We start from the raw sequence: 263097 nt of genomic DNA, 5'->3' as shown, positions 1-263097 counted from the left end.
TCTCTGTCATCTTAAGGCTGTGGCAGCATGTGACACGGGCCATAAATAACAAGGACCAGACGGAGGCGACCAATGAGAAGTTCATTCTGGAGGAGGTTCAGAGGAAGGCAGCGCGTGAGCGCAAGGCCAAGTGTGAGGAGTGGACGCCCGCTCTGTTCGAGCAAGACCCCGCCACCGGAGAGTGGCATTACCGCTACGCCGAGTAAGCACAGTATTTTATTTCATTACGTTTTAAAAGATTCATTCAAGTGATGTTTTATGCCTTCATTTGATTATTACTGTGTTTGATGATAAATCTGTAGTAAATCATAAATCCAGAAAAAATAGAGCACAACAGGCCCTATTATTATTATTATTATTATTATTATTATTATAATTTTATTAAATTATTAAATTGTTAAAGTTTGATGAATTCAATTGTTTAGACATGATTTTTGATTATTAAATTACATGTATTTATTTATTTGACTAAACCATTAAAAATTCAAATGGAAAACACGGAATTTGGGAAAAATGAAAGTAAAATATGTAATAACTTGATTTTTTTTGATGGCTAAAATTTTATTGAACCATTAAAACAGATCTGAGAGCAGTCCAGCCAGCACTCAGTTCGTTTTATAACACATGCTGCCCCCTCCTGGACAGGAAGTGCATTGTAGCATGTCCCATTTACTTTGAGGATGGTGTTTGTCTCTGTGTCCTAGCACTCGTCCGTGGGATCCGCTCAACGATCTGATTCAGTTCGAGAAAGACGGCTGTATTCAGACCAAAGTGCGCCACAGGACGCCTATGGTACGTTCAGCCAGTGTAGTTAGTCTCAGTACCCAGCAGGGCTCCCGGAGGGACAATTACCTGAGCCAGGTACGTCCTTCTGTCCCCACCTTTCCCTCATTCTACCCACAATCCCCCTCTCTGCTTCCATCTCATCATCACCTGCCGTCGCCTCCGCTCTCTCCATTCTTCAACCAACCAATCACCGTTCTGCAATGCAACCAATCATTTGCTGCCTGACCTGGTCACATGACTGCTCTGCTTCATTTTCAGCTTTTGTTTTTTCTTTGTGCTCTTTGGCGTTTGCAACTGACTCGCATGCATGCCTGTGTGATTTCTGTTTGTTTTTTTGGTTGCATCAGGAATGCATCTTTGAAACTAGGGTCCAAAATTAACACTTGTTTTATGAATCTTGGGATATTGTATAAAAAAACATTTAAAAAGATTTGAATAAATGTGCAGTGCAAAATCACATTGGATGGAAATGATATTTTATGTGATACTTTTAATTTTTAAATAAATAATAAATGTAGTAATATATAGTTAGAAATTAAATTCATGTTTAAATAAATAATAAATGTAATATTTGAAAAAGTAAGTGTAAAAAATTTAAAATTAAATTTGTTTTCAAATAAATAGTAATATGTAATAAATATTAAATAATTAAATAAATAATAATAAATGTAATTTAAATACATAATAAATGTAATAATAAATAGTTAGAAATTAAATTTGTTTAAATAATACACTTTGTAATAAATAAAAATAAGTAGAAATTAAATATACATTTAAAAAATTAATAACTGTAAAATTAAAAAAATGGTAAATGTAATAATAAAAATGGTCATTAATTAAATGTGCTTTTTAAAAAAAAAATACATGTTTTAATAGATTAAAAAATAAGTAAAAAATTAAAAATACAATAAATGAATACATTTAAAATTTAAAAAAATAATGACAAACGTAATAAAAATGATCATAATTATTCATAATTAAATGTGCTTTCAAATAAATAAAATTAGAAATTAGAAATTAAATTTGGGGTTAAACAAATACATGTAATAATGAATTGAAAATAATTAGAAATTAAATTTGCATTTAAATACATAAATGTAAGATTTAAATAAATAATAGATGCAATATAAGAAAATAATAATAAGAAAAAAGTAATTAGAAAGTAATAAATATAATAATAAAAAAATTAGAAATTACATTTGCAACTTGGAAACTATGAAAACATAGCTAAAAGCACCAATATGCATAAGGAAAATCTGCTCAATAATCCCACTGTTGTAGGAACAGAAGTACATTTTTAATGCAAAACACAGCTTCATGGCCAGTATTAAATATTTATGGCTGGTAAAAAAGAAAAAAAGTTAATTTTGGACCCTGTTTGCAACCTTTCAGAATTATCTGAGAATTGCATATATAATTGTAATATAACCTGTCATAACCATAATATAAAGACTGATAGATGTAAATGTTCGTCTCTTGTCTGCATGTGTTTCTTTAGGTGACGGGACCAAAACGGAAACATAAGAGCGACAAACCTAAAAGTCCAGAAAGTGGCTGCTCGTCTCCGGAGCCAGACCGACAGGACTCGTCAGGCAGCGAGAGTACGTCTCACACACACACACACACACACACACACACACATGCTCAAACATCCCACGTGCCAAAAACCTGATCATAATCTTTTCCTCAGGGCACAAAAGCAAACACAACAGCCGCCTCAGGAAGAAAGGAACAGATCTGAGTGAAATCCAAAGTGCCATTGAGTCGATCCGACAAACACAGGAAGACATTAACAGGTGAAACTGCGTCTCAAATAAATGAATAAATACTTCAGAATGAAAAACAAGAATATTAACTTTTGTTAATATTGCATCCAGGAGCGTCAACGCCCTGAGGAGTCGAGTGGCGAGTCAATCGACGACGGAAAGTTGGTTCCTCACTCACAGAGATTTCGCCATCATCCTCTTCCTCATCTTCGTCCAGGTCCTTCTCAACTTCATCTTCAAGTAACGACACAAACCCTCACCAGTCCAGGTCTCCTTAAACGGGCGACCCTATCATCTCACGACACATTCGGTTATTTCGTTTTTTTTGCGTCGCGCAAAAGGACGGCTAATATCGGCCGCGGTTGAAGTGCATAGAAATGACTGTTTACTTTTATTCTTCAAAAAGAGGAAATTCTCATCGGCCTCTAATTGTTTTAATTTATTTTAACAATGTATTTTTTACCGTTCATGAGCGCCTCCTGCTGTAGTGGAGGACGTCAGTCAATATAGAAATGAAATGGGTGAATATCACTAAATCTGGGTCATATTTTGCCCTAAAATTGAAAAACGCAATGAAAAGCATTTTGCATTATGATATTTTCATGACAAATAAGCACATTTCACCCAAAAATGTCATGACTGAAGTGCAAAAAAAAAAAAAAAAAATCATTTTCCTTACTTATAATCCCAAAAAATAAAATAAGTATTTGTACGTGATGGTATTTATTGTACTGCCTTTAATTTGTACTGATTTTAAATGCGAATGGACGCATTATAGCAATGAGAATTTGGAAATGTTATGAAAGTGAATATGTCTTAATGCGTTTTAGTCCTAAAATCCACATTTCTTTTGGTTTTTGAGGGATTGAAATGTGACCTGGACACCCCAATATGAAACGTTAAGGTTCAATATTGCTGATGTTACTGGTATTTTATGAACATTTTATTAAATGAATGAAGGATGTTGTGAGTCGAGGTCAAATTTTGTATTATTTAAAGCTGTTCTGGGAACAATTTCATTATAAATCTTAATTTTAACAGCACAGTATGTGGATCCTGCATTTCATACGTTCGTGAGTCGTGTTTGAAGGTAATAATAATGTTTAATTTATTTGAACGATACTGGAGCGTGTACAGTATCCCGAGCGTCACATTTAATATTACTCCGAGGAAACAGTAGATCTAGGCGTAGTAAACCTGTAGCGGGAAATACTGTTGCGTACTTTTGTAGTTGCTTGACTCTCGTCTGCCACTGTTACATCAGACTAGATGTACGATTATCAAGCCAAATAGTCTGAGAGTAGATTAGAGTGTTAACGTCTCATCTGTACATAGTAAAAACCCCATTTCCTTTTGTACTTCTAGAGAAACGTGTGCTAGCCAGACGCCGTCGCCCATAGCCCCGTCACGTGTCTTTGTTCTGCGGGCGTTCGTTCGGTCACCTGATCACTTGCACCGCGTCCAATCAGATGTTTGAATGTGCTCATGTCAACAACAACTACTAAAAAAAAACCACGTGCCTTTACGAGCGGGTCCTGCAGCCGGAGTCTGAGGGATTGAGCCCGACTGTTTAATTCCTACCATCGTTTGTCTTTATTTCTCACTTCGAGTGAATGTGCCATACTCGATCTCGGAGACGTTTCCGGCTCGGCGTCTCACTGTGAGTTTTAGATTTCGTCCCGGAGCTCAAAAGCTGCCATAGATCTGCCATCGTCTGCCACCAAACCAGGGATCAAGCTGTATGTCACATGCATTCTGTTCAGTGTTTGTCTCCACGTTGCACACTTTACGCTTCTAGTTGAGCTCATTGTTCGTCGTTTTGTTCAGGGTTTTTTTTTTTTTTTTTTTGCCCCAGGCTCTTTTTAAAGGTTTTTACTCCTGCTGATCCATGTTGGGTTTTTTGTTCTTGATGATTTCCTGCAGATGTCTCTATGTACAGAACATGCTTATTTGTATTACAGAAATAACTTCCTGTAAGTTTGTCACCTGTGACATATCACCAAATAAATGAAAAAGACTGTACTGTTGCTTCTCCTTTCTTTGTACATGTCAGTATTGATTTATGTTATTAAATTGCTTTTGTGTAAAGGTTATTATAGTTATGAATTATTAATTTTATTTAATTTTCATTTAGTTTATTTAAATTTCAGTGTATTTCTTTTTATTTTATTTGAAGGCTTCCACAGTTAATGTGCTAACTGGTATAATTTAAACATTTTAACCGTGTTAAATATCTCTGCAGTCTAGTGTAATTGCTTTATTGTAGTTAGTTTTAGTTATAAAAACATTTTTATTCATACTTCATTTAACTAAAACACTTTAATTAATGATACCGTTTTGTGTTAATGATATATTAGCTATATCTGTGAATGACAGATGTGTTTACTGTATCTGTGTGACGTTTCCAGGAATGCTGTCTGTCATTTTAGATGCATTTACTCTAATGGCCAGCAGAGGGCGCTCCAAGACTTCAGTTCATTAGCATGACAAAAGGTCAAATAATAATAGTGGAGTAAATGAGTAGTATTAACAAATCATATAAAACAACAGTAAAGTCAAATATATAATTTATACAAGAGTAAATTCCAGTCCTTCACAAAATAATTGAATCTAAACCAATATGTCATGTTTATTTATGTATTTAGTAAGTAGCTGTGTAATAAGTGGGATAATCTACAGCCAGACACTTAATGCAAAATCCCTTCAAGTAGTTGTTCAATCTGTCAGGGTTTAATTTGTAATAATGGTAGATTAGTATGCCTATTAAATGAATATATTTTTATCATGCACTAATGAAAGAAAAAAACATTATTTTCTCTATTTAAGGTATTTTGGTTGAGTGTGTAGATGGCAAAGTCAGATTTAGTTGTTTTGGGGGTTAGTGGATTGAATGAATTGAGCCTGATGTACTAGTCTGGGTTTATTGACACTGGTGTTGAAGCCGAACAGCTGGAGCTGTCACTTAATCCGCATGTGTGCTGATGCATGCTGGGACAGCAGCTTCCGGAGCGACGGGCCGTCTTCCCACCTGTCACTGAGATGATGTCAACCCTGGTGAGTTCACATAGTGATGTCATAGATCACATGGTGATGTCATAACCTTTGTGAGTTCACATGGTGATGTCAAAACACTGGTGAGTTCCTAGTGAATCCTAGTGATGTCATAGATTTCACATAATGTTATAGACATGTTGAGTTCACGTAGTGATGTCAGAGTTCAGAATGTTGTCATGACCATTTTGAGTTCTCACAGTGATGTCAGAGTTCACAGAATGATGTCATAACCTTTGTGAGTTTATATAATGATGTTATAACACTGGTGAGTCCTCATGGTGATGTCATAATCCTGGTGAGTTCCTAGTGAATCCTAGTGATGTCATGGATTTCACATAATGATGTTATAGCCATGTTGAGTTCACGTAGTGATGTCAGAGTTCAGAATGATGTCATAACCATGGTGAGTTCACATAATGATGTCATAACCATGGTGAGTTCACATAATGATGTCATAACCATGGTGAGTTCACATAGTGATGTCATATTGTACACAGAATGATATCATAAACTTGGTGAGTTCACATGGTGATGTCATAACCCTGGTGAGTTCACATGGTCATGTCATAACTCTTGTAAGTTCACATAATGATGTCATAACACTGGTGAGTTTACATAGTGATGTCATAACCCTGGTGAGTTCACATGGTCGTGTCATAACTCTTGTGCGTTCACATAATGATGTCATAAAACTGGTGAGTTCAGATGGTGATGTCATAACTCTTGTGAGTTCACATAATGATGTCATAACACTGGTGAGTCCTCATAGTGATGTCATTATCATGGTGAGTTCCTAGTGAATCCTAGTGATGTCATAGATTTCACATAATGATGTTATAGCCATGTTGAGTTCGCATAGTAATGTCAGATTTCACAATGATGTCATAACCTTGGTGAGTTCACATAATGATGTCATAACCATGGTGAGTTCACATAATGATGTCATAACCATGGTGAGTTCACATAGTGATGTCATATTGTACACAGAATGATATCATAAACTTGGTGAGTTCACATGGTGATGTCATAAAACTGGTGAGTTCAGATGGTCATGTCATAACTCTTGTAAGTTCACATAATGATGTTATAACACTGGTGAGTTTACATAGTGATGTCATAACCCTGGTGAGTTCACATGGTGATGTCATAACCCTGGTGAGTTCACATGGTCATGTCATAACTCTTGTAAGTTCACATAATGATGTCATAAAACTGGTGAGTTCAGATGGTCATGTCATAACTCTTGTAAGTTCACATAATGATGTTATAACACTGGTGAGTTTACATAGTGATGTCATAACCCTGGTGAGTTCACATGGTGATGTCATAACCCTGGTGAGTTCACATGGTCATGTCATAACTCTTGTAAGTTCACATAATGATGTCATAACACTGGTGAGTTTACATAGTGATGTCATAACCCTGGTGAGTTCACATGGTGATGTCATAACTCTTGTGCGTTCACATAATGATGTCATAAAACTGGTGAGTTCAGATGGTGATGTCATAACTCTTGTGAGTTCACATAATGATGTTATAACACTGGTGAGTCCTCATAGTGATGTCATTATCATGGTGAGTTCCTAGTGAATCCTAGTGATGTCATAGATTTCACATAATGATGTTATAGCCATGTTGAGTTCGCATAGTAATGTCAGATTTCACAATGATGTCATAACCTTGGTGAGTTTACATAGTGATGTGATATTGTTCACAGAATGATGTCATAACCTTGGTGAGTTCACATAATGATGTCATAACCATGGTGAGTTCACATAATGATGTCATAACCATGGTGAGTTCACATAGTGATGTCATATTGTACACAGAATGATATCATAAACTTGGTGAGTTCACATGGTGATGTCATAACCCTGGTGAGTTCACATGGTCATGTCATAACTCTTGTGCGTTCACATAATGATGTCATAAAACTGGTGAGTTCAGATGGTGATGTCATAACTCTTGTGAGTTCACATAATGATGTTATAGCCATGTTGAGTTCACATAGTAATGTCAGATTTCACAATGATGTCATAACCTTGGTGAGTTTACATAGTGATGTGATATTGTTCACAGAATGATGTCATAACCTTGGTGAGTTCACATAATGATGTCATAACCATGGTGAGTTCACATAGTGATGTCATATTGTACACAGAATGATATCATAAACTTGGTGAGTTCACATGGTGATGTCATAACCCTGGTGAGTTCACATGGTCATGTCATAACTCTTGTGCGTTCACATAATGATGTCATAAAACTGGTGAGTTCAGATGGTGATGTCATAACTCTTGTGAGTTCACATAATGATGTTATAGCCATGTTGAGTTCACATAGTAATGTCAGATTTCACAATTATGTCATAACCTTGAGTTTACATAGTGATGTCATAACCTTTGTGATTTCACATGGTGATGTCAGAAACTGCAGAATGATATCATAAACTCAGTGAGTTCACATGGTGATGTCATAACTCTTGTGTGTTCACATAATGATGTCATAAAACTGGTGAGTTCAGATGGTGATGTCATAACTCTTGTGAGTTCACATAATGATGTTATAACACTGGTGAGTCCTCATAGTGATGTCATTATCATGGTGAGTTCCTAGTGAATCCTAGTGATGTCATAGATTTCACATAATGATGTTATAGCCATGTTGAGTTCGCATAGTAATGTCAGATTTCACAATGATGTCATAACCTTGGTGAGTTCACATAGTGATGTCATATTGTACACAGAATGATATCATAAACTTGGTGAGTTCACATGGTCATGTCATAACTCTTGTGCGTTCACATAATGATGTCATAAAACTGGTGAGTTCAGATGGTGATGTCATAACTCTTGTAAGTTCACATAATGATGTCATAACACTGGTGAGTCCTCATAGTGATGTCATTATCATGGTGAGTTCCTAGTGAATCCTAGTGATGTCATGGATTTCACATAATGATGTTATAGCCATGTTGAGTTCACGTAGTGATGTCAGAGTTCAGAATGATGTCATAACCATGGTGAGTTCACATAATGATGTCATAACCATGGTGAGTTCACATAATGATGTCATAACCATGGTGAGTTCACATAGTGATGTCATATTGTACACAGAATGATATCATAAACTTGGTGAGTTCACATGGTGATGTCATAAAACTGGTGAGTTCAGATGGTCATGTCATAACTCTTGTAAGTTCACATAATGATGTTATAACACTGGTGAGTTTACATAGTGATGTCATAACCCTGGTGAGTTCACATGGTGATGTCATAACCCTGGTGAGTTCACATGGTCATGTCATAACTCTTGTAAGTTCACATAATGATGTCATAAAACTGGTGAGTTCAGATGGTCATGTCATAACTCTTGTAAGTTCACATAATGATGTTATAACACTGGTGAGTTTACATAGTGATGTCATAACCCTGGTGAGTTCACATGGTGATGTCATAACCCTGGTGAGTTCACATGGTCATGTCATAACTCTTGTAAGTTCACATAATGATGTCATAACACTGGTGAGTTTACATAGTGATGTCATAACCCTGGTGAGTTCACATGGTGATGTCATAACTCTTGTGCGTTCACATAATGATGTCATAAAACTGGTGAGTTCAGATGGTGATGTCATAACTCTTGTGAGTTCACATAATGATGTTATAACACTGGTGAGTCCTCATAGTGATGTCATTATCATGGTGAGTTCCTAGTGAATCCTAGTGATGTCATAGATTTCACATAATGATGTTATAGCCATGTTGAGTTCGCATAGTAATGTCAGATTTCACAATGATGTCATAACCTTGGTGAGTTTACATAGTGATGTGATATTGTTCACAGAATGATGTCATAACCTTGGTGAGTTCACATAATGATGTCATAACCATGGTGAGTTCACATAATGATGTCATAACCATGGTGAGTTCACATAGTGATGTCATATTGTACACAGAATGATATCATAAACTTGGTGAGTTCACATGGTGATGTCATAACCCTGGTGAGTTCACATGGTCATGTCATAACTCTTGTGCGTTCACATAATGATGTCATAAAACTGGTGAGTTCAGATGGTGATGTCATAACTCTTGTGAGTTCACATAATGATGTTATAGCCATGTTGAGTTCACATAGTAATGTCAGATTTCACAATGATGTCATAACCTTGGTGAGTTTACATAGTGATGTGATATTGTTCACAGAATGATGTCATAACCTTGGTGAGTTCACATAATGATGTCATAACCATGGTGAGTTCACATAGTGATGTCATATTGTACACAGAATGATATCATAAACTTGGTGAGTTCACATGGTGATGTCATAACCCTGGTGAGTTCACATGGTCATGTCATAACTCTTGTGCGTTCACATAATGATGTCATAAAACTGGTGAGTTCAGATGGTGATGTCATAACTCTTGTGAGTTCACATAATGATGTTATAGCCATGTTGAGTTCACATAGTAATGTCAGATTTCACAATTATGTCATAACCTTGAGTTTACATAGTGATGTCATAACCTTTGTGATTTCACATGGTGATGTCAGAAACTGCAGAATGATATCATAAACTCAGTGAGTTCACATGGTGATGTCATAACTCTTGTGTGTTCACATAATGATGTCATAAAACTGGTGAGTTCAGATGGTGATGTCATAACTCTTGTGAGTTCACATAATGATGTTATAACACTGGTGAGTCCTCATAGTGATGTCATTATCATGGTGAGTTCCTAGTGAATCCTAGTGATGTCATAGATTTCACATAATGATGTTATAGCCATGTTGAGTTCACATAGTAATGTCAGATTTCACAATTATGTCATAACCTTGAGTTTACATAGTGATGTCATAACCTTTGTGATTTCACATGGTGATGTCAGAAACTGCAGAATGATATCATAAACTCAGTGAGTTCACATGGTGATGTCAGAGCTCACATGGTGATGTCATAACCCTGGCGAGTTCACATGGTGATGTCATAACCCTGGTGAGTTCACATGGTGATGTCATAACCCTGGTGAGTTCACATGGTGATGTCAGAGCTCACATGGTGATGTCATAACCCTGGTGAGTTCACATGCTTAACTTGGCAAACACCACTAGCACATGCAGTAATTATGTTTTTTGAGTGAAACTATGTTTAACAGGATAATTTTTGTAATTTCTCATGCATAACCATAAGAGTAATTACTGGGTTAGAATTGTGAGTGTTGCTCATCGAATGGCCTTTAATAAATGAACACAAAGGATGAATCACGCTGTTCATTCTGACTGTATTGTTCACACAAGGACTGTTGAAGAGCGTGAAGTGATTCCTGATTTAGACCTGAATACTGAGGGACGATGCCACTGTTTTCTGTGTTACTGAATGTGTGAAAAAGAGTGAACGCAGGTGACAGTCTCTGCTCGGACTGATCACGTTCACTTCTATCTGCCGTCTCAGAGAGGTGAAATCCGTAATGGATACAGAGATGAAACAGAAATCTCTCTGTCCTATTAAAAAAAGACGTTTATTTTGGGTTTGGATGCTTCCTCGTGTCTTCAGCAGGATATTTAGAGCGTTCCATCAGAAGATCAAATCCCACAATGCTGCTGTAGATCCTAATGAGCCGAGAGTTAATGCAGTCCAGTAAGTGCTGCATCCACTTCCGTTCCAAAAAAAAGTCTGTCAACATAGAACTGAATGGTTGCTAGGGTGTTGTTAGGTGGCCAAAATCACTAAGACACAGTGTGTTAAGTCAGAACAGGCTGGAAGTAGCTTAAAGGTCTCTGGTTAGTGATTGTGTAAAAACACCTCAGTTTGTGCATAATCAGTGTGTTTGCTTTATCAGGCCAACATAAATGTGTGAAATAAGAGCGCTGGAGCTGTAGTGAGCGCCACAGAGTTGAATGTGCTTTCCTCAGACCTGAAAGTTAATCTTCACTCAATTATTAATAGCGAGGCGAGAGACGCGGCATAGAAATGCGGTTGGGTTGATCTCCGCTGTCACACCGAGCCCCGTTTGTCTGTCATCTCTGAATCTTTGCCAGTCGAATAAATGGATTTCCTTCACGCCCATATTTGGAGCGCTCGACTCATTGTCTCCAGTGCCACCGTTGCTAAGATACCGCCTCCGACAGCATCTCGAGATGTTGAGGCTTTTGGTCTAATCCTGCAGGACATATGGAGACTTGAAACAGATGAAAACAGCTTGTCCGCAGCTGCCTGCACGTGCTGGGATGAAAGTGGAGCGGAGAGAGAGATGTAGCCACGTTATTATGTAATCACATCACAGCTCTGCAACTTACACAGCAGCAAACGTGCAACTTCTGCCATATGTTTACATAACAGATGCTTTCTGGGCGGTATGACCAAAAATACACCATTTTATATCACGGTTTCCAAAAGGCGTAATCTGATAATCTAATCTTTTGGAGTTCCAAATATAAATCCATATAAAAATACATAGAAAAATCATGCTCTTTTATGTCTAATATTGAATGCACTTTGATAGAAATTCTCCTGCAAGAACAGACACGCACTTACACCTTTTAAAGTTATATAATCACTTAAACATGCACAAACACACTCACAAATACAGCTACAACCTCTCAAGACAAGGAAAACATGCTCTCACCAGCACTTGGTTCACCAAAAAATAAAAAAATAAATGTTTATTCTCATTGCAAACTGTGGTGAAATTTCATTTCGACAACGATGTACTCAAAATTAAAAAGTTTGTTTCCTTTGCGTACAGACAACAACGTTGTCAAAATGATCCCCGTTCACACGGATCTGCGAAAATGACTAAAAACGCTGTATTCTGCTGCCAGGCCAGTAGATGGCGATGTCACTTTGTAAAGAAACACTACGCATCTATAGACTGAACACGTAATGCGCATGCACATGAAGCAAAAAGTATACTTTATTCGTTTACGTGTACGCTAGCGACGAACGCACAGCTTTGTAAAGTATACTTCACTTGACTCTTACGCATACAGGCGTTCGACGCATGCACATTGCAACAAATTGCTGATACTTCTATGACTTACAACCCATATAAACATCTTTGTGTTCTTTCATGCTAGAGTTGTACAAATGAGGGTACTTTCTAACCTCTTCGCACAATCTCTCGTCTTTGTAGGCCTCTATTGTCGCTGTAGCTTGCACGTGTTCTGTTAATGTATATTTTCTTCGACTACCTTGTGAATTGATGCCCCCAGGGCATGGTTGCTACCTTGTGGATAAAGTAATTACTGCAAAAAAATTAAATGCGCATGTACAACTTGTGCATACAAAGGCGAAGTTACAAAAAGTCCGGCGTTGCGCGTACGATATTTGCATCACGGGCACTGTATGCTGACCCTCACATACCCGTAAAAAGTGAAGCATACTTTGGCGTTGATGTCACCGTTTTCACAAATTCGCATTTTTGTAGTTTACACGGAGATGATAATGGTATCGCTTTCAAAAACTTCCACTTTGAAACCCGTTTTCAAAGGTTTGCATTTTCATGCCCCTCAAAATGCCGTTGCCATGTAAATGAATGACCAAAACACATCAAATGCTTTAACAACGGTGTTCCCTATGAAATATTATTGGTAGATATAGAGTGACGACTGATATTCATATGTCATATTTTATGTCAGTAGTCTGCTATACTGTAATAAAGATCTCATTGATTTACATTACAAGCCATCAGAATTTCATCTTACTTTTTGGCCATATAAACACCAGCAACTGCACCAAATTGCATGTTTCTAAATAAAATTGAGGTGTTTTTCTCTTCTTGAGTATGAGGTCCATATACGACAGAGCTATAACCACCACAGGCACTGAGGGTGCTCTCCATTATGCACTGCTTTGTTTGTCGGTAGAATTACAGACGGTTTAAAAAGTTACATTTTAGGCTGGTCTGCCTCAGCAGTCTAACAGCACTCGTCAGTGTCAAAATGATGACCAATCAGATCAAAGAAGGTGGAGCTTACTATTCACTGAAGACAAGTGTGAATTCCAACACGACGCATTTATTATTTAAAGTGAAAGTGTGTGTGCGTGGTAAGATATAAGTAGCTAAACATTTAATATTTGACAACTGTTTTACAATGGATATGTTTAACGACCCACAGTAACATACAGTGATGCAAACTACTCAACTTTTTTATGGAATTTCTGCATTTTGAATAAAAATATAATAAATAAAAAATTATTTGCAAAGAGTTTAAATGGACTTATTCACATCTATAGGCTATAATTAGACCTAAAACTTATTTTACTGTTCTTATTTCTTCTTTATTCCCTTTAATCCCTTTTAATCCTTTAATTATTTAATTTATTAAAAAAAAAATTGGTCCTAGCTATCTGTGATCAGAACAGACCTGCAACCCACCAACATGTGTGACATTTAGAGATGCAGGTCACCAGGTTTGACCTCCTCCTTTTCTTCTCTTTTATCTGACACTGAATAGACTTCAGCATGCGGATTCTCCCACCCAGAGCACACGTCTCTTAAAAAGGCAGGAGCGGTGATGGTGGAGACCTGCAGCGTTTGTGCTGGCAGTGAGAGCGCTGGCTCAGCACAGTCTTTATCCTCGCTGGAATCGCAGCAGATAAAAGAAGTGCTGTAGCCGAGCTCTCTTTCAGCTCAGGGATTAAAAGAGCATTAACACGGACGTCTGTCACAATAGCGCCTGTTTGACCGCTCCGCACTGTGCGCACAGACGCTTCTACTTCAGTCTGATTATTAAACATATATTCTGACTGTTTGGTTTCACAGCGCTGGGCTCTTGTGATGGTTATAAATAGCTGTTGAGTTGTTAAATGAGGTCATTATTAGCTGCCAACTGCGGTTTCGTACTCTGAGGTCCTGGATGAAATGAGCAGGATGTAAACCAGTGTCCATTTGGTTCATTTAATAGTATGTGTAGGAGACTAAGCCATTCATGCTGAATCATCCCTGTCAGCCTCATCTAATTTCCAGTAGGATTTTGCTGAAGTGCTTTAGCATCTTTAGCACCATCACTGTTGCTCATGCTTAGGGTTAGAGATTGGAACATTAAGTATTAAAACTTTGTGCAAAAGACATGAATGATTCCTCGTTCAACAGGCAAAAATAAAATATAGCTGCAAGCAGCGTTGACGGGCCCAAGCCCCGGTGCCGCCGCCACCCCGGAGGCTCATGTTGAAAAAGTTTAGTGTGAATTGAATAAACCCTGAAGGAGTAGTAGTTTAAAATTCAGCGCCTGATTTTTCAAAAAATCCACATTCAAACCAAAATAGCCAACTTCCTGTTGGTCGGAGCTAATGACTGTAAATTAGAAAGTTGTCCGGCTCAATGAGAACAATATATGTACCAAGTTTAGTTACTGTAGGCAAAACTAAGCCCTTAATGTCAAAAGGTGGCGCTATAGAGGCCCTATAGATTTATAAGGCTTTGCCCATGTCTACTGGCCGACAACTCTGATGTTTGTGTCGAGGTTCTTCCAATGTGAAGCATGCTAAGAGCCTCAAAAACACCCAAGAATATTATTAAAGTTTTGTGTGTTACCATGGCAACATTATTTAAGATATCAAGAATCTTTTTGCAGGTCTACATCTGCTGTGACATTATACTGATGAAGTTTGAAGTGACTCACAATAGTCACATCCATGTGATCAGCCTCCTACAATGAACATGCAGCTGAAGTTTTATCCAAATCAGTAAATGTATGCAGAAGTTATAACACACTTCCTGTTTCCCTTTTTTCGCCATAAATTTGTTTCCCTTGGGCTTGGACCCTAAAAATGATGATAATCCAAAAAACAGATTAACCCTTTAAAGCCTCTGTTAAGATGAAATTTATATATTACAACGTGAGGCAAAATTACTCAAGATCCAAAAAGACGTCTCTCGCTAATGAAAATGTTTTCCCTCGTCTTGTGAATCAGTTGTAGTGACTCACGTTGCTAATCTCGTTCTTTTTGAGTTGCATGCTGGGCTTTATTGTGCTCACGAGTGAATTAGTGTGACTGAACCACCTGGTTTGTTCATTTCGCTTCTGGACAGTGACTCGCTGTACCTTCTTCAGCTCTTCAAACGACACTGAGGCTGTTGAAGGACAGCAAAGCGTTCTCCTGTGTCACTTCACATTCGTCTCTCCCCCGCCTTATGCTTAGGAATAGAGAGAGAGGGAGTGGGTGAGCCAGAAAGACACAAAGAAATAAAGAGATTTCCACAGAAGAGCCAGATTCTGGCTGGCACAGACAAGATGGCAAGAGAGAGCGAATCTCCATGGGCAGCTCTGATGAAACGCACAATATAGCACATTCTGCCCACCTAAAACAAAAAAGAAACTCTGAATCTGAATACACTTCTTCTGTAGCATGTTGTGGACTGCTGATTAAGTCAAGAGCAGATCTCTGGAAGACTTACTAACTTAGTCAACCTAAATATGATTTTCATTCACAATTGCACAATACTAAAATTTGACCTTAGTAACTTAGAATCAAATCGTCCCAACATTCAACCGTCTCATTTTTTGAGTCAGACAAGACCAATTCATTGATTTGTTAGCTGGAGACTCGCTCCACCAACCGGATCACTGAATCAGTGAATTTTTCACTCGATAGCAGCTGCAATTGGATCCGTCCAATTCATGAATGAATTGTTCAGTGCATTGTGTGAACCGATCCAAAAGGTTTGTCAATGAAAATCGACTCATAAGAATGATTCGTTCACGCTTAGCGTCAAGGAGCAGGTCTCGATTTGTTGATTTCGAAAAATATTTTCTAAAAATGTTTTAAAAGTAAACTATTACACATTGAGGCAGACAAGACCAGCGATTTGTTAACGGGAGACTCGAATCACTGAATCAGTGAGTTGATCACTCGATAGCAGCTGCAATCGGATCAGTCAAATTTGCGAATGAATCGTTCAGTGCGCTGAGTGAACCGATCCAAAATCGACTCATAACAATGATTCGTTCACGATTCGCGTCACGCCGCAAGTCTTGATTTGTTCATTTAGAATGAGGAACAATGTTTTCTAAAATGTTTTAAAAGTAAACTATTATACATTGCAGTATAATGTAAGTTATTAAATTTATATTTTTAATAGCCCAAAATTGTTTATTTTTAAGGTCATTTTTGTTTAATTTTGCATTTTAAAAAATCTGGTAAAGTTGTGTTGCCACTTGATCCATTGATTCATGAGATATTTTTCCTCCCTGTCATCAAAGTAATTTGTGACATTAACATGCTGTGCAGAAAATGATTATTTGTCTCTTAATTAGTCCATAAATAACACCACAGAAATGTGCTAATTCATGTGGCATATGGACTTTGCAGACTCTGGGTTAAATGAATTATTCATGACGAATAAAATAAAATGCTCGGGTGTGAAGGACTCTTTGAACGTTGATGCAGCGCTCAAACTCTTTCATGCTGATGCTGAAAGCTATTTTCAGCCTCAATATGGCTGCTGCGTACGAGTTCTGTGAGCTGCCTCATCAAACACATCTGTGTTGGTGAAGCATAGGCCTGTTTAGTGTGCTATTATCGCTTATGCTTTATGAACACACCTCCCACACTATTAAACTGTAACTTGATTTAATTATTTCTTTGATTTATGGTTTTAGCTTTAGTTAACTGTAACACTGACTGTTAAAGCGATCAGACTTTAGAACGGTGTCTTATATAGAAAAAAGGAAGTTAGTAAGTGTGTGTGAGGTCGGTTTCAGTGGAGCAGAAAGCAAGAAGAGTGTGAGAGTGCACAAATATGAATATGAATAAATCATGAGGTGCTGGCCGGTGAGCGGAGGTTTGACATCTCACGGCATCTACAGGGGAAACACCATTTGATACAGCAGAAATATCACCAGAAACAACAACACCCACCCTGAACCCTCCTCTGTGTGTTCACCCACACTGAACTCCAGCAGACAGACTCGTGAAAGTCGAGGAGGGAAGGTTTGGTTAGTCAGCTTGACTCTGTTAGATCCTGCTGGTCGATGTCAAAACATCTTGGTGCAAAATGTGTAATAAAATCTGTTTTATTCCAAGCAACATGTTAGCATGGTAAAAACTGTCAAAACTTCTGTGCATTTATTCAATAATCAGAAGTTACTAATTAGATACAATATTTTATATGAAAAATAGGTTATGACTGTTTTATAAGATGACGTTCCACCGGGTCCAGACAGACCCATGAATACAAAAGGTGTTTACAGATTTTTTAATGCATTAGGAGGTTAATATTCATACAACCATCTATCCATCTATCCATCCATCCATCCATCCATCGTTCTATCATCCATCCATCCATCTATCCATTGTTCCATCCATCCATCATTCTATCATCCATCATCTATCCATCGTTCAGTCATTCTATCATCCATCATCTATCCATCGTTCAGTCATTCTATCATCCATCATCTGTCGTTCTATCATTCATCCATCCATCATTCTATCATCCATCCATCCATTCATCCATCCATCGTTCTATCATTCTTTCATGTCCATCCATCCATCGTTCTATCATTCCATCATCCATCCATCCATCCATTGTTCTATCATTCTTTCACATGTCCATACATCCATACATCCATCCATCGTTCTGTCATCATCCATCCATCCAATCCATCCATCCATCATTCTATCATCCATCCATCTATCATTCTTTCATCTGTCCATCCATCCATCATTCTATCATCCATCCATCCATCAATCCATCCTTCTATCATTCTTTCATCTGTCCATCAATCCATCATTCTATCATTGTCATCCATCCATCCATCATTCTATCATCCATCCATTCATTCATCCATCCATCCATCCATCCATTGTTCTATCATTCTTTCATCTGTCCCATACATGTATCATTCTTTCATCTGTCCATCAATCCATCATTCTATCATCCATCCATCCTTCTATCATTCTTCCATCTGTCCATCAATCCATCATTCTATCATCCATCCATCCTTCTATCATTCTTTCATCTGTCCATCAATCCATCATTCTATCATCCATCCATCCATCCTTCTATCATTCTTTCATCTGTCCATCAATCCATCGTTCTATCATTGTCATCCATCCATCCATCCATCATTCTATCATCCATCCATTCATTCATTCATCCATCCATCTATCGTTCTATCATCCATCCATCCATTGTTCTATCATTCTTTCATCTGTCCATCAATCCATCATTCTATCATCCATCCATCCATCCTTCTATCATTCTTTCATCTGTCCATCAATCCATCATTCTATCATCCATCCATCCATCTATCATTCTTTCATCTGTCCATCCATCCATCATTCTATCATCCATCCATCCATCCTTCTATCATTCTTTCATCTGTCCATCAATCCATCGTTCTATCATTGTCATCCATCCATCCATCCATCATTCTATCATCCATCCATTCATTCATCCATCCATCCATCCATCCATCCATCCATCGTTCTATCATCCATCCATCCATTGTTCTATCATTCTTTCACATGTCCATACATCCATACATCCATCCATCGTTCTGTCATCATCCATCCATCCAATCCATCCATCCATCCATCATTCTATCATCCATCCATACATCCATCCATCAATCCATCCTTCTATCATTTTCATCTGTCCATCAATCCATCCTTCTATCATTATCATCCATTCATCCATCCATCATTCTATCATCCATCCATTTATCCATCCATCTATCCATCCATCCATCCATCCATCCATCGTTCTATCATCCATCCATCTATTGTTCTATCATTCTTTCATCTGTCCATCCATCCATCCATCATTCTATCATTCTATCATCCATCCATCCATCCGTTCATCCATCCGTTCATCCATCCGTCCATCCATCCATCCATCCATCCATCGTTCTGTCATTCTGTCATCTGTCTGTCCATCCATCCATATTTGCTGCTCAAAAAACATTTCTTAATATCAATGTTGAAAACGTTTTTGCTGGAAAACATGATATACTAATTCAAACATTAGATTTTTTTTATTAAAGGAAATGACACAACAAATTGATCAAAAGTGAGAGTAAAGACATTTATAATGTTACAAAAGATTTCTATTTTAATTAAACGCTGTTCTTTTGAACTTTCCATTCCTCAAAGAATCCTGAAGAAATGTATCACGATTTCCACAAAAATATTAAGCAGAAAAACAGTTTTCAAAATTGATAATAATAAGAACCATTATTAATAATTGAGTGCCAATAATAATATGATAATAACTGAGCAGCGAATCATCATATTAGAATGATTTCTGAAGGATCATGTGACTGAAGACTGGAGTAATGATTTTTAATTTGATCACGGGAATAAATTACATTTTACAATATTTTATATATTATATTTAAAAATATATTCAAATAGAATGTAGTTTTGATCAAATAAATGCGGCCTTGGTGAGAATAAGAGACTTCTTTCAAAACTTTGAAAAATCAAAACATTTGATTGGCAGTGTATGTTTGCATCTTGCACTTTTCCGTGGCGGTTCAAACTGCTGCTTTGTGTTATATTTTGGTGGTAAATCCCAAGAGACGAATGCCTTAATAAAACAGAGACATGGCATCTCATTAGTTGCAGTGGTGAACAGCTGCTGCTATATTCACATTGATGATGATGATGATGCAAACATGATACAAAACAATTAGTACGCAAATAACACAATGGGAAAATAAACCGGCACAATGTATTTCACATGTAAAAGGTTTGGCCTCTCAAAATAACAGGGTGTATTTTAACTCTGTCCAATCAGCCTCACTGATTTGCTCTCATAACCTCCTGTAACAGTGATGTCACGTTTCCTCATCTCTCCTCTGGCTCTAGGACGGGCATGTTGCCATGGTGATGGCGCAGTACCACTCTGCCAGTCCTCCAAATGTACTAAGATTATCCCATGGTCCCGTCTGGCGGGGGGAATCCTATTTACGCTCTAGATCTTTTTTGGAGGGCACATGTATGCCATCTTTTTCTTTCGCTTCTCTGCAGATGCATTCAAAGGTATAGCATTTCCACACCTCCCACCTGCGGTGCACTGAAATCCCCTGGACATGTTTCAGAAGGGGGTGGATGGAGACTTTCCCGTCATGTTTTTGCAGTGGGCGCTCTGTGTCCCATGTTTTGGTTGCAGTGGAAGACACTGATCTTTAAATGTCCTGTGCTGCATGGATTATGTTGCAGTGAGGGTCATGTGACATTGACAAATCAAACACAAGGGTTCTGCTGAGTCTGCTATTATTGTACCTGATGTGCTCCTTCCTGACAAATACTTTGTGCTCAAATCTTTGATTCATGTACAGTACAGTGCAAATCAACCGTCAGCATCATCATATCCAGTGAAGAACATGTAGGCGTCATGCTTGGGTCATAAAAACTTTAGTAGTATTGCTGGACATGTCTAGAGAATATTTCTGCTAATTGTTTATATCATCTATAATATATTGTTGTTTGTATAAAATATTATGCATGCATTCCTTTCATTTACTAAACCCAAAATATTGAAATTTTAATTTTAAAATTATAAGTCATTGCCATAATGCTTTATTTATTTTATGTGTGTGTGTATATATATATATATATATATATATATATATATATATATATATATGTATGTGTGTGTACACAAACTTTGTTAGATACAATTAATCGTGATTAATTAATTTAAAATCTTTGATATTTTAGCCTGTAGCAAAAATAATGTGAGACTAGATGCAGTGATATTTTTGTATCATTGAGATAAGTTTTTATTTTTATTTTATTTTATTTTAATTTTTGTTAAATGTCTCCATATAATTTGTATTCATATGTCTATATAGTTTTCATTATTATTTTTTTTTCAATTTTAGTATGTTTCCTTGGCAAGTAGCTGAAATAAAATATGTTTATGCTTATTTCAGTTAACATTTATTTGATTTCAGGTAACCATATATTTTTTAGTTTGTTTAACTTTCACTAAACCTGAGCCTTCGCAAACAGCACTAATTAGATCTAAACCAGCCAGTCAGTTTTGCTCACACTGATCAGGTGTTTATGTGAGTCTATGTTTGGGTGAACACCTGTCCTCGCCTCCACGGCCTGCTTTTGGTTATGAAACTCTGTCACTAAGTTACAGTGTGTGTTTGTTTGAGTGTGTACACAGATACAGCCACCGATGGGTTAACTGTGTCTCTGTCACTGCATTAATTTTTAAAAACTGTGGGCATCTATATGTCAGCTCCTCTTACTGTCAGCAGGAAACCGAGCGGGCAGGGTTGAAGTCTCAGCGCCAGATGATAGTTACAGAGAAACAATAAAGGGTGAGAGGGTGACACTCGCATTCATTCCTCGACAGCATTAATGGATTGTCCTTGATTATGATTTCACTTTTTTAACTTCAGTTAGTGTGTAATGTTGCTGTTTGATCATAAACAACATCTGCAAAGTTATGACGCTCAAAGTTCAATGAAAAGGGAGATATTTTCTTTTACAGAAATCACTGTTTAAGGACTACAACAAATGGCTGGTAGGGACTACAACGACCTTCTTCCCGGGTTGGTGACATCACAAACTCCAAAATTTACATAAACCACGCCCCCCAGAACACGCAACAAAGGGGGTGAGGCCATGTTGGGCTGCTTTAGAGAAGAGGAAGAGTTGTTGTAGTAGAGTGTTGTTGTCATGCCGTCATTTTACGCCGGACTGCTTCACAAACGAGGGTCAATTCAACACAAAAGATGAACATGACGGCACATGCTAGTGGATGAGTTGAATCAACTCCACAGCAACTACATAAATTTATCCACTAACCATTCAGAAACGTCCAGTTTCATTCTAAAAGTCTCTCCATCAGTGTCGACTCCGGTTTGAACAATGTAAGGCTGAACACGTTACTGACAATCCTCATTTTGGCTGCGTGAGATTCTCCAGCTTTGTTGTTGTTAAAGGGACACACACAAAAACGGCGTATTTTTGCTCACACCCAAATAGGGGCAAATTTAACAAGCTATAATAAATGATCTGTGGGGTATTTTTAGCTGAGACTTCACAGACACAATCATATTACATCTTGTAAAAGGGGCATTATAGGTCCCTTTAAAGGAAGAGTTTGTTCATTTCTGTCTACGGACAACTTTTATGATGCTTGAAGGTCCATTTTGGAGCTTGACGACACTTTTATCCCATCCACCTCTATTGAAGAAAGCAACTATTCCTTTAAAAGCCCAGAAGCCTATGGAGTGATGTGATCAGTCTCCAGTGCCGGTCTGCAGTGAAATGTGAATGCTGATTAAAAGGTCATGTGTAGGTTATTAAATATCAGCTGTCTCACTATGAACATCCTCCCTTGAATTAATGAAAGGGCTTGTTTTTCTCCAGATGATGTGATGTGTGATTTGAATGAAATGGTGCAACAGCCATTTAGTGTGCAGCCTTAAACGTTCAATTTTTGTATAGCTGATATCTCTGTCTGTATTTGTGCATATTAAAAACAATAGTTATGCAATTATATGCATTATTAAAGGATGTCATGCAACTCTTTTTCAGGTTTAAATAATTTCTAAGCTGCAATATTCTGGCAACTCCATCGTGACAGTCTCTGATCTAAGATTCTAGGCTCATTTGCATATCATAAGCTGATTAAAAGGCCAACGAGAATGCTAAATAAATAAAACATTTTTATAAGTAGTCTAAATAAATAAATAGATGTGCACTGACTTCAGCTTTACTGATCTTTAATATTTTCTTTTTCAGTGTTGCATGGTGATTTGCAGTCCGTTTGGTGTTAGGTTGTCTGTCTTTCTTCATCTTTAAATTTTTTTTGCTTTACTCCAGTTCAACACCCTTCATTAAGAGAGAAACAATAGTGTCAGAGATCACTGGCTCAATGAAGTCAAGTCAAAGGTCATTAGGTTTTATAGAAACTCTACAAAAACATTTTGACAGGCGTTTTGCTGATGGGACTTATTCACAGTTTAATATGACACTTTCTTCAACGCCATTTACTGCAAAACAACCTTCAGTTCTAAGCAGAGTCATTTTTGCTCCAGGTTTCTGGCATTCCATGCCTGTTTCTTCTAAGCACACAGAACAACGACTCCATTTATATTCCTACAAATTTGATAGCGGCCAGGAATGCTTTAGCACACCAAGAAATTTTACGAAACTGACAGAATCAGTTACAAAAATGTTAAGTTTGATTTTATTTTAAGATAGATAGATAGATAGATAGATAGATAGATAGATAGATAAAACAAACAAACAGAATAAACATAGATAGATAGATAGATAGATAGATAGATAGATAGATAGATAGATAGATAGATAGATAGATAGATAGATAGATAGATAGATAGAATGATGGATGCATGGATGGATGGATGGATAGATAGATAAAACAAACAGAACAAACATACACAGATAGATAGATAGATAGATAGATAGATAGATAGATAGATAGATAGATAGATAAAACAAACAGAACAAACATAAACAGATAGATAGATAGATAGATAGAACGATGTATGGATGGATAAAACAAACAGAACAACTATAGACGGATAGATAGATAGATAGATAGATAGATAGATAGATAGATAGATAGATAGATAGATAGATAGATAGACAAAACAAACAGACAAAATTAAACATTACAAACATAACAAACATAAACAGATAGATGTCAAATATTTCGACGCAAAAGCTTTGGCGGGAACCTCCACCCCAGCCCACTCTGGAACAATGGATTCCCCCTGAACGATTTCCGGCAGCCCCTCCTTTTGTGCTCGCCGCTGTCCTGGTGGCATATTTCCGAATCCTACTATGACCAAAGCTGGGCTCATAAATATTAATTAGCTATAACGTCTGCCTTCCAACCAATGAGAATATCCCTACAGGCAGAACATCACGGTACGTAATTAATATTCATGAAACCAGCCTTCCCCGTAGTAGGATTAGCAGAGCGCGACTTGTTTTACGTGCTGACGCCAGATGTATATGAGCGCACGCGGCGGGATCTTTTTCCCCTTTTAGCGCCATCAGAGCGGGAGTCTCGCGCTGTTCACTGCGCAGTAGCATCTCCGCCTCAGACAGACCTCTACACGTCGGGTTCTCGGTAAGAACATATACCGCCGAGGGACTGAATGTCCGTGTTTATAAACGTCTTTTCGTTCATACTAGAAGATAAAATAACACTTAAGACGAGATTAAAGTCGTTAGAGTTGGATATTTAGCGCGTGAGCTAACCGTTCAGTCAGCAGCCATTGAGACAGACTCCTCCATGATGGAGATGAAAATGGCTGTTCGTTTTTTAAATATCGTTTAAATCCGAGTTTAACCGTTGAGCAACTAATCAAACTGCGTTTTTATCGTTTAAACGTTTATTTGTTGACATACTTGATTGGTTAGAGTTGTTATAAATGTTGTCTTGATCATCTTTTCTCGTGTTGGAGGATGATGATGATAGTTGGTCTGATCTGGCGGGTAAGTTTTTTTTGGGGGGGTGTCTGGTCACGTTGTCGGAAAAATGGAAATAAAACCAATTTATTTGACTAATCGGTCTTTTTTAGTGAAAGTCTGATGTGGTGAGGTAAATATGACACATGTTCGAGCACGATTAGGATAAAATGATCTGATGTGTTTACGCATGTATATACTGCTAGTTTAAATTCAGCTTAAACTAATGTTGTCATAATTAGCTGAATCACTGAATGGCTTTGGTCATTTCATAAGTTTTATCTTGTTGAGAGTAGTTGGTTATAAGGATGCTGTGCTGCTAACAGCTTTAGCCGGTGGATCTGTGGAGGAAACACGTGGTGATGTGGCCTGGCGAGAATTGACCACTGCACTGACCCGTGGATCAAATCCAAGATCATTAACCTAGTTTAAGAGTTAAGCAGATGTTTTAAATGGTAGGTTTAGGACATAGTTGGTTGGTTTGATGTTTAATTCGTCACATCTGTATGAGAGAGGGCTGGCGAGTTGCCAGAAGCTCTCTTATTGGATAGAATAATGAAGTCAATCAGCAATACAATATTTCATTTTCTCAAATTGTATTTCTGTCTAGATTATTCTTTGCAAGTGTTATGTTGCTATTGCTGACACATTTATGTGTTTTTGCATTCGAGTTTGGTCTATATTGATAGAAACATTACTAAAATATAACAATATACTGACAATATACTATCAGTAATAATAATAAAGTTGTTAAATTAACACTTTACAATAAGGTTTTGTTTAACATTAGTTAACTACATCAGTTAAAATGAACAATGAAAAATATTTCTAAAGCATTTATTAATCTTAATGTTAATCAACATTTACTAATACGAATAGTTTTATCTCTTAACATTAGTTAATTAACCTTAACTAACATGAACTAACATGAAAAAGTTGTTTTTTATTAACTAATTTTAACAAAGATGAATAGATAAGTACTGTAACTAATATATTGCTCATTTTTAGATAATATTAGTTAGCAGTGGAACCCTAATTGTTATTAGTCTTGAAGGAAAAAACTGTCAGGAAAGCCGCAATGTCAAAACATTGCATCTTAGCAAAGAGATATTGCATAGAATTGAAATTTAGAATGATGATAGGTTGTTGAAATGTGTAAATATTTAAATAAATTCTAATTTGCATATTGCTGCATGGATTATATAATTCTGCTTCATTTTAACTTGTGCATTAATTAGTGACGATAGGGGCTTCCTACAGTCGTTAAATACCAATGAATTGATTTTTTATTTTTTTTAGTTGTGGGAAGAGTCATGCACAGTCTACATTGTAGACAATATATTGCTATTTATATGAAAAAGTCTGTGGTGAATCATGGCAAAGTCTTGGAAATTTGTTGGTCATAAGGTTTGGGAACCTTACAGTGCATTGAACCTTTGCTCCCAGGTTGGATAGATTTTATAAGGTTTAAAGGCTTGCCGAAGAATGGTTATCAGAGTCTGGAGGAAACCTGCCAGGAACTTTGTCCTGGTATTGTGACGTCTAGTTGTGAAATGAGATGATCCGTTGCTGCAATTGTTCGGGAAACTCTTATATGTCTGTGTTGTCAGGTTTCAGCTGTCTGATCTTGACGCAGACAGAAAGAGGAAGAGATTAACCTTCAAATCTGTCAAGAATGGATGCTGCCAGGGCGGTATCAGGTCTTCATGTTATTGATCTTCTACAGGCGAAGAGCAGAGTAGGTTGAGAACATCCTGTCTGTAGCGATCAGCTCTTGAATGAATGAAGTTGCCGCTGGAGGTCTGGATGTGGGCGTCCGAGGCCGTGTTTGATCCGACTGGTTCATAGACGTCGCGTTTGGAGGCGTTGGAGCTGGCTCGTATGCAGGCCGGGCCCTGACAAATGGATCCAGTCAGATTCAGAGCTGAAGATAGAGGCTTCACACCTTTGATGTTTGTAGCTAATCTATCTCATAAACCCCCAGGGGTTGAGTTTCTGCCAAGTTTTCTAGCACAAGCGTGCAAGTTTCAAAACATTTGCACCACAAAATCAGCTCCGATTGGATGCTTTTGACAAATGTCCGTTATGTCAATAAACTTGTGCATATTTGCTGCCTGAATCACCCCAGCGCAGCGGGTAAACTGTCACCTGACCGATAAGGCCATCAGTGACCGAATTTGGCTTGAGGCTGTTGAACGTAATGGACAGCGTTAACATTTTTCTTTGTCTTTCCCCTCTAGGAATCAAAACGGTGAAACAACATGGCAGATCTTGACAAGTAAGTGCTTGTTTGTCTATTAAACAGCTTTTATTTTAGACTCTTGTCAGTAATGGTTTGATCAAGTGTCATTGCCCAGTTTGACAGCTTATTGGATTCACGTTCCCAGCTAAAATCCCTTTATGGCTGTTGTTTGAGCATTAAATGGCACACAAACGCCCCTCTCGGCTAAATTCTTGATTAGCCCTCACATGACCAGTGAACTGATCTGCAGTCCTAACCTCTCTCCTCCCTGTGAGAGACACAGGGGCCAGCAACATGTCCCCAGTGTGGCATCCCAAACATCTATGCAATGCTAAACATGTGTTTGCAACTCTACAGCTCGGGGTTCACTCGCTCAACACTTGTGATCCGAGCGATAGCTGCAGTACACCTGTTGTTCACCACAGGAACTTCCTGTCTTTTAAGAGAGGCGTTTATGTGATGCTGTTTCGCACGCACCTGTGCCAAAATATGATAACTGGATGGTGCAGAGTGCTTCAGGTTCTGCTTAACTTTTATTAAGCAGCATAAACTTCTTGTTGCCTATTTTTTTTAATACTAAGTCAAGCTCTTTTAACTTGAAAGAAGATCCTCATAATATGACCTCTTTTAAAAGATCTCGTAGGAGAAAGTCATGTTAACCTCAGTAAAAGCAAATGCAAGCACAATATTCAAGACTCACAAAGTTAGTTGGGTAAATGTTTAACCCCCTTTTTTGTTTTTGCTGTCTACTAGAACAGGTGCTTGAATGTTCAAAAAACAAATTTTTCTCATTTTTGACAATGTTGCAGCAACTATGGTTGTAAGTCCCATTGAACTCTATTGGTAACGACGGAACTTGCGACCATAGGGTAACGCACCCCTGTTTAGTTCCTGTCTCTATGAAGCCCCGATTGGTCGGCTGGATCAGTGTGTTTGGGGAAATGTCCCACCCCTTACCATAACAGCAAGTTTCAAGACTTTACTAACTAACTCAGCCAGGCCCCGCCCCTTTTTATCCATATACATTGGGCGGGAATTATTTAAATGGGGAGTATTGTGATGTGTTTGTTCCCGGAAGAAAATTAAAGACTATAATGGAGGCGTTGAAAATGCAACATTACACACTAAAGAAAGTTGAATGTGTTTAAAAAAAAAAAAAAAAAAAAAAAAAGAGCATAATATGACACCTTTTAATGGTATGTATTTGCAGTAAAGACCAAACTGAAATGGACCCAGCAGATATGGAGGATGTTGAAGAGGTGGAGGAAGAGGAGACTGGGGAAGACAACAGTAAAGGTATGACCTTTGAATCTTTCATGCATGTTTTCTCCTCTTTTTATGTGTAAACTAAAGGTCAACCAATAGTGAATTTTGTAATTATTAATATAAATTAAAATATATAAAAATAGCTTTTTCATCACCACTGACACTTTTTTTTTTTTTGTTGTTGTTATATGAAATGTATAATTTGCAAGAAATTGAAAGAAATCATTTTTTAAATGTGTATATATTTTAGCTTGCTCTGTTTCTTTTGCACATAACTATTTCAATAAAGTTTATATTTAAGAGCAGAGAAACATTTAAAGAACTATAAAACAAAGTATCCTCCACTGCTGGTGTGTGGTCATTCACAAAGGAGTTAAAATCTATCACCACTGATGTTTACTGTTTACCAATAGTGCCTTAAAGCAGCTGTGTGCCGATTAATCTGTAAAAACGACATATTGGTTGAGTGTTACTACCATTCGAGAGGACAGGTCCACTTTGGGTATTTGCATTACAAATCATCACAACCAGACCAGGTTTGTGTCATACATTGCAATGATGTCTGATTCTTGAAACTATAAAGCAAATATGTAACAATCAAAAACAATTATAAAATTGTTTTATCACAAAAGGTGTGAAAAGTAGGTAGGTACAAGAGGAACTTTATTTAAAGAATCATCTCTTCCTTTCAGGAAGATTCTTGAACCAATTTGCTAAAATGAATTTGAATTCCCAGCACTTCCTCCATCATTGAGCTTCTAGTGTCTTTGTTTAAAGTCTCTTTGCTGTATTCTTCACTAGGCTGCTGTGGAGGAAAACTAAATGAGACTGTCATGGATCTTATCGCTGACACGCACACTGTCAGTCGGTCGCAGTCATTAAGAAGAGGCTGTGCTCGGTTTTGCACTGGCACTTTTTGTGTTGGGTAACGTGATATCAATCAGTAACCTCACTGACCTTAGCTGTGTTTAGCAGCTGGACCGTCGGGCAGAGTATTAGTGCAGCTGAAAGCGTGTTTAATATAAAATAAAATGGTCATTAGATGTGCGCTCGCTTTCTAAAGATTGCTGCGCTGTCGCACTGACCTCGCCTCTGCTCGCCATTTTATTTTTGGAATGAAAAGAGCATCTTTTTTTTGACCCTTGGTGAAGGTGCCCTAGTTCTGAGAGAGTTGTTGATTGGATAATATGGGTATCAGACTCCACCCCTTGTCATTGTTTGGTCATTTAACAGCTATGTTTGTTTGCTCTGATTTTAGCACGTCAGCTGACGATGCAGATGATGCAGAACCCCCAGATTCTTGCGGCGCTGCAGGAGCGGTTGGACGGACTCGTGGGATCTCCCTCAGGGTACATGGAGAGGTACGTGTGAACGCACCCACTGTTACGCAGAGCGCAACTTCAAATAGCTCCCTTGTTTCTCATTGGCTGCATCTGATTTCCCTACTTTGCTAACACTGAGTGAATTAAATGTTTCTAATTTTGGGCACATCCTGTTCCTGCTACCTTGCATCACGGTTGGAAATTAACTGAGGCTTGGCATGCCATCAAAATTTATGAAAATGCCACAAATTCTAGATCTGGGGGCTAATTAATTAATTAATTTATTTATTTATAGTTTTTTGAAGAGATATATATATATATATATATATATATATATATATATATATATATATATATATATATATATATATATATATATATATATATATATATATATATATATATATATATATATATATATATACAATTTACAATTTACAAATGTGATGTTTGTATGTAATATTGAGGAAGTTAAGGTTTAGACAATATTTCACACCAGAGGAACGTTTTTAATAGTTCCTATAATTATTGGCGGAAGTACCTGTTTTTTGCCGTGTTTGCACGCCATGAACTGGGAACGATTTTAGGAATGCCTTTTGGGGAACTAAATTAGCTCCTACATCAGAGTAGGGTCTAACCCAGGACAAGAAGAACTACCAGTAATATAAGTGGGCATTGATTCACCAAACGAATGCCATACAAAAGTGGCATCTGCCATTTTTAAAAAGCCATGTAAACACAGTAAACCGCAAACTAACTCCACAAATTAACTCCACAAACATAGTAAACAGCAATAAGACAAACCTACAGAAAGCTAATGTTAATGACAGAGAGAAGAGGAGATTTTGTTGGAGAGTTTGTCTCTTAGCCCTCCTTTTTGCTCTTTCAATTACATAACTTATACCTCTGCTTTCCATCTCCATTATCATGAAACCCACGACACACAACAAAAACACAGCTCTGATCGTGGCGTCACCCCTTAAATGATCACCCAGCACTTGAAATTATTCTTTATAAACAGCTTGAACTAGAGGGTCATCAATTTAATATCTGGTTTTGTTAAGTACCTGATTGTTTGTTTATACCCGTAGCAGAATAGGCCTTTTAAGGATGACACAAGTTTTTAACACTGGGAGAAGATTGTCAAAACTATCATTGAAGCATGTTTTATTAGATTTTGCTGGCTTTAACCGTGTGAAAAACCTGTTTTATTTACTTTTGAAGGAGTTTTTAACAAAGTTAAACCAAATATGGTTTTGGAGTTTTTAGCAAAAATAATTTTTTAAATCTGATGTAGTTTTATCATTTTTTTTTCTCGCCATGAAAATAGCCACAGAAGCTATTCAACCAGTAAAATGGCCCTAGGGGAAAATTTAGTTATCGGGGGACCGCCCTGGTGGCTAGTTACTATAACTGAGTTCCTATAACTACCCAGTGCGAAGGCGTCTAATGTCAATATTGTCTGTTTTTGCTCTTTTACAAATGATAATGATTCCAAACAAATCCACAGCAGTCTCGAAGCAACAAATGGTGGTGTTTCAGTACTCATTGTATCCGGCTGATTTTGATTTGGTTGGTAGCATCCCTATAGTGTCTTATTATTGTAGTTGAATTTCATTAAATGTAAGAATTTGGCATAAAAGATGATGCATACATTTATTAAGGTAAAAATTATCCTTGTAAAGGGAAAAAATTGGAAATTTATGTAAAAGTTTATTTCTGTCACTCGCTTTCTTGCTCGCTCCTTACATAAGTATAATTCTGAGTCATTCATGAATCACCAGTTGTGTGTCATTTGCCCCTTGTGTCCTAATGTTGTTTTGGTTTCCGCGCAGCTTACCAAAGGTGGTGAAGAGACGCGTTAATGCCCTTAAGAACCTCCAGGTCAAATGCGCCCACATCGAAGCAAAGTTTTACGAAGAAGTCCACGAACTGGAGCGAAAATACGCCGCTTTGTATCAGCCTCTCTTCGACAAGGTGAGACCCGTTCCTGCTGTCCATTTCTTTCCTCCAGAATGATTAACACTGGTTGTATTCTTGAAAAAGGTGCAGTTTAAGATGAAACTACTTGCTGTTGTGCACTAGAAGATAGTACAGTATGTTAAAGCAGTTATATTGACCTGCTGCTTCAGCGTTTCCAACTGCAGCAAACACCAGAGTGTTCTCCAGTGCTGAGATCCTGTGGGTCAATCAAGGACACAAGAGACAAACAGCAGCCAAAGAGATGTCTTACAGAAAATAAAACCTGAGCTGTAGCTGTTTATCCTCTTGTAGCACTTTCTCTCTCTCCCTGTGGAGTTGTGATGTCTGAGAGGCTCAATTAAAAGTCGGGGTCCTTTCTGTTCATTTTGAAGCCTGTGAACATGGCTTTAGTTGCAGAAAATTAAAATTTTACAGTACAAATATCAGCATAAAGTTTACACTTTATTCTAGCCAATTACAGTGTTATTTTAGTATCATACTACACACACACACACATTGTATTTTGTTTTAGTTAACAATAATAACCCTGCTTGGATATAATGGTTCTTTAAATGAACTATGTATTGGTTAATGGAAGTTTTGACACTTAAAAATGCATTTGACCATTTGTGTTTTTAGCGGAGTGATATCGTGAGAGCAGCGTACGAACCCACAGATGAGGAGTGCGAGTGGAAACAAGATGAAGAGGAAGAGCTGACAGTAAGTAAGCAGGTACAGGTGATCCATACCTGCATGCTCTTCAAATGCCACCTCATATAATTCTTGTATAATGATGTATTCGGTCATAACTTGGCTCTGTCTGGCACTTTATCAGGAGGAAATGAAGGAAAAGGCCAAAGTGGAGGAAGAGAAGAAAGACGAGGAAAAGGAAGACCCTAAAGGAATCCCAGAATTCTGGCTCACAGTTTTCAAGAACGTCGACCTTCTCAGTGAAATGTTGCAGGTAGGGAGAGAACAGCCAAATGTGGGCTCACAAGGGAGTGGTTGTGACCGTAGTAGTGTTCAAAAGCAGGTCGTGTAACATGGGTATTTACAGTGAGTGATTTCTCTTTGGAAAATGTAGGTCTGGTCCTTTGCTGCCATCTAGTGATGTGAAAGTGCACCTTGCAGCCTTTTTAGCTAATTATACAGGCATCATGAAACTGCAGTTGCATCCAACTTTCATAGTATGACTCTTTCCTTCCAAGTATTCGGTTTCTCTTAGGAATTAAAATATAATTTGATTATCACAGTTTTATTAGAACATGGATCTTAGGCTAGTTAATCAGGGATATTATTGCTTATATATGTAACTTTTATTTATTTATTTACTATATTTTTGTGTATATAACTTTTATTTGGGGTTAAGTAAAGAAATAAATAAAAATAAATAAAAATATACATAATAAATAAAAATAAATGAATATGCAAACTACCTTAAAGAAATGTTTTTATTTATTGATTCAAAGCAACATTTCTCATTTTCATTTAGTTTAACTAAAACTGAAATAAAAATGAATAAAAGCTACATGGACTAAAGGCAAAAAAAGGAAATCTTTAACTATAAAATGATAGTGGAAAATTAGAAAACTAATTCAAAATATTAAATAGAATCACTGTGGTTAATGGCACTTGCATCCACAATCTTCATTATAATAATTTGCTCTTTTATTAACACAAATACATAAGATTAATTGAAATTTTTTTCCTCTACAGGAACATGATGAACCAATCCTCAAGCACTTACAAGATATTAAAGTCAAATTCTCTGATGCCGGCCAGCCAATGGTGAGCCTGAAAGTTGTTGTCTTCTGTGTGACGTCTTAATCTCACAGATCACTCACTGTTTTGTGTGTTTGGTCTCTTTCCAGAGTTTCACATTAGAGTTCCACTTTGAGCCCAATGATTTCTTTACAAACACAGTCCTGACAAAGACCTACAAAATGAGATCTGAGCCAGATGAGTCCGATCCCTTCTCATTCGACGGGCCAGAGATCATGGGCTGCACAGGGTACGGCTCAACTTTAGACTTTTACTCCATTGAGGGCATCATATGCCATTGTTCACCTGTGAGTCTGGAGACTGAATATCTTTGTTTTCAGATGCACGATCGACTGGAGTAAGGGCAAGAATGTCACACTGAAAACCATTAAGAAGAAACAGAAACATAAGGGACGTGGCACAGTTAGGACGGTCACCAAGACGGTCCCCAATGATTCATTCTTCAACTTTTTCTCTCCACCTGAAGGTAGAAAATCCTCAACTATATAGCATTTATAATAGTTAAACGGAGAATAGTATTTGCTGATAATGACACGGCCTGAACTTTCTTTTCTTTACATTTCTTTTCAGTTCCAGAAAGTGGTGAACTGGTGAGTAATTTATTTTTCTCTCTAGCCATGAACCTAATGAACATTTTGTCACTTTGTTCTAAATTTGGATGCATACAGAAAAGGTTCTTTATTGTCATAGATGTTAAAATTCATGGAACCATCAATGGAATCTTTCCATCAACAAAATTCTTTAGAATTTTAAAATGTTTTGTACACTCAGTAAGTTCTTTTTAGAACTGTTTACTGAAAGATTCTTTGGGAACCAAAAATGGTTCTTCTGTAGCATCATGACGAAACATAAAATATTTTTAAGCATTCATGCATGATGATTCAGCTTGGTGAATAATCTTTTTTTTTTTCCAGTAAACATGAAATCTTTAGGTTCTAGATCAGTGTCTGATGGTTTGTTTTTGCTGTGTTCAGGACGAGGACTCAGAGGCTGTGTTAGCAGCAGATTTTGAGATTGGTCACTTCATTCGCGAGCGCATTGTTCCCAGGGCGGTCCTGTACTTCACTGGGGAGGCCATCGAAGATGACGACGATGACGTGAGTGAACGAGACGCATCCTTTGTCATGTAGTGAAATGCTTTATTTCCAAACATCTGACCTGTGTTTCTGTTGTGGTTGCCAGTATGACGAGGAGGGAGAGGAAGCTGACGATGAGGTTAGTCTTCATTGATTTGACTTGTTTTTAATCATCTTAACGCCCTCGACTGTTTGTAAACTGTGTTTGTAATTTGCAGGAGGGTGAAGAGGAGGCCGACGAGGAAAACGATCCAGACTATGAGCCCAAGGTAAGAGTCCAGATGTCCATCAGTGTTCCTCACGGCAGTCTGATACTGAGATCTCAACATACAGAATACATACTGTCACCTCCACTCATGCATCTCCGCCTCTCTCGCCCTCAAATGCTAATTCTCCTGGCAAAAATCATATTCTTTACGATTTATTATTTTCTAATTTATTCACTGACATCTTTGGTACATTCAAGAAAGAAATGCAGTTGAGAACACGATATTGTTTTCTTGCCGAGTAGATGAATGACTGCAGTGTTGGTGTCATCTCTGTTTGGCTGTCAGTGTGGGAGTGTTCAGACCTTTAACCCTGATTTATAATTGATACAGTGCAGCTCTAAAACTACATGCGACAATGCTGAAAATAAGCTGCCCTATAGGGTCAATTTGCACAGTCCTTTTCCCATTTTTCACTGAATCTGAGCATAGATGAGTAATGCATCAGCTTGCCCAAATGGTTCAGGATGGGAATTGTAATGGATGGTTTTCCTCTGGCATAGGGCTGTGACGGTGGCAAATTTTTACTATCGCGGTGGTAAATCACCAACAACCGCCGGTGTTGCAGTGATTGAAAGGGGAACTGCACTCTGCTGCCACATGCACGGGAGCGCACTCACCACCTACTGGACAGGGGTGGGAATTACAGTTACAAGCTACATAATCTGTCAAAATGACGGACGGGCTGCAGATATTTTCTGTCACTTCTAAAAAAAAAAAAAAAAAAATTCCATCAATGACGGAAAATTTTTGATTAACGCGACCTCTGAGATTTTTACTTTTATTTATATATATATATATATATATATATATATATATATATATATATATATATATATATATATATATATATATATATATATATATATATATATATATATATATATATAATATAAAATATATAGCCATGATATACAAATGTCACACTACCACCGGTGGCGCGGTTGTCATGCCTACCGTCACAGCCCTATTCTGGCATTACTTGATATTAGTGCTGTCAAATTGATTTATCGCATTTAACATAAATTTAAAAAAATATATATAATATAATATTTTATGTGTGTGTACACACATATATTATGTAGGGCTGGGTATCGATTCAGATTTTTCTTTTCCAATTCACAAGATCTCGATTTTATTTTTGATTCAATGTTTCAATTTTCACTGGCCCCACCACAAAAAAAGTAAAAAATGAATAATAGTTATTGTTTTAATTGTTTTTGACCTATGTAATCTTGTTTTGTAATAAGGTTATGACACCCAATATTTTAGATACCAGTGAAATTTAACAATTCTCGATTCCATTTGGTACCACAGTAAAACTACAAACTGATATGAATTTCAAAGATTATTAAAGACAAGCAAACGATCAATAATAAAAAAAAACAAGCAATAGCACAAAAAAATAAATACAATAGAACAAAGATACAAATGAAATAATCATTGATTTTAAAGTTTTCCAGATCGGTCTAACAGTAGTTTTCAGGTACAGAAATTGAATAAAGTAATCAAATGTAAAATAACACTGCATGTAATCTTCACAGTACCAATTAAATAAAGGTTAATCCTTAAAGTTATTCAGTGATGAGCAGGGAGTGATTTTCTGTCTTTCGTAGTTTGATTAACATTAAAAAAAACATAGACAGCAGCAGGAATATTGGGTTTCTGTCGCTTTCTCTACTGCTTACTCAAGCCATAACCGACTGTTTACTTGAATACTCGCAAAGGCAGGCAGTTTGAGAACTTTTTGAACTTATCAGTTTAGGCTCAAGGAGACGTGAAAGAGAATTTTATTATTTCACGCTGTCTGAGATGTGCAGCTGTGTGTGTGTGCACGCAACTTCTCACACAGCGCACACAAGTTCTCTTTCGCTTGAATTCTTAAATTGGCAAGGCTTGAAAATGCATGCAAATGATACGTTTTCAGGCCATGCAGCGCTGGCCCGATTGGGACACTGACAGTTCCTTCAACTGTCCGGAACGACTTTCACACTGAAAGGCGCAGCTGTATGTTCAACCAAATCACTGTTCTGGATGAGATGGAAGCATCACTGCACGTTTATCTTCTCGGCACCCGAGGCCTTTTTCACCAACATCCGTCAGCATGTTAAAGTCCCGCCCGTGCATCTCATCTTTTCTCAATGCATGCACTTGACTAATCAAACATCACTGTAGAGTCGTTTAGATTAGGACAATATTGACTGTTGTAAACGACGTCATAATTAACATGTTAACTTTTCAAGCACTTTGGCACCTTGTGAGTTCCTCTCTAAATTTCTCCTCACTAGGTATAAGTGATGTCTGTAGTAACCCTGCCCTGGTAGGTAACGCTCATGAATCAGTGTGTCCCTCCCCGACCCTCCTGTTGCGTTTTGAATCCCTTCCCATCATGCCACCCCATCCCTACACTAATTCACTAACACGCTCAGCTGTTGTGCTTGTTTTCCCACTCTTTAACCATCGTGAGTTGGCATTAGCATTTGTATTGTTTCTGTATGTTGAAGCATCTGGTTTGCTCTCCAAATTAAACCCTGATTTGACTTGTTCCCTGCTGGAGTCTCTTTTCACGCTGAGTGTGGAAAAGACCGGCCGCACTTGTTCTGTCATGCCATTGGTGGAACCCAGTGTCAGTCATTGCTGTGCCATTCCTGGGGCCCTATGAATTTTTTTTTTTCTTTTTTTTTTTTCTCCATTTTAATAAAGTAAATCACGAAACTTGTACAATTTAAGGGCTTAAAGTTAAATTAGTTTAATTCCCTATGATATCAGTAATATTTTTCACCCCAAATTGTTATTTTTTCCCCCAATTCTGTTCCATTTTAATTATTCTGGATCCAATTTAATAATTAAATCATGATACTTATACAATTTAATAGTTAAAAAAAAAAAAGTTGAACAATTTACTTTAATACCTTACTTTAATATTATTAATAATAATATTTCAAAATGTATAACCTGAATGTATTTGATATTTTCTATCTTATGTTAAGTTGAAATGTTTTATATAATAATGCAAATTTTACGGATTATGATATTGACCTTTTGTGTTTGTCATGTAAATAGCCATGAGGCTAGCATGGTGTAAAAAACTTAATAAACAATTAATGCCTGATGAAATCAGAATTTGGGAAAAAATAAAATGGAAAATAAAACGGTTACATTTTAATGATTCTGGATCCATTTTTAATGATTAAATTAAATCGTGATACTTACACAATTTAATAGTTCAAAAATAGTTTAACACATTACTTTAATGCAATTTATAATCAGTTTTGTTTTTCTCCCCAAATTCTATTTTATTATTTTTTCCAAAATTCTGTTCCATTTTAATTAGTCTGGATTCTGTTTTAATGGATTAATTAAATTAATAATCAAAAAGCATGTCTAATCAATTTATATATTTTTTTTTTAAATAATAGGAACTTATTATTTTGTTTTTAATTTTTCTAGAATTATGGTTTAACAAAGTTATCAAATATGTGAAGATATAAATTAAGGTTTAATTAAAATAAAATGTATGTATTTTAGAAAAAGTGCTGCACAACAAAATTGCTGTACTGTAAAATTTAAAACATGGAAGAAAAATGTAATTTATTCTGTAAATATTACTTTGAGAAATGCATTCTACTGTACAGTAGTAAAGTGTTCCTGCCACGATTTCAAGTTAAACCTTAGTTTAATTTTCACGGGTTGTCATGAAGACCATTTGAATTTCTGTGTATATGGTGTGATGATAAAACTTGTAAAGTTATACTGGAAACTCAGTCCGCATCATGGAAATCATAGGGCCCTACGTCCCTCAGTTTGTCGCCGTGTGTTTTTTTTTTTTTTTTTTTTTTTTGCTTTTACAATTGAAGTGCGTTTCATGTGCATGAAAAGTAACTCTCCCTCATTTTCTGGTGCTTTACAGAAGGATGCTAACCCCCCAGAGGAGTGCAAACAGCAGTGATGGCGGCGCCCGCCTCCTTCAGGATCCCCTACACTGTAACGGCTTCAAACAAACATAGTTACTTACCGCCTTACAATGTTTTGTATTTTTCTTGGTAGAAATAATTGAAAAAAATAAATAAAAGGGTTTCAAGATTTTTGTTACAAAAAAAAGAAAAACAACTCCTATCAGGAGCCGTTGCTCATGACGCATAGTATTTTATTAGACCGGTTTCTTTCTTTCGTCCCCCCCCTTTTTTTCTTTCTTTTTTTTTTTTTTTTCTTTTTCTCTGTATAAATGGTTAGAATGCAGAAAATCCCTCAAAGCATGACACTTGTTTCTTCACTGCTAAACTAGTTGGGTTCTCGTGAAGTCTTTTGTATTGCTCTTAGACAACAGCTGTGGAAAGACTGTCCAGTTTACAGGGAAAGTGATTCCTTTACGCTCTTGAGCAACCAAAGCGGTGGCGTCTCTGCGGCAGGGTGGCACAAAGGTGCTCGTTCATTCAGTTTAAACCCCCCCCCCCCCGTGTGTAATCAGGCTAAATCAGTTCTCGGTTAAAACATTCCACAGAAGCGTCCCACTATTTCCGCTAGACTTTTGCGATCCTTCAAAGTTGCTGTTTTCCGTCGGTGGTGACTGATGTACATTCCACATCTGTGAGGAGGTAGACGCTCTGCTGCATGACTGTTGTTGTTTTTTTCCTATGAGCACTTTGTACTTTTTGTCATGTATTAGTAGCGTCTCCAATGTCAATTAGACCAAGCGCTTGACGTTAAACTGGCTTGCCGTTATTCAGGTGGGTTCTCTGCTCCATGCATCTCTCCAGAATGCACTTACAACGATCCCAACCACCTCATTGGAGGATTAGACTTAGAATGCGAGAGCCTGATTTGGAGGAGCCAGTTCTAGTTGGTCTCTGATTGGTTGGTTTCTGAGCTCGGCCCTGAGTGATGTTTGTTGAGGAGTCTGTGGTGACACGCCACCCTCTGTTTGGCAGGCCTATCACTGTGAAGGGGTGCGACCGACTGCGTGTGTGTTTGTGTGTGATTGTGTGTGTGTGTGCACTCAGAGGAAGGTCTTTGACGTCTCCTCTCACTCGTAGCGCAGCCCAGCAGGTCTGAAGCAGATAGAGCAATATTTTCACTCAGAAACCCCAAACGCCGCAGTATCCCGTGTCTCGTAGCCCCGGCTCTGTGCACATATCTAGCGCCGAGCGTCTGGGTCATCGATTAGTTCTGTCTGAGGAGCGGTTGAAGCAGCAGGGGTCTTTCTGGTTCCCCTCAGCAGCTGTTGTCAAAGCAAAATGCCATGCTACAAAATACTAATGTACTCAATAACTGTACGTGGATGTATATTCATGAAAAATAAATTGGTAAAATGTGCAAGCCTTGGTCTATTTCTTTGCATGTAGTGTTTAAAAGTGTTTTTTTTTTTTTTTTTTTTTCTCCAATATTTTTGTGTATGGATTTAGCAATATGGCAATCTTAGAAGTTTAACCAATGCATTTATGTTGTAATTTAAAGGTTATGATGCTCTGGCAGTTTTTGTGAATGTATGTAATCATTCATTGACTCCACTAGGCGGCAGCGTTGAGTTTAAATTCCCTGAAGTAATTCAGTTTGACCACTCAAAATAATCAATTTTAACATGCAGTCATTTAAGTAATCAAATAGGCCTTTTACTTATTAGAAACTATAAATAACTTCTAACAAATAAACCATATTTGCTTAATGTTCCAAGCAAGATTATCTCACTTCATGGTTTAAATCAGTAATGGAAGAGAAAAAAGTATATTGGTCAATGACGTGACGGGTCATTATTTTGTCCAAAGGCCTTAACAATGGTAAAATAATGGTAAAAAAAAAAACAAAGATATCTCACATACTTTGGATGTTGTTGTACAACTAGATCTTTTATTGAATCCAAAAGGTTTTAATTATATTTTGCTACATATAAAGATATTTTAAAGATTTTGAAGTGTCAAAAGGTCATTCGGTTTAACCGTCCAAAGGCCATACAGCCATTTTGTTATTTTATTAAAATATCTTTAATGTTGTGTGTGTGTGTTTTTATATATATATATATATATATATATATATATATATATATATATATATATATATATATATATATATATATATATATACAGTCCCCTCCAAAAGTATTGGAACAGTGAGGACTATTCCTTTATTTTTTCTGTAGACTGAAAACATTTGGGTTTGACATCAAACAATTTATATGAGACAAAGATCAACATTTCAGCTTTTATTTCCAGGTATTTACATCTGGATCTGATACACAACTTAGAAGATATAACCTTTTGTTTGAACCCACCCATTTCTCATGTGACCAAAAGTATTGGAACATGTGACTGACAGGTGTGTTTTGTTGCCCTGGTGTGTCCTATTACATTGATTATTCAAACAATAAATGGCACTAAATGTCTGCACTCAGTTTCAGATTTGGGTTTTGCCTGTGCAGACTGCTTTTATAGTTAGACGTGTAACCAACATGAAAACCAGAGAGCTGTCTATGGGTGAAAAACAAGCAATTGTGAAGCTGAGAGAAGATGGAAAATTAATCAGAGCCATTGCACAAACATTGACCATAGCAAGTACAACCATTTGGAATGTCCTGAAGAAGAAAGAAACCACTGGTGTACTAAGTAACAGACCTCGAATGGGTAGACCAAGAAAAACATCAGCTGTTGACGACAGAAACGTGAGAGCTGTAAAGAAAGACCCTAAAACAACTGTTAGTGACATCAGCAACAACCTCAAGAGGGCAGGAGTGAAGGTATCACAGTCTACTGTCCGCAGAAGACTTCATGAACAAAAGTACAGAGGCTACACCAGAAGATGCAAACCTCTCATTAGCAAGAAGAATAAGAAGGCCAGGCTGGAATTTGCCAAAAACTACAGAGACAAGCCTCAAACATTCTGGGGCAAAGTTTTATGGACTGATGAGACAAAGATTAACCTCTACCAAAGTGATGGAAAGGCTAAAGTTTGGAGAAAAAAAGGATCTGCTCATGACCCCAAACATACAAGCTCATCTGTGAAACACGGTGGAGGTAATGTCATGGCTTGGGCTTGCATGGCTTCTTCTGGGACGGGCTCATTGATCTTCATTGATGATGTAACACATGATGGCAGCAGCAAAATGAACTCTGAAGTGTACAGAAACATTTTGTCTGCCAATTTACAGAAAAATGCAACCAAACTGATTGGGAGATCCTTCATCATGCAGCAAGATAATGACCCAAATCACAGTGCCAAAGCAACAAAGGAGTTCATCAGGGGCAAAAAGTGGAAGGTTTTAGACTGGCCAAGTCAATCTCCAGACTTAAACCCTATAGAGCATGCATTTTACCTGCTAAAAAAGAGACTGAAGGGAGTAACCCCCCAAAACAAACAACAACTGAAAGAGGCTGCAGTGGAAGCCTGGAAAAGCATTACAAAAGAAGAATGCAAAAGTTTGGTGATGTCAATGGGTCATAGGCTTGATGCAGTTATTGCAAGCAAAGGATTTTCAACTAAATATTAAGTCTTATTCACTTTAATCTATTTTAAGTTAATCTGTTCCAATACTTTTGGTCACATGAGAAATGGGTGGGTTCAAACAAAAGGTTATATCTTCTAAGTTGTGTATCAGATCCAGAATATATATATATATATATATATATATATATATATATATATATATATATATATATATATATATATATATATATATATATATATATATATATATATATATATATATATATATATATATATATATAAATTCTTGCATGATTTTATAACATATCAACATAGTGCAACATGGTATTAAAATTATGTGTATGTCATTGTTTTGTTATGAAAAAGAATGTCCGAAAAATGAATTTCATTGATGTCATTCGGAGTAACCAATATAAAGGGACCATTCTGGATCAAGTCATGCTGTCAATATCATGTGACAGGATGTGACCTCATTCAGACACCTGCACAGGACCACATGGTCAAAAAGCAAAGTAACTAACTCTTTCAAATATTTGAAAAATCCATGTTTTCACTTGCTCATACGCATGTCCTGAAACATCAGGTCATTCGGTGCAACCGCTATAAAACATGGAAAATGATGTAATGTTTTAAAAACTTGTACTAAATATAAAATATTTGATTGTTCTTTTGCTAGATATCAGCCTGTTAGCACTGTTTGAAAATATCATTTGGTATAACCAAGTGTCATTTGGTAAAATTTTGGTTAAACCAAATGACTTTTTGGTGACAAATTTTGTCCATCTTGTGAAAAATGACAAAAGCAGTGCTAATTGAATATAAAAAATACATAATGTCATTGTTAACACTTAATAAAACTTCAAAATTAATTAATTAATTAATCCATTAATTATTTATTTTTACACATTTAAAAACCTTATTCATCAATGACCCATATATATATATTTACAAAAGTATTTTAGGACAGTTTTATATCTAAATTTTACATGTTAATTTTTATAGTTATATATTTTTATACTCTTTATAATCATTTAATATAGGTTATCTGTATTAACCGTTTAATCTGAAATTTCACATTTTAATGTTAATGCATTTCATGTTTCGTTATTAACATTGTAATTGAATACTTATACAGATAATAGTTTATTTAATCGCTTATACTTAAAATATTTCCATTTTGTTATGTTTTACATAAAGCTTTACAGATTTTATGCATTTGTAATATCTCTTTATAAATGTTCGCATTAAATTACATAATTGCCACAAATGTTGCCTAGGTAGGCGCCTCGGCTGGTTTTGAGACACAGTCCATCCATGATGAACTCGATTGTGTGTGCGCGTGCTGATGTTGCTGAGTTGAGCGCGCGTGCTTCACTCATGCAGTGGGCGGTCCGCGCGTGAAAGAAAACCCCCGTGCGCGCTCTGTCCCCGATCATCACAGTCCTCGCAGACCCGGGACATCCGTCCGTCCGCCTACCTAACCCCAATCCCAACCCGAAACCCCAGACCCTCACAGGCTCGTTTCATGCGCGATCTGAGGCGATGCTGGACTCCGGTGGCGGCGCGCGCGTGCTGAAGGAGGGCGCGCTGGAGAAGCGCAGCGACGGGCTGCTGCAGCTGTGGAAGAAGAAGCGCTGCGTGCTGACCGAGGACGGACTGATGCTTCACCCACCCAAACACCACCACCACCATCACCCCGACACCGGCTGCAAGGTGAAGGAGCTGCACTTCGCCAACATGAAGACGGTGGACTGCGTGGAGCGCAAGGGGAAGTACGTGTACTTCACGGTGGTGATGTCTGAGGGCCGAGAGATCGACTTCAGGTGCCCGCAGGACGAGGGCTGGAACGCGGAGATCACGCTCCAGATGGTCCAGTACAAGAACCGCCAGGCGATCCTGGCCGTCAAGTCCAGCCGGCAGAAGCAGCAGCAGCTGCTGGTGGTCTCCTCGCAGAAGATGGTCCGAAACGCGCAGTAGGACGCCGGATAGCCGCGGAGCCTCTCCGGAGGGCTCGAGAACAAGAGACGTTCCCGTGTGAAAGCGGGACTCGATGCGCATTACAGCAGAGAGGAGCTCGCGGACGTCGGTTCGGTGTCACCTTGTGCACTTGGACGCGCGCACAGACGCTCTTCATGCATTGAAAGACATCACTGCTGAATTACCATCATAAACGAGCCGGGAATATCTCCTCAGAGACTGTTAGGGAGGCCGGGGCAAGTTGTCACATTGAGGTTTTGATTGAAAAACTATTTGTATGAACGCTCCTATTGTCTCGCAGTGGTTATGCGTGTTGCTTTCAAGCATCTGGTCTTAAATTAGGGTATATATATATATTAATTAATCATTTGGTAATCTGTAAAATCACGCTTGGATCTATTAAGGTGAGAGTGAACTGATTGCATTCTCCAAAAATGCCAGGTTGGGGCAAGTTGTCACATTATGTAATGAATTAAAATCTGTTGGTCAAAATGACCTAATTTGTGTTTCAGAATTACTTAGTGTCAAAAAAATGGAATGTTGCTATTGTGACAACATGCCCCACTATATATTATGTTAAATGAACTGTCTTTTCTGGGTAGTAATGGTGTAAATGTCCCTATGATTTCTGAAGCAAATACTTTAAAGTCTGTATTTATACAGAAACTGGCTGAAAATACCCGGAGTAAAAGGTGTGACAACTAGCCCCGGTCTCTCTTATATGTTTATTGGTTGTAAATGTGAAATGCCTTTAGTGCATCATCATCATCATCATCCGTCTGTCTGTTTTGAACAGAAATGCCACCATCACTTTCCATTTCAGCGCAGTTTCATTTGTCAGTCTCGTGCGGCTCTGGACGTGTAATCAATATCTTCCGGGGGACCTGAAAGGCCAATTTGTTACGCTCCAGGTCGCAGTCTGCATGTGCGGTGCAGGGATTTTAAAGAGACCACCTGAGAGTCACAACACCGCCTTGCAGTGTCACACATCCAGAAAACTCCTGAAATCCAGTGATCCTGTCAGATCCACCACCATCATTTATGATCTCTGATGCTCGACCAGTGGAGATGCTCTCAGCGTTTAATGTGCCCATGCGTTCGATTAGATATTTATTTGTACATATATTTTGTAACAGTCATTTGCATATCTGAATGTTGGGTTATGTCTCTTTAAGTACACTTGCTGCATCTCAGAATAAGCTTTTGATTTTCGTTTTTTGTTATTTGTGTAACTGGTTTGAATGGAAGATCCAACGCTGGTTTTGAAGGTACATTGTTGGTTCTACTTTTTGTTGTTATTCAAACCAAAGAATGTACTTCACCGTTGTCTAAACATTTCATTGGGTGGATCTACATCATGTTGACTTGACGTAACTCTTAGGGGCCGTTCACACAGAGCACGTCTTTGCATCGAAAAATGCGAATGCATAGCCTCCTTGTTAGAGCACCTGCCTCCTATGCCAGCGTAACCGGGTTCGAGTCCCGCTTAGGGCGGTTCAAACAGGAGGGGTTACATTTACATAGAAAAACAATGGAAAAGTAGCGCATTCTGTGTGAACGGCCCCTTAAGGTTCATTAATTTTAACTAAGAAAGTTGACTGTGCCATTGACCTCAGTCAGTGTAGATGCCATAATTGATGCAATGAAAATGTGATGTGCAGTTTTCCATTTTGTTCCACTGGAAATGGCAAAAACACTTGGTAAAGTCTCATATGTCTTCTTTTCACAGCCCCGTTTTCATTCCCGCCAAATTAAACGTGGCCTCTATCCTGACTGAGGATGTTGATCTGTGTATTCCGATCAATAGTGCATTACATAAAACTTTTCTCAGTCGAATGCACAGTGACAGAAATGAACTGGATGTTGTTGATTCATCAGAAATGCCAGACGATCTGCTGTCGAGTCCTGCGTGTGACTGAATTGTTGTTTGCTTTGTGTGAAAATGACATTTTTTGATGGAACGGCATCGTTCCTTAAGCTGATCTGAATGCCACTTTCATACCTTTGAAATATACATTCCATTTCAAATGAATGTTGCATCTTTGTCTTTGCTTAGTGCTGTGATTTTGGGGATTTCGTGGTACAGAATGAACAATGTTCGGCCAGAAACATTACACACATGCAAATGTCAACACATCAACACTTACTACACTCTAAAAACAACCCAAGTTGGGGTGAAAATAGACAAACCCAGCGGTTGGGTTAAATGTTTGCCAAACCTGCTGTGTAGTTTTATTGAACTCAACTATTGTTTAAAAATGACTATATGGCTGGTTTAAAATTAACCCAAAATAGGATGGAAATTAAAAATCGGACACAAAATTACTAGAGGCAACAATAATAATCAAACAGTCTTAAAAGTGCTGGGTTAAAAACAACCCAAGTTGGGTTGAAAATGGACAAACCCAGCAACTGGGTTAAATGTTTGCCAAATGTGCTGGGTTTTATTTAATTTAACTCAACTATTGTTTAAAAATGACTATATGGCTGGTTTAAAATGAACCCCAAATATGTTGGAAATTACTAGAGGCAACAATAATAATCAAAAGGTGACCATTTATTAATTAATAAATAATAAATTAAATGTATATTGTTTAATTATTATTTGTTAAACTTGTGAATAAATGTTCATTTATTAAACATAATAATAAATGTTAATTTCCAACATACTTTGGGCTCATTTTAAGCCAGCAATACAGTAAATTTTAGTTGAGTTAAATAAAACTACCCAGCAGGTGGGTCAAACATTTAACCCAATCACTGGGTTAAAATGACCCGATTACTGGGTTTGTCCATTTCCAACCCATTTTAAAAATAACCCAAGAAAATGTAGAATATTTTTACAACTTGGGTTCATTTTTTAGAGTTTATTGTATAATTATTCTTTAAACGTATTAATAAATGTTAATTTATTAAACATATTAATAAATGATAATTTCCAACCTATTTTGGGTTCATTTTAAGCGAGCAATACAGTAATTTTTAAACAATAGTTGAGTTAAATAAAACTACCCAGCAGGATGGTCAAACATTTAACCCAACCACTGGGTTTGTCCGTTTTCAACCCATCTTGGGTTGTTTTTATCCCAGCATTTTTCAGAGTGTAGGTTGCTTCTTCAAACTCTTGCTCTGCCACGACTTGGAAATTAGTCGTAGAAGACGTGTTGCTGACAATGCAAATCATATTTGCATTGTTTTATTCATTGCACAACGTTTGCTGGTGTTTCAGGCCTTATCGTTCACGTTTCAGTGTGTCTCGTGTCTCCTGCCGTTGGCTCTGTGAAGCACTCGCCGGTCTTCTTGAGCTATAAGTGGAAGCAGTTTCCTAGAATAATATTTCACTGTCAGGGCTGTCAGTAAGACGAAGTGTTGGCCACGCGTCTACGCCTCCGAACGCACCCGGAGAAGCCGGCTAACTTAATTAAATCTCGGACGCTAAATCAGAACGAGGACCACCATGAAGGATGCGTGTGTGTGTGTGTGTTATTGGATACACGTGACCTTTATAGACGAGGACGGCTTCATTACATCACATCACACTACTGTACTTCAGTGTCATTATAGTGTGGATTTGGGATGTGATCAGCTAGTGTGGGTGGAAGATGCATAAGAAGTCATGCTGACAAATGCATACATGCACTCTGGATGGCTGGGATTCTTTCAAAGTCCTCGCAGAGCATTATGGGTGAGAGTGTGTAAAAATGGCAGACTGCCTCATTCTCTGCCCAATGCACACACACCCCGATTGTCTATTTTTACGCCTGTACACCTCGGTGTAATCTGAGTTGTGTTGCAGGAATGTCACTCTTATAGATGCTGACCTCATGTGTTTACGAAACACATCCGTTTGTCACAGCATCATAAATGGCATTTGTTGCACCATTATGGCTTTCAAACGGAAACATAGACCAATTACAAAAACAAATCAGATTTGAATTGGATGTTGGGTCACATATTTGACTCTTGAATAAGTTTTTTATCCACATTCAGTTTTTAAAATAATCAAACATCCATTAACTACTGGAACCATGTTAAGATTATGAAGTCATTGCACTAGAAATCACTGACCCATTACTTAAATTTATAGTTTGGCTGGAGCTTCAGCAGTGTTTCTGCTACAAAATCATTGTAATTTTCTAATTGCCAGTTAATCTGTGTAATCGTTTACTCCTTCCGGCAGTCGTGTGGAATTAAACGAAAGCTAATTATCAGAGCAGTAGGTGTAGGATGGAGAGATGTGCTGAAAACGAGCCAATGACAGAGCCGGAGGGCGGCAGTGAACCTTCAGCGTCTGTTTTACATGCTTTATTTATGTATTTGCCATTTTTTTCTTTTGTAAGACATTATCTCTGTTCCAGAACCGTCTGAACGGTCTTGCTGACTACATAGGTAGCTATCTTCTAAGGCAGCATCCTAACTGAAACCGATAGTGCTCCTTTTTTGAAGCACAATGGGAAAAACAACTCCCAAATGATTCAGTTTGATGAATCAATTTCAGTATGTAAGATAATGACATGATACACTATAAGCATATGAAGCATAAAATCATAAAACTAATAAACACAAAGATACATATGACACAAGTATTGGTTAAAAGTGCATTTTCTAACTAAATGGAACTTTTTTAATTATTAATATTGTTCATTTTTGGAAATAAAAGAGTTTGGAACAGCAATTTGGTTTTAGTCTCAGATACTTTTTGGTACAAACCCTTGTGAATGTCAGCTGATGATAATGATTCTCAGATTAACCAAATGAAACACCAGCTAGTTAGATATTTGCTATTAAAAGGATATTTGTTATTAACTTCATGGCTGCTGATAGAGCTGACAAAGACACATCCGGTATGTTGTCTCCCAGTCAGCTGCCTGTCAGATGAGGCACAAAGTTAATAAATAGTGTCTGCTATTTGCCAAAGAAACAAGCATGTGTGTTCAAACATGAACCATCTCTAATAATGAACATTTCCGAAATGTTAAGCCGATAAAAGGATTTGACTAAGAGAGAGAAATGTATGTTTCTTTAATAACAAACAGAACGTTTATCAAATGTGATGGAAATATGACATGATTAAATAGCATTTTATGGAAATATGAGAAGAAAAAAAAACATTTTTAGGTAAGAGATGTAAATTAATCTGTAATACACTGCCTGTATTTGCTGCTTTAGGTGCAAAACTGTAATAAAAATTAATAAACAATCTCAATATATGCTAATATACAACTTTATTTGATTGCATTTGAGGGGATACTGGGCCATAGAGTAGAAATTACGCAATGACAGATAAATAAAAGAACAGATAAATCGATTATTTTAAAGGGTTAGTTCACCCAATAATGAAAATAATGTCATTAATTATACTCACCATCAAGTCGTTCTACACCCGTAAGACCTCTGTTGGCTCAGTGATGATCTATAGACAGCAATGCCACTGTAACTCTCAAGATCCATAAAGGTACTAAAACATATTTAAATCAGTTCATGTGAGTGGTTCTACCTTAATATTAAAAAGCGACGAGAATACTTTTTTATGCACCAAAACAACAAAATAACGACTTTTCAACAATATAGTGATGGGCCGATTTCAAAACACTGCTCCGGAGCTTTACGAATCAAATCAGTGATTCGGATCTCCTATCAAACGGCAAAACTGTTGAAATCACTTTGGCGCTCCGAATCACTGATTCGATTCATAAAGCTCAGAAGCAGTGTTTTGAAATTGGCCCACAAGCCAATATTGTTGAAAAGTCATAATTTTGTTTTTTTGGCGCACAAAAAGTATTCTCGTCGCTTTATAATATTAAGGTATAACAACTGAACTCACATGAACTGTTTTAAATATATTTGGATCTTGAGAGTTACAATGAAATATCTTAATTTGTGTTCCGAAGATGAACGAAGGTCTTACGGGTGTAGAATGACATGAGGTGAGTAATAAATGTCATTATTTTAATTTTTGGGTGAACTAACCCTTTAACAGATTCATTGAGTCGAATTGTTTGAAGGAACCGGATCCCACAAATGAATCAGACTTTCAATCTAGAAGTGAATCGGACTCAATGAACCGTTCCAAATAACCGTTACTGATGTCAATCACTTTTTATGTAATCGCATAGCCGTGAATATCACCTGTAACCATTGTTGTGGTGGCAGTGACTGATGTAAATATCAAAAATGTTACGTCAATATCACTGGAAAGTTGACGCAACAAGAGTTCAGTTGAACTGGGAGCTTATCCATCAACCGACAGCGGTGGAGAATCGCGCGCCGTTGACGTCAGAAACTGGATCTAAACCGTCAGTTGACACACGACGTCTATCCCCGTCTATGTAAGTTACCGAAAACAAACACACATTTATGTTCAGTTTAAAGTAATTACAGCACTCAAGATGCGGGTGTGAGTCCTGAATAATAACCGAACTGTGTATGAACGTAACACCGTATTAAACGCCCAAATACAAACGTGTGAACGTTCGCGAAAACAAACATTGTTAAACGCATACCTAAAGCTTGTATTTTATGTTAGTGCACTTTTTTTTATTAATAATAATATTAATATTACCTCTTGAGCACAAAATAATTATTTAAACCTAAACGGTCCTTTAAAGGGATAGTTCACCCAAAAACTTCCGTATTTTTCCCTATACTATGGAAGTTTGGTCCCTTCTCATATTGTTCAAAATATATTAATTTGTATCCAGCAGGAGAAAGAAACTCGTACAGGTTTGGAACAACTTGAGGGTGAGTAAATTATATTTTTCATTTTTGGGTGAACTGTCCCTTTAAGAACATTCCTTTAATGTAATATTCCAGATGTATTTGAAGTACTGTTCTATCTGAAAGCCATAAAATGTTGTCCGCTTGAACAGCTAACTTTAAATCTCCTGTCGTAACACTTGACTTTGGCCCTTGTGTCTGTTATGGGTGAGTGATCTCTCGAACAGAGAGGCCTTTCTCTCCTTCTCTCTCTCCTCCAGACTGCACCTGTTCCCGTTCACCCTGGAGCCAGTCACACCAGTCTTCATTAGCACAGCTGCTGCCGCCCCTCAGCCCACAAGACAGGAAGTCAGATTAGATACGGAATGTCACCTTGCCCATATCAAGCGCTGGCCACCAGAATAAGACACATGACACATGATCATGCTGGTGATTTACATCAGTGAGTGAGTAAACACTGCAGAAAATGCAGTCTTATCTGGGAGTAAATACTGTCTGACTTCATTATGTATAATGCATTATAAAGGTATTGTAATGCATTATTTCCATAAAAACAAATTCTATATTCTCTCAGGGGAGTCAGTTTGTTCAGTATTCCTCTCTCTGAGAAACCCCTGAGGAAAAAACATGCAAAGTTTTGAGTCATTTTAAGTTTCATGTTCAAAATTCAAAGCTCTTGATTTGCTTGCTCAGGATTTGTTGTCAGCAGAAGTGAGTTTAAGTGCTTCCTTGTGTTCCTTTAGTATCAGTGTTTTCACACACCCACACAGCCCAGGTGTTGCTTACTTCACGAGTCTGTCGTATTTCACAGCAAACCGCTCAAGGTCACTGATAATACGGTGCCGGAAAGTCTCAGTAGCTGAAGAAAATCAACTGTGTCTCTTCCTAAATTAAACATGCACAACAATCCGGAATAATTTTCTCATCTGTACATTTTTTAGACTGAAATAACCAACTAAGCACATTATTGGACGGACTGAGTTTCAGCTCTGAAATGAGGCGAGAGCGCTTGACATTTCAGAATATTGCTCATGTTCAGCTTCTCTCTGCCTATGAGATTTCTGGGTAATTAAATAACTCCCAAACATACCCATTCAAATTATCTTTTGACATTTAAATCAGCCAAGGTTTCCCCCCAGTACCGCCCAACTGATTTGAATAACAGACCAAAGAAAACCTGCCAGGCGGCTGTCCCGTACGTTAGTGTGCGTTAAAGTGGTATATCAATATCCTGAAGAAAGTTTTGCATGCGCAACAGGGTTCCCACATTTATAGTGAATATTTTTTTCAGATAAAGTGATTTAGTTGTTTGGCAAGACTGCTTTTTGCTTTTGATGGCAGCAACAGCAATACTATAAAAGACACCAATGGTCAATAAATAATCATGCAGAGAAATTACTCTGAAAAAATAATGTGTTGGCTCTACAAAAAAAATTAACAGTTTGCATCAGTTTTTTTGAGTTATGACAACTTTGAGTGAATTTACGTTCAACCAACAAGCTTTATTGAGTTAGAGGAGCTTAAAGGGTTAGTTCACCCAAAATAAAATTTCTGTCATTAATTACTCACCCTCATGTCATTCCAAACCCGTAAGACCTTCGTCCATCTTCGTAACACAAAATAAGATGTGTTTACCTTCATATCTGGCGTTCGGACGTAAACACGGAAGCGCTGAACTGCGTTCACGACATCAACAGCGTAGGAGACTGACATAGAAGTGAAGAAATTAATGAATAAAGTCGTTATTTTTGGTTTGTTTTTACTTACAAAAAGTATTCTTGTTACTTCGTAACATTAAGGTTGAACCACTGTAGTCACGCTGACTATTTTAAAGATGTATTTAATGCCTTTCTGGACCTCAAAAGGTGCCATGTCTGGTTCAGAAACCCTCGGATTTCATCAAAAATATCTTAATTTGTGTTCCGAAGGTGAACGAAGGTCTTACAGATTTGGAACGACATGAAGGTGAGTACTTAATGACAGAAATTTCATTATCCCTTTAAGAATTTGTAGCATAAACACAAATTTTTAAGTTGATTACTCAAAAAAATTAAGTCACTCCAACAACCAAGGTTGTAGCCCTGGAACCAATTAAACTTATCTATTTCAATTCAAATCCACAGCTATCATATCTTATTTAACATGAATTTTTACTGACAAAGTAAGATATTACTTGTCACTGGCATTAGCGCAGTCATTGCTTATAGAGTGCATAGTGTTTACCTTCATGTATCTACTCTTCTGAACAATGATAACCACAAAAACTTCAACGTTACAGAAACTCTTTTAAATGTCAAACATAACAGCATTAAACACAAACAGATCTTTTCCTTCACTAAAAACAAATAAATTAACACTTAATTTCAACATTTATTCTCCTTATCAAGTTATCAAGTTGCTACAACCTAATTTAAAAAAAAGCAAAGTAGCACAGAAATTTGAGTTTAAATTACATATGATATTAAGTTGATGTAATGATCAACATTATTATATAACAGAACTCAACAAATTAATGTTTGCAACTTAAAAAGATTAATTAAAACAATAAATTAGAATTTTTAACTTGCAATAATGCATTTATTTAAGTTGTGGTAACAGATCCCCTGAATTACTTTTTAGAGTGTATATGGTTGCAAAGATGTTTATACTGCACTTTATACAATAAAAATAATCAGGAAAATAACATAATGTTGCAAAATTCATCAATTATTTAACCACTTCAATTTCAACTGTTAAGCATTGTTCAAATCTTTAAAGTTGACTCAGTTCATTTCAGTTCGACAGTGTAAATGTTGTAAAGTTCATCAGTTACACACAAAAAATGTAGGATTTACTATGAAACAAATTTGACTCAGAAATTGCTCGTAAATTTCACATAATCACAAAGAAACAGCAATAACACATTAAATTAAACGTGAAATTTTGATGTACTTTGAAAAATCATTGTTTATAGTGTATGAAACAATTTTGATTCAGCTGTAAAGAAGACAAATGTTTAACATTGATCAAATGTTTAAATGTTTAAAGTTCATCAAATTTGAAACGAATTCAATTTCAGCTATAAAGCAGTTCTACAAAAGACAACAGTGTCAATATTCAGTTCAAATTTTGTTCTCATCCAATAGTGTCAGTGCAGCCAAAAGATGGTGGTTTTAATGTGTCAATATGTGTTTCCTAACATATTCTGGGCCGTTGGTTGTGGTTTCTACTGGCCCAAGTCTATGGATATACTAACTAAGTCAAAAGTGCATGAATGAAATACTTTTGATAGTGTTTCTCAAGGAATGAGTGCGATTACTTAGATGTGTGGAGGTCATTGGTTTTGTGAGTCAGTTGGGAGATGAGCGGTTGTTTACAAAGGAGTCTAGTACTGTTTTGAATGAGGTGTGTGTGACCTCAGCGGGACGGTCCCACCCTTTCCTCCCACTCATAACCGCCACCTCTTGAACACTGGCCGCTGGATATGATAATTGTTCTTTCATTGCTTTGTACCTCTCAGCCCTCAGAGGTTGGTGTATGTTCATCTGTTTGTTAATAAAGTCCAACAGCAATCCCTTACAATGAAAAAAATAGTTTTAAAGTCATCCCTTATGACTTGTTTTCCAGTAAAAATATCTAAAAATTCTTAAAACAACAAAATTATGTGATATGCAACAATGGATAAAATATTAAAGGGTTAGTTCACCCAAAAAATGAAAATTCTGTCATTTATTACTCACCCTCATGCCGTTCCACACCCGTAAGACTTTCATTAATCTTCAGAACACAAATTAAGATATTTTAGTTGAAATCCGATGGCTCCGTGAGGCCTCCATAGGGAGCAATGACACTTCCTCTCTCAAGATCTATAAAGGTACTAAAAACATATTTAAATTGGTTCATGTGAGTACAGTGGTTCAATATTAATACTATCAGAATATATTTTTGGTGCGCCAAAAAACACTAAAAAACGACTTATTTAGTGATGGCCGATTTCAAAACACTGCTTCAGGAAGCATCAGAGCACAAATGAATCAGTGTGTCGAATCTGCTGTTCGGAGCGCCAAAGTCACGTGATTTCAGCCGTTGGCAGTTTGACACGTGATCTGAATCATAATTCGACACACTGATTCATTTATGCTCCGATGCTTCCTGAAGCAGTGTTTTGAAATCGGCCATCACTAAATAAGTCGTTATTTTGTTTTTTTGGCGCTCCAAAAATATTCTTGTCGCTTTATAATATTAATATTGAACCACTGTACTCACATGAACCGATTTAAATATGTTTTTAGTACCTTTATGGATCTTGAGAGAGGAAGTGTCCATTGCTCCCTATGGAGGCTTCACGGAGCTATCGGATTTCAACTAAAATATCTTAATTTGTGTTCTGAACATTAACGAAGGTCTTACGGGTGTGGAACGGCATGAGGGTGAGTAATAAATGACAGAATTTTCATTTTTGGGTGAACTAACCCTTTAAGACTTGAATGTATACAGTCTATAAGTGAAAAATATCTTGCACTTATTAAAAAGATGTGAATAAAGCAAGTCTTAATATCTTATGGAGTGTTGCCTCTAAACTAAATCAATCTTGTTTTGAGTATTTTTTAGATATTTTAACTGAAAAATTAGACAAAAATACTTATACTTTTTTTATGAACATGGATGAATACACTTCCACTAGGATGAACTATTCCTTTAAAAGTCATGTGAAACATCTTAATTTAATCTGCGCTTAAGGGGAGACATCATTAGGACTCATGTGCTTTTTGTTGAGGGTCAGATGATCTCAGATCATCTGAAGATAACGCTGCTCTGTCATAAGCGTTCATTGCTGATTGATTTCGCACTGTGAGATCTGTGTTTAAATAAGCAGTCGGGTATGAGTGAATATACCGTGGAAATGGTCATAAAGCTGACTCACTGCTGGTTCTGCAGGAGAACCGTGTTTGTTTTGAAGGTGTGAGCCGTCTGACTGTGAGGAAGTGACTCCAACGGAATGTTATGAGACTGTGACTCTGTTCCAAACCGCAGTGAGCAGCCTAAATAGACAGCATCCGACTGCTCAGGGCATTTAAGGAGCACATCATCTAGGAATTAAACAGGACAGATGTGACATGAACTTGTACACTCTGTGCCAAGAAGGGTCAGAGCAGTATACTTGAAATTATGGAGGACGTACTAAGTACTAGATTATTATACATTTGTTGAATTAAGTCTACTATAGGGTGTACTCATTTCTGCAACCCTTCATTTAAACTTATTTTACAGATATTAATGACATATATTTCTCTGTTTTTATTAAGTATATGTTTAATGCGTTTTAGTTTTGCCATCTTTCCATTAATTGTATTAGTGATCATTAAGAAAATGTGTGTACTCATTTATGTTGTGCACTGTATTGTTGTCTACAGGTCTTCAGTCCTGCTCCTGGAGGCCCACTGCCCTTTAAAGTTTATATCCAGCCTACTTCAGCTTGTGATTTCTAAGCAATCCTGAAGACCTTGATTAGCAGGTGTGTTTGATTAGTGTTGGAGCTGAACTCTGCAGGACACTGGGCCTCCAGGAGCCGGGTTGGTCTACAATTTTGGTTCTGTGTAGATTAAGTAGCATTAAGACATAAATGTGAATCCCCTCCTCATGTAAATTACATTTCATGTGTTAAGAGATTCATAAAAAGGGCCTGCTGTTGCAGTTATCTCATATATGGCAGCCAGGCAGCTCACTAGTGTTTAGAACAGCTGTTTAGTTTCCCATCAAAAATAGTCACACTGTGAAATACAGTAAACTGGCAGTACCGTCACAATCGACCCGCTGCCGGAGGAGAACCTCTCTCAGACACACCACATGCTGCCAATCAGGGATCAAAGCGCAGGAAGTGGATTAGAGGGGCGGTGAGGGTGGCGTCCTCGTGCATGCTGGGAGATTAGAGGGCATGATGTGCCTCAGCCAAGAGCCCTTAAAAAACTTCAACACTTCCAGCTGCAAACACATAGTCTCGTGTTCCTAAGGACAGTTAGATCATTCACACCCCGCTCGAACCAAACGACCGGCCGCTTCAGAGCACTAACAAACCAACACGTGATACTAAAAATGATTGCTAGTAAAAATATCTAAGCATTGTTAAATACAATTACTTGAGAAGCAAAATTACAAGATATAAAGTCTTTTTTTCTGAAAAGTTAATCAAAATGAATTGGCTTCCCAGCTAATAATAATATGTTCTAAAAAGATTTTGCTAACATTCCCATTAAGCTGTGGGAACGTTATTTCTGAATGTTCTAAAATGTTTTAAATGTTTTAAAAATGTTTTTTTCTTGGTTATGCGAATGTTAAGGAAACATTCCGTTTTGCAAACATCATGGGAACGTTACTTTTGAATATTCTCTGAACATTCCGAAACATGTAGCAACGTTTAAAAAGTGTTAGGTGAACGTCCGACTAAAACGTTGCAGGAAAAAAACGTTCCATGAAAGAAGTATAAATAATGTTTTTGTGGTAACGTTTTGAGAACATTATTAAAGACTAGATAACTTTGAATGAACGTTCTATTAATGCTATGTTTGTTCATAACTTTGAGAGAACCTTGCCACAATGTTAGCCAAAGTTCTGAGAACATTCCCTATTAGCTGGGATTATGCTTAAAATAATAAAACTAATTTTCCCTTTTTATCTTGCTTTAAGTATACTTAAAGTAACTTACTTAATTTAGATTTTTTTAGAACACAATACTTAATACCTTAAGTGACTATGCTTCTCAAGTAAATGTATTTTGATTTAAGAATATACTGTAAAACAAATCTAAAATACTAAGAATTTTTTTTAGACAGAGATTCACTGCGAAACAGGAAGACGGTACATGCATGCTCTCAATATCACAGTGTCCTGGTAGAGAGTGTGTGTTTCTGAAGAACTGGCAATGAAGTTCACACACTCACACACACTTTCAGCACCTGCTGTCAGACGTGCTGAGCCGAAAGGAGATTTGTGGCTCATCTCAGCACAATCTCAGGCGCCATTCAATCACAGAGAGAGACGCCCCATCAGCACTAGCAATAAACTCACTTCTGCTCCTCCACCTTTCACACACTTGCTTCTTTCACTTACTCACAGATAATGTTGCTACTATATATACTAAGGCCAGAAAAAAATACTTTATGCAAGTACACAAACACGTGTGCAAGTACACAGTCCTGTCGGACATACTTTTTGTACTTGTATGGAGTATGTTTAGGGTCTAACACTTTTTTTTAAGATTTATTTTTGCCTTTATTATGATACGATAGTATGGAGTGTACAGCAAGCAAGGTGGGAGAAAGAGAGGGGGACGAGATCGGGAAATATCCTCGAGCCTGGACTCAAACTCGGGTTGCCCAAAGTGCAACAGTGCTATATATCGGCGCTGCCCACGAGGCTATCGTGTCGACATTTCATTAGCTTTAACAGGGATGGAATGGAATACTGTACTGCACTCTGTGTAGTATATAATGTATATGAAAAAGTATGCAATATGCATTGACAAACATTTCTAACAGTAGAATGCAATCTCTTTATGCATGTTTAATTCAGCAAGTGGCATCTAGTTATCTTGTTATCGTATTGCTTATACTATAACGATGGTGAAATAGAGAAATGTACACACATTAAGATCTAAAATCTTGTTGTTACTACTTTAGTGCAATTAGTTGTATATTATTTCATTTAAAAATGTCAAATACTAATTTCTTTTCATAAATATATATATGTGTGTGTGTGTGTGTGTGTGTGTGTATATATATATATAATATATAGTATATAATTTTTTTTCAGGAAAGTAAAAAAATACTATAGGGAAACTGTAGAGTATGCAATAACAAACATTTCGCATTTAACTTAATTTGCAAAGAGTAATTTGCAAGGAGTTTTTTTGAGTTGTTCTCATGTCAAATCTTTTATTTTTGAAGTTCAGATTTATGTTCATATTTTCATGGTTTATTTAGTTTCTTGTCCAACTAGTGAAAGTCTAGTTTCAAGTCTGAGATCTATGTTCTGAATTCTTGTTTAAAAAAAAAAAAAAAAAAAAATCTGCACTTGGGCTCAATCCTCAACAGTCTCCACAGTGTTAAAGATGCATCAGGCTCTCAGTACAGTGTGTGTGTAATATCACAGTGTTTCCTCTCACAGCAACTATTGTTTCCTGTTTGTCTTTGCTCTTCTTTTTCACTCCATCTTTTTCTTTGTACTTTTCCACAGACTGCCGTTTCTATGGAAACAAAGAGCAAGAGGCCGGCCTGGGTTTGATGGAGCGCTGTCAGACAGCGAGGGGGAGGTCGGATCGTGTGTGTGTGCTTGTGTGTGGCCCAGAGGGATCCTGAGGATTGTGCTCTATAGAAACAGTAAAACTCCAGAAGAAGCCGTGCTTCATCAAGCTGGTTCTCCTTTAGCACCTCCATCTTGCTCACAACCTCCTATGGTGGGTTTCAGTTTTATTCAGGGGTCGCAGAATCTGAGAATCTTCCAGAAAACATCTGAATCCATATAGCAAATCTCTTAAATGTTTCTCTGCTTTCAGATTAAATGGAGATGTTTCTCCTGGGCAAAAAAAAAAAAAAGTCCCACTTTATATTAAGTGGCCTTAACTACTATGTATTTACATTTAAATTAATCATTTGATATAATGCACTTATTGTGTACATACATGTCTTTACATTGTACTTATATTTTAAAAACACCTGCATGTAATTACATCTGTAATTAATTTCTGTAATTACATTTATAATTACACTGTTGACCCATCCCTTACACCTTACCCCTACCCTTAAACCTACCCATTCCACCAAAGCTTTCCCTAACCTTACCCGTATCCCACCTCAATAGTGGCAATAGTGTTTTGCAATTCAATATGAACCCAATAAGTACATTGTACTTATTTTTTTATGTAAGTACATAGTAGTTAAGGCCACTTAATATAAAATGAGACCAAAAAAAAAACCCCTCCAGAAATCACATCTCCTTGATAGCTTAAAAAGAGATCTCAAATTGTGCTCAGATCGATTAGATCCTGTAGTCAGAGATCTAAATATCCCAAAAGAAATTCTCATCAGATTATCTGTGCTGTGCTGTCTACACTTTTTTTTTTTAATTAATTTTATTTTGCAAAATATACTTCATTTATACTTCATTATAAAATCAAATTTTATAAAATGTTTATTTACAATTATTAAATTAATTTATTTAATTTTTTGCATTACAACAATGAGAATTTTGTAGGAAAATGTGCTTAATTGTCATGAAAAAATGACTAATGGTCCTAAAAATTAGCAAAATGTTTTTTTTCTATTCTAATACAATTGATTTTTTTATTAATTTTATTTTTTTTTAAATTATTTCTTTAAAAATATTATTTATTTTTATAAAATATATCATTAAAAATTAAGTAAATATATATGCATTATATATATATATATATATATATATATATATATATATATATATATATATATATACACACATACACACACACACACAAACACACACAGTCCCTCATGTATAAATTCAATTATTTTTATATGAAATATTTTACATAGTTTTTTTCATATTTATATTATTTTAACCCTTTCCAAAACAATAAAATAAATGTAATATGTTTGAAAAAATAATGAATTTATTTAAATTTTTGCATTACAGCAATAAGAATTTTTGAGGAAAATGTGCTTAATTGTCATGAAAAAATAAATAATGGTCCTAAAAATTGGCTTAATTTTATTTATGCAAAATGTAATTGTTTATTTCTAGTATTGTGATTTTGGGGTGAAATATGACTCGCCATGTTCCTACCAGAGATTCACTCCTTATGTCAACACAATTTGTGTCAAGGAGCCTAAAGAATATTCTGTGAAAGTTAAATGATAAATGAGAGCCCCATTATGTCTCTTGAGCTACGAAAAAGTAACATCTGAGCAATAAAAATGTCCTTCTGAAATACATTTTCATAGTAAGAGGGCAGATAATGGAGGAGCCTAAAGCCACAGAGCACCAATACCAGGAACGGTCCATGAGACCGATTGTGTTAAAGGACAATAATTATGTTACAGAAACGTCCATTTATCATCCACTTCCTCTTCAGCGTTAATAGACTGGAGTATCTGTTGGGCCCGAGGCACGTGTACCACATGTTTTCTGTGTTTAAATGACATTCGGCCCACAGCTGCTGTACGGTGGATCAGCTGGATTGTAAACTCATAAACGGCAGACATCAGACGCCTTCAGAAGTTTCATCTTCACACGATCTTTTTTTAACTATGGCTCAGTTTTATACATAGTCACACTGCTCTAATAGATCAGTAAACAACTGTAAATGAAGCAAAGATGCACGTTAACACACATTAATTTGATTTATAAAACATTTGCTCTCTATACATATCATAAACAACCAGACTTTGAGATGTTAGTCTGATAATGATCGTGTTTTTGATTCATTTTTTCTTTGAGGATTCATGAAAACATTGGGTGATGAGAACATGTCATTTCTTTGTTCATTTGTCTTACCAGACACGCAGACAACTCACTTTATTAGACAATAAATGTAATTTGTCACACGTTTTCTGGAAGTGAAGAGACAATCAGAGCACATAATGAGAAAACAGACAGTATGACATCAGTTTCCTAAGTAAAACCTTGCATCCAGAAAGCAAATTAAAGTTCTTGCGTTGATGAGCTGTCTGTTTTGAATGTGTGATTTGTTGTATTCTTTATTTTTGCTTCTGCTGAGTGATAAATGAGTGTTTTTTTTGCAGCTGTGTTTTAGTCCGAGTGTGAGATGAAGAAGGTAATTATCACTCCTTTGTGCGAGTTGTCTCCACAGGTGAGATGGAGGAGGCACAGCGGGAGCATCTTTCATTGCTCAGAGAGTGGAGAACACATGGATGCTTTACAGGCACATACTGGCATCCTGTATTTCTGATTCGGTGCCAGGAAAACCTTCTCAAACCACCAACTGCTGGATTTGTTTGGTTACTCCTAGGCTTTTGTATTTTCTGAAGAAACAAGTGTGCCGTTTGCCCATGCAAAACGTGCTGCCATTATGCTAGCTTTAAGTATTTGCTATAGTGTTATATGTTGTTCTTGGGTATTAGGTTGTTCTGTGTTGTTCTTGAGTGTTTTGGGTGGTTTCTGCAGTGTTTGATTGTTGCTATGGTGTTGTAAGTGGTTGCTAGGGTGTTCTAAATGGTTGCTGCTGTGTTCTAAGTTTTTCTTGAGTGTTTGGGTGGTTATTAGAGTGTTTGATTGTTGCAAGGGTTTTCTAAGTGGTTTGTAAGGTGTTCTGTGTTCTATGGTGTTTTGGGTGGTTGTTGTAGTGTTTGATTGATTGTTGCTCTGGTGTTCTTCTAAGTGGTTGCTAGGGTTTAAAAATGGTTGCTAGGGTGTTCTAAGTTCTTGTGTATTTTAGGTGGTGATTATAGTGTTTGATTGTTGTTAAGTGGTTGTTAGGATGTTCTGTGTTGTTCTTGAGTGTTTTGGGTGTTTGTTGTAGTGTTTGATTGTTGCTAGGGTGTTCTGAGTGGTTGGTAGGGTGGTCTTTTTTTATTCTACGGTGTTTTGGGTGGTTTTTAATTGTTGCTAGGGTGTTTTGGGTGGTTTTTAAAGTGTTTGATTGTTGCTAGGGTGTCCTAAGTGGTTGGTAGGGTGGTCTTTGTTGTTCTACCGTGTTTTGGGTGGTTGTTGTAGTGTTTGATTGTTGCTAGGGTGTTCTGAGTGGTTGGTAGGGTGGTCTTTTTTTATTCTACTGTGTTTTGGGTGGTTTTTAATTGTTGCTAGGGTGTTTTGGGTGGTTTTTAAAGTGTTTGATTGTTGCTAGGGTGTTCTAAGTGGTTGGTAGGGTGGTCTTTGTTGTTCTACCGTGTTTTGGGTGGTTGTTAATTGTTGCTAGGGTGTTTTGGGTGGTTGTTAAAGTGTTTGATTGTTGCTAGGGTGTTCTAAGTGGTTGGTAGGGTGGCCTATGTTGTTCTATAGCGTTTTGGGTGGTTGATAGAATGTCTGATTGTTGCTAACTGGTTACTAGGGTGTTCTAAGACATTTTTGAGTGTTTTAGGTGGTTGTTGAAGTGTTTGATTGTTGCTAGGGTGTCCTAAGTGGTTGTTAGGGTGTTCTGTGTTGTTCTTGAGTGTTTTGGGTGGTTGTTGTAGTGTTTGATTGTTGCTAGGGTGTTCTAAGTGGTTGGTAGGGTGGTCTTTTTTAGTTCTACGGTGTTTTGGGTGGTTTTTTAATTGTTGCTAAGGTGTTTTGGGTGGTTTTTAAAGTGTTTGATTGTTGCTAGGGTGTTCTAAGTGGTTGGTAGGGTGGCCTATGCTGTTCTATGGCGTTTTGGGTGGTTGATAGAATGTCTGATTGTTGCTAACTGGTTGCTAGGGTGTTTTAAGTCATTTTTAAGTGTTTTAGGTGGTTGTTGAAGTGTTTGATTGTTGCTAGGGTGTCCTAAGTGGTTGTTGGGGTGTTCTGTGTTGTTCTTGAGTGTTTTGGGTGGTTGTTGTAGTTTTTGATTGTTGCTAGGGTGTTCTAAGTGGTTGGTAGGGTGGTCTTTTTTAGTTCTATGGTGTTTTGGGTGGTTTTTAATTGTTGCTAGGGTGTTTTGGGTGGTTTTTAAAGCGTTTGATTGTTGCTAGGGTGTTCTAAGTGGTTGGTAGGGTGGTCTTTGTTGTTCTCTGGTGTTTTGGGTGGTTGTTAATTGTTGCTAGGGTGTTTTGTGTGGTTGTTAAAGTGTTTGATTGTTTCTAGGGTGTTCTAAGTGATTGGTAGTGTGGTCTTTGTTGTTCTATGGCGTTTTGGGTGGTTGATAGAATGTCTGATTGTTGCTAACTGGTTGCTAGGGTGTTCTAAGTCGTTCTTAAGAGTTTTAGGTGGTTGTTAAAGTGTTTGATTGTTGCTAGGGTGTCCTAAGTGGTTGCTAGGGTGTTCTGTGTTGTTCTTGAGTGTTTTGGATGGTTGTTATAAGGTGCGTCCCAATTCGCGTACTTATGTACTATTCTATGACGTTTTTAAGTACAAATAGTGAGAGTAGTGTGTTCACACTGAAAATTCCAAAAAGAAAAAGTACACTTTAAATACCCAGATGATGCATTAAATTAACGGAAAAAACGAAGTGTGGAACGTTGGACACTTCATGTACACTCAACTGTCGCAGCTTTAATTACATAGTGGAGGGGGAGAGGGTATCAGACTCCGATGTTAAATGACAAAATAACCGTATACAATTCATGCGCTACATGGATGAGTACATAGTGCATAAGTACATAGTTTATAAGTGCATAGTGTATAGTGCGTTGTTTGGGACGCAACTATAGTGTTTGATTGTTGCTAGGGTGTCCTAAGTGGTTGGTAGGGTGGTCTATTTTGTTCTAGGGTGTTTAGGTGATTGCTAGGGTGTTCTAACTAGTTAAAATCAATGGAGACACCTCAAGTCTCTGTGATGTTATGGTCTATATGGCTGAGCAGAGAGAAGCATGTTGGATCTCTAGGGATGTTCTGGTGAAGTGAGCTGGAAGACGCTGGTTGTGTCTTAATGCAGGAGGGCTGGTGAATCTCTCAGTTCATGTCTGTTCTTCCACAGGGCCCAGAGGAATAACGCCTGTCCATATAACCCTCCCCATGCTCTCCTGTCTCTGTATGATGCATTTTTAACAGAGTTTGCAGCTCAGTGAAGTGTGAGGATGTTTTATCCATTGCTGCCAGCATGGAATGAAGAAGCAGCACAGTATTTGGTTCCAGCGATGTAATTGTGTTAAATAACCATCATTTTCCCCAGTTCTCATTGCATTTGAGTATCATTTGATTTCCTTTGCAAATTTTTGAGATTGTGGAGATGTCTTCTGAAACTCTAGAGATTATACGTACATTCTTTTTAAATAGTAGACAGGATGGCGTATACTGTACAGTAAGTCTGTGTTCTCCATGTGTCTTCAGCAGCATTATCATCCATCAGCCTGAACAGATGAAGCCGTATTAAACGTGACATTCATTACCTCCTGCTGTAGTATGTGCAGCACCATCTCTGCAGGTATTCCATGCATACAAAAACAGTATACATACTCCACACTGGAAGCACAGTATGCAATTCTGAGCATAGCCGTTGTCTTCTTTGCATCACACTTCATTCTTGTCATCTTCGATTCATTTTTTCCTGTTGTGTGGCCAGCGTTAAACTCGGTTATGGAGGCGTGTGACCTTTCCCTCTCAACATGATTGATATTTTATGCTGTGCGTTTGAAGGATGCTGGGAAAACGAAATATCCTCTAGAGATCTGACACCTGTCATAATCTTTCCTGATATTAGTTATATGCAATTATTTAATCTGCATGCAATTAAAGCCTCTGGTTGATGAATAACGTGGAATAATTTATGAACCCATTGTTTCAGCGATGCGTGATGACTAGCGATTAGACGGGGTTTATCCGGCCAGCGCCGAGAGAATGTAAACATGCTTTTTTATATTCATGAGCTCAGATGAGGATCTGTTAAATACACATGGAGATATTAGTATCTCGATTTCCACAACATTCCTCGACATGCCGAACAATGCTTATTCTGAGTTTTTGTTTAGATTCTTAACCCTGCTGTCGTCTCCGATTAGTTCTCGTTAACTAGTGGTTAACGAACCTCCATTTTTCTTCTAATAGATGCTTTATCTTCAGCGTGCTTGAAGCAGCTGAATAATTGAGATTTGCAAATTGGCTGTTTGCATTGTCTCCACATGCAACAATTAATTGTTTGTCTGCTGGCTAGAGACAAGACGAGACGGCCTGTGTGTTTTTGTGTCTGGTGTTGTTGTGTGAGCTGCAGCCTGTAGATTTTATTGGAAAAAGCGAGAGCCATTCAACAGATCTTCAAGGTCAAGACCGCAGGATATTATTGTGTGTGCTTGTGTGTACAAACACAGTACTGTTTCTCCCCCTTCTGCGTTTCTGGCCAGAGGACTTAATGCCGTTTACACTGCCTTTATGTCTCATTTAAGCATCGTTTTTGTCTAAGATGTTTCAGCAGCTCAGATCATTTGGTCTTTGGAGAATCTGATGAGAAATATTTGAGATCTCTGACTTTTGATTGCAGACTTTTAACTGGGAGGGATTTGATTGGATTGTGAAAATTGTTTGTTACTTCCAGAATGGAGCTAAATTAAAAAAAAAAAAAAAAATAATTTTTATTTTATTTTATTTTATTTTTTTAATTTAATGTCTTTATTTTATTTTATTTTATTTTTTTGATTGCGAAAAGTGGTTATTACTTCCAGAGAGTTTACTAAAACAATAGCGGAATATATATTTTTATTTTATTTTATTTTATTTTATTTTATTTTATTTTATTTTATTTTATTTTATTTTATTTTATTTTATTTTATTTTATTTTATTTTATTTTATTTTTTATTTTATTTTATTTTATTTTATTTTATTTTATTTTATTTTATTTTATTTTATTTTATTTTATTTATGCTGTTTTCTTTTTATATTTAATTTAATGACTTTTTCTTATTTTATTTTTTGCTTATTTTATTTTTTTGCGAAAAGTGGTCATTACTTCCAGAACAAAATTTGAATTTACTAAAACAATAGCTGAATAGATATTTGATTTGATTTGATTTATTTTAAATTTTTATTTTTAATTTTATTTTATTATTTTTTTTAATTTTTTTTTTGATTGCGAAAAGTGGCCATTACTTCCAGAATAGAATGTGTATTTACTAAAAAAATAGCTGCATAGATATTTAGTTATTTTATTTTATTTTACTTTTGTTTTGATTTTTGTTTTGTTGAAAGTTTTATGCAGATTATGAAGACATAAAAAAACATGCACTTATGAATGGTTCACAATGCAACCAAGAAAATGTAGTAAGAAGGTACATTTTGATTTCACATTGACTTTATGTCCCATTTGCTCTCATTTCCTTGCTAACAAAGAGAAACAAGTGAGATATTAGTGAGAGCTCATTTGTGATTTACCCAGACAGACGCTCTCTTGTGCTGCAGTATCTGGTGGACATCTGACTCTCTTCTGGATGCTGGCCGTCTCCTCTTTTGTTACTCTGAGGTCACAATGACACTTTTATCACTCTGAATTTTCTTTCTTTCTCTCACAAAGCGAGGCGAAGCGTTCCGGATGGACGGAGAACAGTGATACATCCGCCGTCCTGTCCGAGATCATTCATTGTTCAGTGTTCAGTACAGTAATTCATACAATATCTGAGTGTCGTTCAATAGATAAGCAGGTTACCCTTTATTCCAATTGTTCACTTTAGACATGCTACTAACTCTCATTAGATTATTAGTAGATTGATAGGGTTAGGGTTAGTAAAATAAGTCGACATGGAGTTGGAAAGTTACTTATAGTCAGTAGAATGTCTGTTGAAGTACATCAAAATAAAGTGTTAGCATATATGAAGCAGACAGTCTATTAATACTCTAATGACTGTTAATTGACATGTAGTTGCAAAGTTACTTAGTTGGTAGAATGTCTAATGTGGACTATCAAGATAAAGTGCTACCAATAAGCAAATATCAAAGCAGTAAGAAAAAGTTTTGCAGTGCAATTATTTCCTAATTTGCTTTCGTACCCTGACGTCTCCAATGCATGACGTCCACGCGTATGGAAGCACGTGGTCACAATAGAGCCTTGTTCTCGATGCCTCAGGGTAAAAGAGTTTATCACAGCAGATTGTTTCATCCCTCCATGTCCGTCTCAGTGGCACACGGCTAACAAACACTACACTATGTGTACTGTAGTCCTGTGCCACTTTAACTCTTACAGAGGGACAGCGATTATCTGAAGGCTGACTGCACCTGGCCTCCGCTCTGAAGTTTTTTGGGATGGAATCGGGTCATATGGTCGTCATCGGAGGCCTCGAGACACAGGCTGTCAAATCTGAAACGGTGCCCATGTCACATGGCGAACTGAGTGCTAACCGCAGTGCTAAGCACACAGAGCTAAGCACACAGAGCTAAATGACGGCCATTATCAGCAGGTCATCATGGGTCGGACTGGAACGGCCCTCATGGCCATGAGCCATAATATAACGCAGCGTACAGTGACCCTTCAACACACAGAAAAGAGTCCAGTCAATAAATCAAGAGAGGAGACTGTGTTCAGTAGGGAAAACTGCCATACTGCATACTGAGCAGTACAGAGCCCTGCACATGATGTAAACAATATATATATTATGGCCACAAATTAAGAATTCATTCTCTCATTTAAGTTAAATTGTGGCCACAAAATAAGAATTCATTCCCACAATTTATTAATTTTTTCCCTTGCTTTAGTAAATCATGGCCATGTTGCACTAATTCATTCCCTTGTTTTGATTTAAAGGGTTAGTTCACCCATAAAAAGGAAAATAAAAATAAATGAACAAATAAATTTGGGAACAATAACACATCACAGGCAGGGGCCTGTGTTATTGTTCCCAATTATTTATTTATTCATCTTTTTTTTTTTTTTTTGGGTACAATGTTTATGAACGGCAATATTGCCTGATGTGCTGTTCCCAAATTTATTTATTTATTTATTTTCTTTGATAGAGCTATTCTGGAGTCCTGGGAATTATTAGTCTGTTTTTCAGAGTTATATCTTTCATGTGGACGTTAATGTTGATTTTTTTTTTTTTTTTTGACAGATGTGTGATTATTCCTAGTATTATCTTTAATTGTCATTTGTTGTTTCAGATGGACTTAAACTGGAGTCTTTGGACTGATTATTTGATTATCTGATTGCTTTAATTATGATCATGATCACCTGAGGATTTGTAGTGCATTTTCTATATTATTATTGAGAATGAGTGAAATTGTTACACTGATGAAGGCGAAGCGTTTGTCATCTTATTTCCTGCGTACCATGATTAAAGTGCTTCAGAGTGCAGACCTTTTTTGTATTGTTATATTGATATATAGGTCTCAGCACTTAATTAGCTAGGAGAGCACGGTGAATGCTTTGATTGGTGTTAGTATTTTCAAAATTATATGGTGCTTTTGATGAATTCATTACACAAAAGTTATAGAGAAACGCAGGAACTGCATGATCATTAGTTTACTAAATAAAATAGGGCTAAAATACCTATATACAATAAGCACTTAACTTAAATAACTATTAAATAATATAACCAGAGAACTGGCTGACTAAAATCAGCTTGAAAATGGTGTCTCATTGAACAAAGATTACTAATCCATCTGTAATTTCTTGACAAGTTAAACTGTTATTTCATAACTCAGTCGTGGAAGTCTGTTCTTCTGGCAACATTAAATAGCCTAATTAAATATAATTCTAGGGAAAAAGCATGTTGAGATTCGTGACAGTACAAAGTTTGAGCGCGTCCAGTGCGAAAGTCAAAGAAATCCACGTTCGAGAAGAAGAGAGATTCGTGCTCGCGAATTACATGGATGCGCTCTCCACAATTGTCAATAAAATAACACCATAGAAACTGCCCCAATGAACTATAAAAAACAAAAGGAAAGCAGTGTCTGAAAGCTGCAATCGATTTTTATTGGTTAAAATGAAAGGAGAAAATCTCATGTTTTTCCTTGGGTGCTCAACTATTTCCATGGGTGCTCGAGCCCCCGAGCCTTTTGTTTAAATATTGCTTTGTTTTGTTTTTGCTCTCTCTCTCTCTCTCTCTCTCTCTCTCTTGAAATTATCAGAACTCACATAGAAAGGATAGATGTGCATAACATTTGAAAACACAAAGATCTTTCACTCTTTTTTGAGTGAACAGGACAATAAGAAGCTCATATGAGCATAAATTTAGCCCGTTACTGTTTTAGCTGCTTGTGTGTATGTGTGCATAATGTGTGTGTGTTTCTGTGTGCATAAAGAGTCTTTTGTATGGAGCGAATCGCAGGCGTTGTTGGCCCGCGGCGGATTTCTCCTACTTCATTAAAGCAGAACACATGTCTGTATGCATGACAATAAGCATTACAGCGATCTGTACAGCCTTACAGTCACTGCAAGTGTAGATCTGTTTGACAAGCACTTCACTGTTTCCTTACACGGTGATTTCTGATCATGAGACTCCTGCTACTTCAACATGTATGAGACACACACACACAAACATATGCACACAAATATATATATATATATATATAATTTTTTTTTAAATATTTTTTCTGAACACATGTTTGCATATATAACACCTTTGCAAGTAAACAGCAACATCCTGACAACCACTCACAACACCCTAGCATCTCATTTTTCTTGCATGCACCTGTAAGTTTAAATTGAGAAAATAATTCATGCATTTTTAATAATGCAATAATGTACAACACAAAATCAAGGTTTCCTCTGGGTCTGGGAAGCAACTTACTCGTCGGGCGTCTTTTTAAAGGCCTCATTTCCTGGCCTCTCCGTACACGCTGCCATTCTCATGAATAAAAGATGCAGTCGTTAAACTTAGTTTAATAGTTTCAATAAAAGCTCCTTCCAGAGAGATAAGCTGTCACATTAACTTAATATTCGTTTCCTAAATGTGCCTCTCAGGGTTCCATGGTGAAATTAAATTTCAATTCGTATTTATTCTTTTCATGTCTTTATGAACTGTGTCAACCAGGTTTGGAAATATAGATGGAATTAGAAGGTAATGTTATATACTGAATTTGATGCATGAACTGCATTTGCATGAACTGAGAGGTGAGGGTGACAAATGAGCGCCAAAAACGCAGGGCAGAGCCCACTATTTCAGTTTATAATACTAAAACAATAACTTTAAATAATTTTAAAATAAATGTAATACTTTTTAATATTTTTTTCTAAAATAAAATTTAAACAATATAAATAATATATATGTATATATGCATGTGCATATATATTTATATTTCTTTTTTGTATTAATGATTATAATGACTTTATTTTAATATTTAATTTTGCTATATATATGTGTGTGTGTGTGTGTGTGTGTAAATATATGTATGTATATAATTTGTGAACACATTTATGTGTAAATTAAAAACAAACATTAAAATAAAGTCATTGTAATCATAATATAAAAAGAAAAATATATATATTTGTAAATACATGTTTATAATAATATTTAAATTGAAATTAAAATAAAAATAGTACAGTAATATTAATATAATATTTATATAATTAATAAAAATAGTACAAAAATGATATATATATGTGTGTGTGTATGTATATATACATACACATATATTCAGTATATTTATATATATATATATATATATATATATATATATATATATATATATATGCATACACTAAAATTCTCTGTATAAATAAATCTCTCTGTATAAATTAAATATAAACTCTGTATAAATTAAAGGATATTTTGTATCGATTCTGGAATGTTCCAAATCCAGGAGGCAGTATTCCGTAGCAGTAACAGTTGTTAAACCACAACAGAACAGAGTAAGGGATCATCTTTCCTGACTCTAGTAAGTTTGATGTGTATTGTGACACTGGATCAGTCCATATTGTTCTGTTTGCGCCGCATCCATCCATCCATCCATCCATCATCCATCCATCCATTCATCCATCATCCATCCATCCATCCATCCGTTTGTGTGTGTTCAACTGAAAATTTCTTTGTAGGCAACTGAAGTGTGTGTGCATGGAAAAGTTGTTTTCAGCACAGAAACATGAATCCTTTAATAACTATATTCTGCCGGAGCTCTCAGGCTGGTAATTTGGTGGGTGTGGACGCCTCGCGACCTGCGATGGCATTTCCCTACTTTACTGCTATAGCAAAGATGACAGATGATCGGTTGTCATGGTAACCATCCAAGTGACGATACGGTACCCTATGTTTTTTATTATTCGGATGCACTGGGGAACCTCTGAACATACCTCAGATACTGTTTTGGAAAGATAAGTGGGTGTTAAAGTCACTTAGTGTGTTCTTTCTGGCATGAAACAGCAGTGTTGTTTTAGGGTGTGTTCAATTAAAACGAACTGTAGTGCGATTGCTCTGTAAGTGTGGTTCATTTGAATAAGTGTGAACACTGCCATCCGAACCCTGGTGCTCACACTAACAAGCGCACTGAGAATGCTGAAAAGACGGGTCTCGGTCTGTTTCCAAACGAACTCCACTGTTAGTTTTAGTTAATGATAATAACCCTGGCTCAGAGCTGCTCTTTTTCACATGTTAGGCTGATTTTAAACTTCAGAAGCTCAAAAAAATGACTAAAGAGCAACATAAAAGTAGTTAATATGACTTTACATTAGAAGTGCGCAATATTATATAACATATCATATGACTTCAGAAGACTTGGAATATAGTGCACAGATTATACAGCCTTTTGTGGTGTTTCACTGTATAAATCATTTTCCAGTTTTGTTGCATGTCTCTGTAATTACACTCTTAAAAAAAGTGTTTTTGCAGTGATGCCATAGAAGAGCCATTTATGGTTCCCCGAAGAACCTTTCAGTGAACCGTTTTTTTCTTAGTGTGAAGAACATTCTAAAAATCTAAAGAAAATTCTTCCACTATAAAGAACCTTTTGTGGAATGAAAAGATTCTATGGATGTTCATGGACCCATAAAGAACCTTTATTTGCAAGAGTGTATTCCTTTAATATGAAACTGTCACTCAGTATTTCTCTGGTAAACCTCTAAATACCGGGTGTCAGAATTTAGCAATTGCCATGACAACAGTAACAGTGACGCACAACTGGGAGTTGCTCCACTGAGAGCCGGTCAGTATTTTAGTGTGCTGCACACACAGATCTTGGCTGGTTTATGCCTGGCGGTGCTGGTAACCAGCTAATGTGACAAAAGAAACTTTTCCTTGTAACTGTATCAGATGTATCACCCATACTAGGCCTCTGGAAAGGCTGTGTGTGTGTGTGTGTGTGTTCAGTCTCAGATAGTGTTACTGTCTCTAGGTGTGTCTGAGGATGTGTCTAAGTTGGGTGGTGGCTGTAATGTTGCCCTGGTTTCCTCTTACTTACTCTGCATGAGATCAGCAGCTAAAATAAGAAAATGATATAGACACACTGCCAATATGTATAAAGAAAATGGTGAGGAATATAAGCAAGCTCTGGTAACCTGAACATGATGTCACAGCTAACAGAACCTTCTCAGAACTTTCCAGTAACGTTAATAGAATGTTAGTTCAAAGTTAGTCTTTAATAAATGTCTTTAATAATTACATTAATTATATATTGTTCATGAACATTTTTTCCTGAAACATTTGAGCTGTTTGAAATATGCTACTTTTTTTTAGAATGTTCAGAGAACATTCAAAAGTAACATTCTCATGTTTGCAGAATGCAAATGGAATGTTCCTTGAACGTTTAAACATTTAAAAAATGGAGTGTTCAGAGAACATTCAGAAGTCATGTGTTTTTTTTTGTGTTTTTTTTACTTCATAGGAACCTTCTCTTAAAAATTAAATAAAACATTCTCATAAACTTGTCTGTTTGTGTTTTACAGGGGAAAGCAAGTTGTATGTGTTTGGAACAACATGAGGGTCAGAATAAAGTCAGAATTGAGTTATAAAATCAGAATTGTGAGTTATAGAGTCAGAATTGAGTTATAGAGTCAGACTTGCGAGTTATAAAGTCAGAATTGTGAATTATAAAGTCAGAATTGTGATTTATAAAGCCAGAATTGTGAGTTATAAAGTCAGAACTGAGTTATAAAGTCAGAATTGTGAGATATAAAGTCAGAATTGTGAGTTATAAAGTCAGAATTGTGAATTATAATATAAAGTCAGAATTGTGAGATATAAAGTCAGAATTGTGAGTTATAAAGCCAGAATTGTGAGATATAAAGTCAGAATTGTGAGTTATAAAGTCAGAATTGTGAGTTATAAAGTCAGAATTGAGTTATAAAGTCAGAATTGCAAAATATAAAGTCAGAATTGCAAGAAATAAACTAGCAATTGTGTCGTATTTTTCTCAGATATTCAGATTTTCTCAGATTTGTTTATATCTCGCAATTCTGACTCTATAACATGCAATTGCGAGTTATAAAGTCAGAATTGTGAGATAAAATGTCGCAATTACCTTTTGTATTTTTCATTTTATGGTGGAAACAAGCTTCCACTACTGTGCACATTGACAAAAGGCAACTCCGTTAATTAGTCACAGAAAGTAAGAGCCCACTGGGACCACAAGTGTTGTATAATGACTCTGGTATGATCTTTGCCTTAATTACATGCATAATAATATAATAATTAATTACATATATTGGTCTTATTTCAGTAGGTTCACCCATATCCAGACACACAATAGAATCTTGTACTATTTTAAACAATCTCTAATGGTAGTTTTTGATTCAAAAGCTCCTGACAAGTAGAATGAATCAGGCTGAATTCCTTGTACCAGTTTTCTCCCGCTATATCATCAATATCCAGGAAGTTGTCACTACTAATTAAACCTCCTTTCCCTGAGGGTCTTAAAAGTTTGACTTGGCATTTCCTCTTAACATCTCGCAACCACAAAAAAGACAGCTCTGCTAGAGAGTTTCTTCATTTATGGACATAAAGAATCTGTCTTTGTTATTGAGACTTCCGCTTCTGAACATAATTTGATCGTGCCAAGTGTTAGCCGCGCCTCTTTAATTGTGGCCCGGAGCTTTTCCCTCCTTCGGGTCGTGAATGATAAAAGCGTTTGATGTTATTAATTCATAAAAGGGATGTGATCTTTCATCCGGCCCCGTGGAGGAAACCAGTTCTGATGATAAAAGTTCTATTTGGAGGAAATGTTTCTGGAGCGGGCGAGTTCTTTCTAAAGCGTCTCACAGCATGAATTATGCACTAAGACCTTGATCAGCTTTTGCATCTGAACTGGACTGCTTTTTAATAGCCAAAGCTAATGAAGACAGATCACAGCTCGGCATATAGATAACATACTGTTCATTGTACTGACTCTGTGAATTGTGTTGTGATGGTGTAAAACCAGGTTAATTTCTCTGTAGGACCGAAAAATGTTTCCCTGAAGAACTTCACAGATAATAAATTATAAATATGTTGATATGCTTATGATCATATGATCTGATTATAATCAGTATCAATTTTAAATCTATTGCTGAATAAATATATATTTTTAGAAAATGTTAATAATATTATTATATAAGAATTTCACAGATATGTAGTGAAATGTTAATAATATTTAAGTATTTTTTAAATATTATTTAAATATTAAATATTTTAATAATAATATTTAATATTTAAATAACTAAAGTAAAAATCCCATTAATTTATTCTTTTTTTTACTGAAGAACTTCACAGATATGTAGTGAAATGTTAATATTTAAATAAGTTATTAAAAAGTAATTAAAATTAAATATTTTAATAATAATAATAATATTTAAATAAATAACTACATTATTATATAGATATTTTTTTATTACATTTCTTTTTCTAAATATTAAATAGTTTAATAATAATATTTAAATAAGTAAAAATCCCATTAATTTATCCTATGGAGAAATTTTTATAATTACATTTTTTACTGAAGAACTTCACAGATATGTAGTGAAAAGTTAATAATATTTAAATAAATTTTAAATATTATTAAAGTATCAAATATTTTAATAATTATATTTAAATACATAAAGTAAAAATCCCATTAATTTATTAGAGATTTTTATTACAGTTTTTACTGAAGAACTTTACAGATATGCATGGAAATACATTTAAATAATATAAATATAATTTTACCAAAATCATCATTTTTAACAAAATTATAAATGATACATTTTTAAAAAATTTTAAGGAATATTTTATGAAAAATGTGTTTATTAAAATATATAAACAGGTGGCAATAAATTTAAAATATATTGTTATTATGATTGTTTTATAGGAGTAGAAGCGATGCTGCTGAATCTTTTGCTGAGCATTTCAGCAATTAATCCTTTTAGCCAATCAGAACCTCCATCCCTGAGAATCAGACATGTTTTAGATTCTAATCCAATCAGTCATTTGGGCTCCTGATGTACTTCTTCTGTAAATAGAAAATAGAATTAGTCAGGTAGATTGATATGAAGCGTAATCTAATAGGAAGTACTGCAATGGAAAACGTTTCTTCGCACAGCATTACAATGATGCTAGTGTGGTTACTAGGGTGGTTGCTAGGTGGTTGTTAGGGTGTTTTGGGTGATTTGGCATTGTTATATATTAGTGATGTAGAATAAACAGGTGGCACTTCATAAAACTGTGACATTTATCATCTTACGCGTCTCATAAAGATCTTCTGTGAATGCAGCTAATCAATGTAAGTATTGTCTCTGGAGATCCGAAAACTAGAGGACGTTTGACTAAATCCGCGGTCTCTGGAGCTTGTAAAGAGAAGCTTCCTACAAAATCCTTGATTAGTATTCAACGTCTCTCTTCCCACAGGGCCATCACTTTACCTCCGCACAGATGCGCCTGGATTTAAACACTGTTCACTGTCTCTAAACCCTCCGCTGGCTGCGGGACTGAGATATTACAGCCCATACCTGCAGCCTTCTGGAAAAAAAACACAATCCATAAGTTTTCCAGAGCTATTCAATTAACTTAAAAAACTTGTGTGATTACATTTAATTTTCAATAACGCTCTGAAGAATTAGAGGGCTTTGCCGCCGTGCTTTGGTGTTCATTAGCAGTAATCCGCAGCGATCAGGTGTGTTCTGGAGAGATAGTGTGCACTGGTGGGAGTTTTCCAGATCTTTGTTTCGGCCCACTAGGCGCCGGAATACGGGATTCAGCAGGCGCAGTCGCAGTTCATGCGGTTGCCATGGAAATCTGCACACTCTGGGGTTTAGCCACAGCCCTGTTTTACTAAATGCTTGAGAAGACGTGGTCGTGGTCTGTGATAAAGTGTATTAAAATGGCAGTTTAGTGCAGATGAATGTGTAAACAGACCTCAGAGCTCCCCGCTGAACACCAGGATCATGGTTGCTCTGCATAAACACGTTTGTTTGTATGTCTGTTTATCACAGGAGTCAGACTTTGCTATTGTTTGCTTTGCTCTCACAATGTTCGGTTATTTTTGTTGAAGCTGAAGTGGAAATGCATTGAACTCTCGTTATTGCTCATATTTAGGGTTGATTATTTGAACAAACCCCAAACAGTTCCATGCTACAACAGTCCATCCAGTGTGTGTGTATATATATATATATATATATATATATATATATATATATATATGTATATAAATGAAAATAAATTTATTTTATCAATATTTATTGATATTGATATAATTTATTTATTTGCTTCAAATCAAAGTTTGCAAACTCTTTATTGAAGTTTTTAATTTCTGAGTGATCTGACTATTTAATCTGACATGTTTTCATCTGGCAGGCCATAAAAGCAGACAAATACACATTTCTACAATGCTGAGCGAATACATTTTTTTCCCCTCATTTCTGCAAACCTCACAAACTACACTAAAATTAGTATTCACAACTTTAGTTATGCACATATTCAAATATGCACATACATCATCAATATGAGATTGCGCCTTTTATGTAATGGACTCTTTTTGAGGAGACAAGCATTTGATATTCAAAGTCTGTTTACAGTCTCTCTGGTGGGAGGAACTGCAGAGAGAGTGGGTAAATACATTTTGCCCACTGCTGTGTTGTAAAACACCATGAATTAAACATTCAAGGCATTCTAGGAGATCGGAGATCAGTGAATTTGGTGTGAGGACTCATTACTGACTCTGACTGCAAGTTTAAGATGTAAGTGGAACAGCGAGGCAATATTTTTAAGTAGAGAGGGCAATGTATTAATTAATTCATTCATTAAAAATTATTTTTTTATTATTTTGTCATGCAAGTGAGACTCAAAACTATCAGTGTTGGTGTAAAATTCATGTGCAGATATGACTACACAAGCAGCCTCAGCCATTGATATGTTTTACCTGTTTCACAGGCCTCACAACAGAAAGGTCTCCGCTTGGGCTCAAAAAAGAGGCCGTCATCATGCCGCACATACCAGGGGGCTTGGTGCAAAAATGCCACCAAAATTAATAAAAATCCCCCAAAATTGAAGATATGGGGCAAAAAATGTCCCTGTATGAGTTCTTGTTGATAATATTTAAGCAATACCACACAAACAAATCTGCTGTTTTCCCGAATATCAGCATGTTTGCAAATATGATATTGATTTTTCATACAACAGTTCAATAAAAAAGAAGTTAATATTAGGTGACTCACGTTTTAGACTCAGAATATTGTCTGTTTTTGCTTTATTTTGTCAATGAAAATAGTTCCAAACAAATCCACAGTAGCATCACATCTCTGAGCAACAAAATGATGTTTTGTTACTCAATGAATCAGTCTAACGAATGACGCAATGACTCACTTATAAAGACAGTCTTGGGCTGTGTCTGAAATCGCCATTTGAGGGGACAGTTATTTTTAGTGGTTTCCGAAACCATAGTGGATTTTACTGAATGCACTCATTCAATCCCACAATGCACTGCAATAAAGAGTGTACAACCGATGTACGCTCAACGGCTAGATGTAATATAAGTCTCTGATGTCCCCAGAATGTGTCTGTGAAGTTTCAGCTCAAAATACCCCACAGATCATTTATTATAGCTTGTCAAATTTGCCCCTATTTGGGTGTGAGCAAAACACGCCATTTTTGTGTATGTCTCTTTAAATGCAAATGAGCTGCTGCTCCCGCTCCCTTTCCAGAAGAGGGCGGAGCTTTAACAGCTCGTGCTTCGGTTGCTCAACAACAACAAAGCTGGAGAATCTCACGCAGACAAAATGAGGATTGTCAGTAACGGTGTTCAGCCATATGCTGCGTTCACACCGAACGCGTCTGGGGCGTCTGATTTACATGTTAAGTCAATGTAAACGTGCGTCTAGTCATCCTGCGGCGCGAATCAAGCGCATAGCGTGGCGCGAATCGGCCGTTGATGCGCAAATGGCGCGGTGCGAATTGAGCGTTCACGCGCCTGACGCGCGAATTGAGCGTCTGACGCCCGAATTGAGCCCGAGTTGAAAAATCTGAACTTTGGCGTAAATTCGCGGCGCTTTAACCAATCAGGGACTCTGCTTTAGTAACGTGTTTATGACATGATCAGCAGTGGAGACCAGAACAAAGATAATAGTTGCTGTGTGTGGCCACCCTGAGCTCTATGATGTGTCATCATATTTTTATAGAGACAGGAATAAAAAAGACCTTGCCTGGAAGAGGATAAGCGAAGAAATCGGACAATCTGGTTAATTGTAAAACACTTTGCATTTTAGCTGTTGGTCATAGCCCACCTGCTCGCTAGCAAAAGCCGGCCGGCAGTTTCCAACTGACAAGATGATGTGTTTATTCAGAGGATCTGTGCAGAAAGAGATGGAAGCCCCTCCCATGACGCGAATTCGCGTCTAAACACACTTTGTCTAGACGCGCGAATTCAGCGAATTTTACACGCGTCTGAAGCGTCTGACTACAAAATGTTCAAGCGTCCAACTAGACGCATCTGGCGCGAATTTGACGCCCCAGACGCGTTCGGTGTGAACGCAGCATTACATTGTTCAAACTGGAGTCGACACTGATGGAGAGACTCAGGAAGAAGTTACAACTTTTAGAATGAAACTGGACGTTTCTGAATGGTTAGTGGATAAATTTATGTAGTTGCTGTGGAGTTGATTCAACTCATCCACTAGCATGTGCCGTCATGTTCATCTTTTGTGTTGAATTGACCCTCGTTTGTGAAGCAGTCCTTCATAAAATGACGGCATGACAACAACACTCTACTACAACAACTCTTCCTCTTCTCTAAAGCAGCCCAACATGGCCCCGCCCCCTTTATTGCGTGTTCTCGGGGGCGGGGTTTATGTAAATTTTAGGGTTTGTGATGTCACCAACCCATTTGTTGTAGTCTTTAAAAAGCGATTTCTGTAAAAGAAAATATCTCCCTTTGCATTGAACTTTGAGTGTTGTAACTTCGCAGATGTTGTTTATGCTCAAACAGCAACATTACACACTAACTGAAGTTAAAGTGAAATCATAATCAAGGACCTCTTTAAAGAGAGTGTGACAAAGATTGAATGCTGTTTTTGTTTTCGGTTGTGATTGTAATAAAAGTTCTGGTTAAAGAGACAGAATGTGTGGATAGTGGTAGATAGGGTGCATTTTTAATTAAACTATTAAGAGTGAAATATGAGATAACAATGTTAAATATAACAGAGATAATAAAGTAATTGCAGTTGCATTGCACACAATGCTTTTTCTCATTGGGGGGTCCTCTGACTGTTTCTTTGAAGCGGGCCTCCGATGATGGCACATTTGATGCACCGCAGCCTGCAGTCGTGCATGATTTGCATCCAAACCCGTAACGCCCTGTGTCACACACTGGCGGCAAACACAACACGATTGATGCCATTTTACAAACCCACTAAATGAATTGATCGTTCAGCCCGTGAATCTCACTTCATTCATACTGATGATGTCTGAACACGTGTCCTCTTAAACCGCTCGTAGGGAAAATCTGAATACCGCAAGCGTGATTTATCCACGGCTCAGTGCGCGGCGTCCGTATGTGACAGAGAGAAGAAGGTGATTTATGGAGCCGTTTGTTATTCAGAGTCTGGCCTTTGCTGCTTATTACTTGTTTAAACAGAATGTGTGACAGTGTGCAATCTAATGAGAAGAGTGGGAGAAGCTGACAAAAACATGTTCATCATTAAAATTACATTTTTTGTATTTTAAATGTGTTTTTAAAGTGGTATTATTTACCATTCTGTTTATTTCATAAATACATTTTATATAAAATTATGGCTATTTTAGGACTTTTAGGATGTTTTGCATGTATTTTCACATTGTATCACAGATTAGTTCTTTATTAGTTCTTTAGATTAGCATAAATTAAAGGCCTTTTTTCAAATATTGCCAGGATGTATACATTCCAAAAATATTTACATATATTTAAAAGTTTAATTTTCCATTTTAATAATAAACTTTATTTTGCATTATTCTAATGGGAATTTAGTAGGGGGCTAATATATACTTAATAGTAATGAAATTAAAGTTGCAATGCAAAAATAATACTTATATAAATTTTCTTTATGCAAAATATAGTTTCTTGGATATTCATTTTGTTTTTGGTTTGAAATATGATCTGAACAAGTTCTTGGACTGAAAAAGATCAGTGATCTTAAAAATAAATATAGTGGCGACAGAACAAGGTCAGAGAAAGTGAAGCGGCGGTCCTGAGGATTTTGAACAGTCTTAAATCATTTATTGCTCTGACAGAGCATTCTGTTTTCATCTGCTTTTCCAGTGTGTCATCTCTTCCAGAGTTTTCTCATCCCTCACATCCGTGCATGTGCCGAGCGTTGCCACAGAAACCCACAGCGAACGATGCGAAGCTGCTACCTCATTTCCTGCCATGTAGAAGACTGGCAGCTCAGAGCTGGTGCTGCCCGCTGTGCCAACATTGTTACTAGTCATGTGTGTCCCAATCTGTCTCTTATTTTCTTTCTTTGTTTCCCTGTCCTGATGTTTCTTTTGTCAGCCTCTTTTTCATTGTTCTATGAATAATTCATATTTAATTTCTTCTCGCTTTTCATAGAGGCTCTTTTTTGTTATCATCCCAATCATTTTATTCATTTAGCAACCACTCAGAATTTTGCTTAGCAAAATGAGCCATATCTAGAGATCAGAATACCATCGAATAAAATATATCTGATCTATCTATGATATTTATATTTTGACAGTAAGAGAACACCTAGCAACCGCATAGCAGTGCCATGGCAACCTCCAACAACACCCTACATCACGCCGGTGAGTTTTGTATATCTGGTTTTCATGATGTGTGTTACCATGATTTTACTATGGTAACATCACTGCAGAAATATTTTAGACTTAGTTTGCACAGTTTTTTGCAATGATTTGCAGGGCATTTCAAGTGTTTGTCACTGCATGTGTATTTATTATGGGTGTTACGATACACTTAGCTAATGAGACGATACACAATATTAGGTTCATGAGAATTAGACAAGACTATATTGAAGAAACACTATATTTAAGAAATCTTCAAGGACAAAATATAGTCTTTTATTCAACTGAAAGTCACAAAATGCAAAACAATGCAGGTGAATTTACTAATTTAGGGCTGTTACTAATGATTATTTTGGTAATTGAGTAATCGGACGATTATTTTGACGATTAGTCGAGTAATCGGATACTTGTTTTGTGGTAATAAAAACAGACCCAAGCGAACATTAGCCTTCGAAATGACTTGATTGTTGTTGTTACGCTTTACAGCATGATCAAATAATTGTTTAATATTGGCCAAACAACATTTAATTCAAATGTTAACTTAATCTTTAACATTTACAATAGAAATGCTACAGCCACTGTAATTTTTTTTGAACAAGAACATGCAAACTCACACGAGGGTTTAAATTTTAGTTTGCATATTTAGAAACATACTGATGTATTCTCCTGTGTTAGTGTAGGTTTATAAATTATAGCATTATGATTTTTAAACTGTTTTAATATATTGTGCAGCCTTAGAAAACAATCTAGTAATGCACTTCATGTGTTCTTGTATGTGGAATGCGCCACTTCCTGTTAAATTGCAATCAAGGTTTTTTTTTAAATCGAGCACTCGAATTTAATCGAGGAATCGCGACAGCCCTACACTAATCATCTAGTAATGAATGTCATTTCAGTTCTACTTTCTGAGTATGAATTATCATATGCATATCGTCATGTTTTAAAATTGCGAGATCTCGTCACACCCCTAGTATTTATGTGTGTGTTGACATCAGCTATACAGACGGGCGTTCGATCGCTGGTTCCCACAGGTCTAGAGTCTCAGCAGTCAGCAAAGGGTGTGTAATATAAACCTCAAGTCAGGACAGAACAAATGGTTTGTCCTCCATATAGAGACCAAATGAACTTCCTAATGGTGTTCTGCTCTCACTCGAGTCGCTTTGAAATGTGGAGAGACTCTGTCTTTGTCTTGAGCACAGATGCAGTATAGATCCATTGAAACTGATACAGACAAACCTTTAAAACAAGATCTTTTAAAGAGAGATGGAGGAAATCCAGCCTTCACTCTTTATAAAGCTTCTTCAGCGGCTCTTTTCAGCACTTTAAGTTCAATGAAAAACAATATTACATGAAACTTGCTCCATAACAGTGAATCCCTTAAAGCGGACATATTTTTACAAGATGTAATATAAGTCTCTGGTGTCCCCAGAATGTGTCTGTGAAGTTTCAGCTCAAAATACCCCACAGATCATTTATTATAGCTTTGTCAAATTTGCCTCTATTTGGGTGTGAGCAAAAACACGCCATTTTTGTGTGTGTCCCTTTAAATGCAAATGAGCTGCTGCTCCCAGACCTCTTTCAAGAAGAGGGCGGAGCTTCAAGAGCTCATGCTCTGGCAAACCGACAACAACAAAAGAGGACAATCTCACGCACTGAAAATGTCAGAAACTGTCAGTTGAGAATGTGACAATACAGCGTTAAAAAAAGACCCTCGCTTGTGAAGCAGTCCGGCGCAAAATGATTGGTGCAAGTGTATAACACCTTGCCGATCGGGTAATTTCCTTTCGAAAATGAAATTTAACAATGATGTCCTCAGTGACTCAGATGGCGGGAATCTATGGCTGTATCTATGCTAATAGGGCAGATAGGTCACCGCCTGTGGACGGGGCTTCTCCCTACGATGACGACATGGTAGAGGAAAATCTGAATCAACTCGTTTGAAGAGACTGCTTTTGATTTATGGGAATTATAAAACAAAATGAGTGAGTGGATTTTTACCATTATAGGCTGGTTGTTTACACACACTGCAGACACACAACTGTGTTCAAACACCTTATAAAAGTGAATTTTGCATAATAGGTCCCCTTTAATAGTTTGATTTACATGAAACTGTTTGAACTGATTAGATTCAAGGGTGAACTTGAAACTGATTGTTGAGATGGCAGATCTGATGTCTTTTAGTCGTAAAGCACAGATGATTCGTGAGGGAGGGTTTTTTGAACAGAAGGTTGTGAGTAAGGACGTTTGTGTCAGTGCTTGAAGCGATGGTGCAGTGTGAACGTATGCAGAGCGACAGAGCTTTAAGTCAAGCCTACAGACACTCTCGAGCATCTGTCATGAACACACACCGCTGCAGGGAAGGGCACGACGCAGGGCCAGAATACAGACAAACACAGATAGTGTCCAGTCGAGAAATAGATCAAGTTTGCTTATCTAGATCTAGATGTTTTTTCCTCTCTTGGTGACACATGGGATATTTCTCATATTAAATTACCGAAATGAAAATATAAATAATATACAGTCAAACCAAAAATTATTCAGACATTTTTGATATTTTTTTACTAGTTGGTGCAAGACACTGTAGTTCATTTATGTAATTGAGAATAGCAAAATAAAGTAAATTATACCCAAAAATTCTTCATACAGTGGACTACCAGTAAAATTGATAAAAATTTGGAACCAGAAATTATTCAGACACTTTGACCTGACCATGTTTTGCTTAAGTGTTATTTGACATAATTAAGATAAATTTTTTTCTGACACAGTTTAACTCTGAGAGCTTGTCATATTTTATTACCATTTTTTTTAAACTATGGTGAATAATCTGTATTAATGAATGAAAGGTGTCTGAATAAATTTATATATATATATATATATCAGGGTTTCTGCGGATCTCAAAAAGGTCATAAAAAGTCCTAATGTTGCCCTTTCACAAATTAAGGCCTTAAAAAGGTCTTAAATCAGAACAAAAAGTCATGAATTCATAAAGTTATGACATTAAATGTTGCAAGCATTGCAAAAAATGTATATCTTCTTCAGTATTTTTGACTTTTTGTCAATTTACATTTAGAGAAGATATTGACGTGTTCCCTTCAATTTATTCCTTAAATTTCGTTCACTTGGTCTTTAAAAGGTCTTGAAAAAGTCTTCAATTTACCTTTATAAAACCTGCATATATATATATATATATATATATATATATGTATATACAGTGGGTACGGAAAGTATTCAGACCCCCTTAAATTTTTCACTCTTTGTTATATTGCAGCCATTTGCTAAAATCATTTAAGTTCATTATTTTCCTCATTAATGTACACACAGCACCCCATATTGACAGAAAATACAGAATTGTTGACATTTTTGCAGATTTATTAAAAAAGAAAAACTGAAATATCACATGGTCCTTCAGACCCTTTGCTGTGACACTCATATATTTAACTCAGGTGCTGTCCATTTCTTCTGATCATACTTGAGATGGTTCTACACCTTCATTTGAGTCCAGCTGTGTTTGATTATACTGATTGGACTTGATTAGGAAAGCCACACACCTGTCTATATAAGACCTTACAGCTCACAGTGCATGTCAGAGCAAATGAGAATCATGAGGTCAGAGGAACTGCTTGAAGAGCTCAGAGACAGAATTGTGGCAAGACACATGAAAGCCCGCATGGAGTTTGCCAAGATGGTGAGAAATAAGATTCTCTGGTCTGATGAGACCAAGATAGAACTTTTTGGTCTTAATTCTAAGCGGTATGTGTGGAGAAAACCAGGCACTGCTCATCACCTGTCCAATACAGTCCCAACAGTGAAGCATGGTGGTGGCAGCATCATGCTGTGGGGGTGTTTTTCAGCTGCAGGGACAGGACGACTGGTTGCAATCGAGGGAAAGATGAATGCGGCCAAGTACAGGGATATCCTGGACGAAAACCTTCTCCAGAGTGCTCAGGACCTCAGATTGGGCCGAAGGTTTACCTTCCAACAAGACAATGACCCTAAGCACACAGCTAAAATAACGAAGGAGTGGCTTCACAACAACTCCGTGACTGTTCTTGAATGGCCCAGCCAGAGCCCTGACTTAAACCCAATTGAGCATCTCTGGAGAGACCTAAAAATGGCTGTCTACCAACGTTTACCATCAAACCTGACAGAACTGGAGAGGATCTGCAAGGAGGAATGGCAGAGGATCCCCAAATCCAGGTGTGAAAAACTTGTTGCATCTTTCCCAAAAAGACTCATGGCTGTATTAGATCAAAAGGGTGCTTCTACTAAATACTGAGCAAAGGGTCTGAATACTTAGGACCACGTGATATTTCAGTTTTTCTTTTTTAATAAATCTGCAAAAATGTCAACAATTCTGTGTTTTTCTGTCAATATGGGGTGCTGTGTGTTTTGTCTGTTATATAAATAGTAATTGAAAATAAAATTAACAAAAATACATTTTATCAATAATAAATAAATAATACATACAAATATATATCGTTTTCAAATAAAATATTAAATTATCTAAAAATAATGAATGCATACAGGTGTATAAATAATATATTTGCTTTCTTTGTTATATGAATAGTAATCAATAATAAATTAATAATATATATAAAAATAATATATTAAAAATAAAGTTTAAAAAATCTAATTATTGATAATACATAAATAATATGTTTTAAATTAATTTTTAATTATAATTTAATTATTATAAATAATATTTCCTATTAATTATTTTAAGCAGAAATTGAGAGATGCGGCAGAAAAATACAGTGTTTGATGCGTGACACATTATGCGTAGTTAAACCTGTGCACATTTATGCACTATAGCGGGAGTGTTCTTGGTCGTCATGTTGCTTGCAAATGGTTTGAGGCTGCAGTACTGAGCTTGTGTGTGTGTGTGTGTGTGTGGGGACAGTAAATAGCCTGCGTTAATAGCCCGGTGGGAACAGAGGAAGTTCACAGTCATTAACGCCCTTCATGACAACACCAAGTGGCTTAATTACTTAATTGGGACTGAACCCGTGGTTAAGTGGCTATCTAATTGCAGAGTGGAGAGTTTAATACGTGTTCTGCTACAGTGTGTTTCATTCTGAAGTGCCTGTGAGTTTTGGAGGATCTCCGAGATGATTTTCTTTCTTCTTCTAGTGTTTTCAGGGAATTTGTCATAAAATACAAGCTTATGATGCATATTAAAGATGTGTGTGCGTGATAAAGATCACTCTGATTGAAATGTAGTCAAGGCGAGAGGGTAGAAGAGACGAGAGAAATTATAATTCCTGGTGGGGCTTCAGAATATAATTATTGCCCATAACGGACAGCCGCATAAAGAAGCTCTATATCAAATTCATAAAGAAGAAGAGCTCCTCGTGGACTTCATAATGACCTGCTGGACTTTTGTTCTGGGATCAGTTCCTCTGAAGCTGTAATGATGACTGTAATGAGGTGTTCTCATGCAGGATCTGACCCTGGAACAGTGGCGTGTAAGAGCCGCTGCGGGTCATTAGTATTCATCCAGCAGTGTGTGTGTGTCCTCTGAGTCTCTGCTGGTGTCGTTCCAGCGCTGGACTGAGTTTTAATTAGTCTGACCAGCTCTAATAACAGCACACGCCGCTGCACATCTGTTTCACACACAGACAGACTCATGCACACTGTGTACTTTGTCGGCACACAAAATCACCCATGCGTTGCCATATTTGTTCACTTGTTTTAAAGATTTTCTCAAAAACCTCACCAGACTTGGCTCAAAGTCTCTATTTCATACTGTTTGTACTTTCGTACTGTTTGTTCCAGGTACTACAGAGCCTGTAAAGGAACATAGTGATTGAATATGAGATGAGAGGAAAAAATTACATCAATGTTTTTGCGTTCTCTCGCAAATGTTTTACATTCCCCAGAAAAACTGTGTTCGCTCACGAAATGTTTTGTGTTCCCCCGAGAAACTGTGCGTTCATTCTTGAAATGTTTTGCATTCCCCAGAGAAACTTTGCGTTCGCTCGTGAAATGTTTTGCATTCCCCAGAGAAACATTGCGTTCGCTCGTGAAATGTTTTGCATTCCCCAGAGAAACTTTGCGTTCGCTCGTGAAATGTTTTGCATTCCCCAGAGAAACTTTGCGTTCGCTCGTGAAATGTTTTGCATTCCCCAGAGAAACTTTGCGTTCGCTCGTGAAATGTTTTGCATTCCCCAGAGAAACTTTGCGTTCGCTCGCGAAATGTTTTGCATTCCCCAGAGAAACTTTGCGTTCGCTCGTGAAATGTTTTGCATTCCCCAGAGAAACTTTGCGTTCGCTCGTGAAATGTTTTGCATTCCCCAGAGAAACTTTGCGTTCGCTCGTGAAATGTTTTGCATTCCCCAGAGAAACTTTGCGTTCGCTCGTGAAATGTTTTGCATTCCCCAGAGAAACTTTGCGTTCGCTCGTGAAATGTTTTGCATTCCCCAGAGAAACTTTGCGTTCGCTCGTGAAATGTTTTGCATTCCCCAGAGAAACTTTGCGTTCGCTCGTGAAATGTTTTGCATTCCCCAGAGAAACTTTGCGTTCGCTCGTGAAATGTTTTGCATTCCCCAGAGAAACTTTGCGTTCGCTCGTGAAATGTTTTGCATTCCCCAGAGAAACTTTGCGTTCGCTCGTGAAATGTTTTGCATTCCCCAGAGAAACTTTGCGTTCGCTCGTGAAATGTTTTGCATTCCCCAGAGAAACTTTGCGTTCGCTCGTGAAATGTTTTGCATTCCCCAGAGAAACTTTGCGTTCGCTCGTGAAATGTTTTGCATTCCCCAGAGAAACTTTGCGTTCGCTCGCGAAATGTTTTGCATTCCCCAGAGAAACTTTGCGTTCGCTCGTGAAATGTTTTGCATTCCCAGAGAAACTTTGCGTTCGCTCGTGAAATGTTTTGCATTCCCCAGAGAAACTTTGCGTTCGCTCGTGAAATGTTTTGCATTCCCCAGAGAAACTTTGCGTTCGCTCGTGAAATGTTTTGCATTCCCCAGAGAAACTTTGCGTTCGCTCGTGAAATGTTTTGCATTCCCCAGAGAAACTTTGCGTTCGCTCGTGAAATGTTTTGCATTCCCCAGAGAAACTTTGCGTTCGCTCGTGAAATGTTTTGCATTCCCAGAGAAACTTTGCGTTCGCTCGCGAAATGTTTTGCATTCCCAGAGAAACTTTGCGTTCGCTCGTGAAATGTTTTGCATTCCCCAGAGAAACTTTGCGTTCGCTCGTGAAATGTTTTGCATTCCCCAGAGAAACTTTGCGTTCGCTCGTGAAATGTTTTGCATTCCCTAGAGAAACTTTGCGTTCGCTCGCGAAATGTTTTGCATTCCCCAGAGAAACTTGCGAAATGTTTTACGTTCCCCAGAGAAACTTTGCGTTCGCTCGTGAAATGTTTTGCATTCCCCAGAGAAACTTTGCGTTCGCTCGTGAAATGTTTTGCATTCCCCAGAGAAACTTTGCGTTCGCTCGTGAAATGTTTTGCATTCCCCAGAGAAACTTTGCGTTCACTCGTGAAATGTTTTGCATTCCCAGAGAAACTTTGCGTTCACTCGTGAAATGTTTTGCATTCCCCAGAGAAACATTGCGTTCGCTCGCGAAATGTTTTGCATTCCCCAGAGAAACTTGCAAAATGTTTTACGTTCCCCAGAGAAACTTTGCGTTCGCGCGTGAAATGTTTTGCATTCCCAGAGAAACCTTGCGTTCGCTCGTGAAATGTTTTGCATTCCCCAGAGAAACTTTGCGTTCAGTCGCAAAATGTTTTGCATTCCCCAGAGAAACTTTGCGTTCGCTCGTGAAATGTTTTGCATTCCCCAGAGAAACTTTGCGTTCGCTCACGAAATGTTTTGCATTCCCCAGAGAAACTTGCGAAATGTTTTACGTTCCCCAGAGAAACTTTGCGTTCGCTCGTGAAATGTTTTGCATTCCCCAGAGAAACCTTGCGTTCGCTCGTGAAATGTTTTGCATTCCCCAGAGAAACTTTGCGTTCACTCGTGAAATGTTTTGCATTCCCCAGAGAAACTTTGCGTTCACTCGTGAAATGTTTTGCATTCCCCAGAGAAACATTGCGTTCGCTCGTGAAATGTTTTGCATTCCCCAGAGAAACTTTGCGTTCGCTCGTGAAATGTTTTGCATTCCCCAGAGAAACTTTGCGTTCGCTCGTGAAATGTTTTGCATTCCCCAGAGAAACTTTGCGTTCGCTCGTGAAATGTTTTGCATTCCCCAGAGAAACTTTGCGTTCACTCGTGAAATGTTTTGCATTCCCCAGAGAAACTTTGCGTTCACTCGTGAAATGTTTTGCATTCCCCAGAGAAACATTGCGTTCGCTCGTGAAATGTTTTGCATTCCCCAGAGAAACTTTGCGTTCACTCGTGAAATGTTTTGCATTCCCCAGAGAAACATTGCGTTCGCTCGCGAAATGTTTTGCATTCCCCAGAGAAACTTGCGAAATGTTTTACGTTCCCCAGAGAAACTTTGCGTTCGCGCGTGAAATGTTTTGCATTCCCCAGAGAAACTTTGCGTTCGCTCGTGAAATGTTTTGCATTCCCCAGAGAAACTTTGCGTTCAGTCGCAAAATGTTTTGCATTCCCCAGAGAAACTTTGCGTTCGCTCGTGAAATGTTTTGCATTCCCCAGAGAAACATTGCGTTCGCTCACGAAATGTTTTGCATTCCCCAGAGAAACTTGCGAAATGTTTTACGTTCCCCAGAGAAACTTTGCGTTCGCTCGTGAAATGTTTTGCATTCCCCAGAGAAACCTTGCGTTCGCTCGTGAAATGTTTTGCATTCCCCAGAGAAACTTTGCGTTCGCTCGTGAAATGTTTTGCATTCCCCAGAGAAACTTTGCGTTCGCTCGTGAAATGTTTTGCATTCCCCAGAGAAACTTTGCGTTCGCTCGTGAAATGTTTTGCATTCCCCAGAGAAACTTTGCGTTCGCTCGTGAAATGTTTTGCATTCCCCAGAGAAACTTTGCGTTCGCTCGCGAAATGTTTTGCATTCCCCAGAGAAACTTGCGAAATGTTTTACGTTCCCCAGAGAAACTTTGCGTTCGCTCGTGAAATGTTTTGCATTCCCCAGAGAAACTTTGCGTTCGCTCGTGAAATGTTTTGCATTCCCCAGAGAAACTTTGCGTTCGCTCGTGAAATGTTTTGCATTCCCCAGAGAAACATTGCGTTCGCTCGCGAAATGTTTTGCATTCCCCAGAGAAACTTGCGAAATGTTTTACGTTCCCCAGAGAAACTTTGCGTTCGCTCGCGAAATGTTTTGCATTCCCCAGAGAAACTTTGCGTTCGCTCGTGAAATGTTTTGCATTCCCCAGAGAAACTTTGCGTTCGCTCGTGAAATGTTTTGCATTCCCCAGAGAAACATTGCGTTCGCTCGCGAAATGTTTTGCATTCCCCAGAGAAACTTGCGAAATGTTTTACGTTCCCCAGAGAAACTTTGCGTTCGCTCGCGAAATGTTTTGCATTCCCCAGAGAAACTTTGCGTTCGCTCGTGAAATGTTTTGCATTCCCCAGAGAAACTTTGCGTTCGCTCGTGAAATGTTTTGCATTCCCCAGAGAAACTTTGCGTTCACTCGTGAAATGTTTTGCATTCCCCAGAGAAACTTTGCGTTCACTCGTGAAATGTTTTGCATTCCCCAGAGAAACTTTGCGTTCACTCGTGAAATGTTTTGCATTCCCCAGAGAAACATTGCGTTCGCTCGTGAAATGTTTTGCATTCCCCAGAGAAACTTTGCGTTCACTCGTGAAATGTTTTGCATTCCCCAGAGAAACATTGCGTTCGCTCGCGAAATGTTTTGCATTCCCCAGAGAAACTTGCGAAATGTTTTACGTTCCCCAGAGAAACTTTGCGTTCGCGCGTGAAATGTTTTGCATTCCCCAGAGAAACTTTGCGTTCAGTCGCAAAATGTTTTGCATTCCCCAGAGAAACTTTGCGTTCGCTCGTGAAATGTTTTGCATTCCCCAGAGAAACTTTGCGTTCGCTCGTGAAATGTTTTGCATTCCCCAGAGAAACTTTGCGTTCGCTCGTGAAATGTTTTGCATTCCCCAGAGAAACTTTGCGTTCGCTCGTGAAATGTTTTGCATTCCCCAGAGAAACTTTGCGTTCAGTCGCAAAATGTTTTGCATTCCCCAGAGAAACTTTGCGTTCGCTCGTGAAATGTTTTGCATTCCCCAGAGAAACATTGCGTTCGCTCACGAAATGTTTTGCATTCCCCAGAGAAACTTGCGAAATGTTTTACGTTCCCCAGAGAAACTTTGCGTTCGCTCGTGAAATGTTTTGCATTCCCCAGAGAAACCTTGCGTTCGCTCGTGAAATGTTTTGCATTCCCCAGAGAAACTTTGCGTTCGCTCGTGAAATGTTTTGCATTCCCCAGAGAAACTTTGCGTTCGCTCGTGAAATGTTTTGCATTCCCCAGAGAAACTTTGCGTTCGCTCGTGAAATGTTTTGCATTCCCCAGAGAAACTTTGCGTTCGCTCGTGAAATGTTTTGCATTCCCCAGAGAAACTTTGCGTTCGCTCGCGAAATGTTTTGCATTCCCCAGAGAAACTTGCGAAATGTTTTACGTTCCCCAGAGAAACTTTGCGTTCGCTCGTGAAATGTTTTGCATTCCCCAGAGAAACTTTGCGTTCGCTCGTGAAATGTTTTGCATTCCCCAGAGAAACTTTGCGTTCGCTCGTGAAATGTTTTGCATTCCCCAGAGAAACATTGCGTTCGCTCGCGAAATGTTTTGCATTCCCCAGAGAAACTTGCGAAATGTTTTACGTTCCCCAGAGAAACTTTGCGTTCGCTCGCGAAATGTTTTGCATTCCCCAGAGAAACTTTGCGTTCGCTCGTGAAATGTTTTGCATTCCCCAGAGAAACTTTGCGTTCGCTCGTGAAATGTTTTGCATTCCCCAGAGAAACATTGCGTTCGCTCGCGAAATGTTTTGCATTCCCCAGAGAAACTTGCGAAATGTTTTACGTTCCCCAGAGAAACTTTGCGTTCGCTCGCGAAATGTTTTGCATTCCCCAGAGAAACTTTGCGTTCGCTCGTGAAATGTTTTGCATTCCCCAGAGAAACTTTGCGTTCGCTCGTGAAATGTTTTGCATTCCCCAAAGAAACTTTGCGTTCGCTTGAATAATGTTTTGCTTTCTCAGATAAACTTTGCATTCGCTATCAAAATATTTTACATTTGCCTGAGGAACATTACATCCACTCGCAAAGAACAAAATGTTTTGCTAGCGAAACCAAAGTTTCTCGGGGGAACGCAAAAACATTCACGAGAGAACATAAAAGCATTAAAATATAATTTTTCCCTCTCATATCATATTTTTTCCCATACTTCCTGACAGAACCTTTCAGCGTTTGTCTGTAAACAGTTCGCTGGAATTGTGGTCTGTTTGAGCACCAAACGTTGCAGAAACAGGATGTGGTCGACAAATTAACTGAAATCTGCCATTAAGGTGTGTTTGTGTACATTCACAACAGTCTTTAACAGTCACTTGACACACAGTCATCATATCACTGACGGTTAATGTTTTCACTCTAACTGAAAATTCACTTCCTTCATCAAACATTTATGTCTGATTTATTTGTATTGTTCATTACCTATAATATCAACTTGCATGTTTTGGAATCAGTTGATGTGTTTGCATTTCCATTTAAAATACTGTGTGTACAGTCCTTCACAGCAGCCCTTCACAGACCCACAATCCTGCTGTGCTCAGCTCTGGTGTCGTGAGGAACAGCGGTTTAACAGTGGAGACGCTGTTTCAGTCCTAATTGCCTTTCAAATGGGGCTGCACATGCATGAAGGGCAGAGAAACATTCACGAGAGGAGAACAGCGAGACTTTAAACTCACGTGTGACTGGTGCATGATGGGAAATGACTGACAGGGGTCAATCAGCCGTAAAAAACAGGTATTTCATTATTACATACTGATGTTAATTCATCAGGGATCTTCCTATCCAAGACTGAAGCGGTGCTGTAGGCCACACAGGCGTCCTCTAAAGACGCATCATCTCTGTTTCCCATGATGCAGCAAATGACACGTCTGAATTATTTCTCATGTGACATCATAGATGTATTTAAATGCACCAATATAATGGTGATATTGACTAACAAATATTTTATCTAAACATTTAATACATTAAAAAAAATAACAAATTATATTTTTAATAATGCACAAATATTACAGTACATAGTAATATTGGTTGCCAAATGTTTACCTATTATTTTTTTAATTTAATAATTTTATAATAACTTAGTTTTATATTATGCCAACTTGTGCCCTATAATCATTTATATTTCTAAATGCACCAATATAAGGATGCATAGTAATGCTAACAAATATTTTAACTAAACATTTTAATACATTTGAAAAAAATAATAATGTTTTTATAACTTATATTTATATTTATACAAATGTAAATATTTAAATGCACTAATGTAACTAATTTAATTAGTTTTATATAGTATAGTATAGTATATAGTTTTATTAGTTAATTTAATGTCTCAAATTTCTAAAGCACTCAGGAGTGAAATGGCTCAAACAGTCATGACCTCTTTGATATTTCTCATCTTTCGAAGTGCAAAAATTCGAGTCAGCGGGCCGCGACTGTGTGATGGTCAGATTCAGAGGTTTTTATGGTGATTATTAAAGATCGGATCATTATTTTCCAGACGAGGTGTTTTCATTATAGCTCTTAGTTCATGGAAATATAGCTTGTGACTCTCTTGATGCAGAATTTGCTTGCAAACGATGGTCTGGAGCAGGAATCGACTGTTGTGCCCTCTTTCTGTCTCGTTTCATCGTCCTGTTTTTCCTTGTTTGTATTTTATTGCGATTCAAGAGGACATTTTTGACTGTGGGGAGAATAAAACAGGCAGGAGTCTGAGATCAAGCCAGAGGATCCTGTCTGATGTGATCTGTGCCCGAGGGACTCTGACATATGGAAGACATCACTTATCCGGCGAGTCCGGAGAGAAATCATCAGGCCTGTAAACACGGCGCAACGACAGCACCCACTAATTTTGTCCCCTTACTGATGTCAGGGCCAGACTGTGTGTTTTATGGTTTCTCATAACCTCCGCTTGTCATTTCGCTGCGTTTTGTTGGTTTGTCTTTGTGAATTTATGGAAAGGTTATTTGGGGTGAGTTACCCTGCTGAAACGACCCGCTCAGATCCGGTCCAGACCTGTTTAAGCCGGTTCAGTCAACCAGCATAATTATTCAGTTTAGCAGCCAAACACTGTGAGCTCATCACAAATACAAACAAGACTTTAATAATTACAACACCTCATCAATTTACAGCTGTAAATGTATTTTCCATTCATTTAAAACACATTTTTTTGTCTTTAGAGAAATTGTATTATTTAGCTTTAAATATTATGGAAAAATAATATAGAAATATAATTATAAGTCAGAAATATAGAAAAAAAAAATACTCCCATTGTTGAGATGACAAAAATGTGTATTTATATTTATGAATTTCATTACACATTTAATATTTAATATAGCTACATGATATATTTAAATAAGAATAATTACATAATTATTATAATTATAATTAAATATAATTATAAATATAAAAATATAATTATATATATATATATATATATATATATATATATATATAGCTGTATTAAATATTAAATGTGCAATGAAATTCATAAATATACATAAATATAAATATACATTTTTGTTATCTTGACAATGGGACTATTACTGTCTAATGTGATAATAATAAGCTGTTTTAGTAGTCATTCAGTTCAGCAGTTAAACTAATTTTGTGAGCTCAGAATTACAAACAAACATTTGAATCATTAATTTAAAGCACAAATAAACTCTAAACAGTTTGCATTTGTGTATGGATCTGTAGTTGTTGGTCTGTTTACAGCTCTCCTCAAAGTGGTTTAAGCGTGATGGTGATGCTGGGTTTGCGCCGCCATTCGCTTTTAATTGCCTGCTTACATGCAGCTAATCAGATCTCAGTGTAAGTGCCACCGCTGCAGATATTACTCAGGCTCGACACGTATAGCGATCGATTTGATCCCTCTCCGCCTCATTCACGGAGGGGGCGACTCGTCATCTTGATTTACAGACCTCTGAGTGCTCTTAGTGGGCTTTGCTGGTCATTATTATGGGAAAATATTTTCATCTAAATACCAGACAGGTATAAACTATGTGAGGTTTTGTGAATGTGGAGAGCGAGAGTCAGAAAACCCAAAAGCATTTGTGTGGAATTTGACAAGTTACGGAAGCTGCTGTGCCTGACATGAATGAGACTGAATCCCTGTAAAGACACTGGCTGAATTCAGATTAGCATACTACTTGCATTTCTTTCATATCTTAATGTGGCAGAAATAGTAACACTAGTATGCAAGTAAGCTATTCCGATTACAGCCATTATGCATTTAATCTTATAGTGCATTATACACTAATTACATGTTTGGAAAAGCATACTACACTAAAAATGTTTATTTTAACCCAGCGATTGGGTTGTTTTAACACAGCGGTTGGGTTAAATGTTTGCCCAACCTGCTGGGCAGTTTTATTTAAATCAACTCTTGTTTAAAAATTACTGTATGGTCAGCTTAAAATTAACCCAAAATAGGCTGGAAATTAAAAATCAGACACATAATTACTAGAGGCAACAATAATAATCAAAAGGTGATCATTTATTAATAAGCAACTTAATAAATGTTAATTTCCAACCTATTTTGGGTTCATTTTAATCAAGCAATACAGTAATTTTTAAACAATAGTTAAAATAAAACTACCCAGCAGGTTGGGCAAACATTTAACCCAACCACTGGGTTAAAACAACATCGCTGGGTTTGTCCATATTTAACCCAGTTGGGTTATTTTTAACCCATGTATATATATATATATATATATATATATATATATATATATATATATATATATATATATATTTAAATCATTTTTTAAAATAATGTAAAAGGGTCATGTGACAGTGTTTATGGTTGCATACTGCTTTTTTTATATTTTTAGAAACAAGTATTGCAGACTTATTTGGAGAAATAAAAACAGACGCAATTGAGATCATTTTTGACACAGTAAAAATGTTCATTCTTCGAAGTAAAGGTTCTATATGGAACCTTCAAAGGTTCCGTCAGGCGCTTCATATATAGAACCTTTTAGGGGCTCCATCATAGGATCATTTTATGAATTTAGTTTTAATTGATTTTGTTTTGATTCAGTTTTATGAAATAAACAGTTCATAAATATACTTTATCTCTATAAAAAAATTAAAGAACCCACTAAACATGAAAGTATTATGTAATCAAAGACTTTTCTCCTTATATAGAACCTTTTTGGCATTAAGGGTTCTTTAAAATCGAGTCAAGAACCCTAGAGCTCTATATAGAACTCCACTGAACCTTCTTCTGGTTTTAAGCTTAAACTCACTTCATTTTTGATACATTTTAAAGAAAAAAAAGACTATCTGAAGTACATGTGTCTTGTTTTAAGAATGTTTAGATGTTTGTACTCAAAAAGAAAAAAGTACTGAGTAAGAAAATATCTTTTTGCAGGTGGAACAGTTTACATAACTTGTGCTTCTCTTATGGGTAGATTCCAAGCTTGTCCCAGAAGTCACAGATGTCGTTGCGTGATCCTGCCTGAGCGTGGGTGTGCGTCGTGAGGTTCATGATCAGCCAGCCGCTGTTAGCCGTGTAGCGTGGCCACGCCGGAGGACGCTGCTGTCGACAGAACACGCTCATGTCGGTGTGTGACCCGGGGTCAGCCGCGTGGGCGAACGCACCCCAGTAGCACAGCATGCGATTGGACAGCAGTCGCTCAGGTTGAGTCATAGTGAAGTTTGCCACCACGGCCGAGTCGAACAGGAAGGGCAGCTCTGCGCCGTGACACGCGTGATGGTAACAGAACGTCAAGCCCGACCACACGCGAGGATCGCTCGCTACGTGATCGAACACATACATCCACACGGAGCTGCCGGACAACACGCCGGCACGGGCGGCTCTCCGGGACGGACACAGGAAGATGTAGTCTGTCACAATCTGAAGGGACAAAAAAATAAGTAGATATATATCAGAGATGCATTTATATTGATCAAACATACAGTAAAAATTGTGAAATATTACAATTTAAAATAGCTGTTTAAAAGCTCATTTCTACCACATAAGAAAAAAATTCATGCTTTTGTAAAGCATAATTATGAGATGTTGAAATTATGACTTAAAAAGTTGAAGTTATGACTTAAAAAATTTAAATTATGACTAAAAGTCATGAAGTTGAAAATGACAAAATTTGAAGTTATGACTTAAAAAGTGGAAATTATGACTTAAAAAAAAGACATAATTATGACATAAAAAGTCAAAATTGTGACATGGTATGACATAGTGTGTCATAATATCGACTTTTTATGTCATAATTATGATTTACAAAAAATAACTGGCAGAAATAGGGTTCCAAAGATTTCTTTTTGAATATATGTTAAACTAATTTTAACATATATTCATATTATAACATTATAACATATTTTAACATATATATATATATATATATATATATATTATAACATTATAACATATTTTAACATATATTCATATTATAACATTATAACATATTTTAACATATATTCATATTATAACATTTTAACATATTATAACATATATTCATATTATAACATTATAACATATTTTAACATATATTCATATTATAACATTTTAATTCCTGTGATCAAAGCTGAATTTTCAGCATCATTACTCCAGTCTTCAGTGTCACATGATCCTTCAGAAATCATTCTAATATGATGATTTCCTTCTCGAGAAACATTTCTGATAACTATCAAAGTTGAAAACAGTTGAAAACTGCTTTATATTTTTGTGGAAACCATTCAAGAGAACAGCATTTATAAATTATAAATGTCTTTACTGTTTGATCAATTTAATGTGTCCTTGCTGAATAAAAGCATATATATTAGATGTTTCACCAGTGATAGTGATAGTGATAGTTATTTATTTTTTCTTCTTAGAATTATCGAATGGACTTGTGCTTCTTTTCATCAGCCAATCAGTGTCATTATGACATCGTCATCTTGTGGCTCTATAGAGATACGGCAAGTCACATGACACTGACAGCTCAGGCGCCACCGTTGAGATGAATGGAAATGCTAACCGATCCGTTTCTCCAGGTATATTAAACTTAACTGAGCACAGTGAACTAGACTTTGATTGTTGAAGTCTGGCTCTGGGCGTCCGTGTTCAGTCTCTTCATTGATTTGGCTTTGTGAATCCAAGTCAATTCCTCTAGGCACGACTTCACATTTAAGACCCGCGGGACAGGACGACATTAGCTCTGTGTCTGTGAACATCCTCTTGAACATCAGCATATTGAATATGATGAGTTGAGATAGCCGTGAAGGGTAAACATTCAGTGTGCTGCGATGTGTTTAGCTGTGTCAGTGCAGGCTGATCAGTGCTTGTTTAGAGCTTTCATCACGTCGCTGCAGGTTAAATATCTCTATCTGTTACCTGGTAACCAAACACTCATCAGATAGAGAACACACACACACACACACACACACACACACACACACACACACACATAAATGGAAGGCACCCATTCCCTCCCACACACACACACACACACACACACAGAATACACCGCCTGCGGTCTAAAACTCTCTTCACGGACACGGATCACTTTCAGCACAACACAAACACACACTGACTTTCTGTCTTGGCATAAATAGTGCAACAGAGTTATTTTAATATTACATACTGTTCTAGTATTTATTAATATTATTTTTAATAAATTAATATAAATTATTTAATAATTTATTCATATTTTATAAATTATCATAGTTTATCATTTTTATTTTTTATAAATATTTATACATTATTTTTTACTATTTTTATGCAATTATCTTTATATTTTCAGATTTTAAGTTTACTATTATAGTGTTTATTAATATTATTTTTATAAATTAATATTCATTATTTAATAATGTATTCATATTTTATAAATTATAATAGTCATTTTTAATTTTTAGAAATATTTATAAAAAAATTCTATTTTTATATAATCATTTTTAGAAAATGTATTAATGATTTTTTTTTCTATTTTTATGCAATTATCTTTATATTTTCACATTTTAAGTTTAAGTAATTTTCTTGTAATTTCATCATTTTCTTTAGTTTTTGTTTTATTAATATTTCTATTTTTATTTAGCTTTAGTCATTTCAGTACTTCAACTTACTTTAATTCTGTTTTATTTCTATAGCGCTTTTCACAATAAACATAATATCTTAATATCTTCATGCCTAATAGATGCATTTAGCAGATTAAAACGACTTAGTTTTAGTAATTTTAGTACTAAAACTTGAAAAATTTCTTTTTTAAGTGTATGTTTTTCTTGTAATATTTATATATTATTTCAGCTTTATTTCAATTAACGAAAATGACTTGTAATAGAAACACAGAATAACTCGTTAAAAATAAGAGATCTTGATGTGCATACTATCCATCCTAAATAAATGTGATATTAGTAATGTCCTGTACTTACCTTTTTCAGGTAAGTATGCTTTTGAATTGGGATGCAGGCATTAATTGAAGGCTCAGATGAATTCTCCACTCTACACACTGAGTCACAGCGCCCTCTTGTGCACGGCAGAGAAGAATTTAAAATGCTTCTTAATTGGAATCTTTTGCAAAATTCAGAACTGCATAATAGCATAATATTTTTATTACTTCAACTATAGCTTTCTATGACAGAAATAGTGAGAGTAGTGTGCTAGTGTGTGCTTTCGAATTCAGCATTTGTCTTTTTCACTTTCACATCCTTTTTAGTCATAATGGAGATTAAAAAGTGGAAATCATGAGATAAAAAGTCGAAATTGTGTCTTTTGTCATAATTTTGACTTTCTAATGTCATAATTTTGTCTTTTTATGTCAGAATTTCAAATTTCTGTCATAATTATGCCATAATTTTGACTTTTTAAGTCAGGATTTTGATTTTTTAATGTCATAATCATTACATTTTAAGTCAGAATTTAGTATGTCATAATTATTTTAAAAACATACTTAAGAAGCAATATTGCAGTTCTCTATTATAGTAACCCATTTTATGACATACTATGTCATAATCATGAGCTAAAAAGTTAAATTATGACATACTAAGTCATAATTATAAAAATGTAATTATGACTATTAATTATGGATAATAATGGAGATTAAAAAGTTAATATTATGAAATACATAGTAGAAACTGACTTTAATGTCATAATTTCGACTTTTTGGCATAATTACATTTTAAGTCAGAATTTCAGCTCAACTCATATTTATGTCTTAGTATGTCATAATTATTTTAAAAATTTACCTAAGAAGAAAAATTGCAATGCTCTATTATAATAACCCATTTTATGACATAATTATGAGATAAAAGTCTCCTTCCCAGGTCACTAAGTCATAATTATAAAAATGTAATTTTTATGTCTGACTGTAATTTCTATGTCTGACTGTAGGTCAGAATTTCACCTTAGGTCATAATTTTGTAATAATATGTCATAATTATTACATTTTAAGTCATAATTTCAACTTAGTATGTCAATTTCAACATTTTATCTCATAATTTTGACTTAGTATGTCGTAATTATTTTTAAAAAATATGCCTAAGAAGCAAAATTTCAATGCTCTTAAATTAGTAACCCATTTTACTTCCATAAAGTGATTTTTTTTTTCAAGCAGAAATCTATGTTAGCAGAAATACAGATGCACTTCACACTTTTAAGAGCCTCCAAAAAAAGATATGAAGCTATAATACCATATACTAGGCTATAATATGACAAAATCTTAGATACTTTTTAATGGCCATCAGTGGAGAAAGATGCTTTTTGACAGCAAAATGCTGTAAAAATTAGATTCTGTCCATCAGATTGGTGAAAAGTAAATGACAAATTGCTGAAAAAATAGAGGGATTGATGATGTCATCTGAAAAGGAAAGCCATGTGAGAGATGGAGCACGTTTTACATTTCGATGAAAGATCAGATGTGTGCTCGGCACTGATTTTGTGAGGCTAACCTGAGCCAGCATGTCCCTGTGGTCTGTGTCTGTGTAGAGCGGCAGGTATTTGCGCAGGATTTTGATGGTGTGTTGTTTGAAGATGGCCGTCGTGTAGACGGTGCATTCGACCGCTGACACGGGCTTAGTGAAGACGCCGTACACAAAGATCACGCCTTCTTCTGAGGTGGTCCCTGAAACACACACAATAACACGTGAGCATTTCATGTTGACTTTGAACTGATTCTGTCTGGTGGAAGATTGTACCGAGCAGCACGGGTTTCTCCTTCTGCCAGTGTCCTTTCTGAAAGGCGCTCACTGACTGCTCCTTGATCAGCTCCCCGTCGATATACGGCCCCCAGCTCTCAAACACCTCCAGAAAGCGGAAAGGATTCACCACCTTTGAGCCTGGGGACACAGCGAACATTTAATATGATCTCTGTCTAATCTGTGCACTAGGTGGTTGTTCTGACAAACATGGAGGAGACGAGGATTACTGGATTTGATCTGTGCGTTCAGCACCGCCTGAGGACTGAGAGACAGGAGACACTCCATGTCCAACACCGAGCAGTTGGCCATCTTTGCAAAGTTCTTCCCCAGCTTCAGAGACTCGTGCCTGAGGAGACACATCAGTGTTTGAAGGCATGACACGGATCTGATACATGTGTGTGTGTGTGTGTGTTTACCGTGTTTTCAGAGGAATGGAGAAGGGTAAACTCTGGAAAACGGCCTGTCTGAAGAGCGGTTTGCTGCTCTGGATCATCAGATGTAGACTGACCGACTGAGCACCTGCGCTCTCGCCAAAAAGAGTCACCTGATGAATTCACACAGACACACACTCGTGACCATTATTGTCTCATAAAGTCTTGAGACATTTTATTTTATCTTTGAATAAATTTAATGCAATCATGTCCATCTTCACTCAAAAAAAAAAATAAAAATAAAAAATCTGTTTAAATCATTATTTAGCATAAAGGAAATCAAGGATATTTTAGTATAATTTAGATTTTTTATTTACATTTCATACTAATTTCTTATTGTAATGTGAACATAAATTATCTTTTTACTTTTATCTTTTTATAAATTATCTTTTGCTTTGCAATTATTGAGAATTAATGTCACAATGCAAAAAATCTAAACTTTAAGAATAGCTTTATTTTTAAAGCAATATATATGAATAAATTATTAAAAAAATATTGAATTAAATGGGAATTTAATTTGTGTGTGTCTATCTATCTATCTATTCACGATTGGGTTGTTTGAACCTAGCAGTTGGATTAAATGTTTGACCAAACCGGCTGGATAGTTTATTTGAAGGATTAGTTCACTTTCAAATTAAAATTTCCTGATAATTTCCACACCCCCATGTCATCCAAGATGTCCATGTCTTTCTTCAGTCGAAAAGAAATGAAGGTTTTTAATGAAAACATTCCAGGATTATTCTCCTTATAGTGGACTTCAATGGACTCCAAATGGTTGAAGGTCAAAATGACAGTTTTAGTGCAGCTTCAAAGGGCTTTAAACGATACCAGACGAGGAATAAGGGTCTTATCTAGAGAAACCATTGCTCATTTTCTAAAAAAATAAAATAAAGTGTATTACTGCCCTCCTCAGGTCAAAGTTTGAACTAATTGTCATATACAATATGCTAGTGCAAGTATGTAACAATTAGTTCAAACTTTGACCTGTGGAGGGCAGTAATACACTTAGCAGTGTCTACACTGCTGGAATTCTAAAAGAGAAGAAGAAGAAGAGAACTAGTTCAAGATGAGCATTTATGGTTAAAACCGTAAACGTATATAATTTTTTTTTTTTTTTTTTAGAAAATTAGTGATGGTTTCTCTAGATAAGACTCTTATTCCTAAACGCTTTGAAGCTGCACTGAAACTGTAATTTTGACCTTCAACCGTTTGGAGTCCACTGAAGTCCACTATAAGGAGAAAAATCCTGTAATGTTTTAATCAAAAACCTTCATTTCTTTTCGACTGAAGAAAGAAAGACATGAACATCTTGGATGACATGGGGGTGAGTAAATTATCAGGAAATTTTAATTTGAAAGTGAACTAATCCTTTAAATAAACAACCAGCCGGTTTGGTCAAACATTTAACCCAACTGCTAGGTTCAAACAACCCAATCGCTGTGTTTGTCCATTTTCAACCCAACTTTGGTTGTTTTTAACCCAGCTTTATTTCAAATACACAAGTGACGATATATTTATTCTATTATCTACATTTATCATAAGTGTGCTGCAGTTTTGTCGCTGTCGCTTTAAATGCGCGAGATCCTTAAAGCAGGATGGATTCTGATTGGCTGTCAATGTTTTTGTCGGTCATCAGCTGGAAAAACCGTTATGACCGTTAGTTGTGTTGTGGACTCCAGAGATATACAGGTGTACTCTGGCCTTTAGACATGGTTTCGGGATTTGCTCCTTTATAAATAAGTTTCTTAAAGTTCTCACTTTGCTCGGGTCTCCTCCAAACACGGCGATGTTCTGTTGCACCCAGAGTAAAGCCGCCTGCTGATCCAGAATCCCATAATTCCCCACCGCTGATGTCCTCGGGTCTTTTCCTGACACTAGAAAGCCGAAAGCCCCTGCAGAGAGACAGATTCAGCGGTGTGTTCCTGTCTTATTTTACAGTCAGTGTCTCAGAGTCTCACCCAGGCGGTAGGCGACGCTCACGACCACCGTTTGAGTGAAGTTACTGATGTAACGCCCATCGTAAAGCGCTTTGGAGGCGGAGCCCGCGATGAAATCCCCGCCGTGGATCCACACCATGACGGGCAGCGGCTTCAGCAGCGGAGCCGCGAAGTTCACGCTCAGAGGAACAAAGACGTTCAGGTACAGACAGTCTTCACTCACCTGACGAGATAAAATACTGTTAAAAATAAATATTCTGTCATTACTTAACTTACTCTATATGTTGTCCCTATGACTGAAGTCAAATATTACAAATATTGTGTCACAATGACGCATTCACACACTGACACACATAAAAGAGAAATATTGTAACGTTATCCCACTAATGAACATTAAAGTAGCTAAATAAATATATTTATAAGTATGTTTATATTAATAATCTATATTTTAAACGGTCTCGTTGTAATACAAAATAGTCATTCTGTGTTTTTCCACCAGGGGGTGCTATCATACAATATGTATAGTACAACATACAGTTTAGTACATATAGTTCAATACTACATTATATAGTACAATAAAGTAATATATATATATATATATATATATATATATATATATATATATATATATATATATATATATATATATAATTGTAATGCAACAAATATATAATTCATATTTATTTAAAAAAATCATTGATTGTAATGGGAATTTAATGTCGATTTAATGTATTTGTGTATTAATTTCTTATTGTAATATGAGCATAAATTGTCTTTTTTTATTTTTATCTTTTTATATATTATCTTTTGCATTGCAGTTACTGAGAATTAATATCACAATGCAAAAAATGAAGAATAGTTTTATTTTGAAAGCAAAATAATGATTATTCATATATATATATATATATATATAATATGTATATTTATTATGTGTGTGTGTGTATTTGTGTGTGTGTATATATATATATATATATATATATATATATATATATATATATATATTATACATATGTATATTATATCATTTAATAAAAATAATTTATTTAAATTAATAGGAATTTGATGTGTGAGATATATATATATATATATATATATATATATTTAATGGGAATTGAATTGAATTAAATATGAATATATTTGAATATTGGTGTCAAAATGTGCTTTAATTGTCATGTAAAAAATGTCAAAATGTAATGTAAATCAAAATGATACTAAAAATAGCCTTCATTTTTTATGAAAAATAATAACAATAGTTAAATAGCAAACAAACAATAAATATGAAGTTTAGATTTTATTTTTCTTTTAATTTATGTGGGGGAAAATTTATGTTTTCATGAAATTTTATTACTAAAAACAAACAAACAAACAAATAAAATAGAATAGAACAGAATCATTTTCAGGTCTTTATGGAATAACAGATTTTATATATCTATTATGTGAATATATTATATAAGTGTAATTTACATGGCCAATTAACCTAATTCTGTTTAATCCAGAGAAATTACTTAAAATAACTAAAGGTCTTAAGTTAAGGTCTTGATTTTTATGGAACCCAAAACAGCTGAAATGGTTTTGCTGATCTTACAAGCCCCAGAATCAGTAATGTCCCACCTGTCGTTGTGTCCCGCTCACCTTCTTGGGACACTCATCAGAAATGGGTCCGATGCAGGCCTGCATGCACGCCGCTCTGGGATAGGTGGCGTCGCGCACCCCTCTCCACGGCGTGACGGGCCGGGGTGGTTTCCAACGGTACGTTCCCACAGGTGGATCGGCGAACGGGATCCCATAAAACACATAAGACTTGTCCAGCGCCAGGCCCTGGATGGTCCCGTCTTTAATCAGCAGTTTGGGCCCAGTAGCAGTTTGAAGGTCCTTGATGAGGGGCTGATCTGGGATCAGCACTGCTGGAGACACACTGCGCAGTAAAGCCGCCAGCTTCATCTGCTCCTCTGTACTGGATCCAGTGCTGATCAACACAGACGCCAGCACACACACACCCAACACACACCTGTACGGACGCATAGTCACTCCTGCTTCTGCACTTCTGGATGTTCAGGACGGACTGATGCATCCCGCTGTCCCATAATTCCTCAGTTTGAGCTGCATAAGCACTTGTGACTCTTATTATGCTGCACACTGGGACTCTGTTTTGTGTGTGTGTGTGTGTGTGTGTGTGTGTGTGTGTGTAATGACAAGCAGACTGTCTGTACTTTAGAAAATTAAATCACATCGATTCCCTTGACGTTCATCGTTGGATACGACAAGTTGAGTCAGTGATTTGGACTATTAAAAAAGATGAAATTAAGAAGAAAATGATTTTTTTAACTATATATGTATCCATACACATTCACACACATATAGATACAGTATGTGTATGTTATTGTAATTAATGGGTGGGTCATGAATTTTTAACAACCTATGACTGAACATTTATATATTATTTGTAATTTAATATATATATAACCTAATGACTGCACAGCATGTAATTATTACAATTACAATTAAGGAATACATAATTATTATACTTATGTAAAAGTGTCATATATATATATGAATTATGCTGTTTAGTCATAGGTTATTAATCATTCATGACACCCAATAATTACAATAACAAACTGATGAGATAAAACTATCACTGTGCAGCAATAACATAATATTAAATAGTAAATAATTTTTCAGTGATTTAACTGAATTGAAAAAAATTCAAGAAAACAAAGTAATAATAATAATAATATTAATAATAAAATATTATAATTTAATATAGCAATTAATAAGACACTTTTACATGAGTATATTTATAATAATATATTTCTTAATTTTAATTGTAAAAATTATTTTATAATATATTAATTATTTTATATTAGGCTATATTAATGAAATTATATTATTTATAATTTAATATATATATATATATATATATATATATATAAATATATATATATATATATATATATATATATATATATATATATATATATATATTAAATTATAATAAATTAAAGGAAATTCAAATAAACAATATATTCTGAAAAGAAACATATTCATATATAGCAGTAGTTTTGTCAAATGGAATATTATTAAAGGTTTATAACAATAACCATGTAAATGATAGCTCCTCCACACCACCAGGCGGCAGTACACGCGCTACTTGTCGCGTGCTCATGACGACCAGACGCAGCGTCTGACGTCACTGCTAACGGCAGCAATGGCGGCCCCCACAGAAACCACGAGTGAAACGCCAACAAATAAAAAACAGAAAAAGAGCAAAAATACAGGTACAATTACACTTTGAAACCATTAATTATGCACAGTATTATCCTCACAGTGCGCTGTGACCTCGCGCTTATGATAAATGACCATATTAGCGGAGATGAATGACATGTTTGTGTGTGATTGCAGCTCGTGCAGAATTAAAGTTCTGTTTCATGTAGCTACAGTGATGTAATTCTTTATTAGTGTGCGTATTTTATTACTGTTTTAGCCAAACTTGGTTTATTCTGCGTTTGTTGTCTTCCACTTCTTCGTTGCATTTCTCTAATTAATACATAGCCGATGTTTATAGAAAATAATTTGACAAAACAAACTTTTAGAATGGCGTGACTAAGTGGTTAAATCTCGTCCTGGTAACCAGATTGCTGATGTTTGAGCCCCATAGATGTACTAGTACAGGCTTGGTATGATATTAAATGTTACTACCGTGGTATTATACATATAATACAGTACTAAGTGATTTTCATGTTCGTGTACAAGGGTATTTACAAGCTGCTCCAAGGTGGATCATAATATTACATGCACATTTTGGGGAATAATCACATGGTAAAGTTCTTCTGATCCACGTAAAAGTGTTTACTAAATAACTAATCACTTACTAATCAATCTCTGGTCTTTTGTCTGAAATGTAGTGGATGAGACCGAACTGCTGACGGTACCAGATGGCTGGAAAGAGCCCAAGTTCACCCGAGAGGACAATCCCAAAGGTTTGCTGGAGGAGAGCAGCTTCGCCACACTTTTCCCCAAGTACAGAGAGGCGTACCTGAAAGAGTGCTGGCCGCTGGTGCAGAAAGCGCTCGGAGATGTGGTACGTGTCAGGAGAATCTTCTTTTGGTGTTTAAAATGTTTATAAGCTCACTGAATTAGTTTGTTTTCTTTTGATATCTCCTGCTGTTCTGTAGTTCATCAATGCCACACTGGACCTGATTGAAGGCAGTATGACGGTGCACACAACAAAGAAAACATATGACCCGTATGCAGTCCTCAGAGCGAGGGATCTCATCAAGTTACTGGCCAGAAGTGTGCCGTTTGAACAGGTATGAATTGTAATATATATAAATGCTGTTCTTTTGAACATTTTATTCATCAAAGAATCCTGTTTTTAAAGGATTAGTTCACTTAAAAATTCAAATTTCCTGATAATTTACTCACCCCCATGTCATCCAAGATGTTCTTGTCTTTCTTCAGTTGAAAAGAAATTAAGGTTTTTGAGGAAAACATTCCAGGATTTTTCTCCATATAGTGGACTTCAGCAGTTTCCAGTGGGTTGAAGGTCCAAATTGCAGTTTGAATGCAGCTTCAAAGAGCTCTACACAATGCTCAAGACAAGCATTTGTGGTTAAAAAGTATTTACATTTAATTTTTTTTTTTTTTTTTTTTTGAAAATGACTGATCATTTTGTTACAATAAGACCCTTATTCCCCGTCTGGGATCGTGTAGAGTCCTTTGAAGCTGCACTGAAACTGACATTTGGACCTTCAACCTGTTGAAGTCCACTATATGGGGAAAATCCTGGAATGTTTTCCTCAAAAACCTTCTTTTCGACTCAAGAAAGAAAGACATGAACATGTTGAATGACATGGAGGTGAGTAAATTATCAGGAAATTTTAATTCTGAAGCGAACTAATCCTTTAACATTGATGATAAAATATTTCAGCTTTGCATCACAGGAATAAATTACATTTTAAAATATATTCAAATAGAATACATCATTAAAAAATATTACCGACCCCAAACTAATTTCCCCCAACCTAAAATATTTTGTTAAACCTTCCTGTTCATTTCAGGCTGTAAGGATACTTGAAGACGACGTGGCTTGTGACATCATAAAAATTGGGACTCTTGTGCGAAACAGAGAGCGTTTTGTGAAGAGACGACAGAGACTGATTGGCCCCAAGGGCTCCACGCTGAAGGTGAGCAAAGATTTGGCTCAGTTTACAGCAATGTCACCCTTCATTTGTTCGTATTACACTTCACTTGTCATTAATTTTTATTCCCATTTAGTTCCATTTATTGATTTTCATTTAAACTTATCAATATTTACATTTTTAAGTGCATACATTTATGTACATTTTCCAATTCAACTTTTCACTCAAATAGTTTTGATAGTTTACATTTCTTTTCATTAATTTTGAAGGCTAAAACAGTTGCATTTTCACTGGTGGACTAATGTTCTTTGCTCTTTAGTCTTTACTTTTAAGAGATGTTTGTTGTATTGTGTGTTTTGATTTTGTTTCATTGCTGTTGCAGCTTTATAATGTGTGTCTTTTCATGTTTCAATGTTACAGTAAAATCTGCTTTGATTAAATCTTATTGTGTTGTTGTTTCAGGCACTAGAGCTTCTGACCAACTGTTACGTGATGGTTCAGGGCAACACGGTGTCTGCTCTCGGCCCGTACAATGGCTTGAAGGAGGTGAGACCTTCAGTGGCCTAATTTTAATAATTGAAAACTGTTCACCTTGAAAACTAACCGCACTAATCTGTTCAGTCATAATTACATGAATGTAAAGGAATCAGTTTGTGCTTCTCGCTTGTTTCTGCAGGTACGGAAAGTCGTGCTTGAGACGATGAAGAATATTCACCCCATTTACAACATAAAGGTACACAGAAGACTGTGTAATATTATAAAATATTCAGAGTAAAGAAAGAGCTGCATGATTCCGGATAAATTGAGAATCACAATTTTTTTTAAACGATTCACAATTCTGAGTGGACAACTAAACAAAATAGCAATTTGCTAGAGGGTCTGACAAAATGTTAATTGCTGCAGTCTATTTGAACATATTTAATTAATTTGATTACAATTTTTTAGTTGGCTTGAATGAATGATTCAATGACTCGCTCGTAAAGACTTCACTTGTTTCATTACTGGATGAATCAGTGTTTTTGAACATCTCTTGAATGGATGTTTCAATGACACACATTTTTTAACGGTCACTTGTCACCACCTTCTGGTGTAACAATGTCATTAATTGATACAATCTTTATTTGAAGCCTCAAGTTACTTTCAAACGGTGATTTTTCTCTATTTTGATCACTGCCGTAGACATCAGAGTTTATATCTGAACTATAAACTTTTTTCCCAGTACTTCTGTGTTAATATGAGTGATTGTAACACAGAAATAATGATACTGTGTGGTTGAAAATATTGTTTCATATCTATACATGACAACAGCTCTCTCTGGCTCAGCAGCAGATCTGAATGTTCACTGTCACAGTATTTGTCGACAAATGTGCAGCTTTAGTTATAAACTATATAAGGATAAGTTAGGATGGTCTGTAAATCAAAGAGGTTTTTTGTGACTCTAACAGCAATTGTGCTTGTGATTCAATCCTCTTCAGACATTAATGATCAAGCGGGAGCTGGCGAATGACCCGGAGCTGCGCACTCAGAGCTGGGAGAGATTCCTGCCCAACTTCCGCCATAAGAGTCTCTCCAAACGCAAGAAGCCCAAGAAGAAGACAGTCAAGAAGGACTACACGCCGTTCCCTCCGCCTCAGCCCGAGAGCAAGGTACGAACGCACTCTTCCCGAGAGAAATCATGTGCTATAGGAGCAATAAGCCACTCGAGGTGTGCGCTACAGGGATTTGATCACGAGTACAGGGTGTTTTTACACTCGAACACCCCCATAGTTGTGGTAAAATCACCGTGGACATTGGTTGTTTGTTTTCATTTATAAAATGGCGACAACAGCAATATGATAAAACATACAAATGTAATGTAAATAATTCTTAAGCCAATTAATAGTTTATTGTTTGGCAACACTTCACAATTTAAGATTAGTTAACTAACTAACACTAAAAATTACTTCTAGAGCTTTTATAAATCTTAGTTAATGTTAATTTAACCATTTACTAATATATTATTAAAAATAATTAGGGCCCGAGCACCGATGGTGTGAGGACCCTATTGGAATTGCTCCGTTTATTCTTCTTCTTCTTCTTCTTCTTCTCCTTCTTCTTCTTCTTCTTCTTCTTCTTCTCCAAAGTAAATCACATTTTTGAGGGCCTAAACGTACTCAAAAACTCATGAAACTTTGCACACGCGTCAGAAGTGGTGAAAATTTACGTCTGTTATGGGTCGCAGCATTAGGCGTGGCAAAATGGCTCGATAGCGCCATCTAACGTACAGCCCCTCTCGCTACATTTCACTAGGGTTTTGAAATTCGGTACACACATTTAGCAGCCCGATACCTACAAAAAAGTCTCTTGGAGCGAAATCCGAAACCGAACAGGAAGTCAGATATTTTGAATTAATTCACCGTTTTGTGCATTTTCCAGACGTTGTACTTTAACGAACTCCTCCTAGAGCTTTTAGGAGGAGTTCGTTCACATTCCTTTATGCCACGAAGTACCAAAAATGCTAGAAACACGTTAAATCATGCAACACTTGGCTGAGTGCTAATGTATGTGATTAACGCCACGAAAGAAACAGGAAGTTGTTGTAACTCAGGCATACAATGTCCGATCTGCTCCAAACTTCACATGTTCGATAATAGTCCTGGCCTGAAGACATCAACGGGGCAATATTCAGTTGCGGCCAAAGCGCCACCTGTTGGCCACAGGAAGTGTGGCATTTCGAAATGACTGGCATAATTCTCCTGTATTCGTACACTTACATGCATGTCGCCCACTGTTCACTGTTTTCCTAAGGCCAACGGGTGGTGGTAAGCCCGGGTGCAAGGGCCCTTTCATCGCTGCTTGCAGCTTTAATTTGTAGTTGTATCTGTTAATATTATTTAATGGACCTGAGCTAACATATTATCTAACATTAGTAAATAAATAAATATAACATGTATTACTTTTAGTTAATGTATTAACTAACATTATTAACTAATGGAACCTTATTGTAAAGTGTTACCAACTGTTTGTTTTTCATTTTTTTCACATAATATATATATATGTATGTATATATATATGTGTGTATATATATATATATATATATATATATATATATATATATATATATATATATATATATATATATATATACTCACACACACACACACACACACACACACATACATTCATTCATTCATATATATATATAATATGTATGTATATATATTAATTTATTAAAGTATAAAATAAAATGTATATAAATAAATTATAAATAATTTATAAATTGTTTAATTATAATAATAATATTAAATCTATAAATACATCCCTGGACATATAAATTACAATAATAATCAAGTTTTTTTTTTAAAAAAAGAAAAGCTAATTTTTAAGTTAAATGTTTTTCTGCACAGATTGATAAGGAGCTGGCAACCGGTGAGTTCTTCCTGCGAGAGAGCGAGAAGAGACGCAAGAAGATGACTGAAATTAAGGTGTGTTGGTTTTTATGAGATTTTGCACAGATGCAGTGACTGATGAGAGCTAGTTCACTCATAACCCCTTGTTCATTTCTTGGACTGAAGGTGAAACAGGCTGAAGCTTTATCCAAGAGACAAGAGCAGCGGAAGAAAGATTTCATTCCCCCTAAAGAGAAACCCGCCATGAAGAAGACCAAACCAGGTACGGCAAACACGACACATGTGAATGACCGCAAATACTTCACAACGCAGTATCTACTGAGACGTGCATCACGGTTCACTGCAAACTAGTCATGAATCATCAAATCATAAGTGGAGTGTTTTTGAAACCGTGAAGTGTCTAAATTCACTTTTGTCCAGAAGTGTTATTTTACTTTTTATTTTAGTTTTATTATAGTTTTATTAATATTGATTTTTGTTTAACTATACATATACATATACACACACACACATACACACACACACATTTATATTTATTTATATTTCTATTATATTTTTTCAGCTTTATTTCAGTTAACAGAAATGTTTTTAATAGTTTGTTTCAGTTAATGATAATAACCCTGGTCCAGAACAGCATCTCTTATTGCATATAATTATTATTATTAATAATAATAATAGTAACTGTTAAAATATATAAAATTATTATTCAAATGCTTAAATAATAAATTAAATATTTTTTCAAATAATGCAAAATCATTCAAATATATAAAATAAATATATATATTTAAATATAGTACATTTAGTGTGTGATTTTTATCCAGAGCAACTTATGCTAGCTGCATGTACTGAAGGTGATTTGGGTCAGAAGACTAGTAGTATTGATTAGTAATATGACTTTATAATGTGTAATTAATTCAAATGAATAAGCATGTGAACTCATGATATAATATTTATTATTCTCTTCTTTATAGCAACCACAGAAAACAAAATTGATATTCAAGCCATTAAAGAAAAAGTGAAGAAAGCAAAAAGTAAAAAGCTCGGAGCTCCTCCTGTAAACCCCGAGACACCTTCAGCGAAAGACGGCAAACGGAAGAAAGTCAAAAGCTAACTCGCGTTGATCGATCTGAACTCTGCTGATCTGACTGTGATCCTGGAGAAACACATTCAGACCATCACTGGACGCCTGTTCACCTGTTGTAATATTGTGTTTATTAGTCAATGTGTTTATATAAAAGATGTTTGATTTCATGCTTCGTCAACATCATTATAAAACCTACAATCGTATTTTAGATTTTGTCTTGTAGGAGACGAGGAAGATAAGATCGGAAAGATATGAAACACAAAACTGGACGTTGCTTTGGATAAAGATGTTCTGTATGAATGTTTGTCCTAAAACCGCCAGACGACAGGCGCTCATTGATCGTGTTACACACTTTAAGTATAATAATAAATATACTAGTTAGTGCAGTGTCTGTGTGTACTGTATATACAGTATGGACATTCATAGGCTATTAGATGACCTATTTAAGTCGACATTTTTCTTTTGTAATAGCTGAATTTGTGATGCATCTTCTTTCGTGCTGTTCATCAGGAGCAAAGAGATTTCTCTTTTTTTGTTACCCAGAATGCTTGGCACATTTCCCTTTTTGCTATTTTCTGCCTGTGCCAGCTGCTGCAATGAACACAAACCTTTTTTTCCCCACATGTAGGGCAGTGATTTGTCTGATATATGACTCGCTCGTTTAAACTGAAGGAACTAGAGATGCCAATTGAGGAAAAACATGTCAAGGTCACATTTCAACCCAGATGAAGCCAGTTTTTCATGGCATTTAAGCACACTCTGATTCCAAGCTACTGTAATACATTCAGATGTTTTGCTTTATTTCCAATTCTCAGTGAGGATTCTTATTATTGTAATAGAATTTTAATTTGCATAATTAAAGGCAGTGAGCAATTATTGTTAACAGTTTACAACAAGGTTCAGTTCTTTAACATTAGTTAATGCCTTGAACCAACAATGAGAAAAAACAATAATAAAATATAAAATGGTGATATTTACAGCATTTATTAAAATAAGTTCATTTAAATATACTGTTTGTGCACTTTGCACTATTTTTGTCTTGGTTTCCAGTGCAAATGTCTAAAGCAAAATGACTTAAGATAAGTAATCGGAAATAATTATTGAAATTTAGTTTTTGCTTTAAAAAAGTAAAATGTCTGCCAATCTGCCAAAAATCTTGTTTTCCCTTGGAACTGAATGTATTTTTCTGATCCACTGACAGATTTTATTTTTCTTGTTATCAGCATAAACTCACTTAATCTTATGTAACTTTGCTTCCCATCTTGATTTAAGAATGATATTTGTACTTGAAAACAAGACAAAAATACTAATAAACTCTTTTTTGCAGTGTGTTAATTAATAATTTATACAATTTGAAATATATTAATATACATAAAATTTAATATTAATCAAGCGATTCAGCTATTCTGCGATAATCGATATATTGCTAGACAATCCTATAATGATACATCACGATATCTAACTATGAAAACAAAATACCAGTGAAAAGGTTAAATGCAGGTTTACTCTTTTTATCCGCAAAACGGATAAATCTGATCTTCAGTTCCTGCGCTATATGCAGATTTAATAGATTTAATATGAAGTGCATTTTATTGACCATCAGCTAATTTCAAAATCAAAAACTGCAATAGGAGTGAGCGTCAATAGCACTGGTAAGGTCTCATTATTTTTAATGAAGGTAATTGTGTGTTACGCATCTGTGACTTACTTTCACTTTCATATGCGGCAGTTTGGGCGTCAGCTTGCTGAAGAGATACTCATCTGTGGCGATGCGTGATGCAGTAGCGCTGTCATATCTGACTCACATGTATCAGTTTTAGTATTTTTTGGAGAAGTGAAATTTACATATGTGGTTTCAACAACCAGCTGCATTTAGACTGATGCTTAGTTGTTATGAAAATGTCGCAATGCATATTTTTCTTCTTAATTATTCTTTTAATCATGTTATGGCATAAAAAAAGTGCATCAGAGTTAAAGGGTTAGTTCACCCAAAAATGAAATTTCTGTCATTAATTACTCACCCTCATGCCCTTCCAAACCCATAAGACTTGTTCATCTTCACAACACAAATTAAGATCTTTTTGATGAAATCCGAGAGCTCTGAGCACAAAAAATATTCTCGTCGCTTCATAACATTAAGGTTGAACCACATGTCTTTACTATCTTTCTAGACCTTGAAAGTGGTAATAAAAATTGTTGAGAAGTCAGAGAGTTCTAAGTTTTCATCAGAAATATCTTAATTTGTGTTCAGAAGATGAACAAAGGTCTTACGGGTTTGGAACGACATGAAGGTGAGTAATTAATGACAGAAATTTCATTTTTGGGTGAACTAACCCTTTAATGTTTCCCCTGTCCCAGTGGAAATAGGGCATTGTCTGTATGTGATATTTGCGTTCGAGTTCAAGCTGTTTCACTCGTACGCAAACGGGTTATGACTTCGCTGCAGGCAGTAAACGCAGATAAAAATGAGCGGGACAGATATGAGTCTGGTAATCACAACCATCACACAGAATGTGCCGCAGGAGGACAGCGCAGGGTCCCAGTCAGGAGTCCAGTTATAACCTACACAAACAGTCATGTTTAGGGACACTTTTATAGCAGTATGCTGTTGAAAAGATGATCACAAACACCCAAAAACACCTGAGTCATTCTTACAAATGTCTGAAATGCATTGCATTTGCAGTGTTTCTCAACTAGTTTTGCATCAGAACCATGATTTTGTTAGTGAACCAGAATTGTGAACAAAATAGGACATTTGTTAATTTTTGTAAAAGCATAAAAAACGGAAATATATGATTTAGAGTCTAGTTTTAGTGTCTCCAAATATTAGTTGATTTTCAGTGGTTTCATTCTCTCAAAGGCCAGTAATGTGAGTGTGTGCTCATTCTATTTAATGCATATTTATGTGATCTTGTGTAAATTTGTTTATGGTTTAATGCCACATAATCGGCTTTCGACATCAACAAAAGCATTTGTGCGCAGACACAAAAACTTGTATGTATTGCAATGGCAGTCAGACATTTATAATTGTGAATGAACGGATGTTTTCTGGGGTGTGAGTAAATTCATATCAGGGTGCGTCTTACTCTGCAGCGCATCACGGGTGGAGTTTCCTGTGAAAGAAAGTGAGAGATGTGAAGTACAGAGGTTGTTGAGAAGTATAAGTATCTTTGTTGCTGACACTTACGACAGAGTTTATTTTCGCATATCTCCGGACCGCAGCTGCTGCACGATGGCCCTGTCCTGTATGGATCCTCACCATGGTAATTTCCTCTGTTGAAAACAAGTTTACTGTGAGCCAACAGCATGAAAAAAACCATTTCCTGCTTTTCAAATCCACACCACGGTCATTTCCTCTGTTGAAAACAAGTTTACTGTGAGCCAACAGCATGAAAAAACATTCCTGCTTTTCAAATCCGCACCACGCAGGGCTCCAGACTGCCTAAAACGGTTGCATTTGCGACTAAAAATATTAATTTGCGAGTAATGTTTTTGCTGAGGTTGCCATTGGCGACCATACAAATTCACACGTTATGACTATATTGCGCCTCTTATTAGCCTATCTTGGTCATGCTGTTCACTTTTCATAATCAACATAAATGAAATTTAAAGGGTTAGTTCACCCAAAAATGAAAATTCTGTCATTTATTACTCACCCTCATGCCGTTCCACACCCGTAAGACCTTCGTTCATCTTCAGAACACAAATTAAGATATTTTAGTTGAAATCCGATGGCTCCGTGAGGCCTGCATTCACAGCAATGACACTTCCTCTCTCAAGATCCATAAAGGTACTAAAAACATTAAATCGGTTCATGTGAGTACAGTGGCTCAATATTAATATTATAAAGCGACGAGAATATTTTTGTTGCGCCAAAAAAAACTAAATAACGACTTATTTAGCGATCAGCGAATCGAATCATGATTCAGATTGCGTGTCAAACCACCAAACTGCTGAAATCATGTGACTTTGGTGCTCCGAACAGCAGATTCGATACACTGATTCATTTGTGCTCCGATGCTTCATGAAGCAGTGTTTTGAAATCGGCCATCACTAAATTAGTCGTTATTTTGTTTATTTGGCGCTCCAGAAATATTCTCGTCGCTTTATAATATTAATATTGAGGCACTGTACTCGCATGAACCGATTTAAATATGTTTTTAGTACATTAATGGATCGTGAGAGAGGAAGTGTCATTGCTTCCTATGAAGGCCTCGCGGAGCTATCGGATTTCAACTAAAATATCTTAATTTGTGTTCCGAAGATTAACGAAGGTCTTACGGGTGTGGAACGGCATGAGGGTGAGTAATAAATGACAGAATTTTCATTTTTGGGTGAACTAACCCTTTGAAAACTATTATTAGGCTATAGTCTAATATTTAAACATAAATATGAAACTAAATAGGCTATGTTTTCTTTGACCCTCTGGCTGACGAACGCACCGGCGCGTTCTGATGGATTTTTCCCCATGACAGCTGAAACTTAAAATAGGCCTACTCCGTCATTTTTGGCGATACAGATTAGTGCAAGACATCATTACAAACTACAAATCTAAAATCTTCTGCTTTTGTAAAATAAACTTAAAAAACAAACAAACAGAACGCGCTTTCATCTGTCTTCGAATCTTTCTGAAACGTCTAAAAAATGAACTGAAACTCAGCGAATAGTTATCACACAAACATGAAACATAGCCTACGTCTAAAGAAAGCATGAAATGTCTAATAAAACAATTCACATTTAAAACAAATATTCTCCTGCAATGTAATCTGTAAACTAAAGAGATTTTCTCCTGAATCATGTTGCGAATGTTAATGCCGCGAGGGTGTTTCTAATACAACGACATAATGACATATAACAAATAAAACAAGACTATTCATTCTGTAGAATATTTGAATAGTTTCATCAAAGTAGGCCAGGCTATTTTATAGGCAGGTGGGACGTGTCTCGATCTTGCAGCATGCATGGACGTGCCTAAAAGAAAGAAACATCTCAATTCAATAAGAAATTCGTTGGTCTGTTTTAAATAAGAGGCAATCTCTCGCTGGAATGAGTTGTTTTTGCTCGTTGCCGCTGTTATCAGTTCTCTTGGCACTCGTGCACAATGCACAGTCTTTACACAGACGATCGAGCGCTTCTTTCTGCTAAAAGCACAAAACAAAATGCACACAAAAACATGTCTTTGCTCTTGATCTACAATCATTGATGAACACCTTTGGTTTTAATGAGGAAAAAAAACCCATATAAGGACGGAATTATACAAAGTTTCAACAAGTTGCATTTAGACTAGTGCGTTTATATCTGGACTGTTTTTTTTTTTTTTTTGGGGGGGGGGGGGGGTATTAAGTGAAAAAGTGACATTCATTTCCCAGAAAAATCAGAGATGATAAGATGAAAATGCTGAAACTGTAAAGAGGAGATATATAAACACAACAGGATGAATAAAAATAAGTGATTTAAAAAATTTAAGTTCCTTGTTTGGCTCTTAAAAAAATTATTTGGCACCTGTTTTTCCCCCTATAGGAGCCAATAAAAATGTTTGTCTGGAGCCATGCCACAGTAATTTCCTCTGATGACAACAAGTTTACTGAGCCAACAGCATGTAAAAATATTTCCTGCTTTTCAAAGCTTTTATGTGGTTCTTGTGGGGAAAAAAATGATTAAACACTTAATTTCATTTGTGCATGAACTAATGTTAACAATTTCAACTCTTGATTTTATTAATGTATTAGTAAATGTTGATCGTTATCAAAGATTAATGCTGTAGAAGTGCAGTTCATTATTATTTCATGTTGACTAATGGACCTTATTGTAAAGCATTACCAAAAAAAAATGCACAATTCACCACACCTGCCAACGAGGTTTCGTTTGTCAACATTACGCTAAGAAAAACATCCGTACAGAAACAGAAAAGATTGTGATTTTCTGCATGGACATTATCTGTTGCTATCACAAACTTAAAATTTACAGTTTCCTTCAGCTAAAACATGACACTATGCAAAGCATAATTAAAAATATGGATAAAACTCCTGTGAAAAATTAATTTCATATCAACCCAGTATATTAAGCCCTATTTTCATGGACTTTTCTTATAGTTAATACACTGCAAAAAATGATATGATTAATAAGTCATGCATGTTTTTTTTTTTTACATTAAAATAAACTTTTTTATGAGTTACGAGACTTGATTTTAAGTCAGTTTAATATTAATTTAATAATATTAATGTAAGTTGAAATGACTACATTTAATTTGATTAAGCTTAAAATAAACAACACATTTACTGTATTAACCAGTCAATGGTAATTTCAGCATTTATTTACACATTTTTAAAAATGTAAAGTTGAATACATTAATATTAACATGTAACATGAACAAACAATGTTACAAACAACAGTTACAATATTACTAACATTAACAAAGATTAATAAATGTTTTAAAAAATATATTGCTCATTTTTAGTTCATGTTAGCTCATGCTCAAGTCCCCCGTAGTCAATCATTTTATCCCTTAAAACTCACCTAAGTGACATATTTAAATGTTTTTTTCCTGTGAAAATAAATTGTTCATGCCTTAAAAAAGCTTGAATGTAACTCGACACCCTTGCTTCATTTAGTATACGCGGATCTATGAATATGCTAATTAGCTCCGCCTCCACTCACAGCATCGGACACATAACATATTACTGGTGTTTGATGCGCTGAAGTGTTGGTGTGTTGGTTTCATACTTACGCTGTTGCATAGTTGCACACAAATATGATTCCTGGCTTTGTTGAGAACCTTGTTTCAGCTACACCGTTTGGACAGGCCTGCGCGGCACAACCAACCTTGTACGTATCTGCCCAAACAACCTTTATGTGCAGAAAACAAGTGATTCAGAGAGGTTTTGTTCACTTACATTTGAACGTGCAGGTGTTTCGTTAAGCATTAACCAGATCTGAGCATGTACCTGTGTGTAGTGACCGCACACTTCTCCTTTTTTGCACTGGTTTGGCTTTGGCGCATAGTAATCGTAATGTTCGACCTCATCCGCCCATAATTTCACTGCAGATTTCACTGTGAAACTGGTGTATGGATATCCAGCCCAGATGTTTTCACCCACAGAAGTGAACGTAGGGTGCATCCTCCTCACCTCTCTAAGGTAAATGTTGTGTTTAAAGGTGCAGAATCTCGCCCAGGCCCGTGCCGTCACCGCCAGCCCTTCATCCCACGTCTGCACACAGACACATACACTTATATTGGCTTCATTAGTGAGATTGATATTGACACTCTGCACAAATCAGACTTATACACAATTTGTTTTGGAATTGGTGACTTGTAATGGAGTCATTTTCACTGTGAGGTATCTGTACTTTTACTCAAGTATGGTTTTCAGGTAGGGGAGAGCATGGTAAGTTGTCACACTTTTCACATTCACTGAGCACCATACATCACAATGGTATAAATGTCATACCAAATGAAAGAAGGAAGTCTTTGGCACATTTGTTGTATTCATTACATTTTCATATCTTATGTCATTACGGAGTTGTAGACTGTTGAACAGAGAATGTGCACTTGTGACAATTTGCCCCATTGGCGGGTAAGTTGACACACTAGATTATCTAAAAATAAGAACACAACTACTTAATTGTTATTATTTTTAAATTCAAACCAGAACTGGAAATATAAACAATCATGCCTAGAGAATTTGGAAAAACAATTATTTCAATCCAAACAATGCACATTTCAATCAAAACACATTAAGTGGCAAGACCACTTTACTTTGAACTTTAAACCCAAACTTTCTCTGGCTTATAGATCCATGATAACTGAATGGAATACTGCAGATAACATGTTTAATCTCTGAACATAACTGACTTGACATGTTGAACCTCTTTTTTGAGCATGTTCTATGTGTTTATTTGTACTGGGGCATGTTGTCACATGTGACGACTTGCCCCAAAGTCATTGAGACAACTTGCCCCAAACTGATATGTGTGCTAATGTTGGCTAAATCTCAAGGTGAGCTCAACATAGCACGTCAGCTAAAGTATAAAAAGACACGTTATTGTCTCCTCTATGTTGTGCAAAATAATAATTTTTAACATTCATATCAAACAAAGTTGTATTGCATAAAATTTAAAGTGCAATTTTTTTACTTTTTAAGCCAAAAAAATAAGAAAATTGTGCTAACTTCAGATTATAGCGATCTTGACCACATGTGACCAGGAAGTTGACTATGGAAGAAGTCACACAAAGTGGCTATTTGATTTTTGAGATAGAGCCTCTAGTTTTGGAGTTATGAGTTATGAGTGTGACAACTTACCCCGCTCTACCCTACTCTTTACTCTTTACTCTTTACACCTCTGCTGAATGCGTGAAAATGGCTTCTTAAAAGGTGTGAATTTTGAAAGGGTGTGAATCAGATGATGCTTTCAGCTGCCAGTAATTTAGGACTTTCAAATCTGTTTAACACGTCTTACCATGTTTAAGGGTGTGTTCACACTTGGCAGGTTTGGTTTGATTTAAAGGAACTCTGGAGCGATTGCTCTCTTAGTGCGGTTCATTTGAATAAGTGTGACCGCTGTCGTCCGAACCCTGGTGCTCACCAAATAAGTGGACAAGAAACCCCTCTTGGTCCGCTTTCAAACAAACTCTGGTGCGGTTCGACTGAAATATGAACGCAACACGGACCAAAGTCATGTAAAAGAACCAAAAAAAACAACATGATGTCACAAGATCCCAATGACCCTAAAAAGGACAGTATACCTTTTTTTTCTTGTCATAGTTGCGATGTTGCCCATCACAGCTATCAGAACTGCGGATCTTTGTTTGTGTGTGTGACGAAGGGATTCCTCGCACTATTTTGACTCCTTTACACATTTTATAAACTGGAATAAATACCATGTACGCACATACAGCGAGCGAATTTAGCCCAAATGGATGTTGGATGTTTGACAAGTTCCATTGCAAAATATATGCCATGAAAGCTTTAGGTTCAGTGTTAAAAATGACACTAAGCGAACCAGGACTAAATGTATCATTTTTTGGTCCGGACCAAAAGAACCAAGAGAACTGAACTACAAGTGTGAATACAACCTGAGACTCCATCTGGACCTGCTGATCTCAGATCAGAGACATTAAAAACATCTCTTACTTACCATGTAGCGCATGTAGCTGGCCGGGGGATTCACGTTGGTGCGGTACATGTTGTGTTCTCTCACACATTCTTCAATAAACGTTGGATCCTTGATATCGAAGAAGGGCTCGCTGGAGACCACTTTTAGCAGAACTGTGACAGAGATCAGAACTTGAATAAAGTCACTCATTACGGAGTTTGACTGACGAATGAGAGAGAAAGGTTCCGGTTCCTGACATTTTTTTTTTTTTTTTTTTTTTTAACTAACTTCTGCTTTTGCTCTCTGATTCAGAGGAGCTATTTTTGTTTGAAACAAGTCAAAACCTCTGTATTAGGGTCACATCGGGTGCATACCGCACTGCATTGTGGGTTAAACCACTTCCCCCTTCACCAGTTATTACCAGGTTAGCTTGGGTAAATGCATGATTTATGAATGAAATGGATGAAGATTTTAATGTCATGATGTATGAGTTGGGTATTTCTATCACAGAAGTAGTTTTTATTGTGCAATCATGTTTGCAAAACTGAAACATTAAATAATTTAATATATTCATGAGCATATTGAGCTTCATCACATACATGCATATGTGATGTAATTGCAGCTTTGCACATTGCCTTGTTTCCTGTTTCTGATGTGTGAATGCATACGAGCAGGGCTTTTTTTACCAGTTCTGCTTCTGGAAACCAGAAATATTTTTGTCTTCATTATAGCACAACGTTTGTCAGTGCTGTTATTGTTAACTAAAACTATTAAAAGTCGTTTTCGTTAATTGAAATAAAGCTTAAAATATAAATATTAGATAAAAAAAATTGGCAACTCTTGCCTTGGCAGCTAACTGGAATATAATAAGTTGTATTTGAAGTGGGGGGGAAAAAAAGAAGAAAAAAAAGCTGAATGGACATAAAAAAAAAAACTAATAAAAAATGATAAAAGCAACTAAAAATTAAAATAACCTAAAATATATAAAAATACACTCATTTTTAAAATTGTCACGAACTCCGTAGCTCCCATCGGAGGGAACCTGAGATACTGACAATCATTCACTACATTTCCCATCAGCCTTCGTCCCGGACTAATCACCTGCCAGGTGTAGCTCATTTATTGGACTATATAAGGACTCACGTTTCCCACAGTCAATCGCGAAGTCTTGTATTGCCGTGGTGTACAATTCTGAGCGTTATTATTCTGTCTGACTGATTGCCCGTTGCTGATCCTGTTGTTTACCGTCTAACGAACCTCCGCTGCCTGTCTCTGACCTGTGCCTTATCTGTGAATGTTTGCTGCCAGCCCTGACTATTGCCTGTTATCTGACTACGATTCTGCCTGCTCTGTATTAAACCTGTTTGCTCCTGATCTACCCTGCCTGTATGACTACGCTACTGTTCGATAAAGCATGCAAATGGATCCCAGCCTATGTGACGATTCATTACAAAAATATTTTAAAATATTAGTAATACTACTGAAATAACACTGTCTGTTGTAGTTTATACTTGGCCTTTATTTTATATTTTTTATATGAACTAAAAGTGAAAATCCTTTTTTCATTGAAAATGTTTTATTTTTTCTTCACACATTATATTATCAGAATAAAAGTTAAACTTAAAATAAGTTCGATTAGAAAAATTTGAAATGTTGCCATGGCATTAAAGTATTAAAATAACTCAAATTGAAAAAAAAGCTAAATGGAAATATATAATAATAATAAAAGACTAATTAAAATTAAAAGTGAAAATATAAAAATAAAAACAATTTTAAAATAACAGCTTTATAGTTTCTTAATATTTATAAAATATATTAGTAATACGGAAATACTGATGTCTGTTCATATTTTACATATTTATTTTATATTTCAGTGTAGGGCTGGGCGATATATCGCATGAGATTGTATATCGCAGATGAATCGCCTTCGATAATGAACGCGATATTGCGTAGCTTGTCAGTGAACTACGGTTCTGTCTATTAAATGCCGCTCCATTTGAAAGCAGGTGATGGCGATTTAGCGGTAATCAGGGAACCGGCTTTACTGACGAAATACACGTGACAATCTCATGCGATATATCGCCCAGCCCTATTTCAGTGTGGTTTAAAAGTGGATATCCTTTTTTGTTCATCACAAATTATATTGTCAGAATAAAAGTTGAATATGAATATGAAACGTTTCTTCCTCGTTTTATGTCATTTTTAATATATCTCTGGGTTTAAATGAATTTTTTTTTGTGTGTGTGTTCTCAGACGTTTAGACTCTGTGACTATGAATATGTAATTTTTTATTAAAAAGTGCAAAAAAATCATTTATTTGTACTTTTTACAGTAATTCAAGTAGTTGATTATAAAGTGATCAGTATCTCATAATTATCTCATAGTATCTCATAATTTTCCAGTGTTTAGTGACTCATGCTGAATACTTAGTGATGGTAAAGTATGGGTTTAAATGATTGTAAGTAGTGACTCCCAAATACCAGCAACCAAAAACAAACAAATAAAACATTTCAATATCATAAATAATCAATGACATGACAATAATATGGTAAACTTAACCTGATGTAAAGAGACATGAGACTACTGTAGCACAGATATGAAGAAACAATTGTACTGTTTAGCACTATTATGTAAAATGATTTGAGCACAGAACCATACATTATAACACAAGATGAACATAATTTAAGAAATTTCCAAAAGTTGATTGAGCAGCATCATTATCACACCCCTCAGACCCCCAAAACCACATAAACAAGGTTGTGACCCAGAAAAATGGCACTGATAACCATAGTGTGTAAGTGTGTGCACTGGTTGGACCTACATTAAAGACCTTAGTAGTGTGTATTCAGGTTTCAGCCCACGCCCCCTACATTATAAGGACATGCTGATATCCTTGTAATTTCTAACTAAACTAAACATACAAAATTTTTGGTCACTTTATATTAGGTGTCTTTAACTACTAGCTTGTATTGCAAAACACTTGTGCTCTTATTGAGGAAGGATACGGTTTAGGTTTGTCAATAATTACATCAACATTTTAATTACAGAAATGTATTACAACTGTATCTTTAAAAATATAAGTACATTTGTAGTGTATTGTATCAAATGATTCATTTAAATGTTGGTACATAGTAGTTAAAGACACCTATTATAAATTAGGACCCATGTTTTTATTTTTTTAATATTAAAAATGTAAAAATGCAGAAAGTTTTTTGTGATGGGTAGGTTTAGGTGTAGGGGCTAGAAAATAATTAGCTCAGTATACAATCCATCCCGTCTGTCCTCATGACGCTAGCTGTACCCATGTGTTTGTGTGTGTGTGTACATTAAGACAGCACACAGTTGTTACTGCTCTCATCTGTCACGTCTGTGTCTCTGGCAATTTGAAGAAAATGATCCCAGTCTGGTGCTGATAGTGGCAGCTCTGTCTGAAAATGATTCCAGAACCTGCCAGTGAAAAACACAAGCTAAGTTTATTCTTAGTTCATGTTAACTAATGTAGTTAACTCATGTTAACAAATAAAAACCTTACTGTAGTGTTACCATTAAAACTAAAAAAAACTAAAAAAGCTGAAATAAAATATAAATGTCAGATGAAAAACTTGAAAATTAGAAATTAAATAAGTTTAAATGGAAGTAGGGATTCACGGCCTGTGTAATGCTTGGCAGTTTTTTGTTAAATTCCTCAAACTTGCACTCAGTTTAATTTTTGATTCTACGAGTTTGGGTTGTTGCATCTGAGTCTAATTTTTGAACAAACATAAAAAGTGACTCATTGTGATATCATTTATATAATTAGCGCTCGCGGTTAGATCGTACCAGTGCCGGGGGATGGAACAGGTGTATGTATTCAGAGCGATGTAGCGTTATATATAGGCCTATGGCAAGTCTGGCCATGCAATAATTTATCGCCTGCCCTACACTACATGTCAGACAGTGGCAATGCGCTGAGGGACAGCAAAGACAGCTTTCAAACACAACATTCTCCTCTTCCTTATAGTTCTTTTGAGGCAGTTTCTATCGTGTTATTTTAATAACTATTTCAAGAGCGTATTGTAGTACGGAGCCGCTAAAGGGACATGGTGGCAGAAAAAATATGGGATGGAAAGAAAAAATATTTTTAAAAATGTTTCGTTCCCTCAAGAAACTTTAGGTGTGTCTTAATAAGCTCCCTAGTTCAGTAGTCAGGGCACTGATTAGGGAGTTGGCCATTTTAATGGCTGTCTCAATCGTGAAATCCTTCCAGTCCACTGAACTTTTCCTCTCTGTAAAGTCCCTGTGAAAACCCCGTGAAATGTTCCGTTGACAAAAATCATAAATTGCGCAAACCTACTCGATACACATAATGACGCGTGATAGATGTTTTGAAAAAAACAAACTGTTAGTAAATTATATTTCAGCACAAACACACGTTGTCAGATAAGGTCCTAATGTAAACATTTAAAATTCATTTGCAGCTGAAATATTGCAAGTCTATGAAAAAAATAAAAATAAAAAAATAAATAAATAAATGTTCCTAAATAGCACTAGTGATGTCAGCCGACACCTATATGGTGGCCGGTATATCATGCACCCCTAAATGGAAGTAATAAAGTTATTTACTACAACTATATATTATTTATATAATTTAATATCCTTAAAACCTTCATACTTTAGAAGAAAAGGTTCTATATGGAATCTTCAAGGGTTCCGTCAGGTGCATTCTTTGAAGTACTTAGGGGTAGCATGTAAATACCAGGGTAAATGAATAAAATCCCAAACATTTCCAATTGATACATCACTAATACACTCTTATGTATTTTTCCTTTTCATATTGTGATGATTGTATTTTACTTGTGGTGGTAAACATCAGGATCTCGACTCATTCTGTTATTGAAGCCGATGTACAGGTCGTCCCATAGCAGCCCGTTCAAAACCACGTGCCTCATCACACCCACTCTGTTCTTGATCTAAACACACACGTTTCATGTATTAAACTCGGTGCATATCTCATCCGACACTGTCTGTGCTACAGGACTTTAGTCACCTCCTCATACGCATGCTCTCTCTCCGGGCGTGTGTCTGGGAAAGAAAGGTCCATAAAGTCCACCAGATAGTCGTAACCTTCACGCAGGGGCTTGAAATCATCATCTGTCTCAATGACCTTATGGAAAAACACACAGCGTTAAAGTTTAATGCATGTGTGGGTGTGTTTATAGGTTTATAGGTGTGTATGTGTGAGATCCACTAGCCGTATGGCTATGATAAAATATTATTTACCCGAATGACCAGATTGTAGCCTTTAAATCCTGCCCAGTTATAGTAGTGCTGGATCCAGCTTTTGTATTTAAAGATTTCAGCTGAAATGGAAGCATTTAGTTCATCCACATACAAGTCAAAGTCCCAACTGTCCTTATAGATCTTTGTACCGTTGAGTTCAGTGATGGCACTCCTATGGTTATGATGATAAAACCAGAAAAGAAAATGAAAAACAGGCAGAAATTATTACAGAGACTCATGCCACATGCTAATTCACTCATGCAGATATGATCATTTCAACATAATTCTCACATCAACATGAACATTATGTTAATGTACAGACAAACTCTGATGTACAATTAATCTGTCACATGGAAGAAGCTGATTAAAATTAAACAGATGCATGCTCAAATACTATAAACACGGTCAAAAACAATGTCAGTGTCACGTTTAGAGTTTGTTTTTCATCTGTTTTCATGTTTTTCCCCGTCTTCAGTTTCTGATACAGTTTTCTAGTTTGTAATTTGTTTCAGTTCTCCTCGTGTGCCTGCCTGTTTGTTGCCTTGGTTACAGATTAACTAGTGTTAACTAAAATATAAAAAAACTCCAGCTAGTTGGCATAGAAACTTTTATCATTTTAATTTAGCTTAACGTGATGCATTTAAATATAGACACATAATTATATAAATATAGATATAATTTAATATATATATGATTAAACAGACGAATTAAATATATAAAATATAGACATATTTAAATGCACACAACAAAATGTCTAAAATTTTGACTAAAATTAAAATGCAAACAGAAATTGAAATAAAAATTTAAAAACTAAATCAAACTATTAAACTAATATAAAATCTCAATGATACTAAAATAACGTCATATTAGTGTGTTGGCATATGCTGTTCATGCTAATTTTAATACATTTCAATGTTTGTTTTTTATTAGAACAAGCAAATAATTAAACATCTCAAGCATCAAATTATTACAGAATTAAGTAAGAAAACATGAAGAACTTGAAGAGAGGAAAAAAGAAACAGGCATAATATATGCCTCAGTGATTTTTAAGGAACTTTTTTGCAAAAGCAGTTGATCTAATGCACTGAAGCTACATCAAAGTGTTCATATGCTTCATGCTAATGCTAATAAAGCCACAATACCTGTTAGATGGATCTTTTATTGCGAGGGCCAAATCCAGGACAGAACCGGGTAAAGGTGTCCAGGTCAAGGTGTTTGGACAGCTCTTCCTTATTGATTCATTCAGGTCTACTGGGCTGTTCTTGATGTTCGTCTCCTTTATGTACCTGTTAATCATGTTTGAGTGTTACTTCATCATACACTCTGATGGCTGTTATATGCATACCAATATAATTAATATATTTTTAATGTATTTAAAAAAAGAAGTCTCTCATTCTCACCAAAGCTGCATTTATTTGATCAAAAATACAGTTAAAATTGTGAAATATTATTACAAATTTAATTAAAATACAGTAAAAATAGTAAAAATAGTGAAATATTATTACGATGTTAATAACCTGTCTTCTATGTGAATATATTTTAATATAAAAGTATTCATTTCTTTCAAAAAATAAAAAATAAAAATCTTTGAACAGTAGTGTAATAATAATGCATTTGAGTCAGACGTACATCACGCTATGTAGATAAAATGGCTTGTAAATGTTGATTTGTGTTGACTTTAATGATGTTTTCAGTAGTTAAACATTGTCTTTCTAGATTTTGTGTGATAAAGGTGTGTTATCCACCTGTCAGAGGGATGAGCTTCTGTGAAGTATCCAGCAAAGGGGCAGTAGATCTTGGGCTGCAGGGATTTCACCAGCTGAGTCTTATAGTTTAGCAGTTTCTTCCTCTCATTCTTGATGAAATCCGCCTTCCAGCTTTCTGTCAAAGGATGAAAAACCCAAAGTCAGAAACCTGTTCCCAAAATACACATTTATAAAGAAATAAGCTGCCATTAGAGTGGCCAGTCTATCCTGAAAGTGCTCGTTTTTGTCATGATTTTAGCATTTAGAAACCATATGAGAGAGTAGTTAGCAGAATTCAAATGAATGAAATTGGTGAACAGTTTGATGTTTCCCCATTCGAAGAGATAGGAGCTGTACTTGCATGACTGAAATAGCGTTTCAAAGATGGCCGCTGAGTGAAATTCCTTGCCTTAAAGGGACTTTGATGCGTAACTCACCAGTGTACTTGCCGCCATGGAAGGTCATGGGGAAACCAGAGGCGCCGCCAGCGAAGTCGCTCATCATCACGTCAACACCGTGTGGAAGACGTCCATTGTTTGGTCTGGTGCAGTCCACCGTATTCAGGATCATGTGACCTTAGAAGGTGTTTTATAGAGTTTATCTAACCTATTATCAATGTTGTGCATTTCTGAGGGGCTTTAGATGTTTTATTGAGCAGAAAAACTGTTAAAAAAGATAATCTGTTGTTTATAACCATAAATTATAAGGTGATTCATCATTTTTATTTACATTGTTTGTTTTGGAATGAAATTAATACTTTTTATTCATCAAAGATCCATTAAATTGCTCAAACGTGACATATTTCTATTTCAAATAAATGCTGTTCTTTCATCAAAGAGTCCTGCAAAAAATCCACAAAATAAAGCACTTTTTTTTAATGTTGATAATAATCAGAAATGTTTCTTGAGCAGCAAATCATCATATTAGAATGATTTCTGAAGGATCATGTGACACTGAAGACTGGAGTAATGATGCTGAAAATTCAGCTTTGATCACAGGAATAAATTACACTTTACCATATTTTCACATAGAAAACAGCTATTTTAAATTGTAATAATATTTGAAAATATTACTGTTTTACTGTATTTTTTATTAAAAAAAAGAAGCTTTGGTGAGCAGAAGAGATTCTTTCAAAAACATTAAAAATCTTAAAGATTCCAAACTTTTGAACGCTAGTGTAATTCATTATTTTAAATCCTCATTTAACTTAAATTCTGCTAATAATATACAGTAAATACAGCTGAGGACAAGTTTTTAGGTGTAAAGTAACATGTAAAGGTTTTTTTAGGTGTAGAGTGACACTTTCACACCTTTGAATGAAAGAAAGTGTTACTCTACACATGAACTTTGTCCTAACGACTGTTGGCGCATGTTAACTTACAGTAAATGTCACTTGCATGTACTTTACATCACATGGTTTAGATAAAGGCAGAAGAATGCAACCAACCCTCTTTATGACCACGCTGTGTTCATCTTATCTTATTCTTACTGATAATAAATAACTTATTTTTCATACTTAAACTAATTAGTAACATAAGGTCTTAGTCCTTCCTCAGAGGAAGAACAAAGAAAAGGGCCACTTCAAGGCAATATATATATAGCAATTTTTGCAAACAGATTGTTTTAAAGCAGCTTTACAGGGATAAACAAGAAAAATCAGTCTGGATGAGCAGCAAAATACCTTTATACTCCACGATCAAGCAGGTGTCCATCTCAGGATGAACTCCGTCCATCAGAATCATAAATCTCAGGTGATCGTCGACCTTTCAAATGATTCAAAAGCCGAGATCAAGAAAAGTAGGATGTGGGAAATGGGGAGAAAAGCCACCAAATCTATCACTTACATTCTGCCACACACCGAACGGCACCACGTTGATGTTTGTTAAATTCACTCCACTTTTCTCCAGATACCTGCAATAAAACACAAACAAACTGTTATTAACAAACAGAGCCAAAATGCAATGAAACTAAACAGACATTATTAGCCGAAATAAGTATTTAATATTACGTTTTTGATAAGTTTTAAAGCTGCAATTAAAATGGCATCAAATGTCAGAAAGATTTGAAAAGGTTTTTTTTTTGCAGCAATGCAATAAAAGAATCATTTTTGGTTCCCCAAATAACCTTTCAGTGAACTTAAAAGAACTATAGAATGTTTTAAAAATCTAAAGAAGCGTTTTCTACTATAAAGAACTTTTTGTGGAATGGAAAGATTCCATTGATGCCAAAAAAAAGAATCTTTATTTTTAATAGAGTATAAACTATGAAGTCGTTTGCTCTAGAGTTAAGTCTCACCAGAACACCGGCCGTGAAGTGTTTCCGACATAAATGGGAATATCTGGACGCTTCTTGGAAAGCTGTCGCAAAGTTGGGTAGCTGATGGAAAAAAACATGCAAACTTATTTTTTTGCGTAATATAATATAATATAACATAACATAATAATATAATATAATATAATATAATATATGGTGGATCAGGCTCTAACCTCAGGTGATCTGAATGCATGTGGCTGATGTAAATGAGATCTGCCTGACAGAGTCTGTCCATGGCATCAGACGGAGGTTCATGAAGGAGCCACCAGCCTCTCGCAAACGCTGGTCCTGTGAGCCACGGGTCAAACATCATCTTCTTGTTCCCCGCCTTAAGCTCCATACATGCGTGCGTGATGTACGTTAGCTGAAACAAGCACACACGCAGTATAGTGTTGGCTTAACTGATTATTAGCAACGTTAAAAACAGTTGTGCTGCTTCTTATTTTTGTGGAAAACGTGACATTTTTTGCAGGATTAATAGACGGTTGAACAGCATTTATTTGAAATAGAAATCTTGTGTAACATTATACTATCACTTTTGTCAATTTAATGCACTCTAGCTGAATGACAGTATTAATTTCTTTTAAAACCCTAAAATTGTGAACAGTATGAGCATGAGCATCAGCTGCATATTAGTGCAATTTACTCAACTATTTCCTTTAGCATTCTATTTACTTTTGTTATTTGTTATAGAGAAGAGAATACTGCAGGTTGCCAATAAACTTTAAATAATGCCTGTTACTTACTTTTGAAGATAATTTCGACTCATCCTTTAGCAAACAAAAGTGAAAAAATCTTAGAACTTTATTGATCTAGATGCAGTGTGTTCTCATGGGTGTGGAGGTGTGAATTTATAAAGCAATCAAGATTGACATGCATTAAGTGGAACGATCATATAAATATCCTATTAATTCAATTGAATTGATATTTATTTGTATTACACTTTTGACTATACATATTGTTTCAAAGCAGCTTTACAGAAAATGCATGTCTAGTCTACATTACAGTTTAGAGGGATCTCTTATTATCAGAGGTGACTGTGTCAATGTAATGTCCATATTTTTATTATTTTGTTTAATTGAGCTAGAGACAAAATGACAAAAGAAATCTTGCTGATAACGGGATCAGTGGTGTGGAGAGTTTTTGAGTTCAAATCCGCCTTTTCCAAACTCATTATTCTCCCTTTTCCCCCTTTTCCCATCACATATCAGCAATGAGAGGCATTTACTTAATATTTTACTTAAGTAGTGTCACAATAAGGCAGCATTCATTTATGATTTTAATAAATAGAATCATAATAGTTACGTTCTGTTTTATTATCATGATTTTTTGATTTCCGTGTCTGCCTGCCTGTGTTCCCTAGTTAGATCCTTGTTTGTTAATTAGTTCCCACACCTTTTTTGTTTGACATTGATTACGCTCCTCTAGTATTTAAGCCATCAGCTTCATTTGTTTAGTGGTCCGGTTTTGTTCATGTTAAGCATGATTATTTTCTGAGCTTCTTCCCTGTAATTCTCCTAAGTGTTCCTAGTGAAATGTACTATTAAAGACTTCTTTTGTGAAAAATGCACTTACTACAGCCTTCACTGCACCTGACACATATACAATGAATATGCAATAATAAATAGCATCTAACTATTTACACTTAGTGCACAGAAAATACTGCTATATAGTGCAGTAGCTATAGATGTAAGTGTAAATATTTTTATATTATCATTTTTTTTGCATTGGAGACTTGATGATATATGGTGTGTGTGTTTTGCCAACATTGCATATTTACACTCAAATGAGTCAAATGTACATGGAGCTGCTCAGATCATTTCGTTTCATCACGGACTGTAGGATCTTGATTATTTTGAGCAGATTGTTCAGAACTCTGCTGGATATTTTTGTTTTCCCTGGAGAGATTTGAGCGGAAGATTCATGTCCTACACAGTAGCAGTGATTGAGACATTAAGAAGATCTCATTTGGGTGTTGTGGCGGAAGCGCTGATGGCTAATGAGGCACTGAATGTTCTGATTAGCGTGGATTATTGATGAGTGTGATTGTGATTTACCGTAATCTCTCCGGCGTGTAGCTCTTGTGCTTCTCTGGGCTCTCTGGTCCAGGGGTCTGGAGGATTCAACTCAACCAGCTCTAAACTACCGTCAGTGTCTGACAGCAACGCCTCTACACACACACACACACGCACACACGCACACACACAACTGCAATATGAAAATAGGCCTTTATCACAGTCCTTGTGTCAACACATCCTGCTCCACCCTTTCAGCTAACAGGAAACATAAATATAGGCTAGAAGTCAGTATTTTTTAGGCTATAAATCAGTATTGGCTGTGCAAAGATTCCATGGATGTTAAAGGTTCTTCATGGAGCCATTAGATGCCAATAAAGAACCTTTATTTTTAAAAGTGACCACAAGGGCCACAAAAGTGTCATTTTCATTGCTCTCTTTTTAAATGACAGTTATTTTACCGAGTTCATCTTGCATGAAGCTGTCTGGAGGGTTGACGTACTCCATTGTGGCCACGTTAAGTTTCCAGTAGTGTTTAGTGCAGCGTACTGTCCTGTTACACAAATACACAAAGTACAATTTAATGATTCCTCTACAGTACTGAATTGTAAAACTTCCTGTCTGCTGAATTATAATAATAATAATAATAATAATGCATTTCACATTATTTACGGTTCTTATGTGCTCACCAAGGATATATACACACTTTAGATTCTCTCACCTGCCGTCCATGTCCTCTATGTCTTTAATGAAGAGTCCACCCTGGTGTTTGCACTGGTTTCTACATGCTCGTAGTTTGTCTTTGGCTTTGTAAATTATGTAGCATTTGCCATCCTCTGGGTTTTTCTTGAAATTAATTCCATCTTTCAGTGTCTGGACGTCTTCAGCCTGCAGTCGCAGGACTGTCATTGAGACCTGAGATGTCATTGTGGTCCACCAGCCTCAGATCTAGAAATTGGCATTGGCAGATCTTTTATAATAAGGTCTTATATAATATAATCAGTTCGGTAACACTTTACTTGAAGGGGTGTGCATAAGACTGACATGACACCTTCATAATCATGACATGACACATGTCATGAATTTGAAGGAGGTTTTATGAATGTTTATGACAACTGTCATTAAGTGTCATTCGCTCAATTATGTCATTTTTAATGCAAAGATGACATTGTTTGAGATGTCCGAGTTATGACAACTTGACATAAACCAATACATCATAACCTGTCAGTGTCTTTGTCATGACAACTTGACATTATTTAGCTTTATGGGTTAACATTACATTAAACTGTCATGTCGTTGGTTTTGACATTGGCTGTCATGAGGCCATTATAATAGTGTCATAAATATGTATCTTGAGCTCAAGTACAGTGGTACAAATTGAACTTTTCATTAAAATGTCATTAAGTGACAAAACTCTGACAAATAATTTTATAACAGTGTCATGACTATTTTTCATTTCATGTTTTTTTTTTTTTTTTTTAAGTTTCCTCCAACAGAAGGTCAGATAATAGACAATTTCAAATTTCGTAAAAAAGATGACACTGTTATAAAATAATGGTAACACTTTATTTTAGGGTCTTTTAACTAGTTGCTTATTACTATTAGCATTCATATGGCTAAAATATTGGCTATTTATTAGTACTTATAAAGCACATATTAATGCCTTATTCTGCATGATCTTAATCCTACCCAATACCTAAACCTAACAATTAACTATAGTAAGCAGTAAATTAAGAGTTTATTGAGGGAAAAGTCATAGTTAATCGTTTATATATGTGTTCCCTATACTGAAATGTTACCAAAATAATGTAATGTAATGTTAACCCATAACGCTAATTAGTTTTTTTTAAGTTTGATAATTAATCTGCTATGTCATGTTTATGACAGGTTATGATGTTTTGCTAATGTCAAGTTGTCATGACAAAGACACTGACAGGTTATGATGTATTGGTTTATGTCAAGTTGTCGTAACAAAGACATCTCAAACAATGTCATCTTTGCATTAAAAATGACATAATTGAGCGAATGACATTTAATGACAGTTGTCATAAACATGCATAAAACCTCCTTCATATTCATGACACATGTCATGTCAAGATTATGAAGGTGTCATGTCAGTCTTATGCACACCCCTTCAAGTAAAGTGTTACCATAAGTTCTTAGTTCAATGTCAATGTCAAGCTCAGAAGTGTGTTGATCATAATGTGTTGTTTGTAAACTACCTCAGGTCTCAAAGAACATAACATTACAATAATAATGAACATAACAAACTGAAAGAGCGTTGACCTGTACCACCTGACTGCTGCAGATTCATTTCGCCGTTGATAGTTTTGCCATTGCCATTGAAATGCATAAATTCGAGTTCCACAGAAGATATATATATATATATATATATATATATATATATTTATATATAGCATGAAATTTCTTCGCAAACCATCCATCAATTGGCCTATTTGATCTATCTCTTCACCATTACACTGACTCAGTTAAGTAAACAATGTTTGATAGCAAAAGCTTTTCTCCGCCTGAGTCATGCAATAAATCTGACATATGCAACCAGTTAAAGGCACAATATGTAGGATTTTTAGATTCAATTATCCAAAAAACACTAGAACACTGTTATATATTTTGTTGACTTGTGTACTTACATTTTCCCAAATGTTTCCAAGAATGTTTAAATCCAGAGAAATAAGCAATTTTAACCAGGACACAGACCGTGTCCATGTGTCCCATCAATGACATCACACCCTCGATTTCCGAAACCATGGAAATACCAAAGATGCTTTAGTATATTTTGTGTTTTATTAGACAGGGGAGCAACTGTTTGGATACATTCATCGACAGAAAACTAATGTTATATAGCTCAACACAGTAAGTCTTATTGTTTAAACTGCTTACTGCAGTTTGCAACAAGTGTCTCATAGTAGCCGCCGAGCGAATGCACAGAGTAGCATTATAACAACTTTCAACACTCAAATGTATCTAATATGATAAGACAGCGCTGCTTTACCCCACATACACTTGTGCAGAAGAAGCAGAAGTGGCGACTGCGGCATAATAAAAGTTCAAAGCTGCTGTTGAAATGTGTCACGCTCGTCTCTCATTAGCAATCGCTCCAGCGGCCACATTACTGCTCCCACAGCACTCGGCCCTGCTCTGCTTACAGTAACGTTAATAATCTCATCCATGAACATGATTTCTGCCTGAGTCTCATCCCAATTCTTTTCTACCGGCTGTAGACGTGAAGACATCACCTCTAATGATTCAGTGAAATCAAGGTGTCATCAAGCTTGACAGTCCGAGCGACATTTAGCTGTGAAAATTTACATATTGTGGCTTTAACAGATCAAATATTCACATATCCCTGTGATCTCCCAGACGAAGGTTAATTTTAAAGTAACCAACAGTTTAATGTTTGCGAATGACACATAATTGTATCCTAATTTAGTTACTTGGTGTTTGGTAATGAAGGGCCTACTTTGAATCAGCAACACTGACTCAGTGACAGACAAGTCATTTATAAGAAGACAACTGATGGCACCTGTATTCATAGCAACTAGTTTCTAACTAATTAATTAATTGATTGTTAATCATAAATATAGGGGGGGGGGGGCTGCTGATTGGTATAATAGTTTTCAAGAACATTATGTAAATTGGTAAACTATTTAGCCTATAGGCTACTAAAATGAACACCAAAACTTAACATGAACTGTTAAAAATTATAGCAATTTATGCGAAGAGACTGCGGTCTTTAGCCTCCTTTGTTAGAGCGCCCACCTCCCATGCAGATGGGCCTGGGTTTGAATCCCGCTTATGATGGAGTATTTTATCCATCCTATAGAAATCAATTGTAGAATTACTTTGCTTACTATAAAAGCTAGAAATCTTTTGAGGCCTCTTGGCCTATGTAACTGTAAGCCCAGGTGAAAAAAAGTACACTTCTATAATGAAAGTAGTGCTCTATTTTCACATACTAATTTTGTACTTAATATACTAAAAATTCTTCTTTAGTACTTCTTAAGATCATCTTAAGAAAATTTTTTTTATTTAAGTTTTTAATGTAAGAAGTGCGTTTGTCTAAGTGTTTAACGCAAGAAGTGCATTTGTCTTTATACGCAAGAAGTGCGTTTAAGTGTTTAACGCAATAAGTGCGTTTGTCTTAATATGCAAGAAGTGTGATTCTCTCAGTGTTTAACACAAGAAGTGCGTTTGTTTAAGTGTTTAACGCAAGAAGTGCATTTGTCTAAGTGTTTAACACAAGAAGTGCGTTTGTCTTAATATGCAAGAAGTGCGTTTGTCTAAGTGTTTAACACAAGAAGTGCTTTTGTCTTTATACACAAGAAGTACATTTGTCTAAGTGTTTAACACAAGAAGTGCGTTTAAGTGTTTAACGCAAGAAGAGCGTTTGTCTAAGTGTTTAACAAAAGAAGTGAGTTTGTCTAAGTGTTTAACACAAGAAGTGCGTTTGTTTAAGTGTTTAACACAAGAAGTGTGTTTAAGTGTTTAACTCAAGAAGTGCGTTTGTCTTTCTCAACTCAACTCAATTTTTATTTGTAAAGCACTTACAAAACCATAAAATTGGGCCAAAGTGCTGTCCATAAATAGTGGATAATTTATAAAATTAATACAAGCATAAAAAGAGCACCAAGAAAAACATGCAATGAATTACGCACAATTGGCCTAATCAAACTCCAAAAGCTTGATGAAATAAAAAAGTCTTCAAGTTCTTTTTAAAAATGTCTATGCTTGATGAGGATTTAATAGAAAACCGGAGCACATTCCAGAGTGCAGGAGCCGCAACGGAAAAGGCGCAGTCTCCACTACGCCTCAATCGAGCCCGAGGGACGTTTAAAAGCATACTCTCAGAGGAGCGCAGATGACGTTGAGACTGGTAGGGAATTAACAAGTCTTTTACATACTCAGGTGCCTGATCATGCAATGCCTTATAGACAAACATTAACACCTTGTATTGTATTCTATATTTTACAGGTAGCCAGTGAAGAGATATCAGTACAGGTGTTATATGATCCCGTTTTTTAGTGTTTGATAAAATTCTCGCCGCAGCATTTTGAACAAATTGGAGACGAGCAACCAGGGATTCACTTATGCCCAAATAAAGAGCATTGCAATAATCTAACCGCGTGGAAATAAAGGCATGCATAACAGTCTCCAAGTCCTTATTTGAAATGATACGTTTCAGTTTAGACAATTTTCTCAACTGAAAGAACGATGTTTTCACAACGCTATTAATTTGACGATCAAAGCGAAATACAGAATCGAAAATTACTCCAAGATTTTTCACATAACCACATGTATTATTGAAAAAAGATCCATATCGTTCAACCAGGTCATTACCAAGCTGTTTTTTCCCCAAACATAATAAACTCAGTCTTATCCTCATTCAGTTGTAAAAAGTTATTTGCTAACCATCCCTTTACCTCAGTCAAACACTCATAAAAATTTTCAAAAGATGTACAGCCATCACAGTCCAAAGGAAAATACAGTTGTAGATCATCCGCATACAAATGATAATTAATGTTGTATTTCCTAAAAATTGAACCCAAGGGCAACATATATAATGAAAACAAAGTCGGGCCAAGAATTGATCCCTGAGGAACACCCCAAGAGATAGTTGCAGATGCAGAAACATAATTTCCAATTTTAACATGTTCTGTCATGGAGATAAGAAGAAAACCACGTAAGAGCTATACCTTTAATCCCAACATAATCTCTGAGGCGTTCTATCAAAATCGCATGATCCAAGGTATCGAAGGCTGCACTTAAATGTAACATCATTAAAACAACACTTTTCCCGGAGTCAAGACCCAACAAAATATCATTTGTGACCTTTAATAAAGCAGATTCTGTACTATGTTTGGTTCTAAAACCCGCCTGAAAAATATCCATTATATTGTTTACAGTCAAGAAGTCAACAAGTTGATTGTGAACAACTTTCTCTAAAATTTTGTTTATAAAAGGCAGTTTAGAGATATGCCTAAAATTTTTTATATCCCGTGAGTCTAAATTCATTTTCTTTAAGACAGGTTCAATAACAGCATGCTTAAACTCTAACGGTACAGTGCCATAGGATAAACTGCTGTTAATAATCGATAAAATACTGGGACAAATAGTGTCTACCACCTCCTTAAACAATCGTGATGGAAGAACGTCATAAAGAGAGGTCGTCGGCTTTAAATGCAATATTATATTTTTCAGCTGAACTGATGTAATCAATTCAAAATTACTTTATACACAAGAAGTGCGTTTGTTTAAGTGTTTAACGCAAGAAGTGCGTTTGTTTAAGTGTTTAACGTAAGAAGTGTGTTTGTCTAAGTGTTTAACACAAGAAGTGCGTTTAAGTGTTTAACACAAGAAGTGCGTTTGTCTTAATATGCAAGAACTGGTTTGTCTAAGTGTTTAACACAAGAAGTGCGTTTGTCTTTATACACAAGAAGTACATTTGTCTAAGTGTTTAATGCAAGAAGTGCATTTGTTTAAGTGTTTAACGCAAGAAGTGCGTTTGTTTAAGTGTTTAACACAAGAAGTGCGTTTGTCTTTATACACAAGAAGTACATTTGTCTAAGTGTTTAATGCAAGAAGTGCATTTGTTTAAGTGTTTAACGCAAGAAGTGCGTTTGTTTAAGTGTTTAACGCAAGAAGTGCGTTTGTCTAAGTGTTTAACACAAGAAGTGCTGTGACGAGCAGGGCGGGCGAGAGCCGTGAGAGAACGGCGCGAGTCTCTCACGGAGGAGCTCCGGAGGCATAAAAGGAGGAGCGACGACTGTGAAGGACGAGAGAGGACCAGGCCTGGACTTTGTTATGTTTTATTATGTTTGTGTGGCCGGCAGACGTCCGCGAGGGTCTGCCGGCATTACTTTCGTTTTGTTCTTTGTTTATTTTGGTATTAAAGTTTTGTTGAATGTTCGCCGGTTCCCGCCTCCTTCTTCCCATATTTACGAACTGTGTTACATTGGTGCCGAAACCCGGGAGGAAGGAGGGACATGCTGTCGAAGAGCCCTCGCTGCTGAGGTGGATCGCGGTGCTGCGGAGTTCGGGCAGCGCGGGAGTGTGTGTAGACCGCGAGAGGCTGCCCGAGGCGGTGGTGCTGGAGCCTTGTGAAAGGTGGGACGGAGACCCGGATGCCGTGCTCCTGGGACGAGGTGGGGTGGCTGCCGTCCTGGACCTGGAGGGAGCGGAGGAGTCGCCGCCGTCCGCCGTGGGCCGGAGCCTGCTGCCGTCCGCCATGAAGGGGAGGAGCAGGGGACGGGGGACTCGCTGCCGGCTGCCCTCAGCCGGAGGAGCCATCGCCGGATGCTAGGAGGCGGTCGAGGATCGGGCCGTCCACCGAGCGTCCAGTGCCACCGCATGGCACCGCGAGAAAGAGTCTCTTGGCAGGCTGAGGACCGAGCGGCAGTGTGTCGGGGAACCGGACCAAGAATTTCTTTTTTTTTCTCTTTTTCCTCTCTCCCCTCTCTCGTCCTGTCGCTCCCCTTGCTTCCGTCTCCTTTCTCTCGTCTCGTCTGTCCTTACCCCCAGGTGCTGCGGCCGCCGAGACAGGCCCCGGGGGGGAGTAGAGCGCAGTCTCGGAGGTACCCCCCGGCCTGCGAGGGGCGATGGGGGTATGTGGCGACCAGGGCGGGCGAGAGCCGTGAGGGAACGGCGCGAGGCCGGTGGCGCGAGAGTTAACGAGCTACACCTGGGAGGCGCACCGGCCTTGAGTCTCTCACGGAGACTCCGGGAGCATAAAAGGAGGAGCGACGACCTTGGAGGACGAGAGAGGACCAGGCCTGGACTTTATTTTACGTTTTATTATGTTTGTGTGGCCGGCAGATGTCCGCGAGGGTCTGCCGGCATTACTTTCGTTTTGTTCTTTGTTTATTTTGAATTAAAGTTACGTTGAATGTTCGCCGGTTCCCGCCTCCTTCTTCCCATATTTACGAACTGTGTTACAAGTGCGTTTAAGTGTTTAACACAAGAAGTGCGTTTGTCTTTATACACAAGAAGTACATTTGTCTAAGTGTTTAATGCAAGAAGTGCATTTGTTTAAGTGTTTAACGCAAGAAGTGCGTTTGTTTAAGTGTTTAACACAAGAAGTGCGTTAGTTTAAGTGTTTAACGCAAGAAGTGCGGTTGTTTAAGTGTTTAACACAAGAAGTGCGTTTAAGTGTTTAACACAAGAAGTGCGTTAGTTTAAGTGTTTAACGCAAGAAGTGCGTTTGTCTAAGTGTTTAACACAAGAAGTGCGTTTAAGTGTTTAACACAAGAAGTGCGTTTGTCTTAATATGCAAGAAGTGCGTTTGTGTAAGTGTTTAACACAAGAAGTGCGTTTGTCTTTATACACAAGAAGTACATTTGTCTAAGTGTTTAACACAAGAAGTGCGTTTGTCTAAGTGTTTAACGCAAGAAGTGCGTTTGTTTAAGTGTTTAACGCAAGAAGTGCGTTTGTCTAAGTGTTTAACGCAAGAAGTGCGTTTGTTTAAGTGTTTAACGCAAGAAGTGCGTTTGTTTAAGTGTTTAACGCAAGAAGTGCGTTTGTCTAAGTGTTTAACACAAGAAGTGCGTTTAAGTGTTTAACGCAAGAAGTACATTTGTCTAAGTGTTTAACACAAGAAGTGCGTTTGTTTAAGTGTTTAATGCAAGAAGTGCATTTGTTTAAGTGTTTAACGCAAGAAGTGCGTTTGTTTAAGTGTTTAACACAAGAAGTGCGTTTAAGTGTTTAATGCAAGAAGTGCGTTTGTCTTAATATGCAAGAAGTGCGTTTGTCTAAGTGTTTAACACAAGAAGTGCGTTTGTTTAAGTGTTTAACACAAGAAGTGCATTTGTCTAAGTGTTTAACACAAGAAGTGCGTTTGTTTAAGTGTTTAACGCAAGAAGTGCGTTTGTCTTAATATGCAAGAAGTACGTTTGTCTAAGTGTTTAACACAAGAAGTGCGTTTGTTTAAGTGTTTAACACAAGAAGTGCATTTGTTTAAGTGTTTAACGCAAGAAGTGCGTTTAAGTGTTTAATGCAAGAAGTGCGTTTGTCTTAATATGCAAGAAGTACGTTTGTCTAAGTGTTTAACACAAGAAGTGCGTTTGTTTAAGTGTTTAACGCAAGAAGTGCGTTTGTTTAAGTGTTTAACGCAAGAAGTGCGTTTGTCTAAGTGTTTAACACAAGAAGTGCGTTTAAGTGTTTAACGCAAGAAGTGCATTTGTCTAAGTGTTTAATGCAAGATGTTCCTCTGACAGAGAGAGAAGAAAACTTGAGAGTAACGATAAGGGTGGGGTTTCCTCTGAAAGAGGGAGGAGAAAACTTGAGAGTAACGATAAGGTTGTGGCTGCAAGAGGAGAGAAGTGTGTGTGTGTACAGGCAGGAAGACAGAAAGAAAAGTTCACCCTTTCTAGTTGTGACTATTTTATAAACCAGAAAGTGGGGAACAAATTCTAACATAGACTTTGAACACAATGTTGATTATTGAACAACATTATTCCCACCAGTGGACCTGAAATAGAGGAACTGCCTGTTTAAAATATCTGAGAAAGACTAATCAAATATGTAAATATTGTCTGATCATCGTGGTGATAACTAGTTAAGAAAAGATGCAAGCTGGGATTAGAGAGGCGTAGCCTACTAAAAAAGTGTGAAACATATAGTCATAATTTAGATTATAATAGCATCAACACCAGAGATGCCAAGGTCTAGACATCAGTTACACAGAGATACTATAGGACAGCCTCCAAAAAAATAGGGAAAAAGGACAAAAAGCTTAAATACATGAGGCAAGCTGAGGAAACATTTGATGTGGTTATGTGCAGAGAAACTGAATCATTGATTTAAAAAAAAATCATTAAAATTAGGGAGACAGGTCAAAGGGAGATACAGTGGGTACGGAAAGTATTCAGACCCCCTTAAATTTTTCACTGTTTGTTATATTGCAGCCATTTGCTAAAATCATTTAAGTTCATTTTTTTCCTCATTAATGTACACACAGCACCCCATATTGACAGAAAAACACAGAATTGTTGACATTTTTGCAGATTTATTAAAAAAGAAAAACTGAAATATCACATGGTCCTAAGTATTCAGACCCTTTGCTGTGACACTCATATATTTAACTCAGGTGCTGTCCATTTCTTCTGATCATCCATGAGATGGTTCTACACCTTCATTTGAGTCCAGCTGTGTTTGATTATACTGATTGGACTTGATTAGGAAAGCCACACACCTGTCTATATAAGACCTTACAGCTCACAGTGCATGTCAGAGCAAATGAGAATCATGAGGTCAAAGGAACTGCCTGAAGAGCTCAGAGACAGAATTGTGGCAAGGCGCAGATCTGGCCAAGGTTACAAAAAAATTTCTGCTGCACTTAAGGTTCCTAAGAGCACAGTGGCCTCCATAATCCTTAAATGGAAGACGTTTGGGATGACCAGAACCCTTCCTAGAGCTGGCCGTCCGGCCAAACTGAGCTATCGGGGGAGAAGAGCCTTGGTGAGAGAGGTAAAGAAGAACCCAAAGATCACTGTGGCTGAGCTCCAGAGATGCAGTTGGGAGATGGGAGAAAGTTGTAGAAAGTCAACCATCACTGCAGCCCTCCACCAGTCGGGGCTTTATGGCAGAGTGGCCCGACGGAAGCCTCTCCTCAGTGCAAGACACATGAAAGCCCGCATGGAGTTTGCCAAGATGGTGAGAAATAAGATTCTCTGGTCTGATGAGACCAAGATAGAACTTTTTGGTCTTAATTCTAAGCGGTATGTGTGGAGAAAACCAGGCACTGCTCATCACCTGTCCAATACAGTCCCAACAATGAAGCATGGTGGTGGCAGCATCATGCTGTGGGGGTGTTTTTCAGCTGCAGGGACAGGACGACTGGTTGCAATCGAGGGAAAGATGAATGCGGCCAAGTACAGGGATATCCTGGACGAAAACCTTCTCCAGAGTGCTCAGGACCTCAGATTGGGCCGAAGGTTTACCTTCCAACAAGACAATGACCCTAAGCACACAGCTAAAATAACGAAGGAGTGGCTTCACAACAACTCCGTGACTGTTCTTGAATGGCCCAGCCAGAGCCCTGACTTAAACCCAATTGAGCATCTCTGGAGAGACCTAAAAATGGCTGTCTACCAACGTTTACCATCAAACCTGACAGAACTGGAGAGGATCTGCAAGGAGGAATGGCAGAGGATCCCCAAATCCAGGTGTGAAAAACTTGTTGCATCTTTCCCAAAAAGACTCATGGCTGTATTAGATCAAAAGGGTGCTTCTACTAAATACTGAGCAAAGGGTCTGAATACTTAGGACCATGTGATATTTCAGTTTTTCTTTTTTAATAAATCTGCAAAAATGTCAACAATTCTGTGTATTTCTGTCAATATGGGGTGCTGTGTGTATATTAATGAGGGAAAAAAAATGAAGTTAAATGATTTTAGCAAATGGCTGCAATATAACAAAGAGTGAAAAATTTAAGGGGGTCTGAATACTTTCCGTACCCACTGTATAATGACAAAAAGGAAAAAGAAACATAAAGATCGCCTCCCCATGAACCACCTTATGGCCCTTCATAGAAACAGATGTCTGACATAACAGGAAGAGTAGGAAAAAAAGTAGGGCTGTACGATATTGGAAAAAAAAAATTGCAATATGAGATACGATATTGATTTAAGGGTCAAAGAAGAAAAAGGGTTTTCAAGCATCAAAAACAATAAGTATAATACAGCTTTGAATTGTTGTTGTTTTTAAATTCATCAGAATGGGACCTGTTTAATTCATAGTTAGAACATAATGCATACCATAGAGGGTTAGTTTGTTTGTTTCTCCTGAGCAAAAATTAAATATTAGTTTTTACCATGATTTACAGAGTAAAAGTAGGCCAATTGAACAATTATCAAGAAAACTCCAATTCCAACTCCAAAAATGGATAAGAAATAACCCTGAAAGAAAATAACAATATTGAACAAACATTAGTTGACCGGTCCATAAGGAATTAAATTAATAAGCAGGCCTGCTAACAGGGATTGATCCAGAGGATTGCACAAACTGGTGGCCACCAAAAACACTGGTGTTTTCTCCTTAGTATAAGTGGTTTGTGCAGTTCCCTGAGGAAATCCAAATAACTGACAGAAAGGATTATAATAACTATTACTGACACTGACCAGTCATATGAAGACACTTTGTATCTTGTTATCCCTGGGAGACATTTGATCCATTGCAGAGATTCTAAGAATTTTAGGTTGTGTTAAATAAAATAACTTGTGCATTGTGTTGAATAAGCAAGATTGAGTGACCAAGCTAAACAGACATGTCATACAGATTTTACAACAACGAGACTCATTGATTTAACCATAAAAGGTTTGAGAGAAAAGGTATCAATAATAATGAGTGATAAAAAATAAAAAAAATAGTTTATATGGGACTGAAAACAAGGCAACCCAGACAGACTGAAATGCTGCTAATTTCTGCATTCTGCAAAGAAAAATGCTTGCTGTTTTCTGCAACAAAAAAAATGCTTTATTAAAATAGCATGAGGAAACTGCTGTTATCAACCAGATACTTTGTAGAATTTATAAAGCATAAATTTGATTAATGCGGTTCTCTGAGTGTTTAATCTCCAGATGACTTCTGGGACGACTGCCTTGACATACTAACTGAAAGCAACTGGACTGTGCAACAAGTGAAAGCAAGAAAGATAAGGACATGGCTGCAAAGAGGAAAAGAAGCATTGGTTGATGGGCCTTCACTCCCCCTGAAAGAGGAAGTTGAAAACTTATGAGGGGCTGATATGGACAAAGACAGAGTCAATGCAGTAATGACCGAGAAAACCATGCTGTTATAATGCAGATGGTCTCCTCTGCAGCTTGATCAAAAGTCAGACTGAGGAGAGGCAGTGAGACAACAACATCCAGAGTTAAACCACTGTCACACCATGACACCAGGCCCTTGAATGCCATCACAGACTGACAGAGCAAAAGCATTGAATGAGGAGGTTAACTTCATCCTTTCCTAAGCAGGCACAGGTGATACATTTCCAATTATCACTACAGAGACCGCTTCAAATTTTATTGATTGGCCATATAAATTATTGATATTTTTTAGCCAAATGCAACATTTGTGTCCAAAACAATGTCAGAAAAGGTGTGTACATGGATTTGAATGGTCAACCAAGGGGAATACCAAATGAATTTAAGGATGGAGATGAAGTAAAATCAGAATTTGAGTACATTTGTGTGTATAATTTATGAAGAAATATGAATTACTTTTATTGTGATTAACAGAAGCTCATTAACCACGCTGAAGATAGATTGAGAGCCTTGGGAGAACAGTTGGTGACCCACAAGCAAAATGACATGGCCAAACAGACAAACATTAAATTGATTATACTCAGAAGAATGAAGTGTTTGTGAAGTATATGAAGCTATCTGTTGTACTTATGTTGCAAATAATACAGCTCCTGATGGATCATTCAACAAGGCGATGAAGAAACTGAAGGAGATAAGAATATTGGGAACTAGTTTGATAAAATATTTAAATTACGGGGTAAATGATTTACTAAAGTGAGAATAATAATAGCAGTGGCTATTGCTATTTTTGTTTGGTTGTTCTGTAGTATTGTGCCGTTTCTCAGATCAATGATGGCAAGTGCGGTCTCCAGAGTGATACTGGATAATGAATAATAAATAATAAGTAATGAAGGTGAGAGCACTTTATTACAGTTCATCAGAGTTGATTTACAGATATAAAGTTTACCAGTTTATTAAGCACCTTCCAAAAAGGCATAAGGTCTTTATATATTTGTTTACTGTTAGTTGTAACGAGTGTTTCTGCGTAATTCACCAGGTATGAAATTGCTTAACTTGAAAGCATGATTGGTTTAAAACTAATGTTCTTAAAAAACAGCTTTAAAATCTTAGTACTAACTAGTGTGAATGGTTCAGTGATAAGATTTTATCACTGATTGCCCTATCAGCAGTTAGTTGGGAAATATATAGATGTTACACACCTGTGTGCACACCTGAAGTGAGTGCACACCTGAACTCACTTCCCTCATCAGCCTTCCCGCCATTTCCCTAGATTCCCTGCACATGTTGTCTTCGTCAGCACCCCCTTTAAGTTGGACTCACTCCCTGCACTCCTTTGCCAGTTCTATTGTTTGTTTAGATGTGTTGTGTTGTTATAACTCTCCTTCGTGTGAATAAAAGCCCGTATATTGTGGATTTCCGTATTCGCCTCGTCTCTACAGTACCAACACGTAACAATAGACTTGTTTGCCACATTTTTTATCTAGTTTTTATCTTTACCTACTCTGTAGTACAGCTGATGTATTCTTGTATACATTGTGTGTTTTTATTTTGTGTGTGTGTGTGTACAGATGCAAGGGAGTTTGACATGCTGGTTGATTCGATATCTTTTTTTTATCACTCCATACATCAGAAAATACTGTCAAAAAACAACAACAACATTTTCACAATATTTTAAAGTTTTATATAGCTGCTAAAGTGGAGTTTTTTTAATTGAAATCTACAGACACAAATATATAAAGTGTGATAAAATACACGGTAACACTTTACAATAAGGTTCATTAGTTAACATTAGTTAATAGTTAACACGAACAAATAATGAGCTGCACTTATACAGTATTTATTCATCTTTGTAATTTCAACATTTACTAATACATTATTAAAATCTTGTTCACATTAGTTAATGCTCTGTGATCTAACATGAACAAACAATGTATTTTCATTAATTAATGTTAACGAGGATTAGTAAATACAGTCACAAATGTATTGATCATGGTTAGTTCATGTTAGTTAATACATTAACTATACATTAACTAACTAATGAACCTTATTGTAAAGTGTTACCAAATTAACACTTAAAAATGCATTTTAGATTATTTCTTTCCACTAGTCTGAAAGAAGACTAAAAATCTAAAAATTGACCTGTGCATGAAAAAACAATGATTTTGCCTGTCGTTTAAAACTTTTAAATACTCTTCAAATTATAACAAATAAAAGATTTCGGTAACACTTTACAATAAGGTTGATTTGTTAACATTAATGTTTTAACTAACATGAGATAACCATGAGCAATACATTTTTTAATCTTTGTTAACGTTAGTTAATAAAAAATACAGTGCATTTACTCATGTTAACAAATACAACTCTTGATTTTAATAATGTGTTCGTAATTTTAAAATTAACATCAACAAAGATTAATAAATGCTGTAGAAGTACAGTTCAAGATATCTAATAATTTCAGCATTTTTTTATATACAGTTATAAAGGAACATTACCTTTGCTGTGTCCCGATGTCTGCAGTAACTGAGTAGGCAGTGGCTTTTATCAGTTCAGAGAGACTTTGTGCGGCAGCCCATGTGCGTCTGCTGTCTTCATCAAGCAGTTTCAGGAAAAGGGCGCTACCATAATGTCAGGGGGAAGTTCCCTTTTCTCGGGGAACGAAAACATTTTGTGAATGAAGGCAAAATTTCTTGTGTGAACAAACATTTTGCAAACGAAAGGAAAGTTTTGAGTGAACGCAAACATTTTGCTAATGAAGGCAACGTTTCTTGTGGGAACGCAACTATTTTGTGAATTAATGCAAAATTTCTTGTGTGAACCCAAGCGTTTTGCGAACGAAGGCAAAGTTTCTCGGGTGAACGCAAACATTTTGTGAATTAATGCAAAATTTCTTGTGTGAACCCAAACATTTTGGGAACGAAGGCAAAGTTTCTCGGGCGAACGCAAACATTTTGTGAATTAATGCAAAATTTCTTGTGAACCCAAACATTTTGGGAACGAAGGCAAAGTTTCTCGGGCGAACGCAAACATTTTGTGAATTAATGCAAAATTTCTTGTGAACCCAAACATTTTGGGAACGAAGACAAAGTTTCTCGGGCGAACGCAAACATTTTGTGAATTAATGCAAAATTTCTTGTGTGAACCCAAGCGTTTTGCGAACGAAGGCAAAGTTTCTCGGGTGAACTCAAACATTTTGTGAATTAATGCAAAATTTCTTGTGTGAACCCAAGCGTTTTGCGAACGAAGGCAAAGTTTCTCGGGTGAACGCAAACATTTTGTGAATTAATGCAAAATTTCTTGTGTGAACCCAAGCGTTTTGGGAACGAAGGCAAAGTTTCTCGGGCGAACGCAAACATTTTGTGAATTAATGCAAAATTTCTTGTGTGAACCCAAGCGTTTTGCGAACGAAGGCAAAGTTTCTCGGGTGAACTCAAACATTTTGTGAATTAATGCAAAATTTCTTGTGTGAACCCAAACATTTTGCGAACGAAGGCAAAGTTTCTCGGGTGAACTCAAACATTTTGTGAATTAATGCAAAATTTCTTGTGTGAACCCAAGCGTTTTGGGAACGAAGGCAAAGTTTCTCGGGTGAACGCAAACATTTTGTGAATTAATGCAAAATTTCTTGTGTGAACCCAAGCGTTTTGGGAACGAAGGCAAAGTTTCTCGGGCGAACGCAAACATTTTGTGAATTAATGCAAAATTTCTTGTGTGAACCCAAGCGTTTTGCGAACGAAGGCAAAGTTTCTCGGGTGAACGCAAACATTTTGTGAATTAATGCAAAATTTCTTGTGTGAACCCAAGCGTTTTGGGAACGAAGGCAAAGTTTCTCGGGCGAACGCAAACATTTTGTGAATTAATGCAAAATTTCTTGTGTGAACCCAAGCGTTTTGCGAACGAAGGCAAAGTTTCTCGGGCGAACGCAAACATTTTGTGAATTAATGCAAAATTTCTTGTGTGAACCCAAGCGTTTTGCGAACGAAGGCAAAGTTTCTCGGGCGAACGCAAACATTTTGTGAATTAATGCAAAATTTCTTGTGAACCCAAACATTTTGGGAACGAAGGCAAAGTTTCTCGGGCGAACGCAAACATTTTGCGAATTAATGCAAAATTTCTTGTGAACCCAAACATTTTGGGAACGAAGGCAAAGTTTCTCGGGCGAACGCAAACATTTTGTGAATTAATGCAAAATTTCTTGTGTGAACCCAAACATTTTGCGAACGAAGGCAAAGTTTCTCGGGCGAACGCAAACATTTTGTGAATTAATGCAAAATTTCTTGTGTGAACGCAAACATTTTGCGAACGAAGGCAAAGTTTCTCGGGTGAACGCAAACATTTTGCGAACAAAGGCAAAGTTTCTCGGGTGAACGCAAACATTTTGCGAACGAAGGCAAAGTTTCTCGGGTGAACGCAAACATTTTGTGAATTAATGCAAAATTTCTTGTGTGAACCCAAACATTTTGCGAACGAAGGCAAAGTTTCTCGGGCGAACGCAAACATTTTGTGAATTAATGCAAAATTTCTTGTGTGAACCCAAATATTTTGCGAACGAAGGCAAAGTTTCTCGGGTGAACGCAAACATTTTGCGAACAAAGGCAAAGTTTCTCGGGTGAACGCAAACATTTTGCGAACAAAGGCAAAGTTTCTCGGGTGAACGCAAACATTTTGTGAATTAATGCAAAATTTCTTGTGTGAACCCAAGCGTTTTGCGAACGAAGGCAAAGTTTCTCGGGCGAACGCAAACATTTTGTGAATTAATGCAAAATTTCTTGTGAACCCAAACATTTTGGGAACGAAGGCAAAGTTTCTCGGGCGAACGCAAACATTTTGCGAATTAATGCAAAATTTCTTGTGAACCCAAACATTTTGGGAACGAAGGCAAAGTTTCTCGGGCGAACGCAAACATTTTGTGAATTAATGCAAAATTTCTTGTGTGAACCCAAATATTTTGCGAACGAAGGCAAAGTTTCTCGGGTGAACGCAAACATTTTGCGAACAAAGGCAAAGTTTCTCGGGTGAACGCAAACATTTTGCGAACAAAGGCAAAGTTTCTCGGGTGAACGCAAACATTTTGGGAGTGTACGCAAAGTTTCTCAAACATTTTAATGGAAGTTACTCTCATAGAAAGATGGATCGCCTTCTGTTTCAGATGATTGTTGTTCCAGTCAATGGTTTTGGAAACTGTCCTCCTGCGTTTTCTGGTTCAAGTTTGTTTGTTGAACCTAACCTGACACTAACATTTCTTATCTAGCATTCATGTTGAAGTCAGTTCTGTAGTACTGGTTCAAAAGTCTAGTGTAGATTGTATCTCTTTTATTGCACTACAATCCATCACGCTTTTTACCGTCACAAAACCAAAAGCATTTGGTACTACCTACCTAGAATAGCAACGTTCACTAAAGGAGGAAGAGCGTTTTCACATTTGGCTCCTAAACTCTGGAATAGCCTTCCAGATAATGTTCGGGGCTCAGAAACCCCCAGTTTTAATCTAGATTAAAGACAAATCTCTTTAGCTAAGCATTTACAGTACATAATGGATCTCATAACATTGTTATTCCAGTTATATCAGATCAAGTGCACATCTTTTGCTTGAAAGATATGAAACACATCAGAGAAGAGAAGAGATGCAAGAGGGAAAAGAATGTATTTTGTTTAAAGATTACGAAGGAACACACATTAAAAATTATATGCACTCATAAATCATTTATAATAAACATTGCAATATTCCATACTGCTCATTAATAGTAGCTAGTTGTTAAGTTTAAGTATTGGGTAGGATTAAAGGTGCAATATGTAAGAATTTTGCAGTAAAATATCCAAAAACTACTAGGCCGGTGTTATATATTTTGTTCAGTTGAGTACTTACATATCCCAAATCTTTGCAACTATTTGTAAATCATGTGAAAATTGCTCCGAGATGTGTGAGGAGTCACTGTCAATGGCGTCATACCCTCGTTACCCTCAGTTTCCGGTTTTATTTTGTAGAAACCACAGAAACACCAAAGACGCTTTAATATTTACATGTTTTAATAGACAAGGGAACAACTGTTTTGATATATTTATTGACAGAAAGCTAATTATTGTTATATAGCTCAACAATTTAAGTCTTATTGTTTAAATCTAATTTTCTTGATTTTTTGCGAGGACCATGCTTTACCATGCCTCAGAGAAAAACACTGATTTGTGAAGCTAACATAGCATACTCAGATGCAGCTTTATTTATAGTAACAGTAATACAGCATTTTCTCCATCATACAATATGTCTTAAAATTAATTGCATGCCATTTATCAACACAAGCCATCCAGCATTAAATATGATATTCTAAAATCGATCTATCTTACTTCAGTGTGTAACAGTGTCTCACAGCAGCCGCCGAGCGAACGCACAGAGTAACGTTATAACATTTTCAACACACTCAAATGTATCTAATATGATAAACAGAGCTGCGTTACCTCATACTCATGACCGGAAAAGCGGAAGCAGCGCCGGCGACTGTGACATAATAAAAGTTCCGCTGCTCATGCGCAATTCGCTCCAGCTCCTCGTTCAGCTTCCACAACACTCGCTCCTGCTCGGCTTCATACTACAGTAATGTTAATACTCACATCCATGAACATGATTTGTTCCAGAGTCCTATCCCTATTCTTTTGCACCATCCGTTGAGGTGAAGACCACATGTCCCAAGACTCCACGCTCAAACTTGCCGTCATCAAGCTACGCCTTTGTTTTGAATAGGCCTCTAGCGACCTCTAGTGGACAGAAAATATTACATATTGCACCTTTAAGCATGTATAATAAGGTCATATAGAATAAGACATTAATATGTCTTATAATATTATTAAGTACTAATAAATAAGTACTAATATTAATAAGTACTAATAAACAGCCAAAATTCTAGTAAAATGCAAGCTAATAAGCAACTAGTTAAAATGCCCTAAAATAAAGTGTTACCAAACATAAGAATTCTTTCTAGCTTTTTTAGGTTATGAGTTACCAGTGTTGGGGAAAGTTACTTTTAAAAGTAATGCATTACAATATTGCATTACTCCCTGAAAATGTAACTAATTGCATTACTTATAAAAAGTAATGCATTGCGTTACTGTCACAGACACGTCAGGTTCCAACCTCCAATCACAACGCACGCCATCACCAGAGTACTGATCACCGCCACCTGCACCTCATCACCTCACTCATCAACAGCACTATATAACCCACACGCACACAGCACTCCACGTCCGGTCTTATTCGCATATACCAAATGTTATGCTTACCTCAAGGACTCCTCTTCGTATACTCACCTGTCTCCAGCGTGTTTCCTTCCCTCTGTGTGCCTCGTCTGCTGTGTGGGTGTGTGCCAGTCAGCTCCTCAGTTCTCCAGTGATCTCATCTGTACTCCAGCGATCCCCAAGCTCCAACAATCATCTACCTGCAAAAAGAAAGGACAGTAACTATTCCTCATATTACCTGCTCAAACTTCTACACAACCAATTCACTCAGCTGTGTGTGTTCACCTGCTCTACTGTGGTCAAATAAACATCCATTACCTGTTACATCTGTGTCTGTCTCCTGTATACCGTAACAGAAGACCGGACCAACACCGCAGACCCAGTATGAGCCAGCCAGATCCTTTCCAGGAACTCGTGGATGCGCTTCGGTGCACATTATCCACTCATCCTCCACCGCCATCACTAGTTACTGTCCCTTCACCTGCACCAGCTAACACCACCAGCGATGTCAACAGTTCTCCTTCACTGCCGCCGTACGCCAGTCCCATGGCCAAACCGGCGCCCTTCTCAGGATCGGCGGAGGATTGCAGCGGATTCCTGCTGCAATGCACACTGGTCCTGGAGATGCAGCCGCACCTGTACCCGAGTGACACCTCCAAAATAGCGTTCATTATATCTCAGCTCAACGGCAAAGCATTAAAGTGGGCCGACTCCATCTGGTCCCAGCGGGGCGCTGTAACCCAATCCTACTCGGCGTTTATTTCCCACTTCCGGGAAGTGTTCGGGAAACCGATCACGGACTCTTCAGCTGGTGAGAAACTTTATAATTTGAAACAAGGATCTCTGTCTGTTTACGACTATGCTTTGCAATTCAGAACGCTTGCAGCACTCAGCGGATGGAATGAACAAGCTCTAATAACGACTTATCGCCAAGGATTGGAACCTCGGGTGCGGCTGCATCTCGCTGCAAAAATTCATCCAGCTCTCCATTCCCTGCGCCACTCGCATGCAAGTGTGCATCCAAGAGCACCAGGACCAGTCCCTCTCCAACATGCTCCTCTGCCGATCCGAACCCGTCAGCACCCCTGAACCAGCCCAAGTACCTATGGATGTGGAACACTCTCGTCTATCTTCTGAAGAACGACACCGCCGGCTGACCCTCCGTCTCTGTCTCTATTGTGGTGAACCCGGGCATGCTATTGCTGCATGCCCCACACGACCGCCACGACCCCTGGTGAGTGCCATTATTCCTGCTACTCATAAGTTGAAACCACTCACTACTGTCGTCAATCTTACTGCCGCCAATGTCTCCCTTTCAGTGGTCGCGCTCATCGACTCGGGGTCAGCCGGCAACTTCATCTCCGGAGCCATCTGCCGCCACCTTCGTCTCAAGACCACTCCGTCTCCTACCATCTACACGCTCAACTCACTAACCGGCAGACCCCTGAGCCGTAAGCGCGTCTGCACCGTGGCTGGACCAGTAACTATTCAAGTTGGTTTACTACACCGGGAAGAGGCTCATATGCTGGTTCTGGAGGACTCAGCTGCTGACGTGGTTCTGGGGTGCCCCTGGTTGGAGCAGCATAACCCGATCATCTCCTGGAAAATGGGCGAAATCCTGAAGTGGGGCGACACATGCTTCTCTCGCTGTCTGGCTGAACTTCCTGTTCCACTATCTTCTTCGCCTGACCTCTCTCTCTGCGCCACGTCCATCGAAAGTCCAGTTGAACAACGCTCCGTCGACATCCCCAAGTGTTACGCCCCCTTCAGCGATGTCTTCTGCCCGCAACGGGATTCCAATCTGCCTCCACACCGGCCATGGGACTGTGCCATCGACCTGCTTCCAGGTGAACCAGTGCCTAAGGGTAAGATATACCCACTTTCCATCCCGGAGGAGAAGGCCATGGAGGATTACATCAAGGAAGCCCTCGCCCAAGGTTACATCAGGCCGTCTACTTCCCCTGCTGCTTCCAGTTTCTTCTTTGTGGCTAAAAAGGACGGAGGCTTGCGGCCCTGCATTGATTATCGCTCCCTCAACAAAATAACCGTCAAGTTCCGGTATCCCCTTCCTCTCGTCCCAACGGCCCTGGAACATCTCCGTGGTGCCACTGTGTTTACGAAGCTGGACCTCCGCAGCGCGTACAACCTCATCCGGATATGTGAGGGGGACGAGTGGAAGACCGCCTTCATCACCCCTACTGGCCACTACGAGTACTTAGTAATGCCGTATGGACTGGTCAACGCCCCCTCCGTATTCCAGGACTTCATTCATGAGGTGCTCCAGGAGTTTCTCCACCGCTTTGTCCTAGTCTACATCGACGACATTCTTATATACTCCCGGAGCCAGGCCGAACATCGCCGACACGTTGCGGAGGTCCTCACCCGACTTCGCCAGTACAACCTGTTCCTCAAGGCAGAGAAATGCTCATTTCACCAACCTTCCGTCTCTTTCCTGGGCTACAATATCGACCACAGTGGCATCCGGATGGACGAGAGGAAGGTGGAATCCATTACCAACTGGCCAGAACCCACCACCATAAAAGAACTCCAGCGCTTCCTCGGATTCTCCAATTTCTACAGACGTTTCATCAAAGGTTACAGTACCATCGCCCATCCACTCACCAACCTGCTCCGTCATCAGCCCAAGTCTCTGTCCTGGACCCCGGCAGCCACCAACGCCTTTAACCAGCTCAAAGAAGCCTTCACCACCGCTCCCTTACTCGTACATCCAGACCCAGAGAAACAGTTCGTTGTAGAAGTGGACGCCTCGACAACTGGAGTGGTGAAGGAAGCAAACTCACAACATTTGCTGTCTGAGAGCATTTCACTGGGAATCTGACTTGGGGGGTTTGTTAGTCTCTCTACAGTAGCAAAAAGAGTGCGGGTGTTGTTTAAGTTTCTGTTTATTATATTTGAGAAGAAGGTCTGTCTAGCTTTGCCTAATTCCACATTGAAAGCATGAAGAATATCTTTATAGATGTTATAATGAATTTCAAGTTTTGTCTTTCGCCACATGCGCTCAGCTTTTCTGCATTGTCTTTTCATATTTTGCACTGCTGTTGAGTTTCTCCACGGTGCTTTTTGTCTGCCACTTTTCTTCCTGACTTTCACAGGAGCAATGTTATCAATAACATTCTGTACTTTTGAGTTAAAAGAATCAAGGAGAAAATCAACAGAGTCTGCGGATATGCTTGGTGTTAAAGATATAGCCTTCATAAACAGTGCACTAGTATTCTCAATTAAGCATCGCTTTTTGCCCGAGACAGATCTAGCTTCAACAGTCGGACAGATCAATATTTCAAAGAAAATACAGAAATGATCAGATAGCACTACATCCTTAATGACAATGGATGAAATGTTTAGACCCTTACTAATAATTAAATCTAGAGTGTGTCCACGATTGTGTGTAGGTCCATGTACATGCTGAGTCAGATCAAAAGTATTCAGAACAGTTATGATTTCTTTTGCCATATTGGATTCTGCATTTTCTATGTGGATGTTAAAGTCCCCAGTAATAACAAAACAGTCAAAACAGTCCTCTGAGGAAATTGCTGATAACAGTTCTGTAAAATCCTCCACAAAGGCTGGAGAGTATTTTGGAGGCCTGTAAATAACTATAAGTAGAATGCATGGAGCACCTTTTAACACAATACCTATTGTGCATTGATAGACATCTTTAAATAGAGCAGCAACACCTCCACCTCTCCTAACAGCACTGCAGACACTCATAAAAGTAAAGTTAGGAGGGGCTGTTTCATTCAGGATTGTTGCACTGCAGCTGTCTTCAAGCCATGTTTCATTTAGAAGCATAAAATCTAGGTTGTTTGTGGTTATTAAGTCATTGACTAGAAGTGATTTATTTTTAAGTGAGCGGATGTTTAAAAGTGCTAACTTAACAGTCTTACTTTCTGTCTCTACAGTAATCTTAGTTTGACGTGTAATAGGTAGCAGATTAAATGGGTTTGCCAAACGGTTTGAAAAGGCCTTAGGCTTTCTATAACGTAATAAAACAGAAATAGAGAAAGCTACAGGCACACTGGGTTCCCGCTTGTTCTGTAAACAATTGATAAAGTCACTGTTATCGTAGCGGGGACCCGACACACATCACTGAGAGCTGTTACCGGTTGTTTTTGATTCACCTAGAACAGATGGAGGAGGGTGAGGGCCCTGGCGTTGTGGCAGGGGCCGAAGAGCTCTCGCAGGAGGAGGGGGTGGCCGAGCTGGGCCCACAGGCTTTGGTGGTTTCGGGGCTTGACGCTTTTTTGTTGATATCTGGGGGCTCGCAGCAAAAGAGTGGGAGAGTTTGGTTCCAGCATACACCAGTTCCTCCATTTTCTCTGAAAAGCACAGAAGAGGGGATGCTGGAGAGAGGGATAACGTGTCCGGTGAGAGGGGCTGTTGCTCTGGTGTTACCAGAGGCTGTAATATGTTGTCCTGGCTTCCCTGGCTGTTTTCCCAAAAGTCGTCCTTGGGTGCTGAATCTTGGAGCAGTTCTAACACGTCACTGTCTCTCGGTGAGCTCTGTGGGCAGGGCTCAGTTAGGATTGTGTCCGTGAGCAGTGGTTGTTGTGGCTGCGTGGTGTTATCATTGACCTTGTGGGAAGTGTCAACCGCATGTCCATTCAGCTGCTGAAGTGAAGTCCTGTGGTCAGTTGTACTCTGTCCAGGTGTGTTTGTGCCATTCAGGTTGAGTGGATTTGCACACACTGCTGAAGGATGATGGAGGCAGAAGTAGATATTGTCCTTTAGCACTCTTGAGCCCAGTTTGTTTGGGTGCAGGCCATCATGAGTGAACAATTGTCTCTGACTCCAGAACAGATTGAAGTTGTCGATGAAGTTCAGTCCTTTTAAGATCACATCTCCTGCATGTGTGTGTGGTGGCAAATAAAATAATATTACTGCATAAGAGACAAACATTTTTATTTTTTATTTCTGTAAGAAAGGTCAACAGTCATACAGACACTCAAAGTTGCTGCAGAGTGTGTGACCAAGAAGGGAAGGTTTCTCCAAAGACTATAGAATAACACAAGACGCGTCTCATTTATTGTTTTGAATGTGAGAAAGTGCAAAGTTTCTCCCACCCTTTCTAGCATTGATGGAGTATTTTATCCATCCTATGGAAAACAATTGTAGAATTTGTTTGCTTACTATAAAAGCTAGAAGTGTTGTGATGCCTCTTGGCCTATTTAACTGTAAGGGTAAAACAAGTTTACTTGGCCACTGAGCATATTTCATTGGTAATTTTCCATCAGACAACAGGTGGCTGCGAAATGAACAACACCATCATTAAAGGGTGTCACGTGAAGGCTTCTTGCCTCTGGGGACTGTTGACTGTTTTGATACAATGTTTCATTTGGCCAACGGGAAAAGGGTTGACTATCAAATTGGCAGAAGGCCATGAGAAATGAAGTCAAAAGATGTACAGTAGCTGGAAGCTGGTCACCCTTACTAAGAAAATTCTCTTACATTATCAACACTTGCAATTATATTAGTGAAGTGTCTATGGCAGAAAGGTCGGGGAGTACATGGAAAGGAGGTGTGAGGGGAGAGCACGTGTAAGTGAGAATATGGGAAAATGTAAGAGCGAATATTACCAGCCAATGATATTAATTTGGTGTATTTTAAGAGATATGAAAAAGCCAATGATATTAATTTGGTGTGTTTTAAGAGATAAGAAAAATGTATAAAACTGTGACCCAGCTAAGGGAGCCTCAGATGCGGAGCTGGCATCTCACTTTGTTGCTTGACAATAAAGTTAAATACTTCTGAGACCTGGAACTTCGATTCTGCGAGACCAGATCTGAAGGGACAAAGAAACATCAAATCTGCCACAACAACTTTAAGGGTAAAGTCTCTACCCAACTGTAATTTTCCACACATGGACAGATAGTCAGAAACACATTTGCATACATCACGCTTCTGACACTCGGACCCTCAGATTTAGGTACATGATGACCTTCTAGGTTCATATGGGAAAGTGAATATTCACAAAGACAACATTAAAACTACAGTTACATTTACACCCTCCCAACAAAGAAATGGATCGACTTCTGTCAGCTTGTTAAACATATTTTTTCTATTTGGACATTTTCTACTATATGATGGCTGAAGCAGCAGCGCGTGACACTGTTTTCACGGTAACCGGATCAACATTATGAACGGAATTCTACAAAACTTAAAACACCAAATGATCATGCAGTGAGATAAAATAGCTTCTCTTCCCTGCAAACGATACCATGAAGAGTGTGGATATTTAACCAAGTCAAAAACTAAAATTTTCAGCAAAATTTTCAGCCATACATTTGTTAATTGAGTTACCATCCCCCTTTTTGATGCAAGGTGCATTCATTTAGCATACTAGTTGAAAAAATTGTTTCAATTTGCCATCAACACTAAACTAAACACTGTCTTTAATACTGCAACCAGATTTCCTTTAGACAGCTTTCTCTGCCTCTGAACACGCTCTGTAAAGAGTGAGAAGTGTTGAGGTTATTTTCAGATAATAGAGTATACACAATCTTTTGTATGTGCTCTGGCATTTCCTACAGAAAAATAAACTTGCTCTGTAAAATGTGGGAAGAGTTGAGGTTATTTTTTTAGATAATAGACTATACACAATCTTTTGTATGTGCTCCGGCATTTCCTACAGAAAAATAGAGTCTTTTTGCATTAGTTTGGGTAGCACAAACATAAATTTGAACAGGCAATAAAATAGCGTCCAGCAAATTTGACACAAATGCATCATGAAGGATGGGGCGACCATCTGACTTTTTGAATTTTTTTCTGAAATTTTCCATGTTTCCACAGAGCCACAAAATCGTCTACCAGTCTGAACCAATAACGGGAGTCTGTGTAGATAGTCACACGTTCGTCAGTCATCAGTTTACCCGCTCCAGTGAGGGCCACAAGCTCATCTACTTGTGCCGAATAATTGGAGGACAGCAGAAACTTACACTTCAAATTCTATGGTCACAGCAATTCAGGCCTGTTGCTTTGTCTCTGAAGGCAGAGCCATCTACAAAGAACAATGTTCTCACAGTTGTGATGTGTATATCAGGTCAGGTTGTGGTGTACAGACTTGGTCTAGGATAGTCAAACAACAATGGTTCCCCCCATCCTCCTCCTTTGTTCACCCACCAAACTTTTATGAATGTGAGGTGGGGCTCTTTAAATAATTTTGATAGTGACGTAGACAATTTGTTACTGTTTTTTTTCCATAAAGTCTATAACATTTACAGTTGAGCTTAAACGTTTACATGCCCCTTGCAGAATATGCAAAGATGTTAATCTTTTTACATTTCACACACATATTTTTCACAACATCACAACAGCTGAGTTACAACAACTTCCTCTTTCATGGCGAAACATCAGATTTTGTCAGGCAGCAACGGACATGCCCTTCAACGAAAACTCAAGATCTTCGCAATTTAACATCGCTAAGGCCTTTAGATTAGACAAGGCTTAAGATAGTCCTAGACTAAAATGCATGTTTCAGCTGTTTTAACTGAAAGTAACTTATAATGATATATCTTAAAATATGTCAGCGCCATTGTTTTGTCTCAGGATGCACACTGGTAATGTGTTTTTCTAGGGTACATTTATAAAAGCTACTTAAATACCCTAATTGAACTAAAGCCTAATCCTGGTTTAGGCTAAACCCTGTCTGTAAAACTGGGCCATGGTGTTTATCTGGTTTAATGTCTATGAGGAGTTAATCACAGTGTAAAACATGTCATGTCCTGTTGCTCGTAGGTGGTGCTATGACTGAATATTGGCATGTAGATGTCTTCAGGCCAGGACTCTAATGAATCATGTGAAGTTTGGGGCAGATCAGACATTGTATGCCAGAGTTACAACAACTTCCTGTTTCATAGCGAAACACCAAATTTTGTCAGGCTGCCACAGACACACCCTTCAGTGAAAACACAAGATCTCCCAATTTAACGTCTCAAAGGCCTTTACATTAGACTGACCAAATATGATGTTTATAGATAAAATCTCTAGGAGGAGTTTGTTAAAGTACAACATCTGGAAATGGCAAAAACTGCAAACATTTTGCAGAGAAAATTCAAAATATCTCACTTCCTGTTGGGTTTACAGATTTTTCACCCACGGGCTTTTTTGTAGGTATTGGACTGTTACAGCTGTTTACCGAATTTCATAACTGTATGTGAAACGTAGTGCGAAGGGCACTTAATTGAAATATTGTAGGCCATATCTATCGAGCCATTTTGCCATGCCTAATTCTGAAAACCAAACCCATAAATTTTCACCACTTCTGACGCGTGTGCAAAGTTTAATGAGTTTTCGAGCATGTTTAGGCCCTCAAAAATGTGATTCATTTCGGAGAAGAAGAAGAATTGACTGAGCAATTACAATAGGGTCCTCACACCATCGGTGCTCGGGCTTGTTATCTCTTTTGTTTGTTTGATTCAGATTAATGAGACAGAGCAGCAGCAGGTTTATTAGGCTGCTGTCACTTTAAGACCAAATGCACAGATCCATTATACTGATACACATCCAGTTCAGACCCAAGTCTTTACTTTCACTTCACTTTTTACTCCACACAAGGGGCATTTTGACATTTTCCTGTGTGCATTCAACCATTCAAGCACAGTAAGACGTGAAAGAGAACTGGTTCTGAATGCTCATCTCACGAGCCATGATTTTAGAACAATCTTAAGTGTGTGGCGATGTGACAGAAGAAAAAAGTTGAGAATGTAGAGACTTTGGTTGAATTCTTTGAGGAATTAACTCCCTGAGGTCTTTTTTTCAGTTTTTTTTTCACATTGCAGCAAAACAGACTTAATATACTCCATCATTTTTTGTCATAGAGACATAAGTAATATATCAATTGAAACTATAGAATATCTTCTTTTATTTGTATACACTCAGAGTAAAAACAAAATGTTGTGCTTTTTGCAAAATAAAGAAAACTAAAATGATGTATGATCTGTCCTCTCCCTCTGAACAAAGTTTAATCTGATAGTTCTCAGAAAATGAACTGTAACTTAGTGAATACTAATCACAAAAAAATAGACTTATATCTAAAGACACGTTGAAATGTCAGGTTTTAAATCATGTAAGTCATATCGAAAACAAAAATTCTGTGTTTATGTAATCTGTATGAAAAGAGACACATGTCAGAAATCCGTGATACAGCTCATCTTTCCAAACCACCTGACAACCACAAAAGGAATAGCATAAATAATTTGCCTTTTATTCATTTGCTTGCTGAGAACATCTTCCCCATTTCTCATCGACACAGGCTGTACCTGTTCTTTTTTTTAGCTATCTGAAACATGTCTATACTCGTTTCTTTTCACAGAATAGAAACACGACACCAGCTGCTCTTTCTCTCTCTCTCATCTCTCCGACAAGCGAGTCGTCACACAAACCCTCCTCCCCTCACTCACTCATTTCATTTGCTCCGGATGAATATTGTTGGTGTTACAGGGCTTGAATTTCAGCGTTGCATGTATTGCGCATAACTTTACTCATTACTGCAGATTTTGTGCTCCCACCCTAAGTGCCCACACATAAAGCCACCTCTCAGTACTAAATTGAGTCAAATACACACACAATAACGTCAAAATGCTGATCAGGGTGAGTCTTCACATTGTCAAGAGAAATGGAGTGTTCTCTTCTAAACAATTTGATAAAGATTTTAAAAGATATAATAAAAAGCAGAAAATTGTTGAACTTGGAGAACCTCTGGGGTCTATGAAGTGTTCATAATTAGACATGCAAAAACACATGCTGTTGGCTCGAGTGAAGTGTACCACATCCTGTAGAGATGACAAATGTTGCATTATGTGTAGGTGAACATGGGTTCTGGGGGATAAAAGCATTTTTTGAGTAACTGACAAAAATGAAGACAGTTAGGAAGTAAATGTCTAGTAAGGTAGAAATCTGATAAAAATGTATGATAAAAAAATGTGTGTATTGCTTAAGCCATTGATGCATATTGAAGACGATGCTGAATGACTTCTTTAGTTTAGCAAACAAATCGCTCGAGTGTGTAAATACCACTCACTTTCATGTTTTTTTTGCACAACCTGCAAAAATCGCTCAATGCCATTGCTGCTTCTGCAAACCGCTGACCGCTTTCAAATGCAGTAGAAAATACATACAGACTCCCCAGACCAATGTTCAGTTTTAAATTGAGCTTGGTCTGGTGATAGCCAGACAAGCGAAATGGGCGAAGTGAGGTGAAACAGACTCCTGCAGCTGACCTGTACTGCGACTCTCGTTCAGCCCACGCTGAATTGAGCAGACACGTTCAGTTCTGTAACTGAATGGTCACATGACATGCAGATTAAAGAAATAAAATTATATTTTTTGTTAGCAATTTAATGATTTAATTACAATTTAATTAATTGCTTGTCATCAACTCACGATTCACAAACCCCCTGCAATTCAGGGGTTCGCGAACCCCAGTTTGGGAAACCCTGGAATAGAGGAAGTGGCTCGTGAAGATAGTGTTACGTGGTGACGCAGCACAACATAAACACAATCAGTTATGTTTAAAGTGATTGAATATTTGAGAAAGAAAACGCATGTGTAACAGTATAATGGATCTGTGTGTCGGGTCTTAAAGTGACAGCAGCCTAATATACCTGCTGCCAATGAGATGTTATGAGATGTTAAAAATATCTATATAGCAGTTTTTCCCTATGGTATCGATGTCATGGCCAGTGAAAATGCTGGGTGGCTAACTTTGGAAAACCACTAGCCGCAAGGGGTAATAGCCTACTGCACAATTTGGTATCGATCTGATACCAATTAAATACAAGGCCAGAACCGATACAGAATATTTTTAAAAGCATGCACTTGAACTTACATCTACTTTCCTTTAGGGGACATTAATATGCTAAATCTGAATGACCAGTAAAAGATTTTGTGATTTGTTCTCTTCTGTAATTAGTCGTGTGTATGGTTAGCTAGCTACTGTAGTAAAACCATTGTTAATTTTTGTAAAGGGCTGCCAGGCAGTGACAGGCTGTTGCACCCCAAAAGTGCAACATTTTTTCCCCACATTTTTTTCTGACGGATTTAACAACAACAATTGCAGGACATAATGCAATCCGTTTGAACTTTTAATGATCAAAAATCAATTTAGTTGCACAAACTAGCCTAAGGATGACGTGTTTTTGTAGGCCAACCCGGAAGTTGGCGGCGCACGGGTTCCCTCGATTGAAAGCCTATGCATTTTTCCCATTGACTTTTGGAAAATCGCAGAAAATAAGCTCTGTGTTTAACAAAGGGTTATGACACTTACACGTTTTGTCTATCAAGATAATCTTTACAAGTTAACACAACATTTATAGATTTTGAAGCCTAAATAAAGTCGTCAGATATAAAAGGCTAACAGTAGTTTATAAATGGACTACAGCACACCATGGTCGCGGATCAATGTCACCACCACCAAGTTTCCTCAAACTTTATTTAGAAAACAACTTTATTCAAATGTTGGAACCGGAAGTCCTAAAATGCTAACTCGCTTCCAGGTTTTGCCTACAAAAATGTGTCATCCCTGAGGCACTCTATTTGTAACCATCTCTCAGCTCTGTATCATGCTTCAAGAAAAAAATGGTCTCTTTTTGCACTTTAAATATTGAGAGAGTACTTTGATTATGGTTGCACTTTGATGCATTTAGGAGATCCAAGTATATCCAAAATATAATCAGAAAATATATGTCTAAAATAGACATTAATTTTGAATGATAAAAAGGTAAATTTTTAAATGACAAATATCATAACAGAATAATACAAACAGGAGTCAATCAACTTTCAATATTTCTGAAATATTGGAGTCCGAAATAGGTATTATCAAAGTAAACTTTTCAATCTTCACTCAAAAATATATTATTTCTATAAAAATAGGAAAAAAACGTATCTTCTCTTCACCCGCAGCACACTCGCAGCATTGTTTGCACTTAATAAGACTAAGAGAAAACTGTGTTATTCATTTTTATTTAAACTGTTTTTATTTCTATGATCAATTTGTGGAAAGGAGTTCAGTTAGGAGGTCAAAAGGTGTTGAAGCTCATAAATCATGTACAGTTTTAAGAGACTGAAATCATACAGAGAGAAGCCAGTTAGTTGAGTTTGTGGCAAAACCTTTTACAGTACTTGAGCATTGTTGTCTTGTACTCAGTGTTTCCCATACATTGACTAGACTGTGGTCGCCCGCCACATTCTAATTTGTCCCGCCACAGTCTCAAAATGAAACGGAAATTAGGCTTGTCGCGATATTTAAATAGCCTAACCGTTTGATGCGCTCTTTCATACAGCAGAAATGGAGCAAAATAAATAGACTAGCACCAATTAAGTTTTCGTGCACTATATTCAAAGTAATCTGAAGCCATTCCATAGCTTCATGTGAGGGACAGAATAATAACGTTACGTAACGTTAAGTTCACGGTCCGGAAACTCGTCTTCCCTCCGCTGCAGCTGTCAATCATTCTCTGTTCAAACTACGCGTCGCGTTCGGTAACGACATTTAGCACGGTAAAACTCTCCAATATGATATATTCCCATTATAATACTTGATATGTAGATAAAGGGCTGTGGATTTCCATAAAATGACTTTATCTTGCTGAAGTTTATTGCTGTTACTGAACAATGTCATCATACTACAGTGTGTTGGATCGCATAACATGAATTAGCGTCACACGCACTATAACCAAAGTCCCTGTAATTTCACTCGGCGGCCATCTTTGTAACGCCTCTCGGGCAAGCAAGTGCAACTCCTACTCTTTGAATGGAGAAACTTGTTTGTCAAGCTTTCGATTAAATTTCAAATTTGTAATCACCAATCAAATGTAACAACAACTGTCTCGTAAATGTTTTTTTTTTCCAAACGCTCGAATCATGACAAAAAAAAAAGTATTTTTCAGGCTGTATCAAGCTAATGCGCATGCGCAGACCTAAATGCGCGTCTCTTGTGCCTCATTTCGGAGGCGCGAGTCTGACTGTTTCTATAGACCAATTTGGTGTTTGCAAACAGCGATGACGTTTTTTGTGGGCGGAGCCTAGCTGGTTGCAGAAAATGAAAGTTGAGCAGTAGAAGTCTATGGAAGCCACGAAATAAAAGAATAAAAAAAGTTAATTTCGAGTTTATATCTCACAATTCTGACTTTTATTTCTCGCAAATCTGAGTTTACGTATCACATTTCTTACAAAATAAAACAGAATTGTGAGATATACTCGTTATTCTGTCTTTTCTGAATTGCAATTTATCCCGCAATTCTGACTTTCCCCCCCTCAGAATTGTGAAATAAACTCACAATTGCGAGTTATAAAGTCCGAACTGGGAGTAATAAACACGCAAATGCAAGAGGAAAAAAAAGTCAGAATTGTGAAATAAAAATTATTATGTTTAAAAGTTATCTATGTAAAATATTATAGGTTTAAATTATTTTAATTATAATTGTTTCATGCTGTATGTATGTATGTCCTCTGAACTGCATATGTGAATATTATGTAGAGACTTACTGTTTACATCAAATTCCTGCTTTAATAGTAGACTAATCCTTGCAGGTGTCATCGATCCAGTCTGTAAAACGTCTCTGTTTATCTTCAAATTACGTTTTCAACGATGGTTTTCTTTAAAAATGAAGACTATATTTTTTGCATTCCGATTCCAACATCCAGAGGCACAACAAAACATTTTTCTCTTATTCTGTGGATTTTTTCACATTTTTCTTCAATAGCTTCAACTATTTTTCTGCAACCAGTATGCGCGCGCAGCTGCAAGTGACGTAATTGTGACGTCTGCTCCAAAGTGGTCTATAGAAACTGGTGTTTTTAATGGTCGTTGCAGTGACGCGATAACTTTACCAGTCGGCGATTGGCTCTTATTTAGAAGGCGGGACTTATTCCGCCATATAGACCTTATTTTCCAGAGAAACATGCGCGCCGCCATCTTTAGAATATTGTCTTTGAACTTCCGTTTTTGCGGTAGCCCTGTATATTTCTATGGCATCGCTGTTGAAGAATAATTAGCTGGTGAAGTGGATTTACGTGTTGTAGAGTTAATGAAAGTTATCATGAGCATTGTTATGTTTAAAGCAGATGTCTTAACAAATGTCAGTAGACCGGGAAGATTTTAAAATGAGCAGTTCATTCATAAATACATAAGATAGCTGTGGAAATACAAACCGGAAGTCAAAAGACAACGAGCGCAGCGCTGAAAAGGGGCGGGGCTACATAAGGTCTATAGAGGGTATGCAAGTGACGTCACCATCGACCGTAACGACTGCGGTCCCGCCCACTGAGTGGCACAAAGACAGTCAGGCAGCATTGGTTTTCAGCGTGAATGTCGCGAAAAACACACAAAACACATCCAAAACGGGAAAGAGCTTTGCGATTGACTGTACAAATAGCCTTGACACAAAACCTGAGGTATATTTAAAGACCGCCGAAAGCTACAGAAAAAAAGAAACAAATGGATCACTGCAATTCACAGAAACGGCTGGACTCCAGGCAGAGAAACATGGATTTGCAGTTATCATTTTGTCAAATTGTTGGATTTTGAGGTAAAATCATACCCTATATATTGTATTGTGTTGACAACTCATCAATTAAATATTTACCATCTTATATTCTGCATAATTATGTGTTTTTAAATAAACACTGACAAAAACTATACAAGTTTTAGGGCTGGACGATATATATATATATATATAACATTGATATAAGTGATTACTCGGATTTAACCTACCTATATTTTAGTTATATAAAATATTCACAGGCAGATTTGCTTTATGTGTTTCCCCCACGTCGAAATCAGGCACATATAAATGTCAGGAAACACGATTCCTGGCTGCATGTCAATATCCATCGATTAGGTTTATTTGACAAGTTGTAAGACAAACTTTAGAGTCCAACCTTTAGTGTAATCGTTTGTTTTACTCTGGTTTTCGCAGTTTCCCCTATTAAATCCAGTCATGCAGCAGGTTCTTTTGCCACTCAGTCCAGCTGTGGGAGCGTGTTCTGGCGGGAAAGTGGCGTCTATGCATACCCTCTATTGCGCGTTTCACTTTTTCCCATTCAAAACAATACGAGTGACACGTCTTGTGTTATTCTATAGTCTTTGCTATAACTGGAATTTAAACGTGAGAAGAAACATATGATTAATAAACTGTTAGAAGCAGATATACACAGGGATTCTCTTTGTTCCGTTAAAGGGTTAGTTCACCCAAAAATGAAAATTCTGTCATTTATTACTCACCCTCATGCCGTTTCACACCCGTAAAACCTTTGTTTATCTTCGGAACACAAATTAAGATATTTTAGTTGAAATCCGATGGCTCCGTGAGGCCTCCATAGGGAGCAATGACACTTCCTCTCCCAAGATCCATAAAGGTACTAAAAACATATTTAAATTGGTTCATGTGAGTACAGTGGTTCAATATTAATATTATAAAGCGACGAGAATATTTTTGGTGCGCCAAAAAAACAAAACAGCGACTTATTTAGTGATGGCCGATTTCAAAACAATGCTTCAGGAAGCATCGGATCATAAATTAATCAGTGTGTCGAATCTGCTGTTCGGAGTGCCAAAGTCACGTGATTTCAGCCGTTGGCAGTTTGACACACGTTCTGAATCATGATTCGATACACTGATAAGTCGTTATTTTGGGGGGTTTTTTGGCGCACCAAAAATATTCTTGTCGCTTTATAATATTAATATTGAACCACTGTACTCACATGAACCGATTTAAATATGTTTTTAGTACCTTTATGGATTTTGGGAGAGGAAGTGTCATTGCTCCCTATGGAGGCCTCACGGAGCCATCGGATTTCAACTAAAATATCTTAATTTGTGTTCCGAAGATTAACGAAGGTCTTACGGTTGTGAAACGGCTTGAGGGTAAGTAATAAATGACAGAATTTTCATTTTTGGGTGAACTAACCCTTTAACTTTTCAATGCACGCTCTGACTCAATATTGCTTCAAGCACATCATTCTGCACCCGGGATGCGCATTAGCGGTTTGTGCTGCTGTTTTGAAGCGTTTCATATTATCATCGTTTTACATACTGAAAGTACGGTGGCCGAGAGAGCTCAACGTGCTGCAAATGAAGAACACACATGCAAATAGAAAAAACACCAGCAAATAAAGAAAACATCTTCATCAGTTTGACAACACATGCGCTGCAAATTCCACAACACTTACAAATAGACAAACGTACCTGGGAACACATGTACCTGTCTGGGACCGCTGGCTGGGATTGTTCAATGTTTACTCGTGGTGTGCACCTGAAAGGTGAGGTTTTTTTTGTCTATACTTTTGTTTGTTAACATTCTGATCGTATGTGCATAATGAGCAGGCCTAGCGCGTTTGTCTATTTGTAAGTGTTGTGGAGTTTGCAGCGCATGTGTTGTCAAACTTATGAAGATGTTTTCTTTATTTGCTGGTGTTTTTTCTATTTGCATGTGTTTTCTTCATTTTGCAGCGCGTTGAGCTCTCTCGGCCACCGTATGAAAGATTATTAATAGCCTATTTTGTTCTGCCGTATCTATCATATCTTGTTGCCCCATTAAAAAGCTGCACAATACATTTAAAATAAACATCTTTAAATCTTTGATTATTATAAATACATAATTCTTTACATTAATTTATAAATATAAATCATACATAAAATTTTCTCATATCATAAGAATACAAATAGTAATTTTAATTTTTTTATTAACATATATTTTATTTAAAAAAAAAAAAGAATTAGGCTATAGGATACTTTTTGCTGCTGAATTATTGTACCTAGATTTTATTTATTTATTGCTCAGCATATGATTATATATTTTTATTCATTTGTTATTTTTCTCTATAATGAAGTAGTGTGTTTAGTACATTCTGGATTGTGTTTAACAAATCAGAGTGACCATTAGTTTCACAAATACAGATGTATAGATACAGGCCCCCACTAATTATTCTAGAAATAAATTAATTCAACAAAGGTAACTTCTTTTGCTACATATTTTTAATGGTTTAAATGTATATTGACCACTTAAGAACGATCATTATATGTTATGTACGTGACTAATGTGCCCTACCATCACCAATAAATAAATTACTATTAGAGCACAAAATTGTTTACAAGAGAACAAATTTCTTCATCCATCTATAGTCACTTAAATGTTGCTCTCAGAATGCACCAGATTTATGCATTTAAATTTAAAATGTACAAAATTTTAAATGTTTTCCTGCGGGGGGGCATGCCCCCAGACCCCCCTAGAGGGACCAGTGTCCACCCATTGTCTCAAAAAATCCTGTGGGAAACACTGTTATATGATAATTCATACTCAGAAAGTAGAACTGAATTCATCACAAGATGATTAGTTAAAACATTTCAAATGCACCTTCATAAAAATATTGTGTCTCGTTCAGGACAAACAAGTGACTCACAAACTATATCACAAAAGATGTAATGACAGTTAAGATTTAAGGATATGTACATTTTTGAATGTGGCAATTTTTTTATAAATTCAGCCTAAGAATACCTGATAATAACCCCTTCCCACATGGTTTGATTGATTTGTATTTTTCACACACAAATTTGCAATTATTTCTTCATCTCCTTTTAATTTGATGGGAAGTGCATTAACTGAAAATTACAATAGTATTTGACCCAGCCTCTGCACTTGTATCTATACTCTGTATGTTTGTCTGTAGGGATTGATCCCAGGAGCTGTTATTAACAAAGCACAAGTTCAGAAACCAAGCACAAGTAAAGCACAAACCCAGCTTTATGTGCATAAGGACCAAGCGGTTTTTATTGATTTGCAACCCTCGAAGTCCAGGCTGACACATGATAAGCCAATGTTCTGTAAAAAGTGTCCTCTGTTCAAAGACAATACCTACCATCACCACTTTGCTGTCACAAGGCATTTTGACACGTACACAGTCACCATACAACACCCCCATAAATCCCATGCTTGTCTTTGAACCCACCTCCTGTGTGTGTGTGTGTGTGTGTGTGTGTGTGTGTGTGTGTGTGTGTGTGTGTGTGTGTGTGTGTGTCAAGGTCAAGGTCAAGGTCAAGTTTATTTATATAGTCCTTTAAAACAGCATAAATGCTGACCAAAGTGCTGCACAATATACCAAAAGAAAACATCCTCGTGTGTGTGTGTGTGTGTGTGTGTGTTCTCTTCGCATGATATGTCAGAGAGAACACTGCTGTGTTTGAAACTGCAAACTATCATGGCAAACAATAGATAATCACCCCCCCCCCCACCCCCACCCCCACCCCCACAACACCCCACCCCCCCTTGACACCCGGCCTGGTCATATGAAATATTCTCTTGACAAATAAAACCATATATTAGCATATACCAATTATTAAGTTTTATGCTAACAACATATAGCCTATATTTACCTTAATATCGTCACAACCTGTGTTGTTAGAACGAACACAAAGATGAAGACAATCAGGCAGTCTTTAATAAATCCACAGGTAAATCCACAAAATGAGAGTAGCATGCAACACATCCAAACATAGACAAAACCTGACAGTGAAGAACAGAAATTAAGGAAGTACTGTTGCATGACAATTATTAATTAGCACGCCTGAACTGAGTAATGCAAAGGGGCTCTATGTAGGGATGACACCCAGTGTTCAAAATAGGTACTGCAGTCCAAATTCAAAATATTGTTTGGCCCGCCCCCTCGTTCAAAGACAGGTTGCCAGCTTTTATAGCATATGGTTGCCAGCAACAATAGGGAGCGCAATTGACAATGAAAGCTGAGGAGACTTAAACACTGTAAGCTGATGAGTTGATTTATCTGTTTTAGAGATGTTTAGATGGATTCAGAGGCTTTTTAGTAGAGATGCACCGATTGCAATTTTCTTGGCCGATTCTGATTTCCGATTTTTTGTTAGTGTGATCGGCCGATACATATTTTTGGCCGATTCCGATTTTCTTTCTAAGAACTATAAATGACAACATATACAAACAAAATCTACTTTTCTTCAATGCAGGGTTTTATTTTCATTAAAAAAAAAAAAAAGTAAAAGTCAGTAATAAAATATAAACAGCTCAAATAAATGCAATAGAATAAAGAGAGCTATGAAACTAAGTTTTTCGGGTTAACTGGGTTTTTATTCAGGTAAGAAATACTACAGAAATTAAAGTAATCAAATGTAAAATAACACATTGTGTTATTTTGCATTGGTTGCCTTAATTTCTGTAGTCTTTATTGCAAATAATTCTTACCATTAAAGTTATAAAACGTATTCAGTCAAGAGCAGAAAGTGATTTTCTTTGTCTTTTGTTCTTTGATTAACATGACAGACAGCAGCAGGAATATTGGACTGCTGTCCCTTTAAGAGTTTGTGAACGGTGTTCAACGGACCCAATACTGTTACACACAACATGAGTTCACTTTCTTAGCTATTTAACGATTAAAAACTGACAGTGTTTATCTGTGTACTCGCCAAGATTGCCTGTGCCGCTGGTTTTGACATACTTTTGTATGTATTTGACAGTTTAAGCGCAGGAAGGCGCTTATTTTGGTACTTGTGACTCTGTTTGATTTCTGTCTCTGTTTGAGACTGAGCGTGGCTTGTTCGCTTCACTAATATAGATCAGTAGTGCGCGTGCTTTTGGTGTGAGCGCGAAACCTGCGGAAATGACTAAAATTATGCGCAATACAAGCACTAGGCTACTTAACCGGAGCGAATGAGACGAAAGAGAGAGAGAGGAGGCGCCCGCGCGGGTGTGTGTCACTGAACGCGCAGCTGACGTTATTGCCTGATTCTCTGACCCAGTTTTCACCAGTGCCCAAGGAAGTCGACCGGAAGTTGAAGTCGGCTGCGTGCCTCCATCTTGTAGCAGAACTTCACTTGCGTTAGCATCCCATTGACTCCCATTCATTTTGGCGTCACTTTGACAGCGAATAACTTTACATCTGAGGCGTTTAAAGACTCCATTTGTCCATTATTTATTTCTAAAGATACACGACAATGTATAAAGGGCTCCATTACCTTCTATGTTACATTATGGCCCCGTAGAAACAGTTTTTGTAAAAACAGGCTAACGATTGCGTCATAACCACTCGACTCTCTGTCGCACAGTAGAGAAATTACCGTACAGGAGACAGTAGGAGAAGCTCGCAGGCAATAGTATGCATTAACTTAATATGGCGTACTGGCGTTACATTTTAAAATACTATACAAAATAATTAATCAGAATACTTACTCCTGCTCACTCACGCCAAAGAACTCCCCGCTCAAGCTCGCCATCTCTGCAAGATTAACGATGGCAGTTTGCACGCACAGCTACTAGAAGATTTACATCTGTCAGACAGGTTGCTGACGTCATCAAGCTTAGTTTGAGTCTGCGCGTCAGAAACGGAAGTGCTAAAAATCGCTAAAAATGGGCTTCACTTGTCTCAATTGAGTTCCAATGGGGTCGCTGTGTCCATTTCTTTTACTGTCTATGGTTTTCACAGAGACCAAAACAAAAACCGACATTCCGACACGGAACGCACATTTTCAAAGTAGAATATCTGGCTGGCTGTAGCATTGTTTTTTCTGAGAAACAAGTAGGTGAACTTAGCATGTTTCCTAAATATCTGCCAACATATTAGGGTATTTCTATGCTTTATTAAAGTAAAAATCTTACATAGAGCCCCTTTAAATCAACAGCCGTGACAACTATCCTAAGGGAAAACAGTGCAGACTGAAAACAAAAGTTCAGATGGTGTGTGAGTGTGACAAATATACATGGCATAAACCCAAGATATAATTCGGTTTTTTTTTTTTTTTTACCTATATAATTGAAGTATTCTACACAGTAAAAAGTGGTATGTGTTTCTGTAAGGAGATATTGTTACCTGAAACCATAGACTATAAAAAAATATGGACGTAGTGTCCGTGACGTCACCCGTAGATTTCTGAACAGCAGTTTTGAGGCGAAAATGAGGCCGCTGCCATCTTTTTTTTTTTTTTTTTTTTTTTTTGCAGATTTCAAAACTTTTATTTATTTATTTATTTTTTATTAAACAGCGTACAGGGGATACATGAAATAGATTTGAAACAAAATACAAAAAAGAATGCATAAACAAGGAAGCGAGAGAGAAAAAAAATTAACACGTCTAAGCAAAAAAAAAAAAAAAAAAAAAAAAAACAACACTTCCATTTTCAGGAAATATACAGGAGGTATTATAATGACATTATAATTATTTTTAGCAGTTGTGCAGTTTTTGCAGCTTTCTTGTTGAATGATGAACAAAGAGAGTCATAAAATTGTTTTAAAACTATACAAAAAAGCGTAATGTTGCCACTGCCATCTTAGCCGCACGTCACCGCACGTCACTCCCGGATAACTGAAAATGGGCAAAGAGGTGGGACGTGGTTGAACTGAGGTGCCATGGTTACTGAAACCACGCCCGACTAGCTCGACGTGACCATGTTAGCAGGCAAAGGAGATACTATCTAAAATATTAATATTCTAATGATATAACTTATCTTTATTAGTTAATAAAGATAAGTTATATCATTAGAAAGTTATAAAGGTTTACTGTCAATCTATGGCGTCTTTTTTACGATATGCTCCAGCACCAGTAATTGAAATATGTGTCAGGTTTGCACATGACAACACGAAAAATCAAACGGGACTTCATACCTTTATAATGAAATAGTGATCGCGAAATAAATCCAATCCGTTGCACTTGGGTAAAATGTCCATGAGTGTCCACTGAAAAAAAAAAAAAAAACAGTTTTGTCTACAAAAGTGTTAAATCCATGAAATATTAATATATTGTCCATTGTTTGCATCACATTTCTTCTGAATGATCTGCTCTCCATCATCATTCTTCAAGAAATTATGCAACCCGGGCAGCGTTTATGTTGTAAAATCAATGTTTATGATCATATATCTCACACAAAAAAATGAGCCCGCGTCCAAAATGCAGCAGTTTTAGTTATAATATCCAAGCAGTGCTGTCGAGTTTGTGGTGTCTTGAGAGGGATATTCTCCAGCCATAGTCATAGTAAATCTCATGAACAAAACTTTTAGTCAATGCCACGACGATCCTTTCCTTCCGCATGCGTGCACATCTGTCTCGACCATTAACGCAGCAAACCATATTATTTTAAAATTGTATAAAATAATCCCGAAAAAAGCACAAACACGGCAGAGATGCCAAATTCAGCGGCTGGAATTAGCTGAGGTGACGGCTCACAGACAGCAGCGCGATCCACCTGTCACTCAAGTGACCACGCTCTTAATTATGCAGAACTTTAAGACTTAATATAATTTAAACGGATGAGTTATAAAAAAAAATCACCCCCCTCAGAGTTGTCATGAAGGGCAACATTAGCAGTATAGACCAAAACCACAATTTGTACCAACCTGTAAACATGTTTTTTTTCTGCTGTAAACTTGGCCATTTTAACATGGGATTCAATGAGATTCTGCTCTCTTTTGGAGCCTGTCCCTAGCGGCCAGTCGATGAATTGCAGTTTAAGTCACTTCCGTATTGGCCTCAAGAGAAACTGGGGGAGGTTGCCACTTGCCTGAAACCTTAAAATGAGCAAACCTAATGTAGTCTGATTCAAACATTTTTTACTCAAATCAAACCAGTTAATGTACATTAGCCACATTTTTATGTTAACAAATTTTCAGTGTAGCCTACATTTTTTTTGAGGAGTAAAATAAATTCTAATGAACTGATTTTAAGTGAAAAAACATGTTTTCACAGAATCAACTTGACTTTACACCAACAAACAGCATTTTTATGGGTTTGATCAAGAGCGTTGAGGACAGTCGAGACATTTTCACTCGGATTCCACATAAAAATAGCACATTTAATTGTAAGGTAAAAACCTGGACAGCTGTGCTGAATTAATGTTCTATGTTTATCATGTGACAACACTGTAGCATACTACTCTGAAACATTAGGCTTGTTCGACATGCATTGGCGCCAAAGAGGATAGTCGAGTCGCTTTCACCCCAAAATGGCGGGCGAACGCTGAGTAAAGCTGTAATTTCATGTCAGTCCTGTAGAGGTCAGTAGTGGCGCTCGCGCACCTTTTCTCTCATTACACACTCACAAGCAGAAGAAGAGATTTTGTCAACAGTGTAGGGAGTCATTCTCGTATATGTAATTGAGCAAGATTAGTTCCTAATACAAAGATGGTGCTGTCCTCCTCACAGCAGCTCGTCATGGCGTTCACTGCGGTGCTGCTGGTGTTCGTGCTGTTTCCGCGCATGTTCAGCGGCGGCGGCGGCAGCAGAGACGGGCAGGCGTTCGAGCCGCGGAGCAGCAAGAGAGGTTCGGGCACGAGCACAGCTGTGTTTGTTTACTGATATTTGTTTTCCTTTTATATTATATGACATATTATTTTGTGCTTGGACTTATTGTGGCCTTTTGACGGTCTTTGCTGTTCTCGTCTCTCGGGTCTGTGAAGTTTGTATTAACACCCTTAATTTACTCCTAAAATGTTTCTTGTCTTTGTATCTATATTTATACAGCTGATGTTTAATATCACTTTCATGTTCAGAATTATTTTAGTAAAAGTGCAGAGGAAGCTGTTATTTGTTTTTATTTGTATTTGCATTCATACAAAAACTTAAATCTAAATTTGAAATATGTTTACGAACATTCTGTACTTTAAAAACATAAAATACATTTGAGTACCTTTTTTATTTTATTTTTTAGATATATTTTGTCCCACTAATCAAACTCCAATATATTTTTAAGTTTAAAATTTAAGTAAAATTGAACTAAACTTATATTTAAATATGTTACATTTTTGGATTTAAGTTTTAACTTTCTGTACCTTAAATACACAAAATAAATTTGAGTAAATTTTATTTTATTTTTAAATAGGCTATTTATATTTGGTCTCATGCACCCAGTAAACAAATTACGATGTTTAATATAATTTTTATATTCAAAATTTTAGAGCAAGCTGTCAATTGCTTTTATCCATATTTGCTTTTATATTTAACATATTCATATGTGAATTCAGCATGTTTATGTACATCATGTGCCTTAAAACCATAAAACACATTTGAGTAACTTTTAGTTTTTTTTTTTTTTTTAAGTAAGATTGCAGAGCAAGCTGCCATTTGCTTTTATGCATATTTGCTTTTATAGATGCTAAACTTAAATCTAAATATATTGCATGCATTCTATACCTTAAAAACATTAACATACATTTAAGAAACAATTTTGATATTATTTATATTTGAAGACTTCAGATGCAAAAGCCTCTAAGTGCCATCTGAAATTTTCTTCTAAAATGACCATTTTTATCAAGCTTGTATGTTTATGTTCAGTTATTTCACTTTAATGGCAATAAAAAGGACCTACTATTTGCCATTAAAGTGAAATTGCTGAACCTAAACATACAAGCTTGATAAAAATGCTCATTTTAGAAGAAAATTTCAGATGGCACTTAAAGGCTTTTGCATCTGAAGTCTTCATTTTGCCTCATGCACCAAGCAATCAAACCCCAATGTTTAATATCGCTTTCATGTTCAAAATAATTTCTAGATGGTCTCCCTAGAGAATCTGATGTATATTTTGAGGATTGTGAGTCTGTGTGTTGTCCTGCAGGTCCTGGTCCCGGTGTCGGTCCTGGTAGCGTGAAAAGTCACCCACAGTTCCACATGAACGCAGCACCTCAGCTGTCCCAGGGTGTGGAGAACATGCATCAGATGAAGAAACTCATGGAGCAGGAGCTGAAGAGCGACAAATTCAAATCCAGCAGCAACAATAAGGGCTACGTCTTCACTCTCATGCCCATCTATGCCATCGGAGTCGGGCTCTTTGCCGCTTATAAGTTTCTAAAGGTGGTGACTTTTTCGTTGTTATGCACAATACAGTAATGCTTAGGATTAGTTCACTTCAGAATTCTAATTTCCTGATAATTTACTCACCACCATATCTCATCTAAGATGTTTATGTCTTTCTTTAGTTGAAAAGAAATTAAGGTTTCTGAAGAAAACATTCCAGGATTTTTCTCCATGTAGTGGACTTCAATGGGGTTCAACGGGTTGAAGGTTCAAATGTTCAGTGCAGTGCAGCTTCAAAGGGCTCTACACGATCCTGGACGAGGAATAAGGGTTTTATCTAGTGAAACGATCTGTGACTTTCTAAAAAAAAAAAAAAAAAAAAAAAGTATATACTTTTTAGCCACAAATGCTCGTCTTGCACTGCTCTGCGATGCGCATTACGTAATCACGTTGGAAAGGTCACGCATGATGTAGGCTGAAGTACAGCTGTAGGGTGAAAAATCAAATTTTTTCCTCCAACTTCAATCATCCAACATCAATGTTTTACCCTTTTTTTTTGTGACCTTTCCAACATGATTACGTAATGCGTGGCACATCGCAGAGCAGTGCAAGACGAACATTTGTGGTTAAAAAGCATATACATTTTTATTTATTTTAGAAAATGACAGATCGTTTCACTAGATAAGACCCTTATTCCTCGTCTTGGATTGTGTAGAACAATTTGAAGCTGTACTGAAACTGACATTTGGACCTTCAACCCGTTGGTCCCCATTGAAGTCCACTATATGGAGAAAAATCCTGGAATGTTTTTCTCAAAAACCTTAATTTCTTTTCGACTGAAGAAAGAAAGAAAGACATAAACATCTTGGATGACATGGGGGTGAGTAAATTATCAGGAAATTTTCATTCTGAAGTGAACTAATCCATTAACCAAATGTGCTTGATTGTAAGGAAAATTATGGCACAAGGCATAAAAAAATGACCGTCCTAAAAATAGACTTCATTATACGGACCGAAACAACATCCATTCTTCTTTATTTATGTTTGCAGATAAAGTCTGCAAGTGATTCTGAAGCTCAGAAAGCCAAAACGGCTCGAGGAGTGAAGAAATCCGAGGAGACAGGTGTGTGTGCATGAGCGAGAGTGCTGAAATGTGCTTTTCTAAAATCTCACCATTTGTTTAATATATTCAGAAAGTGACATGTTTGTCATTGTGTTCGCCCAGAGAATCAGCTGAATGAGCTGGAGCAGAGGTTGGCTCAGACCGAGAAGATGCTCAACTCCATACTGACCCAGCTGGACCCGCTTACAAACTGGTGAGAGTTATTTATTGTAAAAATAGATTTTAAAGTACATGAAAATACAGATTAAGGTTAACGCTAGAGCTGCACGATTAATCATTAAAAGTCTGCAATCTCGATTCAAACACCCATGCAATCTTGATTCGGCTATATGTCTAATAAAGCTTTGACAAGTATGATCAATATGCTTCAAAAACAATCTTTTCAACCAATTCTCCTCAAGTATGTTACAATCATTCAGATTAACACAGAAGTACTGGGATGAAAGTTTATATTTCAGATATAAACACTAGCTATTTTTCCATCCAAAGCTGCGAATTTAGCTTGTGCACAAATTTGGAATATTGCATCAAACATTTGCGAATAAAGCAGTTTCCATCCAGTGAGTCGAAGAGAACAAAATCATCACTTCCTGATAAACTGGTGCTATAAATATCACTAAGAAAAATGGAAGTTGCTACATAGAAGCTAGTGTATATAATAATTTTTATATGAATCATTTGCGCCTCACAGATGAAACAACATAATAAACGCTGTCATGTATCTTGCATTCAGATGCCTTTGTGAACGCAATCGCGTTCACAAAGGCGCTTCTGGGAGGTAATTATGCCGAACCACTTTAATGACTTTGCTCAGGCATTTTAAAGTGACGTATCGCATAAAAAAATGTATCCAAATCAGGTTTTTTTCCCATAAGTTTTTTTTATGCACATTTTTAGAATTTTTTTATGCGATATCCCAAAATGTGCAAAAAAATAGGTGGATGGAAACATAATTATGTCTATGGTATCAATTACGTCGTTACACCAGTAGGTGGCGACAAGTGACTGTTATTGACATTGAATCATTTGTTTAAAAATGCTGATACATCCAGTAACAAACAAGTGAAGTCTTTATGAGTGAGTCATTCATTCAAAATATTTTTAAATATTTTAAATTTAAAATATGTTTAAATAGATTAACATTTTGTCAGAACCTCAGAGTAAATTACGTTATTTTGTTTAGTTGTCTATTCAGAATCATGATCTCTATTTTAAACCAAAAAAAAAATCATGATTCTCAATTTTTTTCCAGAATCGTGCATGTTAAATCCTCTCCGTTTTAAAAAAAATGTGGTATATTGAGTCATGGAACAATGTACTTCTTTAAACCACATTCATGGACAGATTTGTTTTTGGTTATGCAAACACAAACAGCGCAGGGTTTGCAGCATTCAAATGGAAACGTTCTTGCACGCTCATAGCGACCGTCTCGTTGTACGGTTTCCTCCGTGTGGGCTTGTTTTTCCACCTGCTGTTTATTCTTTCTGTTTTGCTGCAGCGTGAAGTCTGTTGCCATGGAGCAGAAGAACGAGATAATGTCGCAGCTGCAGTGCATTCGGCAGCTAATGAAGAAGAGAGGCATGGAGTGTCCAAACATCAGGATAGAAGGTAAACACATCTGCTCCCATACACACCCACGCAATTAACACGCGTACACAAACGCTTCACAGTACAGCGCCAGCATGTTATATCTCTCACTACTGGTCATGAACTATTTATGTAACCCTGTCAGTGTCATGTACAGTTAACTGTATGAATTAAAGGCTTTTGAAAACATCCATTACCAAATGAGCTGATGAATTGATGAATGAATGTTTGGGTTATGGGGAAATAAGTACATTTCATACTCAATCTCATTATCGTAATGCATCTAGACATTTCACTTTTGAGGTTTTTTTTAGTATTGATGATTCTCAGCACTTTAGTACAGTATTGATTTGTTACAAATCAATATGCTTTAAGACAAACTATGTGCAAATTCATAAGTCTATACCACTGCTGAGTATTTTCTCTTTAAAACTGCAGTGATCTAAAGACAGTCTCAAAAATGTAGTTTGAAATGGCTGGTGTTTCTGACATCACAAATTACTAACCAATCACGTCAACGTGTGGGCGGGCTTTAGCATATCATTAACTATGACCGCTCTGAAGCAGAGGAATCTCAAGAGAAGCCGGTATATTTTTCTGTTGATATGAAAAATTGGGTAGTCAAGCAAAAGGCTAATCATATTAATTATCATTATGTGTCCGACGTTGTAAAGAGCGATACCATCATGCAGCGTTTACCTCAGTAAGTTGACCGAGTGGATCTCTGAGCTCATGCGAGTGAGTGGAGGCGGGGCAAATTAGCATATTCATAGATCCGCGTATACTAAATCAAAGACTATAGCATAACACGAGTCACTCGTATTGTTTTGAATGGGAGAAAGTGTAACGCGCAAAATATGGCGGAATAAGTCCCGCCTTCTAATTAAGAGCCAATCGGCGACTGATAAAGCCATCGCGTCACTTCAGCGACCGGTTTCTATAGAAACAGTCAGACGCGCGCCTCCGAAGAGACGCGCATTTAGCTTGATCCAGCCTGAAAAATGTTTTTTTTTTTGTCATGATTCGAGCGTTTAGAAACTAAATTTACGAGCCAGTTGTTGTTAGATTTCATTAGTGATTTCAAATATGAAATTTAATCGTAAGGTTGGCGAACAGTTTTGGAGAATTTGATGTTTCCCCATTCAAAGAGATTGCATGATGCCCAGGATGCCCGAGAGGCGTTTCAAAGATGGCCGCCGAGTGAAATGACTTGTCTTAAAGGGACTTTGACTAAATGAAGCAAGGGTGTCGAGTTACATTCAAGCTATTTTAAGGCATGAAGAATTTTTTTTCGCATGAAAAAACGTTTAAATATGTCATTTTGGTGATCAAAGAGTTTTAAGGTGTAAAAGTAACCTTTAAATTATTTTTTAAATTAAATTAGCTGCTCAAATTCTTACAAAATGTATTTATCTGTTATTAGTGCAGTCAAATCGATTAATTGCATCTAAAACAAAAGTTTGTTTTCAAATAATATGTGTGTATATATATTAATACATTTATGTGAATATACACACACACATTATGTAAACACAGACTTTTATGTTAGATGCGATTAATCAATTTGACAGCACTATTATTGATCCATTTCTATTATTTACCCATTTTTTTATCTATATTTATTCTTTTCATTAGTATATCTGTTTTTGCATTCCAGTACTGAGAATGGCATTTTATTGACCTGTATTTATAGATTAAATCAAATTGTTCTGGCAATTTACTCCAAAATTTTTATCTTAATTAAACGTGTGTGTAAATCTTATCTATAAAATCTAATTTATGGGTTTACAATAATGTCAGTGAGTAAATACTAGTACATAGTGCAAATGCAAATTCTAGTTTATGCATATCTAAAGCAGACGACCACAATCAGTACAGCAGGTCTTTGAAAATAATATATACCGTAAACAAATCAGTGGGATAAACAAAGTAGCACTGAATCGGCCAACATCACGTAGATCATGCTGCCATACATGTCAGTCTAGATGAGCAGGGAAGATCATGATGCATTAATAAATCATGCTGAATATGTGATTGTGCATGTTGGAATCAAAAAGTATTTTGCTTCATGTAATGCCATGGCATCCAGACATGTGATTTAAGTGTCGTTTTGATGCACGCGGTATAGCATTAGAACGCTTCTGATTTGTTTTGGTGTTATGTGATGCAAATCACTTGGTTATTTCTTTTAGAGCCGACATGTGAACGCAATCTAGACAGACTCATCGAGACTTTGGCTGCAGCAGAAAAGCTTCCAGAAACTCGTCTGGAATCGCAAACACCCGATGAAACGCAGCCACACGATCACCGAGCGCTCAGACCTGATTCTGAGGAAGAGCTGGAGGAAGATGAAGATGAGGAGAACAAACACACAGCGGGAGAGGAAGATGTGGGAAGTGAGAGTGACTCTAGTATACCCTCCCTCGAGGATTCGGGCGACATCGGTGTAGATGATGTTACCGTCGCTCAGAAACTTCCAGAAGATCTGACAGGAGGATTACGAAGACGCAACAGGCTCGAGTAACTGGGACGATAATCAGACAGAAATCTATTTATATATTTATTTATTTAATTCCTTATGATGAAGCGAACGCTACTCATTGGTTCCAAGTCTACATATTTGACTGCATTTATAATTAAAATGAAAACAAAAAATACACCATGTTTACTTTCTTAATACACTATCATTCAAAAGCCAAGGCTGCATTTATTTGTTACAGTAAAAACGATAATGTTGTGAAATATTATTACAATTTAAAATGGCCGTTTTCTATTTGAATATATTGTAAAACGTAATTTATTCCTGTGATCAAAGCTGAATTTTCAGCATCATTACTCCAGTCTTCAGTGTCACATGATCCTTCCTAAAGCATTCTAATATGATGATTTGCTGCTCAAGAAACATTTCTGATTATTATCAATGTTGAAAACAGTTCATATTTTTGTGGAATAAACTTCTTCAGGATTATTTTGATGAATAGAAAGTTCTAAAGAACAGCATTTATTTGAAATAGAAATCTTTTGTAACAAAATTAAAGTCTTTACTGTCGCTTTTGATCAATTTAATGTGTCCTTGCTGAATAAAAGTATTTTTAAAATGAACTTGTATTAAAAACAAAATTACCCCAATCATATGACCAGTAGTATATCACGGTTTTCAACATTGATAATAATAACTGTTCAACTGTAATAGCAGCAAATCAGCATATTAGAATGATTTCTGAAGGGTCATGTGACACTGAAGACTGGAGTAACGATGCTGAAAATTCAGCTTTGATCACAGGAATTTAAAAATATATTCAAAAAGAAAAACATTATTTTAAGTTGTATTAATATTTCACATTATAACAAACTTTTGAACATTAGTGTACATGTTTTTGGTCTGTGCTCGATTCATCAGTGATGTTATTCCACATAAGAAAATGTTTTTTCTTCATAATCTGTAATAACTTGGGGGAAAAAATGTCAGCCAATAGCCAAATAACTGTTTAGTCAGCATTTCTTAAATCATGACGATAGTTAGCAGTAATTGAAAGCAGGCTACTGTAATGAAGCTGTGTGAATATGAATGTTTCTCCTGTAGTTTGAATCAATCATAATCATGTATATGTTAGTATGCACCTGCAGTCACGTCAGCAGTGTATCCAAGGCAGCTAGTGACGTTATGCGGTTCATGTTTCATTTGCATGTTTGCCGTGGCCTGTGGAAGAGGTTTTACACATCTGCATGTTTCTGGTATGACAATCATGTGTTATGAAGCTTTTCGGACGTGAGGACCTCAAACGGGACGTTTTTAATGTTTTGTGTTTGATAACACAGCAATGTTACAGCTTTGAGCTTTCATTTTTAAAATGTTTTTTTGAGCTTGAATCAAATACCAAACACTAAATGTGATCAAAATCTAGATTACATTGTTGCTGTCTGTGCCAGTTTTCAGATTTAATGTTTTTTTTTATAATATGCCTCATATGTTATTTAGAAGTTACAGATATTTTAGTTACAGATGACCTCTTTTAATAAAATGTTTTCATAATTTTGTTTTTGAGAAGAATGAAAATATGAAAGTTCCAAAGTAGTGCTGAAATAAAAAAAATGCAACTGGTCCTATTAGAAAAATATTTTTATAATTTCGTTGCATGGCCTTTGAATGATGTGATTTAGCGTCTGGAGATCATTGAATGTGAATGGCATGTAATAATAAGACAATGTACTTCCTGTGCTGATTGTTTTTGCTGTGTATGTGTTATGCTGTATTGCCTACAGATGAGTATGTTTGTTGTAAACAACTGTTGAAAGCCTTAAATAAACTCCTGGTGGTGGTTATTATCACACATTTCTGTGTTTATTAGTCTGATCAGTTTGTGTGCTTTCAATTTTATGCAGTAACAGTTTTAAGTCTTCTTCCATATGCACTCCATGTTTTAGACACACCTGTTCATCTGCTCGTTAATGCCAGTTTCTAACCAGCCAATCAGGTCGATGCATGAAAGCAAGACGTTCACTTGTTATTTAACCTAAAGAAATGTGGCTCTGCACTTAAAATGAAGGTGTGCTTTGACTTTGAACTGCTGATCTTCTGGGATCTTCACACAGCACGGTCTCTAGAGTTTATAGCAGATGGTGTGAGAAAACAGCGAGGTGTAACATGGATGGTCTACAGCAGCTGAGATCTTCTCATTACTGTCAGGTAAGAACAGCAAACTCAACAAAACTGATGCCACCTGATCTGATGTAACTCAATTTCTGTTTTGCCACGTAGATGGCAGGGTCAGAATTTGCCATAAATTACATCAATCCATCAGTGGTTGGCTGGAAATGTTACTAAATGTTGTTTCTAACCTTGTGCATCCATTTATGGCCAAAGTCTACCTATTATTCAGCCATTCACTGATCCTCTGATGCATTTTGCACACCAAAAATTATCTGGTTTCTATGCAGTGTCTTGCAGTCGTGGTGCACAAGTATACAGTGAACACTACAGAGGAAAACTCATTTAAGAATAGATTTCTTCATCAAATGCTTGGAAATTAGATGAAATTAACTTGCTTTGATTCCAATTAGTTTTATATACAATAGACTGCAAACCAGTCTACTATTGTGGATTGAACTGGGATTAGCCGCTTTATATATCCGTGGGTTTCAAGCAACCCCAAAAAACATGATATTTAACCCCTGGAATGTGAATTTTACCTGGAGAACCTTGCCAAAAATATACGGAAGAGGATTAGGGCCAAGCAATAATAAAAAAAAAAACATCTCGAGATTAAACTTGTTAAATTTCGAGAAAAAACTCGTTAACTTTGGAGAAAAAAGTCGAGATAAAATGTTGAGAATAAAGTCATTAAATTACGAGAAAAAAGTCATTAGATTATGAGAACAAATTCGTTAAATTATGAGAAAAAAGTAAAATTTCGAGAAAAAAAGTCGAGATAAAATGTTGAGAATAAAGTCATTAAATTACGAGAAAAAAGTCGTTAGATTATGAGAACAAATTCGTTAAATTATGAGAAAAAAGTAAAATTTAGAGAAAAAAAGTCGAGATAAAATATTGAGAATAAACTCGTTAAATTACGAGAAAAACTCGTTAACTTTGGAGAAAAAAGTCGAGATAAAATGTTGAGAATAAAGTCATTAAATTACGAGAAAAAAGTCATTAGATTATGAGAACAAATTCGTTAAATTATGAGAAAAAAGTAAAATTTCGAGAAAAAAAGTCGAGATAAAATGTTGAGAATAAAGTCATTAAATTACGAGAAAAAAGTCGTTAGATTATGAGAACAAATTCGTTAAATTATGAGAAAAAAGTAAAATTTAGAGAAAAAAAGTCGAGATAAAATATTGAGAATAAAGTCATTAAATTACGAGAAAAAAGTCGTTAGATTATGAGAACAAATTCGTTAAATTATGAGAAAAAAGTAAAATTTAGAGAAAAAAAGTCGAGATAAAATATTGAGAATAAACTCGTTAAATTACGAGAAAAACTCGTTAACTTTGGAGAAAAAAGTCGAGATAAAATGTTGAGAATAAACTCGTTAAATTACGAGAAAAAACTCGTTAACTTTCGAGAAAAAAGTCGAGATAAAATGTTGAGAATAAAGTAATTAAATTACGAGAAAAAGTCGTTAGATTATGAGAACAAATTCGTTAAATTATGAGAAAAAAAGTAATATTTCGAGAAAAAAAGTCGAGATAAAATATTGAGGATAAAGTCATTAAATTATGAGAAAAAAGTCGTTAAATTATGAGAACAAATTCGTAATTTAACGAATTTGTTCTTGTAATTTAACGAGTTTATTCTCAACATTTTATTTCGACTTTTTTCTTGAAATTTAACGAGTTTTTTTCTCGTAATTTAACAAGTTTATTCTCAACATTTTATTTCGACTTTTTCCTCGAAATCTAAGAACTTTAATCTCGATATAGTTTTATTTTTTTGTTATTGCTTGGCCCTAATCCTCTTCCGTACAATAACGTGGATTTTACCCCACAGAAAGAAATTTTTAGCGGGGAACCCCTTCAAAACGCGATTGGACTAGTTTGGGGCTAGTTTTGAGTACCTGGCAACCCTGTCCTGTCTATAAGTGGGCGGTGCTTGTCCAAAATGAGTTGCAAAGTAGACCAAATTTGAGTATGACTGATAAAAAGTGATAGACAACTAGGTAGGCTACTAACTAGGACTAACATTAACATGAAAATTAGTTTTAAAGGCACCAAGACTGCGGTCGTCAATCTCAGCCATTTAAACTTATTGGAAGTTACTGTAACAAATGTTCCTCTTTAGTTTATGTGGATAACTAAAATCACAAAGTGTCCTGAAGAGTGCAGTTCCTCGAGCGACCAACAGAGGACGCTACAGTGTAGTCCATCAAATTATGTAGGCTACCTCAGACCCCTTGTTTCCCACAGCGAAGTTATACCGAGCTTGTTTAATGTCACAGAGCGCGTGTTGCGTGTTTCATTTAAGTCTGGCTGACAGCTCAAACATGACATGTTGATTTCATGTGAATTAATGACAGAGAGGAATAAATGCTGTGAGATTTCACCTTCCAGACTGAGTCCACAGGGGCTGGACGTCCCAGAATAATCTGCTTCCATCAATTAGAGCCGCGGTTCTCCCATCAGCCTTAATCAAGTGCGTTTACACACCTAATGGGATGTGCTAACCACATTTGCCCTCGTACCTGGTCCTGTCTCTTTCTGGGAATAGACTTTTAATTAATATGAGTGCGGACGGGGGGTTTAATGAGACGCGAGACGGTTTTTCATTATAAGATCTCCTCTGATTATGTGATTGCTGCTAGAATTATTAATTTCTCAGCTGGTTTTGCTTCAGGTGGAGAGAGAGTTTGGTGAGCAAACATCATATCAGCCGTCTTTATTGTACAAAGGGAAACAATGTCCTCCTTAACCCTCTGTGAAAACAGACAGAAGATAATAAGAGTAACTTTGTTTAAATAAATAAAATGAATGTTGGCTAATAGGGGTGGATGAATTCAGGTTGATTGGGACACTTTTTCCAAGTCATCTCAATGGCAAAAAGTGTCACCCTGAATTCACTTTTTTTTTTTAAACAATATTTATTCTTTAATATTCTATTCTTTAAACTTAAATATCTAATAAGCCAATCACATGGCAGCAACTCAATGCATTTATGCATGGTCAACACGACCTGGTGATGTTCAAACTGTGCATCAGAATGGGGAAGAAAGGTGATTAAACTGACTTTGAATTGGGCATGATGTGCTGGTCTGAGTATACACTCTAAAAAATGCTGGGTTAAAAAAAATCCAAGCTTGGTTGCAAATGGACAAACCCAGCGATTGGGTTAAATGTTTGACCAACCTGCTGGGCAGTTTTATTTAACCCAACTATTGCATAGCTTCTCCAAAACTGCAGCTCTTGTGGGGTGTTCCCGGTCTGCAGTGGTCAGTATCTATCAAAAGTGGTCCAAGGAAGGAACAGTGGTGACCCGGCGACAGGGTCATGGGCGGCCAAGACTCATTGATGCACGTTTGGAGCAATCCAACAGACGAGCTCAAATTGCTCAAGAAGTTAATGCTGGTTCTGATGGAAAGGTGTCAGAATACACAGTGCATCACAGTTTGTTGTGTATGGAGCTGCATAGCTGCAGACCAGTCAGGGTGCCCTCTCCACCGCCGAAAGAGCCAACAGTGGACACGTGAGCATCAGAACTGAACCACAGAGCAATGGAAGAATGGCCTGGTCTGATGAATCACGTGGATGGCCGGGTGCATGTGTGTCGCTTACCTGGGGAACACATGGCACCAGGATGCACTATGGGAAGAAGGCAAGCCGGCAGCAAGAAGGCATTGCTTTGGGCAATGTTCTGCTGGGAAACCTTGGGTCCTGCCATCCATGTGGACGTTACTTTGACACGTACCACCTACCTAAACATTGTTGCAGACCATGTACACCCTTTCATGGAAACGGTATTCCCTGGTGTCTGTGGCCTCTTTCAGCAGGATAATGCTCCTGCTACAAAGCAAAAATGGTTTGAGGAACACAACAACGAGATTGAGGTGTTGACATGGCCTCCAAATTCCCCAGATCTCAATCCATTCGAGCATCCGTGGGATGTGCTGAACAAACAAGTCCGATCCATGGAGGATCCACCTCGCAGCTTACAGGACTTAAAGCATCCAGTGTCTACATTGTTTTGTGTAAAATGTCACAAAAATAACCAGGTTTCATATGATTCTGATGAAGTGAAACATTTAAAAATTTCACAACGTAAAATTCTTTGGTCCAAAATGAATGAAATTGTGCACTCATCATTGTGTTTCTTCCTTTTGTCCAGAAGCCATCTGAACAGACCTGCGACCCATCATCGAGATCTGCTGTGCTGTCTAAACTAGACCCGGTCTAAAATAACCTCAGACAGTTGTGGGAGGATGTATTTCATGACTAACCTACAGCTAAATCAAGGTCAGTTTTGGATATGTGAGCTCTGCGCTTCCTCAATGCCAAAACCATGTGGTGCATCAGTGACCAAAATATGAGGTGTTTTTTTGTGGATGTCAGGGTATAGAGTCTGAACAGAAAAACAATGCACCTTGGTATCATTTTGCAGATTGTACAATGAAACTACACATTATTTGCATCACTTTGACTGTTGCTGATAGTTTTGCACAAACCTTTAACACAAGTATTACCTGAACAGTTTTACTTTTGCATGTACAAACATAATAATTTCTTCAGAAAATATAAAACTCTAGATATCTGTTAACTCCAGGTCGAAACAGAAGTTACTATAATCTTTTCTTCCCTATATCCGAGTGAAACGCCTTCTCAAACAAGAACAAATGTAGGGTTGGGCTTGATTTTGTCCATGGGCAAATGATTAAATGGTGGTTTGCGATTGGTCGATCTCATGTGAGTGACAGGTTGCCCCACCCTCATGCCAGTCAACGTCATCAGAGAAGAGATATATATATTTTTTTTTAACAACGTGCATGGATAAATCATTTTTAATAAATGTAATATTCCATAAAAAAAGCCCAACAAGAATTAATTTTGTTTTCATTGTGACTTTAAGTTATGATGTTTATATCGAATTTTCTTTCCTGTTTATTACAGGTTCAGTACCCAGTTCCAAGATCTATATAAACTATGCATGAAATATAAAATGTCCATAGGGAGAGTGTTTAGTTCAGTTTTATTCTCAGAGGAAGCTTCCACATTCATTTTGTTGCCAAAACAGCTCACGACACATTAATTATAGCTCTGTTATGCATTGGAGGAAAAAACATCAAGCAGTGATGTATATGACTTCGGAAGTTTCAAAGAAATGTATTAAATAGTTTTAAGATTTGTCTTAGTGGCTATAGCAGCCTCTCTGTGGCTTTATGAATTATGAATGTCAAGCAGACTTGATACTATTTTTAATTTTGTATTTGCAAACAGGATTAAGACGCTGGTGTGTGGGAATGCATGTGTGGCGCATGTGGCTTTAGACGTGCAAACATGTTCTTCTCAATGCTGCTATTTTTGCTCTCCAGTCCTCGGGGTTTGTGGCACAGGTGAATCCTGTCTGCTGTGACACAGTGTGAATGTATTCACAGAAAGTGAAAGATGAAAAACAGCTCTGAGACTAAAGCCAAAAGATCCAGCAGTATATGGAGGCCCAAACCTGAGGAAATAAAAAATGAATGAATGAATGAATGAGAGACCCCCTCCCTCAATTCCATGTTGCACATGGAAAAGTAAAAATAAATAAATGTATTAATAAATTGATATGAAAATAAATACATGTGGGAATAAATAAATATAAAAATAAATGAAAGAATAAATAAATAAAAGTTAAATCCTCCATCATCCATCCATCCATCCATCCATAGGTCTATTCCATCCATCCATCCATAGATCTATTCTATCCATCATCCATTCATCCATCTCTCCATCCATCCATCCATCCGTCGGTCTATTCCATCCATCCATCCATCCATCCATCCATCCATCCATCCATCGGTCTATTCCATCCATCATCCATCCATCCATCCATCCATAGATCTATTCCATCCATCATCCATTCATCCATCTCTCCATCCATCCATCCATCCGTCGGTCTATTCCATCCATCCATCCATCCATCCATCCATCGGTCTATTCCATCCATCCACCCATCTCTCCATCCATCCATCGGCCTATTCCATCCATCCATCCATCCATCCATAGGTCCATCCATCCATCCATCCATCCATCCATCCATCCATCTCTCCATCCATCCATCCATCTCTCCATCCATCCATCGGTCTATTCCATCCATCCATCCATAGGTCCATCCATCCATCCATCCATTGGTCTATTCCATCCATCCATCCATCCATCCATCCATCCATCCATCCATCCATCCATCCATCCATCCATCTATCAGTCTATTCCATTCATGCATCCATCCATCCATCCATCCATCCATCGGTCTATTCCATCCATCCCTACCTACGGAAAGACCTACGGATCCATGGCTGGATAGATGGATGAAAAAGACCTTCCATCCATCCACCCATAGGTCTTTTTCCATCTATCCATCCATCATCCATCCATCCACCCATATGTTTTTTCCATCCATCCATCCATCCATCCATCCGTCTATACCTTCCATCCATCTATACCTTCCATCCATCCATCCATATGTTTTTTCCATCCATCCATCCATCCATCCATCCATCCATCCGTCTATACCTTCCATTCATCCATCCATCCATCCATCCATCGATCTCTCCATCCATCCATCGGTCTAGCCCATCCATCCATCCATCCATCCATCCATCCATCCATCCATCTATCAGTCTATTCCATTCATGCATCCATCCATCCATCCATCCATCGGTCTATTCCATCCATCCCTACCTACGGAAAGACCTACGGATCCATGGCTGGATAGATGGATGAAAAAGACCTTCCATCCATCCACCCATAGGTCTTTTTCCATCTATCCATCCATCATCCATCCATCCACCCATATGTTTTTTCCATCCATCCATCCATCCATCCATCCATCCATCCATCCGTCTATACCTTCCATCCATCCATCTATACCTTCCATCCATCCATCCATATGTTTTTTCCATCCATCCATCCATCCATCCATCCGTCTATACCTTCCATTCATCCATCCATCCATCCATCCATCCATCGATCTCTCCATCCATCCATCGGTCTAGCCCATCCATCCATCCATCTATCAGTCTATTCCATTCATGCATCCATCCATCCATCCATCGGTCTATTCCATCCATCCCTACCTACGGAAAGACCTACGGATCCATGGCTGGATAGATGGATGAAAAAGACCTTCCATCCATCCACCCATAGGTCTTTTTCCATCTATCCATCCATCATCCATCCATCCACCCATATGTTTTTTCCATCCATCCATCCATCCATCCATCCATCCGTCTATACCTTCCATCCATCCATCCGTCTATACCTTCCATCCATCCATCCATCTATACCTTCCATCCATCCACCCATATGTTTTTCCATCCATCCATCCATCCATCCGTCTATACCTTCCATCCATCCATCCATCCATCCATCGATCTCTCCATCCATCCATCGGTCTATTCCATCCATCCATCCATAGGTCCATCCATCCATCCATTGGTCTATTCCATCCATCCATCGGTCTAGCCCATCCATCCATCCATCCATCCATCTATCGGTCTATTCCATCCATGCATCCATCCATCCATCCATCCATCCATCCATCTATTGGTCTATTCCATCCATGCATCCATCCATCCATCGGTCTATTCCATCCATCCCTACCTACGGAAAGACCTACGGATGCATGGATGGATAGATGGATGAAAAAGACTTTCCATCCATCCATCCACCCATAGGTCTTTTTCCATCCATCCATCCATCCATCCATATGTTTTTTCCATCCATCCATCCATCCATCCATTCGTCTGTCTATACCATCCATCCATCCATCCATCCATACCTTCCATCCATCCATCCATAAACTCATGTATAATTTATTTTGGGGTTTGAACATACGAACTTTCAGATCTTTAACCAATAGGACACAGTTCCCGCTTGTGAGAGAATCAGTGGCTATTTTCTGTTTGTGGGAAAGACCAATAGATACTGTAATGAACGCATGTGAGTCAGACATGATGAATCACTCCATTAGGCTCAGTCCGGCAGTGATTCGCTCTCTGCCCTAGAGAATGGAAACCCTGTTTTTCACAGTTTAGAAAACACCATCCACCTTTATTTTGTTAAATGGATGTTTGTATTTTTCAGTATTACTCACTTTGAGTACATCTAGTTTCTTAATAGTATATGCAATGCCCATAATGTTCATGGCATACTATTCATTTATTACTATCTGTAGATTTTTATGGTAAACAGGTCAGGGTTTCTTTGTTGCTTGAAGAAAATGTATTTTATTAAAATATTCCGTCAATGAAAGAAGCTTGAAGTTAATTCAGTGACTGCTTTAAGACAGATTCAAACTCTAGTTCCTGAGTCTTTTTCAATGACTCATTAAATGGAGCCGTTCACAATTGTCATTTGTTTGTGAATCAGGCTGTACTGGTTGCACTCTGTATTTGATTCACTAAAAAGAATCTGTTCACTAGAATCATTTTTCGTGCCTCCCGCCAGGACAGCTCAATACAATGACGTGTTTTCTTGGCTTTTGTTTCCTTTTCATTTTGTCTTATCACAATAAATTCTGCCTTTAAACTCGGATACTTTATTCGAATAAACTTTATTCGAATAAATCTGATAGTGAAAATAAATGTGATAAAGATTAACTCATTAAAGCTTGTATACTGTTAAAAATGTTCAGAATCTCATTTGAACATCTCGAGCTGTTGTGACAACTATCATATGACATCATATTTATATGAATATATTTGTCGAATGCCACTGAAGAGAAAGGGTGTGTCCTTGAGAGAGAGAGAGAGGGAGAGAGAGAGAGAGAGAGAGAGAGAGAGCTTGTTGCTCTCTGATGCTCGAGCCGCAGGTGATGATGGATCGATAGAATGAAGAGCTGCTGCTCGCCTCTCGCGCCGTGTCTTTCACCTGTCCGCGCGCTCAGGGCTGGTCGGTGGCGCGCGCTCCTTTGAGGCGCTCATTCCCCTCAGAGACGCGCTCGAGAGCGTGAGCGTGTTTTTCTCTTGCGCGCCAGGAATAAAGCGAAGACTTCGGTTCGATACTTCAGTTCAATGAGGCTGTTCGTGAACTATTGGAGTACTCCAGCATCGCCACAGCATCGTAGAGTAACGTTACTCCCCTCGCGTCATGTCTCACTCTGAGAGATGGGCAAGTTCGACGAGCACGAGAGGGTAATCCTCAACGTCGGGGGCACGAGGCACGAAACCTACCGGACCACGCTGAAGACCCTGCCGGGCACGCGTCTGGCCCTGCTCGCCTCCGAGTCGGACCTCGAGTCGGTTCTGGACCAGCTGCAACAAGTCCCGGGCTTCATAGAGTACAACGCGCGCAGCAACGAGTACTTCTTCGACCGGCACCCGGGCGTCTTCGCCTACGTGCTCAACTACTACCGGACCGGGAAGCTGCACTGCCCGGCGGACGTGTGCGGGCCGCTGTTCGAGGAGGAGCTGTCCTTCTGGGGCATCGATGAGACGGACGTGGAGCCGTGCTGCTGGATGACCTACCGACAGCACCGGGATGCTGAAGAGGCGCTGGATGTGTTCGAGATGAACGTGGACAACGACGAGGACGACGAGTACGGCAAGCGGCTGGGCATTGAGGACGTGGTGTCCGCCGACGGCACCGTCAGCAGGTGGAGGAAGTGGCAGCCGGTCATCTGGAACCTGTTCGAGGACCCGTACTCCTCTAGAGCCGCCCGGGTAAGAGCGCGGCGGAGTCGCCAAACGGTTGCGCGCGCGACTCTCATCTAGTGATTAGATAAAACATCCAAGCAACCTCAAAACTCAAGCATGTATGAAGAGGAGTCTGTTTTGCGTTTAAGTTCTCATGCATACTACTAAACATGTGCGTAATGTGTGCTGGAAACGTGTCAGGATAGGGATGAGAGCGTGTCCTGATCACCTAAAACTTTAAAATTTGTAAAAATTCTAACAAACTTGGTGAAGATATCACAACTCATGCAAGCATCCAGCTCTCGTGCATGAAACGAGTGCGTAACGTGTGCATAACGAGTGCGTAACGGTGAGAGACTGTATGTATTGGAGAGGCAGGTGTCACATATTAATAACTCTCAAATCAAGACAAAGCAAACAAATCACAGACCATGCATGCGTGCGTGAATATTTGCGCTCGCGCGTAATCTCCAGATTTGCATTGGTAACAGGTGTCACATATATATGAGAGGAAAGCGCGTCCTTTTAATCTCAGCATTAGACTGTCCAGGACATAAAACTTCTCAAGTGCAGACATTTTATCCTCTTGTTAAAACACTCTCGGTTAAATTTGGCCTAATTAAAGGAGAGAAAAGAATCACAGCCCTCCCACACTTATGTGACACAACCCAGAACCATAATGGAGCTTATTTTGCCTTTGAAATAGTCTTAATTAAACGATGGGTTGGAGGAGTACCGTCAGTGGAAAAGAAAAAGATGAATTATTGAGATTGTTGCAGGCAAATTCAGATGCACTGCAGAGATCAGGCGGATAAAATTTTAAAGACCTTTTCCTTTCCTGTTTTGGGTTTTTCTGAGTAATGTCATAACTTATTTTGCTCTGATTATATGCAGACCAATGCTTCATGAATCTACTTGTTTAAAATCCTCAGAAAATGTTTGTTGTTATTGCTCAACAGTAAGGATACTTTTTTTTTTCTTTTCCCATTTTTACCTCATGTCAATTGTTTAATTGATAGCTTTCTTTATGTAGAGAAACAAGGCCAATTTACTTCAAATGATAACAATGAGAGAAATGTTTTTTAGACTGATCTTCACATTAATGCTCAACCTGACTCATATTATGTCATTTTCACATGATATGATTGGCTGTTGGTTCAAATTGGGATTTTAACTTGAGTTGGTCTGTGAAAATGTGTTAATTGGTCCAGTGATGAATGAAGTCATGATTGATTGAATTTAGCAGAGATGGACCAAATGAGCTGTTGATTGAATCAATAATTAATTGTTTCTCTAGACATAAAGTCTCAGGCTTTGTCTGCTCTCTCAATTTTTAATGAGAAGAAACTATATGACCTTGACAAACCTTGACAAAGATTAAAGGAGACCTATTATGTAAAACTCACTTTTACATGATGTTTGAACATTAATGTGTGTCGGCAGTGTGTGTACACGACCACCCTGTAAAGGTAAAAATTCAACCACTCCTTTTTTTTTTTTTTTTTTTAATTCCCAAAAATCTGAAACAGTCCCTGCATCCCAATATCTATACTATCCATCCTAAACAGTATGTGAGATTACAATAAGTGTGTCCCAAAGCATAGTATGTTGAAAAGAGTATGCCAGAAGTCCCCGGATGGTCTACTATTTTCGGTAGATTTTCAAAGCGTGGATCTGTACACACTATAAAGGATAATATTTCCCACAACCCATTTCGCTTTTGGATTTGGTTCAAAACTACAAACATGAGTAAAAAGTGTACAAATAACGTCGGATATGCGCGACCGACTGTGAGAGGTTTAGATAAAGGTTTGAGTGGCTAATAAAGAAAGTTTTACATGATAAAAAAATATTTATTTAATGTTATCCGTCTTATATTTGATTTGCAATAACAATGTGGACATTTATAAAGATCCGTTTGGCCTTTAACTTTTAAATGCATCATTATTATGCTTTAATATGAGGATATGATTTGATTAAAAGGCCAGTTTACCCTGACAGGATGCGACAGAGAGCAAAGATCAATTGCATGACGTGAAAGTGTGTCCCAAAGCTTGTTGCTTCACACTCAAAAGTATGTACTACTTCACAAAAAAAGAAAGGGTGTAGTATAAGTAGGTGAATTGAAATGAGCCATTCAGGAATGTGCTCCAATGTGACGTCACATTGCAACAGGCCCCGCCCACGCCTAGCACGGAATCTGCCTTATTAGCTTAGCTCCTCCCCTAAGTGAACTGTACACAGTCCACCGTGTTTATCTCCTCGCCAGATCATTTAACAGCAGCATTAAAGTAAGAAATGTATTCTTGTTTAAGCTACTAAAGTTATTTAATCAAGATCAGTGAGTGATTTTCTTTTTTTCTTTTGTTTGATACATATTAACAGCATATACAGCAGTAGCTACTGTATATTATGCTGCTGTCGCTTTAATACACAGATCTAATATACACATGCGATTTCTTTCCCTGCTGTTTGCATTCACAGACGAAACCGACTGTGTTTGTGAACTTTGTGTGTTTTTGACATAACCTTGAGTTTAAGTCCAATAAGATTTGAAAGTGAACTTAGTTTAATACTCACACAACGCACCATCTGACAGCCAGCTTTCTGTGTGCGTGCTCAGAAAAACCATATATCAGAAGTTTAAACGGTTATGGATTTAAAAAGAATGCAAATAATTAACTTTAATGATGATTAAGAACTGCAATGTCACGTGAGTGTGGAAGCGATAGAGATGATAATTAAAAACAAACAGATGTTTTAGTTTTTGGGGCACGAGTTGTAAGGCTCTGCCCTCTTCTGGAAAGCAGGGTGGGGAGCAGCAGCTCATTTGCATTTAAAGGCACATGTACGAAAACAGCCTGTTTTTCCTTCCACTCAAAAATGGGCATTTACAACATGATCTGTGGGGTATTTTGAGCTGAAGCTTCAGACACATTCTGGAGACACCAGAGACTTATATTACATATTACAAAAAGGCGCATAATAGGTCCACTTTAAGATTCTTGTGCTTTGTTCTCAATGAGCATTTAAATATGTGCAACTTTCTTTCTAATCTTGCTAATAACAGATATATGTTATTAGCAGGACACATTTCCCAGAATTCACCTTGCATTCCTAGTTTGCATCATAGTGCTCCCATGATGCCTTCTGCCTGTTTTAATCCATCTGTTAATGCAGCGGAGGGTGCTGAGGCTGTGATCGTGTTGACGTGTGCGTGTTTTGATGCCGAGCGTGCCGTCGCCACTTAAGAGGTTAACGCTGGCGCACGTCTGAAGATGCTGCACCGAGACCGTTTCCATGGTGACCTTATCGCTCATCGGCCGCCCGTGTTCATTCAGAGCAGCGATTGATTTCAGGAATTCAGTCAAGCACAAACCTGCCTCACAACACAGTGCGCGTCTGCTCGTTTCCTCTGGCACTGTTTGAAATGAGTGCGTGTGTGACATATTGTTTGTGTGGATGATTCATGCGCTGGGAAAAATAACACGGTCATACAGATTATGTGTGTTTATGTGGGCACAGATGAGCCGAATGCTGATGCCGGCTGCTTAAACTTTGTTGTCAGTCATTTTCTTTAGATCACATGCTGAGTGCTGATTATCTCGTTGAGTTGTCGAGGCAGTGGGCGTCTTTTCGTGGGATGCTAGTGTCCGTGTTGTGCGATTACAGTAATGAAACATGATCTTTTAAGGAACATTTCACTCGAAATCAAGGTTCCAAAACTTATTTTGAAGAACAATGATGTCATTAAGAACAAGCCTTGAGTTGATGATGATGATGAAAAAGTCATTGTGCATCTAAAATGTGTCTGTAAATTATTGCTTGGCTAATTTTCTGAAGGCAACATGGATTTAACTTAAGTTAAACCGGGTGTCCCAGACACCTATGAATTTATACTCCACTAAGCGTACTTCAATATCTGTTCGAGTCGGGCGACGTCTCGACCCCTTTTGAGCACTATCACTTGGGACTTGGGAATAAGATCTTTAGTGCTCCACTAAACACTTGAGTATGGAAGTAAGATTCTCTAGTGTCTAGTCTTCTGCACAGCCTAAAAACCAAACAGACTCCAGACTATGCCTTAGAATATGCTTTAATCACGGCCGGAGGACCTCGTATCAATCACAGAATCCCACCAGCAAAAAGAATACAAGAGTTTATATACTGTAGGATAGAAGCATGGCAAAGCATTCTACAATATGATTGGCTCTTCATATTTCAAACCCTCATGTTACTAGGTAAAGCAAGATCTGTCCAAATCATGTTTATTAGTTCATTGGTTACTCAATATCATGGGGCTATTTTATTTAGATAGTTTTTTAGCTGTCCCTAAGTTTCATTTCCACTGTTCTTATATTTGGACGTGATTCAGACACACACTGACTTAGGCCCAAAGTTTGAGAACATTTAGGTTTCAAAAGCATATAAAGCATACATTTAGGTTCCTGCAAGTAAAAAGAAATGTTAGTTATGATTAATTAAAAAATTCCATCACATGAGCCATAATGTGACGCATATCTGAGTGAAACAGAATAATTAAGGATAAAATGTAGTGTGAGACACATGAGTAAATGTGTGTCATCATTTATTCACCCTCAGGTTGTTCCAAACCTGTATGAACACAAAAGAAGATATTTTGAAGAATATGGTTAACTAAACATTTGTTGGACCCCATTGACTTCCATAGTATGAAAAAAAAACTATGGAGGTCAATGGGGACCAGAAACTGTTTGGTAACTGACTCAAAATATCTTCTTTTGTGTTCAGCAGAAGAAATAAATTATTACAGGTTTGGAACAACTTTCAAGGTTTGGAATTTTCATTTTTGGATGAACTGTTTCTTTAATGAGAAAATATATGGTGAGTCTTAAAGGAACAGTTCACCCAAAAATAAGGTTCCAAAACTTGTTTTTCTGTGGAACACAAAAGAAGATATTCTGAAGAACATTGAGGTCATTGAGAACAAGACTTAACTATAAAAAAAAATGATGCAACTCAAATATGGGCAAAACTAACGGATGGGTTTGTCCATATTTGACCCAAATTTGGGTTGAAACAACCCAGCAATTGTTGCTTGTCTCATTTTTTTTAGGCAAAATGAAACCACATTATCTACCCATTTTTGTACCATAATGTGATGCATGTCTGAGTGAAACAGAATGATAACCAGGAATATGTACAGTAGCGTGAGTCTTAAAGGATTAGTTTACTTCCTAATTCAAATTTCCTGATAATTTACTCACCTCCATGTCATCCAAGATGTTTATGTCTTTCTTTCTTCAGCTGAAAAGAAATTAAGGTTTTTGAGGAAAACATTCCAGGATTTTTTTCCAGATAGTGGACTTCAATGGGGACCAACAGGTTCAAGGTCCAAATGTCAGTTTCAGTGCAGCTACATGATCCCAGACGAGGAATAAGGGTCTTATCTAGCGAAATGGTCAGTCATTTTCTAAAAAAAATAAAATTATATACTTTTTAACCACAAATGCTCATCTTGCACTGCTCTGCTATGCACCACACATTATGTAATGGTCATGCGTGATGTAGGCGGAAGTACTGAGCAAGTGTCTATAAAGTGAACGTGCTAAGACCTTTACAAAAAAAAGGTAAAACAATGATGTCAGACGATTTTGAAGTTGGAGGAGAAGTCCAAGAGAAAGTTTTTCGCCATACCGCGGTACTTTCACCTACGTCATGCGTTACCTTTCCAACATGATTACGTAATGCGTGGCGCATCACAGAACTAGTGAAAGATGAACATTTTTGGTTAAAAAGTATATAAATTTTTATTTTTTTAGAAAATGACAGATCGTTTTGCTTGATAAGACTCTTATTCCTCGTCTTGGATCGTGTAGAGATCTTTGAAGCTGCACTGAAACTGACATTTGGACCTTCAACCTGTTGGTCCCCATTGAAGTCCACTATATGGAGAAAAATCCTGGAATGTTTTCATCAAAAACATTAATTTCTTTTCAACTGAAGAAAGAAAGACATAAACATGGGGGTGAGTATCAGGACATTTTAATTCTGAAGTGAACAAATCCTTTAAAGGAACAGTTCACGCAAAAATGTTCCAAAAAATGTTTTTCTGTGGAACACAAAAGAAGATATTCTGAAGAACATTGAGGTCATTGAGAATAAGACTTAACTATAAAAAAAAATGATGCAACTCAAATTTGGGTCAAATATGAGCAAAACTAGTTGTTGGGTTAAATTTTTAAATTAAAATTTTAACCCAACGGATGGGTTTGTCCATGGGTTTTTCTGTGGAACACAAAAGAAGATATTTTGAGGATCTTTTGTGTCCAAACAACATTGAATCTCATTGACTTCGACAAAACACTGATGAGATGTTTCACACCAGAAAAAAAATTGTATGCAGTTGATTAAAACCATTTCTGAGGAGGCTTTTCGACCAGGACATGGAGGCTAAAGATCATGTTCACTCTCCAAAACAGCTCCATGCATGCTGCTTTTTCAAATCCATCATTGTTTACTATTATTGCTGTAACTTTTAAATTAGTAGCAGTAGCCAAATACAATCTTATTTGGCAGCTTTCTGATTGGAAAGTTTGCATGCATATATATTTGACATATTGACAGACGTTTTTAGTCCAAAGTCCAACATTAGCATCTTCCTTGAAGTGCACCGTTTAATGGGCTCAGCGTGTCATTTTAGTGCGAGACAGTAATTACAGATCTGTCTTTCTCGCCACTGACGGGAGGACACTGCGAACCGCTGTAGGTGTAAAACGCGAGAGAGAAAGATGTGTGGAGAAATTAAACCGAATGCAGGGCTCCATGTTAAACAAGCTGTCGCTCGACACCGATGTTGTTGTTTCATGTACTGCTGGACGAGGGAGGGTTTGGCTTTCATGTTCAGCTCGTTTGAATCTCACACACACATTAGTGTGCTCATTTCGGCCGGTCTTTTGTGCTGTGATAATTGCATAGGCTTTTTCCTGTATCTGCTTTCAAGTCCTCCGCTGAGCCAGTCCATGGCTTCAAACGCCCCGCTGGAGAGAGTAACACAGGCTTAATGAAGCCGTTCAGACCACCGAGGCCAATTACTCGCACACACATACATGCTGCTTTCGCTAATCGCTGATTAAATAGCAAATCAAACTTTTGTACAGATGCTGTGCGTAAATGCAGACCTGTCGCATTGAGCCCGTGACTGTCAGAAAGCACCAACACACATACTTCGCCTACGTTTGTCTTCAGATGACACTGAAAATGAAGCCGCTCTACTGATCTTTAACTAATGGAGGAAAACTTTCGAGATGTGCTTTGACAGCATCTCAGCGCTTGAGTGTTTAATAGTGTTTTATGTTTTGAAAGAATGAGGCAGGAATGAGTGGTATTTCCAAAATATTGTCACGGCATGAGCAATTTTGTTGGCATTCAGCTGAAATTACTATGATAATGACTTTTGTACATGCTCTATACAGCATTTATGCATTACTCTGTTTCTTTGTGTTTGTACATTATGTAGACCCACTAAAATCCATGCAAACGTGGTGTAGCAAGTTGACATTTCTACTCTTGCACCTGTCATACATCCACTAAAAATCACCAAAAACAATAGTCAGCTCTTCTCGTGAGAATGACACATTTAATTAAAAAAAAAAAAAAAAAAAAAGAGTTTGCATTCCCTCCTGTCAGATATCGCTGTACTAACTGCATATGCTGTCACTTTTTTTGGATCAAGAGATGTTTTCCTGACGTCTACATTTCCATCCGTTCTGAAGAGATCGTACTGTACAATCTTTTCTCTTTCCGACATCTTTCATCTTTAAACGTGCCCGCTTTGCCTGTTGTCATTGTCAACTCTTCTCACACATGCATGTAACTTTGCAAGAGTTTATTCTTCAAATAAGGAGTAAAAATAGAGCACTACATCATGCTCATCACGCTCGGCCTCATGGGAGGTCATAGAGAGGTCATTCTCATACCTTTGCAGCAATAACGGGTACAAGAAAGACTTCAAGAAGGAACGAGCATGTGCTTTCCTCGGTTCAGGTGTACAAATAGTTTGTTTAAACACACACACACACACACACACACACACACACACACACACACACACACACACACACACACACACACACACACACACACACACACACACACTCTGTTGAGCTGAAGGGCAGCGTTTGCCCGACTCAAACTCACTAGGGATGTGAAACTCTCACTCCGGTTACCAGCTCAGTATCTCCCCGTTTAGTGTGTCTCTCATTGGCCTTTTCACTTCATTTGTTTATCAGGATTTTTGTCAATCTCTTTTTTGTTTTTGTCTGGTAGCTCTGATTGTCAGTTTGACTTTAACTGTGCTGCTAGGATGTTTTGGGGGGAGGTGGTGGGGTTAGTGTCTTACTATAGGGCTACATGATATCAAAATGATCAAAATATTGCAAATATATGCATATTGCATTGGCTTGCGATAACTGAATGTTTTGAAAGGTCAATTCACAGACGGCGACCAATGCGGACAATCACCTGATTACAGTACGTCACTTCTCAGACGTTTCATGACCCGACAAGCGGCGAATATAAGCTATGACAGACACCAACAGGGGAACACACTGATCCGACGAAGTGCCTGTTGCCGTCTGCCGTAACAAATTTCCGAAAAGTCAAAGTTTTAGGTTGACGGAGATGATATAACGAGACAGTCAACATGGCCAAAAAAAATGTGAAACATGCTGTTGTTTTTTTCCGTTTTTTAAATTATAATTTAAATTGATTTTACACACTTATCATATTGCATATCACATTAGTTATTGCATATGACATTTTTATTAAATATCATGCAGGGTTTTAGTAGGGCTGCTCGATTTAAAAATCATATTACATTTTTGATAATTCAGTTGCAAATAATAATTATATAATAATATTATAATTATTTATATATTTATATTATTATATATTTGTTATATTATATTATATTATTTATATTATTATATTATTTAAAATGTAAAAATATTACAAAATATTGCTCATGTAAAAAAAATCAATTGGATTTAAAATAAAATAAAAAAATTGCTTGTAGGGCTGTATAATTTGGCCAAAAATTGTGAATTATTATTATTAATAATAATAATAATTATTATATTATAATTAATAATAATAATAATAATGCTTATAATAATAACAATAATAATAATTATTATTATTATTATTATTATTATTATTATTGTTATTATTTACAAATTATGAAATAATTTAAAATAATGAATATTACTACTATTGTAATATTTCAAATTTAAAAATATTACTAATGTAAAATCATTAGTAATATTTAATCAATTTGGCCAAAAGTTGTGATATATCAGAATGAATAATAATAATAATAATAATAATAATAATAATAAGATTAATAATAATAATAATAATAATAATAATAATGGTGGTGGTATTATTATTATTATTGTTATTACTACTATTAATAAATAAAAATATGAAACTAATAATATTTCATAGTAAAATAAAAAATAATAATATTTAAGAAAAGTAATAACAATAATAAATGATATAATAATAACTTTATTTTACAGCCATGTGGTGATTTCGGTTTTATATTGATTCATTGTGCAGTGCTTGTTTTTAGTGTGTTGCTATGTGGTTGCTAGGGTGTTCTGGGTGGTGTCCTAGGGGTCCAAGTCAAAATAATTCACTCGCAAAGTAATAGCACAAAAAGCTGTGTGAATTTAGGTTCCTTTTTATCTTTTCTCACAAGTTTTTCCTCTTCCGTCCTGTTCTATTTCTCCTCTTTCCTTTTCTTTCTCATGTTTTGGAGGTGATGTTTTAGACTGTGTGTCCTCTCTGCAGGCTTCTGGATCATAATGTTTCTCCCTCTCGCCATCCTGAAACTCCAAACTGGGACAAAACTGATCCAGTCACCGGGAGCTCGACGTCTTATCCGAGTGACCCGCATGTCCTTTTCCGTCAGATGCAGAATCAATGCGGCTTTGCCTGTAAACGGCTCGTCTTTCTCCCAGAAAGCTGTGAAACCGCAGCAAACTGACTTCTATTTCACATTCCTCCTTCAAGATGCTGGTCAGACCTTCTGCAGTGTCTTGCTCTTTTATGAACACAGAAACTTTACTTGGTGTCACTCAAAGAGCGTAATTGGAAAATATTAGCTTGCGTAGCGCAAGGTTAAACGGTTTAGGCGCTCTTGCTGTCACACGTCTAACTCACACGGTTCAGTTTACATGCAGACTGAGTCATAAAGCGGCGGTGTTGAACGCTGACATTTAAAGCTCTTCACTCTCTGGTGGTGTGTAAATATACTCCATTAAGTGAAGGCCTCTTCTGCTGTACGCCAGCAGCGGTAATTATCCTGTTGAGTTGAGTTGAGCCGGGCTGCTAGTCCAGGTTTAACTACCGCTCTATTAGGAGTCACTTCAGCTGAGCGGGAACGATCTCCTTATCTGAATGGCACTCAAAAGCCACGAGACGTCTGGCTGTTAGGAAGCCCGTCTCGGTCTGTAGTGCATCTATTAGTCAACCTGTCTGTCTCGCACACATGCTTTCACTGTATGAGCGTCTGGGATTTTCATTCATAACTTCAGAGTAAATTAAAAGGGGTCATGAACTGCATTGTTTTGTTGTTTTATAATGTTTCCTGGGGTGCACTTATAATGTAAGTATACTTTTTACATCAAAAATTATCATAATTTAGACATTTTTCCACCCTCTGATTTGAACGCTCTGTTTTAAGGGGCGTGTCTGCTGTGAGACTTCAGTGTAAACGCCCACTGCTGTGATTGGCTGACATCTTTGCATATGAAATAGCAAGTATTACTCTCTCAAAAACTTTAGCACGTTTTTACTATTACAGCTCTCGAGGTTAACTAATCGTGAAAAGCATTGCATTTAGATCTGTGGCATTATATTTAGATCGTGGCATGAAAGGTTGCAGTGATGATCATTGTAGTCGATCACAGACATGTTGTTGAGTGCATGAAAGCAGTGATCTCGTCATTACAACTCAATTTCTGCACAATAACGAGTGCTTTCATCATAACTAACAGTCCAAACGCAATGTGACTAAGAGATTTGTTGAATAAAATGGGAGTTTTCCCGCATAACTCAGTAACCGATAAACTCGCGCTGTTTGATTGACAGCTCCAGCGATTGCAAAGGGAGCAGATTATAAATGACAGATTATTTTCATCCTACTAAGAGAAACAATGTGAAGTTGACCATATAGTCACTGGTTTGATTTACTGACACATCTGACTGTACATGAATCAATATCAGATCAGGCATTAGAATGAACACAGTTACTGACATGTTGTTGCATTACTGTCGAGTCCATATCGTAAAAGTCTGTTTGCAAAGCCTGCATTGAAATGCGACTGATTTACCAAAGAATCCACAGTGAAATGTACCGAATACAACTAAATAAAGCTCAACTGAGACATTCACCTTGTTGAAAATAAATGACCATATTCCTAGCATTAGGATCCTTTGAAAGGTAATGTTATTTTAGTCCTGTATCGCTCTTTTCTCCTCCTCATCTCTCCAACACGCCAGTGGGCGGGGATAACATTGCAATGATGAAGTAGGCGTTGATTTCACCTTCCGGGACGAGTCGTTCGCTGGGTCTGGTGTCAATAAAAGCTTTTATTGGACTAACAAGAAAGTTTTCAGTTCTGAAACTTACAGGATATCCTCATAGTATGATGACCTCTTATATATCAAAAGCTCAAGGGAAAGTTGATTTCTCAATTCATGACCCCTTTAAGACCGAAGTCAAACACAGATGAACTAAACTGAGTTTGTGAAATCAAGATAAATCTGAACGCTTGCTGTTGTCGATATGAAAATGGCTTTTGCAACCCATTTGACTTCCGTAATCTGACATATTTCTGAGTTAAATACTCAAGGGACCGAAACGTTGCGGCAAATAAAGAAATTTTGATAATTTTGTAGGCATTGATAGTGTGCAGACTTTCTTTTTTTTTTTCAGAGTTGTAAATAGAATAAAGATTATTGGCGTACTTTTTACAAGAATATACTAGTTTTTCTTCTTCAACATTTCACGTTTAATTCAATGTGTTGTCGTATCTTTGTAATTGTTTGTAAAATTTACTAGCAATTTCAGAGTGAAAATTGTTTCGAATGCTTTTTTTTTTATGTTCACTGACAAAATGTTGATTTTTATCTTTGTGGAATTGATCGGATAATGAAAAATGTCTCTATTATATTAAAAAAATAAGATATTGGGGACTTAAGCTGAAAAGGAAAGTTGTTTCCGAAGTTCATTAAAAAAAAAAAAAAATGGTGTAGGATTTGAAACAATTTTAATTCAGAAATTGCTTGTAAATTTGACAAATAATTACACATTTATTTAACTTTAACATTAAACATTAAATTAAAGACTTGTAAAACATATGCCAATAATCTTTTATTTACAATTTTTTACATTGTAGGGCTGTTTTTACTACTGCTGCTGTACCTTTAAATATATAAATGAGCTCTGTTGTGATTGGCTGAACTGGTCAGGGCGACTGTAGATATGTAAATGAGGGCGGTCATATTTTAATGAGCTCATTACCAAGATGATTTAGGAAATAAGATGATTCATCTTCGGGAGGAAGCTTTGTAAACATTAAACATCAAATTACAGCCCATTTAAATCTTATATAATGAAACTTTTTATAAACAACAAGAGACCTTTACAGTCAACAGTATTATTATTATTATGATCTTTTATATGATTTAACATGAAGCTTTTCATCACTGCGCTGCATGTCAGATGACATTTTCAACTCGCTGCTGTTGAGTAATAATAATTACAGTCATTTGCAGAGGAAATGAACGTATAGTAGACCTGCATGCATAAGTGCAGTTTAGTAATAATGAGTCTAGACTGTGATTTTGTTCTCTCTCTCTCTCTCTCTCTCTCTCTCACTGTGGGAGTGTTGGCCTGCTCTGTTTCCATCTGTATGACAGTGAGATTTGGCGTTCAACCTCTCCGTCACACTCTCATAGACAGTACTGTAGAGTCGGGTTGTGTACTGATACCTCAAATAATACATTTGGTATCTGGGTCAGTGTAGTTTTTATGTGTGGGACTGGCTGATTTATTCATATTCAGGCTCTATTCTGAAACCTAGTGAGCTGACTGCATAGACAGCATTGATTTTTCTTATTATGTAGCATTGCATTTACCCTACACAGATGCATTCTTTAATGCATTGCAAAGATGTTGCAGAAATACTTAAATACAAATGAAAAATACTAAATCTTGTAGTGGCCAAAAGTAATGAAAAATTCACCCGTTATTCAAATATTATTAAACGTTAGTTAAAAATTTTATAAGCATATTGCATAGTTGTGCTTGGAGTCAATTGTTTTATTTGTGATAATAATGCAATGAAACATGCCAAATTGTACGGACATATTTTTTGGATAGGCTATCATACAAAGAAATCATGAACACATGCAAAAACACGAGAACCAATGAAATATTAATAACTGATTATGTTTTAGTAAATGTTGTCAATTTTGTTTTTCTATGCATAGTAAAATAAAACATGTTGCTTTTTTTGCCGAACAATTGTTCAGGTAAATAACTTAACCAAGTTGAGTGTTTTGTTCTTCCCTCATTTTTAAAATATTTAAAAAATATAAAATAATTTTGATGGTTTAATCAAATTTATTGGGTCATTAACCACAAATTTAAACACTTTTGCCCACTACTGTGTGTGTGTGTGTGTGTGTGTATATTTACCAATATTTATGTAGAGTATATGTACTTTTATACTTATGTCATGCTTATGTCAAACTCTTTAGGAATCAATTTGAGTGCTTCATATCAGGCGCTTATGAAGATCCATTTCAGACTCTCCCAGAGATTCAGTATCACTTTATCGATGTTTATTTACTCTATGTAATCCTGTAAGATCAGTTTACATTTCTGTTTACTAGGAGAGCTTTGAGGCTAAAGCTGGTTTCATGGTTTTAGCTCTTGATATTTGATCTTTATTCTGTATTTGATCTGAAATGACTTTTACTCTCATGTTGTGTTCCGGTAATTTTGACCTGCAGACGATTTTCTTTTCCCCAAAAATGCTGGTTAATATTATCACATTGCACTAAAACTTACTGACTTTGCTCTCGCATGGTATAATGGGATATATACATAAAAAATATATCATTTTTGCACTTTTTTCCCCTGCCTTATTACACTTGTTGGTGTTCTTGGCCAAAAATGACAGGCCTTCAAAAAATTGCTGATAAATCTCACATTATGCTATGTTATTGCCAAATATTGGATTCAATCTTTTTACAAACTTGTTTTCTTTTAATTAGCACAGGTTTTGTATTTGTTTTTGTAGCTGATTAATCGTAAGCCTCATTAATCTGAGTTTATGCTCCACAGTTTTTTGAAGTGAATAAGCTTGAGTGAACTAGTTTTCACTCAAACACTGAGGTGCATAAGCTCAGAACAATGAGGCCTACGATTAATCAGCTCCAAGAAACAAATACAAAACCTGTGCTGACTGAAAGAAAACTAGCTGACGCAAAGATTGAATCTAATATTTGGTGATAATATAGAATAACAAGAGATTTACAAGCAATTCAAAAGGCGGGTCATTTTTGACCCGGAGCACCAAATTAAGTTTTTCAGATCCATCATTTCAACTATACAGATTTAATAGAGTATAAATGCAACAAAAAATATTCAAATTATGATTTGCACATTGTCCTTCACTAAAAGGAACCCAAGGGAGAATCGTTTTCATGTATCAGTATAATCTAATTTCACACTCTTCAGGGAACTTAATAACCAAATAAAAAGTGCATTAAATCATTCACAACGTTGCTTAATTTTCAAATCAACAACAAAGTCATTGTGAATATATCATGAAGATTTGTTTATAATCACCCATCCCTGTTTCTCCCTTGATCTGCGGTCATCGTGGAGGCCGTCTGTCAATTTCTGTACGGCAGTAATAACCGAGAGCTGCTATTACCCTGGGAAACATTAACACGTCTTAAGTGTCTCTAAAATGCTGTTCTCATTTCGGCCCGTATAAACCTGCTCCCCTCACGCATTACTCTCTTCCTCTGACACTGCGTCTCGCCTCTCAACTAATAACACACTAATAATAGACACAGTATGTATAAATATCATATTTTTGTCTAGCACTGTGACTTTATAGCTCCTTCTCATGAGGCCTGGGTGAGATTTTTTGCATATTCACATGACAATATGTTTGTGTGATCTATCTATCTATCTATCTATCTATCTATCTATCTATCTATCTATCTATCTATCTATCTATCTATCTATCTATCTATCTATCTATCTATCTATCTATCTATCTATCTATCTATCTATCTATCTATCTATCTATCTATCTATCTATCAGTCTTAGTCTATTTGTCCATCCATCCATCCATCCATCCATCCATCTAGTAGGATTTACTTTGAAACAGTTTTCACTCAGAAATTGCTAGTACATTTCACAAATAATTACAAAGAAAAGGCAAGTAACTGAATTAAACGTTAAATTTTGAAGTAGAAAGACTCAAATATTTTCTTGTAAAAAAAACTTTCATCTTTGCAAAAAAATGCATGAAAATGATTCAATAATATTATTCTTTTTGTTTGTTTGTCTATTTTTCTGCATTTTGCTTAAATTAAATACTGTGATTTATTTTGTCTGTTTGGTTGAAATGATGGTTCCTCTGAAAAACTTCACAGCAAATGCATAAATATATATTGATCTTGAATAAGATGTAAAAACTGACACTGGTGCTATATCTTCTGTATGTGTTCTGTTTGAATTACAGTCTCAAAGATGATTTTGTTCTGATGAAATCCTTTTTTTCCCAGATAACTTTGCTTTAAGTGACAGAATGAGATCACATTGATTTATCCTTTATCTGTCTGTCTCTCTCTCTCGCTGGCACGCTTCCTTCGTCCTCCTGTACACAAACACACACACACACTGTAAACTGACGTGATCAGGTTTCTAAAGGCAGTCCATTCATTTCATTTGGCTGCACCTGTGAAGGTGTTTCATGGATTTGCTCTCCTGACCTCTAGAGCGCAGGTATGAACGTGTTGACAGCGGTCTGAGTTGGAGGGTCAGTTTGCAGACAGAAATAGCAGCCGTCTCTCTCTCTCTCACACACACACACACACACACACACACACACACACACACGGCAGCTCGCTCTTTCCCAGCATGTTACACACACCTGCTGCTGCTCAGCGCTGCTTGTTTTCTGCCACTTTCACGTGTGATGTGAAATTACACACAAACTGAGAGTCGGGTTGGATCTTGTGTGTTATATAGTGCTATACATCGGTATGTGTTACAGCTGGCCAGTCTAACTAAAATATCTTATTTTGTATTTAAAAAATATTGTGTTTTATTGTGAAGGAGTCGCTTTTCAGTGGGCTTCTAGGACACGGTAAGCAGTGTTGGGGGTAACACATTACAAGTAACTATGTACAAGTAAATATGTTATACAAATATACTTTATGTATTTAATCTCACTTTATTAACCAATGTCTTTGCTGCTGACCTTCGATGATCAAATTCAACCATACTAATAAGCAAAAATGACTTTAGTTAAACATCATTTCATTTTGTGTTTCATTAGGGGTTCGAGCGTGTAGCACTGAAACTCTATTGTTAAATTTTCCAAGGATCAGCATTCTCCCCTTAAAGTGATCGGGCAGACCAAACTGTAACTCGTAGAGACTTTCCACAAAAAGTAACCAAGTAACGCAATTAGTTACTTTTTTAGAGAGTAACGCAATATTGTAATGCATTACTTTTAGAAAATAACTTTCCCCATCTCTAAAACATAACTGTAAAAAACTAAACAAATTTACATCGTAAAATACAGTTTTCCACTGAAACAATAATATGCCGTAAAAACAATGCATTCTGGGTATTATTATTTGTCCATGCATTTTTTCAGTATAATCCATTCTGTATATTACAGTGCATCCTGGGTAATGTTATTTGTCGTTTTCATGAAAGTAGCCTATAGGCCTATTTTCTTAAAACAACAAATATAACCCAGAATGCATTGATTTTATGGTATATTACTGTTTTAATGGAAAACGGTATTTGACGGTATACATTTTTTTTTTCTGTTTTTTACAGTTATTTTTTTAGAGTGGTGGTGGTAAGTGTCCGTGATGTAGGAAAAAAGATATGTATAGATATATATTTATAAAAAAATTTTTTTATTTTTTTATTTTTAATAACATGGTTTTTAGGGGGGATCTTTTGGCATTATATTATATTATATTATATTATATTGTATCCAATCAGTCTAATTTATTTTTACCAAACAGCTATGCTGGTTAATGTTGGAAATCTATGATAAATATTCAACGTCTGTTACATGTGGATATTTGGTATACAGAGCAGTTTATGAATTGTGTTGTTAAATTGTAATCAAACATGCTAATTATGTTGTCAGAGAACAGTTTATGATGTGATCTGTTTTTTTGGCAGCGGTTGTTCTTGCGATTTCTCAGATGGATGGTGAAATGTTTTGATTCTGTGCAGGGTTAAGGATGTTAGATGCACATTTAGATGTTTTATTTGGCAACTTATGACTTTCTACATGAATAGTTCACCTAAAAATGTTCATTGACTGACTCAAGGTCAGTCTGTCTGCTCTGTTAAATGCTGTTAAAATTCAAAACTTTCTTTTGATTTTCCATTTCATTGACTTGAGAAGACGCAGAATATAGTTCATTACTCATATGGACCACATTTGTGATGCTTTTAGTCAGTTTATTCTGCTTTTGTGTTTTCTGAGTTTGCACCATCATGAGGATAAATAAATGATGACAGAAATGTTCAACTATTTCTTTAATGAAAGCATCAGAATGTGAGCATTTTTCATCTCCTCGCTGACAGATAGTCTTACACTCCTCGCTGACCTTGAGTGGGTTTGGAACAATGAAAGGGTTCGCGAGGCTCTTCGGGTGGATTCATTTCCTCTGTCTTATTCTGAGAGTCTCTCCTGCGCTCATGAGGGATTTGAGCTCGTGCGTGTGGTTTGATTACGGGGGTGAAATTCAGAAGGCCAGGGCAAGGGCATCAGTGATTCAAAACTTCAGCGAGCGAAGCCCTCGGGAATCTGTCTGTCTGACTGATCAGAACGGCTGCTGTTCTTTCACGCTTCTCCTCATTCTGTCAGACCTGCCTGCTTATGAATCTGTGTTTCTGTCTCCCTCGTTGTTCCACAGATGAATCTGATCGCATTTAAAGCAACAGCACACTTATCTTCTGAAGTAACACTTTCAGAAGTAAAGGTTCTATATAGAGGTTCTTTTTAGAACCTTGAAGAGTTCTATCAGGCGCTTCATATATAGAACCTTTTAGGAATTCCAGTCATAGTTTTTTTTTTTTTAAATTAATTTAGTTTCAATTAATTTTTAATGACATTTTATGAATTAAACGGCTCAAATAGATTCTTTATCATTAGAAAAACTGAAATAACCCATTACATATGAAAGTATTATACAATAATTTGAGACATTTCTCCTTATATAGAACCTTTTTGGCATTAAAGGATCAGTTCGCTTCAGAATTAAAATTTCCTGATAATTTACTCATCCCCATGTCATCCAAGATGTTCATGTCTTTCTTTCTTCGGTGGAAAAGAAGTGAAGGTTTTTGAGGAAAACATTCTAGGATTATTCTCCTTATAGTGGACTTCAATGGGGACCAACAGGTTGAAGGTCTAAATTGCAGTTGCAATGCAGCTTCAAAGGCCTCTACACAATACCAGACGAGGAATAAGAGTCTTATCTAGCAAAACGAGATATATATATATATATATATATATATATATATATATATATATATATATATATTACACATTACATAATCATGCTGGAAAGGTCATGTGTGACGTAGGCGAAAGTACCAAGCAAGTGTTTACAAAGCAAATGTTCAAAGATAAAGTCAAACATCCTTTACAAAAAAAAAGATAAAACACTGATGTCGGATGATTTTTCGCCCTACCGCAGTGCTTCCTCCTACCTTTCCACTGTGAAAAAACATTTTTTTTAGAGTGTATATAATGCGCTATATAAATAAAATATGAATAGAGCATAGAGAAATTAAATTAGGTCATTTATATACTCTCTAAACCTGTATGACTTTCTTTCTTCTACAGAACACAAAAGTTTAAAAAGAATACATTTGGAAGAACGTTGGGAAACCAAGCAACATTGGACCCCATTGACTTCCTTTCTATTGACAAAAAACACAGAGACATTCTCAAAATCTTTAAATATGATTTTTGCTTTGTGACTTATGTAGTCAAGTTATTTATATATAGCGCTTTATGCAACATTATTTTCAATTCAATAAATCTGTACAGCAGATATAGAAGACAATAGTGTCGTCATCCAGCTCACTTCAGTTCAAGTTTTATTCTCCTGTTAGCTTTGCTATGACCCAACAGTTTGTATTCACCCTATAATGTTTCTCGAGCACATTTTCCCCTTCACACGCCGCTGCACACACCTCGGACACACACATACACACACTCCCATCCATTAGGAACCCCGTCTGGAGCGGACTGAAAAAAAATGATGGTAGATTTTCACTCGGGCATCTCGCTCATCCCACCATCCATCTCTCCACACTCTCTTAATAATGGAGCGGCCGTACCATCTATATCCATTTAGCCAAATTACCCCCAATCTCACACTAAAACACCAGCATTCATGATTCATCAGCTCCCAGCTCACCCGCGACACGCTCGCCAGAGCCACGGGAACCAGCCCTCCGTAACGCTGCGCAGATGATGTAGTGGCCCGTGAGGAGGAGACAACAGGCTTCTGGTTGTGGAGGTTGAGCCACCGCAATAAATTATTTCCCTTGCGTTCTTGGTGCCTTGATAGTTTTTGAGAGCAAATTACTGGAGGGATGCAGCCGTTTTTCACGCTAAATATAGTCCATAACTGATTTAGCCAACTTTTCCCTCATCGTGACATTTGTTTTGTTCAAACAGGTGTCAGAAACCTTCCACATCTTTCTTTTGGTCATTCAAACAGGCAATTTTAAAGGAACAGATTTAAAGGATAATATATATTTTAGACATGTATTTAAATATATAACATAATTATGTAATATATGAATATATATAATATTTAATTGTAATATATAATTATGAAATTATAACATATTTAATTATATAATATTTTATTAAATATTATTGTTAATATATTATTAATATAAGTAATATACATTTTTCATTTTATTAAATATTATAAATATAATTTACATTTTATTTAAAAATGATATAATATATGAATATATGAATATATTCATTTATGTTCATTTATATTCTTTTATTCCTTATAATATATACATAATTATAAAGTGTTAATATTGAAATATTTATATTTTATGTATTTTACATATATTTCAAAATAAATAAAAATAATAGTTTATATATATATAATAATAATAATAATAATAATAATAATAATAACTTTATTTAAAATATTAAATAATATGTGCATACATTTATATATTATAATATATACATAATTATAGTGTTAATATTTAAATTGTATGTATTTTACATATATTTAAAAAATAAATAAAAATAATATATATACACACACGCACAGAGATATAAATTTTATAATTATTACTGTTATATTTTATTAAATATATTCTCTATTCTAATAATAATAATGGTAGTAATAGCAGTAATAACTTTATTTAAAATATATAATATATGCATACATGTATGTATTATAATATATACATAATTATAGTGTTAAATTTAAATATTTAAATTTAGTTTTACATATATTCAAAAATAAATAATAGTAATAATACATTAATACATTACTATAATATATATATATATATATATATATATATATATATATATATATATATATATATATATATATATATATATATATATATATATATATATATATATATATATATATATATGTATATATGTTTATTCACACACATACAGAGTGTTATTATTATATTATAATAATATATTATTATTATTATTATTATCATTATTATATGTATTATATTTTATTAAATATATTCTAATAATAATGATAGTAATAGTAGTAGTAGTAGTAGTAGTAGTAGTAGTAGTAGTAGTAGTAGTAGTAGTAGTAGTAGTAATAGTAATAATAATAATAATAATAATATTTTATTTAAAATATTATATAATATATGCATACATTTATATATTATAGCTTATACCTAATTATAAAATGTTAATATTTAATTAAATATTTAAATTTTGTGTTTTTAATGTATGTTCCAAAAATAGACAATAATAATAAAATATAGATCTGCGGTTATGAAACATATAATGTAAAATAAGGGGTTTCTTGGGGAAAAAGGTTGGGATCTGCTGCTTTAATGCATGTCGATGGAGCATCTGAAAGAAATCGGGTGAATTTTGACCAAATATGTGATGTTTATGATGTTAGAAATATGTGTATGACAAATGAAATCTACCAGTGAGGGTCAGTTGTCAGTCAGCAAAGTAAAAGCTGTTTGTGTCTGTGTGTGTGTGTGTCTGTGTGAAAGTTGCCTTAAGCTTCACCATGTGTCTGTCTGATTGCCAAAACTCTAGATCATAACTTTCACACACGCCATCAGGACAGTAATAGTGTGTGAGAGTCACGCGTGTGCGCTTACACACATCAGAAGGTCAAATCTGCGCGAGTCGGCTTTGGGAACAACGGCACCACGCTGTCACACCTGTCCTCGTCTACCCGGCCTATCTCTATGACAACTTACGTAATGCGGTCACCATAGCAACAGCTGAATCCATAGCCTTGGCTCCTTGTGAGGACCAAAACCAAAGAGAAAGAAGATGACAATGCACCCAGATAACAACTGACGACAAAAGCCATCTGAAAAGAGCTGAAAAATTCATACGCCAAAGTGGCGTGCAGATTGCGTCGCAAGTCGAAATCTCTGAGAGCGCGATCGCACCTTTTGTAACTCAGAGTATTAATAGCCCAGCAGAGGCGACTGTTACTATTTCAGGATGTATTTTATGTTTTTTTTTTTTTTTTTTTTTTTTTATGCATTTATTCTCGTTTAGGAAAGGAATGACACATTTGTGCTAGAACTCCTTCTGGAGTGTCGGAGCGATATGACTGCACCTCCTTTCATAATTGCATCAGGCAGAAACGTGAATTCATTCATCTTCCATATGCCCAGACTAATTATCTTTAAATACCCGTCGTCTGTTGTTTTCGTCTGTTGTTTTCCAGCAGAAATGGATGCAACTCCTAGCGCAGGCTTCATGCTTTCAATGCAAGTCTTTCGAAAGCGTCTGGAAAATCAGACAGAAAATGGACCATATCTACCCCAAAGCAGCTCTGATGATTTATTCAAAACCATGAGCTTTGCTTAATAGTGAATGTTTGAGGCATTTGCTAAGACTAGTATCACTCTTACTAATGCGTATGCTGAGGGTTAGTGACTAACCATAAGTATTATACAAAAACACACTCTTGAAAGTACATATATAATGGAAATACTGCTTGAAAGTGATCATGCTATTGTTTTTTTCCTCCCTGCATTCAGTAGAATTTTTAATTTTAACAGTAAAATACTGTTAATTGGTTTACAGTGTGTCCCCTTTCTATTGTGTATATATAGTGAAAAATTGTAATAGATCTAACGAGACATTTTAAGTAATTTTACAGTTGAGTTTCACAGACTTTTGGAGGTAAAAACGAACAGTTATCTTATACTTTATAGAGAAAAACTGTAAGCTTGTATTCCCACAATTCTTATTTTGTTTAAAGGGGTTCTATAATGCCTTTCACAAGATGTAATATAAGTCTCTGGTATCCCCAGTGTGTGTATGTGAAGTTTCAGCTCAAAATACCCCACAGATCATTTATTATAGCTTGTCAAATTTGCCCCTATTTGGGTGTGAGCAAAAACACGCCCTTTTGTGTGTGTCTCTTTAAATGCAAATGAGCTGCTGCTCCCCACCCCCTTTCCAGAAGAGGGCGGAGCTTTAACAGCTCGTGCTTCAGTTGCTCAACAACAACAAAGCTGGAGAATCTCGTGCAGACAAAATGAGGATTGTCAGTAACGGTGTTCAGCCTTACATTGTTCAAACCGGAGTCGACACTGATGGAGAGACTCAGGAAGAAAATATCTTCCCTTGCATTGAACTTTGATTGTTGTAACTTTGCAGATGTTGTTTATGCTCAAACAGCAACATTACACACTAACTAAAGTTCAAAAAGTGTAATCATAATCAACCACCCCTTCCAGCAGGAGTTATTCTCTACATCAGTGTCACTGTTTCTGAACTCATTGAAACACTTCGATTGTAGTCTTGAGTTTTCTTCCATCACAATATTCCTCATTTAAATAATTCCTGTCCAAGGCATATGCAAAATAAAGGGGCGGGGCCTGGTTGAGTTAGTTAGTAGTGTTTTGAAACTTGCGCTTATGGTAAGGGGCGGGACATTTCCCAAACACGCTCAAAGCGCTTGACCAATCACAACACACTGCTCCAGCCAACCAATCAGAGCACATTGTGATTTTCAGAAGGCGGGGCTTCATAGAGACAGGAACTAAAGAGAGCGTTACTGACAGATTGGGTAGCGAATGAGCTGCAACAATGACAAATATGGGAAAAATAAGGAGTTTTTTTGAACAAAGACAGAAAAAACATATTTTTTAAGAGTAGATTATAAATGTTGCAGACTGTTTAAATAGGTAAACAAATCATTTATTTTGATTTGGCTCACATAAAAGGCATATAATTCACTGACACACACACCTTCAGGAGGGCAGGATTGTGTGAGAGTGAGATGTCAGTGCATTTAAAGCATTTTAACATCGCTCTTCTCAAGGGTGCTGAAGTTACACTGAATTATTAAGATGAGAAGCGAAGGCTTGGAAGTGTTTGATATTCTATTTTTACGTGGGCTGCTGGCAGCGTGCCGAGCGCGCAAGTTTAACCGGCTTCCCCGAGCGAGCCGGACAGCCTGTCAGAACGAGCGAGAGGAGTAAATCTCTTTGTCATGTGCTGAGGGTTTGTGTGTCATTTGCATTCAGTTTCAGTCCGTCTCCATCTGCTGTTATTTCCACCCTTTCTGCTCTCATCGCACGGACACACATGCACACGCACACAGAATGACCTTTCATTGTTTAGATGACATCCGGCGCTGTGCGAGCGAGCGCATCTGTGAGGGAAATCCCTGCGTTCTGTGCCAAACGCATGCTTGTTTTCTCCCTGCCATCTTCCCCAACTCTTCCCGTTCCGCTTGTCTTCTCGCTCACCCCTCGTCCTCGTTACGGCGGAGAGAAAGCAAGCGCGTCGGAGAGAGATGGGGTGCGGTTACCATGGTACCCCCGATATGAGAAGAAAACACAATGACAGTCTTTGTGTAGACACACGATCGGCTGCTGCACCTTTTTATAACCTACAAAAACACAGAGGGAAGGAGAAGTTCTGCTGGTAAACCTAGTGAGTTGCCTACGTAGGCAACATTTCAGCAAGCACATTTCTTGTTTTAACCCAATTCTACAACATTTATTCTAGATGCATGCATTGTGACGAGCACCATGGGGAATATATAATCCAAGATGGTTTATATGGATGATGTAATCCATAATGACAATGTGAGCAATTATAAATACTCTGTGCATTCATATTTAATGCTAAAAAAAGAATCCGATTAAAAATAGACCATTTAAAACAATATTCATCACATAAACGCTTGTAGTGAAACGTAAACCTGATCAGGTTTGACTCTGCATTAAATGATTAGTTCACTTCAGAATTAAAATTTCTTGATAATTTACTCACCCCCATGTCATCCAAGATGTTCGTCTTTCTTTCTTCAATCGAAAAGAAATTAAGGTTTTTGTGGAAAACATTCCAGTTTTTTTCTCCATATAGTGGACTTCAACAGTTACCAATGAGTTGAAGGTCCAAATGTCAGTTTCAGTGCAGCTTTAAAGAGCTCTACATGATCCCAATAAGGGTCTTATCTAGTGAAACCATCTGTCATTTTCTAAAAAAAAAAAAAAAAAATGTATACCTTAAAAATATACCTTTTAACCACAAATTCCCATCTTGCACTGCTCTGCGATGCGCCACGCATTACGTAATCACGTTGGAAATGGAAATACTGCGGTAGGGTGAAAAACTCTCATTTTCTCCTCCAGCTCCGACATTGTTGTTTTACCTTTTTTTGTAAAGGTCGTTTGACAGCATTTGCACGTTCCTTTTGTAAACACTTGCTTGGTACCTCCGCCCATGTCACACGTGACCTTTCCAACGTGATTATGTAATGTTTGGCGCATTGCAGAGCGAGTTCTATGGAATGAAAAGGTAATTTCGACTTTTTATTTTACAGTTCTGATTTTTTTCTTGCAATTTCTCACAACGTTTTCCTTCAGAATTGTTATAAACAAGATATAAAAGATATAACAGATATAAACTCGCAATTTCGAGTTTTAAAGCCAGAATTGTGAGATATAAAGTTGCAAATTCTGAAAAATAGTCATAATCTCAAATTTCTGACATTATAACTCACAACTGACCCTTCCTCTGGAGTTTGATTGACAGCCGATCTAACCAATCATAACACCGAATCTGCCATTTTGTCCTACAAAGCAGCCAGGAGAGTAGATTAATGTCGGTGGACTTGAACTTGAAAAAATGGTGTGTACTGACTTTTTTCGCGGTTGAAAAAACATTACTTCTGATGTTCATTCATGTTTATTTGATGCTAGAAAGTCTCACATCAAAAGTAACCTGCTCTGTCTTGTTTTTTGACATTTTGTCAGTGTCCTCTTTGCTCCATGATGTATTTTTCACGGGTCTCAGAAAAAGTCAGAATTGTGAGATATAAACTGGCAATTGTGAGAAAAAAATTTGAATTGTGACTTAATATCTTGCAATTCTAAAGTTTTTTTCTTAAGGCCGGAACACACCAAGCAGACGGTCGGCTGAAGTTGGTCCTCGTCGGCATTTTTTCGGCCGATTTGAAATGTTGAATCGGCGTCGGAGCTCGTTGGTCAGTCGGGCCATCAGATCATTCTGATTGGCTGTTCAGCTACTGCTACCTGCTGGTACAGAAAGGCATTTCTTCTTACGCAGGTGCAGAACAGACGTGCTACTTGGCCGTCAGGTGTCGAGCGTCGGTTTGGTTTGTCAGGCCAACTTTGGACCCAGATGCTGCTGACATGAGCCAATCCCACAGTCTGCTTTCATCGCCACTAGTTCGTCGGTGTCAGCTTGTGTGTTCTGGGCTTTAGAAATGTGAGATATAAACAAAATTGTGAGGGGAAAAAAAGCCAGAATTGCAAGATGTAAACTGGCAATTGCAAAAAAAAAGTAGAATTGCGACTTTATTTCTCAGAATTGCAACTTATATCTCACAATTTGGACTGTTTTTCTTAGAAATGTGAGATGTAAATACAATTGCGAGAAAAAAAGTCAGAATTGTGAGATGTAAACTGGCAACTGTGAGAAAAAAGTAGAATTGCGACTTAATATCTTGCAATTGTGACTATTTCTCAGAATTGTGACATATCTAGCAATTTGGACATTTTTTTCTCAGAAATGTGACATATAAACTGGCAATTGCGAGAAAAAAGTAGAATTGTAGCTTTATCTTGCAATTGTGACTTTATTTCTCTGAACTGCGACTTTATAGCCTGCAACTTTTCTTAGAAACGTGAGATATAAACCAAATTGTGAGGGGAAAAAAAGTCAGAATTGACCCTTCGCAGGGAGTTTGATTGACAGGCGATCTAACCAATCATATCACCGAATTCGCCAATATGACTGACAAAGCAGTCAGGGGAGTTAGTAGATTAACGTCGGGTGGACTTGAACCTGAAAAATGGTGTGTACTGACGCAGTTAAAACGACATTCTTTCTGATGTTCTTTCATGTTTATTTGATGTTGTAATTTAACTAGCAGGAAGAGAAATTGCGAGATGCAAACTGGCAATTGCGATAAAAAAAGTAGAATTGTGATTTTTTTCTTAGACGTAAGATATAAACACAATTGCAAGAAAAAAAAGTCAGAATTGTGAGAAAAAAAGTCAATTATATTTTTTATTTTTTATTCCGTGGTAGAGACAAGCTTCCATCAATGTGCATTAAAGTAAAAAGAAAAAGTTTTCAAAAATTGACTGTGGTTTTTAGTCCATTTGTGTTTGATATGAGGCCATCTATATTCTAGTGTAAATGGGGTTGATGTTTTTGTTGTGCAGTAATGTTTAGGTTTCTCATGGCCCGCGTGTCTGTCATTAGCGCGGGAATCCTGCCGTGGGTTCACACACATGATCAGGACATCTGCCATACCTGCAGGAACGCCAGCGGGACTGTGTGTGTTTGTACGGGAGCTTCTGACGGTACAGTAGGAACCACCAGGCGGATGACGTCACTGACACGCCGTTTAGGAGTAGGAGTGATGAACAGATGGCTAATACGACCGTGAGCACAGATCATATCAGACTCGCTGAAAGACACGTTTAAGAGAGAGACGACAGAATCTGTCAGTAGATTCTCTGGATCAGTGTTTGTTGCGCCGCTATTTGGTGTCAAAAGAAATGATATAATAACAACATGAGTTTCTGATGGGTTTTTTTTTTTCTGGCTGTGTGCAAAAATAAACACTACAATCTGATTCATGAGCAGTTGACTCTTATGAGTCGATTCCTTTAATGAATCACTGGTGAATTTAATCAGTCATTTTGACTGATTAATTAGCTGAATTAATGTGACTGGATGTTTAAATCACAACGTGTAATTTATTGTAATGTTTTATTTTAAAAAATTTAATTGCGTTTATAGAGTTATGATAGTAGTTTGAACAAATTATGGGACAGTCCATATAGGAAACACTGCTGTATAAAATTACTTCTTGGTTTATGGCTGTGTTTTGAATTGAATCATAGCAGACAGGAATTAATAAGACTATTAGCCATAATAACCCTACTTACCATACTAGTAGTAAGACTAGTATGATATTCTGAATCGATTATGTTACATTACTTGATCTCGTTACCTTGCTCGCTTTAATAAGCAACTGGAGTCCAAGTATTTCATGCATACAGAAAAAAATAGTTCGGGTGTATGCCATTCTCAGCATACCATATTTATTTTTTTGTGTGCAAAGTGCCTCCGCGTGCGTTTTTGCCTGTCGGCTCAATCACACAATCATGATCTCAGCATGGTGATGAAGAGAAATGCATTTAAAGATGCTCTCGTTTTACTGAGAGCCCTGAAAACTTGATATGACGTTGTGATGTAACTGTAATGGAGTTCAGATGGGCACGGGCTGATCTCTCCGGTCCCACTGTCAAAAGCCCATCAAGCTTTACTGAAAGAGCATGAAATGAATTAAACAGCAACTGCTGTGGAGAGGAGATGGCCATTTATAATGCACAAAACAGAACACCAGATTGCATGCTTAGAACACACATACAGGCTCTGTTCAGAAACACAGTGAGCTACCTACAACAGCACTTTAGGGCATCAAAAGGGACCTTTTTATCCAATATATTTGGGTGCTGTCTGTTTTTTTCCCCTTGCTACAGTATCAGATTGTTAGGCAACATTATAATGTCAAATTCTATTGAAATCTCTTGTTCATGATGTGAAAAATGCTAATGTAGAGCATTTCAAATCAGTCAATTATGAGGTTCCATTTGAGTTGAGATGTTGCCTATGAAGAAAGTAGACAACAAGACAACTCATCGGGGATTGGAACAGAGCCACAGACACTCTTTTTTGGTCCCATTATTCATTTCTAAGGGCTCAGTAAAAAAATAGGCACGTTCGACTTTAAGATGGCAAACGAATCAAGACAAATGTTGATTTAGTAATATAATTAATTACAAACCAAAAACTGATAAGTAATAGCTGGAAATGCACTGCTTTCCGGCAAAATTTTGTGTATTATGCAAGTAACCTCTTGTTGTCAAGGTGAATGTTGAGACAGAAGAGTCCACTAGGTGACAGTATGGACAGTTGTGATGTGAAAAAGAGCGCGTAAAGAGCGATACAAAACATTACACAAAGCAACATATCCTTCTCCATCTTTTTTTGTCTTGGTTCTTTGCATGCAATAGCAGATCCATAGTCTCACGTAGCCAGACCTTCATACTGACCACAGAAGGTCTGTGACCGTTAAAAAAGTATGAATGTGTGTGGTATGAATGTAATCCGGACGTACTATATCCGCCATGTAATTGTACTGTACATGTGTTGAATGTGTCCATCCGCGCTCATCCATTCTTGAGTATACTGTACATCAAAAGCTGTGTGCGAGAAATGGAGTATACCCATGCCTTTATATTCCAAAGTGACTTATAATGCAATTAACATCAATCACGGAAAAAATGTGCAAAGGATATTGAAAGGATCATTGAAATAAATGTATCATGGTTTCCAGAAAAATATTAAGCAGCACAGTTGTTTTCAACATTTATTATAATAAGAAATGTTTCTTGAGCAAATCAGCATATTAGAATGATTTCTGAAGGATCATGTGACACTGAAGACTGGAGTAATGATGCTGAAAATTCAGCTTTGATCACAGAAATAAATTAGTTTTTAAAACATATTCACATAGAAAAGAGCTATTTGAAATTGTAATAATATTTCACATTTTTTACGTTATTTTTAATCAAATAAATGCAGCCTTGGTGAGCATCTTGCCAACCCCAAACTTCTGAATGGCAGTATATAGAAAAATACAATAGACATTGTATTATATGTAGAATATTGTGGTGTTTGTTTAGCATGCTGATTAAAAACTATTGAAATGAACTGCGAGTCAAGTCTCCATGTGAGGAGCACTGTTTATGTGTCATACAGAGTTATGACCATGTAGAGCTTTCTAAATCAGTCGCTTATGAGCTTTTATCCCTGTTAGTATGCTGCCTTAGAAGGCAGCTGCCGGTGTAGCTCGCTCGTTTTTGGTACAGATCCACAGACACCTTTTTTTTTTTTTTTGTGTGACCTACATAAGTACTTGCATGCCGGGAGCGAGTATGATTGTGGAACGTCCCTCCGCTCGTGTGAAAGGACTTCCTGCTCCTGTTGTTGAACAGGGACTGGGACTCACCTGTAGATGTGATTCACACATATAACTCACCCACAGACACACATCTCAGAACTGAACCTTGGAGCAGATTTCCTCTGAAAGCCATTAGTGGCTCTGATACGCTTCCACCCTTCATTTGACATTCATCGTTTTCCCGCCACAGGGATGTCGTCCGGACCCCTCATGAGTGCGTGAACTACTCGCAATACATTAGTCGGATAATAACAGACTACAGTAGCTGTCAGCGAATGTGTGTGCATGTGGCTGACAGCGATAATATTTGAGTGACGGTGAATCCCAGCGTTGAAGTGTTGTCTCACCGGCTCGCAAATAAAGCCGTGACAAGACTTGATTTTGGCAGATGACACACTTCATCTGTATTCATAACTTCTGTCTGTTTTATGTTCACTAGTGTACTACACTACATACTATGTTTAGAAGTAGATGTGTGATGCATTATATAACATGAACATTTTAAGCAGCAGTATGCTACGTTGTCATCGGATAACTTCAGTATGTAAATTTCAGTATGCAGATTTGGATGCAAACACTAAATTTGTCAAAACTTGCAGTATACAACAAAGCACACTGACTATTGTATCCCACAATGCAATGCACTAAACATAACCTTCCATGTGATAAATTGCTTTTAAACTACTTCAAACTGAAAATTACACAACCTCGCACATGACATGCAGGAAAAAAATAGTAGGTTAAATCATGCACACGATTTACTAATTCGATCCCTCGTTTTATAAATTGTGCGCACGTTTTACTAATTTGTTCCCTCGATTTGCTAAATCATGCTCATGATTTATAAAACGAGGGAACGAATTAGTAAATCGTGTGCACGATTTAGCAAATCGAGGGAACGAAATTGTATATCGTGCACATGATATAGCGTAAGGAGGGAACGAAATAGTAAATAATGCTCACGATTTAGCAAATCGAGAGAACGAAACGGTAAATCATGCTCACGATTTAGCAAATCGAGGGAACGAAACGGTAAATCATGCTCACGATTTAGCAAATCGAGGGAATGAAATAGTAAATCATGCTCACAATTTAGCAAATCAAGGAAAACGAAATAGTAAATCATGCTCACGATTTAGCAAATCGAGGAAAACGAAATGGTAAATCATGCTTACAATTTAGCAAATCGAGGGAACGAAATAGTAAATCATGCTCACGATTTAGCAAATCGAGGGAACGAAATAGTAAATCATGCTCACGATTTAGCAAATCGAGGGAACGAAATAGTAAATCATGCTCACGATTTAGCAAATCGAGGAAAACAAAATAGTAAATCATGCTCACGATTTAGCAAATCGAGGAAAACAAAATAGTAAATCATGCTCACGATTTAGCAAATCGAGGAAAACAAAATAGTAAATCATGTGCACGTTTTAGCAAATCGAGGAAAACGAAATAGTAAATCATGTTCACGATTTAGCAAATCGAGGAAAACGAAATAGTAAATCATGCTCACGATTTAGCAAATCGAGGAAAACGAAATGGTAAATCATGCTCACGATTTAGCAAATCGAGGAAAACAAAATAGTAAATCATGCTCACGATTTAGCAAATCGAGGAAAACAAAATAGTAAATCATGCTCACGATTTAGCAAATCGAGGAAAACAAAATAGTAAATCATGCTCACGATTTAGCAAATCGAGGAAAACAAAATAGTAAATCATGCTCACGATTTAGCAAATCGAGGAAAACAAAATAGTAAATCATGCTCACGATTTAGCAAATCGAGGGAACAAAATAGTAAATCATGCTCACGATTTAGCAAATCGAGGAAAACAAAATAGTAAATCATGCTCACGATTTAGCAAATTGAGGAAAACGAAATAGTAAATCATGTGCACGATTTAGCAAATCGAGGAAAACAAAATAGTAAATCATGCTCACGATTTAGCAAATCGAGGGAACAAAATAGTAAATCATGCTCACAATTTAGCAAATCAAGGAAAACAAAATAGTAAATCATGCTCACGATTTCGCAAATCGAGGAAACCGAAATAGTAAATTATGTGCATGATTTAGCAAATCAAGGAAACGAAATAGTAAATCATGCTCACGATTTAGCAAATCGAGGGAACGAAATAGTAAATCATGCTCACGATTTAGCAAATCGAGGGAACAAAATAGTAAATCATGCTCACGATTTAGCAAATTGAGGAAAACGAAATAGTAAATCATGTGCACGATTTAGCAAATCGAGGGAACAAAATAGTAAATCATGCTCACGATTTAGCAAATTGAGGAAAACGAAATAGTAAATCATGCTCACGATTTAGCAAATTGAGGGAACAAAATAGTAAATCATGCTCACGATTTAGCAAATCGAGGAAAACAAAATAGTAAATCATGCTCACGATTTAGCAAATCGAGGAAAACAAAATAGTAAATCATGCTCACGATTTAGCAAATTGAGGAAAACGAAATAGTAAATCATGCTCACGATTTAGCAAATCGAGGGAACAAAATAGTAAATCATGCTCACAATTTAGCAAATCAAGGAAAACAAAATAGTAAATCATGCTCACGATTTCGCAAATCGAGGAAACCGAAATAGTAAATTATGTGCATGATTTAGCAAATCAAGGAAACGAAATAGTAAATCATGCTCACGATTTAGCAAATCGAGGGAACGAAATAGTAAATCATGCTCACGATTTAGCAAATCGAGGGAACAAAATAGTAAATCATGCTCACGATTTAGCAAATTGAGGAAAACGAAATAGTAAATCATGTGCACGATTTAGCAAATCGAGGGAACAAAATAGTAAATCATGCTCACGATTTAGCAAATTGAGGAAAACGAAATAGTAAATCATGCTCACGATTTAGCAAATCGAGGGAACAAAATAGTAAATCATGCTCACGATTTAGCAAATTGAGGAAAACGAAATAGTAAATCATGTGCACGATTCAGCAAATCGAGGAAAACAAAATAGTAAATCATGCTCACGATTTAGCAAATCGAGGGAACAAAATAGTAAATCATGCTCACGATTTAGCAAATCAAGGAAAACAAAATAGTAAATCATGCTCACGATTTCGCAAATCGAGGAAACCGAAATAGTAAATTATGTGCATGATTTAGCAAATCAAGGAAACGAAATAGTAAATCATGCTCACGATTTAGCAAATCGAGGAAACCGAAACAGTAAATCATGTGCACGATTTAGCAAATGAAGGGAACGAAATAAATCGTGCTCATGATTTAGCAAATCGAAGGAACGAAACAGTAAATCGTGTGCACGAGTTGCTTTTTTGTCATGTGCGGGGCTCCATAGAAAACCTTCAAACTTCCAGCTTTTAAAACTACATCAAACGTTCTGGTCAGGCTTTCTCAAGCCAACATCAAGGTTTGTGTTTACAAAATTTATATATAGATTATTTTGTTGTCTGTTTCACAAAGGAATTAAGCAGTTTTCCCTCTCCTTCCATATTTGACTATTGTGTCATGCGCAGCATCATATACATGCTGCGTCTCAATTCGTCTACTTATACTATGCCCTATGGGAGACTGAAATTGCGCTCTGTCTCATAGTTACATGCATTGTGTGACTGTAAACCGGCCTGTCAATCATCTTGTAATAGTTAACCTCCTCATATTCAGTACACACTCCACATTTCATTATTAATTTAATTTACGCTACTAAAAGAAATCATTGTATGCATTATCCTCATTTAGATAGCTAAGTCAACGTGCATGTGTGTGTGTGTGTGCTTAAGATGGGGTGTATTCTGATAATCACACTCAGAGGAGTCTGACACACCAGGGTCTTGTTGTCGTGGAGCTTTTCCTGACACTGTTGCCTGGGAGACAGCGCCGTGTCTGCCATATGTTTAGAGATGGGGGTCCTGAGAGAATCATCCACAGGTGACCTTCAGTCACGGCCAAACACACGCACATGGATTCACGGAGACAGCTACGTCTACAGCTTCACACTCAAATAAATCACCATTTTTAAGCAGCTTTGGATAAAAAAAAAAACAGAACTTTCTTTTATTAGCATCAGAACCTGTCACAGACAGTGCTATCTATGGCACGACACACACACATACTTCGGGGAGTGCAGGAAGAGTGCACGTTTGATCCATTTTCCACAGACTTAAATAAGGAGGAGTATAAAGCCTCTGTATCACCATAGAAAGCACCTCCAATGTCAATACTGATACCAGCCTCTCATCAAAGGAGCTCAACTCCTTCAAATAGATTTTTCTGTCATGCGGGACGTATCCGAAATAACAATTTTATTTTCCAGGTGTTCTAATCTGTCCAATGCAACTGTCAAATGGTGTCTTTTGTAAATAGTGTTGCTCCTGGGCAACTGCTTTTTTGCTTGTTGATCTGCATGTTTTAAACCTAGTGAGCTGTGTTGCTGTCTACTGTCTATATAGGCAGCATCATAACTGAAATATAACCTCATAAGAGGCTGATTTAAAATGCTGCTCATGGTTTAGCAACTCTGTAAATGATCAGGATCATCTCAGCCAGGGTTGCCAGGTTTTCACAACCTGCCCATTTGCTACTCAAATCTAGCCCAAAACTATAGCCCAACCACATTCCAGGGGGTAAAAAATATACAGTACATTTCAAAAGTTTGGAACCACTAAGATTTTTAATGTTTTTAAAAGAAGTTTCGTCTGCTCACCAAGGCTACATTTATTTAATTAAAAATACAGTAAAAAACAGTAATATTGTGAAATATTATTACAATTTAAAATAACTGTGTACTATTTAAATATATTTGACAAAGTAATTTATTCCTGTGATGCAAAGCTGAATTTTCAGCATCATTACTCCAGTCTTCAGTGTCACATGATCCTTCAGAAATCATTCTAATATGCTGATTTGCTGCTCAATAAACATTTATGATTATTTTCAATGTTGAAAACAGTTGTGTACTTTTTTTTTCAGGATTCCTTGATGAATAGAAAGTTCAAAAGAACAGCATTTATCTGAAATACAAAGCTTCTGTAGCATTATACACTACCGTTCAAAAGTTTGGGGTCAGTAAGAATTTTTATTTTTATTTTTTTGAAAAGAAATTAAAGAAATGAATACTTTTATTCAGCAAGGATGCATTAAATCAATCAAAAGTGGCAGTAAAGACATTTATAATGTTACAAAAGATTAGATTTCAGATAAACACTGTTCTTTTGAACTTTCTATTCATCAAATAATCCTGAAAAAAAATATTGTGCACAAATATTTTGTACAATTGTACACATTAAATGTTTCTTGAGCAGCAGATCAGCATATTAGAATGATTTCTGAAGGATCATGTGACACTGAAGACTGGAGTAATGATGCTGAAAATTCAGCTTTGCATCACAGGAATAAATTACTTTGTGAAATATATTTAAATAGAAAACAGTTATTTTAAATTGTAATAATATTTCACAATATTACTGTTTTTACTGTATTTTTAATTAAATAAATGTAGCCTTGGTGAGCAGACGAAACTTCTTTTAAAAACATTAAAAATCTTAGTGGTTCCAAACTTTTGGACTGTACTGTATATATATATAAAAAATAAAATTTAATTACTAAGTGTTTTTTATTTTAATGCATGTATATAATTGCATATGTATATATATATGCATGCATCCCTACATTATATGCATGCATTTTATATATATATATATATATATATGTGTGTATATATGTGCAACTTTTTGTAATAAATGTCTACAATAAATTATTATTGTGACTTTTTATCTCATAATGTGACTATTTCTCATTCTTATATTAAATGTTATGTCACAAATACCTTTTGTTTTGTTTTTTTACACTGAGACACAAATCTGCCTCTATAGAAATGGTTGAGACATTTATTTGTCAGGTGCATACACACTGTAAAAAATAATTGTTGGTTTACCTTAAAAAAGTAAGTTACCTGGTTGCCTTAATTTTGAGTTCATCGAAATTAAAAATTTGAGTTAATACAATGCAGGTGATTGGTTTAATCAACAGAAACTCAAACTATAATGTTATTTGAACCACATTAATTATAGAAGTTGATTTGACAAAAGAAAAAATGTTGTTTTTTTTTACAGTGCAGCTCACTAGGCTTTAGAATCAGAGCAAATGAAGCACTGCTAGTGTACACATGAAAGTACAGCTCAGCTTTAGGCTGCTTGCTTGGTTAATGAAGTCACAGGGTACACAGCGAGGTTAGTGCGGATGTGAAACCCCACACAGATCACTGCCAGCTGTGTTCTCTGCCAAACCCCACATTAGCCACAGCAGCAGCAGTTCATGGGAGACTTCTGAAGCCTGCAGTGGATGACAAGATCATTAGATACTGCTTACAAGTGTACCACACGCGCAGTAGACCAACAAAGACCCTATTATAGTGCGTTTGGAGGTTGTTTTCATTGTCTGATCCCATAATGCTTCGGTCCTGATCATTTCTGCTGGCTTTGTGGTGATTATAGCCCTCCAGATGAGTTAAAGCCTCATTAGGACGCTAAAACAAAGCAAGAGTAAAAGCGAGAGACAGGCCCCTTTGAGACGTTATCCAGAGGGGACAGGCTGTCCCGCACTGATGTCTTTTCACATTCGGCAGCTCTGGCTACTGCCTTTAGCGATACTTTGACTGGAGTCTTTTCAGTTCTGTGGTGATCTGTTATTCTGGTAGGCTCGCTGTGAATATAAGGTTGAGATACGAGTGCAGTAACTACCATAATTGGGTTTAATATTGAGTTATGCGAGTGTGTTATGTTTGTGGCTGAGTGACGGCACACGGGGTCTGTTACGATGTGTGCTTTCTGAATAATTGTGTAGACATTAAGGTGATGTGTTGACAGACGAGGCTGGAGCGCTGTTGTGTGGGCTGAACGCAGCTGCTGTAAGGTCTGACTCACTCATTTGACGGCTTTTATTGACATTAAATATTGCACGCCGATGACCGGCCAAGATACTGGAGTGTTTTGGTGTGCCTCGCATTTTCATGACAACGGTGGTGGAGAGACACTTACTAAAAGTGCAATTCTATTTATGTCACATTGTATGCTGTTGTACCACAGACGAGCAATAAATCTAAGATAAAAGTTGCGCCGTTCTCTCATATGATGCTTTGGGAAGAGCGTTTAAATAAACCCATTCACAAGAATGAGTCTGTTCCTTTGGGCAGTTCATGAATCAATTCAAAACGACTCACTGATTCATTTGAATCCCAAATTAATGATTTTATATATATATATATATATATATATATATATATATATATATATATATATATATATATATATATATATATATAAAAATAAAAATATTTTTAGAAACAATTATATACAATATGATTATATTATAATATTATATATAAAAATATTATTTCTTCTTTTTATACATAAGAAATAAACATACATATATAAATATTTTTTTATATTTTTTATGAAAATGTATATCATATTTTATATGATTAATCACGATTAATTGAATTTAACATAAGTTTATTTACATAATGTGTGTATATATAAATTTCGTATATATGTGTATACATATAAAAATATTTTTATGTAAACAATTATATACAAATATGATTATATTATATTTTATATGAAAAAAATATATATTTTTTTTTAAATATATATTATATATTTATTTTTAAATATATTTTTAAACATAAGAAATAAACATATTACATACATATTATAAATATGGAAAATTAAATGAGGTTAAATATTAAAAAATCTCTGATAAATAATTTATTAGTTATACAAGATATAAGTTATATATCTTTTGGCTACATTTTATATGAAAATATATATCATATTTTATATGATTAAATGTGATTAATCGAATCTAACAGAAAAGTTTGTTTACATAATATGTGTGTGTGTGTATATATATATATATAATTTATATATATATATTTATATATATAAATTACGTATATGTGTGTATACATATACAAATATTTTTATTTTTATGTAAACAATATATATATACAAATATGATTATATTATAAAATATACATTATTTTATATTCATATATATATATATATATATATATATATATATATATATACACATAAATATTATTTTTTATATATATATATACATAAATATTATAAATATGGAAAATGTAAATGATGGTAAATATTAAAAAAATCTCTGATATGTAATGTATTAGTTATACATAAGTTATATTTTTTGACTATATTTTATATGCAAATAAATTGTCCATCCCAATTAGCTACAGTTTTTGAGTAGTTTCCCCAACATTGCTTGGCAAAGCTTTCATGGAAACGTGACACTGTGTCCATGAAAACACTGCATTTTTAAGAGCCAACAAATAAAAACAAGGACAAATGGACATTGAATAACAGTATAAAGACTGAGAGCTCACAGCCTACAAATAGTTGCTAATGGATGTCAGCGCCATTCAAGCTAAACAAGAGCTGACCTTGGGTTGTTTGAAACTGCACTCACTTCTCCGTCTCTCTCTTTCTCTTCCCAGTTCATCGCGTTCGCCTCCTTGTTCTTCATCCTGGTTTCCATCACAACCTTCTGCCTGGAGACCCACGAGGCCTTCAACACGATCATCAACAAGACGGACGTGTTTCGCAACGACAGTTTGACGGACCCCAGTCAGCAGTACGAGATCGAGACGGACCCAGCGCTCACCTACGTGGAGGGAGTTTGCGTCCTCTGGTTCACCTTCGAGTTCCTGGTGCGCGTGACATTCAGTCCGGATAAGCTGGAGTTTGTCAAGAGCGTCCTCAACATCATAGACTTCGTGGCCATTTTGCCGTTTTACTTGGAGGTCGGATTGAGCGGACTTTCCTCCAAAGCGGCCAAAGATGTTTTGGGCTTCTTGCGGGTGGTGCGGTTCGTACGCATCTTGCGGATCTTCAAGTTGACGCGGCACTTCGTGGGCCTTCGCGTACTGGGACACACTCTCCGCGCGAGCACGAACGAGTTCCTGCTCCTCATCATCTTCCTGGCGTTGGGCGTGCTCATCTTCGCCACCATGATCTACTACGCCGAGCGGATCGGAGCCAGTCCGAACGACCCTACGGCCAGCCACCACACTATGTTCAAGAACATCCCCATTGGATTTTGGTGGGCTGTGGTCACTATGACCACTTTGGGTTACGGAGACATGTACCCTCAAACGTGGTCCGGCATGCTCGTGGGAGCGCTTTGCGCCCTCGCCGGCGTGCTTACGATAGCTATGCCGGTGCCCGTCATTGTCAATAACTTTGGCATGTACTACTCGCTAGCCATGGCCAAACAGAAGCTCCCCAAGAAGAGAAAGAAACACATCCCTCAGGTTGTGCAGACAGGCTCGCCGTCGTACTGCAAAACGGATCTGAGTACAGCATGCAACAGCACGCAGGGAGAGCTGTGCCTCGGACAGAGCAGAGGACTAGAGCGCCACCGCTCAGGTGAGAGCCTCTTCTTCAACACATGTGAAGGTGGAGTGTCACTTTCTGGATGCTGATGTTCTCTGGATGATTTGAGTAGAACAGGGTTTTCAAATGGGGATTTTCGAACGAGCCATTAAAAGAAACGGTACTTCGAAACCAAGTGAGCAATGAAATGTAAAAAATGTGAGGATACCAGCATTTCCCCTTGCATTTTGAGCGTTGTTGAGCGGATTCTGACTAACTTAAAGGAATAGTTCACTTTAAAATGAAAGTTACCCCAAGCTTTACTCACCCTCAAGCTATCCTAAGTGTATATGACTTTCTTCTGTCTGATGAACACAATCAGAGTTATATTAATAAATATCTTTCTTGAGTATAAAGCTCAAGAAAGCGCATCCATCCATCATAAACATACTTCACACGGCTCCGGGGGTTAATAAAGGCCTTCTGAAGTGAAGCGATGCGTTTGTGTAAGAAAAATATCCATATTTAAGTTATGAAGTAAAATATCTAGCTTCCGCCAGACATTCTTCCGTATTCAACTCACGAAGAAAGTGTTGCAGTTCAAAACGTTTACGCTACGTCCTACGCCTTCCCTGTTCAACTTACGAAACAAGCGTAACTGACACGAAGTTGAATACGGAAGGCGGTCAGGCGGAAGCTAGATATTTTACTTCATAACTTGTTAAATATGGACATTTTTCTTACACGAATGCATCGATTTGCTTCAGACAGCCTTTATTTACCCTCCGGAGCCGTATGGAGTACATTTATGATGGATGGATGCACTTTCTTGAGCTTCATACTCATTGTTTCTTGCCATTATAAAACTCGGATGCGTCAGGATATTTATTAATATATCTCTGATTGTGTTCATCAGAAAGAAGAAAGTCATATACACCTAAGGGTGAGTAAAACTTGGGGTAATTTTCATTTTAAAGTGAACTAATCCTTTAAAGGATTTACTCACCCTCATGTCGTTCCAAACCCGTAAGACATTTGTTCATGTTTTGAACGCAAAAAAAAATGCAATTTACACATTCAAGGTCCAGAACAATAGGAAAGACATAATTGAAGCAATCCATGTGACTCCAGTGGTTTATCCTCAATTTTATGAAGTGACACAAGTGCTTTGTTTGCACAAAAAACATAATTTAACACTTTATTTACGGAAGTATTGACCTGCAGTCCAGTAGGGGGAGCACTATGACATGCGTGTTGTGTTGACTCAAAACCAGAGGTGGTTCCGTGAACGCGCTTTGGATAATATTATTTTGTAAATATAGAGGTAAATTATGTTTTTGCATCGCTTCATAAAATTGGGGTTAAACCACTGGAGTCACGTGGATTACTTTAATGATGTCTTTCCTATCGTTCTGGACCTTGACCTTGCTCCTAATGGAGGGATAGAAAGCTCTCGGATTTCATAAAAAATATCTTAATTTGTGTTCTGAAGATGAACGAAGGTCTTACGGGTTTGGAACGACATGAGGGTGAGTAATTAATGACCGAAATTTCATTTTTGGGTGAACTAACTCTTTAAAGACCTCTGATTGGCCATTGTGTTCATGAGCTCAACAGATATGTCTGTGATTGGCTACAATGATCAATGCACGGGAGTGTTTGAAAGCATTTTGAAAGTGGTCTGCTGATAGACGCTTGCTTTCAAATGGTCTCATGTATATCTGTGTAAGCACTTGGTGAAGAGCGTGAAAGATTTCTATTTACAACATGTTTTTGAAGCGTTGATCATTGTAGCCAATCACAGACATATCTGTTGAGCGCGTGAACACAGTGACCTATCAGAGGTGTTTAAGTTAGTCAGAATCCGCTCAACAGTGCTCAAAATGCTGGGGGGAAATGCTATAAACGTCACATTTTTTAAATTTCAGGACCAACTTTGTACCGAAGTACCGGTACTTTTGACAACACTAGAACCTCAGGTGGTTCATGAGTTGATGAAAAGCAAATACACTGACAAAAATAATTCCCATTCAGAAATTAATAGTAAACTTCACAAATGATTACATATAAACGGCAAGTAACACATTGAATTAAAGACTGAAATGGTATTGTCTTGTTAAATGTATTCCAATAATTTTTGTTTTATTTACAACTTTTTACAGTGTAGTAAATTATATTGAATGTAAAATTAAATATATTTTTTAAAATAGTTGTCTCATGCCATTGGTTATTATGTGTCATGTGACTTTCACACTGTAATGCAACTTTTTTTATTTGAATTTCACATTCAATATAATTAACTACACAAAAATAAAAGTTGTAAATAAAACAAAAATTATTGGAGTACATTTTACAAGAAAATACCATTTCTACGGAAGAGGATTAGGGCCAAGCAATAATAAAAAAATAAAACCATCTCGAGATTAAAGTTGTTAAATTCCAAAAAAAAGTCGAGATAAAATGTTGAGAATAAAGTCATTAAATTACGAGAAAAAAGTTGTTAAATTATGAGAACAAATTCGTTAAATTATGAGAAAAATGACGTTAAATTTCGAGAAAAAAGTCGAGATAAAATGTTGAGAATAAAGTCATTAAATTATGAGAAAAAAGTTGTTAAATTACGAGAACAAATTCTCATAATTTAACGACTTTTACAATTTTAATTTACAATTTTTACAATTTTCTCGTAATTTAATGACTTTATTCTCATAATTTAATGACTTTATTCTCAACATTTTATCTTGACTTTTTTCTCGAAATTTAACGAGTTTTTTCTCGAAATTTAACAACTTTAATCTCGAGATGGTTTTATTTTTTTATTATTGCTTGACCCTAATCCTCTTCTGTACATTTCAGTCTTTCTACTTCAAAATTGTTTAATTTTCACACAGAAGTTGCTAGTAAATTTAATAAATAATTACAAACAAGAAATAACAAACAGCAAGTAACATTAGTTAATTATATTGAATGTGAAATTAAAATAAATAAATGGAGTTGCGATTACAGTGTGACAGTCACATGACACATAATAACCAAAGGCATGAGACATTAATGACATCATTGTTTTTGAACTGAAAACAAATGGGAAGGAAGGTTTGAACGACATGAGGAAGTTTTCATTTTCGCTGAACTATACCTTAAAGTAAGACCCAGTACCTAAGTGCTGTGTCATCTACTCCACCGAGTCAGGTGTGTGTTTTACCTGGAGGAATAAAGCTGATGGCATTTCAGATATTCCTTAGAGAGCTGAGCCTAAGAGATCCTAAGCAGATCTAGCGCAGCTCGCCTGTTGCCACGGAGATGCATTCAGGAGCCTGAAGATGGGCTGGATTTCACTGCGATATTTCAGTCTGACATAATCTCATGTGGAGACAATAGAAAACTGCAGTTTGGTGGAGTGATGCTGGTCAGATTTTAGGATGCTGTGCATGTTGGTCATTTACATGTGATGTGCTTTTGCTGTGCGATGGTTTTCACAGGATTTAACAGTGGGATAAGTTGGGCCTTATATTAGCTGTCCAACTGTTTTTGAGCCAAACAAACAAACAAAAAACACATATGTAGTAGAAATGCATCTGATGGGGGTCAGTTGAACCTGAAATCAGTTTAATTGTACAGGGTGTCCGGTACTGATATTGTGGTATATACAGACTATACAATACTGACCTGTTTTCATATGGTTTTAAGTTGGAGAAAAAATGTCATCATTGTGTTTTATATATATATATATATATATAAAAATTGAGTTAGCATTAATTAAAATAAAGCTGATAAAATAAAGAATCTGAAATAAATATTAGATGAAATATTAAAGCAAAAAAAATGCTGCTTTGGCAACTAGCTGAAATAAAATAAGTTTAAGGTGAAGTATTAAAATGGCTAAAACTGAAATAAAGACAAAAAATAATAAAAATGTCAAAAGCACATAGCGAAATTACTAAAAAAAACTGAAATTAAGATGAAAACTGAAAATATAAAATTAAAAGCTTATTCAATATAGTAATAAATACTATAAAAATATTTAAATAATATTAAAATAACACTGTTCATATAAAGGTACATGGAGATGGAAAGGAAAAATTATATTTCAATGCTTTTGCATTCACCCGAGAAACTTTGCTTTTGATTACAAAACTTACAAGTTTGACTTTGAGCGAATGCAAAGTCTCTCAAATCTTTTGCGACAGAATGTAAAAGTGTTGAAATATATTTGTTCCTCCCACCTCACATTTTTTCCCTCCAACATGTCCCTTTAGGGACTCCGTAGTTCATTCGATTGGTAAATGGACTGATATGAACTGATGGATATTAGTAAATGATGCATCATACAAAAAAAATGACAAGAAAGTCTTAAAAGTTAATCAAAATGAACCTTGTTGTGAGATATTATACATTTAAAAAGATCTCTCTTTCATATACAAATTAATTTCCAAAACCTAGTGATGCATAATGATATTTTCTGTCGTCTCTCTCACAGAAGCCCGTCTGCATTGTTGCATTTTCATTAAGGATGTTTTTAAGCTGTTTTCCTTCAACATTGTAGGTAATTTCAGGTTTTACCATCGTTGTTCGGGACATTTTGATGTCCACAATGTAGGCAAACCCTGACCCACACACAGCTTCTGATGACTCATTCGTTCGACCCAGTTTCGGTCCTATTTTCGTCTTGAGAGTGACCTCTCACCTCTGTCTCTAGTTGGTCTGTGTCCCAAATAACCAGATGTTGTTTTTCACCGCCCGCGCTCTTCATTTCCCACCAGTGTTGTCTGCGGACTGCAGCGCAGGAAGTGACATCACAATGTCTCCAGAGGAACGGATACCCATGCGTCACTCCAGTGTGCGGGAACAGGACCGTCACACCGAAGGCACGTGCTTCCTATTGGCCGCCAGCGACTACACCTGCACAGCAGACGCAGCTATTCGCAAAACAGGTATATTCTTCTTGTCCAATCAAAGCCTTCCATTCTTCATATTAGCATATACGCCCAAACAAGTGCCCATCACATTTCCTAAACTCTAAACCCATTTCATCCCTTATATCTGTCAATCCATTGACATATACATTGATTTATGGATGGAAATGAAGAACTTTAACTGTTCAGAAGGTTTATACTGTATACCGACGATTTATAGTTGTTGTCATGGTCAATATGAGTCTGTTTTTTCCCTTTTTAAAGAGGACCTATTATGCTTTTTTACATGTTCAACTTTGCTGTTTGAGCATGAAAAAGGTCTGTAAAGTGTAAAGGTCTCTATATCAGTGTCATAACTCCCTGAAACACCTCCATTTTAGTCTTGAGTTTCTTCCGTCACAATATTCCTCATTTAAATAATTCCCGCCCAAGTCATATGCAAAATAAAGAGCGGGGCCTGGTTGAGTTAGTTAGTAGTGTGTTGAAATTGGAGGTTATGATAAGGGGTGGGACATTTCCCAAAAACGCTCAAAGCGCTTGACCAATCGCAACACACTGGTCCAGTCGACCAATCAGAGCACATTGTGCTTTTCAGAAGGAGGGGCTTAATAGAGACAGGAACTAAACAGAGCATCACTGACAAACTGAGAAGAGAGGAGCTGCAACAATGGAGAATATGTGAAAAATAATGTTTTTTTGAACATTCAAGCATGAAAATCCATTCTAATAGAGCCTAAAAACAAAATCAAGACTTTGAAAAAGGGCATAATAGGTCCTCTTTAAAAGTCTATTTATTTTGCTGTCCTAACTCTGCATCATTATTTGGTTTTCTTCTATTTTTGTTTGCATTTTGCATGAATACTTAACTAGTTTGACCCCATAACAAGGCAGATGCTGAGTTGGCACCCAAGGTCACATGGCTGTACTGTTTGACAGACACAAATGCTAGGCTAATAACCCCACTGGGAGGTTAAATGTGAGCCAGCTCAAGGGCAGTGAGGAAATGCAGGCACCCAGTGGGGCCGAGTTTGTAAGGTCAAGCTCTTTCACAGCCTGGCGTCCCCTCAACACTACCAGTGCTAAAGGCCATTAGAAGGTTAGCACAAGTTAAACATACTTATTGAGCATTTTTACATGCACGTTCATACCCCGGTTATGCTTAAGCTGACAATGCATGTGGTTGTGTAAATGCATTAACCCGTTTTACTTTATCAGAGTAAAGTCATAAATGGCTTAAGCATAAACAGATTTTTGCCCTTTTGGCCTTTGGCATGTAAATGCATTCTGTCGGCTTATTGCAGTGCGCATGTGTGATATGTGACAGATTTAACTGCAGGTTTAAGTGCATCCAGGCAGAGCAAGAGTTTCGCTGTAGGGAGGAGGAAATATATCGCAAAGAAATTATAAAAATCTCATGCAGAAGGATAATATATGAGTCCGTAAGTTTCTCGCTGACGTGTTGGAGTTTTTTTATGCTTTATTTAACACCACAAAAGATATAACCTGTGAAATACTTGGAGTCAGATGCACGAATGATTTCGTTTTGACGTCATTGCCGTGTATGGTTGTCAAAAGGACCGGTACTTTGGTAGCAAATCGGTACTGAAAGTTAAAAAAATATGATGATACCAACATTTTCCTCCAACATTTTGAGTGCTGTTGAGCAGATTTTAACTAACTTCGGTGAAGACCGTCTATTTACAACATATTTTTGAAGCGTTGATCATTGTAGCCAATCACAGACATATCTGTTGAGCACGTGAACACAATGGCCAATCAGAGGTGTTTAAGAATCTGCTCAACAGCGCTCAAAATGCTGAATTATTAATACTCTTAAAAGTCTTGTAAATGTGGTTTTATTTGATTTAAAATTTGAAATTATATATATATATATATAATATATATATATATATATATATATATATATAATATATAAAATCTCCGGCATCAGGCACCAGCTACAAGCTAAAGCAATATATTACGGAACCAATATATATTATTGTTTTATTTCATTTTTAAAATTATATATATATACATATAAGTGTATTTTATAAAATAATTTATATATTACTTAAATATTTAGTTTTTATATATAACTATTTTTTATTTTATTTTTTATTTTATGAAAAGAGCTCTGAATAACCATCTTCCATCAAAATATACAGTTTCCACATATTACAATCAGATATACTTGATACTGTACGTTCTAATCAATATCATTTACTTGCATTGATCATCGTGTAAACAACATTCTAGAATTACATATATGGTCAGGACTGTTACTGTACGCTGCTCTATATGAACTACTGTTTGCTTATCATTGGTGAAACTCTGAATGGCATAAACAAGATATTCAGAAACAAGAGTTTTTTGTGAGGTGTGAGGTTTTTGCAACTTTTGTACAGTTTTAGTTGGCATTTCCATCCAGACTGGCTTTGAATTTATTTATTTTTTTGTTGAATTTCATCATCATCCTCATCATCTTCATCATCATCAGCATCATCATCATAATTAAACTGTGTTTTAGTCCTTTGAGAAAATCGTTATCATATTATAATGCCCTTTTTATGTACTGATCACTTAGCAGTTCAGTTTCTCACAGTTACTGAGCACATGATTGCGCACAAAACATGTTCAGTGATCAAAATGAAAAACAAGATCGAGCTTCTAAGATAAATCTTCTAGAGATTTCAGTATTTGAAAATGGCATCATTCTGATCGCTGGACACAGTAAATGTGATGTGGTCTTATTTGTGTGCGCATGTCTCACGGCCGTCTGTGACCGTGTCCCACGAGACACTTTTTGTGTTTGTTTTGTGTGTCTTTGTGCTCTTATTGTTACGTTCTCTCACGTCTGAAGGCTTTGAGAAATCCCGAAGCTTAAACAACATAGCCGGCACTCTCCGTCTCTCTCCAGTGACCTCGCCCTGTCCGATTCGCCGCTCCCGTTCCCCTATCCCGTCCATCTTCTGAGGCCACGCCTACTCACGCATAGCCCAATGTACTGCAAAGACTCCGCCCACTGTGGGTGTGGCTATACATTATCCTCTCCATCAGTGAATATAGTGATTATGTTTAGAACTGTATATAGAGTGATATAAGAATTTTAAAAAAAGAAATATTAGGGTGAATTTCACAAAATCATAATAGAAAAAACAATATATATATTTTGCTTAATGAAAATTAAGACTTTTTTTTTTTTTTTGCATTGTGACATTTCAGTTTCCTCTCAAATCATTATTTCCGTAAAAATATGTTTGTAATTTCCATTATTCTTAGTGATTATTCTGACTAGATTATCATTCTTGTAGAAAAGTATAACATAAATTTACATAAATTTCCACCATGATGCATAATTATATTACTGTTTAAAGTTTAAATATATATTATATTGCAGTAATGAGTTTTTTTTCATAAATTTCTACCATGATGCATAATTTCTTTACAATTTAAAATTGTAATAAATATATATTGTATTGCAGTAATGAGAATTAGATTTTTCATAAATTACTACTATGATGTAAAATTACTTTACAGTATGAAATTTAAATATATATTTTATTGCAGTAATGATAATTATATATATTTTTTTAATTAATTACTACCATGATGCATAATATCTTCACAATTTAGTTTTTATTTAAATATATAAATTGTATTACAGTAATGAATTAATGTTTGTTTTTTTTTTTGCATAAAATTAAAATGAAAAAATTTATGAAAATTTCATGCAAAAAATCTTAAATTTTTCAAATATAATTCTCTTATGCTCACCAAGGCTGCATTTATTTGATTAAAAATACAGTAAAAAATATTGTGAAATATTATTACAATTTAAAATAACTGTTTTCTATGTGAATATATTGTAAAATGTAATTTATTCCTGTGATCAAATCTGAATTTTCAGCATCATTACTCCAGTCTTCAGTGTCACATGATCCTTCAGAAATCATTCTAATTTCTAATATGATGATTTAGTGCTCAATTATTATCAATTAATTAATATAATTAATTTATATATATATATATATATATATATATATGTGTGTGTGTGTGTGTGTGTGTGTGTGTGTGTTTGTTTGTAAAAATGAAATGGAAAAAATTGTCATGAAAATGTCACAATGCAAAAAATCTTAATAGTGCTGAAACTGGCTTCATTTTCTTTGTGTAAATATAATTTCTTGTTTTTTGTTTTTGTTTTTAGGAGGCATGTTTTTGTGAGCTTCACCCATTTGATTTTCTTGCACTAACTCAGAGAAACAGAAAGCATTTGTTCAGGGAGAGTTCAGGTGACTAACTTCAGATTTATTTGACACTGATGCTTCCAAAAGCACGAGCAGAAGGAGATATAGTTAGCTAAAGCACAACCTGTCTGTAAACTGTCTGTTTGGATTTAATTGTCTGCTTGTCTGTGTAAATGTTTGGAGCTGCCTGTTTGTTGTCGATGGACGTGCCGTGTGTGCATGGACCGCTCTGTCTCCGTCTGCAAGGAGGAATCAAAGGAGACGTGTGTGCGTTGTCGATCTGACCGAAGCAGTGGAGAATCCGTGAACTGCTCGCTTCCGTTTCATGCATGACTTCTGTCTGCTCCCCGTCTGTCTCCACCCTCTCTTGGCACGTACTGAACCGGCATCATTACACTGGTTGTACACACAGATAACTGCTCAGAGCTTGTGTTCACGGGGTTCAGCCGAACAGAGGGGAACGTTCTGTCTTAAAAGGGAGGGAACGGCCCAGACGAGACTCACAGGTAACAGACGCTCTCGTGCTGTGTGATGTCACTGGGGAGAGAGAATGACTCTTATTGGCCTAACTTGTTCAAACCACTGTCAGATGTTCATACAGTTTAAAGAAAGCACTTAAAGTCAACATGAATGCTTTTCACAACCTGTTTTACATACTGCAGTTGATTGGATGGTGAAAAGTGGGCGTTACCTGACTACAAACATGTAAAACATGCAGAGCAAATACACTACTGGTCAAAAGTTTGAGGTCGGTACGATTTATAATGTTTTTGAAAGAAGTCTCTTACGCTCACAGAGGCTGCATTTATTTGATCAAAAATACAGTAAAAATTGTGACATATTATTACGATATAAAAGAACTGATTTCTATTTGAATATATTGTAAAATGTAATTTATTCCTGTGATCAAAGCTGAATTTTCAGCATCATTACTCCAGTCTTCAGTGTATAAATATAAATGCAGCCTATGTGAGCTTAAGAGACTTTAACATAATTAAAACTAATTACCGACCCCAAACTTATGTTTTTTTTTGCACAGGAACGTGTCTCTAGGAGTGAAGTTTCTGATTTCATGTTGACTTTGGCTCGCTCTCTTGATATAAACTGTAAATGCATCAACGAGTCATATATTTCTATTCATGCTTGTAGAAACATTCGTAGTTCTAAGTAATTTAATACATGGTCTGATATAAAATATTTCATCATTCATTATTAACTACAGACAAACAACTCACGTCATCTGAGTCATTCATCTGCATCCTCTATACTCTGTGTAATACATATGTATTTTTAGCTAATGGTAATTATGCTGGATTTTAATCGAGAGATAATTCAGAGATTTGTCCTGTGCATCATGTGAGTGAATCTAGAAGGGAAGGTTGCTAAGCAACTGGCATAGGGAGATTTTCTGTCACGCATCCTCAGCATAAACTTCATTTACCACTTTGTCCACACCCTGCTCGGTATGTTACCTGAAATGCATTCGCAAGCAATAAAGAGCACTGTATGGTTGCATATGAAATCCTGTTTGCTCACTGTGCACGTCCTGAATGTTTGATTGTAAATCACTGAATATCTGTATGTGAAGTCAGAATATTATATATGTGATAAGAGATGTACTTAGAGATGAATTATGATGTTAGAGTGAATCTCGCAAAGAAATATCAGGTCGCATTTAATCCCAAAATCAAATGAAATTATATTTTGCATAAAGAAAATAAAACATGCACTGTAAAAACAAATTAAAGTAAGTTACCTGGTTGCCTTAAAATGTTGAGTTCATTGAAATGAAAAATTTAAGTTAATACAATAAAGGCGATTGATTTAATGAACAGAAACTCAAAATATGATATTATCTGAACAACATTAATTATCTAGGTTGATTTGACAAAAGAAAAATATGTTCATGAAACTAATTTTTTTCAGTGTTTTTATTTTTGCATTGCACGTTGTTAATGACAGTTATGCACATTTTTTTTTATTTTAATGCATAAAATCTAAATTTTTAACAGAAATACAGTCAGTGTCATTTTAGCATCGTAATGCGTGGTGCATCGCAAAGCTAGTGCGAGATGAGCATTTGGTGTTCAAATATATAAATGTTATTTTTTTTTATTAAATGACCATTCGTTTCACTAGATTAGACCCTTATTGCTCGTCTGGGATCATGTAGAGCTCTTTGAAGCTGCACTGAAACTGGCATTTGGACCGTCAAACCATTTGTCCCCAGTGAAGTCCACTATATGGAGAAAAATCCTGGAATGTTTTCCTCAAAAACCTTAATTTTTGTTTTCAACTGAAGAAAGAAAGACATAAACATTTTGGATGACATGAGGGTGAGGAAATTATCAGGAAATTTGGTAACACTTTATTTTACAGTGTCGTAGTTACACGTTACTACATATACTTACAATAGTAATAACAGTAAATTATGCATAATTAACAGTAAACCAAACTCTAACCCCAACTGTAACTCTATAGTAAGTGCTTGTAGTTAATTAATAGTACTTAGTACTTATTTGAGTATTTGAGCACTGTAAAATAAAGTGTAACTGGAAATTTTAACTCTGAAGTCAACTAATCCTTTGGTTAAATTGGTTAACTTCCCTTTTTATTCATGCAAAATATCATGTATTTTTATTTTGGGTGAAATGTGACCCAGATATTTTTTGACATTATTTATGAGATTCACTATGAGGTTCAAAAATGCAATATATTTTGTCTACAAATGTTTCTTTTTTTAAGAAGAAATTGCAAATATTGAAGCTTTTGTGACGTTTGCAGCTACTGTATCACCTCTGGCTGACGTACAGTTTATATCGGCCAGAGACGGGGAAGGCGGGGCCAGCAGAGACTCAGATGGATTTGATGAATTGGATTGGACAGTCTGGAATAGAATAAGCCTGTGATTGGATGGTTCTGAAAGCGGAAAGCTCGCGTATGGACATCTCGATCGATCGGACTGCTCACGACCTTTGGAAATTCCCAGTTATTCTGTGTGGAAACAGACTGAAGCCAGCTGGCACAAAAAAAACAAAACAAAACAAAAAAAAAATCATGAAATGGATAGTGAAACGTTTCCTGCTTAGTCGGCTCTCCATTTAAATGTTCATCTGTATAAAGGACACACATCCACCTGTGGCTTCCCTTCTGTGTCAGGTAGCAAATCCAACACCCTCTCGATTCCCTTTCCAAGGCCTCTGTCGTTGCAATAAGTGTATTAAGATGTGTAGAGGCACAAGTGTTTAAAAATGAAGTATTGGTGTATCGACTATACTAAACTACAGAGTAGAGAGAGAGTAAACATGATAAGTTTAATAAATGTGACCTTCAGTCATTAATGCTTTTATCTGCTCTAGTATCTCTGGTGGATTCATTGTTGTCTGTGTGTGTGTGAGATGTTCATCTCAAAATGGGACACTTGAAGACCTCATGAAAGCAGTTTCTTTCGATTTTAAAGCAACCAACATGCTTTAGTTTGCACACCATTGGTTGAGTCAATGATTCATATCAAGCTGAAATATGTTTGTTTAAAGCTAAAAATGTTTTTTTTTTTTTTTTTTTAATGTATACATCTTCTAAAAGTTGATTTTGTCAGCTTTAAGAGTGTACTAGCATATATGAAGCCACAAAACTGTCATGGGGTCTTTGAATGCGTGTGTTGATTTATCTTGCAGTTCTCTTCCTCGTCCCTGTTTCCTGGAAAAATTTCCCAGTGCAACAATCAGATGTGATGTGCAATAATGATGTGAAACAAAGCTGCACCGATTCACACTGTGATTTCAGTTCAGTCCGTGACGGACGCCGCAGCAGAGCCTCTGAAAACACGCGTGCGGCAGCTCTGCGCCGTGAACACGTTCGCTCTAATTAGATCCTTTCTTTTCTTTCAGCCATGGAGAGATTAGAGCTGTCACATCAGTGTGTGTGTGTGTGTGTGTGTGTGTGTGTGTGTGTGTGTGTGAATGCCATGAAACCTGTCAGGAACATGTCTAGGTCACATTTCACTGCTAAATCAAATAAATTATACTGTGCATAACAAAGAAGAAGCCTATTTTAAGACCAGTAAGATTTTTTTTTTTTAATATTCAAGACAACTTATGTGCAAATGAGTCACATTTTTTATTTATAAACTAAAAGCAGTGCTAATATCAACATGAATTATATATAGGCTATAGCTAGCATTCAAAAGTTTGGGGTTGAAGAGTTTTTTTTATTTTTTTTTTGAGAGTTTTTGAAAGTCTCTTATACTCACCAAGGCTGCAAAATTGTGAAATATTATTAGAACTTAAAATAACTCTTTTCTATTTGAATATATGTTAAAAATATAATTAATAACATATAATTATTCCTGTGATCAAAGCTGAATTTTCAGCATCATTGCTTCAGTCTGATTATTATTATCGGTGTTGAAAACAGTTGTGCTGATTAATATTTTTTTTGAAAGTCATTTTTTTGAAATTAGTTTTAAATTTAGTTTGAAACATTATAAATGTATTTATTTATTTTTTTAATCAATTTAGCGCATCCTTGCTGAATAAAAAAACAACAACAACAACTTGCAGACCAAAACTTATCATTGCATAATGTATGGAAGCTTGTTTAACTGTCACATTTCTGACTTTTTTTTCTCAAAATTACGAGATATAAACTCACAGTTGTGAGTTATAATTTCGATATAAAGTCAGAATTGTATGGAAGAGGATTAGGGCTAAGCAATAATAAAAAAATAAAACCATCTCAAGATTAAAGTTGTTAAATTTTGAGAAAAAACGTGTTAAATTTCGAGAAAAAAGTCAAAATAAAATGTTGAGAATAAACTCGTTAAATTACGAGAAAAAAACTCGTTAAATTTCGAGAAAACAGTCGAGATAAAACGTTGAGAATAAAGTCATTAAATTATGAGAAAAATGTCGTTAAAATTCGTTAAATTACGAATTTGTTCTCATAATTTAACGACTTTTTTCTCGTAATTTAATGACTTTATTCTCATAATTTAATGACTTTATTCTCATAATTTAATGAGTTTGTTCTCAACATTTTATCTGGACTTTTTTCTCGAAATTTAACAACATTTTTCTCATAATTCTCGAATTTGTTCTCGGAATTTAACGACTTTTTTCTCGTAATTTAACGAGTTTTTTCTCGTAATTTTAACGAGTTTCTCAATATTTTATTTTGACTTTTTTCTTGTAATTTAATGAGTTTATTCTCAACATTTTATCTCAACTTTTTTCTCGAAATTTAATGAGTTTTTTCTCGAAATTTAACAACTTTAATCTCGAGATGGTTTTATTTTTTTATTATTGCTTGGCCCTAATCCTCTTCCGTAGAATTGTGTGATAAAAAGCTAGAATTGCGAGTTATAAAGTCCGAATTGTGAGATAAAGTCACAATTCTCACTTCTCGCAATTACGAGATATAAGTTATAAAGTTATAAAGAGTTTATATCTCACAATTCTGAGAAAAAAAGTCAGAATTCTGAGCTAAAAGTCACAATTACCTTTTTTATTCTTTATTTCATGGCGGTTTTCATAACAATGATAATAATTGATTGTCACTTAAAAAAATTACAATACAAGAAATCTTATTGGTCATAAAAATAAGCATAATTTCCTATATGTGAAATTTTGTATTTCTTTCTTTGGATTCTGGATTTAAAATGTGACCCAGACATGTTCTAGACAGAGTGTGTGTGTGTGTGTGTGTGTGTGTGTGTGTGTGTGTGTGTGTGTGTGTGTGTTTTCCCACCACCCACAGAACTTAAGAGGATAGTATTCTTCATGTTAATATTATCTGCTGCTTTATGAAGTCAGGGCACCGTTTCAAATATAAATGACAAAATGTAAAGGTATATATTTTTGAACTTAGATCTTGTATTTTTGTGTCTCTTGAAGAGTCTCGTTGTCAGTCGTGCCGGTCCCGCGGTGTATCTGTATGTCCACTCTGTGCAGACTGTGAACCTGGAGTGTTTTCATGTTTCAGTGATTCGAGTTTTGAACATGTATTGTGGAGTCATTTGTCAGCCTTTTGTAGTGCATGCAAAGACCCATGGTCAAAATGTAAAGACTACGTCTGAAGAATATGTATAGTTCAATGCAATGTGAGACAGTCGGATAAACATATTAACATTGTTAAAAAACAAACAAACAGCTTTCTTTTCTTTCTGTTTGATACACGCTGCATCACCTGGACTAACCAGAGGACCATGTTATTGCTCGGATTTACATATATGCATTTAGCAGATGCTTTTATCCAAAGAGGAACAAAAGCAATTTGTCAAAAGTACCGAATTTGATACCAAGAAATTTTTAAAATGTGATGCTTTGAGCACTGTTGAGATGATTCATAAACACCTCTGATTCGCCATTATGTTCACGCGCTCAACAGATATGTCTGTGATTGACTTCAGCGTACAACGCACGGGTCCACAGAAGTGTTTGGAAGCGCTTTGAAAGCAGGAGCGGGAGAGTTGAAAGCTTTCAAGAGAGCTTTCATGAAAGCTTTCAAACGCTCTTGTGTGTATCTGTGTAAGCACTCCATGACAGATGTCTGTTTACAACATGTTTTTGAAGCGTTGATCATTGTAGCCAATCACAGACATATCTGATGAGCGCTTGAACACAATGGCCGATCAGAGGTGTTTACTGAATCCGCTCAACAGCGCTCAAAGCATCACATTTTTAAAATTTCAGTACAGACTTGGTATCGAAATTAGTACTTTTGACAACACTTTCATAGCTCAGAGTTTTCTTTCACTTTTGCATCAGATGTTTCTCCTGAAATAAAAACAGACAAAAACAAACTGCGATGACTTCTGACATACAGTAGAGATAAAGATAGCAGCTCAGATCATTGGAAGTAAGATGATTGCAGACTTTGGTAGCATTGCAAATTGGAGCTCTGTTTGAGACATTGTTGAGATCTCTTCTGAGGTTCCTTGGGTCTTTTTCCTTTGAAAAACATATGGAAGCTTGTTTCCGCTATGAAATAAAAAATGAAAAAGGTAATTGCAAGTTTATATCATGCAATTCTGACTTTATAACTCAGAATTGTGAGTTTATATCACGCATTTCTGAGAAAAAAGTCAGAATTGCTTGTTATAAATTCAGAATTGTGTGATAAAAACTCTCAATTGCAAGAAAAAATCAGAATTGCGACTTTATTTCTCGCAATTCTGACTTTATAACTCACAATTGTGAGTTAAATCTCGTAATTCGACAAGCTTCCATAGAAACAGCTGAGAACTTCAGCAAAAGTCTAAATTTGCTTTGCATTCCAGCTAACAGAAACGTTTAGCTAACATTTCCATTTACAATGTTATTTCTGTAAGTTTACTGAACGTTCAAAATTAAGGTTTATAATAAATAATAAATAAAATTTTTCTTGGTTATGCGGACTTTATGGGAACATTCCATTTTATCATTTATCAAACATTATGGAATTGTTACTTTTAAAAGTTCTCGGAACATTCCAAAACAAGCAGCAACATTTAAAAACATTCCATGAATAATGTAACATATTGAGACCATGTTATTAAAGACCAGATCATTTTGAACAAACATTCTATTAACGTTACTGGAAGAATGTTTGTTTATAACGTTGAGTGAACCTTGCCAGAACGTTCTGAGAACGTTCCCTGTTAGCTGGGATTGGACCTCATTGCTGCCTATAGGTAAACGAAATAGACATAGATTTTTTTTTAATCTGAACTGTAGTGTAGCTGTAAAAATGTTCAAGTGTTTTCAGACCGTGGTCATCCTTATCTCTCCCATCAGCCTTGATGTAGGTCTCAATATGTAGGTCTTCTTCTGTCCCGTCACTACGGACACCGTTGCCATGGTGGGGAAACAAAACAGCAGGAGGGTGAGTTTGTGTTTTTTAGGCCGCGGGCCTCCCATGAGCAACCGTATCCATAACGACCAGGGAGTTGCCGTATCCATAACAACTCCATCTCTGCACAAACCCGCTTCTGAGAAGACTGAACTGAACAGCATGAATATTGCATCACAGTCTCTCTGCTCTTCTCTGTATGAACCACTGTGTGATCTACAGCTCCACAACACACACGCTCTGGCATGTTTAAAGGGAGCACAGCTTCTAGACAAGATCAAGACTGAGTTATTTACCCTCAGAAATCAGCATCTTTTGCATACTAAGTGTGCAGTGTTTGCATTATCAACTGTTGCATGCAAAACATGATTTGAAAAAGTTGTGATTGATGATACCAGTGCTTATTTTTAATTGTTATCCATTCCTTTATACATTGTTTTTGATGTTAATGTTTTAAAATAAGAAACAATATTATAAGAAAATAAGTAATAATAATAGCCTAACTTCTTTAAAGGTGCTAAAGAGGATGTTTTGTTTTATACATTTTTGCAATATTACTTGAAACTGTCTTTACTAACTGATAACTATTTATTAGGTGCACTGAAAGTAATAATATTAATATACATCATCTGTGCACAAGGTAGGGCCTTAAAAACATCAGCCAATCGTTTACACGATCATCGCGTAAACGATTGGCCCTCTGGCTTGTCAATCACTACCATGACGTTCCTTGTGAGAGACGAGCGCGGCTGCGCGCTCCAGTAACTTTCCACACTCCACAGGCGCCGCATGCAATGTTTTTGTCCGGAGACAGGAGAAACAACTGCAGATTATGAGTTACCTGCGGTGAGTCCGACATAATGAATCCACTAACACGATACAGCGAATGCCGGTGGTAAACACTCGTGTTCCAATACTCGTGCACGAATTTTGGGAGGCGTTCCCTCGAAAGGAAGGGGGGTTGTTCTTACGCATGCGCTCATTTCAAAAACTCAGTAACAGTCTTTGGTTTCTCAGTCGATGAAAAGATCCTCTTTATCACCTTTAACCTATATTATAATAACAAATAAATTAAGCAATATAAAACAAGCAAGAATGCTGTTGTTCCGAGCACTAACAGCCCAACCGCGAGTGTGAAAATGCTTTTATACAACACTTCAGTAAAAATATAGTTAAAGTTGTTCAATAAACAAGCTAATATTGAAAAACATACATTTTAGGCATATTTGTCTACTTTCACTCCATGGCAAATTAGATTAAAACGAAGTCAAACCTTCTCTTCCTGAACAAATCTGGGATTTTGAGTGAATCGGTTGAGTGAATGATTCAGTGACTCCTGGATAAAGACGGTAACATGTTTCGTTCCTGAATGAATCGAATCATTTGAATGAATGGTTAAATGTCTCATTTATAATGATAATCACTTGTCGCCACCTGCTGGTCTGTGGATGTAACCATTTTCTTTCCTGCGCTGATATAATGATTATTTTAGTAGACAAAAAAAATTGTATATTCACGAATATTTTTCTACGGAGCCCCACACATGACATGCAGGGAACAAAAAGTAAATCAGGTGCACAATTTACTCTTTCATTCCCTCGATTTGCAAATTTAGCAAACTATTTTTTTCCTGCATGTCATGTGCGGTGTTAGATATTTTTCTCTGTCATCAAAGAAAACTTTTTAAAGGAATTAAAGTTTATTTTGTCAACTTTACATAAGCATACAGGTGAGTTTAATGCTAAAAGAAATGTACAGAAAGCCATACTTTTGATTTACATTTTCTAGAGGAATAGCTGCTTGCTACTTGAGAGGTGCTACCCAGCTACCAAAAATATGCTCTAAAAACGTTCACATTAAGTTATGAAAATTATATTTCTCAATGTTTTCTGAATGTTCCAAACATTAAAATGTTTTTAAAAATGTTAAAAATGGTGGTTATACGAACGTTAAGGGAACATTCCATTTTATTATTTTGCAAACATTATGGGAATGTTACATTTAAATTGAACAAGTAACATTTAAAAAAAAACATTAAATGAACATTCCAGCTGAAAAATGTTCTATGTACAATGTATTTTGTGCTAAGATTTTGAGAGAATGTTATTAAAGACCAGATAACTTTGAATGAACGTTCTATTAACGTTACTGGTAGAACGTTTGTTCACAACTTTGAGAGAACCTTGCCAGAACGGTCCCTCTTAGCTGGCTATAAGAACACTCACGTCTGACTGACTGCAGACGGCGGGTGAGTCTTTTTAATGAAGTTGAAACAGAACGCTCAAAACAGCTCAATTACCCTTCAAATACAGAGGGCTGAAGTGAGCGCAGCAATTTGTGTGTGTCTGTGTGTGTGCTTGTGTAGGCTGTACTATTGCGGTTTGATTGCTCACAAATGGAAATCAGATATGCATGACTCAAATGATACTTCAGCACCACTGTGAATTGTTCTGCAATATGTCAATGGATGTCAAATTGATGTGGTTATTCAGAAGCACAGACGCTCACCTGACTCGACATACAGCCGCTTCCCTACAGGCCACACGGATCTGAAACTTTAATACAACTATAAGAACACGTTAATATTTCACTGTGACATGAAGAGTTTCAATGTTTCACTCTAGCCGCAGGGTCATGGCAGTTTTTATGCTCCCCAAAAGTATTTTGTTTGTCTAGTTTAAGTTTCTCAGTCTTGTTCATGACTAAGTTAAGTCAAATTCACATTGTTTCGAAGCAGCTTTACAGAAAAGCATGATGTTAATGTTTGTCATATCTTAATATCTTCAAGCCTTATAGTATTTAGCCAATTAGAGCCGGGGGATAATATAGTTACATTTTGTTGCAGTGAAACCCTGAAATTATTACCTTAAAGAGCTATTTCTACCTGATTTAAGCTCTAAAATTGATTTTGCAGAATGTATTTAGGTTGACTCAGGTTAGGTCAGAAAGTCAGGTTAAATGTTTTTAAGGGGATGCTAAATATTTTTGACTTGAATAAAATTAGTTACTATATTTCTTTCAGTATAATCTACTGTGCAAGTGACTATATAAAATTATTGCTCATATCAAGGATATTGATTTTATTCTTCTACATATAATGAAAATGAAATCAGAACAAACACAATCAACCTTCAAAAATGATTAAAATATTGTGAGTCAAGGCAAATCTTTTGGTATATACTGTTATTTCATCAAAATGTGCCATGAGGAAGAGTTGAAGGTGATGAATATGACTTAATTTTTGGTCTGTTTCTTATTCAAAGCTGTTTTTGTGCTTAAATATGTACCCGTTTTTTGTTTTTTGTCATTCTTTGAGCAAAGAAGAAAGTTAAGCATCCATTGAAGCCTTTATGTATGATGAATTATAAAGTTATTCATAAAGTACATTTTAATGCCTTATATCTTTTCATAAATGATTGTAACCAAAGTTAAAATGCATTATAATATTTGCAAATTCGTTGTTAGATCTGAAACTGGTTGTTTGTCTCATGTTTTAATGCATTATACCATCTAAAGGTGTGTTCAGTTAAGTGCAGGTTAAAATTATTCAGTGTATTATAAGGTGCATTACAAGGCATAATTAATGTATTATGTCTGTTGCATTACATGTAAAGGCTTCAAGTAAAGTGTTACTGTAAATTATATAGTTTTGTAATGACATTAAGATGATATATATATATAACACTATGAAGGAAAAGAAGATTTTTTGCATGAATTAACCCTTAAACAGTGATCATTCTCACATTCTTAACACATAAAACACACAGAGAGTGTCATAAATCTTAAACTCTCACCCACGGCCACATTTGGATCCATACTCTGTACAGGCAACCTGAATCTGTTGCTATGAGACGGGCTGCTTCATTAGAGGAAGCATCATAGTGATGAAGGCAGTTTGTGTGTGTGTGTTTGTGTCTCTGTTCTCAAGGTCAGCACACACACACACACACTCACACAGCGATATCTTGATTGCATTACATTACATCATTATCAAATAGAATGCTGCATCTGAACCAGTTTTCAGTATAACAGCTCTCACATATTCAGAACAGAATAGCTATAATCATAAACATGTGATATGGTGCTGCATATGGAAACGTATCTCCCTGTGTGAGGCTCTGATTCATGCCGCCGCCGCCATCACACCGTCTTTTATAACGTGACACTTTTATAGGCTCTTTAATTACTGTAATCAAACAGTCGTTGAAACGGATCTGTTCTTACATCCGCTCACATTCACTAGTGTTTTGAAATGCTGGTTTCAGTCGGCACATTTTAATTCATATCCAGTGAACGCTGACAGATGTGCTGGATGAAATGATTAGGAAATAATTGCCCTTGTGTTACTTATAGAGAAACGTCATTCATGTAATAATAATACAGCATTCATGTGATCGATAGCCAGAGGAAGAATTGTTTTTTCCTGTTGAACTTCTTTCCATGTAGTTTGTATGCCAACACATTTTTTTCTTCCATTATTTCGCCACATTATCACTCTAATGTGGTTGTTTTGTTTTAGTGCAGATCATTCAGGTTTAGACTGATCTTCAAATAATAATAATAACAACAACAAGATTAAACTAAATAAATTTGATTACAATAAAAAAAAAATGTTTTCTTTAAATAATTAATACAAATATATACATTTGATTAAAATAAATAAACCAATAATTGATTAAAATTAAAAAAAATCTTTAAATAAAGAATATATATATATATATATATATATATATTATAAATATGTACATCTGATTAAAATAAATCAATAATTGATTAAAAAATATTATTTAATTAAATATGAAATATATTTGATTTAATAATAATAATTTGATTTACAATTTTATTTTAATAAATAATATATAAATATATACATTTGATTATATTTATCAATAATTGATTAAAATAATAAATAAGTAATTAACAAACATTGATTTAAGTAAATAAATATATTTTATTGAAAAATAATTAAATAATAATAATAATAAATAAATTAGATATAAATTAATAATTAAAATACAGTTTGATTTTATTAAATTATATATAAATATATACATTCAATTAAATTAAATAAATCAATAATTGTTTAAAATAAATAAATAGATTACATAATACATAATTACATAATAAATATATACATTTGATTAAAATAAATCAATAATTGATTTAAAAATAAAATAATAATAAAATTTGATTTATATCAATTAATTAAAATAAATACAATTTGATTTTAATAACTATATGCATTTGATTAAATTAAATAAATTAATAATTTATTAAAATAAATAAATAGATTTTAATACATAATAAATATATACATTTGATTAAAATAATCAATACAAAAACTAAATACAATTTTATTTTAACAAATAAAATAATAATAATTAGATTTATATCAATTAATTAAAATATATAAAATTTAATTTTAATAAATAATATATTAATATTTGCATTTGATGAAAATAAATACATCAATAATTGATTAAATAAATAAATATTGATTCAAGTAAATAAATATATTTATTTTTATATAAATAAAAAAAGACTTTGAAAAAAAGAAATTGATTAAAATAAATAATATGTGAAATTAGTATAGGGGTCCCTCGCATGAGATTGCTCATATTTGGGGGTCCGTGGCATCTAGAAGATTGAAAAGACTTGTTCCAGCGTAGCGGTGAGCAACAACAATTATGAGCAGTGAGATGATGTTGAGGTGATTTTATGTGAATGGTGATGCAAAATCACAGCATGACTGGTGTGAAAAATGAGAGCTGTTACTCCGTTTGTGCAGACGTCAGGTAAACGGTTCATGACCGAAACACGACAGTATCCAGCTGAGAGGATTAGTGTGGCTGTGTTATTAAAACAGCGATTACTGTCCGCTGTTAACTCTTCACTCACATGTAATTAAACAGGGAATCAGTCCGCTCAGAAAAGACTGATGTGGGAATAAAAATGTGCTCAGTTGATCTGGGATGAATTGGACACAGTTTTCACGTTCACACTGCATCTAAATACAATAAAGTCAGTCCCGATCTGTAGTGGCTGACACAAAACTGCTGAATATTAATAACTGTCTTTTAAACCCAATTTCATCTCAATTACAAGTAAAGATGGGAATTATACATAACATCCTTGATGGATGACCTTTGAATGCTTAATCTGAGATTCGCAGACGAGAGGAAAGTGGAGAGGAGAGTGTAGAGGTCATTATCTGGCACCAGCGGTCAGAGCAGAGCAATCTGATCCCAAAACATTTCAGATGAGCCAGACCTCTTCCTGGCATATGTTGGCACATGCATATGGAATGCTGTACTTACACTGCTGATGTTCTAGTTAAGTTGTGAAAATGTTATTTCTGAATGTTTTTTTAATGTGTCTTTTTCTTTGTTATACGAACATTCCATTTTTCATTTTGCAAACATAATGGAAACATTACTTTAGAATGTTCTCTGAACGTTCTAAAAAGAGTAACATTTAAAAAGGATAGAACAATAAAAACATTGACAGCCAATCAGAATCCATTTGAGCATTTAAAGACTTTATCTTTACAGTTATGGTTCTCGGTGTGAACGGGCCTTTATCCAGCACTCCCCGACGTCTTTTCTCAGAGAGAATCGGAGCTTTCCGATCCTTCTGTTGAACTCTGATCGTCTGTGTGTTTTTACGCTCCGTGGCCACATTAGCAGTCTGTGACTGTCTGTCAGTCGGCCATCTGTCTGTCAGCTGACTGCTGCAGGCCATGAAACTCGCCTCGATTGGCTCTCAGACAACAGAAAAATGCCTGATGAAGAAACCTACTGTAGCATCAAGCGGCTAATGTGTTTATGACAAACAAAGCAGCTGTCTGTGTGACTTTGACTATCACAACTGATGTCTTATTGACTCTATTATGACATCACTAAATGATTCATTCAAAAATGAGGACTGTCAGTAAATAATTAAGAATCAGGGTTGTTCAGAATTCAGAATCCATCCATCCATCCATGGTTGACATTCTAATAATAGCTTAGATATATCCCTTTAACCAAAGTATACATATTTTGTGTTATTTTAAAATAGCTACTAAAATGTAAAATGTAAATTTGAAAATAAAAATTGCTCAAGGAAACATTCGATTACAAAAAAAAACAACTTAAATCAGCCATTCAGATGATTGTTCTCCATATTTTACTGATATATAAGAATCTGATTTCCAACAATCAACACAGACATCTACTGCTCTTATTCCAGCAGTCTTTAGAAATCACACAGAACGCAATGAAACCGATATATCAATTGCATATATTTAGTTAATCTATCAAGTTAAGGAGTTAACTTTGGCATCCCTGATAATAAAAAATAGATGAAGCCCTGCCATGTTTACAGATTAAAGGAAGGTCTTTCACCCTAATGCGAGGCCTGCTGTCAGACGGGATGTTTTCAGTGTGTCAGCGTCAGCATCAGCAGGTCGGCTGCGCTGTGAGGTGCTGGTTTGATGTGCTGTTTTAAAATAAGCTGCTTTACACGCAGGGTGAGTCAGGCACAGATTTGCCCGTGAGCTCAATCGTGTGGCTTTACCTCCAGCAATCCATCCTCAGGAGCTTTACTCTCACTCAGAGACACATATAAATACAAATAAAAATAGAAAAATAGCTTTCAAATCATTATTTAGCAGTGTTTATTCCTTTTTGCCCTCTTTTGGTGTCATTTTGCTCCAAACCCCTGTTCATTTCAGACCCTGGTAAACACTCAATGTTGGTTTAACGGTGAATAACTCAAGGTTATGTGTTTCTGTGCCTGTGAGTCCAGCTCTTGCTGGTGTTTGGGAGTACACTGACGTCTTTTAGAAAGCATCTCCTCGGGCTCTTACTGGGTGACACCTCATGTTTTATTGTGCTTTTAGTCTGCGGTTCTCCTCCAGGTCCATTAGTTTAGGGAGGTGCTGTCCCGGTTTATGACAAATTGCCCTGACCGTCCATCCATATCCTCCTGAGACCCAGCAAAATATGAAGAGTTTTAGTTTTCCTTTAGTGTTTACTGCATAAGAAACATAAAATATGCATAAAATATATTTAAAAACACATATACTCTACAGTTCAAAATAATACTTTTTTTCAACAAGGATGCAATAAATTGATCAAAAGTGACAGTAAAGACTTTAAGGTTTCAAAAGATTTCTATTTCAAGTAAATTTAATAATCCAGTGGATCCCAGGAGGTTACGGAAAGGGTCAAGCATGAAGACAGTGTAATCTATAGCTAAAGTCAAGCTTGATTTTGTCAGGTAATAAATCAAATCAAACAAAGCCAATTATAGTATTACCCAGTGAAGAGTTTTTTTTGTCATTGTTGCTGTATTGACTGTCATGTGTATGACAGTAACAGTGAATGATCTCTTATGCATCATGTTAATGACACTCCACAGAAATCAATGGATTTTTGTTGATTTTAAATTAGCAGCAATGACAAAAGAAAGAGAATGAATTGACTAGGCCGGACACACCGGTGTGTTCTTCACTGCTAATTGAGCCGAAGCGTCTCCTGTCACGTCAACATGAAACTAACTGACCTACTGACTCACAGACCCACTTCAAGGACATTCATGTGGGATTTTACAGCAGTGTCCTTCCTCTCCACCAGTATGTTGCTGAAGTCAAAGTGTAATTAGATTGTGTGGAAGTTTGAGCTGTTATAAAGATGTTTGTCCTCCATCCTGCTCAGCCTTCTGGGTAAATTACTTTAATTAGCTTTGTTCAGCCGCTCTGATATGCTGGATTCATTAGTTTTATCAGCGTTAACGCTTTATTATTCCACCTGCAATTACACGGCGGGCCGCACGCATGACCTCCCGACCCCGTCCAGTCCCCATCACACCAGAGGACTCGGAGGTCATGATGAAGAGCAGGTGTGAGTCTCAGGCTGATTTATATGCAGTATTTGGTGTCCCATGTGTGGAGACTTATTATACCGCCATATTTCTCAGCATAGTTTTGAAAAATGCTTCAGTCAGTATCAAAATTCCTCACAAATACATGCTGGATGCAAAATGCAGAAATATGGTGTTTGAACTCCCAACACAGCTGTACAGTTTAATACGCCTGTTGCACGTTTCAAAAGAAAACGTTAAAATAAATTAGTTCCGATCCTTGGATATGAATGGTTGAGTTACGTTACAAGAGCGCTGATAAACAGTCTAACAGCACCGGTCCTTTACACAGTTTCTGAAACTTTATGTAACTGTTGTCGATACGCCAGTAGGTGGTGACACGTGACTGATTGAATCATTAAATCATTCATAAAGGATTCTTTTAAACAAGCTGGTTCATTCAGAAGCAAGTGACGGAAATGCATACTAGTATACTACTCTTACTGCTTTTACCATATCTTTCTATGGCAGAAATAGTAAGAGTAATATGCTAGTATGCAGTTCTGAATTCACTATGAGTGAGTCATTGAATCATTCATTCAACCAATTTGTTAAAAAACACTAATTTATTCAGGAGCAAAGCAAGTAGCTGTCTATATGAGTGAATCTTAAATCATTCTCAAACAATTTGTTTAAACACACTGATTCATTCAGAAAGAAAGTGGCTGGCTGCATCCTATATGTAATGGAGGCAAACTAGTTAGAGCTGTGTGTGTAAACCTCACTCCCCTGGCCTCAAGAGGCGTGCTAATGACTGATGCTTGAGGCTGTGTCTTTTGCGTCCTTGTTAGCATGCCCGCCTCCCATGCCAGAGACACCTTTTCGAATCCCACTCTGAGCGGGTCGAGTAGGACCGGTTAGATTTGGTGCCGTGACCTGGATAGGAGTGAGGTTTAGGGGGGTGAGTGTAACGGAAGCAAGCTAGTAAGAGCTGTGCATGTAAACCTCACTCTCCTGACCTCAAGAGGTGCAGTAGCGACTGCCGCTAGAGGCTGCGGTCTTTAGCGTCCTTGTTGGCATGCCCGCCTCCCATGCCAGAGACGCCGTTTCAAATCCCACTCGGAGTGGGTCAAGTAGGACTGGTTACATTTGGTGCTGTTACCTGGATAGGAGTGAGGTTTAGGGGGGTGAGTGTAACGGAAGCAAGCTAGTAAGAGCTGTGAGTAGCAACTGGCACTAGAGGCTGCGGTCTTTAGCGTCCTTGTTAGCATGCCCGCCTCCCTTCGAGTAGTGGTTACATATAGGCGAACAGCAGTATGTGACAAAATAATTATGTCTGAATGCACAGTACTTATAAAAGAATAAGCAAAAAGTACCCGAATGACCTACCGCTTCTGGCGAGATTCTGAATTGTGCATACAATGGATGCATATGGTGCATACATATCCCATGAGGCCATGGGAGAGGATTTGTGAATGGCAGTGAAGCAACGCAAGGTCTAATGCCATAGGTCACATGATAATGACAACATGGCGATTGTAGTACTTCCGGATTACATTCATACTATACAGAAC

The 263097-nt window shown here is 36.7% G+C and overlaps 9 protein-coding genes and 1 long non-coding RNA gene across 25 annotated transcripts in view; 7 read left to right on the top strand and 3 right to left on the bottom strand.

Moving 5' to 3' along the window:
* The window catches only part of osbpl8 (oxysterol binding protein-like 8), an 81923-nt gene extending 77349 nt beyond the window's left edge, over positions 1-4574 (top strand). For 4 of the 6 annotated variants that reach the window (XM_048154720.1, XM_048154722.1, XM_048154718.1 and 1 more), the window contains 5 exons: positions 17-202; positions 705-861; positions 2285-2387; positions 2477-2582; positions 2664-4574. In XM_048154720.1, coding sequence (XP_048010677.1) covers positions 17-202; positions 705-861; positions 2285-2387; positions 2477-2582; positions 2664-2796 — 685 coding nt within the window. In that variant the 3' untranslated portion in view covers positions 2797-4574. The remainder of the gene's footprint in view (positions 1-16; positions 203-704; positions 862-2284; positions 2388-2476; positions 2583-2663) is intronic. The other 2 variants (XM_048154719.1, XM_048154723.1) reach the window with 1 other exon arrangement.
* A 19962-nt stretch (positions 4575-24536) lies between these two features.
* nap1l1 (nucleosome assembly protein 1-like 1) lies at positions 24537-40257 on the top strand. 3 transcript variants are annotated; one of them, XM_048154785.1, is made up of 16 exons: positions 24537-24684; positions 27266-27303; positions 28478-28563; positions 29792-29894; positions 31691-31832; positions 32457-32549; positions 32653-32781; positions 33534-33605; positions 33689-33828; positions 33920-34065; positions 34170-34189; positions 34574-34696; positions 34782-34814; positions 34894-34944; positions 37230-37261; positions 38852-40257. In XM_048154785.1, the coding sequence occupies exons 2-15, from the start codon at positions 27287-27289 to the stop codon at positions 37233-37235; spliced, it is 1161 nt and encodes a 386-aa protein (XP_048010742.1). In that variant the 5' UTR covers positions 24537-24684; positions 27266-27286; the 3' UTR covers positions 37236-37261; positions 38852-40257. The 3 variants fall into 3 exon arrangements, with proteins under 3 accessions (XP_048010742.1, XP_048010740.1, XP_048010741.1); XM_048154783.1 differs by lacking the exon at positions 37230-37261 and having other exon boundaries at positions 24538-24684; XM_048154784.1 differs by lacking the exon at positions 37230-37261 and having other exon boundaries at positions 24539-24684; positions 32457-32537.
* Positions 40258-43586: 3329 nt separating this feature from the next.
* Positions 43587-46384, top strand: phlda1 (pleckstrin homology-like domain, family A, member 1). The gene has a single exon (XM_048154816.1). It carries the CDS (start codon positions 43918-43920, stop codon positions 44350-44352), a length of 435 nt encoding a protein of 144 aa, XP_048010773.1. The 5' UTR covers positions 43587-43917; the 3' UTR covers positions 44353-46384.
* Positions 46385-50259: 3875 nt separating this feature from the next.
* Positions 50260-93762, top strand: LOC125244674. 4 transcript variants are annotated; one of them, XR_007179351.1, is made up of 9 exons: positions 50260-50681; positions 51054-51093; positions 51330-51515; positions 59281-59500; positions 64987-65080; positions 81242-81411; positions 81678-81744; positions 93041-93151; positions 93370-93762. It is a non-coding gene; the product is annotated as an uncharacterized LOC125244674 (long non-coding RNA). The 4 variants fall into 4 exon arrangements; XR_007179349.1 differs by having other exon boundaries at positions 50261-50681; positions 64990-65080; XR_007179352.1 differs by lacking the exon at positions 51054-51093 and having other exon boundaries at positions 64990-65080.
* A 2899-nt stretch (positions 93763-96661) lies between these two features.
* LOC125244635 (cholinesterase 1) lies at positions 96662-106690 on the bottom strand. 2 transcript variants are annotated; one of them, XM_048154774.1, is made up of 8 exons: positions 105988-106690; positions 104398-104599; positions 104198-104331; positions 102425-102552; positions 102236-102354; positions 102006-102146; positions 101760-101932; positions 96662-97734 (listed from the first exon to the last, which is right to left on the bottom strand). In XM_048154774.1, the coding sequence occupies exons 1-8, from the start codon at positions 106396-106398 to the stop codon at positions 97279-97281; spliced, it is 1764 nt and encodes a 587-aa protein (XP_048010731.1). In that variant the 5' UTR covers positions 106399-106690; the 3' UTR covers positions 96662-97278. The 2 variants fall into 2 exon arrangements, with proteins under 2 accessions (XP_048010731.1, XP_048010732.1); XM_048154775.1 differs by having other exon boundaries at positions 106009-106688.
* Positions 106691-107505: 815 nt separating this feature from the next.
* krr1 (KRR1 small subunit processome component homolog) lies at positions 107506-114154 on the top strand. Its single transcript, XM_048154782.1, has 10 exons — positions 107506-107651; positions 108279-108454; positions 108549-108683; positions 109434-109559; positions 109977-110060; positions 110191-110247; positions 110990-111160; positions 112901-112978; positions 113069-113165; positions 113875-114154. Exons 1-10 carry the CDS (start codon positions 107582-107584, stop codon positions 114012-114014), a joined length of 1134 nt encoding a protein of 377 aa, XP_048010739.1. The 5' UTR covers positions 107506-107581; the 3' UTR covers positions 114015-114154.
* A 604-nt stretch (positions 114155-114758) lies between these two features.
* glipr1a (GLI pathogenesis-related 1a) lies at positions 114759-124714 on the bottom strand. The gene is made up of 6 exons (XM_048154798.1): positions 123123-124714; positions 120932-121195; positions 120715-120833; positions 117175-117260; positions 117074-117100; positions 114759-116549 (listed from the first exon to the last, which is right to left on the bottom strand). The coding sequence occupies exons 1-6, from the start codon at positions 123288-123290 to the stop codon at positions 116398-116400; spliced, it is 816 nt and encodes a 271-aa protein (XP_048010755.1). The 5' UTR covers positions 123291-124714; the 3' UTR covers positions 114759-116397.
* Positions 124715-125262: 548 nt separating this feature from the next.
* On the bottom strand, positions 125263-172950 carry cmah (cytidine monophospho-N-acetylneuraminic acid hydroxylase). Of its 2 annotated transcripts, none has more exons than XM_048154773.1 (15): positions 172801-172950; positions 135134-135360; positions 134874-134965; positions 134455-134567; positions 132571-132761; positions 132380-132460; positions 131929-131995; positions 131766-131847; positions 130522-130659; positions 130085-130220; positions 129482-129625; positions 128340-128511; positions 128107-128223; positions 127914-128029; positions 125263-126527 (listed from the first exon to the last, which is right to left on the bottom strand). In XM_048154773.1, the coding sequence occupies exons 2-15, from the start codon at positions 135337-135339 to the stop codon at positions 126407-126409; spliced, it is 1776 nt and encodes a 591-aa protein (XP_048010730.1). In that variant the 5' UTR covers positions 135340-135360; positions 172801-172950; the 3' UTR covers positions 125263-126406. The 2 variants fall into 2 exon arrangements, with proteins under 2 accessions (XP_048010730.1, XP_048010729.1); XM_048154772.1 differs by lacking the exon at positions 172801-172950 and adding an exon at positions 149684-150059.
* Positions 172951-177459: 4509 nt separating this feature from the next.
* ccdc107 (coiled-coil domain containing 107) lies at positions 177460-184638 on the top strand. The gene is made up of 6 exons (XM_048154795.1): positions 177460-177701; positions 178992-179227; positions 180221-180293; positions 180396-180486; positions 181792-181901; positions 184073-184638. The coding sequence occupies exons 1-6, from the start codon at positions 177563-177565 to the stop codon at positions 184402-184404; spliced, it is 981 nt and encodes a 326-aa protein (XP_048010752.1). The 5' UTR covers positions 177460-177562; the 3' UTR covers positions 184405-184638.
* A 10085-nt stretch (positions 184639-194723) lies between these two features.
* Positions 194724-248198, top strand: kcnc2 (potassium voltage-gated channel, Shaw-related subfamily, member 2). 4 transcript variants are annotated; one of them, XR_007179339.1, is made up of 5 exons: positions 194724-196231; positions 234816-235746; positions 240453-240623; positions 245033-245355; positions 247634-247687. XR_007179339.1 is itself a non-coding variant. In XM_048154771.1 (5 exons), exons 1-4 carry the CDS (start codon positions 195677-195679, stop codon positions 245321-245323), a joined length of 1719 nt encoding a protein of 572 aa, XP_048010728.1. In that variant the 5' UTR covers positions 194730-195676; the 3' UTR covers positions 245324-245355; positions 247634-247974. The 4 variants fall into 4 exon arrangements, 3 of the variants coding, with proteins under 3 accessions (XP_048010727.1, XP_048010728.1, XP_048010726.1); XM_048154771.1 differs by having other exon boundaries at positions 194730-196231; positions 245262-245355; positions 247634-247974; XM_048154770.1 differs by lacking the exons at positions 245033-245355; positions 247634-247687 and adding an exon at positions 243466-243947 and having other exon boundaries at positions 194725-196231.
* The last annotated feature ends 14899 nt before the right edge of the window (positions 248199-263097 follow it).

Source organism: Megalobrama amblycephala, linkage group LG14, assembly GCF_018812025.1.
Source record: "Megalobrama amblycephala isolate DHTTF-2021 linkage group LG14, ASM1881202v1, whole genome shotgun sequence".
NCBI lineage: Eukaryota > Metazoa > Chordata > Actinopteri > Cypriniformes > Xenocyprididae > Megalobrama > Megalobrama amblycephala.
Note: the sequence above shows the minus strand (reverse complement) of the source record. Positions and strands in the feature narration are given on the sequence as shown.

What these genes read in the sequence shown, in the direction of transcription:
- nap1l1 (XM_048154783.1), top strand. An exon ending in AGCTGACAGTAAGTAAGCAG is followed by an intron (nt 32,550 to 32,652) that starts GTACAGGTGATC and finishes GCACTTTATCAG; the next exon opens with GAGGAAATGAAGGAAAAGGC. An exon ending in TTCTCAGTGAAATGTTGCAG is followed by an intron (nt 32,782 to 33,533) that starts GTAGGGAGAGAA and finishes TTTCCTCTACAG; the next exon opens with GAACATGATGAACCAATCCT.
- phlda1 (XM_048154816.1), top strand. Translation starts at nt 43,918, where the DNA reads ATGCTGGACTCCGGTGGCGGCGCGCGCGTGCTGAAGGAGGGCGCGCTG.
- LOC125244635 (XM_048154774.1), bottom strand. Translation starts at nt 106,398, where the DNA reads ATGCGTCCGTACAGGTGTGTGTTGGGTGTGTGTGTGCTGGCGTCTGTG. An exon ending in TTGGAGGAGACCCGAGCAAA is followed by an intron (nt 102,553 to 104,197) that starts GTGAGAACTTTA and finishes TGAATTCATCAG; the next exon opens with GTGACTCTTTTTGGCGAGAG. An exon ending in GGAGAAACCCGTGCTGCTCG is followed by an intron (nt 101,933 to 102,005) that starts GTACAATCTTCC and finishes TGTGTGTTTCAG; the next exon opens with GGACCACCTCAGAAGAAGGC.
- krr1 (XM_048154782.1), top strand. Translation starts at nt 107,582, where the DNA reads ATGGCGGCCCCCACAGAAACCACGAGTGAAACGCCAACAAATAAAAAA. An exon ending in ACCCCATTTACAACATAAAG is followed by an intron (nt 110,248 to 110,989) that starts GTACACAGAAGA and finishes AATCCTCTTCAG; the next exon opens with ACATTAATGATCAAGCGGGA. An exon ending in CATGAAGAAGACCAAACCAG is followed by an intron (nt 113,166 to 113,874) that starts GTACGGCAAACA and finishes TCTTCTTTATAG; the next exon opens with CAACCACAGAAAACAAAATT.
- glipr1a (XM_048154798.1), bottom strand. Translation starts at nt 123,290, where the DNA reads ATGAGTGACTTTATTCAAGTTCTGATCTCTGTCACAGTTCTGCTAAAA. An exon ending in CCAGCTACATGCGCTACATG is followed by an intron (nt 121,196 to 123,122) that starts GTAAGTAAGAGA and finishes GTCTGTGTGCAG; the next exon opens with ACGTGGGATGAAGGGCTGGC. An exon ending in TGTGCGGTCACTACACACAG is followed by an intron (nt 120,834 to 120,931) that starts GTACATGCTCAG and finishes CTGCACATAAAG; the next exon opens with GTTGTTTGGGCAGATACGTA.
- cmah (XM_048154773.1), bottom strand. Translation starts at nt 135,339, where the DNA reads ATGACATCTCAGGTCTCAATGACAGTCCTGCGACTGCAGGCTGAAGAC. An exon ending in CTTCATGCAAGATGAACTCG is followed by an intron (nt 134,568 to 134,873) that starts GTAAAATAACTG and finishes GTGTGTGTGTAG; the next exon opens with AGGCGTTGCTGTCAGACACT. An exon ending in ACTTCACGGCCGGTGTTCTG is followed by an intron (nt 131,996 to 132,379) that starts GTGAGACTTAAC and finishes GTTTTATTGCAG; the next exon opens with GTATCTGGAGAAAAGTGGAG.
- ccdc107 (XM_048154795.1), top strand. Translation starts at nt 177,563, where the DNA reads ATGGTGCTGTCCTCCTCACAGCAGCTCGTCATGGCGTTCACTGCGGTG. An exon ending in CCGCTTATAAGTTTCTAAAG is followed by an intron (nt 179,228 to 180,220) that starts GTGGTGACTTTT and finishes TTATGTTTGCAG; the next exon opens with ATAAAGTCTGCAAGTGATTC. An exon ending in CTGGACCCGCTTACAAACTG is followed by an intron (nt 180,487 to 181,791) that starts GTGAGAGTTATT and finishes GTTTTGCTGCAG; the next exon opens with CGTGAAGTCTGTTGCCATGG.
- kcnc2 (XM_048154769.1), top strand. Translation starts at nt 195,677, where the DNA reads ATGGGCAAGTTCGACGAGCACGAGAGGGTAATCCTCAACGTCGGGGGC. An exon ending in ACTCCTCTAGAGCCGCCCGG is followed by an intron (nt 196,232 to 234,815) that starts GTAAGAGCGCGG and finishes TTCTCTTCCCAG; the next exon opens with TTCATCGCGTTCGCCTCCTT. An exon ending in ACTAGAGCGCCACCGCTCAG is followed by an intron (nt 235,747 to 240,452) that starts GTGAGAGCCTCT and finishes ATTTCCCACCAG; the next exon opens with TGTTGTCTGCGGACTGCAGC.